The sequence below is a fragment of the Rhinopithecus roxellana genome, chromosome 3 (assembly GCF_007565055.1).
Source record: "Rhinopithecus roxellana isolate Shanxi Qingling chromosome 3, ASM756505v1, whole genome shotgun sequence".
Taxonomy (NCBI): domain Eukaryota; kingdom Metazoa; phylum Chordata; class Mammalia; order Primates; family Cercopithecidae; genus Rhinopithecus; species Rhinopithecus roxellana.
The window spans coordinates 77,547,273-77,835,630 of record NC_044551.1 but is presented as its reverse complement, the minus strand read 5'-3'; positions in this window follow the sequence as shown (position 1 = coordinate 77,835,630).

Genomic DNA, 288,358 nt, shown 5'->3' with positions numbered 1-288,358 from the left:
CCTGTTATGTTTTCGCAAAGAGACTGGTGACATTTTGCCCCTGCTGTAGAGATTTGTGGAACTTTGAACTTGAGAAAGATAATTTAGGGTACCTAGCAGAAGAAATTTATAAGCAGCAAAGCATCTGAGAGATAACTTGGGTGCTGTTAAAGGCATTCAGTTTTATAAGGGAAGCAGGGCATAAAAGTTTGGAAAATGTGCAGCCTGACAATGTGATAGAAAAGAAAACCACGTTTTCTGAGGAGAAATTCAAGCCAGCTGCAGAAATTTCTATAAGTGAAGAGGAGTCGAATGTCAATCTCTGAGACAATGGTGAAAATGTCTCCAGGGAATGTCAGAGGTCTTAACAGCAGCCCTGCCCATCACAGGTCTGGAGGCCAAGGAGGAAAAAAAAAATTCACAGGTCCGGCCCAGAGTCTCCATGCTGTATGTAGTCTACAGACTTGATGCTCTTTCCCAGCCACTCCAGCCATGACTAAAAGGGGCTAAGCTATAGCTCAAGATATAGTTGTGGCTACAGAAGGTGCAAGCCACAAGCCTTGGCATCATCCACATGGTGTTGAGGCTGCGGGTGAAAAGAAGTCAAGAAGTGAGGTTTGTTAACCTCCACCCTGATTTCAGAGAATGTATGAAAATGCCTGGATGCCCAGGAGGAAGTTTGCTGCAGGGGCAGGGCCCTCATGGAGAACCTTGGTTAGGGCAGTGCAGAAGGGAAATGTGGGGTCAGAGCCCCCACACAGAGTCCCTAATGGGGCAGTACCTAGTGGAACTGTGAAAAGAGGACAACCTGCTGTCCTCCAGACCCCAGAATGATAGATTGACTGACAGCTTGCACCGTGCACCTGGAATAGCCACAGACACTCAATGCCAGTCTCTGAAAGCAGCCAGGAGAAAGGCTATGCCCCGCAAAGCCACAGGGGTGGAGCTGCCCAAGACCATGGGAACCTCCCTCTTGCATCAGTATGGCCTAGATGTGAAACATGGAGTCAAAGGAGATCATTGTGGAGTTTTAAGATTTGATTGCCCCACTGGATTTTTGGACTTGTCTAGGCCCTGTATCCCCTTTGTTTTGGCCAATTCACCCCATTTGGAATAGCTGTATTTGCCCAATGCCTGTGCCCCCATTGTATCTAGGAAATAACTAACTTGCTTTGATTTTACAGTCTCACGAGTGGAAGGGACTTGCCTTGTCTCAGATGAGACTTTGGATTGTGGACTTTTGAGTTAATGCTGAAATAAGTTAAGACTTTTGGGGACTCTTGGTAAGGCATGATTAGTTTTGAAATATGAGGACCATGAGATTTGGGAGGGACCGCGGTGGAATGATTTGTTTGGGCTCTGTGTTCCCACCCAAATCTCATCTTTAATGTACTCCCATGATTCCCAAGTGTTGTGGGAGGGACCCAATGGGACATAATTAAATCATGAGGGCATTTTTTTTTTTTTTTCACGCTGTTCTCGTGGTGGTAGTGAATAAGTCTCACAATATATGATGGTTTTGTAAGGAGAAACACCTTTCTCTTGGCTCTTTTTGCCTGCTGCCATCAACGTAAGTCATGACTTGCCCCTCCTTGCCTTCCATCATGACTGTGAGGCCTCCCCAGCCACGCAGAAATGTAAGTCCATTAAACCTCTTTCTTTTGTGAATTGCCCAGTCTCGGGTATGTCTTACCAGCAGCATGAAAACAGACTAATACACTGGGCAACAGAATAAGACTCTGTCTCTAAAAACCTTTTCTTTAAGGTAAATAAACAATAAATAGAAATTCAAGTAGTTTATCATGGTTTCTTGTCATTATAAAATAAACTAAATGATAAATTATATTTCAAATTGTAAAAGATTTCCATATAAGATTTCTTTTTATAAGAGTTGAATTTTTCAGTTTCTTGGATTGAGCAATTTTCTCTAAATAAACACAACATTATTTCTATATTTCTTTTTAGCTTCTTTTGAAGAAAGAACATTAAGAGCTAGAATATACAAATATTAAAATGAAATGAGCAAGTCCCAGGCTTATGATGCTTTTACTTATAATTTTTCAACTGTATGATAGTGCAAAAGTGACACATATGTATTAAAAATCGTTCTTTGAATACCCATATAATTGTTCTGTTTTTCACTTTCAGTACCATATTCATAAATTATATGAATTATTCAAGAATTTGTTGTAAAATAGGGTTTCTCATATTATGTTGCCCAACTCTTTGTTAATGTAAGTGTTAGCACATTTATGGTAAGTTAAGCTAAGCAATGATTTTCTATAGGATAAGTGTATTCAGTACATTTGCAACTTATGAGATTTTCAACTTAGAATGGGTTTATTGGTGATGCAGGATTTTTCTCAGTCCCTTTGCTGAACCTGTGGAAGGGGCACCCCATCTACTTGGCCCACTGTACTCAACCCCTTGAAGGAGGGAACACAGGAAGGAGCAAGTGTGAGATCTGGCCACCCACTGCAGGCGCCAACATAGGAGGAAGCGTTGTGTGGGACCCGTGGCCAGACCAGGCATGTTGCCTCAAGGGGAATGTGGCAGTGCCCAGGTGAAGGTGCTGCCACACCAAAGTCCCAGAAGGGGTGTTACAGTACTCCTTTAGTTCCACCATCTGCATATGGCAGTCTGTTAGCAGCTCATTTGGCCCCTTGCCTCATTATGTGAGGCAACTGCACTCGATGGCAAGGACAAAAAGCAGGTATGACAGCCTTTCTGGGTGCCCACGCTCAGTGGTCCCGAGCTCTTGCCCAGCATTCAAGAAGAATGAAGTCACATGAATGATTGAAGGATGGTGAAGGTGGGGAATTTTATTGAATGATGAAAACAGTTCTCAATAGAGAGGGAAGCTGGAGAGGTAATGGGAAGAGCAGATCATCTTCCTCAAATTCAGGTTGTCTCTTCCTCTACATCAGGCCAACTCTCTCCTCTACCAACTGAATCTGGGGTCTTTATAGGCACAGGATGGGGAATGTTTGCTGACTGGTTTGTGAGAACGCAAAAAAGGTTAAAGCGAAGGCACCACTCAAAGGTGGGCACCATAGTGTAGAAACCAATTAGGAAAGTGTAGGTACATGTAAAAGAGGTGAAGGGTTGGGATCAATTAGAAGAAAGTGTGCCAAATATGAAGACATGTTCTCAATCCAGTCCAAGGATTTAATTTGTAGCTTGGATTTCCATCTTTAGACTGTCTTTGGCTTGGAGGTGGGGTTTCACCAGGTACCTGTCCTTATTTGCCTAGGCATTTGATATCTGTAACTATCATTGGGATGATATCCATTGTAAGATAAGAAGCACCTGCATATAATAATTTCATATATTATTAGAACAAAAGTATTTCTTTCACATATTCTCCTAAATATTAACTGTTTTTCTAAGTTTTTTTTTTTTTTCTCAATTTACTCTTGAATGTAATAGCTTTGATAGTTGACTATCATATTATGATTATGTCTTTTGTATTTTGGGACATGTTTCAAAAACTGATGTTTAAATTCACATAAATACAATTTTGTTTGTTAGAGTTGTATTCTTTACAACTCTAGCACAGTTAGAGTTTAGTACAGTTTCTTTCCAATAGATTTATAAAAGCAAATTATATTGAAATATAAAATTATACTTCATATTATAATTTCTGGTACAAAAACATCTGTAGCAAGTCATGTGGTAGCAAATAAAAATGAAATGTTCAAAATGTAAATTTTATTACAAATGGGATTTTAGGATGTTTTCTTCCCTGTGGAATATTTTTCATATGTGACCTAAATTTGGCTCAGTACCAAATCCTTCAACCAAAAAACCTGTAAGTATGTAACGAAACATAGAAGTGATGATGTTACCTCCCAATATGGAAAAAATGGCAAATAATTTAACTTATTTACAGAAGATAGTGTAACAGATTCAAAATATATTTACAGTGTAAATCATTCTGAACTAAAATGATCTCACAAATGCAAATCTCATTCATGTCCATTTTTATCCAAAAGTATAAAGTTTGCAGCTTTACTTTAAGAGACCTTAAGTTGTTAAAAAAAAAAAAAAAATCCTTTCTTTTTATATTTTTGCGTAATATTTCACATACTTTTGGCTTAGGACCAAAATCAGGACATTTTCTGCTAACTCAGTTGGTAGTAAATTGTGAGTAAATGCTGAGGATGCTGCTAATTATTCTACTTTATGGGTAAATGCTGAGGATGCTGCTAATTATTCCACTAAACACTGGAAATATAGTGTTATTCAGCCCATACGTCAATATTGCAGAGATTGAGAAACACTTATCTACCTAAATTCAACACTTTATTCAAATGTTATCTTACATTTTCTTACTTTTATTACTTTTTTCACCTATAATGTCTCATCTTTGAACATAAAAGATTTATCTGTACATTTCATTATATACTGATGCATGTCATTTTTTGAAAATCTTTATAGTATTCAATATTGTCAATTAACACTTCAATATTCATGTCTGGTTTATTGTTTATAATAGAAAAAATTTGAAGATTTTGCATATGCCACATGATCAGTAAGTAGCAAATAGATATTATAACAAATTCTGTTGCCCTGTCCATATGCCCTCTGCATTCATATTTTTACAATGAAGGTTACTAACAGAACATTTACATTCTCTGAGAGAACTTTAAAATCTTGCCACAGGAACCTACTTATTTTCTTAATTTCTTTGTTTTATTTTTTCCTTTTAGAGACAGGTCTTACTCTGTCACACAGGCTTGAGTACAGTGGCAAGCAGAGTTCACTGCAGCCTCAAATTCCCAGTCTCGAGAGATCCTCCTTCCTTAGCCTCCCAAATCACTAGGATTATAATGCCACCACACCCAGTCTCTTATTTTTAAGCAAAACAAGTCAAAAGTTTTAAACAGATATTGCCCTTAGAAGTAATGTTCAACTAATGACTGTTGGGAGTGAAAGAATATGTAAATCAACTTCCTGTACCTTGTTTGGCTTAACTTCAAGGTGAGTTTATTTTCTCCCAGAGTTCCTCCCTGAATGAGTTCTAACAGTCCCTCTAGGCTGGCATCTTTCTGCTCTTTGTCATTCTTCCCCACTAACCCATTGATGTTTCCTTGAATCACTTTCCCTGTACCCCACAAACAAACAAACACACAAAAAACATATTTAATAAAATTTGACCTAAGATCTGCTTCTGGGTAGCCTAAACTAAGGCATTATTTATTTAAAAATTAGAGAGTTTTGAGCAACAAATCTGAAATACAGTGATCTCCTATAGAGAGATATAGGAAATCTGGGTGATCTGGGTGTGCAGAGTGACTTAATAGGAAATGTCTAGAAAAGGGTAAAAAAGTAATAGAAAAGAAAAGAATGATGAAAAACATCAGTGATGGTAATTAGACTTCCTCAATCTTTTGACAGATCTGAAAAGGATGAATTTGAGGTAGCATTGGAGTAGATTTAAAAACAAAACCAGGTTGTTATAAATACATTGTTAGAGAATTTCAGAAGATGATGAATGAATGGATGAATGAATGAATGAACAATTGAATTCATGTTTCCTGATCAAAAAGTCATATATAATTCTAAAGTTAGTATAAAATAACTTGACTATACACTTACATACTACTGTACATGCGCAGAAAACAAGCTGTAATTGTTTATCAGTTGCCATGCCATGACTCTTGGTAAGTACCGGAATGTAAGCCAACACACTTTGTAGTTTTCCTGGGGCAGAATGGAAGGCATATCATTATTGTCCCACTCTGGAACACTGGGAAGAATGACTGCTTATTCCCTACTGTCCCTTCTAAAATTTGTGGTTACTAAGATTTATTTTGCATCCAATGTCTTAAACTATGACTATAACTCAAACTGTTGCTCTTAAGGAGTGAAAGCATCTATAATGTAGAAGATAAAGAAATGGTTTTATGCAGAGCAATAAGTACTGAAAATAAAGGCCTTATCCACTTAGCAGTGAATAGCCCTCCAAGATACTAAAGTATTAAAATAAATCAGTCACTTAACTGCACTTTTAACAAAACTTATTGTTGATGTACCATCTTTAATATAAAATTATACTTATTAAAAATTAACTACTATGATATAAGGCAAAATGACTCACCTGTTAAAAACCTGTGTTGCAATAAACTCTAAATTTGCTGATGGGCATTTCAAGGTACTAAAAATGATTCATGGAGGAAACATGAACTTGGAAGGGATGGGGATTTGGTTGAAGGATAAGGACATACCAGGAAAAGCATGCACGGTGAACAAACGCTTTGCAGTGGACACTTTTGAATAGATTGAATCAGCTGGACCATGAGAAGAGAAAGAATGGCCAGTTTGTTTGTTTGTTTGTTTTTCCTTACTTACTGAAAATATGAGTCTGGATTTTTACTTCGTGCAAAACCACGGAGAAAAAAATTGAGAAGAGGGACAAATAAGTAATTTTTCTTGAACTATAGCATTCAAAGTATAATGCTGGGCCCTAACATACACTAACTCATTTAATTTACCTCATCCATTGAAGTTGATTTTATCTCTATATTTAGAATCTAAAGAAACTAAGCTTGCTTCAAATAAGTTCATTTGTTCTAAGTAACTTTCCTCAACCATAGCAGAATCATGATTCTAAATTAGAATTAAGATAACAAAAACAAAATACTTTTTTAATGTAAAATGTCATCTAATAAAGAATGGTCTTATTTTGGGAAACATGGAAAAACTCTGTCTCTACCAAAAAAAAACAAAAAAATTCATCTGGGCATGTGGTGTGCACATGAAGTCCCAGCTACTCAGGAGGTTGAGGTGGGAGGACTGCTTCAGCCTAGGAGGTCGAGGTTATGGGGAGGCATGTTTGCACCAGTACACTCCAGCTTTGGTGACAGAGCAAGACTATATTTTTAAAAAAATGCTTTGATTTTACAAAAAAAAAAAAGTATTCCAGTAACTAGTCAGCAAAAATTTTATGGAGAGATACAAGAAAATAGGGGAAGACAGTCCATTTCATAAAATATCTGAAGTTTAATAATACTTTAATACCTTATTTAAACTTTCAAAGTCTTCAAAATTAACCAAGTTATTTTAATGACATTTTCCTTACAGAGGAAGTATCAAGCTAGAAAATACCCTTTCTTGGCCTATAGTTTACACGATTCTTAAGCACTCTTTTCCTGCATTTTCATTTGGTGAGTTTTGAAATCTGCATAATCACAGTAAAGAAATGAGAAAAACACAGAAAAGAAGGGCTATCACAAGAACACAGTATGAAAGCAAATCCCATCACACATACAAATATTCAAATGGAAAGCTGATGAAATGTTGCATTTGCCATTTAAAGCCTGCTTATATTGCTCTATAAATTACTGTAACACATGTTGCAAAAACTATTTGAAAGACCTGGAAGCCTTTGTCATTTCTTCACTTATTCTGTTTAACTATTGTCTATCTCAGTAAAATTGATTCACCTCTACAATTACAGTACGGAAACACCATGAAATCAGTAAAAGAAGAAGAAAGGTGACTGTGAATTCGCTACTTATATATTAAGAAATCAGCAAAAGACACTATTTTAAAAACAAAGAACAATAAGATAAATGAGTATTGCAAAACAACTGTTTTTGACTAAAACTACAAAATGCACTTATGGCAAAAAGCATGATAGCCAAAGAATTACAAAAAATTAATGAAAACAAAAGAACAGCTTTATTGCTACTAAGTTTATAATGAGCATATATTTAGCTGAAATAAAGCATTTAGACACATATAATTCATATGGTTGTAAATGAGATATTATATTTTTATGATTCACTAACTTAACATATTAGAAGAAAAATAGGCTGGGCCCAGTGGCTCATACCTGTAATCCCAGTGCTTTAGGAGACTGAGGCAGGAGGATCTCTTGAGGCCAGGAGTTCAAGACTGGCCTCAGCAGCATATGAGACCCTGTTTCTGCTAAAAAAATAAAAAAATAAAAAATAGCTGGGTGTGGTGATGTGTACACATAGTCCTGGTCACTCAGGAGACTGAGGTGAGGGAATTGCTTGAGTCCAGGAGTTGGAGACTGCAGTGAACTATGAGTCTGCCACTGCACAACAACCTGATCAACAGAACAAGACCCTATCACTAAAAAAAAAAAAAAGTAAAAAGCAAAAGAAAAATAATGTTTTATTAATTATGTATAATTGAACGTTTCTCTCTTTACTTTAAAATTGAATGCACAAAAACATATTAAATGGGCCAAGTAGCATTTCCACTTACATATAATATGAATGTTACTATTTCTTTTCTTTTTTTTCCATCTTGAGATAGGGTCTCACTCTGTTGCCCAGGCTGGACACACTCTCTGCTCACTGCAACCTGTGCCTCTCGGGCTCAAGCGATCCTCCCACCTCAGCTTCCAGAGTGACTGGGACCCCAGGCCTGCACCACCACGCCTGGCTAATTTTTGTATATTTTGTAGAGATGGGGTTTCACCATGTTGCTCTGGCTGGTCTCAAACTCCTGCGCTCAAGTGATCCACCCACCTCTGCCTCCCAAAGTGCGAGGATTACAGCACAGTAATTATTTCTCAATTACTATATTAAAATGGACTCAGATAGACATCTGATTTTTATCTAATAATAGCATTTGGAGATTATATATATATACACATATATATATTAACCCAAGTACACTGACATTGGAGTTAAATAAATTTTTTCCAAGCATTATCATGTGGTTGTCAATTAAGTTTTCAAGGATGCTACAAATCTGCTTTTATGTTTTTCTTTTATCTTCCTGGCAATCTAATTAGAAGGAGTGGGAGACAATTGCATAGTAGGAATTACTGTTCTACTACTCATAACCAGTTTAACCCTTGCCTTTTTTTATTGGCCTTGAAGTAGTTGTTCTAAAATAATATTTTAAAAATAGTACTTAGTAGGGTTAATAATGTTTTTATTATTCTCAAGAAAAAAAATTAACATTCTTTAAAGTAATTATTCAATAAATGGAATAAGCAGGCATATTGCAAAGTTTAATATACTCCAGCACCCCATTAAAGTAAAAGGCAAGTATCTTTATCTTGGGCTGACATGATACCTGTGGAAATGCTGTCCCACTCTGAGTTATTTGCAATCGGAACAAATTAAGCACTTTGCATGACTTACTGGCATAACTTTTTTGAATTTCTATTAGCTGTACAGTATTTTTCTAAGACATGAGAATAAGAAGATGGATTTAGCCAGTATTAGATACCTTGTTTTTCTCCAAGGGAACAGAGAAAGACTACCATCTTTTAAAATAAATCCATATTATGTTTTCTTTCATTTAACAGTTGTTTTGATATTCCTATCTAAGAAAAAAAATGATTAGAGATTTATGTTTTCAATTATTAAATATATAAATCTAGGAAGAGTTTTCCCCACTGAGAAAATTTCAAATTAATGACTTTCCAGTGCCAATCAGAAATTGGAGACCACAGGAAAAACAACTAACCTGAAATGCGGAAATTGGAGTTGACAGGGAGAAACCAGATCCTAACTTGGATTACTTGAGGCAGATGATGCCAGATGGCACATAAGCTAGTGAACTATAAAGCACTGGATGTACTCTTCCTCCCAAAACAACCAAAAAGCAAACAAAATGCAACTGAAAGCAAGACACTGCACATTAGGCAACAAAAGACAGTGATACCTGTGTGATGGAGAACAAATGAAGAGAACACTGGAATAGACCCACTTTATAGAGTGTCCAGTTATGGTGCAGGGTAGGGGAGCCCAGTTGAAGCCTAGCGAATGTGGCAGAACAGATACGGGAATCCAGAGAAACAAGGGAGCCCAAATTCTTGGGACAGAGTACCAGAGACAGAGTTTATTCAGAGAGTGAACCTCAGAGATCTGCATAGGGTCCCACTTTTGTATTTAGTTAACTGATGATCAGCACATGCATGTGAGGAAACCATTGAAGGCTGGAGAAAGAGCCATTAAAAAGATTAGAAGTAACAATACCTATTGCTCACAGAGGATCTTGAAAATTGCCTATCTCACTAACCGTATGTTTCAATGATCAGTTTTCTAGTGGTAAAATATTCACAAAGGATATTCCTCAGAAATAGAGAATAATTGGTCAGTAGACTGGTCCTGCTTAAAAAATCTCAAAAGTAAGACCTGAAATATATAACTATTTTCAAGTAATTTAACTGCTTCTCAGAACAAAACCTAAGTGTATGTGTATAGAAATGCAATATTTTCAGCACCCAACCAGGTAAAATCAGGAAACAGGAAAATATGTCCTCTCTGGGAAGTTTTCTCTCTTCTGTTATTTTGTCCCACAAATTCTAGCTGACTTACTATTCTCAAACACCCAGTTACATCTCCTTAACTCAGTCTAACTACTAGACTCAGTCTACATTGTATCCTGGAAGTTAGCATAAGGATCACCTCATCTATCTTCTTTTTCTCTGATGTCACTGTCCTGCACTTTCTATTTTCTAATGTCTGAAAACTGTTGCTTCATATATTTTGATCAAGATTCTCATTGCTTAGCAAATGGAGATAAATTTTGTTCCTGTTACTTTGTTATAGACACAAGCCTGAACTGTGTCTTTTTTTTGGATAATTTTCACTATAATACCTGAAAAATCAATAAAAATGCAGAAAATCCTAAATTTGATATAAGCAGAAAAAATAAATACAATTTTTAAATTTTATTTGAACAGATTAACACACACATACCAAAAGAAGAAGGAAGAAAAACTATTCCAAATATTTTGAATGAAAATGTTTGGTTGTATATCCTTAAAAGAAAAAAGACAGCTATAAAGAAATATTAAGGAAAGTTTGTTTGCAGCTTTAAAAAAAAAAAGTATAATGAGAATAATGGGAGTCAGGTTTTCACAGTCAAGAGAAGAAAGTTACATATATGGTAAAGTGGAAAAATAGAATTAACTCTGGGATGGTGAATATATTGCTTGTAAGCTAGATGGATAGGTAAGTAGTAGGTGGGTGGGTAGATAGATGGGCATGAAGATACAGGTATACAAACATTTGTGTGTATGTATGTATGGATATGTAAGTTTTTCTTTAGCTCTGTCTAATAAAAAGACTCAGAAACAACGAAACCTTAGTAGCAATGGCAATACCTAAGGGTAATATCTAATCTGAGTTAACATTTCTGTTACTGAAACACCAGAGGTGTGGGCTAGGTCCACTACTCGCCACTACAGAATTGCCACACAGAAAGACAATGCCTGAAACAATGAGTATTGCTGAGACAGAAGGCTTTAATCTGGTGTTGCAGCCAAGGAGATGGGAGTTCAATCTCAAATTCATCTCCCTGACAAAATAAAAATAGAGGTTTACATAGCAGAGAAGAAATGTAATAATGTGTATGAAAATAGGAAGTAGGAAGGGGCAAGGAAGCAATCATGATTAATGAGGAGTCCTTGCATCTCATAGTCTGAACGTGGTGATCTGCTGAGTTTCAGTTCTTTGATGCTTTTTGAGAGACCTGAAGGTCATTTCCTATGGAAGGGACTCAGATAAAACCAATGTAACCCTCAAGCTTTAAGACTAGAAGTGTCAATTTCTATGTTTATCCAAAAAACTATCTATAGGATTATTGGGTTGGTTTCATTTCCACTAAAAAAATAAATCAATCAATAAATAAAAATTAAAAATAAATAAATAAATAAAAACTGGGATCCTCAAGGAATAGGCCAGAGAAAACAAAGATGAAGCTGCAATATTTCGTGCCTAAAGTAAGGAAATGCCTGTAGTACACTATGCTAAAAAGTAAGAAAATGGTCAAGACTCATATGAGTATGTAAGAGAGACACGAGATAGCTTGAAGGATCTCCCATTGAACAAATCTATGGTAATTTAGCATTAAAATATATCATGATAATGGCTTGTAATGTATTGAGTAGGATAGGAATTCTTGATTTCACAGTACTATGAATGAATTAATTAACAAGAGGAAAGGAAAAGTTTTTCCTTACAATAGAAGGGTAACTAGTAAATACAGAAAATAATATGAGTAATTTTTAAAAAATCACCTAGGTTGTCTTACAGGGTTTTTATAGTTTTGGAAATTATACTTAAGTTTTCAATTCCTTTTTGGTTTTCATGATAAGATGCAAAAAGTACTTGCAACAATAGCAAAAATTTACAAATGAGATTTAATTAAATTTAAGAGGTTCTGTGAAGCAAAATTCTATCAACGGAGTAAATAGACAACCTACAGAATGGGAGAAAATATTTGCAAACTATCTATCTGAAAACATTCTATATCTAGCATCTATAAAGGACTTAAACAAATTTCTAAGAAAAAGAAAAACAACCTCATTAAAAAGTGGGCAAAGGATATAAACAGACACTATTCAATAAAAAGATATACATGTAGCCAACAAGCATATGATGAAAAGTTCAATGTAACTGATCATTAGAGAAACTAAAATCAAAATCACAATGAGATACTATCCACTACTAGTCAGAATAGCTATTATTAAATATTCAAAAAATAAGAGATGCTGTTGAGGTTGTGGAGAAAAGGGAACATATTACTGGGAGTGTAAATTTGTTCGCCAGCTGTGGAAAAGAGTGTGGTAATTCTTCAAAGAGCTGAAAATAAAACTACCACTCAACCTAGCCATTCCATTACTAGGAATGTACCCTGATAAATATAAATCATTCTACCATAAAGAAACATACATGTGAATGTTCATTGCAGCACTGTTCACAATAACAAAGACATGGAATCAACCTAAATGCCATGAGTGACAGACTGGATAAAGAAAATGTGATGTGTGTGTGTGTGTGTGTGTAATATATATATATATATATATATAAATATAGAATACTATGCATCCATAAAAAATGAGATCATGTATTTTGCGGGAACATGGATGGATCTTGAGGCCATTATCCTTAGCAAACTAACACAGAAACAGAGACCCAAATATTGCATTTTCTTACTTATAAGTGGGAGCTAAATGACGAGAACTCATGAACAGAAGGAAGAGAACAACAGACACTGGGGCCTACTTGAGGGTGGCGCATGGGAGAAAGGAGAGGATCAGAAAAAATAACTATAGGGTACTAGACTTAGTACCTTGGGCAATGAAATAATCTGTACAACAAACCCCTGTGGCATAACAAACATGCACATGTGCCCCTGAACCTAAAACAAAAGTTAAAAATTTTACCACAGTACAAATACTTAGTTCATGAAAGCATCAACGAATAATAAAATGAGTGAGTGGAATTTTGAGGAAGTCAGTATATTAATGTTTATATCATTTTGATACGGACAGGAGGCAGGGAAATACTAGGTAGAAAGGGCGGGGTCCCTGGCAAGAGTTCCACCCTCAAGCCTGGGTCCGAAGCCCTAAATGAGAAGTTCACATCCCTGTTTTCCTGCCTGAATGTTGCCTTTTGGCCTGCCACACCCCCTACCTTGTTCCCATAAAAACCACAAGCCTCCACATCCCCTACTCTATGCCCATAAAAACCCCAAGCTCCACTGGCAGAGCAGCATACCAGTGCAGCAGAGGAGAGAAAAGCAGCATTTCAATATCGAGAGGAGAAGAGGCAGCTGGACATCAGAGACTACGTTCGGGCTTCACAGAAAGATCACCTTCTTCCAACATCATTCCCTTTCCAGCACCCCCTCCATACTGAGAGTCACTTCCATCACTTAACAAAATCCTACATTCATCACCTTTCAAATCATTCATGTGATCTGATTCTTTCCGGTTGCCGGACAAGAATTCGGTATGACTGGGTGCAGGAACCCAAAAAGGCTGTCACACTGACTCTTCACTAAGCTGCTTAACACTTAAGCCACCGTGGATGGCAAAGCTAAAACAGCATTAATTGTAACACACCCCTAGACACTGCTGTGGGACTGGAGCCCAAAAGCACTCGCCCCGCCCAGGTCCCCCCTCACCTCTGTGCTCCCTCCCAGGAGGGGTTGAGCCCAGCGGGTACAAGTAAGTGACGTTTATTCCTGCCAGTGCCGAATTGGCTGGCTGGGTCCAGAGCCAGCGCACAGTTCCCACCTGCAAAAGGGTCAAGGGGACTATCTCATCTCAATTTCAAAATATCTCTCACTAATGCAAAAGAAAATGAAAGTAAACTACAGTGGAAAAATCTACCTACACAACTTTAAGCAAATGACCAAAATTAGCATTACTAATAATGTGGCAATTCAAAATTGTGTGATTCTTGATGATTTTGAGAGAAATTAAACATCGCTTATGTGATATTCTTGCCAAAAATGTATTAATTGAATCAATTAATGAGGAAATATTACGGTGACTCTACTTGAGAGACAATCTTTAAAACCTGTTTTCTTAATAATTAACTGTGCACAATGGATAACTGCAATGTGTTTATGCAAATGCCATTGCTATAGGAAATAAGCACAGAAATATTTAAGGGTAAAGACGCCTCATGTCTGCCACTTATTCTCAAATGGGTCATAACATAGCATATATACACATATAAATATACCTACATACATATATGGAGAAAATGACAAAGAAAATATAATAACGTGTTAACAACTAGGTAAGCTGAGTAAAGGATACATAGGTGTTCTATGTACTATTCTTCTGCATTGTTATTTTACATTTTAAAAAAATATTTAAGTCCCAAATATGTATTAGTATAATTAAAAGTAAAAATAAATAAATTGAATTAAAGACATTTTCAGATATTTCTTTCCTTCCATAATGCTATCACTGAAACAAATTTTATTAATATCACATAAAATCTTACAAATATGTTTGAGGTCCAAAGAAGTTATAGAAAAAGTCAGTTATCTTACAAATAAGAAACGGTTACAATTTTCTTGTTTTTCACAAAAGGACTTTGATGGAGGGATAATTTTTAAAATGTGGAAATAGAGATAGAAAATCTGATCTGAGTTTCTAAACTTTTTTCAGTTATGAACATTGAATTCAAGAGATATATTTATAATTTCCAAAACAAAATGCACTCTGACAGGAAAAGTTATATTTTCCAACATTTATGTGTCCCATGATTTTCCCAATATTGAGAGCTTTTGATTCAAATAGAAATAATGGTGTTAAGAATATTTATTAATATAAAATATATTTTATAATACATTTTCTATCTACCTATACCAAATCTTGTACTATTATTTTTCTTATCTTCAACACTAACAATTTTCTAGATATTCTGCAATGATACTGAGCTTGTTATCTGTCAGAGTTATTGAACTTACTCTTTTGTTTTCTGTGATTCTTTCCTTCCAGACATTGACAAGCCTTTCTTGTTTCATGTTTCAACAACTCTCTGATCAAATGCCATGATTTTCATGAGGTATTCTTTAAGAACTCTCTCCAAAACATGGTCTTTTTTGAAACCCTCAATATTTATCAGCTTTATCTCCCTTGGTAGTATATGAAGCACATTGTATGTTTATCTGTTATTCCTTCAAGGGCATCTAGTGTGCAGTGACATTACAAGCAAATGAAGCAGTATTTAAAATGCATTCCAAATTCAACAACTTAGCTACCGACTTCACCAGGATACCCTATTTTTATTATTCCCTTGAATGTTTGGCCAGCAATTATTCAGCCATTAGTTTTTTTATTTTTTTATTTCCCAGGGTGTCAATAATATAATAAAATTAATACTCTTTACCTGTGTTTTATTTTGCTTTTATCTGGTTGTATATCTATGTCTAGATTTATGAATATGTTCTAAATCATAAGACTAACAGAAGCTCTTGAAGTTTTTGGCAAAAAGGCAAGGAGTAAGGGAGGAAAAAGGAATGAATGTATGAGCCACTGACCAGAACCAGTGCTTATGGCTTGTGCTAGACAGAGATAGGTTAAAGGAGCCCTGGTGCTGTGTTATTTCAGATGGTGCCTAAGCTTTAAGTTTTTCTATGCCACCCAATGAACCTGTGTCATCTCACCACCCAATCCCCACTTTTAAGGGTATATTCAACCTTTCTTAAGTCTAAACGATATAATTTTTTAAAATGGGGTTGTAATTAGACTAAATTGATACCAATTTAAAAGCTGTATTTACATAATAATGTTAAGTTTAGAAAATATTTCAAGATGTAACTACAGAGAAACACCAAAAACATTCCAAAGAACAAAAGCCACATCACACACACACCCACCCACACACACACACACACCCACACACACACCCACCCACACACACACACACACCCACACCCACACACACACACACACACACCCACACCCACACACACACCCACACCCCCCCCCACACACAGCCCCACACACACCCACACCCACACACACCCACACACACACACACACCCACACACCCACACCCACACACACACACCCACCCACACACACACCCACACACACACACACACACACACACACACACACTGTTTTGGGAAATAATTTGTTTTAAAAAATCTGTAAAACTATTTGTAAAGTAAAATAGAATTTAGAAAATGGAAATATTTTTGACACATAGTTTAGGCAGCTATACAGTATACTAGGAGCTAGAATTTAGAAAACCTACATGTTTTATAAAATCTTTATTGTTCCTGGTTGGATTTGCAGTTTGAACTGCCAGCCTTCATGCCTCTGCCAAATTTCAAATTGATCTTAGAATGTCTAAGATCAATTTGGACACTTTGAAATATTTTGAAATCTATTTTAATCAAATGGGAAATTAAAATAAAATAAAATTTAAAATAATTTGGCTCTCTTGTTTTCTGTCACTGTCTCCCAGATTCCATTTGCCTGCTCTCTCCTATGTTGCCAGTATAAAATCCACTCTGTCCAGCTCTACCTAATTTGCTGATGGAATTGGAATCTGCTTTGTTCACTTTCTACTGAATTAAAATAGGAAGAAATAATGGACTCTATTCACAAGGTCTGAGCTCTGCTTAAAATAGGACCACCTCAGTGGGATCTCCGCCATACCTGGCTGCTTTGTCTCAGTTCTGCTTGACTGAAAATTGACTCTGCAATGTATTTCTGCGTACGAGGCTTGTTTTTCTTGGTTGCTTTATGGATAAGCATCTGATTCCCTGTGTCTTTGCTTTATTGAAAAATCTTGCACGAATTTTGACTTTGCCAGCCAGAAGAGTAAAAGCAGTTGTATTCAAAGCAAGGACTAGAAGGCAACTTGATAGCTTGAATGAATAAATAATGAGTGTATATTTTAAATGACTCATGCAAAGCTTTGACAAAAACAATTTTAAGTATCTAATTGTGAAAAATTAATGTATATCAAGTTAGGCAATATGGCTGAGTTTCTATATATTTAAATATGTGGAAAATATGAAAATTGGTGTAATTATAGTATAAATTTCAGGACAGGAATACAAATTGTGGTAGTTTAAATTCATTAACTCATGCCATGATAATTTTAGCCAACTTAATGGGTAGGCTACTGAGGCTTCTTACTACTTAAGATTAACGTTATGACAATTGTTTATATAGCTATAGGGAAGGTTTTATATTTTTTTAAACTTTCCATTACTGTTGACCCATTTTCTTTCTTCTATGATAGTTGAGGCTAGAACATATACCTGTCTTGTTTTTAACCTCTTCATTTGATAGTCAATCAATAACTGAAGATCTACATAAGAAAAATACACTTTTCTCTCAAATTTCTTTTTTCCTTTAGCTACACTCTTCTAGATTCTTACATGTATTTTCTAAGTACCTTTACCCATTCTCTTCTCTAATTCTACACTGAGCAAATCATGGCACTGGAAGTTATTATTAACAGGTATTTTTCTAAGTGCTTCATGTCCAAAAGATAGAAAAAGAATAGTCCTGTTGGCTTAAGGACAGAAAACATATTTTAGTATGAAGAAAGTACTACCTGAAAGTATATGAAAATGTTTTGATAGTGTGGTCAGGATTTCCATTTTTTACCTTGAGTGGATTTCTGACTTCTTAAAGAATTCTGGAGAAAAACATATATCAATCCAGTTTTTTTTACAACTTTAGAGATTTTATAAATTTTAGGTAGCTAAGTGGTCACACACAAGTGATACAAAAAAATGCACCACCAGAAGCTTTATTCAAAACTGCTTTTTGTGGCTGGCTTATATCTCTTTCAAGAGGAACCTCACACCTATGCAACTCTTAAAACCTCATTTCATTCTGGCTTCTTTTCAAGCAATACCAGAATTAGCCAATCAAGAGAAACTTGATAAATCCATTTGAAAATGAATCAATCTTGTCCTAGAGAATTACTTTCTAATCTCCTTGTGAACATTTGACATATATGTTATCTATAATCCCTGACAGAACTGATTTTCTTGAAATGTCATGGAACTTGTGTCAGTCTCCTGTCCAGATGATTATCCTAAGCATATAGCCTCTATTTTCAACCAAAAAGGAATGGTGAAAAGGACAGTAGGATAATAAAAGAATGAAAATTATTATGTTGTGATTCTTTTCAAATAGACATGAAATGCAAAAATCTGTAAGTTAAACTTCAGCTCAGAAAGAGAATGAAGTTATTAGAGTCAGAATACTAACATGACTCCAGTGATCTTCATATTCCCCTTGAATATGGGCAAGATATACAACTATGATGACTTGTGATGGCAAAAGGAATTTTACAGAAATAAGTAGGGCTACTAATTCATTGAATTTAGGTTAGTCAAAGGAGATATTATTCAGACAGGATTGACCCAATCACATGAGCTTTTACAATCTGAGTCTAGGCGATGAAAAAAAATAAGAAGTCTATAAAGCCACAACAGTCTATAGTGCTACAAAATATAGCTATTTCTATTTTAAGTGATTTGCTTTATGAAGATAATATTGTGTTGTACTTTAGATCAGACTCAGTCACGTTTGAATTCCTGTTCATGCATTTAACATATTTTTATTTAAGCAAGTTATATAACAAGTGTCATTCATACTTTTATAATATTTAATTAGTATTAAATGGATAACATAAAGTTCCCAGAGGTGTTTTCATTAAAATTAGCATTCAGCACATGTTATCTTCTATTTTTTGAGATTTTAATATGTTTTTAGATAATGTTAGCATACTTTTGACAAATAATAATTCTTATTAACAGATACTAGATTATTCAGCTATTCACACATTTTCAAGATATATATCTTAAAATACATTTAGAGAGAAATATTACATACATATAATCTTAGAGAAAAATCTAATGCTTGACAATGACATGCAATATCAATCTTTAAATAAAATTACAAGCATGTGAAGAGTAAGAGTGAGGACACTGCCCATTTATCAATACTGATAATTCTATAAAGTCTTAAGAAATATTTTATTTCGGGGGCGGAGCAAGATGGCCGAATAGGAACAACTCCAGTCTCCAACTCCCAGCGCGAGCAACACAGAAGACCGGTGATTTCTGCATTTTCAACTGAGGTACTGGGGTCATCTCACTAGGGAGTGCCGGACAATCGGTGCTGCTCAGCTGCTGCAGCCTGACCAGCGAGAGCTGAAGCAGGGCGAGGCATCGCCTCACCTGGAAGCGCAAGGGGGAAGGGGATCCGTTTTCCTAGCCAGGGGAACTGAGACACACAACACCTGGAAAATCGGGTAACTCCCACCCCAATACTGCGCTGTAAGCATACAGGCATTCCAGGAGAATATATCCCACACCTGGCCGGGAGGGTCCCACGCCCACGAAGCCTCCCTCACTGCTAACACAGCAGTCTGCCGCGATCTATCTGCAAGGCAGCAGCGAGGCTGGGGGAGGGGCGCCCGCCATTGCTGAGGCTTAAGTAGGTAAACAAAGCCGCTGGGAAGCTCGAACTGGGTGGAGCTCACAGCAGCTCAAGGAAGCCTGCCTGTATCTGTAGTCTCCACCTCTGGGGACAGCGCACAGCTGAAGACCAACAGGGGAAGTAGCGGGAGCCGGTGCAGACGCGAACGACTCTGTCTGACAGCTTTGGGGAGAGCCGCGGATCTCCCAACGCGGAGGTTGAGATCTGAGAACGGACAGACTGCCTGCTCAGGTGTGTCCCTGACCCCTGAGTAGCCTAGCTGGGAGAAATCCCCCACTAGGGGCAGTCTGACACCCCACACCTCACAGGGTGGAGTACACCCCTGAGAGGACACTTCCAAAGGAAGAATCAGACAGGTACACTCGCTGTTCAGCAATATTCTATCTTCGGCAACCTCTGCTGCTGATACCCAGGCAAACAGGGTCTGGAGTGGACCTCAAGCAATCTCCAACAGACCAACAGAGAGTCCTTCTGACCGTCAGAAGGAAAACTATCAAACAGGAAGGACACCTATACCAAAACCCCATCAGTTCGTCACCACCATCAAAGACCAGAGACAGATAAAACCACAAAGATGGGGAAGAAGCAGGGCAGAAAAGCTGGAAATTCAAAAAATAAGAGCGCATCTCCCCCTGCAAAGGAGCGCAGCCCATCACCAGCAACGGATCAAAGCTGGTCAGAGAATGACTTGGACGAGAGGAGAGAAGAAGGCTTCAGTCCATCAAACTTATCAGAGCTAAAGGAGGAATTACGTACCCAGCGCAAAGAAACTAAAAATCTTGAAAAAAGAGTGGAAGAATTGACAGCTAGACTCATTAATGCAGAGAAGATCATAAACGAAATGACAGAGATGAAAACCATGACACGAGAAATACGTGACACATGCACAAGCTTCAGTAACCGACTCGATCAACTGGAAGAAAGAGTATCAGCAATTGAAGATCAAATGAATGAAATGAAGCGAGAAGAGAAACCAAAAGAAAAAAGAAGAAAAAGAAATGAGCAAAGCCTGCAAGAAGTATGGGATTACGTAAAAAGACCAAATCTACGTCTGATTGGGGTGCCTGAAAGTGAGGGGGAAAATGGAACCAAGTTGGAAAACACTCTTCAGGATATCATCCAGGAGAACTTCCCCAACCTAGTAGGGCAGGCCAACATTCAAATTCAGGAAATACAGAGAACGCCACAAAGATACTCCTCCAGAAGAGCAACTCCAAGACACATAATTGCCAGATTCACCAAAGTTGAAATGAAGGAAAAAATCTTAAGGGCAGCCAGAGAGAAAGGTCGGGTCACCCACAAAGGGAAGCCCATCAGACTAACAGCAGATCTCTCGGCAGAAACTCTACAAGCCAGAAGAGAGTGGGGGCCAATATTCAACGTTCTTAAAGAAAAGAATTTTAAACCCAGAATTTCATATCCAGCCAAACTAAGTTTCATAAGTGAAGGAGAAATAAAATCCTTTACAGATAAGCAAATGCTTAGAGATTTTGTCACCACCAGGCCTGCCTTACAAGAGACCCTGGAGGAAGCCCTAAACATGGAAAGGAACAACCGGTACCAGCCATCACAAAAACTTGGCAAAATGTAAAGACCATCGAGGCTAGGAAGAAACTGCATCAACTAACGAGCAAAATAACCAGTTAATATCATAATGGCAGGATCAAGTTCACACATAACAATATTAACCTTCAATGTAAATGGACTAAATGCTCCAATTAAAAGACACAGACTGGCAAACTGGATAAAGAGTCAAGACCCATCAGTCTGCTGTATTCAGGAGACCCATCTCACATGCAGAGACATACATAGGCTCAAAATAAAGGGATGGAGGAAGATCTACCAAGCAAATGGAGAACAAAAAAAAGCAGGGGTTGCAATCCTAGTCTCTGATAAAACAGACTTTAAACCATCAAAGATCAAAAGAGACAAAGAAGGCCATTACATAATGGTAAAGGGATCAATTCAACAGGAAGAGCTAACTCTCCTAAATATATATGCACCCAATACAGGAGCACCCAGATTCATAAAGCAAGTCCTTAGAGACTTACAAAGAGACTTAGACTCCCATACAATAATAATGGGGGACTTCAACACTCCGCTGTCAACATTAGACAGATCAACGAGACAGAAAGTTAACAAGGATATCCAGGAATTGAACTCATCTCTGCACCAAGCGGACCTAATAGACATCTATAGAACTCTCCACCCCAAATCAACAGAATATACATTCTTCTCAGCACCACATCGCACTTATTCCAAAATTGACCACATAATTGGAAGTAAAGTACTCCTCAGCAAATGTAAAAGAACAGAAATTATAACAAACTGTCTCTCAGACCACAGTGCAATCAAACTAGAACTCAGGACTAAGAAACTCAATCAAAACCGCTCAACTACATGGAAACTGAACAACCTGCTCCTGAATGACTACTGGGTACATAACGAAATGAAAGCGGAAATAAAGATGTTCTTTGAAACCAATGAGAACAAAGATACAACATACCAGAATCTCTGGGACACATTTAAAGCAGTGTGTAGAGGGAAATTTATAGCACTAAATGCCCACAAGAGAAAGCAGGAAAGATCTAAAATTGACACTCTAACATCACAATTAAAAGAACTAGAGAGGCAAGAGCAATCACATTCAAAAGCTAGCAGAAGGCAAGAAATAACTAAGATCAGAGCAGAACTGAAGGAGATAGAGACACAAAAAACCCTCCAAAAAATCAATGAATCCAGGAGTTGGTTTTTTGAAAAGATCAACAAAATTGACAGACCGCTAGCAAGGCTAATAAAGAAAAAAAGAGAGAGGAATCAAATAGATGCAATAAAAAATGATAAAGGGGATATCACCACTGACCCCACAGAAATACAAACTACCATCAGAGAATACTATAAACGCCTCTACGCAAATCAACTAGAAAATCTAGAAGAAATGGATAATTTCCTGGACACTTACACTCTCCCAAGGCTAAACCAGGAAGAAGTTGAATCCCTGAATAGACCAATAGCAGGCTCTGAAATTGAGGCAACAATTAATAGCCTACCCACCAAAAAAAGTCCAGGACCAGATGGATTCACAGCTGAATTCTACCAGAGGTACAAGGAGGAGCTGGTACCATTCCTTCTGAAACTATTCCAATCAATAGAAAAAGAGGGAATCCTCCCTAACTCATTTTATGAGGCCAACATCATCCTGATACCAAAGCCTGGCAGAGACACAACAAAAAAAGAGAATTTTAGACCAATATCCCTGATGAACATTGATGCAAAAATCCTCAATAAAATACTGGCAAACCGGATTCAGCAGCACATCAAAAAGCTTATCCACCATGATCAAGTGGGCTTCATCCCTGGGATGCAAGGCTGGTTCAACATTCACAAATCAATAAACGTAATCCAGCATATAAACAGAACCAAAGACAAGAACCACATGATTGTCTCAATAGATGCAGAAAAGGCTTTTGACAAAATTCAACAGCCCTTCATGCTAAAAACGCTCAATAAATTCGGTATTGATGGAACGTACCTCAAAATAATAAGAGCTATTTATGACAAACCCACAGCTAATATCATACTGAATGGGCAAAAACTGGAAAAATTCCCTTTGAAAACTGGCACAAGACAGGGATGCCCTCTCTCACCACTCCTATTCAACATAGTGTTGGAAGTTCTGGCTAGGGCAATCAGGCAAGAGAAAGAAATCAAGGGTATCCAGTTAGGAAAAGAAGAAGTCAAATTGTCCCTGTTTGCAGATGACATGATTGTATATTTAGAAAACCCCATCGTCTCAGCCCAAAATCTCCTTAAGCTGATAAGCAACTTCAGCAAAGTCTCAGGATACAAAATTAATGTGCAAAAATCACAAGCATTCTTATACACCAGCAACAGACAAGCAGAGAGCCAAATCAGGAATGAACTTCCATTCACAATTGCTTCAAAGAGAATAAAATACCTAGGAATCCAGCTTACAAGGGATGTAAAGGACCTCTTCAAGGAGAACTACAAACCACTGCTCAGTGAAATCAAAGAGGACACAAACAAATGGAAGAACATACCATGCTCATGGATAGGAAGAATCAATATCGTGAAAATGGCCATACTGCCCAAGGTTATTTATAGATTCAATGCCATCCCCATCAAGCTACCAATGAGTTTCTTCACAGAATTGGAAAAAACTGCTTTAAAGTTCATATGGAACCAAAAAAGAGCCCGCATTGCCAAGACAATCCTAAGTCAAAAGGACAAAGCTGGAGGCGTCACGCTACCTGACTTCAAACTCTACTATAAGGCTACAGTAACCAAAACAGCATGGTACTGGTACCAAAACAGAGATATAGACCAATGGAACAGAACAGAGTCCTCAGAAATAATACCGCACATCTACAGCCATCTGATCTTTGACAAACCTGAGAGAAACAAGAAATGGGGAAAGGATTCCCTATTTAATAAATGGTGCTGGGAAAATTGGCTAGCCATAAGTAGAAAGCTGAAACTGGATCCTTTCCTTACCCCTTATACGAAGATTAATTCAAGATGGATTAGAGACTTAAATGTTAGACCTAATACCATAAAAACCCTAGAAGAAAATCTAGGTAGTACCATTCAGGACATAGGCATGGGCAAGGACTTCATGTCTAAAACACCAAAAGCAACGGCAGCAAAAGCCAAAATTGACAAATGGGATCTAATTAAACTAAAGAGCTTTTGCACAGCAAAAGAAACTACCATCAGAGTGAACAGGCAACCTACAGAATGGGAGAAAATTTTTGCAACCTACTCATCTGACAAAGGGCTAATATCCAGAATCTACAAAGAACTCAAACAAATATACGAGAAAAAAACAAACAACCCCATCAAAAAGTGGGGAAAGGATATGAACAGACATTTCTCAAAAGAAGATATTCATACAGCCAACAGACACATGAAAAAATGCTCATCATCACTGGCCATCAGAGAAATGCAAATCAAAACCACAATGAGATACCATCTCACACCAGTTAGAATGGCAATCATTAAGAAGTCAGGAAACAACAGGTGTTGGAGAGGATGTGGAGAAATAGGAACACTTTTACACTGTTGGTGGGATTGTAAACTAGTTCAACCATTATGGAAAACAGTATGGCAATTCCTCAAGGATCTAGAACTAGATGTACCATATGACCCAGCCATCCCACTACTGGGTATATACCCAAAGGATTATAAATTAGTCTACTACAAAGACACATGTACACGTATGTTTATTGCGGCACTATTCACAATAGCAAAGACTTGGAATCAACCCAAATGTCCATCTGTGACAGACTGGATTAAGAAAATGTGGCACATATACACCATGGAATACTATGCAGCCATAAAAAAGGATGAGTTTGCGTCCTTTGTAGGGACATGGATGCAGCTGGAAACCATCATTCTTAGCAAACTATCACAAGAAGAGAAAACAAAACACCACATGTTCTCACTCATAGGTGGGAACTGAACAATGAGATCACTTGGACTCGGGAAGGGGAACATCACACACTGGGGTCTATCATGGGGAGGGGGGAGGGGGGAGGAGGGAGGGATTGCATTGGGGAGTTATATATGATATAAATGATGAATTGATGGGTGCTGACGAGTTGATGGGTGCAGCACACCAACATGGCATAAGTATACATATGTAACAAACCTGCACGTTATGCACATGTACCCTAGAACTTAAAGTATAATAAAAAAAAAAAAAAAAAAAAAAAAAAAAAAAAAAAAAAAAAAGAAATATTTTATTTCTTGATTTTAGGGTATGTTTTTAGTATTTCATCATTAATACAAACCAGAAATGTATTTAAACAGAAATGTATCTTTATTTGTATTTTGCTTCAAAATTAGTGGCATATTATACATTAAACTGCACGGCATTTAGACAAAAACATATGATACTTTAATCTTTTTTTAAATGCCATATCAATAGAGGATCTCTCTATCTCTATCTATATCTATATATCTGCGTATCTCCATACATGTGTATTTCCATATATATAAATCAGTTTTAATGAGATTTATTTCTGTCATTGAAGGAAGAGTTATTTAAGGTCAGGCAACCCCTCATTAGTATGGCATAAGTTACACTTTGGAGGAAAAAGTAAATAAAATTCCAGTCAGTTGGTATCTTCTATCACTAAAATACACTTCCTCAATATACAGAAAACTTGATCTTAAAAAAAAATTAGTTTTCCAAAAATGTACTGAGGATTACAAAACAAGAATCTTAGATTCCATAATCATTTATACTATTGAATTTACCTTAAGGGTGAAGCTCAAAGAGCATTCAAATTACTAACGAATTCTTTACTGAAACTCTGTACTATAGAATATGAATTATTCAAACTTTCTTTGTCTAGTCAAGAGAAATTATGCCAAGTTCTAAAGAACAACAGAAATATTGAAGAAATATTCTAACACTTTTAACAGCAATAGTTATGGAACTTTTTCTTAAAACAGGCCATTGAACTATAAAACACTTTATTCTAAGGGAAGGAAATGTAACTATACCTAATATGAAAAAATGAGAGAGATGTTAAGCAATAACATAATCATTCATTATCACACCTATCTACCTAAACATTGTAATTAGCTACTGATTAATTACAATATTTATATTTTCTCCCAAAATAGTTTATTACTTTATAAATTCAAATTATTCTGATATATAATTCTATATATGATATATATATTTATATATCATATATAATTATCGGTATATATAATTATATCAGAATAATTTGAATTTATACATTAATAAACTATTTTGGGAGAAAGGACTAAGCATTTATTACAGTTAGTTTAGATATCATCTTAGCAGTTATATCTTCCCCTTATATTAAACCATTTTCCTCTCACAATACTCTTTCTGGTACATTTTAGTAACCTGTGTTTATGTGTTGACCTGCTGAAGTTTAGAGAGCTTATTAAATTTACCCAAATTTACACAGCTAATACATGTTAAGCAAAGAACCAAACGCAAGTTCGATATGATCTCAAAGCGCATGCTCTTTCAAGAACATCATACTGTGGAGCGTACGGAAAAATACTTTAGATCTTTCCAACTTCTTCTAAATAATGTTCGACAATGTGATATATTTTATGCCATTCGAAAGAAAGTTCTTGATGGATTTAAAATTTTTCAAATATCTGTTATATATATAAAATGTATATGTGTGTATGTATATTTGTGTGGCTATATGTACATATAAAACTATTTAAATCTACGTTAGTTAGATTTAAAATAAATTAAAAGTAATTGCACCATCTAAAATAATTGTGAATTTTAAATCATTATACGTAGGCTCAAACACATCTTTATTAATCAAAACCGGAACCATTACAATCAACACATTTTTGCCAATGAGAAATATGTTTATTTCTGTAGTGTAAAAATCCATGCTTTGGGATTCTATGAACATTTGGAAAGCATTTTCTGCATTCTGCTGGGTATGGAAGTATTTTCCCTGCAGAAAGTTGTCAAAATGTTTGAAGATGTGGTAGTCAGTTGGTGAGAGGTCAGGGAACGAGGTGAACCTTTGTAGCCCAATTCGTTCAACTTTTGAAGCATTGGTTGTGCGATGTGTAGTCAGGTGTTATCGAGAAGAATTGGGCCCTTTCTGTTGACTGATGTCAGATGCAGGCATTACAGTTTTCACGACGTCTCATCGACTTGCCAAGCATACTTCTCAGATGTATTGGTTTCTCCAGGATTCAGAAAGCTGTAGTGGATCAGACTGGCAGCAGACCATCAAACAGTGACCATGACCTTTATTTGGTGTCTGGCTTTGGGAAGTGCTTGGAAACTTTTCCTTGGTCCAAACACTGAGCTGGTCATAGCCGGTTGTCATATGAAATTCACTTTTCATTGCATGTCACAATCCAATTGAGAAATGGTTCATTGTTATTGTGTAGAATAAGAGAAGGCAACACTTCAAAACTATGATTTTTTTTATTTTTTTTATTTTTGGTCATCTCATGAGGCACCCACTTATTGAGCTTTTTCACCTTGCCAATTTGCTTCAAATACCCAACGACCATAAAATAGCTGACATTGAGTTTTTTTAGCAACTTCTTGTGTAGTTGTAAGAGGATCAGCTTAGATGATTGTTCTCAGTTGGTCATTGTCAACTTCTGATGGCCAGACACTACATTCCTCATCTTAAAGACTCGTTTCCTTTGCAAACTTCTTAAGCTATGACTGCACTGTATGTTTGTTAGCAGTTCCTGGGCCAAATGCATTCGTTGTTGATGTTGCAAATCATCTCTACTACTTTATGACCAGTTTTGAACTAGAATAAGAAAATCGCTCAGATTTGCTTTTTGTCTAACATCATTTCCATAGTCTAAAATAAATATAAAATAAATAACAAGTAATAAGTCATTAACAGAAAAAGATAATGAGTTAAATGTCCATTAAAATGATGTATAACATAACCACATTTATTTAACCATGTATTCTAGTATCAAGCAGCAAATTCCAATAATGCAAATCCACAATTCCTTTTGCACCAACCTAATACATACATATGTACATGTATGTATATGTGTGTGTATATATACATACAAACGATTCATATCTTTTTTAGTTATTTTTTACTTGTTTATTCTCATATTCCTCACACAGTAAGCTCTACAAGAATATGAGGATGTTTGTGCTATTTAATGCTCCATCTATAGTTTCTGTAAGAGAGTCTGGAGGAGGAAAGGTAAGTAACAAATATTTTCTAAGTAAGTATGTAAAAAGGGCATCAATTAATTAATTAATATGTGGATTCCCCCCTACCCCCCCCCCCCCAGTAGCTAACATTTTGTCTGAAAATACATCTTGAATTAGGGAAAAATGAAAAAAAAGGAATGAAAAAGAGCAAAGACTACAAGAGAGGAGGAGGGATAGAAGTAGGGAAAAATAAAGGAAGGAGATATTTCTGAACTTATATAAGTACTGTTAAAGTGTGAATTTCTTATTGCTCTCTTTTTTCTCTCTACACTTTAAAATGATGTTCCATATTGCTTTTTCCTCAACTCATGTTGTTTCATTCTACACATTCTTATACAGCAATTGGATTTTTCCTTGAATGAAATTTTATGATAATATATGATATTATCCATATGATAGTTAATTCCAAAAAAATATAAACTCCAGGAAAAAAATGCTCATTCCTAAGACACAGACCTAAATTTCTAAATGAAGATCGCACTACAGAGGTCCTTTGTGTATCAAAAGCTTACTGAATCTAAAATTAAATTGATCACACCTTCATTATGATGCTTGCTGTTCTTCCTTGGTTCATCATTTAAGTGAATGTCTACATCAACTCTTTCAATATTTATTGACCATCTGCGACAGGCACTGTCTAGGGGCTAAAAGTTCCCAAGCAAGGATCATGGATTTCACTCTTATTTCCTTTTTTTTGCAATGGTCACATAGATTCTTTTTTTAAAAAATATCTTGAATTTGTCAATATCTTTCCCATATGCTCTGTCAATGTATTCATCATCTCTCATTTGTATTACAGCAACAATCTTCCAGCTAATTTCCCTAAATCCTTAGTTTCCTAGACTCTATTCTTCACTCTGCTGATATAGAAACATCAAACCTAATAATGCCAGTCTATCTTTAGACTTTTATGTTCTACTAATTGCCTTCTAGATAAAAATTCAAGTTATGCACAATTGGTGAAAATGGAAATTCATCCAAATAGCAAAAGTGAACAAACAAAACGTTAATAAATGTAAAGTAAATCTCAAATATCATGTATGTCCAAAAATAATCAACTTGAGGAATTACACTAATTGAAACAGCATTAATATTTTTAGCTAATAAACATGTATATCTGTATATCTATCCTTGTGCAGAGAAAATGAGCCTTGTATCTGTATGAATCCTAAAGCGTGCATTTCTCACATAAAATGTTATTTCCTTCCTCTCTATCCACCATCTTACTTTTTCACTGATGTCATGCTCAGTCAGAATGAACTTCCTCTTTCTAATCTTAGGTACTTAGCTCAAATGTGTCTTTCCTTTCTTTCTCTTTTTTTTTTTTTTTCTTGAGGCAGGGTCTCACTCTGTTGCCCAGGTTGGAATGCAGTGGTGCGATCATAACTCACTGTAACCTCTAACTCTTGGGCTCTAGGAATCCTTCTGCCTCAGCCTCTGGAGTAGCTTATAGTCACATGCAATGTGCAAACAGGGCAGGCTGTTTCTTGTTTGTTTGTTTTTGTAGAGACAGGATCTCATGGTCTCGCTAGTCTGTGCAGGCTGGATTTGAACTCCTGGCCTCAAGTAATTCTCCCACTTTGGCCTCTCAAAGTTCTGGGATTACAGTCGTAAGCCACTACGCCCTGTCCTAATGTGTCTTAGAAACTTTTTCAACCAAGATTTCTGCACCTCTTTGTAATAACTGCTTCCCAAATCTACCTGTCCCTCCTCTACCTATTCCTAGGAAATCAGATATATATATATATATATCTATATATATCTATATATATATATAGATATATATAGATACATATAGATATATATATTGCTGCCATTATAGATTAGTCTGGATTTTCTAACATTTTATCTAAATAGAAACATACAGTATGTATTATTTTTCACCTGGCATTTTTTCAGGCAGCATATTATGTTGACATTCAGCCATGCTACTGGTGTGTATCAGTAGTTCATTCCTTATCAAGGTTGAGTAGTTTCCCACTGTATGGATATGCCACAATTAGTTTACTCATTCACCTACGGATGGGCATTTGCTATAAACATCCTTAAACAGACTTTATATGGAAGTGTATTTTCATTTTAGTTTTTCTTGGAAAAAATACTTAGGAATGGAATGTCTGGGTAAATGAAAGGTATATCCCTAACTTCTGAGAAACTAATAAAATGTTCTCCTAAGTTGATGTACTTTTTCTATTCTCACTTGCAGTGTATGAGATTTCTATTTCCTTCAAATCTTTGTTAACATTTGGCATAGTCATATATAGAGAAATATGTTTTTAATTTTAGTTATTCTAATAGGCTGAAAACAATTATTGGCAAATCCCAGTAGGCTTTTTTGTTTGTTTTTTGAGATGCAGTCTTGTTCTGTCACCCAGGCAGGAATGCAATAGCACAATCTCTGCTCACTGCAGTCTCCATCTCCCGGTTTCAAGCTATTCACCTGCCTCAGCCTTCCGAGTAGCTGGGACTACAGGTGTGCACCACAATGCCCAGCTAATTTTTGTATGTTTAGTGGAGATGAGGTTTCACCATGTTGTACAGGCTGGTCTCAAACTCCCGACCTCAGGTAATCTGCCCACTTCGGCCTTCCAAAGTGTTGGGATTACACGTGTGAGCCACCGTGCCCGGCCTTCCAGCAGGCAGTTTAAAATACAAATTGACAAAGCAACTCTAAAATGTTTGTAGAAATACAAAGGGCCTAGATAGACAAAATAATTTTAATAAAGAAGAACAAAGTTGGAGACTTAACACTATCTGATTCAAGACCTAAGTATACAGATATAATATTGAAGAGTATCGTATTGATGAAAAAAGAGGCAAATAAGTGGAGCAAAGTAGAAATTTTAGAATTAGACTAATATACATATTCTTTATATTTGACAAAACTGCAAAGCTAATTTTGTGAAGAAATAAAGTATAGTCTTTTCATTAGAAGGTGCTAGAACATTTTGACAAATTGTGCTGTTGTTTTCTTGCTATGTCTCTTATTGCTTTTGATATCGGAGTCAATCTCACCTCATTAAATTTATAGGAAGTATTACCACATACTTTTAAATTTCTGGATGAATTTATGACAACTGGTATTTGTTATTTCTTAGAGGGAAGCTATTTTGAATCTGAAGTTTTCTTTGCTGGAAAGTTTTAACTTCAAATTAAATGTATTTAACATTCAACATTTTTCATTAAGTTTTTAGACTTTATGTCTTCCAGAAAATTTCTCATTACATTAATATTCTTGAGTTTGTTCATATAAAGTTGTTCAAAATACTTATTTTTCTATTTAAAATATGTAGAATTTGTAGTAATGTTAAAATTTTTTTATTCCTGATATTAGTAATATTTGTCTTTTTTTCCTGATCTATCTGGCTAGAGTTTATCAATCTTATGGATCTTCTCTAAGAATTAACTTTTCATTTATTGATTCTCTCACTTTTATCACTATTATTATGTTTCCTATTTCAATAATTTTCTCTCTACTATTTATTATTTCTTTGACCCATCTATGTTCCATTGATTTTTTAAAAGGATATCCTGAGATTCAACATAAGGGGATTGGGTAATTTTTCTCTCAATACTCAGATAGTGTTATTCCAAAAATTTAGATATTTATATTTCAATTTTAATTTAATTAAAAATACTTTCTATTATTTTAATCTCTTTTTTAGTCCATGGTTTACTGAGATTTGATCCATGTTATTTAATTTCTAAAATGTAGGAATTTTTAGATGTATTTTGTTGCTTATTTTTAATTTAATTTTATGGTGGTCAGAGAAGAAAATTTTTGTGACTTGAATCATTCTATATTTATTGAGACTTGTTTTGAGGTCTTGGATATAATCTACCTCTGCACAAGTTCTTTGTATACTTTAAAAAAATGTGTATTCTGGTGGCTTGCTGTTAAGTTCTATATGGTTAAGTAAAATGGGTAATAGTGTTGTTTAAATCTTCCATATCCTTACTCATCTTTCTTCTACTTTTTCAGTGAGTTATTAAGATGAGCTCTGGGACCCAGAGCAAGATGGCTGAATAGGAACAGTTCCAGTCTCTAGCTCCCAGCTCGAGTGACACAGAAGACGGTGATTTCTGCATTTTCAACTGAGGTACCGGGTTCATCTCACTGGGGAGTGACAATCAGTGCTGGTGCAGCCCTACCAGCCAGAGCTGAAGCCGGGCGAGGCATCACCTCACCTGGGAAGCACAAGGGGGAAGGGAATCCCTTTTCCTAGCTGGGGAACTGAGACACACAACACCTGGAAAATCGGGTAACTCCCACCCTAACACTGCAGTTCACCAAGGGTCTTAGCAAATGGCACACCAGGAGATTATATCCCACACCTGGCCGGGAGGGTCCCACGCCCAAGAAGCCTCCCTCATTGCTAACACAGCAGTCTGCGATCTAACTGCAAGGCAGCAGAGAGGCTAGGGGAGGGGCGCCCGCCATTGCTGAGGCTTAAGTAGGTAAACAAAGCCTCTGGGAAGCTTGAACTGGATGTAGCCCACAGCAGCTCAAGGAGGCCTGCCTGTCTCTGTAGACTCCACCTCTGGGGACAGAGCATGGGTAAACAAAAAGCAGCAGAAACCTCTTCAGATGCAAATGACCCTGACTGACAGCTTTGAAGAGAGCAGTGGATCTCCCAACACAGAGGTTGAGATCTGAGAATGGACAGACTACCTGCTTAAGTGGGTCCCTGACTCCTGAGTAGCCTAACTGGGAGACATCCCCCACTAGGTGCAGACTAATATCCCACACCTCACACAGTGGGGTACACCCCTGAGACGAAGCTTCCAGAACAAGAATCAGACAGGTACACTCGCTGTTCAGCAATATTCTATCTTCTGCAGCCTCTGTTGCTGATACCCAGGCAAACAGGGTCTGGAATGGACCTCAAGCAATCTTTAACAGACTTACAGCTGAGGGTCCTGACTGTTAGAAGGAAAACTAACAAACAGAAAGGACACCCACAGCAAAACCACATCAGTGCATCACCATCGTCAAAGACCAAAGGGAGATAAAACCACAAAGATGGGGAAAAAGCAGGGCAGAAAAGCTGGAAATTCAAAAAATAAGAGTGCATCTTCCCCTCCAAAGGAACGCAGCTTATCACCAGCAACAGATCAAAGTTGGATGGAGAATGACTTTGACAAGTTGAGAGAAGACAGCTTCAGTCCATCAAACTTCTCAGAGCTAAAGGAGGAATTACGTACCCAGTGCAAAGAAACTAAAAATCTTGAAACAAGAATGGAAGAATGGATAACTAGAATAATCAATGCAGAGAAGGCCATAAATGAACTGACAGATATAAAAACCATGACACAAGAAATACGTGACAAATACACAAGTTTCAGTAACCGACTCGATCATCTGGAAGAAAGAGTATCAGTGATTGAGGATCAAATGAATGAAATGAAGTGAGAAGAGAAGTCTAAAGAAAAAAGAGAAAAAATAAATGAACAAAGCCTTCAAGAAGTATGGGATTATGTGAAAAGACCAAATCGACGTCTGATTGGGGTGCCTGAAAGTGAGGGGGAAAATGGAACCAAGTTGGAAAACACTCTTCAGGATATCATCCAGGAGAACTTCCCCAACCTAGTAAGGCAGGCCAACAGTCAAATTCAGGAAATATAAAGAATGTGACAAAGATACTCCTCGAGAAAAGCAACTCCAAGACACATAATTATCAGATTCAACAAAGTTGAAATGAAGGAAAAAATCTTAAGGGCAGCCAGAGAGAAAGGTCGGGTTACCCACAAAGGGAAGCCCATCAGACTAACAGCAGATCTTTCGGCAGAAACTCTACAGGCCAGAAGAGAGTGGGGGCCAATATTCAACATTCTTAAAGAAAAGAATTTTCAACCCAGAATTTCATATCCAGCCAAACTAAGTTTCATAAGTGAAGGAGAAATAAAATCCTTCACAGACAAGCAAATGCTTAGAGATTTTGTCACCTGCCAGGCCTGCCCTACAAGAGACCCTGAAGGAAGCCCTAAACATGGAAAGGAACAACCGGTACCAGCCATTGCCAAAACATGCCAAAATGTAAAGACCATCGATGCTAGGAAGAATGCATCAACTAACGAGCAAAATAACCAGCTAATATCACAATGACAGGATCAAGTTCACACATAACAATATTAACCTTAAATGTAAACAGACTAAATGGTCCAATTAAAAGACACAACTGGCAAATTGGATAAAGAATCAAGACCCATCAGTTTGCTGTATTCAGGAGACCCATCTCACATGCAGAGACACACATAGGCTCACAATAAAGGGATGGAGGAAGATCTACCAAGCAAATGGAGAACAAAAAATTACAGGGGTTGCAATCCTACTCTCTGATAAAACAGACTTTAAACCAACAGAGATTAAAAGAGACAAAGAAGGCCATTACATAATGGTAAAGGGATCAATTCAACAAATAGAACTAACTCTCCTAAATATATATGCACCTAATACAGGAGCACCCACATTCATAAAGCAAGTCCTTAGAGACTTACAAAGACACTTAGACTCCCATACAATAATAATGGGAGACTTCAACAACCAACTGTCAACATTAGTCAGATCAACGAGACAGAAAGTTAACAAAGATATCCAGGAATTGAACTCAACTGTGCACCAAGAGGACCTAATAGACATCTACAGAACTCTCCACCCCAAATCAAAAGGATATACACTCTTCTCAGCACCACATCACTCTTATTCCAAAATTGACCACATAACTGGAAGGAAAACACTCCTCAGCAAATGTACAAGAACAGAAATTATAACAAACTGTCTCTCAGACCACAATGCAACCAAACTAGAACTCAGGACTCAGAAACTCAATAAAAACTGCTCAATTACATGGAAACTGAACAACCGGCTCCTGAATGACTACTGGGTACATAACGAAATGAAGGCAGAAATAAAGATATTCTTTGAAACCAATGAGAACAAAGATACAACATACTAGAATCTCTGGGACACATTTAAAGCAGTGTGTAGAGGGAAATTTATAGCACTAAATGCCCACAAGAGAAAGCTGGAAAGATCTAAAATTGACACTCTAATATTACAATTAAAAGAACTAGAGAAGCAAGAGCAAACACATTCAAAAGCTAGCAGAAGGCAAGAAATAACTAAGATCAGAGCAGAACTGAAGGAGATAGAGACACAAAAAACCTCCAAAAAATCAATGAATCCAGGAGCTGGTTTTTTGAAAAGATCAACAAAATTGGTAGACCGCTAGCAAGACTAATAAAGAAAAAAAGAGAGAAGAATCAAACAGATGCAATAAAAAATGATAAAGGGGATATCACCACAGACCCCACAGAAATACAAACTACCATCAGAGAATACTAGAAACACCTCTATGCAAATCAACTAGAAAATCTAGAAGAAATGGATAATTTCCTGGACATTTACACTCTCCCAAGATTAAACCAGGAAGACGTTGAATCCCTGAATAGACCAATAGCAGGCTCTGAAATTGAGGCAATAATTAACAGCCTACCAACCAAAAAAAGTCAAGGACCAGATGGATTCACAGCTGAATTCTACCAGAGGTACAAGGAGGAGCTGGTATCATTACTTTTGAAACTATTCTAATCAATAGAAAAAGAGGGAATCCTCCCTAACTCATTTTATGAGGTCAACATCATCCTGACACTAAAGCCTGGCAGAGACACAACAAAAAAAGAGAATTTTAGACCAATATCCCTGATGAACATTGATGCAAAAATCCTCAATAAAATATTGGCAAACCAAATCTAGCAGCACACCAAAAAGCTTATCCACCATAATCAAGTGGGCTTCATCCCTGGGATACAAGACTGGTTCAACATATGCAAATCAATAAATGCAATCCACCATATAAACAGAACCAAAGACAAAAACCACATGATTATCTCAATAGATGCAGAAAAGGCCTTTGACAAAATTCAACAGCACTTCATGCTAAAAACTCTCAATAAATTAGGTATTGATGGAACATATCTCAAAATAATAAGAGCTATTTATGACAAACCCACAGCCAATATCATACTGAATGGCAAAAACTGGAAGCATTCCCTTTAAAAACTGGCACAAGACAGGGATGCCCTCTCTCACCACTCCTATTCAACATAGTGTTGGAAGTTCTGGCTAGGGCAATCAGGCAAGAGAAAGAAATCAAGGGTATTCAGTTAGGAAAAGAAGAAGTCAAATTGTCCCTGTTTGCAGATGACATGATTGTATATTTAGAAAACCCCATCATCTCAGCCCAAAATCTCCTTAAGCTGATAAGCAAATTCAGCAAAGTCTCAGGATACAAAATTAATGTGCAAACATCACAAGCATTCTTATACACCAGTAACAGACAGAGAGCCAAATCAGGAATGAAGTTCCGTTCACAATTGCTTCAAAGAGAATAAAATACCTAGGAATTCAACTTACAAGGGATGTAAAGGACCTCTTCAAGGAGAACTACAAACCACTGCACAGTGAAATAAAAGAGGACACAAACAAATGGAATGACATACCATGCTCATAGATAGGAAGAATCAATATCATGAAAATGGCCATACTGCCCAAGGTAATTTATGGATTCATTGCCATCCCTATCAAGCTACCAATGAGTTTCTTCACAGAATTGGAAAAAACTGCTTTAAAGTTCATATGGAACCAAAAAAGAGCCCGCATTGCCAAGACAATCCTAAGTCAAAAGAACAAAGCTGGAGGCATCACACTACCTGTCTTCAAACTATATTACAAGGCTACAGTAACCAAAACAGCATGGTACTGGTACCAAAACAGAGATATAGACCAATGGAACAGAATAGAGTCCTCAGAAATAATACCACACATCTACAGCCATCTGATCTTTGACAAACCTGAGAGAAACAAGAAATGGGGAAAGGATTCCCTATTTAATAAATGGTGCTGGGAAAATTGGCTAGCCAAAAGTAGAAAGCTGAAACTGAATCCTTTCCTTACTCCTTAGATGAAAATTAATTCAACATGGATTAGAGACTTAAATGTTAGACCTAATACCATAAAAACCTTAGAAGAAAACCTAGGTAATACCATTCAGGACATAGGCATGGGCAAGGACTTCATGTCTAAAACACCAAAAGCAATGGCAACAAAAGCCAAAATTGACAAATGGGATCTAATTAAACTAAAGAGCTTCTGCACAGCAAAAGAAACTACCATCAGAGTGAACAGGCAACCTACAGAATGGGAGAAAATGTTTGCAGTCTACTCATCTGACAAAGGGCTAATATACAGAACCTACAAAGAACTCAAACAAATTTACAAGAAAAAAAATAAACAACCCAACAAAAATTGGGCAAAGTGTATGAACAGACATTTCTCAAAAGAAGACATGCATACAGCCAACAGACACATGATAAAACGCTCATCATCACTCGCCATCAGAGAAATGTAAATCAAAACCACAATTAGATACCATCTCACACCAGTTAGAACAGCAATCATTAAAAAATCAGGAAACAACAGTTGCTGGAGAAGATGTGGAGAAATAGGAACACTTTTACACTGTTGGTGGGATTGTAAACTAGTTCAACCATTATGGAAAACAGTATGGCATTTCCTCAAGGATCTAGAACTAGAAGTTCCATATGACCCAGCCATCTCATTACTGGGTATATACCCAAAGGATTATAAATCATGCTGCTATAAAGACACATGCACATGTATGTTTATTGTGGCACTATTCACAATAGCAAAGACTTGAATACAACCCAAATGTCCATCAATGACAGACTGGATTAAGAAAATGTGGCACATACACACCATGGAATACTATGCAGCCATAAAAAAGATGAGTTTGTGTCCTTTGTAGGGACATGGATGTAGCTGGAAACCATCCTACTCAGCAAACTATCGCAAGAACAGAAAACCAAACACTGCATGTTCTCACTCATAGGTGAGAATTGAACAATGAGATCACTTGGACTCAGGAAGGGGAACATCACACACTGGGGCCTATTATGGGGAAGGAGGAGGAGGGAGGGATGGCATTGGGAGTTACACCTGATGTAAATGACCAGTTGATGGGTGCTGACAAGTTGATGGGTGCAGCACACCAACATTGCACATGTATACATATGTAACAATCCTGCACGTTGTGCACATGTACCCTAGAATTTAAATAATAATAATAATAATAATAATAATAAAAGAAAATGTGGCACATATACAACATGGAATACTATGCAGCCATAAAAAGATGAGTTCATGTCCTTTGCAGGGACATGGATGAAGCTAGAAACCATCCTTCTCAGCAAACTATCACATGGACAGAAAACCAAACACTGCATGTTCTCACTCATAGGTGGGAACTGAATAATGAGAACACTTGGACACAGGGTAGGGAGAATCACACACTAGGGCCTGTCAGTGGGTGGAGGACTGGAGGAGGGATAGCATCAGGAGAAATACCTAATGTAAATGATGAGTTGATGGGTGCAGCAAACCAACATGGCACATGTATACCTATGTATCAAACCTGAACGTTGTACACGTGTACCCTAGAACTTAAAGTATAATAAAAAAATAAAAAATGGAAAAAAAAAAAGATGAGCTCTGTTCATTTCATCTTGCAATTCTATCCGTCTGTTATTAGAGTATAAATATTTAGAATTGTCATGTCTATCTGCTATCCACCTCTTACTAGACCATAAACATCTAGAATTGTCATATCCTCTTAATGAACTGACTCTTTCATCATTATGAAGTGCATTTTTTTATTCTTTAACATCATAAGATGACTTTCTTTATTCCTAGTAATATTCTTTGCTCTATAGTAATATTTTACTATTAGTATAATCACTGTAACTTTCTCTTGTTTCTAGCATGACATATAATTTTATAGTTTTACTTTTAACAATTTGTGCCTTTAGTTATAATGTGTAATTATTGTAGGTAGCAAATTGATAATCTTAGTGTTTTATCAATTCTTACAATCTCTGTCTTTTAATTAGTATGTTTGGAACATTTACATTCACATGGTTAGTTAGGTTTCAGTCTGTTATCTTGCAAATTATATTTAACTTGTGTTTTCTTTGTTGCCCCTTTCATCTTTCCATGACTTTATTTTGATTATTTTTATTATACCATGGGTTTTTTTTTTGTGCTTTTGTATCAGCTATTAATCTCTTTTTTTCATTCTAATGGTTGCTTTGTTTTTTTTTTTTTTTCTTTTAAGACTAGCTTTAACTAATTTCATTTTACCTAACAGTGATATTATACCTCTTCATGTAGAGTCAGAGAAGGACCTTAAAAGAACATAATCTCATTCCTTTCTTTTAGATATCTGTGCTCTTATTATTACATATTTTAATGTCACATGTTATAAAACCTCACCATATTTCATTAATTTTGTTAGAACAATCAACTATCCTTCAAGAGAGTAGATAAAAATAAAAATATATATTTACTCAGTTACAACTTCTGGTGCTCTTCATTCCTTTTAGTAAATTCATAGATCTAATTGATATAACTTTTTTTTTTTTTCTGTGATGGGCTCCCTTTAACATTTCTTGGAGTTTTAGTTCTGGTCTGCTTTTGATAATTTATTTCATATTTTTACTGGGTATGGAATTCTGGATTGATCTTTTTTTCTCTTTGATTGATAGTTATTTTTTCTCTTTATTAAAACTGTTGCTATGTTTTTACTCATATTTGCTCAATAGAAAATGCTATATTATTTGGATATTTTATTTCTACAAAGATAAAATAATATAACTTTTCTATCTGTTTTTAGGATCCTCATCACTGGTTTTCACGAATTTGGTTATAGGGTACATTTCTTCATGTTTTTTTGCTTGGAATTCATTGCATTTCTTGAATCTTTGGGCTTATATTTTTTACTAATTTGTAAAAAAAAATTGTTCATTATTTGGTTTGTTCTCTCTCTCTCTCGACATATTCTCTCTCTGTCACCCAAGCTGAAGTGCAGTGGCGTGATCACAGCTCACTGCAGCATTGACCTCCCTGGGCTCAAGTGATCCTGCCATCTCAACCTCCTGAATAGCTAGGACTACAGCTTACACCACAAACGTGCCTAGTTAATTTTTGTATTTTTGTGAAGATGAGGTTTTGCCATGTTGCCCAAACTGAGTTTGAAGACCTGAGCCCAAGGAATCCACCCACCTTGGGCTCTCAAAATGCTGGTATTACAGGTGTGAGTCACTGTGCACAGCCCATTATTTCTTAAAATATGTTTTCCATCTACCTTTTTACCTTTTTCTTTGGATACTCTAATTACACATGTATTAGACTGCAGGAAGTTGTTGCACAATTCACTGATGGTCTCTTTTCTCAGTATTGCTTCTTTTTTCTCTTATTCCGCACCTCCTCCTTCTTCTTCTTTTCCTTTCTCTTGTACCTTTTTATTGCCCCTATGTTGCATTGTGGATACTTTCTAATGCTATACCTCCAAGTTTACTATTTTTTTCTTTTACAGTATTTAATATACCATTAACCCTATCTTTTGTATTTTTCATTTTACACATCATCTTTTCATCTCCAGAAGTTTAAATTGCTTTTGTTAAATATATCACAAGTCTCTACTTAGCTTTCAAGTGCAGTTGCAAGTGTTTAATTTTCTTTTCTGCTAATTCTAGCGTGTGAATTGTCAGTTGATTGCATGATTCTAATGAAAATGTTTTGTGTTCCTATAAATATTCTGAAAATTTCCTCCCCTCCTTAGCACTCAGTAAATTGAAAACATTGATACCTTTGAATCTCTTTATTACTATTTGTCATACAATATGACAACAGTGTTATTTCTAGGGCTATTCTACCCCACTGAGAGAAAACACTTCGTGTACTTTACCTAGTGTCTCTTGAATTTTGAGATTTGTCAGTTTTGTGGTACAAATAGGTACCATTCCACGGTCTGGGAAGGCCTGAGTACTTTTCCCACTAATCATATTGGGTGGTTCTTTCCCTGGCCTTAAGTATTTACCTCCGTAATATGTGCTGATCTGTACTCAGTTAAACACATGAAATGAGTCATCTGCAAAAGCTTTGAGTTATAAAAAAAAATTCTAGCTTTTTCTTCTCCAGGATTCTATCATGCTAAATAGAGTTCCTTGATCTTCCAAGATTCTCAGTTGCTTCTCCTCGACTTCAAGTCCTGCATCTCTGCACCAGGACCTGGAAACTCTCCTCAGACAGTAAGTTGGAGAAATCAAAGGGCTCACTTCATTTGTTTTTTATCACTCAAGGATCATTTTTCTTTCTGATTGACAATGTCTTGTGAGCCTTGTATGTTTCATATGCCTTATTCATTGCTTTTGTTCTTTCAGTTGAGAGGATAAACACACTATTATTTCATTTTTCAGAAGTCTATAACTGTTTATTTTCTTTTCTCCCTGGTTATACTCTAATAATCCTGTCATCTAATGTTGAAACTTGAGAAATTAAAGTACCATTTTGAAGTAATTTAAAGTTGAAAAATTTGTTCAGTACTTACATTCCAGATACATTACACAGAATGGTTATGCCATGTAGCAAAAAGACCATTCAAAATCTGGAATAATTTAAGCTAATTTTCACTGGTACATGATTATGAGTAAAAGTATAATAGGTCCTAAAATCTTTGAACAAGTGAATAAATAAATGAAAGACTGAATGAATAAATGAATTATTCAATGAACAATGTATGCTTATGCATGGAAAATAGACTGTGCAAACACATTTTAAAGATGGAATCTTAGGTCTTCTTTGTAAATTTAGAAGTAGTCTTAGTAACCGAAGGACAGCAGGAAGGTGTGCTAGACATAGAGGAATCTGATACATAGGTGACTAAAGGATTATCAGTTTAGGCTTCTTTTTAAAATTCAGATGGCACCAAGAGAGTTTCTGTTATTCTACAAGTGTTCTAGAGTAATGTTTTCTACAACAGAATGGCTTTGGATAGCTACTCAATGCCTTATAAATGATTCATGGTCCACCTTTTTCCCAATCTGTTATCTCTGATCCTTAATAGATATGGCCCCAATTGTTTGGTTACAGTTATGAGGAGCAGTAATTTTTTTTTTTTTTTTTTTTTTTTTTTTTTTTTTTTTTTTTTTTTTTTTGGGAGATGAAGTCTCACTCTGTCGCCCAGGCTGAAGTGCAGTTATGCAATCGCAGCTCACTGCAACCTCCAGCCTCCGGAGTTCAAGCGATTCTCCTGCCTCAGCCTTCTGAGTAGCTAGGATTACAGTGCACCCACGCCCGGCTAATTTTGGTACTTTTACTAGAGACAGGATTTCACCATGTTGGTCAGGCTGGTCTCAAACTCCTGACCTCGTGATCTGCCCGCCTCGGCCTCCCAAAGTGCTGAGAATACAGGCGTCAGCCACTGCACCCGGATGAAGAGTGGTAACTCTTTACCCTTCCCTTTTTTTTTTTTCTTTTTTTTCTTGTTTTTTTTTGGCGGAGTTTTGCTCTTGTCACCCAGGTTGGAGTGCAATGGCGCCATCTTGGCTCACTGCAAACTCTGCCTCTCAGGTTCAAGTGATTCTCCTGCCTCAGCCTCTCCTGTAGCTGGGATGACAGGCGTGCACCACCATGCTGGGCAAATTTTTGCATTTTTGGTAGAGATGTGGTTTCATCATGTTGGGCAGGCTGGTCTCAAACTCAATTTACCTTTTAAAACATTATGTCTATCCTCATACCTCAAGGTATTTAATGCTTGAACTAAACATAAGGTTTAAAAATTAATAATTGTATCCTAAAATGAGACAGTTTTAAAAGTTTTTAAGACAATATTTTTCTATCAAGAAATGTCAGTATAAATCTGCTTTCTATTTCTGTTGACTTCAGTGGACTGTAAATGCTGAAAGGCAAAGCATTTTTTATCAGTAAGAACCAACATAATAAATATTATTGCTAAAATAGAGGGATAAGATAGGCCTTCACAAATAACATTATGAGATTAGATTCACTGTTGTCAGAATTTTTTTTCCTGTATCTCAGTGCATTTGGGGGTGACCTTTCCTTAACACTATTTCAGAAAAGATGGAATAAAAATGGAAACTATTTTTTTTTTACTGTATTTCTGACTTTCATAGCATTTCTAAACATTTATAGAACCCCCTTGTTAAATTGCATATGCAGAAAAAATATTTTAAAAAATTATCCTGGAGACTTAGAAACTCTTTAATGATCATGCTTCATGTACACAATATCATAAGTATGTTGGCTCTTTTTCAGGTTTTTAACTTACAATTTTAGCATTATTGGTTGAAACGAATAGTTCCACACCTTGATGTTATGTATACTGATAAGAGAGTTTATGTTTAGCCTTCTGCTCAAGGATCATGCATTCTACTATAAAGTGTTAACAATTTTAAATGTAATTTTAAAATAACCAGGTAATTCAACTTCAAATAAAATAAACACATGCATACAGAAATATAAAATCATAACAGATTGCCATGTGTATCCTGTGTTTTCATATTAATTTTTTTCTATGTAACTATTGAAGCATAATGCTAAACTAAATGAAAAGGCAAAGAAGTGAGACTCAGTGAGGGAAAACATTGTGAAATAAGGACTATGTTTTCTGAAAATCAGGTCATGGCCATCTGATTATCTTACAATAAAACATATAAGTGAAATAACACTATACATAAACTTCTGCTCATGTCTATTTCAAAATACAAGGTCTAAAAAATAATTGGAATATTTGCAAATATCAAGAAAATTTTAAGTATGAATTTTTATGTCTCAAATTTTTGAAATTTACTGCAAAACTTATGTTTTCTTATTCAAAGAAATTACCTGATTTAAAAAATAGTATTGAAAAATCCACATGGAATAGAAGAGAGCATCTTCAAGTATACAGATTAAGGTAAAATAAATGCTTAGAACACAGATATAAATTTATCACTCCAACGAAAGGTAACATGGTTTTGCTCTGTGCTATGGTTAGGATATTTGACCCCTTCAAATCTCATGGTAAAAACTGATCCTCATTGTTTGAGGTGATGCCTAATGTTTATGTCATGGGAGTAGATCCCTCTATGGCATGGTGCCATTCTCATGGTAAGGAATGAATTTTCACTCTGTTAGTTCACACGAGAGCTAGTTGTTAAAAAGAGCCTGGCATTTCCCTCACTCCCTTTTGCCTCCTGTCTTGCAATGTGATTTCTCCACACACAGCTGCCCTGTTCCTTCTGCCATGAGTGGAAGCAGTTGGAGGCCCTCACACAAGTACATGCTGGTGCCATGCTTTTTGTACAGCACGCAGAACCATGAGCCAAATAATCCTCTTTTTTAAGTAGATTACCAGCCTTGGGTATTCTTTTATTGCAACACAAAAATGGACTAGGACACTAGATTTATTCATACAATATTTTATTTAAAGAAAGGATATGAGATTCAAAATATCAATCTATAGAAGGAATAAGGGTAGATGAGGGTAGAATGGATTGATTTGGATTGCACAAAAGTAGATAAAAATTAAATAAAAAATAAATAGGGAGAATAAAGTTTTTGAGTTGTGTTATATTACAGAAGCAATTAAAGAAATATATAATTACATGGTGTAGAGAAGATATATAAAATTGATCATTACATGCTATTACACAATGATATCGTAAGATTTGGTGACAAAGAAAATTATGAAGGAATAGGTAGTATCATAGCTTAATTTGTACCTCAACTAGAGCTTTTTTTACTTCCACTCTGTTGTATTTACATTCACAGGTGTGAAAATTCATTGATTGCTGTTATAGAAAAGACTGTGAATGATTGCTAAAATGGAACAGTAAATAACCTATTCTGAAGAGATAAAAACTATGATTATTCCTGAGTCTTTGAATATTTTCAATTGAGAGGGAAAGTATAGTGGCATTTTCAAAATAACTCTTTGAGTATATTTCATAGACTATTATTCTACATGAATCACAATATGAATCTGTTATTGTGGATACAAAAACTTCATTCACAATTATATCCTATTTTTACTCTTGAAGTGGAATATCAGAAATGTTATGAGATATTGACATTTTATTTAAAATCAATCCCTATTCACACATAGCTAGTAAATTGCTACAATTTTATTGGCCCTCATGTCTACAGTATAGTAGTTTAACCCACATCAATTCTTTAGTTCTTTCTGTAAAAGAAAAAAAATATAGTCAATTAATTGTCATGCTTTCCTAAGAGTGAAACAGTAAGCTATTATTTGATGTCCTTTAGAGTCCATACTGTTAATAATACTCAACACAGCCACAGAAATGGTAGCCACTTAAGTTTTCCTTAAATGATTACTATAAAGTAAGTTTACATTGACACACATCCTCAGTTTTTTATGTCATATTAATATTTATCATTTCACAGTACTTTTTGTCTCACATTACAGAACAAATCTGATTGTTTCTGCTATGGTCACTGATATTATCATTAGATAATATATTTTATGTAAATATTTGTGTATCTTTTTCTATATGCCTTGACTTTTGTCTTATACATAGTCAAAACACACACACACACACACACACACACACACACACATATGTGTATATATACACACTTGATATAAATTAAACTTTTTATATGTTGGTAGATTTTCTTATTATGAAGTCAGGAGCCTGGATTTGAATCCCAGCTAACCACTTCCTCTTTATTTTCTCTGAAAAACAATATTTACTTAGGGCTCAGAGAGTCAGACAAGCAAAACAAATGTTCTGTTTCAGTCAGTCCTGTGTCATTTAAGTTCAATAAGGAATCGTTATAAAGATCTAATAGAAATGGTAATATAAATAATGCAGTTTTGTATGGCATTTCAAATGTTTCCTCAGTCTAGAAGATTTAAAGTCCGTCTGTCCACAGCAGATGAAAGTTCCCAACTACAAGAAGATTTAGTATAGCTCAGAAGGAAGCAGAAGGCAGGCATGCCTACCAGCTGGCTGGGGAAGGAGATCAGGAGCCTTTGCCGGTTGGAAGCAGCACAACAGGGGCTTTCCCATCTTACTTTTGTATTTATTATTTTTGATTGATAAGTAAACGTTGTATAGGTTTATGGGGTATACAATATGTTTTGACATGTGTATATATTGTGAAATGACTGCAAGCTCTTTAAGATCTTCATTACACAATATACTTATCATTTGTATGGTGGGAACACTTCAAATATACCCTGTTAGCAATTTTTCAGTCTACAATATATTGCTATTAACAATATTCAATATGATGTTCAATAAATCTCTGGAATTTTACTTTTCTTGCTTAACTGAAATTCTGTGTCCTTTGACCAACATCTCCCCAATTCGCCTATCACCCACCCAGGCTCTGGTAATCACCATTCTACTCTCTGCTTCTGTGAGATTTTTTAGGTTCTGCACATAAGTGAGATAATTCATTATTTGTCTTCCTCATCCTGGCAAATTGCACTTGACGTAATAGCCCCCAGGTTTATCCATGTTACAAACAACAGAATTTTTCTCATTTTGAGGCTGAAAGGTATTTCACTGTGTATATATACCACATTTTCATTATCCATTCATCCATTGATGCACACTTAGTCAATTATTTGCTTATTGAATGCAAATGGAGAAATTACCTATGAAGGCTGGCTTTCACTATTCATAAGAAGGTGGTGATAGTATGACCTTCTTCACAGGGCTGATATAATACTTAAATAGGCTTATGCATGTCCATACTGTAACCTAGGGTGAGCATTCAGAAATAGCAACATTGTCAAGCTCTAAGTTGACTATTATGCTGCTTTTTATTTTTTTCTCAAATATATTTGATTTAACCTTTAAGCTAGTTTCATTTCTAAAATATTACTCTTGCCAATTTGCCCCCAATGTATTTTGAAATAATCTGTTAAACACATATTTTCCTGTCACTTTTCTCATCAGTCTTTTTTTAAGTAGTTACTTCTGTCTCATTTTAAGTATTAATTTATGTTGTATTTTAATAGATGATGATCTTATACAACATTGAACATGATACACGTGCTTTGCTATGGCTTCTTTTTTATGCAGAAACTAAATAATGTTTCATCATTTATCCAAAATCATATGTTGTATTCCAAAAATTTTCCATTCTCATTGTTCTCATTTATATGTATTTGTAGTTTAAATTATCCATATACTTTATTAAATGCAACTATACATTCTCTACTTTGCTTTCTTTTCCATCAAAATTATTTTCACAGCTTTACTTTCCTTTTATTATTTCTGTTTGGTAGTCTATCCTTCCTACCACTCATTCAACGTGGTCAAGTTCGATGTGAGGATTATGTTTCTGTATTAGCTTTTTAGCTTAGACAGGGATAGTACATGATTTTAGAGCTGAAAATGAACTTCGAATGCATGAAACCAATCTACTACACTTTAGAGATCAGTAGTCTGAGAATCTCTTTTTTCTAAATAATAATAATACCAATGATAATAATAATCTCTCTTAAAACAAGTACATTTCCTGGTTGACTGGCTAAAAATAACATTGAGCTTTCGACAAGTGAAAAAAATATACAATGCATATACCTCCCCACTCCCAAAAATGATTGCAGTATTTGTGATAGGAGAGGACTTACCAAGAAAAATTTATCTGTCAATACTATTGAATTTTTCTTTACTCACAAACTAGTTACAAGGGATAGGAGATAAAACCTAAGGTCCTCCAAAGAAAGAAACAGTCATACACTTAGGAAGAAGTTCAACAAGAAAAACTTTGCTACACAGAAATAAAGAGTAAAAATGATTGTTATGACATTCGAATAATATAGCATGGAGATTTTCTTTAAGTACTCACAAATTGGTTTTCAGAGTTTTTTCTATTGTTGTCACTGTTAATTTATACAACCTGCATATATTATTTAAAAACATCAACATGCATGAGTAATTTAAAATATTTTTTGATTATAATGTAGTTATAATTGTCAGAAATAAATGCACACTTTCTCTCAAGAAGTTCAAGTTCATTCAGGCCTTAAAGGATTCCCATAGTTGAAGTTCAAGGGAAAATGAGTAACTCACATTAAAACCCAGAAAACCTGTAGGGAAGCAATATACTGTGAATAGGAACCAATAGCTGGAGAAAAAAAAAATATATCAGAGGAATTTCTTTAGAAACATTCTGTAACTCGCAACAGGAAAAACAGGACTCAGTATATAAAGGAGTAGTATCTTTTATATGCTCTTGAAAAAATTGTCAACATAGAAATCTATATTCAAAAAATTGCATTCAAGAACAAGGTATAAAGACATTTTCAGAAGCTTAAAACACTAAACTGTAAAGTAATTCAGTGCCTCTCATAGTATAGAGCTTCATTTATTAAATATATTCAGCTATCGTTTGAAAAATAAAAATATTGATGAAATTAAATACTTTGGATTTCTTCTCTTTATGCAATCATAAAAAAATCTCTGATCATAAAAACAGCCAGTTATCAAGTAATACATGTTTACTGAAAATTAAACTCAGAAGCCAGTTGGTTATTTTAATTCTTACCAAATTCTTCAAGTGTTCATACTGATGACTGTTTCCATTACTTACATTTTCTAATATATTTAGGCTACTATTTCTTAACCCAATAATTGTCTTGTATTACTTTTACTTTCCTTTTTCTAATGTGTTACTATTAACTTTGCATTCATTCTTACACTTGTCCTTATTCTCACTGTTTTGGCCTTATTCTGTTGGCTATTGTATTTTAGTTATATGTTTTATATATTTTAAATATATCAATCTTGTTACTAAATTGCATTTCTATGCTGTCATCCTCCTACTCTGTCTCTCTTTTACTCTTAAAATGCAAATAATTTATGCATATCACCTATTGGAATTGGCTACATAGCTCTATCATATCCTTATCAGTCTATTTATAATAAAGTATTAATTCCATTCATACTTTCATGAGTATTCAAATATTTTGCCTTAATCTGTGTATCATCTCATGATCTTAAAAGAAAAACAATGATAAGCTTTGTCATAACATAATATGGTTTAATAGTTGAAGACTCCATGTGATTTATAATTGCCATTCCGTGGTACAGTTTAACTGGCTATTTTTAACAACCTATGATAGTCTCTTAACCTAGTGTTTAGTCCCCTTGACATTTTGAAATTTTAAAATACGTCCTGCAAAATCCATAATACCTTGTTAATACTATATTTTTTCAGTTTTATATGTAATTTTCTTTAATTTTAATGCCCCTCTTTTATCTTTTTTTAAATGCTCAAAGATTGTCCAGCTCCTAACCTCCAGAATTCAGCTGTGAGACAATTACACTCAGATATATTCATTTTTCAATAAACACATTGCTATTATTTGAAGTTAAAATAATAGTAGTAACACCTTATGTGTGCAAACAAGTGAAATTTCCATTAAATTTATTGCACAAAGTAAAATTTAATATTAATATATTTTGAACTTAAAAGGTATATTCAGGTTTGATTCAAAGTGGTGCTCCTAGATGAGTAGATTGCAAAAATTTTCTCCCATTCTGTACGTTGCCTGTTCACTCTGATGGTAGTTTCTTTTGCTGTGCAGAAGCTCTTTAGTTTAATTAGATCCCATTTGTCAATTTTGGCTTTTGCTGCCGTTGCTTTTGGTGTTTTAGACATGAAGTCCTTGCCCATGCCTATGTCCTGAATGGTACGACCTAGATTTTCTTCTAGGGTTTTTATGGTATTAGGTCTAACATTTAAGTCTCTAATCCATCTTGAATTAATCTTCGTATAAGGAGTAAGGAAAGGATCCAGTTTCAGCTTTCTACTTTTGGCTAGCCAATTTTCCCAGCACCATTTATTAAATAGGGAATCCTTTCCCCATTTCTTGTTTCTCTCAGGTTTGTCAAAGATCAGATGGCTGTAGATGTGTGGTATTATTTCGGAGGACTCTGTTCTGCTCCATTGGTCTATATCACTGTTTTGGTACCAATACCCTGCTGTTTTGGTTACTGTAGCCTTGTAGTATAGTTTGAAGTCAGGTAGTGTGATGCCTCCAGCTTTGTTCTTTTGACTTAGGATTGTCTTGGCAATGCGGGCTCTTTTTTGGTTCCATATGAACTTTAAAGCAGTTTTTTCCAATTCTGTGAAGAAACTCATTGGTAGCTTGATAGGGATGGCAATGAATCCATAAATTACCTTGGACAGTATGGCCATTTTCACGATATTGATTCTTCCTATCCATGAGCATGGTATGTCATTCCATTTGTTTGTGTCCTCTTTTATTTCACTGAGCAGTGGTTTGTAGTTCTCCTTGAAGAGATCCTTTACATCCCTTGTAAGTTGGAGTCCTAGGTATTTTATTCACTTTGAAGCAATTGTGAATGGAAGTTCATTCCTGAATTGGCTCTCTGCTTGTCTGTTACTGGTGTATAAGAATGCTTGTGATTTTTGCACATTAATTTTGTATCCTGAGACTTTGCTGAAGTTCCTTATCAGCTGAAGGAGCTTTTGGGCTGAGACAATGGGGTTTTCTAAATATACAATCATGTCATCTGCAAACAGGGACAATTTGACTTCTTCTTTTCCTAACTGAATACCCTTGATTTCTTTCTCTTGCCTGATTGCCCTAGCCAGAACATCCAACACTATCTCATCTGACAAAGGGCTAATATCCAGAATCTACAAAGAACTCAAACAAATATACAAGAAAAAAACAAACAACCCCATCAAAAAGTGGGCAAAGGATACGAACAGACATTTCTCAAAAGAAGACATTCATACAGCCAACAGACACATGAAAAAATGCTCATCATCACTCGCCATCAGAGAAATGCAAATCAAAACCACAATGAGATACCATCTCACACCAGTTAGAATGGCAATCTTAAAAAATCAGGAAACAACAGTTGTTGGAGAGGATGTGGAGAAATAGGAACACCTTTACACTGTTGGTGGGATTGTAAACTCGTTCAACCATTATGGAAAACAGTATGGCAATTCCTCAAGGATCTAGAAATAGATGTACCATATGACCCAGCCATCCCACTACTGGGTATATACCCAAAGGATTATAAATTATTCTACTACAAAGACACATGCACACGTATGTTTATTGCAGCACTATTCACAATAGCAACGACTTGGAATCAACCCAAATGTCCATCTGTGACAGACTGGATTAAGAAAATGTGGCACATATACACCATGGAATACTATGCAGCCATAAAAAAGGATGAGTTTGCGTCCTTTGTAGGGACATGGATGCAGCTGGAAACCATCATTCTTAGCAAACTATCACAAGAAGAGAAAACCAAACACCGCATGTTCTCACTCATAGGTGGGAACTGAACAATGAGATCACTTGGACTCGGGAAGGGGAACATCACACACTGCGGCCTATCATGGGGAAGGGGGAGGGGGGAGGGATTGCATTGGGGAGTTATACCTGATATAAATGATGAATTGATGGGTGCTGACGAGTTGATGGGTGTAGCACACCAACATGGCACAAATATACATATGTAACAAACCTGCACGTTATGCACATGTACCCTAGAACTTAAAAGTATAATAAAAAATAAAAAAATAAAAAAATAAAAATAAAAAAAAGAAATGAAAAAACAAACAAACAAACAAACAAAGTGGTGCTCCTAAAGAAATCATCTACACTGAAACACTTTTCACTTTCCTTAGATCCCTATGATTTAAAGTTGAAACAAGTTAGAGAATTAATTTCTCATCATAGCCAAATATTCAGAAATTATAATAGTTACTAACAGATGTTTAAAATAGTTCCCCAATCTGTAAGATACACCCAATAATGAAGTCAAAAAAGTGTGAGATTTATTGGCAAAATGATTCCTCCCTCAACTCACTTATTTAGTGTGTGTTCATGAGTAAGATATTTACTTTAAAATTTCATTTTGCTACCTTTAAAATATATATATTTTTTAATTACAAGAGTTTTATGATGGTTAAATTATTTATAATTTGGAAAGTGTCTAGTACTTAGCAAATACTATCTTATTTTCATCTCTTTTCTTACATCAATGTAGTGCTCTCTTAAATTTCTTGATTATCAAAAGTACTGATAATTTCAAAATCATGCTTTACTATGGCTTTTATTTATGCAGAAACTAAATAATGTTTCATCGTTTATCCAAAATCATACGCTATATTCCAAAATTTTAGTGAAATTCACTAAAACTCACTAAAACTTAGATTTCTCGGTCCTACCTCACAGTTACTAAATCAGAATCTTCTGTAAATCTGTAAGACCCAGCATACATTTGTTCCTTAAAAAGTCACTGATGAACGTCCCAGTTGAGATCACAGTTTGTTCTATCTTCTAACAAGTGTTAGAATATATTAACAATAGCAAAATTCTTCCATGCTAGATTTGTTGAAATATTTAGAATTCATTTGCTTTTTCTATGTTGGTTATCATAAGCGTGTTTTAGTTATTTGTTTCCTTAAATGACTTTTTATCTAAAGAAGCGTTATGCAACAGTTTAGAGCCATCTGGATATTTTCCAGAATAAAACATGAGAAGCAACTACATTGAAATGTCCTGTATTGAAAGTATTGCTCATTCACCTCTTCTCATTCCGTACTATGAATCAGTGATAGATAATTATTCAAGTAATATATCATGTACTTTTGTAATAAAGAAAGTGTTATTTTAGAAATAGTCATCTAACTGTACTGATATTTCAGCTGAGGGAAGTAGTGCCCAACAGATGCACACGAAATAATACATGCCAAAACCACAGCTCTGATTCTTGTAAAACATGTGATTTTGGACCATTTGTTTAACCTCACGGAACGCAAAACTTAGTGTATTAGAAATCAAAAGCACAATAACTATATTAAAAGTCCATTTTGAGGATTATATGAATCCCCATTTTTATGTACCTGTTAGGAACTCCTAGATTTGAAACTGATAAAATGTTTGAGAGTATTTTTTGAATGGATTCTACTGCAATTTAATGAAGTACAACTCAAAGTCCATGATTTAAACTTTCTCTACAGTGCTGTTCTATAAAGACGATATCTCTTTCAGAATATTTAAGGACCTTTTCTAATCTACCTGGAATCTAAATACATTTTAACTTCTAGTCTAGTACCCAGAAGTTATTGAATTGCTTTTTCCACAAATTTGTCATTCCACAGTCCATAAAGAATAATTCAGAATAGTAGATAAAAGTAGCAAAATAGAAATGAAAACTAAATTACATGTAAAATAAAGAGTAGGTTAAATGAACAAAACTGAAAGTTCTGCTGTTGTTAAAAAATTGCTATGTTTCAGGGAAGTACTAGAATATAACTAGATTCAAAAATGATAAGTAGATTCAAAGCTTAAAGAGATGTTTTAAACATTTGAAATAGCAAAGGCTATTATTACATATATGTATTTTAAAAAGAAAAACTAAAACAATATCCAAATTTAAATTTATAAATTAAGAAAAATTCAGATAATACATAATATATGAACAATATAGTAAATGTAAAGAATATAGTAAAAAGCACATCAAACCTACATAAAGTTTATACCTATTAACTACTAAACACCATGACATTTAATACATATTTGAATTGTATTATAATATATATACATTTAGAGCTTTTTCCTAACATAATAAAATACAAAATGAAGAATTTAAAATCTATATTGATGTGCAATTAAACATTTTTGAACATAACATATTGTGACCAAAACACTATTATAATATGTAGATCAATAAAGATTAATATAGATTAAATCGAGTTATCATGATATAAATTTTGAAACAATTTCCTAGTTTTGTATATGTAGGTTGATTTTTGTTTTCCATATTAGAAACAATATAGGAATGATGATGCTTAAAATACACACCTTGCACACTTGTCCTGTCATTTCCTTACAACAAATTATAAAACTCATAATCCTCAGACCAAAGATTATCCGGGCTCAAAATGAAATAAAACCTGCAGATGTCATTAATCAATTTTAAAAAAGAAAGATAATCATGATAAAAAAATAGCACATGGTATATAACAATATATATTTAAAATTTTATGTATTTGTATGTGCATTTTTATTTTTAAGAGAAATGAATGAAAACTGTTCACCCAGATGTGTTTTGTTTATTATGGGTGCTGGGATTTCAGGGAATCTCTCCTTGCTGTTTATATTTACTATATTAAACAATCATTTTACATTTAAAAATCACACAGAAAAACACTTGTAATTTGCAGTATTAGGAAAACAAAGCAAAGTGAAAAGTAACACAAAACAGTGAAATAAATGAAAAAAATCAGCTCTCTTCTAAAGATGATATAATAAGAGATGTCAAAATGTGTTCAATACATTAGTGTTTTGTATATTTTCAATAGTTTCATACACATTCATTATTTTAAAAACACATATCTACAGGTTATTTTCCATTATTAAGCCACACTTGTGCCAAAACAGTTTGAAAAAAATTTTTTCTAGCCCGAGTATTGTTAGGCTTTTAGACTCTGCTATCTGGATTGATGGAACTTGTTTTTTTTTTCCTCAGGATAGCCCAAATATCCTTGGAGAGTGAAAGAATAAACTGGGATATTCATTAGAATGTGTGAGTATCCTATATCAAAACAAACCCACAACATAGATTTGCACAAATGTCCCAATACAGATGAATCTTAGCACTATACTATGAACACAACAGGAAACAAACCATTGCATGAAGCATTACATACCTTTTACAAAGTTAGAAACTACAACACCACATTTATTCTTCAGGAATACACTGTAAAATAAATAAAGGGCAAGGTGAATGCAAGATTCCTGATGAGGGACTCTTGAGTAGAGGAAAGTCTGGAGCTTGTGACAGTGCAGTGGCACTGGGCACCAAATGGTCAGATGTTAGACACGGTTATTTTCAGACTGTAGCTTTGGTTTTCAATGATGAATATTTATTGCAAGATGTATTAATTAAATAACTAAATAAAACTAAGTCATTAATAGATAAATGACAAGAATGCGATAAGAAGAATTGTAATTAATAGGAGAGAGAAATACTCGTATTTTATGAATTTAATTTCTACTTTAATGATTACTATTGTTTGAATTCTTTTCAAATAGTATGTAGCCTTTCTTTCTCCTTTATCAGTTGCCTCTCCCCTCCATTACTCTATAGTGACACTTATCTTTTTATTATTTTTAATAATATCAAATTCTATTTCTTTCTTGAAGGGGGATTTACTAAGGACATTCAATTATAGTCTCTCTCTCTTTTATCACTCTTTCAAACTTTGTGATAAGTGAGATGAACTGCGTTTTAATTTTAAAATCATTTACATGGAGATTCTTGTCCCTTTACAAAAGATGTTTCCATTACATACCTTTAGAAATGAGGCTGTTTTAAAGTTATTTCAAAGCAATAATTGTTTTTGTTTTATCAATAAATATTTAGATCATTGCTACAATTTGTGTTTGGCTCTCAATTTATAAACATATATTAGGCATCCTTGCCTTATTTAAATAATTATCCCCCAATCTTTAAGTTTTGGAAAATGTATTTAGCTAGCCATAAGATACCAATGACATTTAGATTCATTTAGCTGCATTAACAAATACTAAAAAGGAAAGTTGTATTTGGACTGTCTAAAACTATTTATGTCACTGTGTTTTTAATTTGTAACATACACAGTAATATATGTTCTCACAGATAGAAATTTACAGAGAAAATAGGATAGGACATTTATGAAAATTAGAATATCAAAAACGAACTGCATTTCCTTATGTGTTCACTGAGATTAAATGTTAATGAAATTCTTCCTTTCAAATTATATCCACAAGGAAAATATTAGATAAGACCATGTTATGAAGGAATGAAAAATGATTGAATTGCTGGTTTTACACTTAACAATCTGGAACAGAGATGTAGCTCAATGGGGAAAAAAGGGAATTTCAGATGTTACTGTTGCTTAGATAAAATGATATTTCATTCAAAGAAATAATCAATCTTGTGCACATTTGAAAAAAGCGATTTTTTTTCATCACAAATGCCAACTGAACTGTAAATGGTGACATTTTGAATAAAGAAAGTAAAAATAAAAACTGGTAAAGAAAATAATACTTAGCAAAGTGTACCCTTCCATTACTTAAAACAAGCTCTCAGGATGCTGACTTTTATTATTTTAAGTGTTCCAATTTATCTTCATTCAAATTGTTTAAACAGTTTTTAGCAGAATTAATCATATTGTTGCACAAGAGTTCTTGTTATAAAATCTCAGTAAAATAGAAACATGGAGACTTCTCCTACCACCAACCTCCATCTGCCCAAATCCAAAACTACTGCAAATTTATAACTGCAGTAATGGCAACATTCTAGTCTAGACCAATTGTTGTTTCCCTAAGACAGAGAAGCTTAAATAGTGATGTTGTATATTTTGTAATTTGTTCTTCCTTTCTTTTAGATCATATAAGTAAAGCTGAAGTAACTTGATTAAAATTTGAATTATCAAAGAAATGGGGTAGAAGATGATAGAGAATTATAATGCTAGTAAGTGTAGTTTATCCACATTTAATGCCTGAGATTTCTACCAGTTTTATTTATGGTCAATATAAGACTGTTGCTTTATTATAGTCAAAATAAATTTTTGCTTGAGTTATGATTTATTACCTTATTCTGAGAATATACCAATATCAATTAATTCTCCACTTTTTAAAAATATGTACATCAAAACATAGTTCTTAATGTTTGAATCCAAAGTAACTGAAATAGGACACTTCCAGGAACAATAAATTATAATGACTGATAGATACACAGAAAGACATATGGAATGGGAGAGAGGAGAAAAGATTGATAGATACACAAACATAAATAATCTTCATGCTAAAATACTAAAATAAAATGAATATTCATTTGTATTAGCAATTACTGTTTGTTTCCTACACGTCATTCTTATACATCCAATTTCCCCTGAATAGATGAAACTTCAAAAGTTCATGTGATCTACTCATCCATATGTAATTGTTATAACCAATTTCATTGACAGCATCATTGTTATATCATTATGAATAGTCCTCTAACTTAATGTAAGCTTATATAATTTGCAATTAATTTTTATCTACTTATTATTCAGCATGTAATCAAGGAAACAGAAATGCTTCTAACTACAGGCTTACTTTGTTTTACTGTGCTTCACCTTTATGTATTTTGCATACATTGCAGTTTTTACAGATTGAAGGTTTGTGGCAACCCTGCATTAAGCGAGTCTGTCAGCACCATTTTCCCAACAGAATGTGCTCACTTTGTGTCTCTGTATCACATTTTACTTCTCTATCTCCAGTAATTCTTGCAATACTTTTGCAATATTACTGTATTTATTATGAAGATTTGCAATCGGTGATTTTAATGTTACTATTATAATTGTTTTGAGGTGTCACATACTGCACCCATATAAGATGGCAAACTTAAAGGATAAATGTTGTGTGTATTCCAACTGCTCCACTAACCAGCCATTCCCCCATCTCTCTCCCTTTCTTCTGGCATCCTTATTCCCTGAGATGTGAAAATATTAAAATTAGACCAATAATAACCCTACAATAGTCTATAAGTGTTCAAGAGAAAGGAAGAGTCCCATGTCTCTCACTTTAAATCAAAAGCTAGAATGAGTAAGCTCAGTGAGGAGGGCATGTTGAAAGTTGAGATATACTGCAAGCAGGTCTCTTATGCCAAATAGTTTGCCAAATAGTGAATGCAAATGAAAAGTTCTTTAAGGAAATTTAAAGTGCTACTCCAGTGAATACATAAATGATAAGAAAGCAAAACAGCTTATTGCTGATATGGAAAGTTTGAGTGGTAGGGATACAAGATGAAACTAGCCACATTATCTTAAACCAAACCTTAATCCAGAGCAAGGCCCTAACTCTCTTCAATCTATGAAGGGTAAGAGAAGTGAGGAAAGTGCAGAAGAAATGCTGAAGCTAGCAGAGGTCGGTCATGAGTCTTAAGAAAAGAAGATATCTTCAAAACATAAAAAAGTACAAAATGAAGCAATAAATGCTGATGTAGAAGCTGCAGCAAGTTATCTAGATGATCTAGTTAAGATAATGAGTGAAGTTGGCTACATTAAACGGCAAATTGCCCGTGTAGACAAAACAACTTTCTATTAGAAAAACATCCATTCTGCAGCCCATGAATCAAGTAGTAAACTTGACTCTCAAGTCTTATTATTTAAGTAATGAATTTCATAGACTGTGGCTGCCATAGATAAGAATTCCTCTGACGGAACTGGGAAGACTATATTGAAAACATTCTGGAAGGGACTTACCATTTTAGATGTCAATGGCATTAAGAACATTTGTGATGGAGGTCAAAACACCAACATTTACAGGAGTTTGGAAGAAGTTGATTCCAACACTCGTGGATGACTTTGAGAGATTTCAGACTTCAGGGGAAAGAAGTAACTGCAGATGTGGCAAAAACGGCAACAGGGCTAGAACTAGAAATGGAGACTGAAGATGTGACTAACTTGCTAAAATCTCAGAATCAAACTGTAACAAATGAAGATTTTCTTCCTATCAACGAGCAAAGAAAGTGGTTTTTTGAAATGAAATCTACTCCTGGTGAACACACTGTGAATCATGTTGCAATAACAACAAAGAATTTAGAATTTTATGTAAACCTATTTGATACAACAGCAGCAGGGATTGAGAGAACTGACTGCAATTTTGAAAGAAGTTCTTTTGTGGGTAAAATGCTATCAAACATCATTGCATGTTACAGAGAAATCTTTCATGAAAGGGTCAATTTCTGTGGCAAACTTCATTGTTGTCTTATTTTAAGGAATTGCCACAGTCACCCTAAATTTCAGTAACCACCACTCTGATCAGTTAGTAGTCATGAACATTATATTAGTTTGTTATCACACTGCTAATAAAGATATACCCAAAATAGAGTAACATATAAAGAAACAGGGTTTAATTGACTCACAATTCCACATGGCTTAGGAGGCCTCCCAATCATGTGGAAGGCAAAAGAGGAAAAAAAGTCATGGCTTCCATGGAAGAAGGCAAGAGAGAGCTGGTGTGCAGGGGAACTCGCATTAGATCTTGTGAGACTTATTCACTACCATCAGTTTGCATCCTGAATGGACTAAAAGTAGGTGCTTATATAAAAGGGAAGAAATGTAACTGTGTGTGGGAAACAGGAATTAGGGAGTGGTAAGGAAGAGAAGCTGGTAAACGGGAATCATGACGGATGAGGGGTCTGGCATTTTATTGTCTGAGGGTCAGTTTATTTAGGAAGTAATTCAGTTAAGACAAAGGTAAGTTTCAAGCTTTAAAACCAGGAAGGTCAATATCTATGCCTACCCAAAAAACAGTAAACATCAGTTCCATGGGCCAGTTATGGCAGTTTCAGTGCTTGCTTTTATTTGTAGTGATGAACATCTCCAGAGGCTTTAAAAAAAAATTTCATACCATAGTAGCCTTCATTTTAGAGTTAAGGGAGTCAGTGTGGAGATTTTAACAGGAGTAAAACATACGTATTTGAATTCTGCATTCAGGAAGATAAGGAATTAACTATATCATAACTTTGTAGGTTTTCTCTATCATCTAATCCATTAACTCTCACTCTGGTAGACTGCAATGGTTTTTCATTTACCCAGGTAGAGCAATAACTTTGAGAATGTTTCCAATAATTTCCCCAATGTCTTAGTATTTCTCTTTTCCTAGTACACAGTCACCTTGGTCAGAAACTGCATGTCCCTTTGTGGAGGGGTGGATACAATTTTATAAAATAAATTAATGGCTTGTTGGTTCTTTTTTCAAAGAAACCCATATCTCCATCAATTGAGGGCCTTGAGTTCATGAAACTGAATTTGTTAGGTCTAGAAGTGGAGTATGGATCTATGACTTAATATTCCCTGATAGAGATAATCCCCATCTGTTGATACTATAGAAGGTCTGGTTAAGTGATTAAGAGGTGGCTGAGTAGCACATGGATATAATGAATCTACTGCAACCTGCCAACTGCCAAAGCCTTCATACTCTCTTCTCTGCAAGGGCTTCTTAAAATGTAGTTCACATGGATAGAAAGCAGGATATTCTATGAATATTAGTTGTAAAAAATTAGTTTCAACAAACTAAAAAAAATAGTATTTCCTTCCTTAAGAATATAAGCTACAAGCCAGTAGTATTAGTAGCATCTGTGATTTTTGTCACCAATAGAAAAATGTATATGATATTATGTTTATATTTCAAAATACTATAGATAGATAGATACATAGATAGATAGACAGATAGATATCCTACTTTGAAGACACAGTAGTGGTAAATCTATTACGTTTTGTTACATAATATAGTATTAAATACCACACATATTTAACTGTACCACATTTTTATTTTTATTTTTGTTTTGAGATAGAGTCTCACTCTGTTGCCCAGGCTGGAGTGCAATGGTGCGATCTTGGCTCACTGCAACCTCTGCTTCCCAGGTTCAGGTGATTCTTTTGTCTCAAGCCTCCCAAGTAGCTAGGATTACAGGTGCATGCTGCCACACCAGGCTAATTTTTTGTATGTTAGTAGTGATGGGGTTTCACCGTGTTGCCCAGGCTGGTCTGAAACTCCTGAGCTCAGGCAATCCACCTGCCTCAGACTCCCAAAGTTGTAAGATTACACATGTGAGCCACAGGGGCCAGGCCTAACTATACCACATTTTAAAATTCACACATACTGTCAACATAATTAGCTTTTTCAAAATAACCTTTAGTCTTTTACCTTATCAATGTAAAATGTTATTTGCTACAGAGGTCCATAGCTTAACCAGATAGAGGGATTCATGGCCCCTATGTACACACATGTATACACCCCACCAAACATTTAGAATCCATACTCTAATATACACAAGGGCATTTTTGGCATCTCAGGATTAGTGATCATGGATAATTATTGAATAAAATCTTCAATTAGCCAAGACAGCTGTTAGAACCATCCAAGTGCTCAAACTAACACATTAATATTTGCCTCTAAGGTAAGTACAGCCTTATCAATAATTTAAGACGTATATGTTCTCCTTGATCTATACCCTTACAACCTATTAATTTCCAAACATACTTTCAAGTCCTTGCCAATTCAAATTGAGAAAATTTTGCAGTCCCTTTGGTATACAGGCTATCTTCTTTGGAGGAAAATTTGTAATACTCCCTTTTAGGCGTGATGTGATTTAACTTTCATTACAGGTTTAAAAGTACTGACTAATGTAGTTCTTAAATATAATGAGCTTTGCCTTATGAGAAAACAGCCATGTCAGAAACATAAATAATTTTTGTGATAGGGAAAGCTAATTTCCTCTGAGAGAAGACTTTCAGGAGAGAGTCAAGCACAAAGTGAGCAAGCAATAAGACCTCTTCCATCATTGTTGCCATCACTGTCATCATCATCACCATCTTCTTAATTTCAAGAACTGATTTTTATTTTAATATTTCAAAATTGGGGAGGGGAAGGAAACATCAAAACATGAACAAAATGCAGTTAATTTCTATGTGAGTACCAGACTAGCAACATTTTCTTGCTACTCTGTAACATCTCTATGTTTTGGCCTTACTGTCTCTGCCAACAATCCATGATTCTCAAGAAAACTTTAAATTGCACTTTTGTGCCAGGATTCTCATCCCCCTTTGGTGCTTCCACTGTATTTTGTGTAATGATTCACTGTCCTCTATTTATCAGATTTATCTACTCATCTGTATTAAGGTGATTATGCTCAGTGTTTTCACTCCTGATTTTAAAACTACTGCTCCAGTCTCTCAGGGTTGATTCACTCAAATGAAGGAGTAGAGGAGGGTAGGATGCTTCCAATATTTTATTCTCTATTTATACTGTGGCACATAGAGGAGTGAATATACAGATATAATTTTTATTTTCAGTGGTGATTTGTAGGAAACATGTACAGCCTATTTTCCAAGTCATCCTGACTTAAGCTATATTCATATTGAGCTCTACCAGAACGTTACTTTAAGATGGGGGGAAAAAGCATCAGTACTTGCCCAGCCATCAAGAAAGTTGACATTTATAACTTAGCTATTGATTTCTATGTGTATCTATCTACCAGTTATAGTCCTAGAAGAGGGAAAGGATGATTTAGGCAGATCATAAATCTCTAAAAACATCTGGACCTCACCCTTGGTGATGCACATATAGCAGCTAAGATGAACTACTTACCTGTGCTTCAGAAGGCCTCAGATTCATCAGGTTAAACTTGCTAGAGGATTAGGAATAACTGATGATAATTAAAGAAAATCAGATGATGTGCAGTATCTTTAAAGTTAGAATAAGTAAACTATTCTAAATAACATTATTCTTAAACTCCCCATATAAATATTCAGAACATTTTTTTAAAAAAGAGGTTCCTTAGGATTTTGAAACCTGATAGAGATTGATAACAAGGAAAATGGTATCTGCACAAGCTACAAAATCAACACCTTCTGAGCAACTTGTGTTTTCTAAAGACAAAGAAGAATCACTGTGTTTAAAGGAATGAAAAGTCATGCTTCTTCCAAGAATCCATTATTTTCAGTGCGTTTCCTGAAATGATGCTTACCACTCCTGCAGACTAAACTAGATAAAATATAATTTCAAAGTACAGTAAAGACAAAAGACAAAAATATAAATCTAATTCTTAGAAGGCATGATGGAATAAGATGAAACTGTGAACGCAACCACTTTTATCAATAGACGGAAAATGCACTAAGGTGCTGTTTTAGTTTGTTCTTCCACTGCTATGAAGAACTACCGGAGACTGGGTAATTTATGAATAAAAGAGGTTTGATTAACTCACTGTTCTGCATGCTGTACAGGAAACATGGTTCAGGAGGCCTCAGGAAACTTACAATCATGGCAGAAATGCAAAGGGAAAGCAGGCATGTCTTCCCATGGTGCCAGGAGAGAGAGAAAGAGAAAAGGGGGAGGTGCTACATACTTTCAAACAACCAGATCTTGTGAGAACTCTATCATGAAACAGCATGCAGGGGATGGTGCTAAACCATTAGAAACCACCCCCATAATCCAATCACCTCCTACCAGGCTCCAACTCCAACAATGGGCATTACAATTCAACATGAGATTTGGATGGAGACACAGAACCAAATCACATCAGGTGCATAATGTATACACTATTTTTATGACCAATTTTCTTTGTTTCTGCAATGTAATGTTTTAAGTCAAGATTTGAATATTATTCTATAATGTTCAGTTTTTTTGTACTTTTTTTTACTTTGATTACAGCAAAGCAACAAAGGATTGCAATAAAAGTCACATAACTGGCCGGGCGCGGTGGCTCAAGCCTGTAATCCCAGCACTTTGGGAGGCCGAGACGGGTGGATCACGAGGTCAGGAGATCGAGACCATCCTGGCTTACATGGTGAAACCCCGTCTCTACTAAAAAATACAAAAAACTAGCCAGGCGAGGTGGCGGGCGCCTGTAGTCCCAGCTACTTGGGAGGCTGAGGCAGGAGAATGGCGTAAACCCGGGAGGCGGAGCTTGCAGTGAGCTGAGATCCGGCCACTGCACTCCAGCCTGGGCGACAGAGCGAGACTCCGTCTCAAAAAATAAAATAAAATAAAATAAAAAAAAGTCACATAACTTATATTGGTATCTGTTATCTTTGTCCTCCAATATATGCATACTAATCAAGATATCTTAAGTGACAAATTTGAAAAAGATACAATGGTGTATTAAAAAATTACAGTATGTCTGAAATATCAAATATCATTTTCCATATCTTGTGTTTTAATCTAGTATTGTCAAATGGACACCTCTGTTATATTGAGGGGAAATATGCTACTGAATTTGTTTATTACACTTAACAATGGCAATATATATGAGGCCAGTTTGTCAATTTGGCCTCTCACTTGTAGGTTAAAGCATGTGTATATTAGTTTCACTATTTGATTGATGAATGATCAAGTCTGGCAATTCATTTTGTTCGTTAAACCTGCCAAAATAATGAACTGAGCACAAGAGAGTATATTTTTTCTCATTAACAGTTGCTACCTGTTCTATTTTAAGTACATGTGATGCTATAAATTCTCATTGACCATTTACCTAAATTTAGTCAAGGCCAAAGGCAGCCTAATGTGGTGAGATAATCCTTTCTTACAATGTTTATGGCACAAATTGATTATTTATTTAAGTAAAAACATATTTGTATCAAATATAATGTAAGTTTTGGTTATCGCCTCAGAAGAGTATCATGACATTAATTGTGAATACTTAGGACAGTAAAAGCTTCCTCTAAAACACTTAATAAGATAATTTCAAATAAACTACCATAGAGTCTTACAATGGAAAATTAATATAATTTTTAATGTTTAATTTCAACATTACATTATTCTACCTGGTATGCTATTGTATTATTTTTTTTCCTGTTATTTTGCTGTTTATTATATACTTTTTTCTTGCCATAGACCTATCAGAATTCTTTATCTAATATTTTTTGATTTATTAATAGCTACTTATTTTCATATTTATTTGTGCAATTTTAAATTCTCCCTAAAATTTTACATACATAACCCCAATACACACTCCTCCTCTTAATATAATGTATCTAGCAAGATAAATAGGCAATTATAAACCATATCTCCACTTGCAAAATTTTAAATTCATTTAACAGCGAAATTTATGCTGCATTAGGAAATTTTCTGAAATTATAACTGATCATACCCTAAATTTTATCACTTCTCCCCACCTAATTGTTCAGTTTCTTCTCTATAAGGATTAATAGGAGTGACATCTGTGCTATGGACTTATCTACTAAGACTATAAGAGTATGCTCTAGAGATGCAGTCTGCAATTTAAATAAACTGCTGCCCAGCTCGCAGTTGGATTATAGAAACTTTTACCTTACTGCACGGAAAGTTTCACTAAGTATAATGTTGGTGATTTTTTTATTCAATTATACTCTTATCAAAATATCAAAATGAGTATCTTATTAAAACAACAAAGAACAATTATTTAATAACAAGTATTTTATATAAATATACATAATTTGATTATGATTTAGAAATTACAGATTCAGTGTTTACATATAATATTCTCAATTAAACTTTGACTTTAATAAAAGCACTATTAACTTACTAGAGTTTATTCTCAGGTTGGTGTAGTGCAAACTCATAATTAAATTCTTTCTAGGTTTACCCAGTCTTATTTAATTTTAACTGCAACACCATGATTTTCAGCCAAATAAACTACTCAAAACTGTTTTCAGGTACAGCTTTTTATCTATACAATTCAATTTTTAAATACAGAAATTTATAATGAAAATACCACTTACCTTTGTAGGAGATATAAATAATTCCTTTAAACTAACACCTATTTTTAAATTTATATATATATATTTTTACATGTAGTTTAGATTCAGGCATACAAGTGTAGGTTTGCTACACAGGTAAACTTTTGTCATGGGGTGTTATATAGATTATTTCACCACTCAGGTATGAAACCTAGTACCTATTAGTTATTTATCCCGATTCTCTCCTCCCACCCTCCACCCTCGGATAGGCTGCAGAGTGTGTTATTCCCCTCTGTCTGTCCATGTGTATATATATATATATATATGTTTTTATTAAACAAATTTTCATATTTCCTCCATTAAATTGAATGGGAAGTATCTGAATTTTGGAGCACGATTCCTCAATGCAAACAAGTAGAACAATTTGTTCCCCAACACTTCTTTCTGAATAAAAATGCAAGAGATTAACTCAAAAAAAAAAAAAAAAAAAAAAAGGAAAACAGCATCTACTACCTTTAAATAGTAACATACCAAATTCCACATTGGCCTTGAGAAAACTCATGAACTTTCCATTCTGCATTAACCATTACTTTCTCAGCTCTGCAGGAAATATTTTAAAATAAACATTTTGGTTTTAAATATCATAATAACATATATCTTTTTATGTTTCTTTTATTTATATATACTTAAATATATATGTGTGTGTGTGTGTGTGTGTGTGTGTGTGTGTGTGTCTGTGTGTCTGTGTATCGTTGGGGTACTGAAATATTTCTTGAGTGGGTTAAAGATAGAAATGAAATAAAGAAAGAAAAATGAAAAGGAAAAAGGAAGATTTTAAAGAATTTTTTTAATGATCAACTTTTCCATTCAAAGTCATCTTTGAAGCTCACATCATAAAAGATTAATTTAATAAAAAGCCACAGTAACCCTGAAAAAAGATATAAAGTATTTATTATGTGTTTCTATAACAATTTATAAAGAAAGTGATTTAAAATATTTTTCCCTTGGTCTGGAATTTTGTACTAGTTTTCATTTTATAGTTCTTTTACTAGAAATATCTGTTGAACATGGCCAGCTGCGACTTGTTTCTTGAGGTACTGTACCTAAAGCATTTTAATTAAAATAAAATTTAATGTAGAATTTTAGATGATAAAAGTCAAAATGAAAATTTTATGCCACTATCAGAGAAACATGTTGGCCAAAGTAAAAACATGTAACTATTTCATATAGCAAACACATGACAAATTCATTCTAAACTTGACCTTTCAAAAATTCTGTATTTTCCTTATAACATTACATATTTGTGTTCACATTTTTATTAACTATCAAAATTATGCAACGAATATATTATTTTTAAAAAAGTGTATCGTGTGTTTGACCCAGAAAGCTTGGAATACAAATGCTTTAGCCTTGCACGTAAGAAACAACCATTTGTCCAGTTTCAACCATTTTATGGCTGTAGGTATTTGAGAGCTATCTTGGACAATTTCTGTAAAACAGAATATATTAATATTGGAGATACTAAGAGATTATGGGGTAAAACTAGAAAATTTTGAAAAATGACTGGGGAATGCATGTTTTATTTCTAACAATATCAGACTCTGTCCTTTTCTTGTAGACTTTATATTCTCCAAATAGATTGTTCTGACTTAAACCTTGGTGTCTTTACTTATCCTTTACAACCTGTCTAGAATTCCTATGCCCCCAAATACTGTTAACTTTGCAAGTCAGCTCAAACATCGCCTTTTATCATTCCTAAGAAATAGCCAATCTGTCTTTAACATCATGGCAGAGTGTACACATTCCTAAACTGTTATTATGAAACCCATGTATTTATTATGACTTATAATCTGTTTGAAGACTTAGACTGTGAATATTTTGAAAAAAGAAAGCATTGTCTATGTCTCTTTTTCATTCACAGGCTTAAGTCAGTGCTTGGCAAGATGTAGAAACTCAGTAAATGTCAACATACAGAGAAAAAAAGAGAATAAAAATAAGAAAGAGTCAAATGATATGTGAAGGAGAAAGAAGAGGGAAAAATGAGATAAAAAGAACATTAATTGAATGGCTGTGAAAATCTGATATTTTAAGAAGATAAGGAAAGGCTACATGGTAGAAATCTGAAGTTGATTATATGTTTTCATACATTTGAGGGAGAAATCATTGAGGGATTGGAAATTATAAAATATGATTAAGAATGGCCCTTTGAACTTCCTATTTTAGTAGTGTCATACCATACTGAGCATTGCTGGAAGAAACAGGTATACTGGGTCCATGGTCTCCATAAACATCATGAACAAGAGTAACTCACTTTATCTTCTTTAACTTTGGAGCTTCTAGATAAAAAATTTTATTTGAAAAAAAAAAAACAGTGATTCTAATTTAGGAATATAAACTTCTTAGTGAAAACTTTCCATTTTACTAATATGGCAAGAGAGATTCAGAAATGTTAATTGGCTTGCCCAAAATTCTAAATGTAAAATGTAAACCTACAAACTTCTACAAGATAACGTAGGAAACAATCTTGGTGACTTTGAATTAGGTAATGACATTTTAGACATGATACCAAAAGCGCAATCCCTGAAATAAATAATATGTTGAACTTCATTAAAAATCAAATATTCTTATCTCAAGTGACACTGTTAAGATAAACAGGCAAGCCACAGAGTAGGAGAAACTATTTGTTAAATATATTTTTGATGAAGGACTTGTATCTAAAATATGCAAATAACTCTTAAAACTGAAGAATAAGAAACAAATCAATTAAAAGATGGGCAAAAGGCCTAAAAAGATGCCCAGCAAAAGGCAATATACAAATGGAAAATAAGCACATGATAAAATGCTTAGTATTATACATAATTAGGGAAATGTAAATTATAACCTCAAGATAGCATACATGCCTATTGGAATGGCCCAAATTCAGCATACTGACAACACCAATCTACACCAACAATCTACCAATTCAAATGCTAATCTTTCAGAAACACCATCACAGACACTCTCAGAAATGTTTTACCAGAGGTCTGGGCATTCCTCAGCCCAGGCAAGTTGACATGTAAATGTAACCATCACAGGCTGGGCAAGGTGGCTCATGCCTATAATCTCACAATTTAGGAGGCTGAGGTAGGCGGATTACCTGAGGTCAGGAGTTCGAGACCAGCTTGGCCAACATGGTGAAATCCCATATCTACTAAAAATACAAAAAATTAGCTTGGCATGGTGTTGGGCGTCTGTAATCCTGACTAGTAGGGATGCTGAAGCAGGAGAATTGCTTGAACCTGGGAGGTGGAGGTTGCAGTAAACCAAGATCATGCCATTGCACTCAAGCCTGGACAACAAGAGCGAAACTCCGTCTCAAAAGAAAAAATAAATAAATAAATAATAACTATCGCAGATTGTAACAAATGTTCACTCTGATAAATATGTTAATAATAATGGGAATGTGGGGAGAGAGCTGGTGAAGAGCATGTGGGAATTCTCTGTACCTTCTGCTCCATTTTACTGCAAACCTAAAACTACTCTAAAAAATTAAAATCTACCAAAGGGGAAAACAAAACAAAAAAACAAAAACAAAAAAACAATGAACCGAGCTGCATGCTTTCTAATCATAAGAGTACTGGCTTAAATGATCACAGTATAAAATCATTGAGTCAAAAAACATGTTAAAATCTTTGATGCAAAAAGTAGTGTCACAGTCAGTTCCAGAATTAGATGTACTTTCCAGAAAATGACATTGTTTCTTTCTCTGCAATTTAAAGTTGGACTACATATATTAGAAAGTATTGTTAGTAAAATACACCTGGAATCAAAAACACTTCATAATAGGAAGAATAATAGCCAACATATTAGAAAGGACTGATACTTATCTAAGAGCACATAAAATCACATCTCATGGAAATCAAACTCAGGTATTTTAAGATGAATTAATGTCTATATTCTCATTCCTTCCCATCAGCTTTTTTTAAAATGGTATATATTTGTTATATATAAAGTTTTGGTGCTGCAAAAGGAATAGCACTTCAATATAAAATTTTCTTTTTAATTATCAGCAAAGCAAGTTACTTCTATAGAAGGATGCCCTTTACAGATGGAGCAATGGTGAGAGCACACTTGGACAAGGGAGGGGAAGGGGTTCTTACTCCTGACGCACGTGGTCCCTGCTGCTGTGTCATTCCCCTGTTGGCTAGGGTTAGACAGCACAGGCTAAACTAATTCCGATTGGCTAATTTAAAGAGAATGGCAGGGGGAGTGCTTTGGCAGGAGTCAGGGCAGAGTAGGTGGCAGGTAATCTAAATGAGTTAGGGTGGAGCAGGTGATCAGAATGACTTAGGGTGGAGTAGGTGATCCGAATGAGTCAGGGTGGAGTAGGTAATGAAAAAAGATTGCTTTATGAGGAAGTTAAAAGTAGAAGGCAAAGAATTGAATATCTTGACATATTATTTGAAAAGTAATTTAGAACTCATACCTGATGTATTTAAAGTGTATAATATGATGTGTTGATGTACATGTAATGAAACAATTCCTACATCAAGCAAATTAGCATATTCATTGTCTCACATAATTACTCTTGTGTGTGTTTGTGTGTGGTTAGTTCTTAATGAAGTTGTTCATGTCTTCTCACTGGCTATCCTTACTCATCCCTAACTGTATAAAGAAAATATAAACACTCTTGTAGAACTAAACTATATCAGGTCTACTTTTATTTTTGCTTCTCTAGTGAAACCCTGAATACAATTTGAGTGCAATATAATACCACAGGAATTTTCTGAGTGAACAAGTTTCTTTTCTACTCCTGGGTGGAGTTGTTGGAAGTTCATAGTAATTATGAAATATTAAAACCTAAAAAAATGAGCCTTCAAACTCCAGCTATGATACACTTCTGGTTAATGGTCAAAGTTGAATATATATGACGAAACCAAATTTTCACATTTTTAAAACAAATCTGGACTATTTTATTATTAAATATAAAAGAGATTTCTATGATGAACAGATTGACAAATTTACAAAAAGGGGCTGTCAAAAATATTCAATGTATACATAGAACAGAATAAATTAAAACACTGATATTTTGTAAAATTGAAGAATTGTTTGGAAAAAAATGTTATTATTGTTTGAAAATAGAATGTTTCTCCAAATAAATTTCTAACACTTGACAAAATAAAATTTTAGCATGCATACATCCTAAATTTGTGTGTGCTTCACAAGAGTTAAGCATTTATTTTGAGTGTACTACACAGCTTCAATGTTTTGGTACACATTTACAAGCAGCATAGTAAATTTATACAATATCATACATAGATACTAGCACAAGTTATATAACCTGAAATGTGAAATCTTGAGGAACTGGGATTTATTGTTTTTCTATCAAGTATCACATACTTTAAAAATTCCTTTCAATTAATTTTTAATTGACATATAAAGCTATGTATTTATCATATGCAATGTGAAATATATATGCACATTGTAAAATGACTAAATCTCACTAATTAGCATATGTATTACCTCACATAGTTATTTTTCTAGTGAGAACATGTACACTCAGCATTTTTAAATAAGTCAATAAATTGTTATTAACTACAGTCACCATGTTGTACAATATACCTCTTGAATTCATTCTTCCCATCTCACTGATATTTTGTATCCTTTAACAAACATCGCAACAACCACCCTGTCCCCCAACCACCCCAGTCTCTGGTAACTACAATTTTACTCTCTATTTCTAGGAGATGAACTTTTTTAGATTCTTCATATGAGTGAGATCATGTAGTGTTTGTTTTTCTGTGCCTGGCCTGTTTTACTTAACATAAATTTTTCAGGTTTATCCACATTGTCACAAATGACAGGATTTCCCCATGTTTATGACTGAATAGTAGTTTATCATGTATACATGTTGAGTATCTCTTATCTAAAATGCTTGGGATCATAAGTGTTACGAATTTCATGGTTTTTTGAATTTTGGAATATTTGCAAATACATAATGAAATATCATGGGGATCGAGCCCAAGTCTAAACACAAAATTCACTTACATTTTATATACACCTTATAAACGTAGTCTGAAAGCAATTTTATACAATATTTTTAATAATTGTGTGTATAAAACAGTTTGTGTACATTGAACCTTCAAAAACCAAATGTGTCACCATCTCAGTCACCCATGTGGACAATCTGTGGTTGCTTAGCATCACCATCATTCCTGACTCTGAATTTATGTAGTACCAATAAACAATCATTTTTCTACACTTACACATAAAATAGTCCCGAACTCCCGGGCTCAAGCAATTCACCCACCTCAGTTTCCCAAAGTGCTGGTATTACAGGCATGAGCCACCACACCCAGCCACAATATTTTAGTGAACACGGAATTGTTGGAAATGATACATTAAAACTTGATTACTCACATATTAAATATCCCCTTGAGGGAATAATGATAACAGCAATTTATAGCTCACTGAATATTACCTTTGTGACATATCATGGCTAAAGATATTCTGTCTATTAATTTAATTATTCTATATGCAGTGACTTGGACATTAGAAAGTATGAATTCACAAATCATCATCAACTTAATATTTATGACAATAGAGATCACAAAACTTTCCCCAAGAGTATGTTAATTTTAGCCACGAAAATGACCAATCTAGAAAATAAATCTATCCATTTGGACATTTCAGATACACTTGTAAGAATCAACATAATTAAAACCAATTGCACAATGCAAACCTTAAAACCAGAAGGGTAGGAAACACGGGACCAAATTTTAATGATATAATCTGTTCATTCCTTCAATTCTGTCACTTTATTTTTTCTTGAGGGTTTGTCTTAAATAGAAGGCATCCCACTTTTCTCTGAGGTGCTCTATAATCCTTATCATTCTCTCAAGTACGAAACTTACTACCTTCTCATGATTTACACACTTAGCCTTTTGGAAGATGAAAGCCATTGAAGTGATTTGTTGGTTTCTTGATTGATTTTGTAATGCTAAACTACTTCGTAGTTGCTGTCCTAAGTCAGAATATCTACACTTCACATTAAGCTCTTGAATCAAAAGGATTAATGTGGTAGTAGAAAGAGATGTGTTCCAAAGCTGAAATAAAACTAGAAATCTCCCCAAAGCAAAGGGCATGTACTTACATTGAATAAACTATGCAAATTATAAAATAATATTTCCTTATAAAAAAGGCAGAAAAATTGTCTCAAGGAAGCACAACAGTTAATCTTATAAAACTGTGCAAATATGTGTTTATGGTACATTTCTAAGTTTCTTCATAAATATGTAGTACAAGTCAATCTTCAGTAAATAAGAAAATAATTTAAACTGATTCCTTCTCCTTGTTTCAGTTGAGACAAAGCTGAAAGACCACCTCACCTTCATATTTCATGATGTCAACTGAAGACTGTTGAAACTGCATCAATATTATTTTTTTTTCTTAATCCTGCTTTTATCTCTCCCTGACATGTGTCGTTACTTCCCAACAGACTTACTGCCCACTAACCTCCATCTCAAAGTTTGTATCTTGGGAAAGAAGACCTAAGATAGTCAATGCCAGTAAAGCTGAAAGAAAGCGGACTCTAAAATAAACATTTTGTGTTTGATCAACCTGTCAACCAGAGAGCAATGGGGAGTCCTTTATAAGTTTGTAAGAGACATATACATGCACACTACTGAGTTAAGTGTCAGTAGAATAATGATTTTGGAATATATGTAATAAAGACAACTATTAAAAATTATATATGGATAAGATATTGGGAGGAAATATAAAATATTGTTTCTATGTCATTTGATGGAAATATAATTTTTCATCTTTATACTAATTTTTTATTCATTATTTTAACGAAATGATACATAAACTAAATAAATAAATTAAACCAGTAATTAAATTCAAACAATTATATTCTCAGATTTATTATTTTTATCCCTGTTTTCAGCATGCAACAGATTTCAGTCAACCCCCATAGAACATCACACACCTGTAAATTAATCTCTGGAAAGTCTTCTTTAATTTTAGTAAGCTCTAAAATGAACATTTAATGCCACAATTCTGGATTTTATATTTTTTTACATAAATGCATATTTGACAATCGTGTTTTATGTCTCATCATGAAGAACGGTGATGATATAAGAAAGCCATTTCACCTACTCTCTGATTTAAATGAGTGACACCCTTTATGTCTTTCCTATGCATTTCCACTAGCCATTATGACATTTTTTTCTGTGATCCAATCATTGGCATAATAGAACAACTACCCATCAATTATCTTCTTCCATATCACCCTATATCTTCTCTCTATATCACCCTAGTTCTCTTATAGCATATAATTAAATTCCTGAATTAAATATTATCAACAATGTCCCTTTTTTTTTTTTTTATTTTTCCCGGAGTCGTGCTCTGTTGCCCAGGCTGGAGTGCAGTGGCATGATTTCCGCTCGCTGCAAGCTCTGCCTCCCGGGTTCATGCCATCCTCCTGCCTCAGCCTCCCAAGTAGCTGGGACTACAGGTACGCGCCACCACATTTGGCTAATTTCTTTGTATTTTTAGTAGAGACGGGGTTTCACTGTGTTAGCCAGGCTGGTCTCGATCTCCTGACCTCGTGATCCAGCCGCCTCGGCCTCCCAAAGTGCTGGGATTACAGGCATGAGCCACTGCGCCCAGCCATCAACAACCTCTTAATTGCCAAAAGTAGCATCTTCTTTTCTGCCTTTGGATTACCTAATAGAGTGCTTCACCCTTGAGTGTCCTTCATGGTTGAACTGTGTTGTTGTTGTTTTTACTTTTGTTGCTGTTGTTGCTGTTCCCTGGGGATTTTGTTTGTTTTGCCTTGCTATTTAACAGCCTTCTCCATGCTGTCTTCTAAAAAATCACATCCAACTCTCATAGCCAGTCATATTTAATTATACCTTTAAATGCTTTCTAATATGTCATCTCCCTTTCATTCTCATAACCAGTGCTCTAGATAACTATACTTATCATTTTCCCACAGACTGATTCAATGCTCGTATTTATTTATTTATTTATTTACTTATTTTGGAGATCTTGCTCTGTCGCCCAGGCTGGCGTGCAGTTGTGTGATCTTGGTTCATTGCAACCTCCGCCTCCCGGGTTCAAGCGATTCTCCTGCCTCAGCCTCAAGAGTAGCTGGGACTACAGGTGCCCGCCACCATGCCCAGTTAATTTTTTGTATTTTTAGTAGAGATAGGGTTTTACTGTGTTAACCAGTATGGTCTCGATCTCCTGACCTCTTGATCCGCCTGCCACGGTCTCCCAAAGTGCTGGGATTATAGGCATGAGCCACCGCCCCGGGCCCAATTTTTAAAATTATACTTATTTTCCATCCAGCCCTCTATCCACCCAATCATTTACACCTGCAGCTGCTGGATTAACATTTCAAAATCACAGTTCTGTTCATATTAGACACTTCTTCAAATCATTCACTGGCTTACTTCTGGAATTTGTAGTTCTTTACTGTGAGCCTTCAATTTATTTTCCAATCCCCTTACCTATAATTATATTCAGATGTTGCTGTCTACTTCGTTTCCAGAATATTTCAGATATTTACATGAATTTGCTCCAGTTCTTCAAAATCTGAAGTGGCCTCTCCCTCCTATGGGTAAACTTCTCAAAGGTGTTTTGTTGTTATTGTTGTTGTTGTTTTTTAAACATTACTTTCCTTAGTGTGTCTTTCTTGATTCTCTCTGCACACTGCTTATGTACATGAATCATTTCTGCCCATTCTCACTAGGAACTTTGCAATTCCTAATCTCCTTGCCTGGAGTGATATTCGCCAAGTAAGTTCAAGATTGGATTTTGTGGGTCTTGACTCGTCATTCTCTCACAGATGTTTTCCTTGATGTAAACTAGTATAATCTACATAGCACTTCTCAGTGTCTAAAATTATCTCTTTGTTGTATGTATTCACATTTTTTTCACTGTCTACTCCCTATAAGCTAGATGGGAACAGGAATCTTGTTTTAAATTATTTGGGGGGTTGTACTCTGTACTTTTGGGGGTCGTATAGATGTTACAGAGGTGAAAACAAGAGATTTCATCAAAATGTCCAGTATATGGTAATGGAGCCAATATTTCTATCTTGGTATATCTGAGTACATTTTTCATCTTCCACTCTACAAGTGGAGGATGAAAGAGATAAAACTTCTTTTGGAATAAAAAGAGATAAAACTCAAAGAACAGCTGTGGCTTTCACTTGAGATCCAATTTCCTCACCCTTAAAATGTACACAATAGTGCCTATTTATGTTTTTATTGTGCAGATTAAATGAGATAATATTTCTCCCCAATGCTTAAATAGTTCAATATATGGTGCTACGAGGTTATGTGTGGCAGTTTAGAGTTAATGGCAGGTAGTAGCTTAGTTTTTCCAGAGGATGGAATGTAGTGTGCAAACCATGGTTATCGATACGCTAGTTGAAGGAAGTCTTTGGTATGTTTAGCATTTTTAGTTTGGGGCTAACCAAGTTCCACATAATAGACTAAGTACATCATGTGTCCTAAGAAACAGAATCACATAATTAATTATATTTCATTTAATTCTCCTATCTTTGTTATTTTCTCCAGTTTACATATCAATCAAACCAAATGATATAAAAATTACATATGAAAACAAAAAGATTATGTATACAGACTCATCTGTTTTAGTCATCTTAAAGTGGGTCTATTGTCATTTGCAAACTCTTTTGGGACATTTTCAGGATAATTATTTAGTAATATATCAAAAGTTTGTAAATATATATAGATATGTACTTATGTAAAGTAATTGTGCTCTGTGTGATTCCAGAATTCACATTTACCATTAAAAAACAAACAAACCTGATAGGCTTTGTGATGATGTAGAGTTATTGAATAAAGAAAAAGGGTATTAATTTTTCTCTAATTTTATCTGCATGTTTTATATTTACAAAGGAGCACATTATTATAGAACATAATTTTAATTATGAGAGAGAACGTTTGTTGAGATGAATACATCTAGAAATGGTTTCCAATAGTGTTAAGAGTGTTTTTTAGTGATAAAATCTTGGAGCTACTGCCACCTTTTAATAAAAACTTATTTGAAATTTTGAAATCATGGGACTATTTCATTTAAGTAAAATCAACTTCTATTACTGAGACAATTTCAGTGGAATTTAATGAAAAATCCTGAATAGTCATTAATCATCTGTTGACAGTAAACACATTACAACTTCAGTGGAAATTTAGAGATACAGAGACAAATATGTACACTCAGAATATAGCAAAAATATACCTAAATTTTAGTTCAATATGTAGCAGACTTAAGACAGGTAACTACTATAAATTTGGAAATCAAACCTATGATACAAAATTATTGGATATTTTACTGCACGTGTTTCATGTTTAGCATTCATACTATTCAACAAGTTCAAAATATAAAGAATACAAATTTCAACAAGTGTATTTACAGACACTGTTTCTTTCAAACCAACAGTGAAATATATAGCAACAGTTAAAAAAAAAATCAAAAAAATCTCCCTTCATGGAATATCACTAGATGGTACCATGCCCTTCTTTCTTGGAGATATAGACACTTAAAATAATTGAGGTTTACCAAAGATGCCCAGAAGTTTCTCTAAATATACTAGAGTGGGATCATTCTGACACAATAACATATGCCACAAACTACCAAAAGCTGTAAAATGTGCCACCAATATAAATTGTTTTAAAAACAAAGTTGGGCAAGTATTTGGAGAAAAGAAATACTGAAGTGCAGACCTGCTAAATCAAAAGGAAGCGATGGGCAATAAATGCCAAGCTACTGAGTTCCTGTGAGATTTACTGCTGGTTCTTACTGTGCAGTAGTCTCATTTTTTTTTCCTGTGAGGAAAATGAAGTTATTATAAGATATCATGCCAAACCTCATGAAATGTCACGAAAAAGCATTAAAAGTGGTCACTTTCTGCATGAAACTCCTGAAGATGATTTTGTAACTATCTATAGAAAACCAAAGCTATTTATAGAAAGAAAAAAATAAAAAAATAATTTCTGAGTAATTTCATTTTGTTTAGGTTTCTTAATACAGGACATTTCATTCTTTTGTATTTCTTAAATGCGCATATATTTGAAAGACATTAAATTCTGTTATTGTTTGTGGTAATGAATGTACTGTTTTAAATGAGGAAGACATTATTGACTCCATCCATTAATATTTTCTCACAAAGAAAGCATTAATATTTATATAGGGCTGAATACTGACTTATTTTAAAAATTAACTGCCATTTTTAAAGATGTGGCCCATGGCAAGGTCCTTCTAAATACTGTACTCTAACAGCTTTACCTAGAAAAATTCAGTGAAATTCAATAAGTCTGCAACTGAATTATCTAGGTCAGACACACCTCTCCACCAACACACTGCTGTTCTTTCTACAAACCTCTTTGGCTAAATCACTCTAGAATCCTTTCCCAAAATGTAAACACTGGAATTAACTTTGGATGCTCTTCCTTTACACTGACTGTGACGAACTTGGGAATGTTCAACTTCCTAAATCTCTCTGCAAAGACAAACTTGTTTTCTAGCTGATAAGAACACTGTCAATAGATGATTTTCAGTGTTGGCTCCTTCTTAGAAGTTTGTCTTGGCTTGAGAGAGCTGTCTCAGCCAAGGTCATAGTGTTGGGGATGTGGCCCACAATCAGTGACAAATTGCATGAGCGTACACAGACTTTCCTCTTTTAGCCCAGGGCAGAGCATCTCTAACCAGGCATTTAAGCAATTCTACAGACTCTCTTTTTGGTCTGTAGAAGCTGCTTGGACTCTATCACAAGTCGATTTATCCCACTGCCCATGTCTGCTTCCTCTGTTCCCTTTCTAAAGACATTTGTATCATGGGTGGTCTTTAATAAACACATTGAACACTAAACCGTCTCACAGTTTGCTTCACAGATAATTTTATTTGCAATGCCCTCATACATTATCCCTCAAATATTTTCAGCAGTACCTCTACCTATATCAAAAATGCATCTAATTTTATAATTTCTATTGTTCTGTTTTATTATAGACTTAATCATTTCTATATTAGATCAAAGAAAGATCGCCTAACTGGGGCACACTTTTTCTTGTCCTATTTTCTTCAAGTATAATATCACACACGAGAAAGAACTTTATTGCAAAATAGATTGTGTTACTCTTCTCTCTTTATTCCCTCAGTGATAATCCAACAATTACAGAATAAGGTTTAAACTTTACATCACATATTAAGTCTATTTTTAAGTTGTGCCCAACTTTTCCAGACTCAACACAGTTTATTCAAACTTCTGTACCCTAGGATTTAGTCTTTCTAACAGTTCTTTCTTCCCTGAAGGAAAGGTACCTTAAACTACCTTTATTTTCTCCATTGTATATAATTACAGTTACTAGAGAAACAATATCATCCTGACGCACATGAGCGTTGATTTGTCCAATAAATTTTGCATTTACCCAAACAGCCTTATAAGTGGGCACATTTCCATAGGATTTTTATCTTTCAAATATTGACAAATATTGACCAAAAGAGTGACAATGAGGATAACATGTTGTCCAACATTATTGAAAACTACAGCACATAGTCCTTTTAAAAAAACTTTGGTATTAACATTAAAAACAATTGTAAGTCAAAAAACTTGTTCTCGCTCATAAAATGTGAACACATTCAGCAAAGGGCCTACAAAATTTGCATATATTGTGTGCCCAGCATGTGTCAGTTTGTTGAATAAAATGAACGATTGCTGGTTTAAATTAACATTATTTCTATAACACTTAAACCACAAATCACACTAATTTTGACATTTTACATATATACATAAAATGTATATTTTAATATTCTACAGTTCTAAATTCAGAAAGTACAAATAAAGAGCAAACTAGAATTTTTCTGTTTTATCTTATTTTTTAAAGCTCTTTTTTTCCTATCCATCTTATCTTTAAATTAACTTGTAGGGATTAAATCAATATCTTTCAGGGCTTTTGTTACCTTATCTTGATTTGATGTCTCAGAACTAACAATGAAAATGCAGCTTATGTTTAGGTTTAGCTTTTCTATTTGAACCTACTGAAGGACAGAACTTAAATTTCTCCAGACTATCATTCTCATTTAGATTTAAAAATCACTTTCTGTTAAAAAGAGGACATTTTTGCTACCATCATTATTATTTTAAAAATTTTAGTGAATTATTTCCAAAGTTATCTATCTTCTCTATAGATTCTCTTTGCATGAATTTTAAATATTCTAAGATATTTTCCAAAACCTCTGAAGGCTGTATAAATGTTAATCATTGTGACTTTCTGGGATTACTTGTATCAGTCTCACTGAAGATTTAAGAGATTCCCTTTATTTATTCAAAGTTACACATACTTTTAAAGTCTGCCTTTAGAAATAATAATAATAATGAGATTTTCTTCACTGGAAGAGTAGACATTTTGGATTTGGGAAAAATTTGTGTTCCCTTTAAGTATTTTTTAGACTAAATGTCCCTGTTTTAACTGTTCTTTAGATATCATTTAATTTAGATTCTACCCTATCCGGGAAACGCTCTGTTCATATTCATTTTTACCTAGGTAATATTAAAAGGCGGCATGTAGAGCTGAGCACTAACATTTCAAGAGTCTGATAGAGCAGAGTTTCAATGGGATTACTATAATTTAGGTTTATGCTAATACAGCCTAAAGTCACTTTAGCCTTTGAACAAATCTTGCTGGAACATGTGATTTATCTGCCCAGGAAGACTTACAGAAATAAAATGTTTAAATCTTTTTCAAACAGTGATAACTTTCTTTCAGTATTTTCCCCTTCGTTGACTTCCCTCTTCCACTGTTTCTTTATGTCTTTATGTTTTCTTCATACTCCTCATAGATAGATAGATAGATAGATAGATAGATAGATAGATAGGGTTTTTGTTTTTTGTTTTTTGTTTTTTTTTGTTTTTTTTTTTTTGGTAGATGCAAGGTCTTACTTTGTCACCCAGGTTGATTTGGAACTCCCAGCTTCAAAAAATCCTCCCGCCTGGTCTCAGGGATTACAGGCGCAGGCCACTGTGCCTTGCCTATAGTAATTGTTCTCTATATTTGTAAGTATTTGAAATTATCTTTGTGATTTCGCTATATAGGTTTTGTTTTTACTGTTTTTCTTTTTAAAAAAATTTTTGTGAAAGATCTTTTTTTTATTTTTTATTTTTTATTTTTTTTGAGACGGAGTCTCTGTCATACAGGCTGGAGTGCCATGGTACGATCTCGGCTCACTGCAACCTCCGACTCCTAGGTTCAAGTGATTTTCCTACCTCAGCCTCCTGTGTTGCTGGGATTTCAGGCACGCGCTACCATGTCCACATAATTCTTGTATTTTTAGTAGAGATGGGCTTTCACCATGTTGGTCAGACTGGTCTCGAACTTCTGAGCTCGAGATCTCATTTATTTTTAAATGAAGTAGATATGAGAGAATCGTAAGGAGACGTTTTGCTTCTCCTCTAAAGCTTGCACTTTATATTCTACACATTTGTTTCCTAGCTTGGATTACCTCTTTGCTGCCCTCAGTTCTTTATCTTGCTTCTCTTCTCAACTTAACTCACACTTGCCTATAAGCCAGTCCGCCTAATGACTAATCAAATAACACTTTCACTTAAACTTCATATTTACTATCTGTACACATTTTTAATTTGAAGATATTTGGCTTTTTTAATATATTACAGTTTGAGGTATCATCTTTAAGATTACTTTTCAGAATTTCAGGAAAAAGGCTGCTAATCAGAAATTGTAGACATTCAAAAAAAGAAAATCATGTACATTCAATAAATGAAAGACAGAAGAATAACTCTCTTTAATCAAGGAAAGAACAATGTCAGCATTTCCCAAGTCTTGTTATCATTTATGTTGCTCTCATTGGTGAGAACCTGCCAGTGTCCAGGAAGCCATTTCCTCTACCACGTTTTAAAACAGACCATCTTAACCTGACCTTGCTTCTTGTTAAGGAATATCTAATGGTTTTAATTCCTAAATGTGTCAACACTGCAAACTATAAGAAAACTAGAATAAAAAAGAACACAATTTTATTAAACATCTTGTGTGTGGAAGTTTTTTAGTAAGGAGAAAATTATAAATATTTGAAGAGTGCATCAAAAAGAAAATGAATAAATGTATCCACTAATATGTAAAAAACCATGAGGGCATATGTACAGAATTTGTACAAATTGAAAGGAAGAAGCAGAAGCAGGAGCACACCAAAATAAAAATAATTATTTCATTATTGCTATTGATACTGGCGAAATAGAGCATCACATTGCATTGCTGTGGCATAGATTTAACGCTTTCGGAAATTATTGAATCTGCATTATGTAGCATGAGTTGTAATAATATTTAAAACTGACATAGTAACTTAGTATCTGATAATACACCCGTGACTCCCTAGTGCATACACAATCCTATTTTAGCACCTATTATCATTAGCAGACTTATTTTATTTGTGTGTTTGTTAGTGGATTTATTGCCCTTGTTTCCCACTATTTCAATCATTCTATGCAACTGCTTTAATCCTCTTTACCTCCAAATCCACAAACAAACCCACACTTGATGCAAATTTGAATTGAGGGCCAGTGTTTTCTCACCTTTTATTCATTTATTTTTTCTGCATTGAAATCAATGTTGGGCACATAATAGAAGCTCGATTAATTTAGTTACAATTTCTCACATGTAAAAACAAACAAACACAAAACTACAGTATGAATTTATCAATTTAAAACCAAATTTAAAAGTGAAAAATTGGAAAAGCTATGAACATCCAAAATTTTGAAAATTAGAGCAAAAATAGCAATAACCAATCAAATTAAACAAAAACACATAAACCACTTTGAGTATCAGCTAATTAGATGACATCACTAAACTATATATTGAAAAAAATTCAAATTATACGTTATTGTATATAAAAATTAATATACAAATGTATTTTGAGGTACATTAGAACTACATATAAAACAATTTGAAAGAATAGTTCCAAATCTCATTAACTCATACAGCCCCTTGAGGTTCTTTTCAAAGCTATGATTCCAGAATAGTCGGCAAACTCAGGGAATTCTGAGACAGCTAGTGAAATTCACAGATATAATAAATATGATGAATGTTACTTGCAATATGGAGGTAAGGCTACATTTTTAATTATCTGTATATTTTATTAATATCAAAACTAGGCAAAAATTGGAAGATAAATTGTGTTATAAAATATATATATAATAGAGCCTCAATTAGATATTAACATATATTAGTTATCAAAGTATACATTTTTTATATTATTTTGCATGTGTTCATTGTATAGTAAAATGTAAAGTAAAAGGTGGAAATATCAGATAAATTAACAAAAGACTATGATGTTTAAAATAAAGGGATGGAGAAAATCTACCAAGCAAATGGAAAGCAGAAACAAGCAGGGTTTGCAATCTTAGTTTTTGAAAAACACAGACTTTAAACAAACAAAAATCAAAAAAGACATTACATGTTATTAAAAGGTTCAATTCAACAAGATCCATCTATCCTAAATATATCTATGCACCTTACACAGGAGCACCCAGATTCAAAAAGCAAGTTCTTAGAGAACTTCAAAGAGACATAGAATGCCACACAATAATAGTGAGATATTTATCACCCCACTGACAATATCAGGCAGATCACTGAGACAGAAAATTAACAAAGATATTCAGCACCTGAACTCAGAACTAGATCAAACGGATCTGATAGAGATCTACAGACCTCTCCACCCTGACACAACAGAATATACATTCTTCTCATAGCAACGTGTCACATACCCTAAAATATCACATGATCAGAAGTAAAACCCTCCTCAGCAAATGCAAAAGAACTCAAATCAAAACAGTCTCTCAAATCACAGTGCAACCAAACTCAAAATCAAGACTAAGGAATTCACTCAAAATCATACAATTACATGGAAATCAAATAGCCTGCTCCTGAATGACTTTTGGATAAATAATGAAATGAAGGCAGAAATCAAAAAAGTTCTTTGAAACTAATGAGAACAAAGATAAAATATACCAGAATCTCTGGGACACAGCTAAGGCAGCATAAACAGAGAAACTGATAGCACCGAATGCTCACATCCAAAAGTTTAGAAAGATCGCAAATTAACAACATAACATCCAACTAAAAGAACTGGAGAACCAAGAGCAAACAAATCCTAAAGTTAGCAGAAGACAAGAAATAACAGAAATCAGAGCTGAACTGAAGGAAATGGAAACACACAAAAAATTCAAAAGATCAATGAATCCAGGAACTGGTTTTTTGAAAAAATTAATAAAATAGGCCGGGCGCGGTGGCTCACGCCTGTAATCCCAGCACTTTGGGAGGCCGAGGCGGGCGGATCACAAGGTCAGGAGATCAAGACCACAGTGAAACCCCGTCTCTACTAAAAATACAAAAAATTAGCCAGGCGCGGTGGCGGGCGCCTGTAGTCCCAGCTACTCAGGAGGCTGAGGCAGGAGAATGGCGTGAACCCGGGAGGCGGAGCTTGCAGTGAGCTGAGATCCGGCCACTGCACTCCAGCCTGGGCGACAGAGCGAGACTCTGTCTCAAAAAAAAAAAAAAAAAAAAAAAAAAAATTAATAAAATAGACCGATAGACTGCTAGCTAGACTAAAAAGAAAAGAGAGAACATTCAAATAAAAACTATCATAAATAACAAGGTGGATATTACCACTGACTCCATAGAAATACAAACAACCATCAGAGGATATTATAAACACCTCTTTGCACATAAACTAGAAAATCTAGACCACGATCATGACTGGTATGTGAAACTGACTCGACAAACACAAATCAATAAATTTGATTCATCACATAAACAGAACTAATGACGAAATGACATAATTATCTCAATAGGTGCATAAAGGTCTTCAATAAAATTCAAAATCCATTCATGTTAAGAAAAAAAAAAACTGTCAATAAACTAGGTATTGAAGGGACATACCTCAAAAAAGTAAGAACTATTTATGACAAACCCACAGCCAGCATCAAACTGAATGGGCAAAAAGTGGAAGCATTCCCTTTGAAAACTGGCAAAAGACAAGGACGCCCTTTCTCACTACTACTATTCAACATAGTATTGAAAGTTCTGGCCAGGGCAATCAGACAAGAGAAAGAAGTAAAGGACATTCAAATAGTAAGAAGGGAAGTCAAATTATCCCTGTTTGCAGATGGCATGATCCTATATCTAGAAAACCCCATAGTTTCAGCCCCAGAGCTTCTTAAGCTGATTAACAGTTTCAGCAAAGTCTCTGGATGCAAAATTAATTTGCAAAAATTACTAACATTCCTATACAGCAACAACAACAGTCAAGCCAAGAGCCAAATCAGGAAGGAACTCTCATTCACAATTGCTGCAAAAAGAATAAAATACATATGAATACAGCTAATACAGAGGTAAAACATCTCCCTTTCCTTGTCTTCTTGTAGGGACAAGGAGTACTACAAATCACTGATTAGAGAAATCAGAGATGACAGAACCGAATGAAAAAACATTTCATGTTCATGGACAGGAAGAATCAATATCCTTAAAATGGCCATACTGCCCAAAGAAATTTATAGATTCAATAATATTCCTATTAAGCTAACATTTATATTCTCCACAGAACTAGTAAAAACTATTATAAAATTGATATGGAGAAAAAAAAAACAACAACAACAACAACAAAAAACAAAATCAGCCCGCATAGCCAAAGCAATCCCAAGCAAAAAGAACAAAGCTGCAGGCATCATGCTACTTGACTTCATATCATACCACAGGACTACAGTAACCAAAACAGCATGGTACTGGTACAAAAATACACATATAGACCAATGGAAAGGAATAGAGAATTCATTAAAAAGACCACACTCTTAACAACTATCTGACCTTTGACAAATGTGACAAAAACAAACAATGGGGAAAGGATTCCCTATTCATTAAATGGTGCTGGAATAACTAGCAGCCGTATACAGAAGATTAAAACTGGACCCCTTACTTACACCATATACAAAAATGAACTGAAGATGTATTAATGATTTAAATGTAACATCCCAAAGTATAAGAACCCTGGATGACAGCCTAGGCAATATCATTCAGGACATGGATATGGCCAAAGATTTCATGATGGAGATGTCAAAAGCAATTGCAACAAAAGCAAAAATGGACAAATGGGATTTAATGAAACAAAATAGCTACTGCACAGCAAAGGAAACTATCATCAGAGTAAACAGACCACCTACAGAATGGGAGAAAACTTTTGCAACCTATGCATTCAACAAAGGTCTAATATCCATCATTCGTAAGAAACTTAAATTTTCAAGAAAAAAACAATCAACCCCATTAAAAAAAATGGGTAAAGGACATGAACATGACAAGACACTTTTCAAAAGAAGATACACATGCAGCCAACAAGCATATGAAAAAAAAGCTGAACATCACTGGTCATTAGAGACATGCAAATCAAAACCACGATGAGACTATCTAACACCAGTCAAAATGGCTATTGTTAAAAAGTCAAAAAATAACAGATGTTGGTGAAAATGCAGTGAAAAACGAAAACTTCTACACTGTTGGTGGGAGTGTAAATTAGTTCAACTTTTGTGGACAACAGTGTGGCGATTCCTCAAAGACCTAAAGACAGAAATACTATTCAACCCAGCAATCCCATTACTGGGTATATACCCAAAGGAATATAAATTGTTCTGCCATAAAGACACCTGCACATGTATGCTCATTGCAGCATTATTCACAAGAACAAAAACATTGAATCAACCTAAATGTCCATCAATGATAGACTGAGTAAAGAAAATGCAGTATATATACACCATTGAATACTATACAGTCATGAAAAAGAATAAGATCATGTCCTTTGCAGGCACGTGGTTGGAGCTGGAAGCCATCATTGTTAGCAAATTAACACAGAAACAGTACACCAAATACCACATGTCCTCATTTATAAGTGGGAGGTAAATAATAAGAACACATAGACACATACAAGGGACCAATACACACTGGGGCCTGTCGAGGGTGGAGGGTGGGAGGAAGGAGAGGATGAGGGAAAATAGCTAAGAGTAATAGGTTTGATATCTAGGTGATGAAATAATCTGTATAACAACAACACCCATTGACACAAGTTTACCTATGCAACAAACCTGCACATATATCCCTGAACTTAAAGTAAAAGTTTAAAAAAGTATACATTCTTACTGCATTTTAAACCAACAATTACATAAAATCTCCACTCAGAAAGTTAAAAAAAATAAAAAATAAAAAAATAAAATCTGAAAATTATGCCTATAAACAAAACATGATTATAAAGACTCAGAAATTATTATAAGGTTAACTCAATAAAAATTTCACATACACACGTACACACATATATATGTGTATGTATACTTAATGGAGAGCCTTTGGCATGTTGATCACTGAAAATATTTATGTAAAACATCTAGATTTTAAGCAAAGACACTAAAAATAAATTGGCTCAAAATTTGGGAGGGTAAAAATTTATTTGGATTCAAGGAAGAACAATGTAAGTGAACAATTATGAAGACAAAAATATGCATACATCTTAGTTAATATTTTAAATTCTAGTCCAAAATTCAATTAACTCTTACCAAATACATCTGAATTTTTCTAAGTCTGAGTTGCCCCCAGAGGTCAAAAGAAAATTCAGAGACTTCAGTTTCAAAATGATACATTTCTGATTTTTTTTCTGTTGCAATTAATGGATATATTAGGAGTGATGTTTAACTATACAAACTTTTTATTAAACTTTTTTATAAACTTTTATTTACCAAAATATGTTTTGCCTAAAATAAATTACATCTTATGTTTAATACTCTCCCTAACTCACTATAAAAATGCTTTGTGTTATTCATAATATTGTCTCTATTAGATATTTTGTTATTTACCTGTATGTTATTTTTCTCTCTTCCTCACAATTTGGTTCTAACAATACTAGTCCAATTCCACATTTTAATGCCTAGAGCCTAGAACACTGTCTAGTTTATTTTAAGAACATAGTAAATACCAGATTAATGACATCTACCTGGATCATATTCAAGTCATAGTAACGAGACTTTGTTTTTGTAAATTTATATTTATTGTTCAATACAACTCAGTAACTAGAACGAAAAAATATAACACACTAATCACAATGAGAAAAATAAAAAGTGTGACCACATCAAGTAAAGTGATAACATTATTATACTAAGGTGATATGGTTTGGCTGTGTCCCCACCCAAATCTCATCTTGAATTAGAACTCCCACAATGCCCACGTGTCATGGGAGGGACTCAGTGGGAGGTAATTCAACAATGGGGGTGGGTCTTTCTCATGACATTCTCATGATAGTGAATAAGTCTCACAAGATCTGATGGTTTTAAAAAGAGAGTTTCCCCTGCACAAGCTCTCTCTCTTTGCCTGCTGCCATCCATGTAGGTCGTGTCTTTCTCCTCCTCGCCTTCTGCCATGATTGTGAGTTCCATGTGGAACTGTAAATCCATTAAAACTCCTGTCAATTTCCCAGTCTTGGGTATGTCTTTATCAGCATTGTGAAAACAGAGTAATACATAAGGCAATGGAATTATGTACATTAGTGAAAATGAGTGAACTTTTTCTAAATCAATGATATGAGTGAATCTCCCAACCATAACTTTAAATGAAAGCAGAAAAGCAGATAAATGATGAAAACTGGAAAATCTACACAATGACGATAAAAGTCATAATACTGAGTACTTTTGGGAAGGGTGATAATGACTGGAAATGCACAAAAAAGGACATGTGGGTATATTAATTTTCTATTTCTTATCAACCTTGTGGTTCCACGGCATATTAACGTTGAGACAATCTGTGGAGCTGAACATTGTGATTTGTGTACTTTTTTGTATGTATGCCATATTTCAAGAGCAGTTCGCTTTTTAAAAGGGGGTAGATTTCCTGAGATAGGATAAGAAACTATTTTTATATTTTATAAGTCAAAAAAGAAGCTATTTTGAAATCCTTGTTTAGGAGGTAGAGTTAGATGGCAGTAGGGTCAGTTCCTTAACATTGATCCTTAGAAAATCATAATTTTGCTACAGAGAGAAAAAAGAGAAATGAGGTTTAATTTCACATAATTAAAATGTGATCTTTAAAACCACATTGAAATAAATGTTTAGCAATATATTATTCATTTCTAAACATAAGTGAAAAGTAAATGCACTTGATTGCAGTAACTGTGAAAAATATATACATTGAAGTGACAAGATCTTGAATTGGGACCACATTTACTTAGTCTCTCTTGTTTCATATACCAAAAACGTCAGAAAAGGGAACAAACACTGCAATGTCTTTATAATTACCTTATTATTTTTAAATATAGTAAAATTAGACTTTTACTCATTACAAAACCACAGATTTGATAAGTTAATTAGCCTCTGGTTTTATCCCAAATAAAATATCTAATTAATTTAGGAACTTACTTTTATCTATGTTATCCTGTCATTTGTATTAGCCTAAAGTGCAAGTAAGCCTATCACTAAAGTGGGAGTCATTATTTGTCCATTAAATAGAGAAGTAAGAAAAAAAGGACATCAAATAAGAAAGTAAATTATTTAATGCAATTAAGTCATCTGCTATTACTTGATTTTATTTGTTTGTTTTCGTTTTTCCAGTAACTTACAGGGCCAAGGATACAACTTAGAGTGGGCTAGAGGAGTTTTTTTTTCTTATTTCGTCAGATCTGAAGTTGATTCAGATTACCAGATCTCAGAAGAATGTAAAATGACAGGAATACAAAATGCCCCAGCCAGTGTAGAAGAAAATTGAAGATACTCAGGGGTTTCAGTAACTTAAGCAGGGGAAAAAGGCATCCTTACACTCAGGTTTAAATACAAAATTTCAACTTGCCTATAATTTACTAACTTTTAGTTTGATTTATGGCAAATGCTATTCAAATTCTCTTTCAACAATTTTGTGACCAGGGAGTTTTCAAAAATCTTTCTTTCAGACATTACCAGGAGGAGTTCAGGAATAGGGAAATAGGATGGACAATAGGCTACCAAAGACAGTATTTTATATGAATTAATCATGAAACTTATGGAGAGGTAAACATTTGGAGATTTGGAAATTTCTAAAATGCCTTTTTACACATGAAGGCAAAAACGGAATAAGTTTCAAATGAATGATAGTACACATCAATTTCATGTTGATGTTATCCAACTGATTACCTTTCTAAATTTTAATTCACTTAATTCTATTTTTGGTATGCTATATATGACTTTCATGCAACTGTCCACAGCTCATAAAAGGCAATAGGATAATCAAAAACTATGACTGTTAATTAAAGCATTTGTGAGAAAAAAATATTAGCAGTTATTTAAAAAACATAATTTCTAATATAGAGAATACACAATTTATGAACAGTTATTTTAAAAATTTCAATGTAGAATTACATAGGTAATGAAATAATATCCTTTAAGGGTCTGCTAATACATTTCTCTGGTCCTGCAGGATTTACAGATTGTTAAGAAATATTGTCTACACTTCCTTGACCAATACAATCAGCTCCTCTCACTATTTCTAACTTCAGCTATAATGGAAGGCAACATAAATTTTCAAGAAACACAATGTAATTTATTACCAATGGCAATTGGTTCTGGTTTTAAAATTCAGTTCTAGTACTTGGACCTCAATGAAGGAACCAGCATTGTATTTGATTGAGACTCTGAACTTTATAGCTAAATAGCTTGATTTCATACCCCAGCTGTTTCTGTCACTATCTGTGTGGCCCTGTGTAATTCACTTATTTTCTCTGTACCTCAGTTTCCTCATTTGTAAAAGGGGTATGCTAAAAATAATTCAGTCTCATAGAGTTATATATAAATAAAATGGATTCCTCATTATATAGTTGTAAGGTGCTCAGAATCAAGTCTGGCATATTTGAGTATTACATTTATTAATTTAAAAAATAATTATATAGCTCCATTTCCCACTTTATTTCAATTCATTCTGGGACAAATCAGTGCCCTGGTGGCTGCCTACCCTCTCTATAGCTGCCATTCTTTTCCTTTAATTTTAAAAATGTAGGCCAGGCTCCACTATGGTGCGTCTGATATACACAATTGGCCACTAAATATTTCTTGGGCCTCTGTTACACTCTGTCATCATGTTCTTTCTGTCTTTCAACAGCCCTATAATTCCTTTTTTAATATCCCACACGTTATCTGATTTGCATGATTTACTGATCTATTACATATTTTATGCTGCCAAGTAAATCTATTGATCTACCTACAATCATTTTTTGAACTCTCACTATACGACAACTACTGAGCTAAGTGAATGATTCTTATTCAGTCCTCACAGTAGCATTTAGGAGGTAGAACTTATCATTATACCTAGTTTACAACTGAGAAAAGTGAAGCTTAGAGAAGTTAAGAAATGCACCCAAAGTTATATAGCACGTGTTAGGCAAAGATTGCATATGAATGCATTTGGCAATGATGTGATCAAGTTTTACCTGGAAGAGGAGAGTGGATAAGTCTGAAACAAAGGCAAGTACCCTATGGTCTTTGATTTCCCTTGCAGAAAAGCCCTCCTGTCAAATCTTCTCCTCCAACCATTACTAGTGGTCCTACACTAATGATAGTGGAAGAATTTACTATTGTATTCCTGGGACAAAAAAAGGTGGCAGGAGCTGCCTGAAAAAATTCCAAAGAAATATTAAAAGCAATTTTTCTTGTCATAAGTGTGTTTAAACTTGTCGAGTTTCCACTTTTAGGAGGTAGTTGTTGTATTCCAGCCTTAATTAAAAGTTAAAATAATCACCAGACTATCAACTAAAGAAGTATGCTAAAACTATTGAATTGATTAGCAATTCAGTTTGTTTTCTTAATATTCATCAAGTAAATTTCTAAACATATATGACAATTGCCTACAAATTAAGCATTATTTTCTGTTTGGCATTAAGGATAACTTTTTTAAAAAAAATAACTTTTGATTTGCATTTTACCAACTGAACGTTTTAAAATAGTGTTGATAAAATCATGTTTTTTTGTGTGTATGTTGATATGTAGAGTTCATACTAGCCAGCTCATGTAAAAAGGAGAAAATTATTATCGGTAGATTGTGGAACATAATGTGTTATTGAGAAAATAGAAATAAGCTCCTAGTCAGGGTGATGAAGAGCAAGACACTGTATTCCAAAAGCCCTGAAAGGAATGAAATAAAAACAAACTACTTAGAAAAAAAGAGTACCAGTATGATTGGAGACATTTAGGGGAAAAAGAAGAATTTTAAACCTTCTTACACTTCCCTCTTATATCTGAATATGGGTTAAAATGCCTTATCAACTCAGTTTTGTATTCATGCCTGGAAAACAAATTAAATTATAATACATAAACCCAGGTAAAACATACCAAGAAGGGAGTAGGAAGTTTGTCGTTTGTTGTTTGCTTCTCGGCTCAGAATACGCAGCCTTGAATCAAGGTGCATGAAATATCATTCTATCATAGCATCAATTTTGGATTAAAAACCTCATAGAAATGGACTATTCTCTGCAGATTCCAGATTGTCATTTAGGTATGCATAATAAATATACACCTGACAACAATCTAATGAATAATAACAACACAATTAAATTATTCCAGTACCTTTTTATTATATAGCAACCTGGTAATGACACAGCCCAAGTCTTTTAGATTTCTCAATATCCCACCTTTACTGAATATCCCACCTTATTTGGCACATTCCATCTTATGTTTTAAAGAAATATTATTGATGAAATTTGCTTAATTTTTTTCCAACAGGAATTTTGTATTACTAAGTTTTATTCACATGCAAGGACACTGTTCTCTCTTACTTATATAAATAAAAATTCTAGATCAGGAGGCAAAGCAAGATGGCAGAATAGAAAATTCCACCAATTGTCCCCCTCACCCCCTATAAGAACCCCAAGTTAATAACTATCTACACAGAAAAACAAAAACAACAACAACAATAACAAAACACAAAACAACAACAAACAAACCTTCATAAGAACCTTCATAAGAACCAAACATAAGGTGAGCATTCATTGTATCTGTTTTTAACCTCATATCACCGAAAGAGGCACTGAAGAGATAGGAAAAAAAGTTTGGAATCACCTCACTGATGCTACTACTCCCCCACCCTGGCAGCAGCAGCAAGGTACTCAGAATCTGTAGGCACTGGGGGAGAGAGAACTCACCCTTTGTGAGGCGTTGACCTCAGTGCTGTGCTATTAGAGCAGGAAGAGAAACCAAATCAAACTTAACTGATGCCCTCACACAGAGGGAGCATTTAAACCAGCCCTAGCCAGAAAGGAATCACTAATTCTAGCAGCATCACTCCACCTGTAACAACAGGCTGCACAGCTCACAGATCGAAGAGAGATCTCATTCTTCCACTTGAGAAGAGGAGTGGGCAGAGTGGGGAGGACTTTATCTTGCATCTTGGATACTAGCTTATCCACAGCAGGATAAGGCAACAGTCAGAGTAAAGAGGTCTCCACTCTAGCCCCTAGCTCTCAGATGACACTTCTAGACACACCCTGGATCAGAAGAGAAGATGCTGCCTTAAAGGGGAAAAAAAAAAAAAAAAAAAAAAAAAAAAAAAACCAGTCCTGCTGGCATTCCTCACTTACCAACTAGAGAGCCCTGGGCACTGAGTAACCAGTAGTGATACCTAGGTACTACATTAAGGGCCTTGGGAGAGTCTCTGAGACTTGATGACTTTTCAGGTAAGACTCAGCATATTAGCAGCAGTGGTGGCTATGGGGCAAAACTCCTTCTGCTTGAGAAAATCAGAGGGAAAAGTAAAGGGGATTTTTGTCTTGCACCTTAGTTAACAATACTGCAACAATGAGGTAGAACACCAAGTGGGCTCTTAGGGTCCCTGATTCCAGGACTTGACTCTTGGATGGCATTTCTGGACATGCCTTGCCTGGGTCAGAGGGGAGCCCACTGCCCTGAAGGGTGAGTCTCAAGCCAGGCAGTATTCACTACAAGCCAAGTTAAGAGACTCTGGGCCTTAAGGGAACATGGGTGGTAGTCTGACAGTATTCCTTGTGGCCTGGGATGGCACTGACTACATGGGGAGGCTCCTCTGCCTTTGGCAAAGTGGGGGTGGGGAAAGAGTGGGAAGGACTGAGTCTTGTGGTTTGAGTGTCCACTAAGCCACAATACAATAGAACACCAAGTTGTCTTCTAAGATCTTTGACTCTAATCCCTGATTCCCAGATGATACCTCTGGACTCATCTGGGGCCTGGGGAACCTTGCCCACCATGAAGGGAAGACACAGGTTTATATGACTTTGCCACTTGTTGATTGTAGAGCCCCAGGGCCTTGAGTGAACACAGGCAGTAGCCAGGGAGTGAGTAAATCAGGCCTTCTGCGAGACTCAGTGCTGTGCTGGCTTCGGGTCTAATCCAGTGCAGTCATAGTGGTGGTGGCCACGGAGTTGCTTGTGTCACTATACCCCCAGCTTTAGGTGGCTCAGAACAGAGAGAGAGACTCTATATGTTTGAGATAATGTAAAGGAAGAGAAAGAGTCTCTGCCTGGTAATTCAGAGAGCTCTCCTGGATATTGTTCAAGGCCATCAAGGTGGTGCATCTCTGAGTCTGCAAGAACAACATCATTATTGGGTTTGGGGAACTCTTTAAAGCATAAATCGCTGAGATCACAAAACTCAAGTCATTGAAAATATCTGGAAAACCTTCCCAATACGGATGGCTAAAAATAAGCCCAGATAGTGAACACTACAATAAATACCTAACTATCCAATGCCCACACATGGAAGAATAAGAATATCTTGCTGGTTTCAACGCCATCCAGGAAAACATAAACACACCAAAGCACAAATAATGCACCAGGGAGAAACAGGGATCCTGGAAATCTCCTGGATAAACAGAAATATGTGATCTTTCGGACAGAGAATTCAAAATACCTGTGTTGAGGAAACTCAAATAAATTCAAGATAAGAGACAAGAAATGCAGAATTCTATCAGATAAGGTTAACAAAGAGATTAAAAACATTGAAAATAATCAAGCAGAAATTCTGGAGTTAATTAATGCAATTGGCATACTGTAGAATTCATAAGAGTCCTTTATTAGCAAAATGGATCAAGCAGAAGAAAGAATTAGTGAGCTTGAAGATAAGCTATTTGAAAATATATAGTCAGAGGATACAAAAAAAAGAATAAGAAAACTATGAAACATGACTACAGGGTCTAAAAAAATTAATCTCAAAAGAGAAAATCTAAGAGTTATTGGCCTTAAAGAGGAGGTAGAGAAAGAGACAGGGGTAGAAAGTTTATTCAGAGCAACAATAAGAGAATTTCCCAAACCTAGAGAAAGACATTAATATCCAAGTACAAGAAGGTTACAGAACACCAAGCAGATTTAACCCAAAGAAGACTACATCAAGGCATTTAATAATCAAACTCCCAAAGGTCAACGATGAAGAAGGAATCCTAAAAGCAGCAAGAGAAAAGAAACAAGTAACATACAATAGAGCTCTAACTGATCTGGCAGTAGACTTTTCAGTGGAAATCTTAGGGCATGAGAGAGTGGCATGAAATGTTTAAAGAGCTGAAGAAAAAAAACATCTTTTAATCTAGAATGGTATATCTGGCAAAAATATTCTTCTAACATGAAAGAGAAATGTCCCAGACAGACAAAAGCTGAGGATTTCATCAATACCAGACCCACCCAACAAGAAATGCTAAAGAGAGTAAGTGTTTCAACCTGAAAGAAAAGGAAATTAACAAGAAATAAATAATCACTTGAAGGTACAAAATTCAATGTTAATAGTAAGTACACAGAAAATCACAGAACATTATAACATTGGTACTGTGGTCTGTAAACTAGTTTTATCCTAAATAGAAAGATTGAATAATGAAGTAATCCAAAGTCATAAATATAACAACATTTCAAGACATAATCATTAGAGTAAGAGATAAATAGAAACAACAAAAGTTAAAGAAGTCGAGGGACAAAGTTAAAGCAAGTTTTTCTTGGTTATCTTTTTGCTTGTTTGTTTATACAAATAGTGTTAAAAATGTTATCAAGTTAAAATAACTGGTTATAAGATGGCATTTGAAAGCCTCATGATAACCTCAAAACAAAACAAAAAACCTATAATGGAAACAGAAAAAATAAAAAAGCAAGGCCGGGTGCTGTGGCTCGCACCTGTAATCCTAACACTTGGGGAGGTAGGTGGATCACCTGAGGTCAGGAGTCTAAGACCAGTCTGAACAACATGGTGAATCCCGTCTTTACTAAAAATATAAAAATTAGCCAGGTGTGGTGGCACACACCTATAATTAGAGCTACTCAGGAGGCTGAGGCACAAGAATCGCTTGAACCCAGGAGGTGAAGGTTGCAGTCAGTCGAGATCACACAAATGCACTCTAGTCTGAGCAACAGAGTGAGACTGTCTCAATAAAAAATAAAATAGAATGAAAAGTAAAATAGAAAGCAAGAAACTAAACCATATCACCAGAAAAAAAAAAAAACAAAAAAATCATCTACAGTAGAGGAAGATAGGAATTTTTAAAAAGGAATAAAAAGAAGACCATAAAATAACCAGAAAACAAGTAAAACATGACAGGAGTAAGTCCTTACTTATCAATGATAACATTAAATGAAATGCACTAAACTTTCCAATCAAAACACATAAAGTAGGTGAATGGATGGAAAAAACAAGAAACATTGATATGCTGCCTACAAGAAACATATCACCTGTAAAGACACACATAGAATAAAAATGAAAGGATGGAAAAAGATATTACATGCCAATGGAAAGCAAAACCAAACAGGCATCAGTATGCTTAAGCAGAATTGATTTCAGAATGAAACTATGAGAAAGGACAAAGAAGGTCACTCTATAATGAAAAATGGGTTAATTCGGTAAGAGGGTATAACTATTTTAAATATATATGCACCCAACACTGGAGCATCCAGATATAGAAATAAAATATTATTAGAGCTAAAGAGATAGAAAGGACTCAATGCAACAATAGCTGGAGACTTCAATACCCCATTTTTAGCATTGGACAGGCCTTCCAGACAGAAAATCAACAAACATCACATGTAGTCTGCACAATAGACCAAATGGATCTAATACATATTTACATAACATTTCATCTAGGAGCTGCAAAATACACATTATTTTTCTCAGCACATGGCTCATTCTCAAGGCTAGACCATATGTTAGGTCACAAAATAAGTCTTAAGCATTCAAAAATTTAAAATAATATCAAGCATTTTCATGAACTACAATGGAATAAAACTAAAAATTAATAAGGAGTCTTGGAAACTATACAAATACATGCAAACTAAACAATATGCTCCTAAATGACCAGTGGATCAATAAAGAAATTGAGAAGGAAACTGAAAAATATCTTGAAAGAAATCATAATGGAAATATGACATACCAAAACCTATGGGATATAGCAAATGAAATACTCAAAGGGAAGTTTATGACTATAAGTACTTATATCAAAAATGAAGACAGACTTCAAATAAGCAATCCAGCAATGCATCTTAAAGAATTAGAAAAGCAAGAGCTAACAAAACACCAAATTAATAGAACAAAAGTCATAATAAAAATCAAAACAGAAATAAATTTTCAATAAAACCATACAAAAGATCCATTAAACAAAAAGTTGACTGAAAATTTAAACAAAGGTGATAAACCTTTAGCAGACTATGAAAAAACAAATAGAATGTCCAAATAAATAAAATCAGAAATGAAAAAGGAGACATTACAACTGATACTACAGAAATGCAAAGGAATATTAGTGGCTACTATGAACAACTCTATGTGAATAAATTGGAAAATCTTGAAGAAATGGACACATTCCCAGATACATACAACTACCAAGATTGAACCAGGAAGAAATCCAAAACCTGAACAGGCCAATAATAAGCAACCTGTTGAAGCTATAATAAAACATCTCCCAGTAAAGACAAGCCCAGAACCTGATGGTTTCATGAACTCTACCAAACATTCAAAGAAAAACTAATACTAATCCTACTGAAACTATTCTGAAAAATAGAGGAGGAGGGAATACTTCCAAACTCATTCTACGAGGCCAAAATTACCCTGATACCAAAACCAGAAAAAGACATATCAAAAAAAAAAAAAAAAAAAAAGAAAGAAAACTACAGGCCAGTATCTTTGATGAATGATATTGTCTCACCCCAGTTGCAATGGCTTATATCCAAAAGACAGGCAATAACAAATGCTGGCAAAAATGTGGAGAAAGGAGAAACATCATACACTGTTGGTGGAAATGTTAATAGGTACAACCATTATGTAGAACAGTTTGGAGGTTTCTCAAAAAACTGCAAATTGAGCTACCATATGATCCAGCAATCTCATTGTTGGATATTTATCCAAAAAAAAAAAAAAAGGAAATGAGTATATTGAAGAGGTATCTGTACTCCTATGTTTGTTGCAGCTGTTTACAATAACTAATATTTGGAAAGAAACCTAGTGTCCATCAACAGATAAATTTTTACAAATGTGGTACTTATACACAATTGAATACTATTCTGACATTAAAAGTAATGAGATTCAGTAATTTTCAACAACATAGATGGAACTGGAGATCATTACGTTAAGTGAAGAAAACCAAGTACAGAAAGACAAACATCGCATGTTCTCACTTATTTGTGGGATGTGAAAATCAAAACAATTTAACTCATGAATATAGAAAGTAAAGGAAGGTTATCAGAGGCTGGGAAGGATGGCTGGAGGAGAGGTGGGGATGGTCAATGGGTACAAAAAAGTAATTAGAAAGAATGAATAAGACCTACTCTTTGATAGCACAATAATGTGATAGTAGTCAATAATACTAAATAATAATGGGACATTTTAACATAACTTAAAGAGTATAATTGTATTGTTTGTAACTCAATAAATAAATGCTTGAGGCAATAGATACCCCATGTTTCATGATGTACTTGTTTCACATTGCATGCCAATATCAAAACATTTCATGCACTCCATAAATATATATATATATATATATATACACACACACACACCTACATTGTACCCACAAAAGTTAAAACTAATATGAAAAATAATAAAAAGTGTAAATGAAAATTTTAAACTAATTATCTTTCAACACATTCACACACTTTACAGAGTCTTCAGGACACTTGATTGCAAGGAAATATATTTAGTACATGTATTTCGTAATAGAACTAGTCACTGTTTAAAACTTTTGCAGCATGTTCAACACTGGCTTAAATCCATTTTAGCAATTTTTCCTATAGCCCATTTTATATTTGGTTAGTTTTTCAGGGAAAGTCAGCAAAGATAGATATTCTTTCCCAATTCCACTATTTCCCTACTCTACTATCATCCTACTCATGATTTTAAGGCTGTTGGCATCAATTCCATGCTTTTTGTTTTTGTAGACATTTTTATCACAGACAATATATAAGATTTTACGCTTTCCACAGTCTCTAGAGAAAAACCTTTTGTAAGGAAGCCCAATTTTTTATCCTGTTTACCCAGGAGGTTGTGGAGGTAGAGAAGGTGAAAAAAAATGCTCCACCAGAGGTTCTGAATTCCCTGAGCTGATGACCATCACTGTTCTTGCACAGCTCAGTTGGGTCCTAGTTCAGTTTGGGCCATCTCTGAACCCCTAGACAGGGCACATAGGTGTGCGGTGGTTCCCCTGCTGGGTGGGGGTGGGGCTGTTGCCAGTGGCAGCAGCATCAGGCAATTTGTTCTCAGACTTCGGAGAATGCATGCGTTGGTTTCCTTTGTCCTGGTGGTAGGCTCCCTGATCTGCTAGGTCACCTGTTTCCTTATGTGCAGGCTGCTGCATGGCCTCAAGTGCTATAAACATTGCTGGCCACATTACTGGGTCCAGCCGGCACTGTGACTCTTCAACCCTTTGGGTGGATGCGGATGTTAGTGAGGCCCCAGGAATATAGAGATACAGAAACTATTGGACCACAGGGAAAACTGAAATACAGTTTGTCACTGCACTAAAAATGGTGCCATGCTCTAATAGCTTAGTTTTTGTGACTAACTTTCAGCATGAATTTCCTCTCTGGAACAATGTAGTCCCATGTGCTCTAGTCAGCTCACTATACTAAGTTTAGGGCCTCTGAAGGTTGAGCGCCTTTCCTGTAACTAGTACTGCAGGTGTCTGTGGTGGGAATATGAACTGCTGAGAATCTCTAGCTTACATTTTCTCTATACTGGAAGTCCCTCCTGGCTCCAAGCCAATCCAGCCAGTTGCCCTGATTCCCTGTGTATGCCTGCTGTCTCCTGCTTCTGTGCCTCACATTGTCCCTGTTGCTTGCTTGGTGGATCCCAGCATTCTCCCCTAGATGCTTTATTTTTCATTTGGTTATCTACTTGCTTTCTTGGTTCTTCTTTGTGGAGGAGGCAAGACCTAGACACATCTAGTTAGCCGTCTTGATCTAGAAGATTCTATTTTTATATGTAATATATTGCCTACACATTTCTTATTTCTTTAAATATATTTATTATGCCAATTAACAATTGTTCATCAGTTCCACTAATTTTGTTTAAATTGTTATAAATTTAATGTTTTCTTATTTGTATTTGAATTTCTCAGTTTATTATAATTTTCAACTGAGTTTATTATCAGAAGGAGTATTCTGTTAAGCTAGCAATCTTTTTTAAAAAAGCATAATTTGAGGTGTTTTCTAATTTTTGTGCTTAAATACCCCACCACGACAGATGTCAGACAATCATCATCACTCTATTCAGAGCTGGGAAGAGTGGCAGAGTCAAGTATGAGAAGTGGGTACAAACGGGTGCCTTCACACCAGCAGATTATTTACACTAACACATTAAATAGATTGAGGAAGGAGAAGGCTAGGAACCAATTTTGCCCTTCCAGTGATTTGGAGAGGAGACGCAGTCAGCCTTGGGATGAGGGTCCCTAACTACCAAAAGATCCAGCAAGAATCATATCCCTTTTCTTTTACTCCAGCAGATAATTTCTCTCTTCAAGTAGCCATCATTAAATTCTTAGAAACATGAAGGCTTGAAAGAAAACAGTCACCTTACGTTTGCATTATAATATCCTGAAGATGAAAGGGAGAATATAAATTTGTAGACGGGGGACTCAAGTACAGTTTCATCAGTCAGGTGTAAGAGTCATGTATTTATTATTAAAAGATAATGATCGTATGGGGAAGTGGCCAGAGCCAATCTTCAAAACTTCCCTTCACTCAATACTACTCTCACTGCTGCCCTCAGATGTGTTTCACCCTAGGATACAACCAGGAACCCTTTCCCCACCTTACCACACAGACACAGACACAGACACAGACACACAGACACACACACATTCACAAGAACCTTTGTTTTTCTTTCTACCCCTCTACTTTTTTTTTTGAAACGGAGTTTCTTTCTTGTTGCCCAGGCTGGAGTGCAATGGTGTGGTCTCAGCTCACTGCAACCTCTGCCTTCTGGGTTCAAGTAATTCTCCTGCCTCAGTCTCCCAAGTAGCTGAGATTACAGGCGCTCTCCACCATGGCCGACTAATTTTTGCATTTTTTGTAGAGACGGGTTGCATCATGTTGGCCAGGCTGGTCTTAAACTCCTGACCTCAGGTGATCTGCCTGCCTCGGCCTCCCAAAGTGCTGGGATTACAGGCATGAGCCACTGTGCTTGGCACAGAACCTTCATTTTTCAAATGTTTCTAACATTTTGTTGTTTTTGTAAATAATTATTATCTTGTATACTTCTTCTCCCTCAATTACTTAGATTCATCAGTGTTGACACTGAGGGAAGAAACTTGCAAATCTTCAAAACTTCTCCCCAGAGCATCTTATCATTTACATATAACTAAACTATTGTGAATTGCATTCTGACATGGATTTGAATCAGGGTATATCTGTGAAAATTAGATATAATTTATTTATTTCTCTTGTCTACTGATGGCTTTTCACTCTATGAACAGAAGTTTAAAATTCAACTAAAAACAAATAACAAGTTAAATCAAATTCAGCTGTTATTTAGCATTTTATAACAAAAAAGGGATAATCATGATTGCCATAAGTAAGGAAAATAAGAGGAAAATGGCCTTTGATTTCTTCCTCCCACAGTCTTTTGCCTTGAAGTTGCCTGTATGCTGAAAAGAAAGTAACTTCTTATAGACTCAAATATAAATCAAAATAAATATTGCAGCATAGTTTTACCAAAATATCTGTGTGTAAATCTCTTACTAATTTAACTAGGTATCTAGAGATATGTGGCTATTGGGAACAACTGAAAGCATTTATAAAACTGAAACATCTGAGGAAGATAATCATATTGTCCATATTCATGAAGATTCAGGCTTCATCTTTTACCTAAAAGACTATTTACTAGAACTTTTAAGAATCTTGAGATTAAGCACTAACAATGTGTACAGAATCATTTTATGGAAGGTTGGATGTAAGAGCTCTTCTCTGAAATTTCCCACAAATTTGAAAACAGAGTAGTTATCTTGTATGGTAATGAAGTGATTCATCTCCTTGAATACAGTTGCATGTAAAATTGCTGAAATTGAGATATTTGAATATCAGACTATTTTCTTAATTTTTATGAGTAGAAAGTATATTTTAAATATATTTACTTGCATAAATCATGTATGTCCTTTTAAATAATAAGATAGTAATATTGGTATTTAATTCAGTATAAATCTCTTACAAATATCAATCATACATTTGGTAGAGCAGGAAATAACTTTTTAATTATATAAAATTAGAAAAAGTGAAAACTATTCGAGAATCAGAGGGTACTAAAAGGTGTGTTTATATTACATTGTCTTTGCATCTATAACACCAGATACATATCTCTATTAACCAAAATAACTTTGATTTGTAACTCAGTGATTAAACAGTTCCCTCCAGGGGAAAACTTCTTATTCACATTTATATTTTCAATATCCAACTTTAAAATATTCCAATTAATTTTCACAAATTCTAAATTTTCACATCTATCTGTCATTGCAATAAATCTGTCATTAGTAAAATTGCAATTGCTGGAATGAACCCCACCTAAGAAAACAAACTGATTGCTCATGTGGTTTATTTTTAATATGCATAAAATGGCCAAAATGTCAGAATATCACACATTAATATTTTAGTCAAATTTTTACATTAAACATACTAGACTAATCAATTCTGTCTTCCACAAAGAAATTTTCCTGTATGGAGGATCTGCACCTTCTATTTTTGAGTAGATATCACATTTTTTAACTCTAAAGAGGAAATAATCCTTTTTATAAACCAGAAAATTGTACTGAAAGGTATAGACTAAGTTTACTAGAGTAATCTTCATCCACGAAATACATTTTCGAAAAACAGAAACATACTTTGTCTAAAAGTAGAAAAACATGAAACCAGTAATAATGGCAAACAGGCTGATTAACCTTTTCCATAGGCAATGCCCAAACTTGCTTCTAGTGCAAATAAGATCAGTTCATTATTGAATTCACAGCTTCATAGAAATGACAATTATTACAGCATGGATAATATTCACATGAAGTCAAAAAATATTCAATATTCCCCTTTGACTTTTGTTCGCTTCACTTTAGAGATTCTACTCAGACTTTTATACATTAGATAATGTTTGTCAAATAATGTAAGCTACACAGGAACCATATTATTTCATTGCAAGACATTAAGTCATAAATCTTCAAAGTGATCTAGCATCTATAGCTTTATAGAGAAAAGCTTCCTTGGAAAGAATTCTATTCTCCTGCTTAGTAGCAAAAACCACCAGCACTTAAATGCATGATGTTTCATAAGCACTGATGGAATACTGTTGGAATTACTGAAGTAAAATTACAATAAGTTTTCACACTATCATAAACTTATGTTATTTTTTTATGTATCATAGAAAGCATTACTTGTAAAAATTCCTTATGTTTAATGACCTAAAATGTCTATATTTACTTCAAGATCCTTAAGTGCTTGAAATTTAAAACAAAAAAAATAAGTTTATAATAAGACAATTTTATTTTAAAATCTAATAGAAAACACATGAGTAAGATATTGGCATGGATGTGGAATCAAGAACAACACAGTAATTTTTCTATGACTTCAAATGATTAGATAAGCATAGTATGAACATAAGAATTATCATGCCAGTACTATACAGTGTTAAACTGGAAGTTTTGACTGGTACCCTAAAATACATATAAGATATCAAAGTGAGATGGGCAAACAAAAACGGAAATTTATAAAGGAAATCAATTGGAACCATTTAGGTGGCTCTTGAAATCTCTCATTAACTTTAAACATATGAAAACATTAAAGAGATACTCTGTGCAAAGAAAATTGTGGAAAATGTATTTGTAGAAAGATTTGCTACTTTGCTGTGAATTCTAACCCTCAAAAGAAGGAGAGAGAGGAATTTGTGTGAGCCCCTCACCATAAGACTAATGAAAAAGGCAACGGTGAGACAGCTTTACAGTAGTGATACTTGCCACCTGCATTTAATAGGATCCTTTGGACTTGCATCTGACACTCAGGGCTGAATAATCTTTTTGTTTGTTTGTTTTTGTTTCATTTTGAGATGAAGTGGCCCAGGCTGGAGTGCAGTGGCACGATCTCGTTTTACTGCAACCTCCGCCTCCCGGGTTGTTCAAGCGATTCTCCTGTCTCAGCCTCCCAAGTAACTGGGATTACAGGCTCACATCATCACGCCCAGCTAATTTTTGTATTTTTAGTAGAGATGAGGTTTTGCTACGTTGGCCAGCCTGGTCTCGAACTGCTGACCTCAGGTGATCTGTCCGTCTCAGCTTGCCAAAGTGCTGGAATTACAGGCGGGAGCCATCGCTCCGGCTATGCCTGAAGAATCTAAGACTAGATTCTGCCACCATTGGACTATGGTAACACATGAGACAGAGGTAGAGATGTAAGGCACAGAGCGAGAGCAAGACCAAGAGCGAGAGCGAGATCGAGAGTGAGAGCGAGAGCGAGAGAGAGAAAGAGAGAGAGATTTTAGGAACTAACATCACCCACAAGATGGCAAATTGTATTTCCAATGGACTGAGATGAGTCATATAGAAAATAATTCTATATTAAAATTTTATATTCAGTCCCTAAAAATCTTCTGATGACAGGAACCAGTGAGGAAACTCCTTAGGAGGTAATGAAAAAGCAGCAGCGAGAGTATAAAATCTGTATTGTCTGAAATGGATGTTGTGGGTAGAGGAGAACAGTAGAGAACCTCTAAAAAGCCATAAAATGTCCTACATGAGAATCAGTTTTAAATCCTTCCTAAGATTAGTGTTTAACTCACACCTTAAATAACTATAACTTAAGGAAGTCTCTATTTTCCCCTATTTGATAGCCATATTCTCAACCCTAAAATGGTCAAAAATCATGAGAAGCAGGCCAGAAGAAAAGGAAATTATTCACAACCTTCATCACATCTGCCATTAGCATAAATACACCCTACATGAATATGACCCATCAGGGAGAGTGAAGAAAAAATGTTTAAATCAAAACCAAATTGTAGTTATAATTAATTCATGAAACTGGAGATTTTACTTAATTGAGACTTATTTTTGGATTTAAAATAAAAGACTATTCATTATTTTAGAGTAATTATAAAAGTCATTATTCCTCCCAGAGATTGTATGCACTGTCATAATGAAAACTCTGTCTACTAAATACATTTTAAATAGTAAGAAGGAAAGAATAATAAAATTACTTTTTTTATGTCCTATGAGCCAAGTTTATTGGATGTACTGCTTACAAGAAAATCACATCTGTATTTTGTATGTATCAAAATACACACAAATATCCTTGAAGATAAAATATTTTTAATAATGCAATAGTGTTATCTCCCAACTTAAATTTATATTTTTAAAAATTATGGTCAGCAAACATTGATGGCAAAGATTCTACATTGTTTCTACTATACAAGACACCTTAAAATCTGCCAAATATCACCCTAGTGTTAGGAAAACCTCTAGGCAACAGAAGTATTCAACATAGAAGCAAAATAAAATTAAAGGGAGATACAATCCTCTCAGATGCTCTTCAGAATAACCTGTAGGAGTCAAAGGAATTTTTATTTTTATGCATATACATATATTCTATATGGTTTCATGGCAATTATAAGTACTCAGACAGTGTAAAATAATGGATTTCACATGTAACTGTAAACCTGTAAACTTTATAAAAGCACTGTTGAAGTCCTGTTAATCACTTATTTTCTATATTGGAGATTATAAAAACTACCCTACTCTTTTGACATCTCATTTCAAAAATAACAAATTTGTCATAAAAGCAGAGCTATAAAGTCAAGTGTATGATATCTCTATTGACACAGCAGCATGAGAAGCCATAAATATTACATTTTCATATTAACTTGAAAGTCCCACTCATAATAAAGATAAATCACTCTTAGTTCACAGAAAATAATCAAGAAATAGATAAGGGAATTACATAATCTCCTATATAATTAAAAATTATATTAAAAACTAAGTTGCTTAAATTTCTACTTTTCAGTATTATCAACTTTCCCCATATTCTAATTTTTCAGCTAATAAAAAGCAATTTATCCCCAATATTTTTCTGACATTGTTCTTGACAAGATAATTTGTTCACCTCCACTGCTCAATTCTTAGTTTTTATTGTACTCAAGTTCTGAGTGGTATTTATTACAGCTGGCTGTTGCCTAGTTCTTTAAATACTTCCTGTACTTCATCTCCAGGTCACCTCACTGACCTGGTTTTCCATAACACTTCACTTCTTTTCAGTCTCATTTACTTAATTCTTTTCTTCCCAATCTCTGTTCTCAGTACCTTCTCTCTTTACATCCTCTTCCTTGGTGATCTCATTCATTCCCTAAGTTTAAAAAACACATATACTTTGATACCTTACCTTCCAGATTATATCTATAACTCTGACAACTCTCCTAAAATCTTGAATCATATATCCTAGGGCCTGCCTGACATTTCCACTTAGATGACTAATAAGTATCCAAATATTACTTGCTTAAAATTAAAATACACATTTCTGCCTCCAAATATGGCACTTCCTCTTGTCCAGATGCTTGGTCAAAAAAACTTTGTGGCATCTTGAATCATCTCTTTAATTTACATCAAATGCATCAGTAGATCCTCTTGCTTTTCAGTCACAGGTTCTAGTCAATATCCTTTGCTGTCTATACTACTGTTAAAGTCAACTTACTTCTCTGTGCCCACTTTTTCTTTTCCAGGTGTAGTATTCTTCTCCAGGGAATCTAAATGACCTTTTGAATATGTCAATCTTATCATATTCTTTCTCCATGTAGCTTCTCCAATAGTTTTTTTTTTTTATATATATACACAAAGGATAATATCTGACCACCTTACAATGGCTACCTCATCATATGAACTAGCACATAAAAATCTCCTTACTTTATATCTCTATTTTCCTTGCACATGCCATTTCAATCAGACTGCATTCCTTACAGTTCTTTAAACACAATTTAGAAACACCTACTTCTGGCTTCTCAATTCTTTTCCTGGGTATTGACATGGCACCTGCTATGGTGTGAATGCATTCCCTAAAATTTATGTGTTTGAAAATTAACCTCCAATGCAACAGTGTTGGGAGGTGGGGCCTTGCCCTCATAAATACATCAATGCTGTTATAAAAAGGGCTTGTGGGATTGGGTTCCCTTTTATGCCATAAGAGAACACAGCATCAGTTCCCTTTTGCTCTTCCACCTTTCATCATGTGAGGATGCAGCAAGAAAACCCTCACAAGACAGCCAAAACTGCTGGCACCTTGTCTTCATTTTTCCAGTCTCCAGAACAGTAAGGAACACATTTCTATTCATTATAAATTACCCAGTCTGTGGTATTCTGTTATAGCAGCAGACTATGACAGTGCCCATTAACACTTTATTCAGATGTCTGCTAAAGTGTCGCTTCATAAGAAAATCCTCCTCTGACCTATTTTATTAAAATTCTGACTCATATTACATTCTGTTCTAGTTATCTGCTTTATTTTACTTCTTAGCATTTATTACTATCTAGTATTATATTTTATACTTCCTTGTTTATTGCCTGATTACTCCTTCTAAAACGTCAGCACTGTTAGAGAAAAGACATTGTCTTTTACTTACTGCTATATGGTATCTAGCAGACAGGTGGTACTAAAAAATGTATTAAGTAAAGGAATGATTACCACATATGGTATCATACTGGAAAAGTGTTACTTCCCTAATGTGAAGAAGGTTCAAATATTCATCTTCAGGGTGATGTAATGACAGTGTACCTGTGTCAAAATAATTGAATTAATGGAATATATGATTACAATTCCTTTAATTTTAATAGAAACTAAAAATGTATATAGATATGTAAAAATTAATTGAAGTTAGAAATATATACTAGGTAAGTTATATATCAGATACATTTTAGCTTAATTGAAGTTAAACTAGAACTCTATATACAAATATATGTTTAACGTATACTTATTTTATATTTATTATTGTATATTCTATAAGTAATAATTCTATATGTGCTAACATAATTTATATTTCTAACTTCAATTAAACTGATGCTCAAAAATAAAAAAATAGTTTTTAAAAATTTCTGCAGAAAAATCATATATTGAAGCATTGCTAATATTGAATATTCAAGAAAATGAGAAAATGACAGACCTGATATTTATCTTAATTTCTTAAAGAATATAAGTCATACTAAGTGTTTTAAATAAGGACAGTCAAATAATATGCAAAGTCAGCAAAAGTCATCATAGCGGCTATGATTTTAACCTACTATCATTACTAATAGGTTATGCTAACGTATATTGCACTTTGAGATATTTGCTAATCGTTAACAAATGTAACCATTTGTAAAGTCACACCTCTACAATTTCAATGATATTTAAAGAAATATAATTATCCTTTCAATATTTGACAAATTCATTAAATTTAGCAATATATATATATATATTTGTAAACCTCTTTTATGATTTCTAATCTAATAATCACATACCAATGAGAAAACATTTTCCATTCCAACTACACACAATCACTAAAACGACACACAGAAAACAATGTAGGAATAAACTAAAATTCATTTATCTGGTAGAAAATGATGTTGAGATATCTATAAAGAAAGACACATTTTTCTTTTTTTTTTTATTATACTTTAAGTTCTAGGGTACATGTGCATAACGTGCAGGCTTGTTACATATGTATATTTGTGCCATGTTGGTGTGCTGCACCCATCAACTCGTCAGCACCCATCAATTCATCATTTATATCATGTATAACTCCCCAATGCAATCCCTCCCCCCTCCCCCCTCCCCATGATAGGCCCCGGTGTGTGATGTTCCCCTTCCCGAGTCCAAGTGATCTCATTGTTCAGTTCCCACCTATGAGTGAGAACATGCAGTGTTTGGTTTTCTCTTCTTGTGATAGTTTGCTAAGAATGATGGTTTCCAGCTGCATCCATGTCCCTACAAAGGACGCAAACTCATCCTTTTTTATGGCTGCATAGTATTCCATGGTGTATATGTGCCACATTTTCTTAATCCAGTCTGTCACAGATGGACATTTGGGTTGATTCCAAGTCTTTGCTATTGTGAATAGAGAAAGACACATTTTTCTAAATACATGATGGAATTTTTAGAGTCTGATTCAAAAATGAGATTCCCCAAAATTATAATTCTTAGGTGTTACTAAAAGGAATATTAGTTTATAAATGATGTACATTCAATAAGAAATCATATTATTAAAATTAATAGCATGCTTCAGGGATAAATGAGGACAATGTAATCACGGTTATATTGGTTTATTTCACTGGCATTAAAATTGTGATAAAGTTATCTAGTTTGTACTACCTGTATTGGCCATGATTCATAAATGAAAAGATGTTTTTTAAGACATTGAGCCAATATTCACAATGTACTATACATTTATATCAATGAGATTAATGTTATATATTCCCGATATTTAGAATGGAATATAATCTTGAAAATACTTTACATGAATTGGGTCTGGGGCATCAGATAGTTGCCCTGCACAGCTAGCTGTTCAGTATTTCATTCAAAACAGTTGTTCCAAATTTGCTGATATAGTTTATGATGAAAAGTTCTTCTCAGTAAATGGTGCCCAAACAGATGTTTAAGGGAGAAAAATAAGACATATGCTGTAGTCTACAGTTTCAAATTAGCAACACTTTTTTACAAGTAAATGATACATGTTTTGAATGAAAATTGTAATATAGTGAGAGCATTTGATTAGGAATATTTGAAAGTGTTTTCATCATTGTATAAGTATTACCAGAAATAAAGCCCTCCACATCCTGGCCAATGTTTGGTATTGTCAGTCTTCTGTATCTTACTTGCTCATATATATATATATATATATATATATATATATATATAGTAGTTTCTTATTGTGGTATTAATTTACATTTCTCTAATGATTAATGATGCTGAGCAACTCTATATGTGTTTATTTGCTATCCATATATTTTCTTTCATAAAATGATTGTCCAAATATTTTGCCTATTTAATTTTTTAAAATTGAATTGTTTCCTTAAATTTTGAAAATTATTTATTTATTCTGCATATAATTTTCTTAATAGATCTATGATTTGCAAATAGTTTTAACCCGTCTATTGAAACTCTCACCAAAGATTCAAAGTTAAAAATTTTGTAAAGTCCAGTTTGTCATTTTCCTTTATTTATGGTTAGTGCTATTTGTGTCTTATTTAAAAAGTTTTTGCCTACCCTAAGTTACTAATGCTGTCTATTTTTTTTTTCAGAAGTTTTATAATTTAGGTTTTTAGTTTTGGTCTACAGTAGATTTTGAGTACATTTTTATGTCTGGTGCAAGGTATAGATCTAACAAAGGATAGGTAACAATTTTATAGAAAAGTGTAAATCTTTATTGAAATTTCATACAGTAAAGAATAGTTTAAAAATACAGAGAAACCTTCATGATTGGATGTTTCAATAGCTAAAGTTGTCAGCTCTACCCAAGTTATTCTATAGATTCACTGAAAACAAAAATATAATAAGAATTGTGTGTGTGTGTGTGTGTGTAATTGATTAAAACTTCACAAACATTTTCTGAAATTTTATGAAAACGTAAAGATTATGGAGTAATCAAGGCACCAGTGAGGACAATATATGAAAACAAGACTTTGAATGACATTTATAATTTAGAAAGTAGAATATTAAAATTGAATTAGATTAGAATCAATAGAATCTAATAGTAATTTTATGGCACAACTAGCATTTTGTTTAATAAAGAAATTTTCAACAAATAATGAATTGAGATATACAAGAGAAATTTGAAGACAACCACACATACACCAAAATCCTTTCCAGGTTCATTACCAACTATTATGAGAAAGATGAAAATATGAAATTTTGAAATCTCCTATTCATCAAAGTACAATATAAATAATATCAATATAAATTATAAATATGTATTAATTATAAATTATAAAAAGTATTTATATATAATTTGTATATATAAATTATATCAATTTTAATTTATATAAAATATAAATTTTATATTTTTACATAAATTATAAGTATACATTATATATTATAAAGTTATAACATAAATTATAAATATATAATATTACACATTTATATATTATATATTTATAAAATATAAACTATAAAGTATAATATAAAGCAAGTAGAAGGGTAAGATGAAAACTGGAAGAGGGCATTTTTAACACATAATAGTCCTAATTGATTAATATCTCTAAAAATAAAGGATGACTAAAAACAATAATAACATTACAAAAATACACAGAGGACCTAAAAAAAAAGACAATTTTTTTTCAGACTGGGTCTCACTCTGTCACCCAGGCTTGAGGCCAGTGGTGCAAACGCAGCTCACTGCAGTCTCAGTATCCCAGGCTCAATCCTCCTCCTTCAGACTCACATGTAGCTAAGACCACAAGCACACACCACTACACCCGGCCAACACAAATTTTTAAATTAGTACTACATAGAAGAGAAAATTTAATTGGCTAAATAAAACATGTTCAACCTGAATATTAACCAAAAAGTCACAAATTTAAACAATCTTAAGATCAAATTTCACACCAGCACATTTTTATAAATTCAAAAATTTGATCACATACATTATTGATGAGGATTCAGAGCAAATTAGTCTTCCAGATGATGGGAATACTAAAAATTTAGGGAGAAAATGGGCATCCATCATCAATTACAGTTTAAAAGGCTCATTCTCTATTACTCTAAAAGTTCTACTTCCAGATATTTCCTCAGGGAAACTCTTAAACATGTTGACTAACAGAAAACTGCAAGATTATTTATAGCAATAATGTCCATCAACAATATTATCCTCTAAAGACATGTCTTCATAAAATTTTTCGCATCTGACTTTTCATTTAACTTCTGTCTATGCCTACTCAATGACATAAATTAAAGATTAATTCATGGGCTACTAGAGAGGAAATAATGTTCTTAACATTTTAAACACACACATTTTAATACCCTATTACATTATTTCACTCATAAACTGAGAAATGAGGTATGGATACCCAAGAAAATGAAGCCAATTACCATCTGAAACACACAGAACAGTGATTAAGTAAGAGTCTCAAATCTGGCTTTCTTTAATCCATATTGTGACAATGGTTTGAAAGACAATCCCTGAAAAGCAGAGAAAAGTTTCTGCAAATGTCTAAACTCTCTTTTACCTGTTAACATGTAGAATTGGAGGTAATAACATAATAAGATCTTACTATAAATTATAGTTCTATGCATATATAAACACTTGATTAATACTAAGGAGCCATAACAGAGCAAAGCAGAAAAAAAAAAGTCTTTTCAGTAAACAGTACTAAATCAATTGTAAATCAATACGAGAAAGATTAAAAATTTACTCTGTCTAATGCCTTATACAAAATAAACTACAGTTAGATTGCAGATCTAAATATTAAAGTAAAACAATGAAGTTACTATAATATACTATATTAGCATGTCTTCATGAGTTTGGGGTCAGCAAACAATCCTTAATGGACACAAATTATACTAACTACAAAGTAAGTAATTAATACATCAGAGTCCTTATTGTATTAAAATTAAAAACATTCGTTTATCTAAAACATAAGAAAAATGAAATACCAATCACAGAGCAGCACAAGATGTTTGGAACAGACATAACTAACACGGACCATTATTGAGAACATTTTCCTGCAAATAGGTAAGAAAAATGACATTGAAAATATACACAAGATACTTAAACAGAAACAACCCAGAATAGTCAAGTATCAAAAAAAAAAAAAAAAAATACATGACATGATGATCATTCTTATTAGTCATCAGGGAAACAGAAATGAAAAACACTAAGTGATAATACAAAATAAATGGCTAAAATTGAAAAGACTGAAAACTTCTGATTGAGGTGAACAAGGAGCAATGGAAACTTTCACATAGAACTGAAGGAAGTATAAGTTGGTGCAACCAATTTGCTTGGCAATATGTTTTGAAATCTTGCATGCACATACTAATAAATTTTACTCCAAAAGAGGAGTACTCATGCATATTGTGTATCAAAGACGTTTATGTTCATAGCACCATTGTGGTCTATATTTATTAATATTACACCAGTTGATGTGCACTATTATTCTTATCAACCTTATAATCCTAGTTATACCACTCTTGATTGTATGTTGTTGTTGACATATGTTAAACAGCACATTTCATAAACCCTACAATACATTGTTCCTATTTTTACTTTATACATACTGTTCTGTGGAAATTAAGAAAAAGTAATAATTTACATCTATCAAAATATTTACAGTTTTTGGTGTTTTTAATCTCATCCTTTGGATGTGTGTCTCAATCATGTTTCTTCTGCCTGTATAACTTCATGAGTTCTTGCAGTATAATCTGCTAAGGGCAGATAATCTCACTTTTATTTTCTCTGAAAAGAGTTTGTATTTCACCTTCAGTTTTGAAAGGTGTCTTCATTGATTATGGTATTCTAGACCGTTATTATTTGTATCACATAAATACATCATTTTGTTTTCTTTTTGTCTTCCTCTGTTTGTGATAAGAAGGCAGACATTATTGCTTCCCTGAATGTTAATTGTCTTACTCTGGCAGCTTTATGAAATGTTTCTTTTTCTTTAATTTTTTATCTGTATGACTATGATGGGCCTAGATATGCATTTCATGTCATTTGTCCTGCCTGAGGCTCTCTGAACATTTTAAATCGGTAGGTTATTTTGCTGGTTTATTTTTAATCATATTTGGAATGATTTCTCCACTATATCTTCAAATATTCCTTCCTCTTAGTTCCTCTCCCCTTTTCTGGAATTTTAATTACATTTAGGGTAAATTAAATCATTTGAAATTTTCCTTATGTTGCTAATTCTCTTCAGTTATTGTTCTCATCTCTTTGTTTCTGTGCTTGTTTGGACTTTTTAAGTTTTTCTGTCTCTGAGTACAGTGGCCTTTTTTTCTGCTGTGTTCAAACTACAGTTTCTTTTATCCAAGGAGTTCTTCAATTCAGATGTTTTTGTTTCAATTTTGGAATTTGTTTGATTTGTTGAGTTCAGTCAATATAGTCAGAAATTGAGCTGTGTTTTGGTTTTGCTCCTCTTATGGTTACCTTCAGTGCACTACAAACCTCAAATTGTTCTTGAATCACTTTGTGCTTAGGATGTGGGCTGGTTATCTGGGAGATTTTCTCAAAGTCTGCTTCACCCTCAACTAAAGACTTCCCTTTACACTTGTGCCCAGAGAAGGTCTCCCTTCATCTTCTCATCCTACCCCAGTTATATTCTAACGTCAATTGATACTCAGTTAGTGCCAGTTGTATTATACAGGTCATCTGGCTTTTACATACTGTAAGAATGGGAACAGTGCTCTTTCCTGGCTATCCTACATTGAAGCTGAGAATCCCCCTCTATTGACTATCATTGTCCTTTTATTACAAATTGCAATTTTCTGCATCTTTTTATGTATTTTAATTTTTGATATTTTTAACTTCTTTTCATAAAATAATCAATAAAGATTAAAGTGCTTAATTTTGTTGTAATGTAGTTTGTTTTTCCAGTAAATTTCCATCTTAACTCCTTTTGCCGGGAGTTAAATAACGAAGCTAATTATAAGTTGAGCTGAGCTGGGGCTGGTTGGAAGCTTTATTTAATTTCAGTTCAACTCTGAATTCAATACTAGCTGAGTCCTTGAATCTAAACCTAAATGAGATTATGATGGCTGTCTGCGTTTCCCATGCAGAACCACAGATGCTAACTTAGCAAATTCTTATAGGTTATAACTGTGTAGCCAAGAGATTTATTTCTACCCTGAGGCTCTTCCAGATTCCAAACAGTCATCTCAACCCAAGCATTCATTACAAGTTTAGCTTCTTTCTTCCCATCCCCCAAAAGTCTCTTCTTCTATGGCGGGTATATTCCTCAGTCCTCCCTTAACTTGCATCCCCCAGTCATTTCTAGTTTATGTAGAGCTCATTTCTCTTGGGAATTGGGTCTTCCAGACATTCTTATATCCAATACACTTAGATGACTTTAAAGCAAAGTGTGATTTTATTTGTTTATCTGATGCTGTCTTGTATATGATGAGAGAAATCTCACATCCTAACTGGAACTGGATTTATTAGGCAATCATTTCTAATTTTATGAAAGTAGAGCTCAAAATGTTCTACTTAAAGTGCCTCATTCACTGGCTGTGATGGCTCATGCTCGTAATCCTAGCACTTTGGGAGGCCGAGGTGGGTGGATCATGAGGTCAGGAGTTCAAGACCAGCTTAGCCAACACAGTGAAACCCCATCTCTACTAAAAATACAAAATTAGCCAGACTTGGTGGCACATGCCTGTAGTCCCAGCTACTACTTGGGAGACTGAGACAGAAGAATCGCTTGAACACGGAGGTGGAGGTTGCAGTGAGCTGAGATTGCATCACTGCACTCCAGCTTGGGCAACAGAGTGAGATGTTGTCTCAAAAATAAATAAATAAATAAATAAATAAATAAATAAATAAAGTGCCTCATCCTAGCTAAGAGAGTTCCCATTTGTGTATAAAGCAGAGTTAAATGCTTTTTTCTTTTCTGTCAAAGGTAGTAATACAACTCTCCAATTATGTTTCTTTTACTTAGGTCAAAAGGTTGATGAGCTAACACAACTTTCTTATTTCTTGTCACACTAACATGACTTTCCATTGAACAATTACATATATGTGGTTGATAGAAATACACATTGTGGCTTACACCTATAACCCCAGCACTTTGGGAGGCCGAGCTGGGTGGATCACTTGAGGTCAGGAGTTCGAGATCAGCCTGGCCTATATGGTGAAACCCCATCTGTACTAAAAATACAAAAATTAGCCAGGTGTGGTGGCGTGCACCTGTAGCTCCAGCTACTAGGGAGACTGAGGCAGGAGAATCACTGAACCGAGAGGCAGAATTTACAGTGAGCCAAGATGGCACCACTGCACTCCAACCTGGGCAACAGAGCAAAACAAAACAAAACAAAAACATAAATACATATTGTAATTGAACAGATAATAATTTATTTGCCTTTACCTCCTTAACGGGATCCAGGAACCCGTTTGAGTAAGGTACATTCCAGAGGCTAACAGAACTCATACTTTGCTATAGTAAGTGTAAAAATCACTAAATAATCTAATGTTTTCCAAGGAATATTTGTATGATTTAATATGAACAGGTTAAAATAAAATCAGAATTTGTTTTATTGATTTTATTATCATTTGATTATTTTCCACATTTCTTTGTTAAATACGATATTTATCACTTTAAATATGCCATAACATATATAATTTTATATTTGCCTCACTCTGATAATAATCACGAAATACAAGAAAAACATTATGACACATGAATAAAATTATATGTCTGTATTTAATATTGAATATTTACCAGAATGTCATTTGATTCCCTATTGTTTACTTCAATAATCCATGTTAACACAAATATTATTTTACAGCATGTTATTTGTTGTAATAAAAATTATCCTAAATCACTGATTCCTCTTTAATATATCAATCTTCCTAACAATGTTTAATGCTTTTAAAAAGGTAATCCTCTAAATGCCTCTAAATTATCTTATCTTAGATTATGAACACCTATTTCTCTATAAATCCATAATCAGAAACTCTGAGTTTTTATAATCACCTAAATATATATATTTCATTTTTAGTAGAGCAATCAATAAAAAGAATACTTGTTGATCCATTAGTAGAGACAGAAGATCTTTCAATGACTGAAAAGTGAAATATTTCATCAGTCAACTTGATGTTCAGTTGTTGTGATGCCATCATTTTACCTAATTAGAATATCTAAATAAGTAAAATGTTTAATACTCATCTTACTGATTTATACAATCACAGAAATCATTTTATTCAGTCCCTATTAGTATTTTAATTATCCATTTAAACCCATGTACCCTGCAATTCTCTAGGTTGAGGTAAAAAGAATATTGAATTAAAAACAAAAATAATTCAATCATTCAAAAAATCTCTATATTATAACAATGATTTAGTTTTTCCAAAATAAATTTGGTCTCTTAGTTCTTTGTAATATTACTAGTAATATAAAACTTGTTTACAGACTGAAGCAATGCTTTTGTTGTTCCTTTTTCATTACTCTCTATGAAATGAAAGCTAAAATACTTCAGGTTCAGAAGAAATCTCAGTATATATTAGGAGATAAGGGTAACAGACAAAACCAAAATTGTTACAGTCACATTTTTGCTATATGATTCTAGAATTTAGAACCAGTTCTTTATAATGCTGTATATATGACAATTTCTCACAAATTGGTTTTTGATAGATGGAACTTAAATTTGCTGTTTCATGAATCATGATTCACTGATAATGGAAAAGTAAAGACTGAAACATAGGAAGAACTCAGCTATGTCCTTGGCCAGAGTAGAGAAACCGTACAGTTTAAAAATAATCCAACTGATACATTATCTATAGCATGAATATGAAGCTTAAAAAAAAGGAACATGATATGAGTGTGCGTGTATGGATAAGTGTCCATAAACTTGTAAAGGCGAAACAGGTTGAATAATAGGTATGCGATGCAGTTTTAGACTCATCAATTTTTAATTAATCCAGGTATCACTATATTTCTAAAAAAAGTTCTCTGTGAATAAATCATTAAAAATTAGTAAATATTTAATAAAAGTGTTGTACTAGGTTTGCCAACAGTGCTTCTTTCTTTGTGAACATAATTTGTCCTTTAAAAATCTAGTGAATCCCCCCGGACTTGACTGATTTAAAATATTTGTTCGGAAGTTTAGAGTCACCTATAAAGTTATGCTTCCCAGAGAAATGTTTATATAAGTTTAGAGATACACTGTAAAGCCTTTCATCCCAATCCTGAGGTACAGATTATATAAGTAAACTTCCAGTCTAATATCACAATTATAATAACTTCTAGTGAATCATGATGAGCACTATCGTATCTTACATAATATCAGATAACAGGACATAAATAATTGGAATCATGCAGTTTCTAGCTTTTGTTCAGATTGGTTCTTTCACTTAGTAATATGCATTTGAGATTTCTCCATGATTTATAGCTTGAGGGCTCACTTTTTTATCACTCAATAATATTCCATTATGTGGGTGTACCTCGGTCTATCTATTCACCTATTGATATCTGAAGAAAAAGGAAAAAAGGAACCATAAATGCCAAATAGCTCTATAACAAAAATTTATTTGAGATAAATCACAGACATAAAAATATGAAAACTTAAACTGAAAAAATCTTCATGACCTAAGCCTAGGCGAACATGTTTTAGAACTCAAAAAATATGAATGACAAAAAAGGATAATTTCATGAAAATTAACTTTTTGATAATCAAAAGACAACATTTATATTAGCATTTTATTGTGATATAACCACTTCCTATAAACTTAGCAGCTGAATATCCATTTACTAAGTTACAGTTTTGTCATTCCAAATCTAGTGCAAGGTATTTGGTTCTCTGCTAAGTATATCACAATACAGAAATCAGAGTATTTGCCATATTTATTTCTTGTCTGTTGGCTCTGGGGGTAAAATTGCTTCCATAATCATTATTATTGACAGAATCCAGTTCTGTAACTGTACAAGTGACATTCAAGATTTCTTGCTGACTGCCAGCTCCTAGAAGCCATCTGCCTTCCTTACCACATGATGCTTTCCATTAGTAAGTAAGCAGGCCATGTCAAATCCTGCTCATCCGTGGAGTTTCTGACTTCCACTTCTGTGACCAGCTGCAGAAATATGTCAGCTTTTAAAGGGCTCAAGGTCCATCCGGATAATATCTTTAATTTAAGGTCAATTGTTTCTTATTAAATAATATAATCACAGACATTAAAAACTATCAAATTCATAGTCCTTTAAGCTATATATCAAGTAAGAGGGTATAAGAAATCTGTGACCATCTTAGAATTCTGCTCACCATTGTCCACACTCTGATCCCAAATATTCAGGTCCCTTACAAATATATCCACTCCTTCCCACAGTTCCTAAGGATATCATCCCATTATAGCATCACCTCAAATTCAATATTTTATCCTAATATCCTAGGCTCAAAAGTAAAAATTTCTCATCTAAGTTTGGTAAAATGTATGTCCTGAGTACACATTCATTAAGTACAACTCCTGTGACACATTTTTTTCTGAAAGTGTACTTTAAAACTAACTGAAAAAGGTTTTTTTCTGAAAAGGTACTTTAAAACTAACTGAATAAGTTATTTGTTGCAATACCTCCTGTATACAACAATGGGATATCCATAGGTTAAAAATTATAGATATTTAAAATAAAGAGAGAATAGTTCAAAAAGAGAGAAAATGGAATGTAAACTAGAGTCACTGTTCCAAAGCAGTTTTGTAATCCAGATGGGCAAACTAGAGTCAGAGTTTCTTAATTAGGGTTAAGTCCTGGAAATAATCCTCTATGGCTGTCATTATTGACCTCTGGGATGTCAGCACCATCCTTGATGTTCTGACTTCCACCCTGTGAGTCATGCTTCCATTTTCATGAAAGGTGTGCAAATTAAATAAATAAATAAATAAATAAATAAATAATTAAATAAATAAATAAATAAATAAATAAATAAAGCTGAGTGCTGTAATACTTTGTCAGTAAAATTTTGTGGGCTTTGTGACCTACTTTCAGTTTGTATTCTCTCTCTCTCTCTCGTTAAGATCTTTCACCGTCGCCCAGGCTGGAGTGCAGTGGCACGATCTCGGCTCACTGTGAACTGATGTTCAGTCCAACCTGACTATGTTCTCACTGATGGAACCTTGTTGGCCTAATGTGGATTTCACAGGAGTTGACTCTTAGACAAAAACCATATCCATAGGTGATTCTGAGATAATCATTTCTCTATTTTTTGCTTCTGCTGACATGGCTAAGGGACAATGCCTGGTCTCTCAAGTCAGATTGAAAAAATCTGTGAGTCATACTTTTGATCTTTTTTATGTCATACTTTTGCATGAAATTTGAATGTCTTTCAGCATCAGGGCAGGCTGAGAATTTCTCAAATCATCAACTTTGGTTCCTTTTCGTTGATTAGTTCTTTCTATACTGATCTCTTTCCTCTCAGTTTACTATAAGCAGCAAGAAACAAGGGAGTGTCCTCAACACTTTAATTAGAAATCTCCTCAGCTCTGTATCCAATTTGTCATGTACAAGTTCTGCTTTCCACATAATTTCAGGACACATTTGGCCAAAGTTTCAGTAATCACATAAAAAAAAATCTTCTTTCTTCTAGTTTCCAATAACATGCCCTACACTTCTGGGTGGTCACTACATAATTCTTAAAGTCTAGAATTCTAATAAATGTATGCTGATAGTGATTTAAGGCATTTGTTAAGACAATCCAGAATTTTTCTATAATGTTCCTCTCCTCCTTCTGACTTCCAGCCAGCACTGTCTTTAATGTCTCTATATCTACTAACAGTCTGTCCAAGACACTATAGGCTTTTTAATAACACTCCGTAAAATTTCCTCAGCATCTTCCACTGACCAATTCTAAAACCACTCCTACATTTTATATTTTGTTATAGAAGTACCCTACTTCTAGTACGAAATAGGCCTTTTTAATTGTTAGAAACTTTTTTTTTTTTTTTTTTTTTTTTGAGACGGAGTGTCGCTCTGTCCCCCAGGCTGGAGTTCAGTGGCCGGATCTCGGCTCACTGCAAACTCCGCCTCCCAGGTTCACGCCATTCTCCTGCCTCAGCCTCCTGAGTAGCTGGGACTACAAGCGCCCGCCACCTCGCCCGGCTAGCTTTTTTGTATTTTTTTGTATTTTTTTTTTTTTTTTTTTTAGTAGAGATGGGGTTTCACTGTGTTAGCCAGGATGGTCTTGATCTCCTGACCTCGTGATCCGCCCGTCTCGGCCTCCCAAAGTGCTGGGATTACAGGCTTGAGCCACCACGCCTGGCCTAGAAACTTTTAATACTACTAACATAGAAGCTTTATTTTTATTGCTACAAACTTAGCAGCTTAAACCAACATCCATTTATTGACTCACACTTACATAGGTCAAAAATTTGACTCTGTGGCTGATTTCTCTGCTTGATATACACATAGCAGAAATCAAGGATTGGTTGGATATAGTTCTTGTCTAGAGGCTTTAGGGAAAATTCCTGCTTCCAAGTTCTTTCTTGTTAGCAGGATTCATTCAATGTGAGTGTGGGACTAAAGCTTTCTGGCTAGCTATTAGCTGGGGATGGCTCTAAGTAACTCTACTGCCAGCATTATTTAACACTAGTAGTCTCCCTCAACTTTCAAGCCAGCAATGGAATATCCAGCCCTTCTCATTTTTTTAACATCTTACTTCCTCTTACTACCATCTTGAGAAAAATCTGTGCCAAAAATTGGTTTTAAAAGACTTACGTGATTAAGTCAAGCACAGCCAAATGATCTCCCTATCTTAAGTTTAATTGTGCCAAATAACATGGGATTTTACTTCCCTGATTATGTTAGTAGGAGTACATTTTATCAAATTCAGAGTTCTGGAGATTATGCAGGGATTGTACACTGGGGAAAAAGGTACAAAACTTTTCAGTGGTCATCATAGAATTCTGCCTAGCAAACAATTTTAAAGAAAATAATAGACAAGCCATAGACTGCAAAAACTGTGCAGCACATATACATGATAGAAGAGTTATATCTGGAGGGTATAAAGACATTCTAAAAGTCAAGGAAAAAAAAAAACTCTATAAAAAATAGGCTGAAAAAAAATCCAGAAAATAAACATGAAAAACTGCTTAATTTATTTAGTTATCAGGATACTGCATATTAAAACTACATTGAGGTACCATTTTATACTCAATAACTATAGTTGAAAAAATCAAACAAATAATATTTAAATTTGGTGAAGATATACAGCAACTAGAAATCACATTATTTATGGGAATGTAAAATGATATATCCATTTTGGAAAACTGTTCAATATTTTCTTATGAAGTTAAATATACATGTTCCCCATGACCTACCAATTCCACACTTGGTTGTATTAAATCAGCAGAAATAAGAATATATGTTGGGGAAAATAACACATATAAGAATGCTCATAGCAGTATTATTTATATAAGAGAAAAATGGAAATGAGAAATGCCAATCAACCACGGAATAAATTATAATCATGTAATAGAATATTAGGCAGTACAGTATTATTTATATAAGAGAAAAATGGAAATGAGAAATGCCAATCAACAACAGAATAAATTATAATCATGTAATAGAATATTAGGCAGTAATAAAACCTGAATCAACCACTGATACAACAGCATAAATGAATCTTAGAACATTTTAATAATATGAAAGTCAAACACAAAGAGAATGCATACCTTATGATTCCATTTATATGAAACCCTAAAATGCACAAAATTTATCTGCAATGATAGAAATCACCAAGCAGTTACTTCTTGGGAGGTAGGATTGGGTTGGAATTGCCCAGAACAGAGTATAGAGAAACATTCCACGATAAGAAAAATATTATTTCAGTTGATTCAAGTAATGTTAATGAGAAAATATAAATTGTCACTTAATTTATATTTATGTTATTACTGAACTGAAGACTAAGATCTGTGACTTTTACTGTATAATTATCTCACCTCAATAAAATATATAATAAAAATAATAAAATAGATCTATATTATTAATACATATCTAGAGGTTATAATCGCATGAAGTGTTAGCTAAAAAAGGATAATCTTCCATAATATCTGTTTAAACACAATAGTTTCTAATTAATTATCCATTTGGATGGTATTTATTATCTTAAGTTTTTGGTTTGTGGATAAAAAAGGGAACACACAAATAGAGTATTACTGTTATTATACACATTACAGAAGATTTGCTAGCTATATATAGAATATATTTGGGTGCAATCATTTCTTTCTATATTGATGTGTATTTTTAAGACAATTTATAAAATTGTAAAAATGTATGAAAGTATGAAAGGAAGAAAAATATATATGTATACATATATTTATATATAGGTTATATACACACACACACACATATATAGGTTTTCTTCTAAAAGTGTTGTAAACTATTTTATTTTGCTTGATAGCATCTGTATTGTTAGGAGAGTCTCAGTACAATGCTAACAAATCCAAATCGTAAAAAAGAAATGAGCTCTGAGACAGAATTGGTAGCGTGTATTCTTTGCACTTTGATTCTAGAGGTTGTGATACTCAGGGACAACTTTTATGACAAGAACTGAAACATTTAATTAAAAAAAAATCATAAAAGGTTGGGACAGTTAATTTGGGAGATTCAACTAGACTATTTTGAGAGCAATAATTCAGCTACCTCCAGAAATCTAGGGAATGTACAACATTCAAAAACTCAAGTATCCAATAGCTCCTCTATTATTTTTGTGAGTTTCATATAAATGGAATAATAAAGTATCACTCGATTAGTGTTTTACTTTTTTGTTATTATAATGTTCTAAGATACAGTCATACTGTTGTATCAGTGTTTCATTCATTTGTATAACTGAAAAATAATGACTCAATACTATGGAAGTAGTAGCCACAACAAGTGAATAAATGAATAACGTAAAAAACAGTGGTAGTTTTTTCAGGTAACATTTTTTTCCTTGCTGAAACATGATGTTGTTGATTATTCTGAGATTCCGTTTCAAAAAAATGATTGTAATGCTAATCTCTCAGTGAAATCCCTAACAAGATGCACTTATAGTACCTCATAATACATGCCAATATTTCCAAGATTTCAATTGCTTTGTCATATATATGTTATATATTACTGTATGTTAAACATTATATAAGTTATGCATTATTGTGTAAATTAAGCTCATGCTATTTGCTGTGGGTTGAATTGTGTACTGCAAAAATATAATTTCTAACCTTCAATCTCTATGAATATTATATTTGAAAATAGAGTCTTTACAGATATAATCAAGGCCATACTGGATTAAGATGGACCCTAAATTCAGTAACTACTGTCCCTATAATAAGAGATAGATCTGGAGACCCAGAGAGGCAAAGGACAGATGACCATAAGAAGACAAAAGGAGAAATTGAAATGATGCTGCTTCAAGCCAAGGATCATTGCCTACAATAACCAGATGGCCTTCCATAACCAGAAGTGAGGAAAACAAGGAATGTTATTCAGAACCTTCAGAAGGCATACTGACCTTGCCAAAACCTTGATTTGAGATTTAGCCACCAGAACTTTAAGAAAACCAATTTATGCTGTTTTAAGACATCAATTTGTGTTAATTTGTTACAGAAACCTTACATTACCCGACTTCAAACTATATTACAAGGCCATTGTAACCATAATATCATGGTACTGGTACAAAAAATGGAACACAGACGAGTGGAATAGCCTAGAGAGCCCAGAAATAAGGCTGCACACCTATGACCACGTGATCCTCAACAAAGGCGACAAAAACAAGCAATGGGGAAAAGACTCCCTATTCAATAAATAGTGCTGGGATAACTGGCTAGCCATATACAAAAGATTGAAACTGGACCCCTTTTTTACACTATATACAAAAATCAACTCAAGATTTATGGAAGACTTAAATTGTCAACCCAGAACTATAAAAACTTTGAAAGATAACCTAGGAAATATCTTTCTTGAAAGAGGAACTGGCAAAGATTTCATGACAAAGACATCAAAGGCAATTGCAACAAAAGCAAAAATTGACAGATGGGCCTAGTTAAAGTTAAGAGCTTCTTCACAGAAAAATAAACTATCAACAGAGTAAACAGACAACCTACAGAGTGGGAGAAAAATTTTGCAAACTATTTATCAGACAAAAGTCTAATATCCAACATCTATAAGGAACTTAAACACGTTTACAGGAGAAAATCCAACAAGCCAACCAATCAAAAAGTGGGCAGAGGACATAAACAGACATTTCTCAAAAGAAGACAAATATGCAGCCAAAAATCATATGAATAAAACCTCAATATCATTGATCATTAAAGAAATGCAAATCAAAACCACAATGAGATGCTACCTTACACAATTCTGAATGGCTATGACTAAAAAGTAAAAAACAAAAACAAACAAACAAACAAACAAAAAAAAAAACAAAAACAGATGCTAGCAAGATTGCAGAGAAAAGGGAAAACTTATACACTGCTGGTGGAGTATAAATTAGTTCAATCATTTTGAAAGCAGTACGGTGATTCCTCAAAAAGCTAAAAGCCTAACTACCATTCAACCCAGCAATCCTGTTACTGGGCATATACTCAGAGGAGTATAAATCATTCTACCATAAAGACAAATGCATGTGAATATTCACTGAAGCATTATTCACAATAGCAAAACAAAACAAAAAAAACAAAACCTAAATGTCCACCAATGACAGATTGGATAAAGAAAATTTGGTACATACACACCGTGGAATACTATATAGCCATAAAAAACAAGATCATGTTCTTTTGCAGAAACATGGATGGAGCTGGAGGCCATTATTCTTAGCAAATTAACACAGGAACAGAAAACCAAATACCACAGGTTCTGACTTATAAGTGGAAGCTAAATGGTAAGAACTTACAAACACAAGGAGGGAAACAGAGTTCTACTTGACAGGGGAGTGTGAGAAGAAGGAGAGGAGCAGAAAAGATAACTATTGGATACTGGGCTTAATACCTGGATGATGTTACAGTATGTACAACAAACTACTGTGATGCATTTTTATCTATGTAACAAATTTTACATGTATCCCCAAACCTAAAATAAATGTTAAAAAAGAAATAACATGTACATTTCTTATAAAAAGTTATTGTTGTCTAAATAATGAAGTAGGAATAACCTATACATTTTGGTGGACAATTTCACTTCTTGTTTTTGAGTTTTTTCTTACTTTGCCTTACATTTAGCCATTTTCTGTAAAATAATCTGCAAAAATTATATTAGTATCATTAAAATCTAAACTTGAATGAATTTCTATTTTATTTAGAAAACATGAAGAGGTAATCAATTATGACCAACTACCCCATAAAATTTACTATTTTTTCTGTCATTCAAAAAATCACCTGTATGAGGTGGCTTATATCTGCAATCCCTACCACTGGAGAGGCTGAGGTGGGAGGATCACTGGAGCCCAGAAGTTCAAGACTGCAGTGAGCCATGATCACACCACTGCACACCAGCCTAGGTACAAACAAACAAAAACTAAAATACATGTACATTTCTAACTAACATGTACTAATCCTATAAATGCTTTTGAGGAACAAAATCTCATATGTTCATTTTCTGTCACATTTACTTTCCTCAGAGAAGTAATTTCACTAAATTTCCATGTGAAAGGTCAGTAACCATTTATTGCAAGACAGGGTTTGCTCTGTGTTGTTTTAGTTAAATTTCACAGAATTTTATTAATTTCTCAAAATTTGGATTTAAGATAATAATTTAACTGAATTAAACACCACAACAAAAAGAGCTAAATATCTAATAAAATATATACATATATATACATACGTGTGTGTGTGTGTATGTATATATATGTTATATTTTGAGACAGGTTCTCACTCTGTCACCCAGGCTGGTGTCACTTACTCTTTATAAAATACTAATTATTTTGTTAAATATGATTATCTAGTGCCCTCAATATTAATAGGTTATCAAGAAGGTCAAAACAGTCAAGACCATTACTCCTAAGCTGCCTTGATAAGCCATAACTAAATTTAGAGATGATGCTTAGAAACATGCTTCTTGGGCTTAATATTTTACATGGTTGAATGACTCAAATTTCTTTTGATGGGTTATTCCCCAGGTGATCTAGTTAGCTACCATGGGGACGGTAGTCATAGCTTATAGTTCTAAGTACAGCAAACCGTGTGACCTCTGGACAGATAGATGCTCAGGTAAGAAATGGCTGAATGCAAATCTAAATCGGCACTACTAAAAATCAATGTTCAGTGTGATGGTTAGTACTGAGTGTCAGGGACACGCAATGTCTGTTCATACATCTTTATATGAAAGGATAGCATAAAAAACTCTCAAACGTAAGAAATATTACTGAGATGTAATCAGAATAAAAATCAGAAATTGTGACAAGTTAATAATTTCCCTGCAATGTATTAATCTAACTGTTCTTTATTCATTGCCTTTTTATAGAGTGATTTGTAATATAATTTTAAAGAATCATTTATGGATTTCAGTATTTTCTGAACATTTTATCTGTGTTTTTCTGCTTCTCACACCATTTTTATACCTGAATTATTGAAACAGAAAATAATTTATCAGCTACTGAGTACAGAAATATAAAACATTAATTAAAATTGTACACTTTCTGAAATTAATTAAGCATAACTATACAATTATGAGACATTACAATTATCATCGTCATATATTTAAATGGTGTATTTGCATAGTTTTAGTTACTATAATAAAATAAATATATAACTAACAAAGATGAACAAAACTATATGGCTTATAATGAGTATACATAAGAGGCTATGGTTTATATGTAAATACCAGAACTTGTATTCTAGCTGTAAATAGTAAGCAAAAATGTAAAACAACTAAATTTTATTCTAGGAATGCATCATTTTTGCCCCCATTCAAAATTCAAAACTTAATCCACCTGTATGTTATATCACCAAGTAATTTTTAATAGAGCAATTAATGTATGGGCAGTAGCAGCCTTTCTAACATAACTGATTTTAAAATACATAAATATGAATATTAACAAACATTTTAAACACATTCATGGAATATGTATGATGAAAACATGTATGCATATTAATGCTTATGACTTGTGTAATTATAATAGGCTACAAATACAGTAACTTCAAAAGAGAAATGAGCATGTTCAGATTACATATTTAATATTAAAATTTATAATTGTCTTTAATTACAAAAGCCCATTTAAAATAGTAAAATCATTGGTTGGAATTTCTTTATTAAAAGATTCTGATTTAAAAGATTATTTTCCTATTTTAAAACACCATAAAAATATCTTTACAATTCACTTTATTTTTTAAGAGACAGAGCCACATGTTAGATGTTCAGGTTAGAAGCATATCAAATAATATTTTGCTCAGTCTGACATATGTGATTTGAATTAATCGACGGCTACACCCTATAAATTACTGTTGGTGAAGCACTATGAAAAGAAAATTGGTCTGAAATATTTATTTAACTACTCAAGTAGTAAATACCTGCTGTCATCTATCTATCTCTCAAGCGTTCTGGCTTAAGTTATCCTAAGATCCAAGACAGTCCTAAAGTTTATTTCAGAAAGCAGTGAACCTAAAAGTCTGCCTCAGAAAAAACTGAACATAACCCCATTTGGTAAAACAATATTTGAGACTGAAAATTCATTAACTCTCACATTTCACCTATGACATATTTTAAGACAATTAAATGAGTTAAAATAGGTGAAAACAAACACAAGCATTAAAACATAAAAACAACATGAAATTATGTTTTCCCCTTGCACCGATTTGCCTTATAACTTAATTTGTTCTTCATGGAGTCAGATAATATTCCTCTCTTAATCTTCCTTTAGCAATTACAACAACTGAGCTTGCCAATATCACCAAATGAAGTGAACCAATAAATTGGATTGCCTCCACAATAGTTTACTCCTAAAGTAATATCTATTACATTACTATCTGGAAAATGTTATCAGAAATAGCATAAGCTGCAAAACTTTCACAGTTTAGATAAGGAAGGGAATTTAAAAACTAGATGTCCTTAGCTTTTTCCATTTTTTTTTTTCCTGTGTGCCTGACATTTATTATGCAGGGAATTGCTTTATCAAATGTCACCTTGAAAAAGTTGCTTAAGTTCTCTGTCCTATATAAAATCAAAGTCACCCCCTATTTATAACACTGAAGTGTGAGAATGTGCTACTGTGTTAACACTTTATATACTTTGAGCTCCAATGGCAAAGAGAAACTTGAGTTTAGGGGCAGATTTCCAACCATGCGTTTTCAGAAGGGACTTAATAAATTCAGTGCTCTACTAAAATGTTTTAGGAAACAAAATATTACATACATTGAACCCTGATTATTTTATCCACAGTGCTTTCTCACACTATATTCTTTACAAAGTGGCAGCCTAGAACACATTGCTTCAAACTAAAGATTACAAACATTTCCCTTCTTAACAATATTATCTACCTCACATCATGAACCTAGTGGTCTTGGAACTTTCTTTTCAAAAGTCTCAGACATGAAAAAGAGGCAAAATTACTTAAAGCCTTCATAAAAGCTAGACATGCTCATAAGTGATACATCATCCCTCTTTCACAAAATGACTTCTATTACCCTACAAACCATTCTGATTTTCAGCTAAAATGCATAATCAGATCAATCAAAACCTCAAAAGAACAGATGATCTTAAGATTGTAACAAGGAATCAGGCAGTTATGGGAATTCTCCAAAAATGCCAACAACTCTACTCAAACTTGCTCATTATCCTGACAAAGAAGTAATGTCTGTTGTTATCACAAGGGTTGTCCCCAGACAAGGAGTCTGAGGCTGTCAATGGTTTTCAGTTCTCAAGCTCCTGCCGGGGGCTGTCTACAGTTTTAGTTTACTCACTTCTGACATGTTCCCAGTGAAAATAGTATTTTAAGAGACAAGGTTCATATGAAACATTTTTCCTTTTCTTGCAAATGAAGGGAACACTTGATGTAGGGGCTTCACACAGAACAAAGTTTCATGGGATGCTTTCTGTGTCTCCCATGAAGTGAATGACACTTCTATTCCTTGATACGTAATGGTGAAGTCAGTGGGAAAGGTTATTGTGAAATTATTTTACATCACTCTAGCACCAAATGAGAAAGGTTACCCATTGGATCCAGTTTGTAAGTAAATGACAGAAAGTTTCACATTGAGTTTCTCTGCAAGGGGCCAGACAGAAAGAAAATCTGCAAAGTCACTCTGAAGTCAGTGTGCCTGATACTTTCTCCTAGAGTGAGCAGTTAGGTACTTGCAGAAGCTGAGAAGGAAGTGCTGAATATCATCTGTAAGTGCTTTGCAGCTATCTCTTCTAGAGAAGAGATGAACATGAAGATGAGGATAGCAAGTATTATTACTCCTGGCATAGGTGAGCAAGAGAAAGAAGCAAGGATATCGAGGTCCCTATTATCACTCACCTACACAACTTTATAGGAGGACTCTCAGGAATCTGAGGAGATGGAGCAGGTGAACATGCTACATTAAGATGGTGAGTCCAAAGATGTTTCAGCTGTTAACAATCAAAAGTGCTGTAGAGAGCGTAGGCATGGAAAGTGTCTTTGGTACCAAGATTAATAAACTGAGGTATCTGGCTAAATTTAAGCACTGGCAAAACAGAATCAAAGCATCTATTTAAAATGTAGAACTGCAACCAAGCAATGGAGATAGTGAGCAAGAAGTTTTGAAAAGGAAATGAGAAAATGTGAAAGACTTTCTGCAGGTATAGCATTTTACAGGGCTCTGTGGTAAACTGACCAGCTGAGGAGTCTGTGTCTGCATCAGTATTGCTTTTGAGGGGAACCTGTTGGATTACCATTTTGTTGATTTTGTCATACAGAAGCCGCTTGACCATTATTCTTTCAAGTATTTATTCCGTTCTGTTCTTCTTTCTTCTCTGTCTTGTATTCCCATTGTATTTATATTGCACATTTTTATTTGTTCTGCAGTTCATAGATAATCTATTCCATTTTTTCTTTACTCTATTTTCTATTTGCTTTTCAGTTTGGGAAGACTTTTTTGATGTATCTTCAACCTCTCTGATTCTTTCCTTGGCCATGTTCTATCTACTAACACACTTATCAAATATCTTCATTTCTGTTATGTGTTATTGATTTATAGCATTTCCATTCGATTCTTTCTTAGAGTTTCCACATTCCTGCATATATTGATCACTTTTCCATTAGAAACCCTAGCATATTAAACATGGTCATTTTAAATTCCTACTCTGGTAATTACAAAATACATGTGATACTTGCGTCTAGTTCTGATGCTTGCTTTGTATCTTTAGATTGTGTTTTCAGCTTTTTACCATGCTTTCTAACTTTTTGTTGAAGCCTGAACATGATGTATCATGCAAAAGGACCTGAGTTAAATAGATTCTTAGTGTGAGGCTTTATGTTTATTTGAGTAAGAATTATGATGTATTTATTGATTGCTCCAGGTGTCAGAGGCTAAAATGTCCTCCAGTGTCTATGTTATTCTTTCCCCTGAAAATGTATTAAAGTTTCTCCAGGATACAAACATCTGAATGAAATTTATGGATCAAAGAAGATTCTTTTATTCAGTTTAGCAAGATAAAATTAAGTATTTTCCAAAGTAAGTGTACTAATTTACACTGAAACAGGTGTCAGGTAACTATTAAATAAAATGTGTTTTTAATATTATTGTTTTGGAGTGTATACATTGTAAGACTTCCCAGTGAATCACAACCTCATCAATCCTTGATATTTTCAGATATTTTAATTCTAGCAATACCATTCTTCTTGTTGTCCTGCCCCTCTCCAATTATGCCTTCTATTACCCTCATTTGTTTGCTCAATCTGCTTGCTTTATTAAGAATTCCCTTGACCCTTCCATTTCCACACTCTCAGCTCTCTGTCTCATCTCTTCCCCTGGATAACCCCTACATTCTTTAAGAGTATATATAAGAAAAGCACTTCATCTTTTCCTACAATGTAAATTGCCTTCTTTTGAGGCTATAACAACCATGCTTCTCTTGCTCTTATATCTGCAAGTCAATCTACTCGTATCAACCAAAGTACAGATAGAGCTCTAGGTTGATATACGTTTGGGTCAATTTAATGAGTATTTTTTTCTTCTGTTATTATATTATCAAGAAACAAGGAGACATGAGAGGCAGGGTTGTCAAAGAAGTATGACATTGCAAGTAACTTGAAAGATAGTCCCTTCAACTTTCCCCTTAATTTCATGTCTCCTTCAGCAGCATCTTTACCAAGTGTTGCCACTGATTCCCATGGAATGACTATGACCTGTGACTACCCTTCCCATTCTTAGACCACTGTTACAGCAGACTTGTTTTCTCCTCACAGGGTCCTGAAATTTTTCTTTTGCTATAATGCTAACTCATTGATCTCAGATCAAGCCCTTGGGTCATACTTTAAACTATCATCTTTTCCAGACCTATATAATAATTTCTTACCTGTTCTATCGATTTGTACATAGTATGTTTAATACCCACACTGCTTTTTATTTTCCTTTATTGTTTGCCAAGAGTTAATTTTTTTTGTTTGAAAAACTGCTTTAAAAACAACTTTTGACATACAGTCTGATAATAGTAGTTAGCATTTGAATCATGCAGGTAAGAAATCAATAACCCAAAGGTGGATATTTAAGTACTTTAATTGCCATTATTGAAGTCTCTATCAGAGATCTTTTGTTCTTTTTTTTTTTTTTTTACTTATTAGAAATGTTGTTAGAAAGTGCTTTTCATTGGTTAAATTAGTGTTTTTCAAAATAGATGCTTACATAGGAAGATTCTATAAGCTCTATAAGCTCTACTACAACTATGTAAACTAATTATAAGAGCCTGGCAAGCTCCACAAAATACTGTTGAGGAACCTGGAGTCTTACTGTGTATGTGTCCTTCTACCTCACAGAGCACTGTCACCTCCAATACTACAGCATCTTTAGGTCTGGCCCTCAGAATTAGTATCTGCATTCTGGAGAGAGTCTTTCATGAAGGTGCTAATGTGAGTCTCCAAATACAGATATGGGGCCACCTCTGATCTAAAAAAACTGATCAACTACATTGTGCCATATCACTCTCAGCTTTAACAATTGGAGCTACCAAAATAATCAGACAATTGTATATAGCAAGATTGCTTTTGTCTGTTCACACCACTACTTTTTCGCTTGTGTGTACATTTGTTTACACAACAAAACCTGATACTAATTTACAATTCTCCTATGTGATTTTTTCTTTTATTTACCTATCTGTTATTTCTAAATAAGCCTTATGATGATCCTAGTATGACAAAAATTGAGTAAGAAATGTCATTGAATAATTTCAAAATAATTTTGTCCAATATGCAAGCAACAGTCAGATGAGTATCAGATATATCTATTTTGAAGCAATCTTAGAAATCAGTTTGTTAGTAACCCACCCCTTCTCTAACAAGGTTGCTCAATGGCTTCTCTTATCTCAGGGTCCCCAAATTTATGCATATAATCTATTTGAGGATACATTCATTAATCAATTATTTAATGTATACAGAGTTATATGAAGCACCAGATTTGTAGACATGCTTACAGATACACACTAAATGTGTTAAGATAACTAAGACACTTTATTTCACTTCTTGGTGAATTATACCATAGAGTAATAATATAAAATAAATCTACACAAACAAGCAGGAAAATTGCTCACAAAACTTGAGGGACTTTTCTTTCATGAAAAACATACGTTTGTTTCTATAGTGTTCTACTCCTCCCTCAGGAGTGCTTTACAGCTTAGAGCCAGGAGAAACGCTCTAGATAAGATGGAAATATTTTCAAGAGGGAACTGGAGGAGATTTACTATATTCTCAGCAAGCATACCCTAAAACTGAAGGCAGCTATATATGTAGTGTCATTGGCATTACAGTGGGCAATGGGGAGAATCTGTGTTTCTAACCGGTGGAATTCTAGGCTGCTAATTAAGGATGGTCACTTTTATATGAATGTGAATCACAGTTCAATTCAATAAGAAGGTTTATCTTCTAATACCAAAACAGTTCAATTCATATTTAAAAAAACAGAGTCCTCGGAAATAATACCACACATCTACAGCCATCTGATCTTTGACAAACCGGAGAGAAACAAGAAATGGGGAAAGGATTCCCTATTTAATAAATGGTGCTGGGAAAATTGGCTAGCCATAAGTAGAAAGCTGAAACTGGATCCTTTCCTTACTCCTTATACGAAGATTAATTCAAGATGGATTAGAGACTTAAATGTTAGACCTAATACCATAAAAACCCTAGAAGAAAATCTAGGTAGTACCATTCAGGACATAGGCATGGGCAAGGACTTCATGTCTAAAACACCAAAAGCAATGGCAGCAAAAGCCAAAATTGACAAATGGGATCTAATTAAACTAAAGAGCTTCTGCACAGCAAAAGAAACTATCATCAGAGTGAACAGGCAACCTACAGAATGGGAGAAAATTTTTGCAACCTACTCATCTGACAAAGGGCTAATATCCAGAATCTACAAAGAACTCAAACAAATATACAAGAAAAAAACAAACAACCCCATCCAAAAGTGGGCAAAGGATATGAACAGACATTTCTCAAAAGAAGACATTCATACAGCCAACAGACACATGAAAAAATGCTCATCATCACTCGCCATCAGAGAAATGCAAATCAAAACCACAATGAGATACCATCTCACACCAGTTAGAATGGCAATCATTAGAAAATCAGGAAACAACAGGTGTTGGAGAGGATTTGGAGAAATAGGAACACTTTTACACTGTTGGTGGGATTGTAAACTAGTTCAACCATTATGGAAAACAGTATGGCAATTCCTCAAGGATCTAGAACTAGATGTACCATATGACCCAGCCATCCCACTACTGGGTATATACCCAAAGGATTATAAATTATTCTACTACAAAGACACATGCACACGTATGTTTATTGCGGCACTATTCACAATAGGAAAGACTTGGAATCAACCCAAATGTCCATCTGTGACAGACTGGATTAAGAAAATGTGGCACATATACACCATGGAATATTATACAGCCATAAAAAGGATGAGTTTGCGTCCTTTGTAGGGACATGGATGCAGCTGGAAACCATCATTCTTAGCAAACTATCGCAAGAACAGAAAACCAAACACCGCATGTTCTCACTCATAGGTGGGAACTGAACAATGAGGAAACTTGGACTCGGGAAGGGGAACATCACACATTGGGGCCTATCATGGGGAGGGGGGAGGAATTGCATTGGGGACTTATACATGATATAAATGATGACTTGATGGGTGCTGACGAGTTGATGGGTGCAGCACACCAACATGGCACAAGTATACATATGTAACAAACCTGCACGTTATGCACATGTACCCTAGAACTTAAAGTATAATAAAAAAAAAAAAAATATATATATATATATATATATATAAACTTACCATAAAGTTTGTCCCAAATTCCTATGTGGCCCTTCACTGCCTAACTCTCCTGTATATCTCTGTGTGTATTTACTTATAATACAGAAATTGCATTTCTTATCTTTAAAATGAAGCAACTGTGGGAGATAAGGTTTATATAAAATATATCAATCACCCTTGTAGTATTTAGAAACATTTTAGCACATATCAAGCCTTGTAAATCCCTTGGGGGTATAATTATGTCATTATTTTCACATTTTGAATCATATTCCATTACTTATTTGTTTCTCAAAAACACAGGTCTTATCATATCACAGGCTGATCACTTTGTATTGTAGTTCATGTCCATAAAATATGATGGAAGAAGAGCAAATGGTCATTGATTAACTTAGTGTAGGGTGTTCATTGGTCTCCGTTATTTGACCTATAACCCCTCCCCATATTTGTCTTGTGAATATGCAGACAGATGTTTCTATAGCCCACAGAATGGTGAATACTTGAAACACAAGATCGTTAATGCAACACGACAAGAGTCATATCTACAGCCTAGCTCTGTTTCTTGTTTTTCCACATTTATAATTTGAATCCCTAAATAATAAACTCTAACTTAGTGGAATAAAATGTTTCTGTACTTTCATAGCATAAAGTACTTTCAATTGTAAGCTCCTTGTCATTGAGAAGCTAGGCAGGAACAAATGACCACCTAGAATTCTCTTGTGATAGGCACTGTTCGATGACAGTAGTCAATCCCTGGAGATACTTCAGGTTGCAGCTCTTCTCTAGGAGATACCTGTGCCTTGGAGTGGGTTGGGAAGAATCAGCATGGAAAGAAAGTGAATGGCATAGAATTCTGAGAAAGATGTCTCTTTTATTCTTATCATTGTAGCGACAAATATATTCGTGAACCCATGGTATACATAAGCAGTAATTTTTAGGAGGATGTGATCTCCATTGATGTGCTTTTGCAATCAAAAGCAAAGGAGTATTGTAAATTATATGGCAAGAGTAATTTTACAAGTACTGATAATCAGAGACCAGCCTGTAGCCAGGTAAACACGGCTCTTCTTTTTATAGTGTGGATGTGGGTATTTGAAACATGGGGGTTATATTGGGTGGCATTCGTGGGAACTAGAGGCATAGAAGTTTTAGAGGAGCAGTTGACAGCCTATTAATTATCAAAGGTTTATAGCAGGCCAGACAGAGAGGAGCTGGCACCTTCTAGAAAAATCCATAAACTATCTTCTCCTAGTAAGTATAAAGGCATGGCAAACAGTTTCTACAAATGTTGTTCTCTTCTAACAGGTGTTATAAAGAGTATGTTTTCATTTACAAAGTATTTTTCAACCATAGTATAAATGGCTTTTCCACTGGGACTTGGTTTTATATTCTGTTCATTTATTTTCTTTCCTTTTTTTTTAGGAGCTATAAATAGTTTGGTTTTCCTACTTAGGTGCATTTACTCTCTTTTTAAGAAAACAAAACCTAAATCAAAATTCACATGAATAAAAGCTGATATATGAGGATAATGAATTTGAAGCCAAACCAGATGAAATGCTGCAATGGTAAAAGGGCTTTCCTTTAACAATTGAAACTGAAAAAGTTGAATTAATATTTAATCTTCCATTTCTACCACTAGTTTCAATATCAATTGCCTTCAGAGCTACAGATTTTATCTTAATAAACTATTTCCCATGCTGAAAATCACATGGCCAATAAATTTGCATATTTTTTTGTAGAAAAAATATTTTCCTTTAGTGTCAAACAAGGTCCAATGAGTATTTTTAATTGAAAATCACCTGCCATAATGATTGCAAATGAGGGTACAATGGATACGAGGCAGTGCCTGATAGGAAGCCATTTACAACCAAATGGGCATGACCATCTAGATGGGTTTTTGTGTATTTATATCTGAAGCTGTTATGTAGATAATCCTGAAAATTAATTGAAGTATTGGAATGAGTTAGGGTAAGAGGAAATTATGCCAAAATTACTAAAATCTAATGAGTGCATCTAATAGTTAAAGCTCTGATTTAGGCAGCATTGCTCAGAAAAAAAAAAAAATATTATTACTTTAAGAGAACAAAAATAATTAAGTACTCTCCCTACATCTCTTGGTAATTAACAAATTGTTACTCTTTCATATATCTTTCTTCTACCAGCACAGCAGGATAGTAAAATGGTTATGATGAATGTGTTTTAGTAAACAAAAGGATAAGAAGTACATTAACCTGGAATAACAAAGATGGGAGCAAAACATCAGGTGTTGTTCTTTGTTATTGCACTTGATTGCACTAGTTGAAGATAAAAATGGCAGAAAAAGGTTTTATTCAATAGACTTATATTGTTGGAAGAAAATTATCATAGCTGTATAGTATAAGCAAATTCTAACAGCCATAATCTGTTTTGATTCTCTTCTTCTTAATCATCAGTTTTGAGGGTTGCTAATCAATCACATATGACCTAAATATTTGCTAAGACATATCGTGTTCAATCTGAGGGTAGTCATATTTTAAGTTATGAATTTGAAATTTTAAATTCTCTTTAAAATCCTAACAAAATTCTATTTTTCAGTTTTTCTTAAAGAAATGGAAGGTTGGCACTCAAACCTCAATGTGCCAGAAGATTAATAAAGGAAGCTGTATCCTTTAAACATGGAATTTGTTCCGTTGGTTGTTATGATTCCCATATACTTCTACTGGTTCCTGTCAATAAGATGGCATATCATTTGGCACACATCATCTTTCTTATACTATTTGTTACTTTTTTATATCTTTTTTTTTTTTTTTTTTTGAGGCGGAGTCTCGCTCTGTCGCCCGGACTGGAGTGCAGTGGCCAGATCTCAGCTCACTGCAAGCTCCGCCTCCCGGGTTTACGCCATTCTCCTGCCTCAGCCTCCCGAGTAGCTGGGACCACAGGCGCCCGCCACCTCGCCCGGCTAGTTTTTGTATTTTTAGTAGAGACGGGGTTTCACCATGTTAGCCAGGATGGTCTCGATCTCCTGACCTCGTGATCCGCCCGTCTCGGCCTCCCAAAGTGCTGGGATTACAGGCTTGAGCCACCGCGCCCGGCCACTTTTTTATATCTTGTAACAGAAGAATATAAGTTTCTGTACTCGTTTTTTAGGGCTGCTGTGACAAAGCACTACAAATTGTATTTCTTAAAATATAAATATATTATCACACAACTCTGGGGGTTAGATGTCTGAAATCAAGGCATTGGAAGGTCCATGCTTCTTCTGAAACCTGTAGGGAAATCCTTTCTTGTCTCTTCCGGTTTCTGGTGAGTGGCTGGCAATTGGCAGGCCTTGGTTTGCAGCTTCATTGCTCTAATATTTCTGCCTCTGTCACCACATGGTGCTTTCTCTGTATGACTGTCTTCAGGCTGTGCTCTTATAAGGACAGTAGTTATAATGGATTAGAGGCTCACCCTACTCCGGTATGACCTTATTCCGACTAATTACATCTGCAATAATCCTATTTCCAAATAAAGTGACATTATCAGGCTCTGGAAGTTAGAAGTTTAACATATAAATATATATATATATTTTTGGTCGGGGTTGGGTAGGGAGTGAGACAATTCAGTCCATAAGAGGTCAGCATCTAGCATGTAGCATGCCTCCCAACATATTTACATCCTTCCCACATGCAAAATACATTCACTTCACCTCGACATCTCCAAAAGTCTTAATTCATTCCAGCATCAACTCTAAATCTCATATAAATATCAACTAAATCAGGTATGTTTGAGATTCAGCACACGCTGTATCCTGAGACAAACTAGAAAACAAGTTATAGAAATAGGATAGACATTTCCTTTCAAGAAGGGAGAAATCGGAAGGAAAAAAGGGTAGTTGGTTTAAGCAAGCTAGCAACAGAGTAGGGCAAATTCCATCCTCTTTTTTTTTTTTTTTTTTTTTTTTTTTGAGACAGAGTGTCACTCTGTTGCACAGACTGGAGTACAGTGGCGTGATCTTGGCTCACTGCAACCTCCGCCTCCTGGGTTCAAGTGATTCTCCTGCATCAGCCTCCTGAGTAGCTGGGACTACAGGTGTGCACCACCATGCCCGGCCAAATTTTTTTTTTTTTTTGGTATTTTTGGTAGAAATGACATTTTGCCATGTTGACCAGGCTGGTCTTGAACTCCTGAACTCCAGTGATCCACTTGCCTCTGCCTTCCAAAGTGCTGGGATTACAGGCATGAGCCACCGCACCCTGCCTCCATTTGCTTTCAAGGCTTAAAAATAACGATTCGTTGCCAAATGTGCTCTTCTTTGGGCCTGGAGGGATGGCCTTGCCAGCTCAGCTCTAGGCAGCAGCACTACTCTCTCGAACCTAGGAAGTAGTGCTATCCCAGGCCTTTGCATTTGTAGCTCTGTCTTAGAGTCATATTTCCTTAATTGTATCCCATCTCTGTTCCTTTCAGTCCAAGCTAGCAGTGTTTCTGCTGATATAAAATTCTCCAAATTTTTGTCAGCCTCTTGTGCAATGCACTAGGGCAAGAAATTCCTTCACAGACCTTTCCTGGAAAACCGCATCATTGTTCCTGGCTTCTGCTGAGTGGCTGATTAGATCTGTAAGTCACACACCTGATCTGTGTAGCAAATGCTTTTCCAGTCAAATTCTTGACACCATTTCCAAACTACACTACCTGGATAGGGTGCAAATTTTCCAAATCAAGTTCTTTTGTATTTTTGCTGAACAGTTCCTTCTTCAGTTTATCTCCTCACGTTTCACTATAAGCAGCAAGGAGAAATCAGACTGTGTTGAAGAACACTTTGCTCGAAAATTCTCTCAGCTAAATATTCAAGTTTGACCCAGTATGGTGGCTCACAGCTGTAACCCCAGCACTTTGGGAGGCCGAGACAGGTAGATCACTTGAGTCCAGTAGTTCAAGAACAGCCTTGGCACATGGTGAAACCTCGTTTCTACTAAAAGTACAAAAATTAGCTGGGTGTGGTGGTGTGCACCTGTAGTCCCAGTTAATCAGAAGGCTGAGGCGGAAAGATCACTTGAGTCCATGAAGTCGGCTGCACTGAGCCAAGATCACACCACTGCACTCCAGCCTGGGTGACAAAGTGAGACTCTGTCTCACAAATGAATGAATAAATAAATAAATAAACAATAAATAAATAAATATTCAAGTTCATTGCTTACAAGTTCTCTGTTTGCCCTTTTTTTAAGAAGAAACATTTTTCCTCTAATTTCCAATAACATGTTCTTCATTTCCATCTCATCCCTCGGTAGAATTACCTTCAACATACATAATTTCTCTAACAGATTCTTCAATGCAATCTAAGCTTTTTCTATCATGCACCCAAAAATTATTCCAGCCTGAGACCCATGACCAAATTCCAAAGCCATTTCCACATTTTCTGGTATTTGTTAGAGCAGCACTCAGAGTTTAGAAATCTAAAACCAAGGTGTTGCATTAGGGGTCTCTTCTACTACAGTATGATCACATATTACCCTAACTGTATGATGACACTATTTCCACATAAGCGACATTCTGAGGTATTGGGGTAGGTAGGACTTTGACGTATCCTTTCTGAGCGGATGTAATTCAACTCATAAAAGTTTCAATACCCATATCTTTACCTGAAGTGAAAAAATAAAAAAGCTAAGATAGACTGAGAAGGCTGCTTTATTTTTCTTGAACATTGCCCAGTTCCTACATTCATATTTCTTGATTGGTAACTCTAGGAATTCAGTACAGTGGCTTGAAACTGAGGCAGCCTTTTATGATGGAACATAGATTATATTAATATATATAGAGAGATGTAAACTCATGAGCAATTTTCCAGGCTTATACACAAACAAAATTATCTATATTGCAATCATAGTTTCTTTAAACAATCAAATACTACTGCAAATGTTATATATGCATTATAAGATTTTCTAAAATGCTCAAAAAATTGCAATGCTTATCACAAAATCAGAAATAAGTTCAGGGACGACACATAATCTTCAGATCAGACAGGACTTTCCTCAACTAAGAAAAATGCAGTGTAACACTAAATACTAAATGTTTTTGATGTTTTAAATATTATTTCTTAAAAACTAAAATTTCTTTTTCCAACTAATGTAAAAAGAAGTTTAAACTATCAAAGCACAAGTACCCAAATGTCTATTTAATACACATAAAGATTTTTTGTACATAAAAAGAAGCATGGGATGAATTGTACTGGCTTTTAAATTTTATATATAATAATAATTAAGAAAAACTGTTTATTTGGCGTCGTGATGTCACAGACAGTAAAAACAAACAAACAAAAAAATAAGATCTCTGAACAATTTAACTTGTGGAAATTTCATCTTCTGTAAATACAGTTATAATGAGTCTTTTCAGAGTCATTCAATATTCTCCCCAGTATTCTCCTTCTTGCCATGATCATTATTACTCTATTTTAATGTTGTGTCAGTTTTCCTCATGATCAAACAGACTGATGGTCAATTAATACCCAGGATGATATTAACATTGAGAACCTTCTTATTTCACAGTGAACTTGCCCAAAATACAAATAAAATGGGTCACAGAGAAATACCTAACCTGAGAAATGCTTGACTTTGAAGACATATGTAGCTTATGAAGGTGATTATTTTATTTGCACGTTTTTCCTAACAGGCACTACTTTCATAGCTTTGAGCATCTTAAAGGACTTTCTTTACCATTCTGAACTTCTGGGAATCCTTATTTACTTGTATTGCAAATAAGTCAATTTTTAACAAGTCACAAAAGAGTCATTAATATGCAATATTATAGTATCCCCTGCCAGGTTTAAACCCCCAAATAGACCTCAACTATTAATAACCATATATATATTATTTTGGTTTTCTTCCCCTCATCTTCACATTTCATCTTTTTACCGACACTTTTATCTTAGATTTGGAGTCCAGCCTTCCAGACCTGATCTTATACACCAGCCTCGCTTTACATCCTGCTGCAAAATCCTCAGGTAATTAACATCATTATTTCAATGATTTGCCCCTCTCTGATATTTCTCAGACATACTTCCAATGATCCTGAAATAATGTTTGCTCTCTGACCAGTTATAAAAGATTAAAATACTAAAATTATTTTCTATTGAAATCTCAGAAGCCTATTTCATTTTTTTAAATAAACTGCCTATTTCTTTAAGAAAACATGTTTAGAAAACTTCTATCTGAGACGTTAAGACAGCCTGCTTTAGGTGTATCAGGTTTTGAAGGTTAGAAAATTTGAGGTCTCCTCTGTGTTAAAAAAAAAAAAAAAGGGCAAAATTACATTGTCAAATTAAGTCCAAACATTACTATATAAATCACAATAAATAGCCAATTTTATAAAGTTACAAATTTTGAACACCAGAACTATTTTTAAAATCATATTTTCACCATGTAACTTTCTCACCTACCTCTATATTTTCTTACATTTTGTGTGTATTTTTTTCTGATTAACATGTCATATGAAATAGCACTGTCTCTACAAAAATACAAAATATAATTCAGTCTTCTAGCATGGTTGATGAATATATTTATTATTAGTTAATGTTTGGAAAGATTTCTTTCTGCTTCAAACTTGTTATTGGAAATGCTATGTAAATTCTAGGATTGTTTCTAAATTTGTCAAAATCTCTTTTTAGTTTCTTTTAGTATAAACTTTAAGATTTCAAAACTCATTTTCTTTGTACTTCCTTTCACAGTGTGTGGTCTTCAATAATTTTTGGAGTGACCACCATTTGTTGATTAAATCCTTGTTAATGTTTTTGTTTGTTTCATCATCGTTGTCAGCATTTTGTGGCATTCGACTAGAAAATAAGGCTCTGTAAAAATATAATTGGGCAATTCATTATAAGATGAAGGAGAAACATAGGTGCTCAGGCATAGCTAAGCAGAGAAAAAGAGTGAGGTTATAAAGTATGGGTGAGATAGAAGTGGGCAATCAGAATGATATTTTAAACAAAGTCTCACTCTGTCTCTGCTCCAGGCTGGAATGCAGTGGCATGATCATAGCTTACTGCATTCTGGAGTTTCTGGGACCCATCCATCCTGTTGCATCAGCTTCCTGAGTAGCTGGGACTACAGGCAACGCCGCAGTGCTTGGCTTATTTATTTATTTATTTGCTTTGTTTGAAGAGATTGGCGGTGGGGGGGAGCATTTTGTTACCCAGGCTGGTCTCGAACTCCCACCTTCAAGTTATCCTCCCACCTGCTGGGATTCAAGTGATCCTCCCTCCTGCCTCCCAAAATTCTGGGATTACAGCCCTGAGCCTCTGTGCCTGGCCCAACTAGAATGGTTTTAAAATAAACGGCCTATTGATGGCTCACTAAACATGAGACAGATAATTTTGTATATTGTTAAGATCATTAGCATTAATTTCAAACAAATTGAGGCTTGAATATTAGCGCTGACCTTATTAGCCTGTGAAACCTTATTAGCAATTACTGAACACAGAAGTAACAGCAGTATGACACACATGTGCACTACATCTAAACTAATTCTAGTGCTGACTTTGTTTCCCGTCAGTTGGGTTCCCAAAACGCCTGTGCCTACCCCAAATTCCCCCACTAAATAAAACCAGGCAAAGTTAAACAGGCAAGGAAGACTTATTCATGGATATTGCAATTGGGAGAAAGACGAGAATGTAGTCTGAACTCAATTCCCTTGAAACAAAAGGGCAGGAGAGTTTTTAAGAGCTGAGGTGGAAAGAACATAGGCCATCTGTGTTTGCTAATTGGCCTGACCTAAAAGAAAAGCAAACTTTTTAATTTCTTCAGGACAGAAAGTAGTTCCACAACCTGAAGCAAAGTGTCCATCAAAGTTAGTTTCCCTGCCACAGAGAATGAGAGGTAGGCATGTATATCTTCCTTGATGACGACATTTCAAATAGATAGCTCCCAGTCCCTTAAGAAAAAAATCATTCCTGAGTTGTAAAACTGGCAGTCTTTTAAAAAGATTTACATCTCATGGCACATATACATATGTAACAAACCTGCATGTTGTGCACATGTACCCTAGAACTTAAAGTATAATAATAATAATAACAATAATAATAATAATAAAGATTTACATCTCAAATGGGCTGGGAAATTACATAACAATTTTTTTAAGTCATTGCTACAAGAAAAGTGAAGTTGGAAGCTTAGTCAGGAAGCCTGTCTAAAGTTTATTTAAACTCAGGGGAATTAAAACTGTCTTAGTCACACCTAATATAAGGAGAACCAGAAAGGAAGAGGAGTCTGAGCAGAAATACCGTGAACTTTTACACCTTTTACAGAAGTTTGTGCCCATGACGACACCCTAATCATTTGTAGGGTCCTGATTACACGAAGAATACTGGTTTAAATTTCTTTCATTCCTCAATGTATCACTACCATTGTGAAAGTACATGGGACATTAAATTAGACAGAGCCAAGCAGGAATCCCAGCTCTGTCATTTATAAAACATTTTCTTGGCATACGCTTGTTCTTTCTTCACCCACATTCTCTGTATCAACTGAGTAGCCAGTTCTGAAAACTGGGCCTCCCAAAGGCTTCTCTATTCTTCTCTTCCGTATTCACAGGTATCACATGGTACAGAACGTCATGGTCTTTCACATGGAATAACATCGACACCACCTAATGAGTTGCCATGCTTCTGTTGCTCTTGTGATTCTCACACAATAGCCACAATCATCTTTCAAAAATGTAAACAAAGTCTATCATTTGCCTGCGTACAACTTTAAGAATATCCCCATTTCAGTTAGAAATAAATCCACTTCTTTCCCGTAGTCTATAATGGCTTAAGTTTTCTCTTTCATTTATTGTATTCCACAAACACTAGCTCTTTCATGCCTTGAACATGTTAAACTTTATCTTATCAGGGCTTTTTCACAGGCTAATTCCTCTCTTAAAACTGAGCATTGTCTATATTTTCAATCACTCTCAATATAATACAGAGAGCCATATAAACTTACTCTGGTTACTAGTGAGGTTAAATAACTTTTCATTGTGTATTGATCATCTTGAATTCTTTTTCATTTCCATTTTTCACTCACATTTTTTGCTTAATGTTGCTATTGTGCAAAACCATTTCTAAAGTCTTTTGTGTAAGGTCATAGAAACTTTTTTACATATATTACAGATGTGTAAAACGTTTTTATTATGTTTTAGTCATTGTTTAAAATGGAGTTTTGTTCTTATTCCATTTAAAAAAAAATTAAACATTAATTCCATCTTCCTGTATAGTTGCTAGTATATTATTTTTAACTGTCATTTCATTTCTAAACTAAAAAGGAAGATATGGTTTAGTCTACTCAGAAATTTCTCAAATCTCAGTACTGAATTTTTTTGACATATTAATTATTATCAACAATCTATCAACTCAATAACCAGCATTTCATACTTGTGAGTTTTTAGGGTAGTCTAAAACATCCCTATCTTTTCTCATATTAGTAAACTTTCAAACTCTTTCTTAGGTTTTGTGTTTTCACATAATGAATCTTGCAGGAAAATAAAATTAATTTCTTGGTTCACTGTTTCACTGAAACGATTGAACACTTTTGGTGTACCACATATCCTTTTAGTTGCTGGGAATAAAGCAGTGAAAATAGACAAAACAGAAAAATAATTTATGTCTTCATAAGCCTTCTAACAAGTCAGTAAACAGAAAAAAAATGTGAATTTTTTTAAAGATACTTTTTAAAAAATATATGTATTTTGAAGATATATCTATATATCCACATAGATAATATGTACACATGTGCTTAAAAGAAGGCTAGTGCAACAATAAAAGTAAGAATACTTCACCATAATGAGATCAATGAGGATGGAGAGGAGTTTTCAGAATGTGGAGTCAACAGGATTTGCTGAAAGATTTGACTGGATTCCATGTAGAAGAATCTAGAATGACGTAAACATTTTAAACTAAGAACTTGAACATACAGAGATGCCACTTACTGAAGTGGGGAAGATTTTAAGTGAAACAGGTTTGGTTGAGGGAAAGATCAGGACTTTGATTCAGACCTTTGAAGTTTGAGATACTGCTCTATGCTTATGTGGAAATGCTGATCAGGCAGCTGGATATAGAAGCTCATGGGGAGTATTTAGGCTGAATATAAAATTCCAAAAGTTATCACCATACAGATGATATCTATGCCACATGCCGAAGTGAAATCACCAAGGTAATTATGCAGACTGATACTTTGGGTTTTCTATGTCTACTTGAAAGGGAGAAAGAATTAATGGTAGAACTGCAAAGACAACCAGTGACAGAAAAGAAAAACCAGAGAGTATAGTGTCCTAGAAGTCAAGTAAAGAAAGTATATCAGGGATAAAACAGCAATCAATGCTATCAAATTCTGCTTCATTTTGAGTAAATTTTGAGAATTCATCAAGCATGTAGCAAATGGAGGTTATTGGGTACATCGCCAACAGCAGTTGCAGTAAAATAGCAGGGAAAAATTTTGTTTGGGCAATATTCAAGAGAGAATGGAAGAACAGAAATTTGAGACTAAAAGTCTCTTTCAAAGGAGTGTAATTTAAAAGGGCAGAATAACGTAGTTGGCCTGTAGAAGGAATAGAAGGTCAAGGGAAATTTGTTTCAAAGAAATTATGTGTGATATTGCTGGCTGGGTTGATTCAGTAGAGATTTATAAAATAGGTGATCCAGATAAATATTGAGGAATGTCTGAGAAAGGGATGGAATCTAGTGCATGATCAAGGAGTTAGACTCCTTAGTAACAAGAGGAAAGGCTGAGCATATGGGATTAGCAGCATGTAAGTGAGTAGAAGTAGTTCTTACGTTCTCTTGCAGTTGTCCTATTTTTTTCAGAGATATAATAAGAAAATCATTAACTGAGAGTTAGAATGGATATATATTATTGGTGTTTTGTGAGAAAAGAATAAGATAGGAATAACTAGACTAGGAAATGAAGCAATAAAAATACAATAATTTTGCTGGGCTACACTAGATGACAATTCAGCACTTACATATTTATTCAACAAATGTTTATTTTGCCTCTTCTGAATTCTAAATGCTCCTGTAGGCACTTGTGATATAACAGTAAACAAAAGAGATTCTTGACGTTATAGAGCCTAGGTTAGTGGTTATAAATTTTAAATGAGACCAACTGTAATTTTCTTCAGATAGGTTCTGTTTGGTAGGTTTGTTCAAGTAGAAGGAATATGGAATCAACCAGAATTAAGATTGTGCTAGATAGTGACATGGAATGAGGGTAAATGGAAAGAGTGATTTTAATCATGGCATGGAGTTTTAGCTGTTAGAAAGTGAAGTGAAGATATTAACATGTTAGATAAAACAAAATCAGCAGTTTTATGGCAGATTCATATAAAAGTCAAAAGATTTCTCAATCTGGAGCATTAGAGGAACTAGGGTAGAATAAAGTGGCACTTTTTAAATAACTGGATTCCTGAGTTTGAGATTACAATAATAACAATAACCGATAATGTTAATCACAGGGATTCTTGATTCTTTTGTGAAGTATAACAAATTAAAGCAGGTCACAAAACCCCAGTATGGGTACTGAGGTTTCATATTTTTAGGTGATCCACAGATGATTCAAATTTACAATCAGAGTAGAAAACCTATGGTAGGGTAATGACCATAAGAACGAATGGCTAAAGTAGGATAGAAATAAATAATCATTGGAGGAGCTGAGAAACCAGAGAAAGAATAAACTACATGTCAACCAGGACTTACACATGTCAAGATTTATAGCAGCACTAGTGTTTGAGAGTGATGTTGATCCAAGAACTCTACAGGAGAAAGAGTGATCCTAAAGTGGATTTTTTTTTTTTTTTTTTTTTTTTTTTTTTTTTTTTTTTTTGAGACGGAGTCTCGCTCTGTCGCCCAAGCTGGAGTGCAGTGGCCGGATCTCAGCTCACTGCAAGCTCCGCCTCCCGGGTTCACGCCATTCTCCTGCCTCAGCCTCCCGAGTAGCTGGGACTACAGGCGCCCGCCACCTCGCCCGGCTAGTTTTTTTGTATTTTTAGTAGAGACGGGGTTTCACCGTGTTAGCCAGGATGGTCTCGATCTCCTGACCTCGTGATCCGCCCGTCTCGGCCTCCCAAAGTGCTGGGATTACAGGCTTGAGCCACCGCGCCCGGCCCTAAAGTGGATATTTAGTAAATATGTAGTTGATGGCATATGATTCAAAGTTGGGTGGTTTTGTTTTTGTTTTTGAGAAAAGATGGCTTTGAAATATCAATGAGGAATTTAAAGATTATTTTATCTACTGCCAAACCAGAGGTTTGAGAGATGTAGGCAGATAAAATCAAACAATAAAACAAACAATAATGATAACAATAACACAAATATGCGCCATAAGGAGGCTGCAGGATAAATAATGCATCACTCCAAGCAAGAGCCAAAACTTTTTCTTTTTTTTAACTGATGCCATTTCATAAGTTCTAGAAGGCACTCAGTGGCATGCCAGAATTTAGGGAATGTGAGAGTGTGGTCAGAAAACAGATTGTTCAGAGCCAAATGAAGATGTGGGATGGAATGAGAGTCTGAACCTCTTATGGTAATAGATATGTACAGGACTAAAAGGGCCTAATTGTTCCTGGTGTTAACTACTTAAGTTAGAGTATGAATAAACTGTTGTGTTTTGTTTTTAAATAATAAGCACACTCCCTAGAAGAACTGATTCTTATATTAAAGCTTAACAAGCAAATTAAATTAAAATTTAAAGTGATTACTGTAAACAAATTACAAGGAGATTTAGATAGCTAGTGTCCTAAAATTATGCATTTAAACTGTTTTCCCTGAGCCATAACCTCTTAGCCAAGTAATCCAGTGGTTTTTGTAATTGTTTCAAGCCCTGATAGAGACTTCAGTCTCTTTTCTGTTAACAAAGATAATATTGGGCCGGGCGCGGTGGCTCAAGCCTGTAATCCCAGCACTTTGGGAGGCCGAGACGGGCGGATCACGAGGTCAGGAGATCGAGACCATCCTGGCTAATACGGTGAAACCCTGTCTCTACTTAAAAATACAAAAAAAAATCTAGCCGGGCGATGAGGCGGGCGCCTGTAGTCCCAGCTACTCGGGAGGCTGAGGCAGGAGAATGGCGTAAACCCGGGAGGCGGAGCTTGCAGTGAGCTGAGATCCGGCCACTGCACTCTAGCCTGGGTGGCAGAGCAAGACTCCGTCTCAAAAAAAAAAAAAAAAAAAAGATAATATTATCATTTCTCCTCCATGAGTAGAGCAGCCTTTGTTGTCAGTGTTCAACAGTAACTGTGACACGTAAATCCTCCCCTGTGCTACACATTGCCTACGATAGTGATGAGGAAGATGGTCTTCAGTGTCTCAAATACCTGGATTTAAATTCTACCTCTGCTACTCCTTAACCAGGTGACCATGAGCAAATGACTCATTGTCTCTGGTCTTCACCTTCTTTGTTTATAAAAATGGATCATCCTGTTGATAATTTCTTTTGCTGTACATAAGTTCTTAAGTTTAATTATATCCCATTTGCCAATTCATGCCTTTGTTGTGATTTTGGCATTTTGGCATCTTCATCATGAAATCTTTGCCTGCGTCTATGTCCAGAATGATAGTGCGTACGTTGTCTTCCAGGGTTTTTATAGTTTTAGGTTTTACATTTAAGACTTTAATCCATCTTGAGCTGATTTTTGTATATGATGTAAGAAAAGGGTCCAGTTTCAGTCTTCTGTATATGGCAAGCTAGTTCTCCCAGCACCATTTATTGAATTGGGAATCCTTTCACCATTGCTTGTTTTGGTCAGCTTTTTCAAAGATCAGATGGTTGGAGATGTGAGATCCTTATTTCAGGCCTCTTTATTCTGTTCTGTTGGTCTATGTGTCTGTTTTTGTACCAATACCATGCTGTTTTCAGTACAGTTACCCTGTAGTATAGTTTGGGTAATGTGATGACTCCAGTTTTGTTAGTTTTGCTTAGGATTGCCTTGGCTATTAAGGCTTTTTTGGGGCTGCATATGAATTTTAAAATAATTTTTCTTTTTTCTAGTTCTGTGAAGAATGTCGTTGGTAGTTTGATAAGAGTAGCATTACATCTGTAAATTACTTTGGGCAGTACAGCCATTACAATTATATTAATTCTTCCTATCCATGAACATTTGTTTTTTCCATTTGTTTGTATCATCTTCAATTTCTTTGAGCAGTGTTTTATCATTCTCACTGTAGAGATCTTTCACCTCTCTAGTTAGCTGTATTCCTAGGTATTTTATTCTGTTTGTGCCAATTGTGAATGGGATTGTGTTCTTGATTTGGCTCGTGGCTTGGCTGTTTTGGTATATAGAAATGGTAGTAATTTTGTACATTGATTTTGCCTCCTGAAACTTTGCTGAAGTTGTGTATCAGCTGAAGGAGCTTTAGGGTCAAGACTGTGGTTTTCTAGGTATAGATTCATGTCTGCAAACAGGGATAGTTTCACCTCCTCTCTTCCTATTTGAATGTCTTTTATTTCTTTCTCTCAACTGATTGCTCTGGCCAAGACTTCCAATACTATGTTGAATAGGAGTAGTGAGAAAGGGCATAATTGTCTTGTGCCAGTTTTCAAAAGGAATGTTTCTAGTTTTTTCCATTCAGTATGATGTTGACTGTCAGTTTGTCATAGATGGCTCTTATTGTTTTGAGATATGTTTCTTCAATACCTAGTTATCGAGAGTTTGTAACATAAAGGGGTGTTGAATTTTATCAAAAGTTTTTTTCTGCATCTATTGAGATAATAATATGGTTTCTGTCCTTAGTTCCATTTATGTGATAAATTACATGGATTGATCTGTGTATGTTGAACCAGCCTTACATGCTGGCAATGAAGCCTACTTGATCATGGTGAGTTCAATTTTGATGTGCTGCTGGATTCAGTTTGCAAGTATTTTTTTGAAGATTTTTTTCATCAATATTCATCATGAACATTGTCTGGAAGTTTTCTTTTTGGTTATGTTTCTACCAGGTTTTGGTATCAGGATGATTCCGGCCTCATACAATGAATTGGGGAGGAGATCTTCCTCCTTAATTGTTTCAAATAGTTTCAGTAGAAATAGTATATAGACAACCTACAGAATGGGAAAAATATTTGCAAACTGCATTTGACAAAGGTCTAATATCCAGTATCTATAAGGAACTTAAATGTACCAGAAAATACAAAGAACCCTCTAAAATGTGGGCATTGGACATGAACAGATACTTTTCTCTTTTTTTTTTCTTTCTTTTTTTTTTTTTTTTTTTTTTTTTTTTTTTTTTTGAGACGGAGTCTGGCTGTGTCGCCCAGGCTGGAGTGCAGTGGTGCGATCTCAGCTCACTGCAAGCTCCGCCTCCCAGGTTCACGCCATTCTCCCACCTCAGCCTCCGAGTAGCTGGGACTACAGGCGCCCGCCACCACGCCCGGCTAGTTTTTTGTATTTTTAGTAGAGACGGGGTTTCACCATGTTAGCCAGGATGGTCTCGATCTCCCGACCTCGTGATCCACCTCCCTCGGCCTCCCAAAGTGCTGGGATTACAGGCTTGAGCCACCGCGCCCGGCGATACTTTTCAAAAGAAGACATACATGCAGTCAACAAGCATATGAAAAAAAGCTTAATATCACTTATGACTGGAGAAACGCATATCAAAATCACCATGAGATCCCATCTCACACCAGTCAAAATGGCTATTTTTAAACTTTTATTTTAAGTTCAGGGGTACCTGGAAAGGTCTGTTACATAGGTAAACTTGTATTATGGGGTGCTGCTGTTATACAGATAATTTCATCACCCATGTATTTAGCCTAGTACTCATTAGTTATTTTTTTCTGATTCTCTCCCTCCTTCCACTCTCCACCCCCTAATAGGCACCAGCATATGTTGTTCTCCTCTATGTGTACATGTGATCTCATTATGTAGCTCCCACTTATAAGTGAGAACCTGTGGTTTTCTCTTCCTGCATCGGTTTGCTAAGGATAATGACATCCAGTTCTATTTATGTTTACACACACACACACACACACAAAACAAACAAACAAAAAACATTATCTCATTCTTTTCATTCTTTGTATGGCTGCATAGTATTCATGGTGTATATGTAACACTATTGCTTTATCCAATCTATCACTGATGGGCACTTAGGTTGATTCCATGTCATTGCTATTGTGAATCGTGCTGCAATGAACATACATGTAGATGTGTTTTTTATAATTCAATGATTTTTATTCCTTTTTGTATATACCCAGTAATGATATTGCTGGATTGAATGATATTTCTGTGTTTAGGTTTTTGAGGAATTGCCATATTGTCTTCCTTAATGGTTGAACTAATTTATTCTCCCACCAACAGTGTAAAAGTGTTCATTCAATCCAGCAATATCATTACTGGGTCTATACAAAAAGGAATATAAATCATTGAATTATAAAATACACACACACACATATACACACACACACATATGTACACACACATATATGTGAGAGTGTGTGTGTGTGTGTATGTGTGTGTTTCTAAAGGGAGACTTATCTGCTAAATTCAAATAATCATCCTGGTATGATCCCTACTAAAAATAAATAACATAGACTGATTTTTTTAAACTATAGATTCCAAAGATTTTGTAATATGAACAGTTACAAAGCGGCTTAGCTGCTATGTTAGACTATGGATATTTGCTTCAGCAGTAGCTGTTTTATAGAAATCTATCTGGGAGAACAAAATAAAAACAAGATTAAACTATTTTCATTCATGTTCAGCCTAACTTATCTCTTTATATTTTTCATAAAATTATTTTTAAATAAATAGGATAAGTTTCAACAGCTATGTTGTCTTACATTTTCCTTTCTAAGCAGCATTCAAATTAATTCTTTTTTTTTGAATATGAAAATCTGAAACCTGAATACATTTATTTTTAGAACCAGTTCTAAAGGAATAAGCAAAACTAAACAAAAATTGGTCTCTTCTGATAAATTTCACAGCTTTGCTGAAAGAGAAATATCTTTCTCTCATACCTAATCCAAAAATTCAATTGTAATAAGTGTGTGAGTATAGTATAATGACTAAGAGCCTGCTGCTCTGATGTGGGACAATCCTAAGTTGAAAGTATGACACTATCACTAATTTAAAGTCTCTTAGCTTTCGTTTCTGCAACTTTAAAATTATAATGATATAATTAACTCATAAAGTTGTTGTGATGATTAAATGGGATAATGTTTTAATATAGCAATTAGCATATGATCACTCAATATTATTAGTCATGAGTTGTAGTAGGGGTAGTAAGGTGGTTGAAATGTTTTCATTAACAATAGTCTCCCTGGTTTATGGCTTTAGATTGGGAAAGAATAAGAGTGTCCGCAAAACTGCAGTATAAAATAATTTCACATCCACCCGCTCAGAAGTCTGAAGCCAGTGTGGCTTCCTCTCACTGATCTCAGGGTCTCCATTTGCAATGTAATGTGCATTTTGTTTGCTATAATGCTGCTACTTTGGTCTTTATTTTTTCTATATTCATTGCTCTGAACAGAACTAATTAAACAAAAACAAAACAAAAAAATGCTAGTTTGGAGAATGCAAGACAGGTTGTGTTATACAAAATGCAGTCTAGAAAGTCATACCCAAAACATTTCTAGTTTACAAAAACAAAAAGTATGAGTAGAGGGCATGGCCTACAGCAAAGACACATTCAGTGCTTACAAATTTGGTCAGTGGCAAGGAGTGTGTACAATGACTGGGCACAGGCATTGTATATTGTTTACATGCTTTATTTCTAGAGGAAGGTTCTAGTGTCCTCTTAACAAAGAATGAAAATGAAATTCAGAGAGGTCAAGATGAGGAGGACCAAGGTCACACAATGGCTGAGTAAGCATCCTAAACTGCCTCTTCTTGACTCCAGATACCAAGTCCCTTTCTCTGTGCCAAGCTACCTGAAAATTTTCTGAAAATGCTGCATGAGAGTTGTCTTTAGATAACTGAATTTTCCATCTGAAAGATGGAAAACAGCAAAGGGAGGACATATGGTATATTTCTCATGGCAAAGGTAACATTACACTTTTTGAAAATTAGAAAAAGAAATAAACTTTAAATTATAATTACTAGGGTTTCTTACAATAATGGAAAACATCAAGTTTAGCATTTCTCACAAATGTAAATGTGTGTATGAAATTGAATAAACAAAATGTGACATTTTTGTAAGTCAAAGTTATCAAACATTGGCGGCTATATACAATTCAATCAAAAATATATTTGAGAATCACTTTTATTCTTATTAATTTGCAGACATTTAAAAATATTTCCAAAGTAAATTATATAGTGGATTAATATCTCATTATTTGCTGTGTGACATAGTTGAAAATGTGATTATATCCCTTTAGCATAAAGAAAATAGGATACTACTTTTCGTAGTTAAAGTTCATTTAAAACTTTATCTTTTTATCCAAAGAGATTTTTGATATCTATGTCAGCTATAAGATTGAAGGAAAATTAGCACAAATGAAATATTTAAAGAAGGAAGAGAATCAAGAATGTTCAGCAAGAACTAGCTAGCAGTTATAGGACATAATATAGTGTTTATGAGTATATGTTGATAAAATTGTAATATTAATTAAGATATTCTCTTTTCCCCAAGTTGTGTTAATATCTTAAAATATATCTTATTATAAATGGAAAAATGAAGGAAGTTATCAATATTATTCCACAAACTTAAAAAGTAGAACCTAAGAGGAGATTGTGGAAGTTTCTGACCTAAATGAATAAACAACTATTGTGCTTACAAGTTTATCAAGAAAAACATCATAAGCTAAAAATATGCCTTCATGTGATTCTGCAATAAAGAAAATGAGATGAAACACATAAGTTCTTTACAGTATACATTTTTTATCATGTTATTGTAAAAATTATTATCATAGTATAAATTATTATTATAGTAGCAGTAGAAGTATCATTATGACTACTATCTTCTAGGCAGTGGGACAGGAGCAGTAATGATCTCCGATTATGTGTGTATTTTAAATTAAAAGATAGTGTAGGACAGCTACCTAAATTTACTGTGTCTCTTATATTTGTGAAAATCTCAAAACAGGAACACATTCTGTGGCACATTATCCCATTAAGGGATCATTTCTTTTGGCAGCAGAATATGCTCAATTATTCTCAAACTCGATCTCCTATTTCTGCTAGATAGAACATTGTGTGCTCAGAGCTTGATAAGAAATTAGACATGTAAACAATCTATTTGCATTATCTCTTCTTATTAATCTAATGTGTAATTTAACTCTCCTGCAGTCTCTCTCTTAAAATCCTATTGACTTTCTTAAAGGACTGGCAATGGAAAGAGGAAAGTCCATGTAACCAACAATTAAATCAAGTGCTGGAGAGCTGTATTCATCTAGTGTCTTTGAACCCTTTCAGCTCATAAAAATCACTTTAGCAAGGGTCTGGGTTGCTTTTCTTTACAAAGATTCTCAAGTATTGATTTCAAATGAATAAGACAGAATCCAGGTGAATTCAGTCACAGCCTTAGTATATCCAGATACTTCATTTCACAAATGATAATATTTAGATACATAATTATAAATTTTTGAAGAGAACAGATACAAATCATCAGATCTTTTTATTTTAATATATTTTTTAAAACATTGGAGTGTATGAGCTTTAGCATAAATTGGTATTATCTTACTTCACTCATTATTTACATTAAGTGGATAAAATTAAATCTTGGGAATGAAAATTTTTTCCTCATATTTATATTCACCATAATCAGAAACACAATTTGTTCATCTGAGCAGCATTTCGTTCTTAGCAGATAGCTTACTATGTAGCCCCTCATGTCGCTTGGGAGCCTCTACTCAGATACCTTCAGCACCTTCATTGACAAAATTACCAAAGAACATCCCACAAAAGCCATTTATAAAAATGCATAGTGACAAGTTAACTCAGAGCTAGCAACTTAATGATGCTATTAGTGGGCTTTAAAATATTAGAGAAACATTTATACAATTCAGGATAGAGTAATATGAGTCTGGTGTTTGAGAATCATTCAAAGGTCTTATTTAAAATTGAAATTCATATGATAATATTAATATGAGATCTCCATTCATCGTTAACTGACAGCCATGATAATATCTAATCAACAAAGACAATTTAATTGGGTGTGGGACATACAGTTTTAAACATAGGCATATAATTTAAATCACAATTGGGTAGAACAATGCAATAATACTCCAAATCTCTCAGGATTAATTCAGCTAGTATATGCTATAAATCTAAGAAAAAAATATAAGTAATTCACAAATTTCAATTCCACAAAATGCAGAGAATATTTCTTAAATTTTATATAAAAGAATAAAATAATCATCAAGTAAATGAAGATTTTAATAAAAGGCAAATAATATATTGTACAAAGGATATAATCCATCTTCCCAGTGGTATGTATTTTAAACCTTTATTATAGTACATAATCATTTGGACATTCAAAAGCAATGTATTGAGTATCTATATTCTAAGCACTATTAATATAGAGATGTAGATGTATTTTAAAGGAACCCACAGGTCCTAAGAGTGAGAAACAAGTCAGACATTATGATATTTCATGATAAGTCATTCAGCTATTTTATGTATGGGTGCTATCAGGCCACAAAAGTTAGTCATCAAACCCAATCTGAGAAAGAAAAAATTCTAGAAGTATATGCTAAAAATGAGGCAAGTCAGACGATTAAGAATAAGGTCTAGAGTAAAAGGGAAATATTCTTTTAACAGAGAGCAGCATATATAATACAAGTATTCAAATTCTATGTCTTCTTGTAGTAGAAAATGGAGGTCAAGAGTTTTATAATTTTCATTTTATTCCTCTGATAGAGTAAGATCCTTATGTACGGTTAATGTGACATACAGATTATTAAATGCATTAAATATTACATCAATTGATGTAATTTGTTTGCCACAGAATGTACACATTTGCCAAAACCGAAGATGCATACTGAATAAGACACAGATTGAAAGCAGGTAAATTAACAAATAAAGCCTGATGTATGGAAGATAGAAAAGCAGAAATAAAGCAATGAGGAAGAATACTGTGCTAAATAAAACTGAATTTTTAGAAGACATGTCATATTTCAGAAAAAAGTGGAGAAACATTGAAAACTATTTGAGTTGAAATAAAATAGAGAGAAAGAGAAATAAAATTGCAATACGAGAATAAACTAGAGAGAATATAAATGTATTTCTGCTGTTGGTGACAGTACTTCAATAGCATCAGACCAATGTTGAGCAATTTAAATGGATATGGAAAAAGACGGGGAGTCTCAGTTGCAAGACAGATCATTGTCATTAACACATTAGAAAATTAACCAGAAAGCTGAAGTTTAGAATGAGCTACTCTTCTAGAAAGCCATAACATGAGAAACTAATCTGTCCTGAGTTTGAGATAAATGCTGTAACAAAAGGAAATGACAGAGAAAACATAATTAATTCCTCAGCTCCCATTTACTTTCTGACTATTCTGTCTAGAAGGAAACTCATAAAGCTGTAAAGGAGAGAACAAGTGGTATTTGGTGAGACTTAAGTCCTAAGAAGAATAGACAGCCGTAAGAAAGAGACACACAGATTTAAATACTCTGACTAGGGCAAATTATATTCCTACAGGATTATTACAATGTAGAGATGAGATACCTGAATTGATGCAAGTGATCTAAGGGGTAAGGAAAGAGAAGGCTAAATGGAGAAAAATAATCCTGACAAAAACAAAAAAGTATTTTCATAATATAAATTTTGATATTTCCATTATAAAGCAGAACTCCATAGTGGACAATTTTAAATATTCTTCTCTTTACAGAGAAATGCCAATATGAAGAGAAGCCAGTTGGATTTTATCCTGAGTTGGTCATGAAAACAATTTTTTTTTAACTCTTTTACCCACTCACATTTCTGCTCAGCAGTGTTTATTGAACTTTTTCTTTGTGCTGACAGGGTGAGGAATTTAAAATTTCTCAAAATACAAAATTGTAATTCATGTGAAATTCCACATTTGAGTTAAATCAGCCAATGGTAAGTATGAACCATTTTCTAGTCTTAGAGGTGAGAGTGGATATACTGAAAAGAAGAAAATTTTGGCAACACATATTTTTTCCAAAAGAGGACCACTATTGAGAAAATTTTAAACTCTGTTTATATTAGAAATGATTGTTTGAGATTTAGCCCAAATAAATTATGTGGAAAAGGGAGGAAATGCAAGATCTAGGAACCAACAAGAAAAAAAGGACATTTGGTTTATTTAGAATTGAAAACAATACATAACCCTTAATTAAGCAATTCATGCATAAGCGAGATTACTTACTGATGATTTTTTGGTAGTATCTATGCATAGCATACTGGCCAAGTTTGTGACCTCTCATGTTATTTTTTAATCTAAGATAATATTTTTCATATTATAATTTTATAGTTCTTTATTGCTCTCATGTTTAAACAGGTATTTAGAGAAACAGTGACCAGTGGAATGATTTAGAAGGTTTTTATTGTAGATAACTGATTCAGGATTATATAATACAGGAAATATATAACCATGAGAGCAAATGATTATCTATGTTTTTTTTTTTTTTTGAGACGGAGTCTCACTCTGTCACCCAGACTGGAGTGCAGTGGCCGGATCTCAGCTCACTGCAAGCTCCGCCTCCTGGGTTCACGCCATTCTCCTGCCTCAGCCTCCTGAGTAGCTGGGACTACAGGCGCCCGCCACTGCGCCTGGCTAATTTTTTGTATTTTTAGTAGAGATGGGGTTTCACCGTGGTCTCGATCTCCTGACCTTGTGATCCGCCCGCCTCGGCCTCCCAAAGTGCTGGGATTACAGGCGTGAACCACCGCGCCCGGCCTTATCTATGGTTTTCAAAATGTATTATTTTGAGGACAAAGACTGGTTATTCATATTTTATATGTGACAATGGGTTTAAACAATATAAAGGGTATTATCCTAGAATAAACAGACTAATAGACTCCTATTAATTTTTAATTATTCCATACACTTCAGAGATAAATTGTGGCACTTTCATAACAGAGGAATTTTTATGATAGTAAAGTATGTCTTTTGGATGTCTTAGGAATTCTCATCATCTATGTTTCAGATAGTATATATTATCTGCATAGTTTCTTTGTCAGGGAAACTCCTTAAAAATCCAGAATTGCTATGGTCTTTGAAAGTTTCTCTCGTGTGATATTTTCCTTTCCATTTCCTACTGCCACTATAATAGCTTCTCCATTGATATGTAGTATTTTGCACAATTTAATTTTATGATGGTTACTGGTGCTTCGTTGATTCGTTTGTGTTAAATAAAGTCACTTTTATATTTTTGATATTAATTATATATGCTGAGTTATTTCAATAAACAAAATTTCTATACAGTAATTTTAAGTGTTTTCTAACATATTGTCTGTGCTGCTTTTGAGTGTTAGTATTAAATATTACAAATAATATTCTCAAGAATATAAAAATATTATTGTTATAGTATTACAAAATATAAAAATCAATTTAAAACATTTCTCTACCTTAGTAACACTATCATGGCTGAATCAAGCAGAGATAATTTAGAAGTGTGTTTCTTTTGAATATTGAAAAATAGATCTTGCAATTTCTCATTCTGTTAAATGCAATGTATACTATAACATGTTTCCTGGTTAAGACAAGAGAGTCAATTAAGTTTTCTTTTCTACTATTTACTTGCTCTTCCTGCATTTTTCTACCTTTCTTTTTATCTGTTAGGATTATGTTTATTTGCACAAAACAGAAAAATATATCTTAACGCATTTGGATTTATTGACTTATCAAATTAATTAGAGTCATCCAGGGTTAGTATGATAGCTTCGTGATACAGGCTTTTGTCTTCCTACTCAAATATCCTAACTAGAAGGAGCAAAAAGAAAAGTCAGCTTTTTTTCTCTCCTTGAAAATGATGTCTTGAGCTCTAACCAATAATTTCTGCTGACATTACATTGTCAATAATGTATGATGGGCCACCACCAGCTGCAAGAATTGTTAAGAGATCAGGAAACTTATCTAGACACGATGTCAGCTCAAAAAAAATGGATAATATTAGTAAGAAGAAAGAAATAAGTGAGTATTGTATATCCAAATAAGTGCCCGCCATAGAATTAAGAAACTCAAAACTTCAAAGAAAGCAAGAATATGTGAAGTTAGTATTTTAAGAGATAGGCCAGAAGAAAATCTTTCCTTAGAAAGCTTTCTTATATTCAATATTTATGCTGACTATAGCAACTGCTCTTTAGTTCAAAGTATTTTGTTCAAGAAGATATAAACACATTCAATGATATTAATTCAGCTCTTACATGAATAAAAAATTGCTGTGGAAACTCCTTAAATAATGTTCATTGTTCCAGGTCCAGTTCAGCTCAGAAATAAAATTAATAGAGGTAAAAGAAATAGTGACAGGTACTTATGTCACAGAAATACTTATAATACTCTATCAAAATATGAAATAACAATTTATTATCACTGATATGGGGGAAGGTAAGATAAATTGAAGACAATGTGAAATCAAGGACTGTAAAAATTTTTCAAAGGGGTCAATGTTTTATGGAATTTGGTTGGCAGAAACCATTCATTTTTTAAACAGATACATGTAGACATGGTTTTATAAAGTTTTTAAAAGAACCTTCATGATGGTAACTTCACAAAATAGATTTTATGTTCAGTGTTCACTGATGCATTAAATTCTATAGTCACTCATATCCCCATGACTTAGTTTGTCATAATTAAAATTGAAGACTTTTCTGAAAACCTGTATTATCATAATATTGAAATTAATGACACTATAGAGAAAATAATAGTAGAAGGCTACCCAATGATTCAAGGGTTGTGAATTTGCTTAACAGAATAAGTCAACTTTTATATTGGAAAGCATATAACAGTAAATGATATCAAATTGAGATATGAACTCTCTGACTTTTCCCTCTTTAAATATTTTACTATTGTTCACCCTTCATCTCACAAACTGACATCTTTGTAATCACAGTTCATTATTCATTTATTTAATAATTAATACATTGGAAGCATCCAAAAAAAATATCCACAGTATCCTGTGATTGAATTTGATCACAAGGATTGAAAAAGAGGCTCTGTCACTCTGATTATTGAAGATTTTATTCAGTTATTGTCACTTGGATGCAAGTAAGTAAAAATAAAACACTCAACAACTATTATCATTCAAAGATATTCTTAAAGATGCATATTCATTTAAAAATAGAAAAAAGCAACAGAGAAATAAAAGAAAGGAAAAGAGAGAAAAAAAAAGAATGCGATCCTATAAGATAAAATTTAAATGTATTGAATTTCAGAAAAAAACAAAAAATAATAAATGTCATAATTATTTAATATTTTTCTCAATATACAAACTAAGTGACATATAGGCCAAATGATGCCTAGATATTAGATGATGTTCATTCAGCAGTGATCAATTATTTTCAAATAATACTCTACATAGAAAAGTAATGCTATAGTGAGCAAAAAATATGTTACATTTGTTAAGGTCTGTTTACACACATCTTTTCACAGACTCAAGAAAAAGGAAGCTCACCACAGACAAGAAGAAGCTACACATATAGCAAAAACTTTCAGAGAAAATAAGAAACCAACATTTCTGAGTAAAGTATGTTTTTGGATATTAAATGTAATACCTTACTATTGATTCCATCAGGTTTTAATTTGACAATGTTTATAATTATAATGCTCATGAAAATAAAAATGGTACAGATATTTTCCACTGAGAGAAGAAATCTTATTGCCATCTGCATTATGCACTTTCATAATGCATTGTCTTAGATGTTTCTGAGAGTGGCACAATATTTAATAGGAGTTATTCATTTTTAAGCCCTTATTTTTGTCCTGTAATGGAGAAGAATTTCATCTAAGGCAAAACAAAACAATAAAAAAGTCCACAGAGATCAATTTTCTAGTTTTTATTTATTTATGAAGTTAGTTCCCTCAAACATTAAGCTAAGTGTGAAATTCAGTTTTTAGTAAGCTTGCTTATTAGTTAAAAATAACAATAAATATTTACATTCATAAATATTTCTTTTAATATTATCCTTCATCCATTTTATCTTTACCTGAAACAGTCACCTCGGACATGTCTAACATTTCTTACAGAGGTTCTGGAAAATCTAAATAAAATTGCTTGTCTCTGCCTCTGGCTTTGTTCACCTAACCTCATCTCCATCTTCTTCAGCTTGGGAAACAGGATTTTCCATTTTATGTACAAGAGAAAATGAGGGAGAAAAAATTCAAAATAAAAAGCATGTTTTATTTCTTATTTCTATACTGTACCCAAAATAAATGAAACAGATTATCTTGCCTTTCGTGAAGCTGTGATAAGTACCTATAAATGTATTGAGTTTCTTTATGTCCTTCGAATTTTAGTTGTGACTATTATAACCATATTTTGAAAATATGCTTTCAAGTAACTCAAATAGGAGCTTTAAAAGTACATCTTAAGAGGGATGCATCGCATCAAGACACTAATTTTTGAATCACACATGCTAGCACTTCTAGTTATAGATATATCCTATTGAACAGTGACTTATGTTTCCTAAGGTTTTGTTCTTCAATTGAAAGTGCAGATGACATTTATTTTGCAGGACTTTTTAGATTTTTGAGAGGATCAAACAAGGTAACAAATGTAAAGCATCATAATGTCTGAACTGATAAATATTAGCTGTTACTCATCTTCTGTCCTGGCAACTAAAACCTAACTGATGTTTGTTATGAATTATTTTGAACTAGGAACCAGAAATTAAAGTAAACGTGTAAATTTTGTGATTTCAACAAATCAACTATATATCATCTTTTGCATTTAAAAAAGTGAACATTTTGATGTGATTACTCTTGAAGTTAGGAAATCTAAGAATCAGGCCATGTCTGATTAACTATGTTCTTACACTTAATCTGGGCCTCTTTGTTAGCCATCAACTTAAAAAGTTATCACCATTTACATAGCTCTCTAAAAATAATTAATTTAAAAATTCATCTATTGGAAAATAAAGTACTAAGATTATGAATATGATTGAAAAAAGACAAAACTCATGTTCAGAAGGTAATAGTAAAATCAATCATAATTTCCTTTTGTTTTTAAACTTAAAAATCCATCTACAATAACAGTTATTTGAGTGAGTGTCAGAGAAATGTATGTTTTTATAGCCATTATTTGTCTTGTGTATTCTAATACAAACTAAAAAAAATGAAAACAAAACTAACATTTTGAAACATAAAGGATGGAGACTTTCACATATATTATACAGTTAAGTGCTTAACAGGGCTTGTTATTCAAATGGCATTTTAAAAGCTTGAATGTGTGCAAGTGTACATTAAATCCCACAAATTATTTGCTATTAGAATGGCTAGGATTCTTAGATGATAGTAGTTTTGACTTATTTGATTTTGTCAATAATGTAATAAGTACGTCAATTTATAGATTCCCAATGACTTTTAAAAATGTGTTTATTTTTAAACTTTCTGATGACTTATTTTGCCATCTGCTGATAGGTGAATCAAGATCAACAGTATGGAGACCTGTGTTCATAGTCAACTGAACAGAACAAAAAGGCTGATCCTCCTTCCAATAAGAGAGAATTCTCTTACTCAGGTTAGAGAGGTTAAATTATTTCATTTAAAATAAAGGATATAGTTTTGTTAAATCAAGTTTAGCCTAAAGCTGCCTCCTTCTGGAGTCTCAGGGCCTATTCTGGCTCAGGAGGCTGCCCGATTTGTGAATCTTTCCTTATTCAATTAAACTCCTTTAAATTTAATTCAGCTAAAGTTTTTCTTTTAACAGTTTATAAGCCTGTTTCAAACAAAAAATGTTTTCATTGATGAAGGGTTTAATGTGTCTGTGAACAAAAGAAAGTGTAGTGTAGTGAGGAAAAATAAGTTTTAGAGTCAGAGGATCTAACTGTATGCCCTTAATAAGTGTAACATAGCAGGGATAATGTATATCTACTGTGTTATCATCAGTAGGTGTAGCTGTGGCCAAGTATGCCATGTTAACATTCTCATTACCTTTGTGGTTCTATGGCTGTTTAATAGTGCATGCCACAGACTCTTCTTGGTCGCATGGCCTTGCCCTTACTACATACCCTGCTAATGTAGTCTACCACTGTAACTGGACCTCAATATGGTTTTTTGTTTTTTTTGTAAGAAGGAAACTAACCTTTGTTTGATGTCCATTCACTAGAAACCATCCTATATGCCTATATACACATAATGTCTTCTTAAAGTAGTTGTATAATGCCATGAAGTAGTTATTATTAATTCCCACATTTAACAAATATAGTAAGCCTAAGAAAATTTTACTTTTTTATTTCTGTCTCTCTCACTTTCTTTCTGTCTCTCATACACACCTGAGCATGTGCACACACACACACACCATAGGAAATCTAGTGGAGTTCATCTGATGTTTGCATCACTATCTTGAGCTAAATGCTGACTCTTCACCAGTTTTATATGTTAATTTTTCATTTAGTCATAATTAGAAAAATACATGTGATTCTTACACATATTCCATGAATGAGAAAATTGAGCACTACAGAGCTTAAGTATCTTATTATTAAAAAAAAAAAATTGGCCGGGCGCGGTGGCTCAAGCCTGTAATCCCAGCACTTTGGGAGGCCGAGACGGGCGGATCACGAGGTCAGGAGTTTGAGACCATCCTGGCTAACACGGTGAAACCCCGTCTCTACTGAAAAATACAAAAAGCTAGCCGGGCGAGGTGGCTGGCGCCTGTAGTCCCAGCTACTGGGGAGGCTGAGGCAGGAGAATGGCGTGAACCCGGGAGGCGGAGCTTGCAGTGAGCTGAGATCCGGCCACTGCACTCCAGCCCGGGCGACAGAGCAAGACTCCGTCTCAAAAAAAAAAAAAAAAAAAAAAAAAAAAAAAAAAAATTACATTGTAGAACAGGGATTTCACCACAGGATCATTTGACACAAAAGCTTCAACTCTTACTCTACTGGTACTTCTGATGAGACATGCATTACAGTTTAAGTGTGGTCAGATATATGTAACTGCAATTCATCCAGATAAAAAGAGGGCTCCTGTTCAATCTCAAATTAAATGAATTAATATCTCTGATATTAAAGGATATTAATCCTAACGGAATGTAGAATTTTTTATTTATATTGCAATAAAGTATAATAAAAGTATAACTATTATAATATCTATATTCTGTTGTTAAATAGTGATTAAATTAAACTTTTTTTGGCAAATTCTAAAAGAATAGAATGTTGATTCTTATTTTCATTTAGGTGCTGAGCAGTAAATTTTTAAAAACACTTTAGAAACTTGTGCTTTTCTGTTTGAGTCTTACTGTATTCCATATTTCATTACTTTTAATTAATTCTTTATTACAGAATGTAGATATTGTCATTCTCATCAAAAATAATTTCTAAAATTTTACCATGTATAATATTTTGCGTGTTTTTGAATAGATTAATATTCTTTCCACTGTGTAATGCATATAAATGATTACTGTTAATGAGAAATATATTGAAATGTGAAAAGAGGAAGATAAGAATGCCTTATCTGAGTCTATGAATATATTAAAATTTTAAGAGCATGTTGGTTATTATATCTGACAACCAAATGGATAATTCAAGTGTAAATATCTACTTTTCTATTTATCTATTAATCAATTTATATAAAAACATACACACATACATACATATATATGTGTAGGAATCAGATGTATATATGCATAGGTCATATATGAACACATATTTATATACAGTATGTGTGTGCATGCATATACACAGATTCACACACACAGACACACACACACACACAAAGAGAAGACACAGATTAATGTAGTCCCAATAATTATTTAAATATCTAGAAGAGCAGATTTTATAAATACTACAAAGAAATAATGTTATCCTTGCCTTGTAGAGCATCATAATGAAGATGGGCAGACAATGAAATTACTGCTATCAAGAAATATTTAAAATATGCTTATACTAATTTGGGATTCTCCAGGGAAACAAACCTAATGGAATGTGCATATGTGTTTGTGTGTATATTTATGCGTGTATACATATACATGTGTGTGTTATATTGTACACATGTATATCAATTTAAGGCATTGGCTCACATTATTATGGAAGCAAGCAAGTTCCAAGGTCTGCAGTATGAGTTGGAAACTGAAGATCAGGAAAACTGTTGTTCAATTTCCACCTGAGTATGAAGATCTGTAAACCAAGAGAGCTGATCATGTTTTTCTAGTCATAAGGCCCCAGATTTGGGATCCAAGAAGAACCAATGTTTCAGTTAAGTCTAAAGGCAAGAAAAAAGCCAATACCCTCATTTGAAGGCCACCAGGCAGGAGGAATTCTTTTTTACTGGATGGAGGATTAGACTTTGTTCTTTTCAGGGCTAATCATTATTCAGAAGGCTACTTTAGGTTGAAGGACACTTCAATAACAAGAGAACTATCTAACCAACGAAAATCACTTTCCAACATGATCTAGTAGATTGAAAAACTGGCCACAATTCTTCGCTCCTTCTTATGTTTATGCCCATTTAATGTGGCTTTTATTCATTTTTTGTTTTTTGCAACAAGTGGTGGGGTTTCCTCTTCCTTCTCTTTTATTTGAGTTGACTATGTGATTGGCTGGCAATAGAATGCAATATAAATGGCAATCTGTCAATTCTGATCCTAGAGCCCAAAGTCTGGAGTCGCTTCCACTCTTTACTTCTAATTTTGTGCAGTTGCCACTTAAAAAATGTTTCAGCTGGCCTGCTGGAGAGTGAAAGACCACAGAGGGCAAACATATTTGTCCAGATAAGGTCAGCCCAACTGCCACATCACAGAAACGTGAGTTAAACAAATGGTTATTGTTTTAAACCACTTAATTTTGGAGTGGTTTGTCACAAAGCAAAAGCTAACTGATATACATGGTCAACATCTTCGTGGCAGAAGAGCAGGACATTAGTTTATCATGTAGGCAATCTAAATTTACTTATACCGTATATATAATTAGTTTGACATTTTAATTAATTATAATATTAACTTCTTTTCACCCAAGTATATTAGACAAGCCACAGGTGTCAAGTCAGTCTTGCCTCTTTATAGTCTATGTTAACAAGAAAATCCATGGCGGTTTTAGTATTTTGTGAGTTCTAGCTTTCTGATGCTGCCTTGTTAAGCACCATGAGACTTTGATTATCCAACTTACTTTTGAAATAATCACTATAAACCTGATTCCTGATTAATTTTTTTTAAACATTAGAATGCCACACAATTGTTTAAGGCAGGGGTCCATGGAATGATACAGGTCTATGGCCTGTTAGGGCGAGCAAGCATTGTGGCTTGAGCTCTGCTTCCTGTAAGACCGGCGGCCGCATTAGATTATCATAGGAGTGAAAATCCTATTTTGAACTGCGCATGTGAGGGATCTAGGTTGCACATTCATTATGAGAATGTAATGCCTGATGATCTGAGTCATCTGAAGTACAACAGTTTCATCCTGAAACGACTGCCCCCACCCCAACCCCCCACTTCCATGAAAAAATTGTCTTCCAACTTTCAGGAAACTGGTCCCTGATGTCAACATGGTTGGGGACCGATGGTCTAAGATGTCGAAATGAAAAAAATTATTCTGCATAAAACATTTGGTATATTTTTAGGTAGACCTAGTGTAAGTCCAGATTAAGAGACTTTGCAGTGTTTCACAGAGTTGCCTTTTTTGTGTGTAGACTCCGTGTATGTGTGCAAGTATATGAGTGCATCAATGAATAGTAATATAAAACAAATTGCCTTTCTTATTGTCTACTGTTAATTAAAACCAAATGTCCCTTCCACAATGCAGCTAATGTGCTTTATTCTGTATTGTGCAGATGTGACAAAAGGAAACATGCATTATTAAGGGGGAAAAAGTACACATTGTACCAATAATTGTCCATAAGGTGAAACAGTATTGCTTTTCCCCTGTGAATAACTTGAATACTTGCCAAATAACCCACTCCATGCCATTTAAATAATGTAAATTATTCTTTCCCAATAGTATGTATTTAAAATTATCTTTTTATTGAGTTTAACAGAAACATGTTCATTTTAATTTTCCTTGTTTCCATAGTTTGAAATAATACAAAGTCACAATATGTTTTTAATGTTTTCTACTGGCATAAATTTTAATCATAAAAATGGGTGTTACTATACAGAATATAGAGCTTTGAAAGCAGTTAGAATTAGATTTGAATGCTAATATATTCTATTTAAATGTGAGCAAACCTCTTACCTCACTGAGATTAATTTTCTTGGGGTAAGAATACCTATACCTACAAGGATGTTGGATATGAAGGGGCTGATGCAAAGATAACAGGTATAAGGTGGCCAAGTCACAAATAACCTTTCTTGTAATGCTTAATGATTAGGAAATAGAAACAAAATCCATTAAGATAAACTCAGATTCTCAGATATCTGAATTATTTCTCAATCTCTCACTGTCTTAAATTATCTTCCTTTGCTTTTTCAATGATTTATTCTAACAGTGAACCCTTACTTTCCTTCTAAATAGTGAGATTATATGAGAAATACTTGAATAATATTTCTCACTTAACTAAATGCTGACATATCAGAAAGAAACTCTAAATAAAATACAAGGGTTTCCTGAAAGACAACTACTGTTTTCCTTAGATTTTTTTCTCTCCAAAGGAGGAAGCTGATTTTCTCTAAAGTGATGTTGAAAGGGATAACTGAAAGAAGACCATGAAACAGAGTCTATTTTTCAGCCTAATTTTGGTGGTCATTTTTCTGCAGCTCTGTTCCCTTATCCATGTTTCAGTATCCTGAATGTCAGTTGTCAACTCTAGGAATGGCTTTTTGATTCTAACATAAATTCTCATGGTGGTTTTGAAGATACAGGCTGACCTAGTCAATCAGTTCATTATTCTTGTGGGAATTATTTGTGGTAGAATCTGGTTTTTAGCCATCACTTTGCAATCACTTAATTCCCAGAACTGAATTACTTCTTTTTTTTAAATATCTAGGATGTTTTCTGTTTTTTGCACTACACCCTGACAAATAAAGTTTCATATATTTTTTTTTTTTTTTTTTTTTTTTTTGAGACGGAGTCTAGCTCTGTCACCCAGGCTGGAGTGCAGTGGCGCGATCTCCGCTCACTGCAAGCTCCGCCTCCCGGGTTTACGCCATTCTCCTGCCTCAGCCTCCCGAGTAGCTGGGACTACAGCCGCCCGCCTCGTCGCCAGGCTAGTTTTTTTTTTTTTTTTTTTGTATTTTTTAGTAGAGACGGGGTTTCACCGTGTAGACCAGGATGGTCTCGATCTCCTGACCTCGTGATCCACCCGTCTCAGCCTACCAAAGTGCTGGGATTACAGGCTTGAGCCACCGCACCCGGCCTCATAATGTTTTTGAAAAGGCAATCTGTTTGCCCAACGTAGTGGGATTGTAGGAGAGAAATGAGGATCGAGATGTAGGTTGAATTCAAATTAAAGGGGTTGTTCAATGTGTTGGTAAGGAATTAAACTCATGACAAGCCACAAGAAGCTTTTGAACATAGTGGTAGCATGATCAATGTGTGTTTTAGAAAAGTGATTCTAGAATCTGCACATGGAGTAAATGGAAGGATGCCAGACTAAAAGCAAGCAGTCTTGTTGTGGGAAGTCAGGGACCCCAAATGGAGGGACCGGCTGAAGCTGCAGCAGAAGAACATAAATTGTGAAGATTTCATGGACATTTATTAGTTCCCCAAATTAATACTTTTATAATTTCTTACACCTGTATTTACTGCAATCTCTGAACATGAATTGTGAAGATTTCATGGACACTTATCACTTCCCCAGTCAACACCCTTGTGATTTCCTATGTCTGTCTTTAATCTCTTAATCCTGTCATCTTCTTTGTAAGCTGAGGTGGATGTATGTCACCTCAGGACCCTCTGATGATTGTGTTAACTGCACAAATTGTTTGTAGAGCATGTGTGTTTGAACAATATGAAATCTGGGCACCTTGAAAAAAGAACAGGATAACAGCAATCTTCAGGGAACAAGGGAGATAAAACTTGGAGACTGACTGTGCCAGTGAGCCAGGCAGAACAGAGCCATATTTCTCTTCTTTCAAATGCAAATAGGAGAAATATCGTTGAATTCTTTTTCTCAGCAAGGAACATCCCTGAGTAAGAGAATGCTCTCTGAGGGTAGGTCTATGAATGGCCCCCTTAAGGCGGCCGCCTTTTATGGTCGAAACAAGTCGAAGGGACGAAATAAGCCCAAGTCTCCTGTAGTGCTCCCAGGCTTATTAGGACGAGGAAATTCCCGCCTAATAAATTTTGGTCAAACAGGTTGTCTGCTCTCAAACCCTGTCTCCTGATAAGATGTTATCAATGACAATGCATGCACAAAACTTCATTAGCAATTTTAATTTCGTCCTATCCCATGGTCTTATGATCTTGCCCTGCCTCCATTTGCTTTGTGATATTTTATTACCTTGTGAAGTATGTGATCTCTGTGACCCACACCTTATTCATACACTCCCTCCCCTTTTGAAAATCGCTAATGAAAACTTGCTGGTTTTACAGCTCAGGGAGCATCATGGAACCTGCCAATGTGTGATGTCTCCCGTGGACATCCAGCTTTAAATTTCTCTCTCTTGTGCTCTTTTCCTTTATTTCTCAAACCAGTCAAGATACCTAGGAAATAGAAAAGAACCCATGTTAACTATCGGGAGTGGGTTCTCCAGATAGTCTGATCTGATGGGACCTGTTGGAGATGGCATCAACTATCATTGGAATAAAGATAATCTTTTGAGATAACATTCCATTAATAAACAATAGGCATAAATTGCTTTCAATACAGCTAAAAAAATCCAAGAAGAAACTTTTTATTTGATACCATAGCCAATAGTTTCCATTTTACTTAACAGTATAAAGAAATATCCATAAAAGGCATTTTAAAATAAGCATTATAATATGATTTTCTAAAGAGAAGAAATACATTTTCAAGCTGACAACATGGGCATGGAAATATGTAAATAAATGATGTATGAGATACCTATATCAAGTATTCTCTCTGACAGAGTTCTTGGCAAATATATCAGTTCTTAAAGCTTCAGCATATCAGTTGTCTTCAATAAACCAGTAGCGCATTTGCAGAATCAAAAACCATTCAAATATTTCCCAGTAATAAAACCAAGTATCTGACTTTTATAAGTCTTTGGTACACACTGGTTCTCTTATTTTCCAGTATCCCTACAACACAGAAAGACTCTGATATTCCATCCCAAAGCTAGGCATATTCTGATGTAGAATGTGTCCACAGGTACAGATATTGTGTCTATGGAGTACCAACAATTATACGGCCATTGTACAAACCGACATAAGTGTGATAAAAGAAAATAAGTACTCCCTGATGATCTGGGAAAAGGAAGAATTATACAAATCTAACCAATCCTACTGAAACTATTCCCAAAACTCAAGGAGGAAAGATTCCTCCCTAATACATTTTACAAGGCCAGCATCAATCCACATAGCAAAAACTGGCAGACACACAATGAAAAAAATAATACTTCAGGTCAATACCACAGTGAACACAGATATAAAAATCCTCAACAAAATCCTAGCTAACTGAATGTAGCAGCATATCAAAAAGATAATTCACCACAAACAAGTAAGCTTTATTCCTGCAATACAAGGTTGGTTCACCATATATAAATAAATAAATGGGACCCACCATATAAACAGAATCAAGAACAAAAACAATATGGTCATCAATAAATGCAGAAAAAGCTTTTGATAAAATCTAACATCACCTCATGATAAAAACCCTCATCAGATTAGGCATTGAAATAACATACCTCAAAATAATAAGAGCCATCTATGACAAAACAACAGCCTGCATTATACTGAACAGGAGAAAGCTAGAAGCGTTCTCCTTGAGTGCTAGAACAACACAAGGATGCTCACTCTCACCATGCCTATTTAATGTACTACTGAAAGTTGTAGCCAGAGCAATGAAGCAAAAGGAAGAAATAAAAGACATCCAGCTAGGAAAAGAGAATCATACTATCTTTCTTTGCTGACAATGATTCTATACCTAAAATACCCTACAGACTCTGCCAAAAGGCTCCTATAGCTAATAAAAACCTCAGTAAAGATTCAGGATACAAAATCAATGTGCAAAAATCAGTCATATTTCTACACACCGATAACATTAAAGCTAAGAGCCAAATCAAGAATGCAATTCAACTTACAATAGTCACAGAAAACAGTAAGTCACCTAGGAATACAGCTAGCAAATGAGATGAAAAATGCCTACAAGGAGAACTACAAAATATTGCTGAAATAAATCAGAGATGACACAAATAAATGGAAATATATACCATGCACATCAGTTGGAAAAATTCAATATCATTAAAATGGCCATAGTGCCCAAAGCAATTTACAGATTCAACAGTGTTCCTAATAAATTACTAATGTCATTTTTTATAGGATTAGAAAAAAAATATTCTAAAATTCATGTGAAACCATAAGAGTCTGAATAGCCAAAGCAATCAGAAGTAAGCTGGAGGAGTCATATTACCCAACTTCAAACTATACTATAAGGTTACAATAACAAGAACAGCATGGTACTGGTAGAAAAATAAACACATAGGCCAAAGGAATACAAAACTCATAAATAAAGCCACACAATTACAACCCTCTGATCTCTGATAAAGTTGACAAAAATAAGCAATGAGGAAAAAAGTCCCAGTTCAATAAATGGTGGTGGGAAAATTGGCTAATATGCAGAAGAATGAATCTGAACCTCTACCTTTTCACAATGTACAATAATTAACTCAAGATAGATTTAAAACTTAACTGTAAAATCTTGAACTATAAAAATTCTAGACGAAAACCTAAAAAATACCCTTATCCATATTGGCCTTGACAAAGAATTTATGGCTAAGTACTCAAAAGCAATTGCCACAAAAACAAAAATTGACATGTGGGACCTAATTAAACTAAAGAGCTTCTGTGCACAGCAAGAGAAACTATTGAGAAAGTAAACAGACAACCTACAGAATGGGAAAAAAATATTCACAAACAATGCATCTTAAAAAGGCCTAATATTCAGAAGATATGAAGAATTTAAACAATCCAACAAGCAAAAACCAAATCACCTCATTAAAAGAGGGCCAAAGACGCGAACAAACAGAAAATATAATAGCAGCCAACAAACATATGAAAAAATATTCATCTTCCCTAATCATCAGAAAAATGAAACCTGAAAACACAATGAGATGCCATCTCAAACCTGTCAGAATGGCTTTTGTTTAAAACCCCAAAAAAATTGCAAAACTCCTAAAGCCCAAGGAGTTTGATGAGGCTGCAAAGAACAGGACTAATACAAATTAGCTCAGACACCATGGAGAGAAGTCTGGAAATTTCTCAAAGAGCTGACATGCATTATCCAATTCCACTGAGTATATGTCCAAAAGAAAATAAGTCATTCTAGTAAAAAGAACAGGTACTCATATGTTCATCGCAGCATTATTCACTACAACAAAGACATGGAATCAACCCAGTTGTCCATCAATTATGTCATGCCCAGTGCCAGGTTCCAGCCCATGAAGGAGTCCAAAGGGAGTGGTGGATGAGTGGCAGATAAGTGAAAGAAAACTCAGGGCGTAGGCAGATGAATTATGGTTTTATTCAGCAGCTCTCTCCTCAGCAGCTCACTCACACTAGCTTTCTCATCAGCAGCTCTCTCACATTTTCCATCTCTGTCTCGGCCACCTGCTCTGGCTCTGTGGTTTCTGCTGCTCCCACACACAGCTGCACAACCGGCTCTCCTTACAGGGCTAGCAGCTTCACTATCTCCCTATCAGGGCACAAGCTGAGCCATGTCCTGGCTCTCTGCAAGATTGACAGCTCTGACTCTCTCTCTTTCTCTGGGCATGCCCTGAGTCAAGCCTGTACAGTGTCAGCAGGGCAGTTATACCTTTTACAAACAATAGTGGCTGTGAGTCGGTTTGAACCTACACAAGCAGGTTATAGAACAAATGGAATTATGTACCTGTGTTCCAATCCCACTGAGTCATGCAGGATATTTATCTCAGCATACTCTTGACCAAAGCACATCCATGTACCTTACATATGATGTATTGGATAAAGAAAATGTGGTACCTATATATCATAAAATACTACACAGTCATACAAAAGAATGAAATTATTTTCCTTTGCAGCAACATGGATGCATCTGGAAACCATTATCCTATGTAAACTAATGCAGAAAGAGAAAACCAAGTACCTCATGTCCTCATTTATATGTGGGAGCTAAACGTTCAGTATATATGGTCATAACAATGGGAACAATAGACACTAGAAAATATAAGAGTGGGGAGATAAGGGGTAAGTGTTGAAAAAAACTACCTATTGTGAATAAGAATTCTGGGATGACCGAATAGAAACAGCTCCAGTCTGCAGCTCCCAGCAAGACCAATGCAGAAGGCAAGTGATTTCTGCATTTCCAACTGAAGGACCCAGTTCATCTCATTGGGACTGGTTAGGCAGTGGGTGCAACCCATGGAGAGTGAGCAGGAGGATGGTGGGTCATCAGTTCACCCTGCAAGTGCATGGAGCCAGGATACCTCCCTCCCTCCTGCCAAAGGAAGCGGTAAGGGACTGTGCTATCCACCCCAGGTAATACATTCTTCCCATGGATTTTGCAATCCACAGATCAGATCTCCTTGTGAGCCTACACCACCAGGAACCAGGGTTTCAAGCACAAAATTGGGCAGCTGTTTGGGCAGGCACTTAGCTGAAGGAGTTTCTTCATACTTCAGTAGCACCTGGAACTCCAGTGAGACAGGAGAACAGTACACTCCCCTGGAAAGGGGCCTGAAGCCAGTAAGAAAGAGTTCTTGCTCAGCAGGTCCTACTCTCAAAGGAGCCCTGCAAGCTAAGAATCACTGGCTTGAAATTATCATTGCCAGCAGTGCAGTCTGGAGTTGACCTGAGACAATAGAGCTTGATGGGGCGAGAGGCAACTGCCATTACTTGGCTTTAGTAGGCATTTTCCCCTGACAGTGCTAAGGAGACTGGAAAGTTTGGACTTTGCAGCACAGCAAAGCAGCTGTGGCCAGACTGCTTATCTAGAGTCCTCCTTACTGGGCAGGGCATCTCTGCAACGAATCCAGCAGCTCCAGTCAGTGACGTACAGACAAAACTCTCATCTCTCTGGAACAGAGCACCTGTTGGGCTGGGCAGCTGAGGTCACAGCTTCAGTGGACTTAATCTTTCCTGTCTGCCAGCTCTGAAAAGAGCAGCTAATCCTGACAAAGGGAGTTTTCTCAGCACAGCGCACCAGCTCTGTTAAGGGACAGACTGCCTCCTCAAGTGGGTTCCTGATGCCTATGCCTCCTGACTGGGAGAGACCTCCCAACAGGTGTCAAAAAACACCTCATACAGGAGAGCTCTGGCTGTCATCAGGCCAGTGCCCCTCTGGGACAAAGCCTCCAGAAGAAGGAGCAGGTAGCAATCTTTGCTGTTCTGGAGCCTCCACTGGTGATACCTAGGTGAACATGGTCTAAAGTGGACCTCCAGCAAATTGCAGCAGACCTGCAGAAAAGGGGCCTGTCAGAAGAAAAACTAACAATCATAAAAGAACAACAACAACAACATCAACAAAAAAAGATGCCCTGACAAAACCCTATCCCAAGATCAACCCTATCCCTCAATGATCAAAGGCAGATAAATCCATGAAATAAGGTAAAATCCCTACACAAAAGCTGAAAAATCCAAAAAACAGAATGCCTCTTCTCCTCCAAATTATCGTAACTCCTCTCCAGCCAGGGCATAAAACTGGACAGAGAATGAGATTGACGAATTAACAGATGTAGGCTTCAGAAGGGGGGTAATAACAAACTCCTCTGATCGAAAGGAACATGTTCTAAACCAATGCAAAGAAGCTAAGGACCTTGATAAAAGGTTAGAGGAACTGCTAACTAGAATAACCAATTCAGAGAGGAACATAAAGGACCTGATGGAGATGAAATACAGCACTAGAACTTTGTGGAGCATACACAAGTATCAACAGTTGAATCAATCAAGCAAAATAAAGGATATCAGAGTTTGAAGGCCACATTGCTGAAATAAGACATGCAGAAAAGATTAGAGAAAAAATAATGAAAAGGAAAGAGCAAAGCCTCCAAGAAATATGAGACTTTGTGAAAAGATCAAACCTACGACTGATTGAAGTACCTGAAAGAGATAGGGAGAATGGAACCAAGTTGGAAAACACACTTCAGGACGTTATTCAGGAGAACTTCCCCAACCTAGCAAGATAGGTAAACACGCAAATTCAGGAAATACAGAGAACACCACTAATATAATCCACAAGAAGATCAACCCCAACACACATAATCATCAGATTCTCCAAGGTTGAAATTAAGGGAAAAAAATTAAGGGCTGCAGAGAGAAAAGTAAGGTTACCTACAAAGGGAAGCCCATCAGACTAACAGCGGATCTCTCAGCAGAAACCTTACAAGATAGAAAAGAGTAGGGACTCTTTTTGAATAAGAATATTCAACATTCTTAAAGAAAAGAATTTTCAACCCAGAATTTTATATCCATCTAAATTAAGCTTCATAAGCAAAAGAGAAATAAAATCCTTTCTTGACAACAAAATGTTAAGGGATTTCGTTAAACTGGTACCAGTCACTGCAAAAACACACCAAAATGTAAAGATCAATGACACTATGAAGAAACTGCATCAAATAGTGTGCAAAATAACCTCTTAGAATCTATGACTACAGGATCAAATTCACACAGAACAGTATTAACCTTAAATGTAAATGAGCTAAATGCCCCAATTAAGAACACAGACTGGCAAATAGGATAAAGAGTCAAGACCCATCTGTGTGTTATATTCAGGAGACTCGCAAAGATGCACATAGGCTCAAAATAAAGGGATGGAGGAAGATTAATCAAGCAACAGGAAAGAAAAAAAAAAGTCATTGCAATCCTAGTCTCTGATAAAACAGATTTTAAGCAAACAAAGATCAAAAAAGACAAAGAAAGGCATTACATTATGGTAAAGGGATCAATGCAACAAGAAGAGCTAACTATTCTAAATATATATATGCACCTAATACAGGAGAACCCAAATTCATAAAACAAGTTCTTAGAGACCTACAAAGAGACTTAGACTCCCACACATTAATAGTGGGAGACCTTAACACCCCACTATCAATATTAGACAGATCAATGAGACAGAAAATTAACAAGGATATTCAGGACTTGAACTCAGTTCTGGATCAAGTGGACCAAATAGATATCTACAGAACTCTCCACCCTAAATAAACAGATTATATGTTCATCTCAGTGTCACATGGCTCTTATTCTAAAATTGACCACCTAATTGGAAGTAAAACATTCCTCAGCAAATGCAAAAGAACTGAAATTATACAAACAGTCTCTCAGACCACAGTGCAATCAAATTAGAACTCAGGATTTAAAAATTCACTCAAAACCATACAATTACATGGAAATTTAACAACCTGCTGCTAAATGACTACTGTGTAAAGAAAAAAAATTAAGACAGAAATCAAGAAGTTATTTGAAACCAATGAGAACAAAGAGACAACGTACCAGAGTCTCTGAGACACAGCTGAAACAGTGCTAAGAGGAAAATTTATAGCACTAAATGCCCACACCAGAAAGCTGGAAAGATCTCGACACCCTAACATCACAATTAAAATAACTAGAGAAACAAGAGCAAACTAATTCAAAAGCTAGCAGAAGACAAGAAATAACTAAGATCAGAGCAGATCTGAAGAAGATAGAGACTCAAAAAACACTTCAAAAAATCAATGAATCAAGGAGCTGTTTTGAAAAAAATTAACAAAATAGACTGCTAGCTAGAATAATAAAGAAGAAAAGAGAGAATAATCAAATAGACACAATTAAAAATTATAAAGGAGCTATCACCACTAATCCCACAGAAACACAAACTACCATCAAAGAATACTATAAATACATCTATGCAAATAAACTAGAAAATGTAGAAGAAATGGATAAATTCCTTGACACCTACAACTTCCGAAAATTAAACCAGGAAGAAGTTGAATCCCTGAATAGACCAATAACAAATTCTATAATTGAGGTAGTAATTAATAACGTACCAGGCAATAAATAAATAAATAAATAAATAAATAAATAAAGCCTAGGACCAGATGGATTCACAGCTGAATTCTCCTAGAAGTACAAAGAGGAGCTGGTGTCATTCCTTCTGAAACTATTCCAAACAATTGAAAAGGAGGGACTTCTCCCTGACGCATCCTATGTGGCCAGCGTCATCCTGATACTAAAACTTGGCAGAGACACAACAAAATCAAGAAAACTTTAGGCCAAAATCCCTGATGAACATCAGTGAAAAATCCTCAATAAAATACTGTCAAACCAAATCCAGCAGCACATCAAAAAGCTGATCTACCATGAGCAAGTCAGCTTCATCCCTGGGATGCTAGGCTGGTTCAACATACACAAATCAATAAACATAATCCATCAGTTAAACAGAACTCATAACAAAACCAAATAATTATCTCAATAGATGCAGAAAAGAAAAGGCCTTTGATAAAATTGAACATCCATTCATGTTAAAAACTCTCAATAAAATAGGTATTGTTGGATCATATCTCAAATTAATAAAAGCTATTTATTACAAACCCATAGCCAGTATCATTCTGAAGGGGCAAAAACTGGAAGCATTCCTTTGGAAAACTTGCACAAGGCCAAGATGCCCTCTCTTACCACCCCTGTTCAACATAGTATTGGAAGTTCTGGCCAGGGCAATCAGGCAAGAAAAGGAAAGAAAGGTATTCAAATAAGAAGAGAGGAAGTCAAATTGTCTCTGTTTGCAGATGACATGATTCTATATATAGAAAACTTCATTGTCTCAGCCTCCAAACTCCTTAAGCTGATAAACAAATTCAGCAAGTCTCCGGATACAAAATCAATGTGCAAATATCACAAGCATTTTATACACCAACAATAGACAAACAGAGAGCCTAATAATGAATGAACCCCACTCACAATTAGTAAAAAGAGAATAAAATACCTAGGAAGGCAGCTTACAAGGGATGTGAAGGGCCTCTTCAAGGAGACTACAAACCATTGCTCAACAAAATAGGAGAGAACATAAACTAATGGAAAAATGTTCCATCCTCATAAAAAGAAAGAATCAATATCATGAAAATGGCCATACTATCCAATGTATTTTATAGATTCAATGCTATTCCCATCAAACTACCATTGACATTCTTCACAGAATTAGAAAAAAAAAACTACCTTAAATTTCATATGGAACCAAAAAAGAGCCCATATAGCCAAGACAATCCTAAGCAAAAAGAACAAAACTGGAGGCATCACACTACCTGACTTCAAACTACAAGGCTACAGTAGCCAAAACAGCATGGTACTGGTACCAAAACAGACATATAGACCAGAGGAACAGAACAGAGATCTCAGAAATAACACTGTACATCTACAACCAACTGATCTTCAGCAAACTTGACAAAAACAAGCAATGGGGAATGGATTCCCTATTTAATAAATGATGCTGTGAAAACTGGCTAGCCATTTGCAGAAAACTGAAACAGAACTCCTCTCTTATACAAAAATTAACTCAAGATGGATTAAAGACTTAAATGTAAAACCCAGAACCATACAATCCCTAAAAGAAAACCTAGACAATACCACTCAGGACATAGGCATGGGCAAAGACTAAAATACCAAAAGAAATTGTAACAAAATGCAAAAATGACAAATGGGATCTAATTAAACTACAGAGCTTCTGCACAGCAAAAGGAACTAGCATCAGAGTGAACAAGAAACCTACAGACTGGGAGAAAATTTTTGCAATCTCTCCATCTGACAAAGTTCTAATATCCAGAATCTACAAGGAACTTAAACAAATTTACAAGAACAAAACAACCAACCCCATCAAAAAATGGGCAAAGGATATGCACAGACACTTCTCAAAAGATGATATTTATATGGCAAACAAATATATGAAAAAAAAGCTAATCATCACTGATCATTAGAGAAATGTAAATCAAACCCACAATGAGATACCATCTCGTGACAGTCAGAATGGCAGTTATTAGGAAGTCAAGAAACAATAGATGCTGGCGCAGTTGTGGAGAAATAGGAATGCTTTTATACTGTTGGTGGGAATGTAAATTAGTTCAACCATTGTGGAAGAGAGTGTGACAATTCCTCAATGTCCTAGAACCACAAATTCCATTTGACCCAGCAATCCCATTACTGGGTATATACCCAAAGAAATGTAAATCATTCTACTATAAAGACACATGAACACGTATTTTTTTTTTTTGTCAGTACTATTTACAATAACAAAAACATTAAACCAACCCAAATGCCCATGGATGACAGACTGAATAAAGAAAATGTGGTATAAATATATACCACAGAATACGATGCAGCCATAAGAAAAGATGAGATAATATCCTTTCAGGAACATGGATAAAGCTGGAAGCCACCATCCTCAGAAAACTAACACAGAAACAGAAAACCAAACACCATATGTTCTTACTCGTAAGTGGGAGTTGAACAGCGAGAACACATGGACACAGGGAGGGAAACAACACACATGGGGATCTCTTGGGTGTTGGAGGCAAAGGGAGGGCGAGCATTATGACAAATACCTAATGCATGCAGGGCTTAAAACCTAGATGATGGGTTGATAGGTGCAGCAAACCACCATGCCACATGTATACCTATGTAACAAACCTGCACGTTCTGCACATATATCCCAGTACTTAAAGTAAAATAAAATAAAATAAAATAAAAACAAAAATAACTACCTATTGGGTACCATGCTCACTACCTGGATGACAGATTCATTTGTACTGCAAATGTTGCATCACACAATATATCTTTGTAACAAACTTGCACATACCCGCCCCCATTCTAAAATAAAAGTTAAAATAAATAAATCAGTATCACATAATTTAACAAAGTAAACAAAATTTTGAAAATAAAAAAAATCATAGAATCAGAAAAAAAAAACCTTTGTAAATAATATAGCATTTTATGTAGACCTTGAAATGAAAATGGAAAAGTGAACTTCATGGAATTATTATGAATAAAGACAGGAAAGTAACAGAACACAGAGAGAGTGATGCAAAGATTTAAATATAGGAGGAAAAGGAATAGCTTGCTAAGAAATCTATATTTATTTGGTGGACTATATAAAATGTTGAAAACATTTTTAGTAAGGAATCAATCAAATAAGTAATTTACAAAAATTTCTGGTGTCTAAACATCATTACCAGGCCAGGCACAGTGGCTCACACCTGTAATCCCAATACTTTGGAAGGACGAGTGGGGCTGATCACTTGTATTCAGGAATTTGAGACAATCCTGGGCAACATGGTGAAACCCCAACTCTGCTAAAAATACAAAAAATTAGCCACGCATGGTGGCATGCACTTGTAATCTCAGCTACTCAGGAGGCTGAAGTGGGAGAGTCACTTGAACGCCGGAGGCAGAGGTTGCAGCGAGCTGAAATCGCACCACTGCAATCCAGCCTGGGTGACAGCTACACTCCATCTCAAAAATAAAAATATTCTTAAAAAAATTAAATAAACATCATTCCCAGATAGAATTCTTCAGAAAGGTTAGTTTAATTTTGCCTGATTGGGCTGTTCTATACAAAGGTTTTCAAAACTTATTTTTTGCCAAAATTGACAAAGTTAGATATACTATAATTATAAATGGCAGACTTCTGGCTTTAAGAAAAATCAGAAGGCAGATAAACAGGAAGCATGACAGGAAGCACAGAAAACAAGGAAGGAGTGGGAAGGGAGGAAGCCTGCTTGGCCTTGCTACTTAACCTGTTGCATTCCAATGATCTCTCTCTGATGATCTACTCAAAGTGTGATCATCTACTCGGTATTTTGCTGCTGCTTTGCGAAAGAAACAAGTACCAGGTGCATCTAGTCAACCATCTTGATGCACCTCCTTCAAAATAATTACATTTTTATATAATATAGAGTAGTTTAGCTGAATGAGTGCCTGTATCTCTGTATAATTTAGCTAAATGAGTGTGTACTTGATTAGGCATATACGGGTTCTTGATCAAAAATCAGGAGGTTTTTGAAAGTTTGGAAGTATATAGCTGAAACATTTAGAACACGATCATTTTGACACTGCTGAGCTTATGTCCTTACTTCCTGACTAACTCCAAGGTGAAGTCAATCGAAAGGCAGACAAAAAAAGGACACAGCTGAGCATAATGTTCGTGCTGTATGCAAAATCAATTGCTGGCACCTGAAGTGAGCAAAGAACAAGAAGGGATTTCCATATATTAGAGATGTGCTTTATCAATCATAAGCTCAAGCAAACACAGGTGAAATAAAAGTGTTTCTGAATTATGCAACTATTAACTTGGTTTGTTTGCACTAACTGTTTATATAACTGTTGGGTGACACGCACATGCTTAACGATAATTATTTACCCCCGAAATAATTTCATACAATAAACCAAACCCTCAGCCAATAAATTAAAATAATTTAGTGTTAAAGTCATTGCTGAGTGTGCATGTAAAGTCTGTAGAATTAAGGTTTTATGTTATTTTGGCTGAGGATATCAGGAATATCTGACTAATAATCTCTGATGGCCCTCACTTAAACATGCCTGTGCACACACATTCACATGTGCACGTCCACACACACATACACCCTTATTATAAAAAGAGGATTATAGCCCTCATATATGAAATGAAGAACATCCAAATTAAAATTCCACATTATTCAGCAGATGATCTGAACCCACACTATGACACAGGGGCTGATAAACACTATGATACAGTGCATAGTTTAATGGATACTCTTATTTCCCTTGGTTTTCAAACTCGGTGTTTATTTTATTTGTCCACTTCTCCTACCAAAATCAAAGTAAAAAGGAAAGTAAGATAATCAGATAAGGACAGCCAAGTTTAGCACACCTTAACCACATGATTATGGTTAAGTGATTGATACACAACGGAAGTAGAAAACAAGCAAAAAAAAAAAAAAAATGAAAAAAGAAAAATGGCTTTAGGAGATTCCCAGGCAAGATGGCCTAACAGGAACAGCTCAGGTCTGTGGCTCCCAGGGAGACCAATGCAGAAGGCAGGTGATTTCTGCATTTCCAACAGAGGTACTTGGTTCATCTCATTGGGACTGGTTAGACAGTGGGTGCAGCCCATGGAGGGCTAGCAGAAGTAGGTTGGGACATCGCCACACTGGGGAAGTGCAAGGGGTCAGGGAACTCCCTCCTCTAGCCAAGGGACACCATGAGACCCCATGCCATGAGGGATGGAGCTATCTGCCCCTAACACTACACTTTTCCCATGGTCTTTACAACCCACAAACCAGAAAATTCCATCGGGTGCCTATACCACAAGGGCCCTAGGTTTCAAGCAAAAACTGGGCATTTGGGCAGACAAAGAGCTGGCTGCAGGAGGGTTTTTTTTTTTTTTTTTTTTTCTGTTATTTTGTTTTTTTTCTTTTTTGTAACCCAGTGGTACCTGGAATGCCAGCAAGACAGAATGGTTCACTCCCATGGAAAGGGGGCTGAAGCCAGGAAGCTAAGTGGTCTTACTCAGCAGATTCTACCCCAACGGAGCCTAGCAAGCTAAGATCCACTGGCTTGAAATTCCTGCTGCCAGCACAGCAGTCTGAAGTCAACCTGGGACACTCGAGCTTAAAGGGGGGAGGAGCATCTGCTATAACTGGTGCTTAAGTAGACATTTTTCCCCCTCAAAGTATAAACAAAGCCACCTGGAAGTTCAAACTGGGTGGAGCCCACCACAGCTCTGTAAAGCCACTGTAGCCAGACTGCTTCTCTAGATTCCTCCTCTCTTGGCAGGGCATCTCCAAAAGGAAGGCAGCAGCCCCAGTGAGGGGCTTACAGACAAAATTTCCATCTCCCTGGGACAGAGCTCCTGGGGAAAGGAGCAGCTGTGGGTGCAGCTTCAGCAGACTTAAACGTTCCTCCCTGCCGACTCTGAAAAGAGCAGTGGATCTTCCACTACAGTGCTCAAGCTCTGCTAAGGGACAGACTGACTCCTAAAGTGGGTCCCTGACTCCCGTGTCTCCTGATGGGGAGACACCTCCCAGCAGGGGTCAACAGACACCTCAGACAAAAGGGCTCTGGTTGTCATCTGGCGGGTGCCCCTCTGGGATAAAGCTTCCAGAGGAAGGAGCAGAGAGCAATCTTTACTGTTCTACAACCTCTACTGGTGATACCAAGGCAAACACGATCTGGAGTGGACCACCAGCAAACTCCAGCAGACCTGTAGAAGAAGGGCTTGACTGTTAGAAAGAAAACTAGCAACAGAAAGCAAGAGCATCAACATCAACAGAAAGGATGACCATGCAAAAACACCATCTGAAGGTCACCAGCAGCAAAGACCAAAGGTAAATAAATCCACAAAGATGAGGAAAAATCAGCACAAAAAGGCCAAAAATTCTAAAAACCAGAACGCCTCTTCTCCTCCAAAGGATCACAACTCCTAGTCAGTAAGGGAACAAAACTGGACGGAGAATGAGTATGACGAATTGACAGAAACAGGCTTCAGAAGGTAGGTAATAACAAACTCCTCTGAGCTAGGAACCTTGATAAAAGGTTAGAGGAATTGCTAACTAGAATAACCCAGTTTAGAGAAGAACATAAGTGACTTGATGGAGCTGGAAAACACAGCACAACAACTTCATGAAACATACACAAGTATCAATAGCTGAACTGATAAATCAGAATAAAGAATATCAGAGATTGAAGATCACTTAATGAAATGAAGCGTGAAGATAATAACCTTAAGTGTAAATAGGCTAAATGCCCCAATTAAAAGGCACAGACTGGCAAATTGGATAGAGTTAAGACCCATTGGTGTGCTGTATTCACAAGACCCATCTCACGTGCAAAGGAACTCATAGGCTTAAAATAAAGGAATGCATGAAGATTTACCAAGCAAATGGAAAGCAAAAAAGCAAGGATTGCAATCCTAGTCTCTGATAAAAGAGACTTTAAACCAACAAAGATCAAAAAAGACAAGGAAGGGCATTACATAATGGTAAAGAGATCAATGCAACAAGAAGAGCTAACTATTCTAAATATATATGTACCCAATACAGGAGCACCCAGATTCATAAAGCAAGTTCTTAGAGCCCGACAAAGAGACTTAGACTCCCACATAATAATAGTGGCAGACTTTAACACCACACTGTCAATATTATAAAGATCAACAAGACAGAAAATTAACAAGGATATTCAGAACTTGAACTCAGCTCTGGATCAGGTGGACCTAATAGACATCTACAGAACTCTCCACCCCAAATCAATAGAATATACATTCTTCTCAGCACCACATAGCACTTATTCTAAAATCAACCACATAACTGGAAGTAAAACATTCCTCAGCCAATGCAAAGGAATGGAAATCATAACAAACAGTCTCTCAGACCACAGTGCAATCAAATTAGAACTCAGAAATAAGAAACTCACTGAAAACCACACAACTACATGGAAACTGAACAACCTGCTCCTGAATCACTACTAGGTAAATAATGAAATTAAGGCAAAAATCAAGAAGTTCCTTGAAAGCAATGAGAACAAAGACACAACATACCAGAAACTCTGGGACACAGCTAAAGCGGTGTTTAGAGGGAAATTTATAGCACTAAATGCCCACAGGACAAAGCGGGAAAGATCTAAAATTGACACCCCATCATCACAATTAAAAGAACTGGAGGAGCAAGAGCAAACAAATTCAAAAGCTAGCAGAAGACAAAACATAACTAAGATCAGAGCAGAACGGAAGGAGATAGAGACACAAAAAACCCTTCAAAAAAATCAATGAATCCAGGAGCTTGGTTTTTGAAAAGATGAACAAAATAGATAGATGGCTAGCCAGTCTAATAAAGAAGAAACAAGAGAACAATCAAATAGACACAATAAAACATGATACAGGGGAGATCAACACTGATCCCACATAAATAGAGACTTCCATCAGAGAATACTATAATCACCTCTACCCAAATAAACTAGAAAATCTAGAAGAAATGTGTAAATTCCTGGACACATATGCCCTCCCAAGACTAAACCAGGAAGAAGTTGAATCCCTGAATAGACCAATAGCAGGCTCCGAAATTGAGGTAGTAATGAATAGCCTACCAACCAAAAAAAAAAAAAAAAAAAAAAGCCCAGGTCCAGACAAATTCACAGTCGAATTCCACTAGAGATACAAAGAAGAGCTGGCACCATTCCTTCTGAAACTATTCCAAACGATAGAAAAAGAGGGACCCCTCCCTAACTCAGTTTATGAAGATAGCATCATCCTGATACCAAAAACCTGGCAGAGACACAACAACAAACATTTCAGGCCAATACCCCTGATGTACATTGATGTGAAAATCCTCAATAAAATATTGTCAAACTGAATCCAGCAGCACATTAAAAACTTATTCACCATGATCAAGTTGGCTTCATTCCTGGGATGCAAGGTTGGTTCAACATATGCAAATCAATAAATGTAATCCATCACATAAACAAAGCCAATGACAAAAAACACACGATTATTTTAATAGATGTAGAAAAGGCCTTCAATAAAATTCAATACTTTTCATGCCATTTAAGACAAACACAAAGCCAATATCATACTAAATGGACAAAAGCTGGAAGCATTCCCTTTGAAAACTGGCACAAGACAAAGATGCTCTTTCTCACAACTCCTATTCAACATAGTATTAAAAGTTCTGGCCAGGGCAATTGGGCAAGAGAAAGAAATAAAGGTATTCAAATAGAAAGAGAGCACATCAAACTATCTCTGTTTGCAGATGACATGACTGTATACTTAGAAAACCCCATTGTCTCAGCCCAAAGACTCCTTAAGCTAATAAGCAACTTCAGCAAAGTCTCAGGATACAAAATCAATGTGCAAAAATCACAAGCATTCCTATACAGCAATAATAGACAAACAGAGAGCCTAATAATGAGTGAACTTCCATTCACAATTGCTACAAAGAGGAATACAACTTACAATGGATGTGAAGGACCTCTTCAAGGAAAACTACAAACCACTGCTTAAGGAAAATAGAGAGGACACAAACAAATGGAAAAATATTCTATCCTAATGGATAGGAAGAATCAATATTATGAAAATGGCCATTCTGCCCAAAGTAATTTATAGATTCAATGCTACTCCCATCAAGCTACCATTGACTTTATTCATAGAATTAGAAAAAACTACATTAAATTTCATATGTAACAAAAAAGGGCCTGCATAGGCAAGACAATCCTATGCAAAAAGAACAAAGCTGGAGGCATCACATTACCTGACTTCAAACTATACTACAAGGGTACAGTAACCTAAACATGGTACAGCACAGTAGTGGTACCAAGACAGATATATAGACCAACAGAACAGAACAGAGACTTCAGAAATAACACCACACATCTGCAACCATCAGATCTTTGACAAACCTAGCAAAAATAAGCAATGGGGAAAGGATTCCCGATTTAATAAATGGTGTTGGGAAAACTAGCTAGCCATATGCAGAAAACTGAAACTGGATCCCTTCCTTTCACCTTATACAAAAATTAACTCAAGATGGATTAAAGATTTAAATATAAGACCTAAAAATCATAAAAACTGTAGAAAAAAGTCTAGGCAGTATTATTCAGGACATAGGCATGGGCAAAGAGTACATGACTAAAACAACAAAAGCAATTGCAACAAAAGCCAAAATGGACAAATGAGATCTAATTAAACTAAAGAGCTTCTACAAAGCAAAATAAACTATCATCAGAGTGAACAGGCAACCTACAGAATGGGAGAAAATTTTTGCAATCTATCTATCTGACAAATTTCTAATATCCAGATTCTACAAGGAACTTAAAAAAAAATTGTAAAATAGATAAATAAATAAACAACCCCATCAAAAAGTGTGCAAAGGATATGAACAGGACTTTTTCAAAAGAAGATGTTTATGGGGTCAACAAACATATTTTAAAAAGCTCGTCATCACTGGTCATTAGAGAAATGCAAATCAAAACCACAATGAGATACCATCTCATGTCATTTAGAATGGCGATCATTAAAAAGTCAGGAAACAACAGATAGATGCTGGAGTGGATGCAGAGAAATAGGAATGCCTTTACACTGTTGGTGAGAGTGTAAATTAGTTCAACCATTACGGAAGACAGTGTGGCGATTCCTGAAGGATCTAGAACTAGAAATACCATTTGACCCAGCAATCCCATTACTGAGTATAATCAAAGGATTAGAAATCATTTTACTATAAAGACACATGCACACATATGTTTACTGCAGCACTATTCACAATAGCATAGACTTGGAACCATCCCAAATGCCCATCAGTGTTAGACTGGATGAAGAAAATGTGGCACATGTATACCATGGAATATTATGCAGCCATAAAAAATAATGAGCTCATGTCCTTTGTAGGGACATGGATGAAGCTGGAAACCATCATTCTCAGCAAACTAACACAGGAACAGAAAACCAAACACTGCATGTTCTCATTCATAAGTGAGAGTTGAACAATTAGAACATTTGGGCACAGGGAGGGGAATATCACACATCAGGGTCTGTTGCAGGGTGGGGGCAAGGGGAATTATAGCATTAGGAGAAATACCTATGTAGATGAGGGGTTGATGGGTGAAGCAAACCACAATGGCGCATGTATACCGATGTAACAAACCTGCATGTTCTGTACATGTATCCTACAACTTAAATTTAAAAAAAGAAAAGAAAAGAAAAGAAAAATGGTTTTAGCACAATGATCTCGTTTTCTAAAAAATATAACCCTATCAATCCTTAAGACTCAGCCAATTTGATTAGCTGCTCCGCTTCTCTCTAAGGAAGTACCAGAAGGGAGATGATGGGCAGAAGGAAGCAGAAATACTATTCTGTCTTATTTTTGACCTTCTCCCCTCATTTGGCAAGTTTCTGCTCTTTTTATAATTTCTGTTTATATCTTAATTGATAAGACCAACTTCCTTAGAATAATCAGCACAGAATTGTTATCCAGGTTTAAAATATGTCATCTGAGAATATACTGTTTCTAACACAAAGCAAAACAGGAAAAAAAATATTTCAGAAAAATGCCCATGGTGAAGAGATACAATATTCTAGCATTTCCCCATCTTCCTTTGAGATTCATTTCTGGACTTTAGGAATCTCAAATTATTCCTCTAAATTGCAGACAAAGCAAAGTTCAGTGAGGCAGTGTTCCTCATTAAGAAACATTTAACTAAGTAATGGTCTGGGCCAACTGAAGAATGAAGAAAAGTAATTTAAAAGAGCACAGGATCTGTTTTAAGAATAATCATTTGTTTGCCATGTAAAATGAATAATTTAGGTGGCTGTTAGCCACAATTATTATAGGTGGGCAAAGGCAAGTGTAAAATTGTATAATTTCATGGGTGCTAATTACATTTTGGTTGAGGAAGAGAAATTCATGCACTTTCTGAATTAAACTACAATGTTCAGATGAATTATTTATTTCATTGGTTTTGAACACATCAGAGTTTTAAATTTCATGTTGATCTATTTTTTCTAACTTTTAACATTTTTTATGGAAATTATGTCAATATACCAAACATCCAGCTTCAACAAGTCATGGTCAATATTTTTTAACCTAAATCTCCTATTCAGTTACTCCAACCACCTCACCCAGATTATTTTCAGACAAACCTTATACATTCTATCATTAAATCTGTAAATCTGTATACTGATTTATCTTTATGTTCATTTTTAATGTCAATTCTGAGTTCTCCATGTTTTCCCAAATAGCAAAGGCAAAGAAATAACTCAAATTTTCTAAAATACAGTGATTCTGCTTTCCTTTCTTTCCTACTGTATATATTTAAAGTATATAATACAATATTTTGATATATATTTATATGGAAATAATAACTATAGTTAAGCAAATTATTCTATTCATCACTTTCCCTTATAAACACAGAACTGTTATTGTTGCAGGAACTTATTGGTTACATAAAAGTACTGAATATATTTCAGGTTACCTCAAGTATTTGCAATAATTATTGTGAGTTTTTAAATAAAATAACTCAATGCATGGTTGTTAAATGAATTAAGACTATTGGCCAGGCGCGGTGACTCACGCCTTTAATCCCAGCACTTTAAGAGGCTGAGGTGGGCGGATCACCTGAGCTCGGGAGTTCGAGACCAGCCTGACCAACACGGAGAAAACCCGTCTTTACTAAAAATACAAAATTAGCCAGGCATGGTGGCACATGACTGAATCCCAGCTACTTGGGATGCTGAGGCAGGAGAATCACTTGAACCCAGGAGGCATAGGTTGTGGTGAGCTGAGATTTTGCCATTGTACTCCAGCCTGGGTAATAAGAGCAAAACTCCATCTCAAAAAATATAAATAAATAAAAATAAAAAAACTATTTACATTTTATGCCTAATTGCTCTCATAAAATTCATATCCATTATCACATGTGACTAATTATTCATAATATAAAAGCTATATAACAGTGCCTACCACATGTTGTTTAAAGAAAATGTGACAGTGCGTGTAGATAGAGCACAAAGCACAAGGGTCAATGACTATTTAATATTTGAATTTAATGTTAGTGTTGTTTATTATTAAAAGTGATTTTGTAATAGTAACCACAAAGTAATTAGGAGCTACAAACTTTTCTGGGGCAGACTTGCCTACCTTATTATTTGTAGAGAAAGAATCATTCTAAATTATATAATCATTCTAAATTATAAAAATTGGGCTTGGATTGATTTATTTTTTACTTCCTAGTATCAAAACTAGTCTTTGACCAATTATACTTTAAACTATAAAAATACAATCTTTGTTTTATTTCCTCAGTGTAGGACCTCCAAATACACTGAATAACAACTATGTTGATATTCAAACTGTGATGACTAATAGCTATGGCAGTCTTCCCCCTGAAAATCTGCCTAGAATCCCACTATCTACTGAGCCAGTATTCTTGTTCTTTAAAGGTTCTAAACTTGACATGTAGGAGAGTCCAGTGAGGAAAGAAAGAGAAATTGCATAGAGAAGTGGGAGGGTGAATTTAATTCATTATTAAGAAGAGTGCATCAATTAATCAAGAGTAATTATTGAGACTATTACATGTGTGGCTTCTGTTAGATATTTCAATGACTATGAGATAGCATAAACCATTTCCCTGCTGTATGACACCAACAATCTAGTTATGTAAGAGACTCTAATTCATATGAAACAATTGGGCAGCAATGTAACACTACCTATTTTAGCATCAAAATACTAAAAGTTATCTAAGTCTATAGAAAATATATTTAGTATAAAATATGTATTTATAGTTTTACATTCTTATGTATAAGAAAAAAATTTCTAAAACTGGAGAAAATAAAACTTGGGATACATCCAAATACACACACACTCACACACACACACACACACACACACACACACACACACATATATATGAAAGAAAGTAAAATTATAAATGAATCCACAATAAAAATCAGTAGTTCTTACTGAAAGTATGGCAAAGATTCATCCCTAGATATTGGGGTTATGTAATTCTGAACTAGGTCCTTAAGAAATCAAACATAAAAAAAAATCTAGAAGAAATTTTGATTCGCATTGTTTGTTGAGTGATACTAATGTCAAGCTATAATGTATGTAAAATAGAGAATGCAATATTATATCCTGCAGAAGTGGAATGTTATGACTCCATAGTTCCCCTGAAAGGACCCACTTCCACTGACACCTCAAAGCTATATAAGTGACTCACATATATCAAGCACTTATTTTATATTTAAATAATTAACTTTTATTTATAAAGCAATGAAAGAGAAGTGATATTTAAATGGGCCTGTTAAGTTGAACATAGGTAAGAAAATTGACCAAATATCATTATTCATAGCAGATTAAAGAAAAACAAACTTATGAGGTAAATCGAAGAATAAAAATGTAACACTAAGGTTTATTTCATGAGCTATATTGAATGTAGGTAAAAGCTAGAATGTGTGGACTTAAGGTAGGGCCAGAATAGAGACATACATAGTTTCCATGTATGTATGTGTATGGGAAATGGAGTCTTGTCTTTATCAAAGAGTAAATGTTTTTGTTTTATAATTTCAGCTAAATGAAGGACTATTTCATAGTAACCTGTAATCCTATTTTGTGATATCAAGTGTCTTAAAATGTTGAAATTTATTTATTTATTCAGAGGCCATTTTATCTCAGTGTGAAAATGTGCACTGATAAGTGACAAAACAATCAAGGCTCTTTGGTTTATTTCATAAGATAGTGACAGTATGCATGCAAATACATGCCATCATTTTCCTTCAGACATGGATTCTAGCTCCTTTTAAAGGGACACACATCCTATCACTTTCTTGCCTAGACCCTGGCCAACCTTCCAGCTTCATTTCTAGACATGATCTATTTGGAACTATATCCCTTAGAGCAGTCCATACATTTCCTGCTTCATATCTTGGCTCCTGAACTTCTTTCAAACATAAGTTTGCATTAACAAATAGCCCATCTTTCTTCCATTTGAACCACACTCTTCCTTGCAAGCATTTTTGTACAACTAATTTAACTTATCTTTTGATCATAACTTAAGTGGAACTCATAATACTCACCATTTATTTAACAAAATATCTAGTGTATACTAAATGCTATGCTAGACTTTGGAGTTAAAGCTGTTAAAAATTTTTTTTTTGTCTTCATGGAATTTAAAATCTAGAAATAATAAATTTACACAAGTAATTATACATTTAATACTTGAGTTAGGTTTTACTGATGAGAAGAAGGTCATGTAAAGTATCCTCAAACCTTCCAGGGAATTCTAAGTGCCCCTCTTCAAAGTTGGCATATTCTGTTTCCTCACTAGTACACAATCTTTTCTGGGGCAGGTATAACATACTGAGTACAATGCTTCATCCCTGACAAAGCTTGAATGTCTGTTTAACTTACGTATGTAAAATGAATACCCAGTAGTCATCAGTAAATTAATTTCCTTGAAATTTTTAAATAAAATATTTGTACCTAAGGAAAAAAATCTTAGCACATCATACACTTATTTTAACTTAAGAGAATTTTTTGCTCTTCAACTGAGACTGGATAGAAAATTTGCTGCTCTATGCTATACTATTTTCCTTCTAAATGAAACTATAATCAAAGAATGGTTTACACAATTCTCCAAGTATATATACCCTGGGCATTTTAGAAACAAAAAAGTATGTCAAGACATTGTAGTGCCTGAAAATTTTTCAAAAAATTTATTTAAATGTGATTTGGTTTATTTCCTGAGGTTTTAAAGACAAATATCTGAAACAACATGGATGAACTCCAAGCGTTTATTGAATTTTCTTCATTAATTCATTGAAAGATACCACAAAATGGGCTTGACTATCATACAATGCCTGTTTAGGGCTGCCTCTGGCTATCACCTACTAACTTATATAGGAAATGAAGATCATTATATATATTTACACATTTTCCTAAAAATATCAGGCCTAACCTTCACCATGTCCAGGTTCACAAAAGCATGCAGTCCATTGCTAAAGGCTATACATAACTGAAAAAGAAAAAAATGTTCTCCAGACGCTGAAGAATCAGCAATGTTTCATACCAAAAAAAGACATACAAATTATTTCAGTCTTCCATTAGTTCAATCCATGCAATCAACTGCTGCTCTGCTTCATATTGGGTTAGCAATCTCTATGAACTTATCAGCCTTTCAATTAGTGTCCTGGAAGCTTTTTCTCTACTTCAATGGCATGATCTCCAAAGTTATCGGAGACCTGCCTTCAAGAGTTCTTTTCATGAACTCCCCAAAGAAGCAAGCCCTGGATTGTAGCTGAGTATAAGTCACGTTTTGAAAAAAACTCTAAGCAAAGGAACTATTGGGGATGGCAGAAGTCTTAAGACAGCCATAGTTAAAGACATAGTTGACATGGAATTTGGTTGTTTCTGTGGCATACAGCAATGTAACATAATTATCACTGACAACATATATTAAGGCATATCAGAATTTTAGAAATCTCATACAATCCTGGAACACATATTAACAATATAGCTATATTAATATAACCCAAAGTAATTTAAACACTACCTCAAATTTGATAATGCTTCCTCCATAATTCTGACGTAATGAATGAGCCTAATATGTCTCTCTTGGATTTCTAGGAACCCAATACCCAAAAAAAGTTAGTTTGAGGTCAAAAACACTGAATTTAGAACATGAAATTGTACTCTTAAAAAGTTTGCCAAGTTTCAACATTTTAAGATATTTGCTATCACAAAATAGGATCACAGGTTACTATGAAATAGTCATTCAGCCAAAATGATACAACAATAACCTTTACTCTTTGATAGAGATGAGACTCCATTTCCCAAACAATAAGACCTAATACAGATAGCATGAGGCCAACTAAATCTGTCTTTCCCTCTTCCATTTTTTCCCCACACTTTACTCAAAAAGGAAACAAAAATCTTTTGTCCCATAATAATATTACACAATCATTTTGATCAAAGGAGAAAACAAAATTTTACCTTTTATGCTATTTTTTAATATTAAACCTAATTTTAATAAAACTTTATAAGCAAATATATATAATTTTAAACAGACTGACCATAAGGTAAGTTTTCCTTTTACAATTTTCTATTAAAGAACAGATTAATGTTCCAACAAAATTCTGGTTTTCTGACACAGGGGCCCAGACATTGGCCTTGCATCAGTGTGATTTTGATATTAATGTTTAATTAATAAGAAAGCTCTGAACTAATTTTGTCTCTTAAAATCGGCCCTTAAAATCTCACATGCCCACATCTTAAGCCATGATAGTCCCTGGGCCCAGAGGGATTGAATGGTTTTCATTTCTGTCCCTGTGTCTCATGAAAATGGTCCATTTTAATTGTCACCTTCTCCCAGATCTAAAGATGAGGCTTTGACTGGGATCAATGTTCAAGAGTTAGCAGGGTAGTTGCCTTTTTCAGACCCAGGAGTCAAAGTCCTGTAACTTAACACTGCAAGGATTACTTAATAGGACATTTATACTGCAGAAATCTTATCATTCTCTCTAACATGTCACAAATTAAATCATTGTGATTTGGTATCAGTGGTTTTGACCTGTAGCACTTCAAACGACTGTATTAAAGTGGTTAGGTTACTTCCTGTATATACCTAATTGCTAGTATTCTAATGACAGAACTGACCAAAGCACCAAAAACGTGAGAGGTCCTATGCTAAATTTATAAAAGCAAGACCACTGAATTTTTTCTCCATCATTAAAAAATGGTAAATGCAAAAATCAGTTTTGCAAGTTCAGTATGAGGATAAATAAACTCCTTTCATTTAAATATTATACAAAGAAACAAGGAAAAAGTGAGAATAAGCACACAGTAATTTATTTTCAGCTAGTTTAAAGGAGCATTATTACACTGTCCCAAGATTTGTTTCAAATACAGTACTGACCACTGATTAGGTAACTTCACTAGTAGAATCTGCACCCCAGTGCAACATTTGTATATATTTTGTTTTCAGGTATACAAATGAAGGCCCAATAGTGATAGAATGCTTAGGATCAAAAATACCTAGAAAGTCTCACATTTTTTTTTTCTAATTACTACTTAATCCAAGTGAATGTCACTTAATTTTAATAATGGTAAGCACAACTTAGTTTGAGAGAAATCTCAATCAATATAATTTCCTTAAGGACAAGACCAATCTTTACTGAACAGTAACATTTTCTACTCATATCACAGTTTATCTTTGTTAAAGGAAACATTCTACAACCTACTGAAATTATTGATTGCATTAAATAACCTTGGAAATAAACACCATTAAACATTTCTACTATCACCTACTTTTCCAAATAACAAAATACATAATGAACTATTTCTGTAAAGAACTTGTAATAATAAGCGTTTTATTTATTTATTTATTTATTTATTTATTTATTTATTTATTTATTTATTTTTTTGCTAGGAGCCTTAAAGCTCTCATAGCTCTCTAGATCATCACAGGTAAGCAAAAGTAACCAAATTTTTATTTTTTATTTTTATTTATTTATTTTTTTTTTTGAGATGGAGTCTCGCTCTGTCTCCCCGGCTGGAGTGCAGTGGCCCAATCTTGGCTCACTACAACCTCCGCCTTCCAGGTTCAAGCGATTCTCCTGCCTCAGCCTCCCGAGTAGCTGGGACTACAGGCGTCCGCCATCACTCCCGGCTAATTTTTGTATTTTTAGTAGAGACGGGGTTTCACCATATTGGCCAGGCTGGTCTCGAACTCCTGACCTTGTGATCCACCCGCCTCGGCCTCCCAAAGTGCTGGGATTACAGGCGTGAGCCACCGCGCCCGGCCAACTAACCAAATTTTAAATGGCTGATGCGCTCTGTCAATTATCGGCGACTAGGCAAAGATGGCTTAGGAGCTTTAGATAAATAGAGCAAATATGAATTGTTGGAAATGTATGGGAAATAAAATGACTATTCATAGAACCAAACAAAATCCTTCCATTAGAAACAAAAAAATCAAACATCACTGGTATATTGTATATAAGTAAAACTTAAGGATAAGAAACAGCAAATAAATGAAAATCAGAAGTTAAAAACAAATAAACAGGAAATTAGCATCCAAATTTTCTCATACTCAGTTTACCTTGGAGGCTACAGTGTTACTCAGAGCATTAAAAAGAAAAAAGTAATTACTATTTTGTTCCTGATGCACAATTTAATGTCATTAAGCCCACCAAAACCACCACACATACTGTCTAAATAAGAAATTCAGTTTAGGTATGTGACCAGTAAGTACTTTAGTGCTAGTACTATCAATGCAGAATAGCAAATATAGTGTGAATCAATGTAAGCATGTATGTGAAATTTTGATCCATGCTAAATCTGGCTTCATGCTTAACTATGTTAAAACAGAACTGCCAGCCAGACGCGGTGGCTCACACCTGTAATCCCAGCACTTTGGGAGGCCAAGACGGGTGGATCACGAGGTCAGGAAATCGAGACCATGCCAGCCAACACAATGAAATCCCGTCTCTACTAAAAATACCAAAAAAATTAGCCAGGTGTGCTGGCGGGCGCTTGTAATCCGAGCTACTTAGGGGGCTGAGGCAGGAGAATGGTGGGAACCCGGGAGGCAGAGTTTGCAGTGAGCAGAGATCACGTCACTGCACTACAGTCTGGGAAGACAGCGAGATTCCGTTTAAAAAAAAAAAAAAAAAAAAAAAAAAAAAAAAAAAAAAAAAAAAAAAAAACAGAATTGCCACGTTGGAAATATATTTATTTACAATAGTTCTTATTTTACCATCATCAAGCCTAAGAACTTTAAATATGAGCAATGTTAACTAATCAAATTTCTCCAATTTTCTGTCAGGTTTTAAAGAATATTTTATCTAAACTTTCATATGTGCCTGAAGACAGACACATAAAGAAATGGGAAAAAAACTACATGTGTTTTATGCAGACCATCTATGACAAGCTTGGACTATCTGTCTTGTCCTAAATTTCCTTTCTTTTCTTTTTTTTTTTTTTTAAGTCTTTTTATTTTAGGATAAAAATTTATCATACCAGATCCTATCTCATATAAAATCATTCTGTTTTCTCTACAACCTTCCTTACCAAAAATGTATTTTCATATCAATAACTTTCTTCATATCTCTCTCTCCTACTTACTGGTTCCTTTCTACCTTGTTTCATAAAAAAAACTTTTCAAGTCCATAATTTTAAGTAATGTTTAGATAACGTCTGAATTAGACAAAATTATTCTTTTTCTCAATAAAAGCACATCTTCTTTGCAATATTTTATATACTGATAATATATTAACTATAATTCTTATTCTTCATAACCTTATATTTTAGTGAAATCCTAGGAATAAGAAATCCTGAGCAGCTTATCAGATATAAGCATTTTATAGATGAGAATCATTCCATAATTTTTATAAACATGTTTCCCCATATCATAACCTTTTCTTAATTGGAAATAGCCAGACATGCAACGAGCCCACAAAACGATTTTAAGATTTTAAATTACACAAAATTTCACCTACAGCACTTACCCATTTACATTTTGTTTATTTTAGCAGTTGATCTAGATTATTTATGCATCATTTCTACATTTATGGAAAGAAAGCATAAATGTCATCTCTACGGGACAATTGGGTTGGTTTCCACAAGTGATACTAATGCAGTGAGACAGTTTATGCAACAAATACTTCATATAAATATAAATGAAATGTTCCATGTTGAGGAAAAAAATTCATATTAAGCCTTGTTTTGTAACTTCTGATTCATTATTTGCCATTTTAGTTTTGATTTTCTAACATTATGTTGATATATTCACTTTCTATTTCTTATTTGTCATTTTTTCCCTTCTTGTCTTATTTAAGGTGCTCTGGCTTCCCACTCTTTATCTCTGTGTCCTGGCTGAAAATCACAGAGTACTTTGATAGCTTTATGACCCAGCCAACTACAGGTTTTCCCCATCAGGCTTGAACCCAAACTTGGGAGGGAGGAGTCCCAGGACCTGATAAAGGTATGAAAGTTGTTGTCCAAAACACTGACAGAAACTGTCCTGGACCTGAGCCAAATTCCTTAAACTCACGTAAAATCCATGTCTTGACTCTCTCCCTGCTATAATACCTAGGTAGAACATTTCTTCTCTCTGTCTGTTGCGAGCATATGCTGCAATACTCTGTGCATAAGTTCCCCTAAGAGATGCTTTGAAATAATCATTCCCGGGCTTAATGCTTTCTTTGTTGGAATCCCAACCGCCTCCATCTTTGAGGGTTTGGGGCTTCCCCTGATGCTGCTTTATGAGCGACTCCAGTCATACTGCTGGTTAGGTGATGCAAAGCACCTTGTAGCTTAATTCCACACACACACAAAAATGATTTTAGTGCTCATATATTCAATAGAATTTCCAGTCATTAGATTTTCCTTCTGAAAATTAGGTTAATTATTGTAAAACCTATGATCTTGTGTATGGCTTATTTCTCCAAATTTTCTGACATATTATTCTTATACTATTATGCTACATGGGTTGCCCTAGATTTAAACAGAAGCTTATTTAAGGCTTATCTCATTGGTATTTTTACATGTAAACAAATACAATACATAGTTAGAAACAGATTGCCTAAGACCATTTTCATTTTACATGTCCTAAGAGAATGAGTTAAATTCATTACAATGTCTCCATTTTTAGTTTTTTATTTTTTATCTCTTGAATATTGTTATCTTTATATTTTCTAAAGCAAGGTTCACTATGTATTTTCAACTCTCATATATGCTTTATTTTATTACAATGTATTTATTTTTCAGATCGTTTTCATGAAAGACAGAATTGTCTATATATGTGTGTGTGCATATATATACACACACATATATATACATATATGTGTGTGTGCGTGTGTGTGTGTATATGTGTGTGTGTGTGTATATATATATATATATAGTTTTTTGCATTTGTTATGTTGAAAAACCTAAGGTGATATATTTTAAAATACATATTGTACAGAACATTAGAAAAGAATACTCCAAAACTGTCCAACCAAGGACAGTAAAGTGAAGCTTAAAGATTTGATTTTGCATTTTTTGATATTTATCATTTCACAATCCATCACAAAGGTGTTGACCTGAGAAAAACTAGGGTTAGATATTCAACAGATCATACCATTTAACAAATATTTTCCTCATAATTCTTGTAACAATGTATTCTTCTTGAGTTTAATCCTTGTTCCTTCTCTCAACACTTCTTTTAGTGTCACTGAACATAGTAATATACACATAATGTGTTTCACATTATACTTTAACCTGCTAATTTTAGCATCAATTGATGAGTCTTGCCTGTAGTATGTATTACTCTGGTGTTTGCCTAAAAGTAATTTTCTACTTCCATTTTTCCTTCTACGTTTATTAATTGGAATTATATTTTAAGGAAGAGCTACTGTTTTCCTATATTTATTTATTTATTCAATTATCTATTTTATAAGAACAAGTATTTATTCTATTGTATGGGCTACAAATTAATCCACAATTTATCCATGTTTTATATCCATAATTTAACATAGACTATCCATAAATTAAGATCATTATTCATTTAATTGTCCAAATTGTCCTAGATTTGGCCACTGGGAACGTCTTCAGGTTGATGGTTATGTATCATTTTTAAGACTCTTCTTTTTCTGAGCATTTCCACGTTCACTAACACCACAAGATATTCCAGAATCATTTTTTACTTTCCCTAACCTCACTTTAATATTGAAGATTTTTCCAAAATGCTCTGTTTTTTAAAATTGGAAAATGGTATTTAGAAACCAAGATTTGGATAATAAGTGTGCTTATTGTTTTTAGGTCCTGTATATTAACACACACATACACATACACATACATCTATACATATTTCTATATCTATCCTTCTGTGTATGTGTGAATGTGAGTGTACAACCATGAGATCACACTGATAGATCTGATTCCAGTTTATCACCACAGTGATTTTTCTAGCCTTTCTTTCTTCCTCATTTATAATTGTTTTCTCTGATAGTGAGAAACCTGCCTATCATTATGCACAATATACTTATTTATTGTAGTAATATATTTAAGTACTTCTGTAGTACATACATTAAGGTGTTTCAGAATCACAAATTAACTCTCCAGTAAGTAAAAAAAAAAAAAAAAAGTATTAAGTATCTGTATGTAGTTTGTTTAAACTTAAGTCTTAAAATATACAGTTAATATGCTGTTTTTCAAAATTGTATAGTTTATTTCTTGTTTTTTCAAAATCCTTCAGTATGTTTTGTTTTGTTGTTGTTACTGTGCATATTCCATCCTGGATCAATAATTCTTCCTATTCCAGTTGGGTTAGTAACATATTTGGGTGGTAATGGATATGTGAAATATGACCATAGTTCTAATAATAAGGGTTATGGAAGTAGGTTTGCATGTACAGTTTCTTTAGGCAGGGGCATATATACTTTGTTCAGTATTAACAATTTCTCTTCAGAAGCATACTTCCATAATCCCGTAACTGCTATACTTTTAATTTTTACCAATTTGATAAGTGAGAGACTTTGAGATATACATTTTTTTTTCTTTTAAGGTTCACTGCTATGTCTTCACGTGTGTATAAATTTCCTTTTCATGCCTTTTTTGTCTTTTTTTGGATCTTGGTCCTTTATTAAAGATTTTCTTTATTTTAGAAATATTAAAATGTTACAGTAAAATTAAAATATTTTCCCGTTTTTCAGTTTTCTTTTGTTTCTGAGGGTGTTATTTGCAATTCAACTTATTTATTTATTTATTTATTTATTTATTTATTTATTTATTTATTTTTGAGATGGAATTTCGCTCTGTCACCCAGGCTGGAGTGCAGTGGCATGATCTTGGCTCACTGCAAGCTCCGCCTCCCGGGTTCACACCATTCTCTTGCCTCACCCTCACCAGCAGCTCGGATTACAGGTGCCCACCACCATACCTGGCTAATTTTTTGTATTTTTAGTAGAGATGGGGTTTCACCGTGTTAGCCAGGATGGTCTCCATCTCCTGACCTCATGATCCACCCACTTCGGCCTCCCAAAGTGCTGGGATTACAGGTGTGAGCCACCACACCCAGCCAGCAATTCAACTTTTAAAATACAATAAAATATATTAATCATTTGTTTCATCATCCTTAAATATTGAGTAATAATTTAACCATGTTTTACATACACCAATGTTATAGAGAAACTCACTCATAATTATTGTTATTTCTGTAGGATTTAACTGTTTTATTTTAGATCCTTAATCCATCTGCAGGGTATTCTTTGTATGGTATGAGATATGGACCACAGACTTTATTGAAAAATACATTTTTTTTTTTTTTTTTACCACAAAGATTAGAGATTTCATCTATATGATATACAAGATTTCCATACATTCTTTGGTCTACTAGTGAACTTTCCATTTATTTATTTATTTATTTATTTATTTATTTATTTATTTATTTATATATTTTTGAGACAGACTCTTGCTCTGTTGGCCAGGCTGGAGTGCAGTGCCAAGATCTCGGCTCACTGCAAACTCAACCATCTCCAGGCTCAAGCAATTCTCCTGCCTCAGTCTCCTGAGTAGCTAGGATTATAGGCGTGTGCCACCACACCTGACTAATTTTGTATTTTTAGTAGAGACAGGGTTTCACCATGTTGGTCAGGCTGGTCTTGGACTCCTGACTTCAGGTAATCCACCTGTCTCGGCCTCCCAAAGTGCTGGGATTACAGGCGTGAGCCACCGTGCCCGGCCAAACTTTCTATTTAAATCTAAAATTTATTTCTCTTTGTATATGACACTACTTACCTTTTAATTACAGAGACTCTATAGTACGTTTTAATACCTGGCAGAGATCGCTCATCCTCCTAGTTTCTTTTTGAGTGATTTTTTTGCCCCTTTTTTTCTTTTTTTTCAATATAAAATTTGGTATCAACTTGCTCAAGTCCATGATACATTTTAGTATAATTTCCATATAGTATTTAGTTTACAAATTAACTTAGGGAGAACTGATATCCTTATAATATTAACTTTTCTTATCTGAGAACAAGAAATTTCTTTCATTTTCTCAAGCATAATTTTGTGTCTTTCAGGAGTGTTTTAAACTCTTCATACAGGTTTTAATATTTCTTCTTAAGTTTATTCCCAAGTATTTACTCTTCTTTGTTGCTATTGTTAATGAGGATCTCTTTACCACAATGGTCTTTAACTTCTTATTGTTTTTGTATATGAAGACTATTGATTTTGTATTAGTTTGCTAAAGCTGCTGTAACAAAATATTATGAACTGAGTGGCTTAAAAAGCAGAAATGAATTATTTCACAGTTCTGCTAGAAGTCTACAATCTAGGTACCTGCGGTGTTGGTACCTCCTGAGGCTAGTGAGGGAGAATCTCTTCCATGCCACCACCCACAATGTCTTGGTTTACTTGATATTTTTGACATTCCTTGGCAAAATTGTAGTGTGCCAGATACAATTATACTAATCTGAATAAAACCATTTATGTACCTGAAAATATGAGCCTCCTATGAGAGACAATAGGGTATCATGCTTCCATTAATGAAATCTGATGAAAATTTAGTGTTACATAAAGAAGAAAATAATTCCACATGAAGAAGTTAGGGAAGATTTAGTAACAAGAACAAAAAGATGCCTTTTGATTGTGTGTGTGAGCAATAGATTGAATTTTGCTGGAAGGTATTAGAGATAATGACATTTCAGAAAGGAGAAAACAAGAGTAAACAAACAAGATGTTAGAAATAACACAGTCAGGATGCATGTAGGTTTTTATTTCTGTTATTCTTTCTAGAGCACAATATGGAATGAAGGATACACAGGGAGACAAGAATGAAAAGGTAATCAAGTCATAAAGGTGCTTTAATATTAAACTAAAATACTTATTATGTGTATATTTAGTAACTAGAGGGAGGAATTACAAGGTTTTAAACAAAGGTGGTGAAATAATATTTGATTTTTAGAAAACTGGAAAGAGGGATTAAAGTTTGGAGGCAGAGAGATTGGTTAGACTATAGCAACCAAGTAAAAGACAGTGAATAGTTTGAAATAGGTAGTATATTTTAGTAGTTCTTATGGAAAAATATGTAGATTGAGTGGGAATGAAAATGTAAAGCAAGTCTTACAACCTGGGTGCGATAAAGTCAATTAGGATGGTATATAAGGTAGAAGAGATTGGAATTAAGATAATGAGCTTACTTCACAATTTAGTTAAAAAAATAATATGTAGTGGCTATTCAAAGAGATAGTATAAAGTAAAACGAAAGTAAAACAAACCTGAGAAAAGTGGTCTGTGTAACAGAAACTGAAATGTACGATTTTAGGAGTAAAAGAAGAAACAGAAAATGAATAGGTGAAGAAGGAATAGAATGTGACTAAATACAAGCAAAATTTATTTCAATGAAAAGTAATAATTAATAGTTACAAACAAATGAGAGAGAAGAATGTTCCCTGGACTTTATTGTAAGGAGGGCGTTGTTATGCCTACAACATATTTAGGTTGAGATGATGAATATACTGTATCACTAAAGGGGAATATTGAGGAAATATAAGGTAAGAAAATGAAGACATTTGTTATCCTACTTTCGAAGAAAGTTAGCCTTTAAGGGGAGGAAAAGTACATTAGTATGACAGATAATTAAGTAGCAAGAAAGAACTATAACTAAAAGACAACTGAGTTAGTCAAATGAATGAACAGATGTGGTAGGATTTCTTGTTGATTTGTTGATGGTGATTGAAAAAGACGTTTGCAAGTTAGACTGTAGCAAAATTTTGCATGGAAATGCATTTAGTCAAAACAATAGAAATATAAAATCTTAACTTGATAAACAAAGGCATCACACTTTGGGAACAATTTAATATGCAAATAAATAATATCAGTTGTGATGTTTCATTTAAATTGAGATAAGATATTAATACTTTTTCAAACCACCGACCTGAATGAAGAAGTACTGTTACAACATTTCAATTATGTTTTCAAAATTAATGAAAGTTTATTATTTTAACTTAAATACAGGAAGCAAAGAATTTGAATGTGTGATTATCGCAGTAGAATATTGTAAAAACACTGGACATAAAATTTTCAATTTTAGTGTTTTATTGTCATGTCCATTCTCATTTTTACTCTTCTCCCTCTATCCCTTCTTCCCTGCTTTCTTCTCATCTCCTGTTAAAAAATACTTCTGAAAACATTATTGCACCATGGTAATACTAGAAAAAGACCCCTTGTCTGCCCTCAGTAAGATCACAGTGTAAAAGGTGTACAGAAAAGTAAACAGGCAAGTGTAATATATAATTGTGGAAGATGTTATGACAGTAATATGCACCGGTTGCTGGGGGAGTATTTGGCACCTTTGGAAGTACAATCGATTATTGCAGGATATTGACTGGCATAGTCCTTATCACATCATTCACTGATTACAGATACTTGTATGGATATTTTAGAAGTCATTTATGTTTGTCTTATTATTCATGTTGAGCAAGATTCTAACACTTTAGTGAAAAAAAATCAAAAATGTCATTTTTGATTGGCCAATAAAGGAATTTACTTTACTTTGGAGTATAAATCATTTAGGACAGTCATTATTGAGATTAAAATATTTTCTCAACTTAAATTGGAGTAATAAATGTTGACTGATAAGAACTAAGGATATAACATCTGAAGTGAAAGCCAAATTCAGAATTATAGATCTCACATTCTGAAATTATTTTTTGATTTGTTTTTATTTGGTTTTGCTCATGTAGAAAAGTTTTCCGAAATAATCCAATTGAAAATTTGCTTGTGCTATGTGTATTATTATCAGTTTTCTCTAAAACCTTAAGTAATATTGTTGCAGGACTTTTCATTAGTTCAGCTAAACACGAGGTCCTTGTCCCATGGCCACAAATATTTAGGCTCGTGAGAATAATGGGATTTACTGGGCAAAAAGGAAAGAGAGGGAACAGAACTCTCCACAAGGCTGGAGATCCTGGTAGTGTGCTTCTGCCTAGCAGTTTGAATTCCAGGTTCCATACAGGAAGAGGAGGGGCCAGGCTCCTCCGTGCTGCAAATGGCCAAACTTCTGTGGCTCCACCCTTGTGTACATTCTTAACAATGGGCAGACCAGTTGGAGTTTTGTCAGGAAGTCCTTGGCATCCCGACTATCTCACTATTTAGAAATATTTACCTATTCCTCATTTCAAATATGTATTACGTATCTATTAGGTGACATACTTTTTTATAGATTATGGGGTTATAATGGTGTGGAATTCACTCAAAGCCAAGTTAGACAGGGAGCTTGAGTTCTAGTGAGGGCCAGAATGGTGAAAGGGCAGAAATTAAGCACCTTAATAACTGAGATAATCTTAGTTGGTGTAATATTATGAGGAAAGTAAAGTATCATAATGTGGAAGAGAATGACAGGAGGATGCAAAGATTGGTGGCTGGCAACTTTAACAAGGCTACCTGAGCAGATGTTTTAATAAAAAAATCAGATTTTAGTTGAACTTGAATAATGTATCTTCTATATTTCCTTTTTACGTATGGACATGGTACTCATTTGTAATCATAATTAACATACAATCTACAATACTTAAGATATAAACTGAATTATTTTCATTAGCAATGAAATATTTAAATTGACTTATTGCTTTCTATATCATGGTATGTGTTAATATAGTAGGGGTCAAGTTTCAAGGGTAAAAGCTTGTAGTTCCATACATGAGATAAAACTGACTGATACAGCAATCAAATCTGAAATTCTGATCATATAAGCATCTTAAATACCAAAAGCATTTAAAAATTATTAGACCTCTAATAGACCTTTGAGATATTTGGGCCCAAATTTCTTACAATGCAAAAAAGCAAGACAAGACAGATCAAATGCCTTGTTCAAGGATACTCCTTACTGACATCTACGAACTTACCTACAACTAGACCTCAAGTTCAGTATTCTTTCATTCACTGAATGAAATGTAGTCAGCCGAGGCTGGGTGTGGTGGCTCACGCCTGTAATCCCAGCACTTTGGGAGGCCAAGGTAGGTGGATCAACTGAGGTCAGTAGTTCAAGACCAGCCTGGCCAACGTGGTGACAACCCATTTCTACTAAAAATACAAGAGTTAGCTGGTCATGGTGGTGCACACCTGTAATCCCAGCTACTCTACTTGGGAGGCTGAGGCAGGAGAAACACTTGAACCTGGGAGGCAGAGGTTGCAGTGAGTTGAGATTACACCACTTCACCCCAGCTTGGGGGACAGAATGAGTCTCTATCTCAAAAAAAAGAAAGAAAGAAATGTAGTCAGCTGAGATAACCAGCCAAAGTAAACAGGAGGAAGAGAAGGGGGAGTCATGAATATTTTATCAATATAAACTATTGGTTTTAGGCACACCTTTCTTTTTTTGTGTGTGTCAATATTGACAATGTTTTCAAAATGTAAGCTCACAGGATTTGAAATGAGGGGATCTGGGTTGTGCATTGGCTTTACCTTTTACTCAATAGGGATATTTCTAAGTGAGTCATTCCATTTATTTAAAACAATTCATTAAACATCTACTCTGTGCCAAGAACTATATACTGTAGATAAAGTAAAAAACAAGGCATACTTCCTGCCTTCAAGGAGTTTAAAGTCTTCAGTATCTCCCCACATGATTATAAGCAAGTGAGCAAATAAATTTTGTTAATGTGCTATATAATCTTTAAAGTGTTATTTAACTGTTTGTTATTAAGGAGACATCTGCATTAATATGTGCAACATTTTTTACATAGAATATGTGTTTGATATAGTTTAGTATCCAACTACTATATGTTTTTCTAAATATAATTAAATAATTAAGAAATTTAACATACATTTCTTTAGCACAAAGTACCAGATAGTATTTTACATAGAAAAATAAAAAGCCATGCCTCTTAGATTTTGATTGTGCCTGGCAAGTGGCTGATGCTCTATGTTACTGACATTGATAGTTTGGCTGTGTTCTTACCTGAAATTTCATCTTGAATTGTTATCTCCATAATTCTCATATGTCAAGGGAGAGATTAGGGGGAGGTAATTGAATCATGGGGCAGTATCCTTCAGGCTGTTCTCATGATAGTTAATGAGTTCTTAAGATATCTAATAGTTTTATAAGTGTTTGGTAGTCCTCCTCCATTATTTCTCCTTTATTCCACCTTGTGAAGAAGGCACCTTGCTTCTCCTTCACCTTCCACTATGCTTGTAAGTTACTGAGGCCTCCCCAGCCATGTGGAACTGTGAATCAATTAAACCTCTTTCCTTTATTACCCAGTCTCAGGCAGATTTTATAGCACTGCAAACATGGACTAATAGAGTAAATTGGTACCACAGAGTGTTGGGTGCTGCTGTAAAGGTACCCAAAAATGTGGAAGTGACTTTACATGTGGGTAACAGACATATGTTGAAACATGTTGGAAGGCTCAGAAAAACACAGGAAGATGTGTAGAAGTTTGGAACTTCCTAGAGACTTGTTTAACGGCTTTGATCAATATGCTGATAGTGATATGGACAATAAAATCCAGGCTGCGGTGGTGTCAGATGGAAATGAGGAACGTGCCAGGAACTGGAATAAAGGTGACTCTTGCTATGCTTTAGCAAAGAGATTAGTGTCATTTTGCCCCTGCCCTAGAGATCTGTGGAACTTTGAACTTGAGATAATGATCTATGGAACTTTGAACTTGAGAGAAATGATTTAGGGTATCTGGCAGAATAATTTTCTAAGCAGCACAGTGTTCAAAAGTGACTCAGGTGCTCCAAAGCATTCAGTTTTATGCATTCACAAGAGATGATTTGAAATTGGAACTTATGTTTAAAAGGGAAGCAGAGCACAAATGTTTGCAAAATGTGCAGTCTGACAATGGGATAGAAAACCAAAACCCATTTTCTGAGCAGAAATTCAAGCCAGCTGCAGAAATTTTCATAATTACCAAGGAGTCAAATGTTTCACCAAGACAATGGGGAAAATGTCTCCAGGGCATGTCAGAGGTATTCATGAAAGCCCCACTCATCACAGGCCCAGAGTCCTAGGGAGAACAAAGGATTTCATGAGCCAGTCCCAGGGCCTTGCTGCTTTGTGCAGTCTCAGGATGTGGTCTCCTGCATCCCAGCAGTGGCTAAAAGGGGTCAACATACAGCTCAGGCCGTTGCTTCAGAGGGTGCGAGCCCCAAGCCATGGAAGCTTACATGTGGTGTTGGGCCTGTGGGTTAACAAAAGTCAAGAATTGAGGTTTAGAAACCTCTGCCTAGATTTCAGAGAATATATAGAAACACCTGGATGTCCAGACAGAAGTTTGCTGTGAGGGTGGAGCCCTCATGGAGAACTTATGCTAGGGGAATGTAAAAGGGAAACGTGGGGTTGGAGACCCCCACACAGAGTCCCCACTGGGGCACTGCCTAGTGGAGCTGTGAAAAGGGAGCCACCGTCCCCCAGACCACATAGATTTACCGATGGATAGCACCATGCACCTAGAAAAGCCACAGACAGTCAACCCATAAAAGCAGCCAGGAGCCAGGCTGTACCTGCAAAGCCACACAAGCTGAGCTGCTCAAGGCGATGGGAGCCAACCTCTTGCATCAGTGTAACCTGGTTGTGACACGTGGAGTCAAATGAGATAATTTTGGAGCTTTAAGATTTGACTGTCCCGCTGGATTTTGGACTGGCATGGGGCCTATAGCACCTCGATTTTGGCCAATTTCTCCAATTTGGAATGGGTGTATTTACTCAATGCCTGTACCATCATTGTATCTAGGAATTAACTTGCTTTTGATTGTACAGGCCCATAAGTGAAAGGAACTTGCCTTGTCTTAGATGAGACTTTTGATTTGAACCTTTGGGTTAAAGCTGAGATGAGTTAAGACTTTGGGGGACAGTTAGAAAGGCACATTTGTGTTTTGAAATGTTAGGATTTAAGATTTGGGAGGTGCCAGGGGTGGAGTGATATGGTTTGACTGTGTCCCCACCCAAAATCTCATCTTGAATTGTAATCGCCATAGTACGCATTATCCCTACATGTCAAGGGAGATACCAGGTGGAGGTCATTGAATCATGCGGGCAGTTTCATGACAGCGAGTGAATTCTCATGAGATCTGATGGTTTTATAAGTGTTTGGTAGCTCCTCCTGCATTCATTCTCCTTCCTGACCCCTTGTGAAGAAGGTGCCTGGCCTCCCCTTTGCCTTCCACCATAATTATGAGTTTCCTGGGGCCTCCCCAGCTATGTGGAACTGTGAGCCAAATAAATCTCTTTCCTATATAAATTACCCTGTCTCAGGCAGTTCGTTATAGTAGCATGAAAGCAGACTAATACAAACATGGAAAAGAAAGACAGAGGCACAGACTGGAATCTAAAATAATATGTTGCCTTCTTATACTTGAGGTGCCCATTTCATAACAAAGTAAAGATATGAAAATGTCAATGGGCATTTCATTATGTATTTTGAGCACACTGGAAAAATCATTGCTAGAAACATAAGTGTGTGTGTATATATATATATATACACACACACACACACACACAAATAAATGATATATGAGAAGGTAAAGACTAAAAACAGAAACTACACAAATACAAAGTTTTTGTGTGGATAGAAAGCAAAGAAATGGAGCAGTATTTGGGATAATTAATTGGAATTGAGGGGGTATTTAAGTTTTATAAACAAAAAAAAAAAAATGCTCCAAATGACTTTCAGAACTTTCTACCTATCATTTTACAGTTATTGGTGTTATGTTTCCTTATCAATATAGTTGAAGCAGTACATAACATGTTTATTAGGTAATGTTCATAAATAATAAAAATTATTTGTCAGCTGAGTGTGGTGGCTCACGCCTGTAATCCCGTCACTTTGGGAGGGCGAGGCAGGCAGATCACCTGAGGTCAGGAGTTCAAGACCAGCCTGGCCAACGTGGTGAAACTGCATCTCTACTAAAATACAAAAATTAGTCAGGTGTGATGACGTGAGCCTGTAATCCCAGCTACTCAGGTGGCTGAGGCAGGAGAACTACTTGAGCCCAGTGGGGCAGAGTTTGCCGTGAGCCTAGCTAACACAACTGCACTGCAGCTTGGACAACAGAGCAAGACTCTGTTTCCAAAAGAAAAAAAAAATATTTTTCTACAAATATTGCATGGCTGTATAACAGAGTAGCTTAGGTTGAAAATGCATTTTGAAACTTTTTTTTTCCTATCTTGCTTTTAACCTTGAAAACATACTTAATTTTTTTCCCCTCCCTTCCCACCGGACTCTCCCTTTCATTGCTAGTTTATCTAATTATGTGCAGGCTAATCTTGAGACAAACCAGGCATGGAGACCCATCTGTGAAATTCCAGGAATTACCTCAAAGCAGTTAATCTATAACCCGGCCATTGTGGATATTACATCAGCTCACACTCCAGGTGGACTGTGACTCAAGACAGTCACCAGAAGAAGATGCATAGACCTTGTACTCAGCACCAGTCCTGCATGCTTTTTTTAAACCCCTCTCCCCAGCCTAACATTTGATATTATTCCTTTGACGCTTGAGCTTAGCCATTCTCCCATCTGCTAGCATTTGAGTAAAAGCTGCTGTCCTTTTACCACACCTTGCTTTTCCTGCTTTGACTTCCCAGCAGCAGGAAGCCAAATTTGAGTCAATTATAATTCTATCAATATTTCAGCTAAAATAAATTATCTTAGATTACAATCTAGGTTTTCCTAAATTGCTACTCTAAATTTTAATAGACTCTAGAAATGAAATGGGCATTTAGAAATAAAAATAAAAAGGATAAGCTTCAAATACATATGTTTATTACTTCCTTCTCCCCTTAGTATCTGTGACCTATCATCTGCTCAGTTTCATATTACAATATTTATATTAATATTTCTGCTTTTAACAAACTCAAAATGCAGCTATGACCCCACCTAATTAAACCATAATACTTTTATTCATATTATCATTAATACTAAATGGGGAATGGGGATTTCCTTGGTCCATATATATTTCATTTGAGTATGATCATGGACATTCCAACAAAAGTTGCACTTTGAATATGTTTAAATGCATACACTACCTTTTTTTTTTACGTGTGTAGTACCTTTAGTATAACCAACCATCCTGGTTGCCTAATACTGGTTTGAGCACTAGAAGCCCAGTCCAGGGAGCCTCTCAGTCTCAGGCAAATTGGGACAGTTGATCACCATAATTTCTACAAAGCACATTTATTTTAAAGAGAAAACACAAATTGCTAAAAAAATATTTTAAATACGCTCTATAAATATTAGTAACCAATTCAGTGTAAACAGTGTGCCTGGATTTTGAGAAAAACAGTTTCTGAAGTGTATATTAAGAGTAACTTCAAACTTGTTTTAGAAAGTACATTTGTTCAAAGAAAGAAATTACTGCTTTGCAACCAAGATGTAAGATGCAATCATATGATTTTATTTTTCTAAGATATTCTCTCTAAGACTGAGATGAATCAATACTTTTCCATTTACTTTCAACTTTAAGGCTTTTGCAACTAATGCAACACAAGGGTGCAAACCGGGGAGAAATAAACTCTGAAGTGTTTTTTTTATACATAATTTGGAATGTAGAGAAGGAGTACATGGCTGTTTTTCATATTACGAAGGGAGGAAGAACAGTCTATACAGGTTGCTGAAATGTTGCTTATATCTTCCATTAACAGTATCTATCAATTCTGATGAGATTACAAATTTTTAAGAATTTGCCAATACTAAGAAACAAATGGAAGAACATACCATGCTCATGGATAGGAAGAATCAATATCGTGAAAATGGCCATACTGCCCAAGGTTATTTATAGATTCAATGCCATCCCCATCAAGCTACCAATGAGTTTCTTCACAGAAAAGGAAAAAAACTGCTTTAAAGTTCATATGGAACCAAAAAAGAGCCCACATTGCCAAGACAATCCTAAGTCAAAAGAACAAAGCTGGAGGCATCACACTACCTGACTTCAAACTATGCTACAAGGCTACAGTAACCAAAACAGCATGGTACTGGTACCAAAACAGAGATACAGACCAATGGAACAGAACAGAGTCCTCAGAAATCATACCACACATCTACAGCCATCTGATCTTTGAGAAACCTGAGAGAAACAAGAAATGGGGAAAGGATTCCCTATTTAATAAATGGTGCTGGGAAAATTGGCTAGCCATAAGTAGAAAGCTGAAACTGGATCCTTTCCTTACCCCTTATACGAAAATTAATTCAAGATGGATTAGAGACTTAAATGTTAGACCTAATACCATAAAAACCCTAGAAGAAATCCTAGGTAGTACCCTCAGGACATAGGCATGGACAAGGACTTCATGTCTAAAACACCAAAAGCAACGGCAGCAAAAGCCAAAATTGACAAATGGGATCTAATTAAACTAAAGAGCTTCTGCACAGCAAAAGAAACTACCATCAGAGTGAACAGGCAACCTACAGAATGGGAGAAAATTTTTGCAATCTACTCATCTGACAAAGGGCTAATATCCAGAATCTACAAAGAACTCAAACAAATTTACAAAAAAAAACCATACAACCCCGTCAAAAAGTGGGCAAAGGATATGAACAGACATTTCTCAAAAGAAGACATTCATACAGCCAACAGACACATGAAAAAATGCTCGTCATCACTGGCCATCAGAGAAATGCAAATCAAAACCACAATGAGATACCATCTCACACCAGTTAGAATGGCAATCATTAAAAAGTCAGGAAACAACAAGTGCTGGAGAGGATGTGGAGAAATAGGAACACTTTTACACTGTTGGTGGGATTGTAAACTAGTTCAACCATTATGGAAAACAGTAAGGGAATTCCTCAAGGATCTAGAACTAGATGTACCATATGACCCAGCCATCCCATTACTGGGTATATACCCAAGGGATTATAAATCATGCTGCTATAAAGACACATGCACACGTATGTTTATTGCGGCACTATTCACAATAGCAAAGATTTGGAATCCACCCAAATGTCCATCTGTGACAGATTGGATTAAGAAAATGTGGCACATATACACCATGGAATACTATGCAGCCATAAAAAAGGATGAGTTTGTTTCCTATGTAGCGACATGGATGCAGCTGGAAACCATCATTCTTAGCAAACTATCACAAGAACAGAAAACCAAACACCGCATGTTCTCACTCATAGGTGGGAACTGAACAATGAGATCACTTGGACTCGGGAAGGGGAACATCACACACCGGGGCCTATTGTGGGGAGGGGGGAGGGGGGAGGGATTGCATTGGGAGTTATACCTGACGTAAATGACGATTTGATGGGTGCTGATGAGTTGATGGGTGCAGCACACCACATGGCACAAGTATACATATGTAAGAAACCTGCACGTTATGCACATGTACCCTAGAACTTAAAGTATAATAATAATAAAAAAAAGAAAGAAAAAAAGTAAAAAATAAAAAATAAAAAATAAAAAGAAAAAAAAAAGAATTTGCCAATACTAAGAATTGTGCTCTTCTTACTTCTGACAAAGATCACTTTTCAAAGTATAGTGAATTTTATTAAAATCCAGGACATGTCTTTGGAGAGTTTCAGGAAGACAAAAAAATAATGGCAAACCAAAAATTTAAATGTAATCTTTTTCTTAATTTGGTGGGTGATAAACTGTACAAAGGTAAGTGTCCTATTTTCAGAGACATAACCAGACTGAAAACTGTTAATGAAAAGAAATATCTGATAGTTACACAACAACTAGAGAATTGTTTCATCTCTCTTTCTGGACAAAACGCATCATCAGACTTGCTACATGACATTATAGCTGGGCCCAAATAAAAATTCAAGATTGTCAGGATATATACAATCACTATACCCAAAACGTAATTTATGTAAAGCAATCAATTTAGCTACTAAATGTAGGCTCTCTGTGTGCTCATTCTTCTAGAATAACAGTGTGTTAAATTCTATCTTCATGGTATTACACACCACATACTTCTGCCAAAAACGCCTTCGACATTCTGGTCCTACTTCAGCCTTCTTCCAATGTCTGCAAACCATCTTGGCATCTCCCTCACCAACTGTATTAAGTGGAATGTTTGGAGATTTTATTATAAGCTGCCATTTAATTTAGCTCTATAGCTCTCTCTCTCTCTGTGTGTGTGTGTGTGTGTGTGTGTGTGTGTATGAATTTTACCATCATATAATAATAGCAACTAACTTTGAGTACTTTGTACATGTCAGTCACTATGCTAAACATTTACATTGATTATTTTGTTAAAAACAACACTTCAAGGCAGTTTTTATATTTTTATCATATGATATATTTTATATATGTGGAAATGGAGGCTCAGAGTAGTGAAGCCACTTTGCCTCATTCATACAACTCAAAAGTGGTGCATTGGAAGCTATAAGCCAGATTTGCATGTTAGATACAAAAAAAATTCAACACAGATTTCTATGGATAATTTTTGAAAATCTACTAGGAAAGTAGAAAGTTTAATGTGACCAAAGAACCAGTCTATGTACTTGAGAGTCCTTCCAATAAGAATGTATTCCTTTTGTGGACAAACATAGAAAATGATAAAGCAAAGCAAAATTTAATTTACAAGGTGACTTTATGAGACTTCCTAAATCTTGCCTGTAAATTCCTTACAGAAAGGGCTTAACAGCATCTCAGCCTGTCGTAGAACAAATGAAATTTTTAAATAATGAATATATGTATATTTACTATATACTTTATATAAATATATATCAAATAAAATTAGAAAAACAATAGGCAGATAGGTAAGTAGGTAAGCTAATAGACAGATTAAAAAGATAAGTAGCTGAGTACCACAAAAAAGAGGCAGCAATTGTGCTGTGACAGGGTAGGAAGATTGGTCACAAGGCAAATGGCAAAAAAAAAAAAAATTAATGAACCACAGGAAGAGAAAAATTGCAGTGTACACTTAGGAAGAACGAAAAACCTAGCACCATTAAAAGGATGCTTAGTGTATTTGTTCCTTTAAATTTCTAACTTTGACCCAATGCAGCAATTTAATAAACCTTCAGTTTGTATTCACTAAGGCAATACATTGAGTATAAAATTTATGTATAATATACTTTATTATATGAAAGTAATATATACTTTCCATAGGAAGAGTATGTATTTGAGTTCCATCTTCTCATTACCCCTGGAGTATTTCTAAGGCAACTTATATTTTGCCATATTGATACTCCAGTTATTTATATTTGTGTCAAATTTCAGTTACTCTCACAATATTACTCTTATACCAAAGTGCATATGATTCCTAATCTTATATATTTTCTTGTCTTTTTTGTTTCGAAAACATGATCAATGATAACTGCCTTTCTCAAATTTATTTTCTTTTGCAGCTCTGGCTAGATATACATGCATTAGTTTGACTGCTAGTGCTGCATTTGCTTTTTGTTTTAGTATGCATACTTTCATAACATTCCTTCTTAATGGCTTTTTATATGCAACTCTTTGTCATTTTCATTCTCTGTGTGTGCTTGTCCCTTCTCCCAAGAGTCTTCTCATACTTTACACTCTTTCCCTCTACTAGCTAGTTTTTCTTCAAGGACGTTTATTTCCTATCTGTACAGAATCCATCTATACTAAAGCAATTTCTAATTACTTACAAAACTGAAATTCATTCTGTCTGTGCCTCCAGCTAAGTTTTTAGTTTTATGCTCCTCCATGCCTGGGCCTAAATGAGGCACAAGCAGCATAATGAACTCTGACCGAATTTCAAGGATGGCTTCTGTGGCAAGGCAAATGAATTGAGATTCCATTTCACAAGGTTACAATAGCCAGGAGACTCTTCACTAAGATGAAATAAAGCAAATGGTGAAAGAGTCATTGTTATCAAAATATTCCTCATAAAAAAGAAAGAGAACTTTACTGGACATAATTTCCCCTGTCTGGGGAACTATGCTGATTACAAAGTATCATAAACAAATTTTAAAACCTATTTTTAGAGACTCAAAGACTCCAAAACCACCTCTCAAAGGGAAATAGCAATGTAACCATTGCAAGTTACTTCTTTCTATTTATTCTTTTTGCTTTCAATCTCATAACTTACATTTTAATGGTGCTTCATATATCATGGAGGTATAGGAAGCAAGATTAGAAACACAATTACAAAGATAATCATCAGGCTTACTCCTTCTGTTATTCTTCCTGAAACATACCCACATATAAAAACTGTACCTGAACAAGGTACAAAGTAGTACATCGCTTCCACATTTAAGCTCAGTCTTGTTTAGAGTAAACATTGATAACTAGACATTTGTAGGTAAAATCATTAGAATAATCACATTACATTATCATTTACCATATTATCCTGACATTCCAAATAATTACTATAATTCTCCAAATATTAAACTTGCCAAAAAATGGAGTCAATAACCCAGAGTAATCAGAAAAAAAGTCATTACAATGAGTTCGTAAAACATTCATACCTTTTTATTAACTGTGTTTACTTAGTATTTGTTCTTTCTCTCTTGTTATCTACCCTAGTTTTCTAACAATATCTTCATTCTAGGAGGTTCCAGCACAGCCTCATGGAAGATGGCTGAGTGAGTGCCTTTTGAAAATAGCATTCTTATTCAGAAATAACAAAGTACACATGATAAGTGTTGATTTGCATTACACAGACTATCCTCTTCTTCATATTTTACAACTTGAGTCTCAGGACATAAATTTAAATGTATTCTTTGAAATATATTAAATCATTTTTTGGTAATGCTCCTCTGTCCTTCCTTAACCTTCTTTCTTTAAGTATTGTTTGAGATAAGATATAAGTAGATGATGGAGGATATGGAGAGTATAAAATAGAATTATTTTGTCTTCTAATGCAAACAAACATTCTTTAAGTGCATTGAAATATGCATTTATATTCCTCTTTCCCCTCAAATGTTCTTACTTTTTTGTGATTGATACATTCATAAGAGAGATTTTTTTTTCAGAAAGATGTATGCAGAAAAGTTTTACACACAATAGAATAAGACAAGTAAACCAATATTAAGTTTATCAATAGAAGTCTGAGTCTGAATTGAATCTCAGCAATCTTGACTTCTAGTCCTTTCTTTAATCAACAAATCCTATGAATTATGAGGAACTCTAAAAGAAAATAACAAAAGTAAAAGGTACAGCATTATAAAAATAAGTTATTCCACAATTTCTGTGGCAGGATTTGCTTGTCTCATTTTTCTTTGATAACATATACAGTTAGCGCTTTCTTGTTAATAGATATATTTTCCTGGACTATAGCAGAAATGTTCATATTCCCTTCTACAATCTATTCTGGCTGAAACAATGATTTAGTAGAGAGCTACTGAGAAATTCATTTTCAAATGTGCCTGTCTTTATAGCTTAAACCTTATTTAAATAATGCTATTGCTATATATGACTTAATTGTAAAATTGCTCAAGTTAAATAATTGTGTTCATTGCCATGCCCCTGAGAAACTGTGAAGGGCTCTCTCTTGGCTTTGAGGTGTAACATTTTTTCAAAAGCACATTCTTTCCAGTCTTCTAGAATAAAATGAAGCATCACAATTTTTACTAAATGCTACATCTAAGGAATGATATGAGATCTAAAAACAGCACAAGTTATTTGAAAGCATTCTCTGGAGACTCATTTGAAGATTACAATGCTGCTGAATAATTATAAAATATCCTGAAGCACAATAAAGCAACACTAATATAATCAAACAAGGCTGCACACAGAAGTAACTGCAATGCTCTGGGGTAGAAAAGTACTAGCGCTACTCAGTAATTCCCACACATAATACGGAAACAAAGGAATCATGTGAATTAAATACGTAAAAGCTTTTGGGAAAACAAAACCCTACATCAATGCTCATTTAGGACAATGGCCACATTCATAATATGACAGATATAACCAAACTCTGGGTCTATTTTGATTCAGAAGTACAACGGAGTTTTTAAGTTTACATATTATATTTGAATCTAAAGTATCTTCTGTATCTTCTGTACTACCTCCTCTATCAGACAGAATTCTTTTTTTTTTTTTTTTTTTTTTTTTTGAGACAGAGTCTCGCTGTGTTGCCCAGGCTGGAGTGCAGTGGCGGCATCTCAGCTCACTGCAAACTCCGCCTCCTGGGTAGCTGGGACTACAGGTGCCCGCCACCTCGCCCAGCTAGTTTTTTGTATTTTTTTTTTTTTTTTAGTAGAGACGGGGTTTCACCGGGTTAGCCAGGATGGTCTCGATCTCCTGACCTCGTGATCCGCCCGTCTCGGCCTCCCAAAGTGCTGGGATTACAGGCTTGAGCCACCGCGCCCGGCCAGAATTCTTTATTAACAATAATAAAAGTACTATCAAACATGAGTGCAAAGGTAGTCATAGATACGGGGTCACTGAATGAAAAAATAAGAGTCAGACTTTTCATAAAATAAATTAGAAAAGCAATAAGTAGCGGACAGTGTCCCAAGAAGTCATATTAGGAAAAATAAATTGTTATGGTTTTCAGCTTTGGTGTTATACTGCAGAAGTTTTTACAGTGAACCTGATGGGACTACAGAGAGTGGGAGTCTAACCTCTTGCATCCTTTGGCAAGGAAAGGATGGAACATTTTTATTTGTAGTCCCTCTAAAATATGTCCATGATTAGATGGTTTCTCAAACCAAAACTTATGGTGCTGTTACCAAAGGAATATAAGAATGGTTGTAGAATAGATTTTTAAGGTAATAGATGTCCATACATTCTTCCACCAATCGAGTTTTTTTTTTTTCCTAGAGTGCCACATTAAAAAAAAATATATTAAATATAGATTGAAAATAATATAATAGAAGGCCCATGGCAAATTATTATCTAAAAAATACATTAACTGTAGTGAAACCAAGAACAACAAAAAATTATCTGCATTCATGTCTTAGTTTGGGCTTATAACAGAGTATTATGGATTGCACGACTTAAACAACGACATTTATTTCTCATGGTTTTGCATACCGAAAGTTTGAAATCAGGGTGTCAGCATAGTCAGGTTCTTGGTGGAGGTTCTTTTCTTGGTTTAAAGACTGTGATTTCTAGCTGTATCCTCTCATGGTGGGGAGGGAAATTTCTCTCCTATTTCCTCTTCTATGGGCATTACAGCCATTCATGAAGTCACCATCACCATACTCATTACCAAATTGTATTCCAAAGACCCCACCGCAGAATACTATCACATCTGGAATCAGGATTTTAATATATGAATCTGGGAAGAATTGTGACTATACTAAAAAATGACACATTTTTATTAGAATAAAAGCAAGGCTTAAATATGTGTTAGTTTTTTTTGGGGGGGAGGAATAAATATCATCTGATTAATAAAGTTTCACAAAGTATTATCTCTTAAGTTCTCCTTTCACAAATTTCACAAAAGAAAGCAAAACATAGCATGTCATTTTTGGAAAATAAATTACATTTGACCTTCATACTTTTTTCTATAGACTTAATAGATAACTGTTAGAAATATTTTTAATGCTTATTCATTGTGCAGGTATGAAGCAATATTAAGACCTAATGTACATAAAGGCTCCAAAATAAATTATTTGAAATGTGAACAAAGAATAGTTGACCTAGGAATATAAATTTGGCTCTTTACTCCAATGGGAAAGATAAATCTCTGTCCCATCTGGAAATCTGAAAGGTGCTGGCAAAAGAGTTGTGAAGGAATACGCTGTGTTGACAGGCCTGCAATTTCTGTATCCACATGCTCACTCCAAGGAGGCTTATTCCTCTCTACTCAAGTTAATGTGCTTAGAAGGAAACTCACCAGAAACAACAAAATTATGAACAACATCCCTGCAGTTAGAAGAGACTACTGAAGGGACATCCCTACTCACTGCACACGGGAGAGTTCTACTTACCTAACAAATCCTGAAGATTCTAGCTGACTTGAAGAGCCAGCTCTAAGGCCATTATTCTTTCACCACTGAAGTTGGGAACACAATTTTATACTGACCTACAGAAGGCACCACACCATTCAGCACTGGCACTTCATTAGAGTTCAAGAGTGAGCATGACCTACCAGGAAAAAATCAAATTGTGACATAAATATTTGAGGTCAGGGGCCCATGCGAGCTACCAATACCGGATAGTATATATTTTGTTTTTATTTGATTTCATTATTTTTTTTATTTACTTATTTATTTATTTGAGACAGAGTCTCCCTCTGTCTCCCAGGCTGGAGTGAAATGGCACAATCTTCACTCACTGCAACCTCCGCCTCCCGGGTTCAAGCAATTCTACTGCCTCAGTCTCCTAAGTAGCTGGGATTACAAGCACATGCCACCATGCCTGGCTAATTTGGGTATTTTTAGTAGAAATGGGGTTTTACCATGTTGGCCAAGCTGGTCTCAAACTCCTGACCTCGTAATCCACCTGTCTCAGCCTCCCAAAGTGCTGGAATTAACAGGCGTGAGCCACCACGTCCAGCAACAGAAAAATAGAGACATAGGGGAAATGGAGCAAATGCAGTGCAGGAAATGCAAAAAAAAAAAAAAAAAAAAAAAAAAAAAAAAAAAATTCAAAAGGAGAATTATTTTAAAATGCATTAGGGAAAGATAGAGGTCATGCACTAAAAATTAAGTAGGTCAAATAAATCCAGAATCTATAATACCTCTATGTGCAACCTATCATTCCAAATTTTGAAAGAACAAGAAAATCTACTCTGTCTAGTCAAGCAAAAAGGAAATTTATGGAAAATGGACTTTTCCTATATAAACAAAGGCTTTGCTTTGTTATTCCACCTAGAACTGCATCTGGGATATGATAGAGGTCAATAAGTACTTCTTGGGTGGATGCAAGGATGGATGGATGGATGGATGGATGGATGGATGGATGGATGGATGGATGGATGGATGGATAGATGGATGGATGGATCAATGGATGCATGGATGGGTGGATAAATGAATGGATGGATGGATAGATAAGGGATGGATAAATGGATAGATCTTTTCAGCAAGAATATTTTACATGCTCTGATTTTATTCTTTGGAAAATACATATTTTCAGAATTTTCCTTGCTAACATATGTAAAGAATGATAAAATCTGATTCCTTGAATTAAATTATATTCAAAAATGCTACTATGTTACCAGTTTTTAGTTTGGAAATAAAAACATATTCCTGAATGCTGACAGGTAGTTAGTATACTTAGAGAATCAAATTTATTTTTGGAGCATCACAATGATAGTGTAAGTAGTTTTTGTTTATTCTGAAGATAAATATTTAATATCCATTCTCCTGGAAACAAGGGAGCAATGAGGGTTGCTTAGTAGTAAGTGCTTAAGAGCGCTAATGTATCTTTAAATAACAATATTCAGGCATTCACATAATATCAGCTTAAACAACAAAACCCAAATAAGATGAAAGAAGGCTCAGGGGGTTGATTTACAACAGAATGCTAAGTCTTCTACCTCAAGGTTGCCATCCCAGATAGAATCTAAATAATCAGTCATTGATGAATTTATAAATGTATGAAGATGAAATAATTTATTCTCTCAAAAGGTAGTTTTATTGAAAACCAAGGATAGACCAGGGTTCATATGAAAAAATCTTATAGTTACATTAATTGAAATAACAAAGAATATTTAGTGACATTCTATGAGTCCATCATTCTGCACCAAAAATACATCATTGTGAAAGTATATCTTACTCATTTACTAGAGGTCTTCATATTTTAATATTGTCCTAAGTGCACTTTGATAAACCAATAAATAGAACATATAGGGCATTATAAGTAGTTCTTACGTATAACTACAAACGATAACATAAATAAAAACTCTAGTGTATTGTTAACACAGACTGAAATAATTAGAATACACATAAAATTGCTAGAAGAGATAATCTATGGTATCAGTCAATTCCGTTTCTTTACACAAGAAAAACAATTTCTGTAAATTCTAAGTCCTTGTACAAAATGGTGTTCTGTAGTGGCTGGTAGCTAGGATTTTACAGTTAGAATCTATGTCCCATGAATTCTAGTCTACTGTATTCTATATCTATGTGTCATTATTACACCAAGAATTCATGATCTAAGTCAAATTGAAGGTTGAGTGGAAAATGATCCATGTGTTTCCTTTGTTTGAATCTTATTTCATTGCATTAGTTTGCCCTTGCATTGCTATAAAGAAATACCTGAGACTGAGTAATTTATAAAGAAAAGAGGTTTCACTGGCTAATGGTTTCTCAGGTGGAACAGGAAGCATGATGCTGGCCATCTGCTAGGCTTCTGTCAGGGTAGGCCTCAGAAATCTTCCAATCATGGTGGAAGGCAAAGGGGAGGCAGGCTCATCACACATGGTCCATGGCTAGAAGAGTGGGAAGAGAGAGATCAGGGGAAGTGCCACACCCTTTTAAACAATGATATCTTGTGAGAAATCCATCCCAAGAATAGAATGAGGGGGATGGTGCTAAACCATTAGAAATTGCTCCAGTGAAATCACCTCCCAGCAGGCCCCACCTCAAACACTGGGACTACAGTTTGACATCAGATTTGGACAGGGACACAGATCCAAACCCTATCATGGAGGTAAATCACTCTCCTACGTTTGGGGGAATTTTTAAAGAACAATTATGTCTCTGACTTGTTTTTAATTCCTAAGATGTTAAACAACTTGAAATTACATTCCTCCAGCAGCATGGATCATTCTTCAGACATTTTATGTGGACTGCATATACAGTTCTGGAATATAATCTAATATTTCTTTATGAACACAGAAAAGACCCTCACTATGATATGTATGAAACAGCAGACTGATACTAATGGTGAAATCTTCGGAGAAAAAGTATATACAGATAAAAATCAAAATTTTTTTCTTAAAGTTGATTGAAAGTCTGATGGTTTATTTTATTTTCTATTTATTTCTTTATATTTTAGCCACCTTTAAATATGCATTAAGAGAAGCTGATATAATTCTCTTTCAAAGGTGATTAAAAATCAATATAAATGCAACAGTTCCTTGAACATAGTAGGCATAAAATAAATTTCTGTAGAAAAATTACATTTGACTTTTTGTGAATACATGTATTTTATTTTAAAAAAGTGAAACAGTACATTTTGAAATAAATCAAGCTTAATAAAATAATGAAAATTATTTCATAAAAATTATAATCTTGTTTGCTTAGTTTTGAGAATAGTTTGAATGATATCAATAAATGCTTTGTACATGTTGTACTTATTATTAGAGCTATTGAATACAGGATCTATTCATTTTCAAAATATTTTTGTTATAAAATTCAGCTGGACTTGAATAAGATTCAATTCTGAGCTATACAAAATGTGTCACATTGTCACTAATAGTTTAGCCAAATTTAAAGGAAATGTTAATATGGAGAAATCTACAGATTCCAATAAAAATTATTAGAACTGATAAAAAAAATTCAGTAAAGTTGTAGGATACACAATCAACATGCAAGAATCAGTAGCATTTCTACATGCCAACAGTGAACTATCTGAAAAAAAAATCAAGATAGTAATCCCATTTACAATATCTACAAATAAAGTAAAATAACTAGGTATAATATTAACCAAAGAAGTTAAAGATTCCTAAAATGAAAACTAAAACATTGATGAAAATAATTGAAGAGAATACAAAAAACATGGAAAGATGTTTCATGTTCATGAATTGGAAGAATCAATATTAAGATGTCCATACTACTCAAAGCAGCCTACAGATTCAATGCAATTACTGTCAAAATATCAATTACATCTCTACATAAACAGAAAAAGCAATCTTAAAATGTATATGGAACCACAAAAGACCCAGAATAATCAAAGCCATTCTGAGCAAAAATAACACAACTGGAGGAATCACATTACCTGACTTCCAGTTATACAGTACAACTATTGGAATTAAAATAGTATGGTACTGGTATAAAAACAAACACACAGACCAAGGGAACAGAAGAGAGAACTAGGAAATATATCAATACATCTACAGTGAACTCACTTTCAGGAAACGTGCCAAGAATATATAGAAGTGTCCCTTCAATAAATAGTGCTAAGCTGTAAACCATCATTCTCAGCAAACTAACACAGGAAGAGAAAACCAAACACTGCATGTTCTCACTCCTAAGTTGGAGCTGAACAATGAGAATGCATGGACACAGGGAGGGGAACATCACACACTGGGGCCTGTTGGGGGATGGGGGTTAGGGGAGGATAGCATTAGGAGAAATAGCTAATGTAGAGGACAAGTTGATGGGTGCAGCAAACCACCATGGCATGTATATACCTATGTAACAAACCTGCACGTTCTGCACATGTATCCCAAAACTTAAAGTATAATAAAAAATGGATATTTATATGCAGAAGAATAGAATTAGACCCCTGTATTTTACCATTTAACAAAAAATAAATCAAAACCTTTTTTTTTTTTTTTTTTTTTTTGAGATGGAGTCTCACTCTGTTGCCCAGGCTAGAGTGCAGTGGCATGATCTCCACTCACTGCAATCTCTGCCCCGTAAGTTCATGCAATTCTCCTGCCTCGGGCTCCTGAGTAGCTGTGATTATAGGTGGGCACCACCACAGCTGGCTAATTTTGCATTTTTTGTAGAGAAGAGTTTTCGCCATGTCAGTCAGGCTGGTCTCGAACTCCTGACTTCAAGTAATCCACCTGCCTCGGCCTCCCAAAGTGCTGGAATTACAGGCATGAGCCACTGCAACCAGCCTAAATCAAAATGTTTTACAGAGTTAAATCTAAGACCTGAAACTACTAAAAGATAACATTGGGAAAACTCTCTAGCAAATTGGTCTGGGCAAAGATTTTTTGAGTAATACCCCACTAACACAGGCAACCCAAGGAAAAATGGACAAATAGGATTACATTAAGATTAAAAAGCTTCTGCACAGCAAAGGAAATAATCAACAAATTGAAGAGACAGCCCACAGAATGGGACAAGCTATTTGGAAACTATCTATCTGACAAGAGATTAATAAGTAGGATCTATAAAGAGCTCAGACAACTCAACTGGAAAAAAAAATCTGATTTAAAAATGGTGGAAATATTTGAATAAACATTTCTCTAAAGAAGACATTCAAATGGCAAATGGGTATATGAAAAGGTGCTCAACCTCACTGATCATCAGAGACATGCATCTCAATCCAATTAAAATAGCTTTTATTCAAAAGAGAGATAATAATGAATGCCAGCAAGGATGTGGGAAAAAAAAAAGAAAAAGAACCTTTGTATACTGTTGGTAGGAATGCAAGCTAGTACAGCCATTATGGAGAAAAATATGGAAGTCCCTCAAAAAATTAAAATAGAGCTACCATATGATCCAGCAATCCCATTGCTCAGTAAATACTTGATAGAAAGGAAATAAGGATATTGAAGAGATATCTGCACTCCCATGTTTATTGCAGAACTATTCACAATAGCCAAGATTCAGAATCAACCTATGTGTCCATAAACAGAAGAATGAATAAAGAAAATGCAATATATATACTCAATAGAGTATTAGCCAAAATAAAGAATAAGAGTCTATCCTTTGCAATAACATGGAAGGTATAGAGGACATTATGTTAAGTGGAATAAGCCAGACAGAGAATGACAAACTTCACATGTTCTCACTTATTTCTGGGAGCTAAACATTAAAACAACTGAACTTATGGAGAAAGAGTCTAGAGTTATGGATACCAGAGGTTGAGAAAGGTGGTTAGGCATGGCAGGGTGGGGAGGAGAAGTGGGGATAGTTAATGGGTACAAAAATATAATTACATGGAACAATTAAATCTAACATTTGATAGCACAACAGGTGATTACAATTCACCATAATTTATTGTAAATTTTAAAATAACTAAAATAGTATAATTAGAATATTTGTAACATGAATAAATGGTAAATGTTTGAGGTGATGGATACTCCATTAACCTTGATGTACTTATTATGAATTGTATGCCTATATCAAAATATCTCATGAATCTCATGAATATATACACCTACTATATATGCATAAAATGAAAAATACAAAATAAAACTAAATAGAATGTTAAGTTTGCTATATTCTTTACAATACTATCCATAATACAAGCAAATAATGTAAAACATTTTCTATATATAAGTACTTTTTACAAATATGTAATTATTACAGTGTTTATACAGAGCATTTATTTCATTTGACATGGGCAGAAAAATCTGGGAAGTTTCTGATTTGTGGTCAGGAATCCACATGGCTGTTGTTTAGTAACCCAAAGTTGGAAAAAAATAATGAAATGTAAAAATAATTATTTATAAAAAGCAAATCTCCTTGAACAGAACACATACAGTCATCAAAATCAGATGCCCTGTAGCATCTGAGTGAACTCTAGCTATTTGCAGCCACATCATCTTCAGATTCTTTATTGTTGCCATATAATCTTTCTCTCCTCCCTTATGCATCTTTTCTTCTACTCTCTTTTAAATCTTTTATTTCTCCAAACTTGGTTATCTGCACCTTGTGATTCCTTAGTATATTATTTATGTTTATTACTCTTTTGCTAAGTTATACAAAATGCATACTTATACAGTTTCTGTGTTTATCAATAATCATATGCCTAAATTAATGGCTGAATTAATAAATACCTATACATGTACATAACATATATTTTAATACCTGTATGCTAATGTACAATTTATGTGATACTTGTATGTATGTCTACATATACATATATGTAGATATACATATGTTACAAATGCATTTATAAGGAAATGTGTATTTTTCAAAACTTGAAATAATAGAAAAGAAATTAATTTATCTTGAGTAAACACAAATATTAATGCCCAATTATATCAAATATTTAAATAACTGATTCCAATTCTGCTCAAATGATTTCAAAAAACTGAAGAGGAGGAAATACTTGCAGATTCATTGTATGAGGCTAGCATTACCCTGATACCAAAAAAGAGATGAAGACAAAAATAAATAAATAAAGAAGAAACTGCAGGTGAATATCCCTGATAAACAGGTCCAAAATCCTCAAAAAAATACTAACCAACATAACTCAACAACCCATTAAAAAGTTATTCACCATGATTAAGTAAGATTGTTATCAGTGATAAAAGGATAGTTCATCATAAGCAAATCAGTAATTATGATACCAAACAGAATCAAGGACAAAAATTATATAATCATTTAAATAGATGGGGAAAACACATTTGATAAAATTCAACATCCTTTCATGGTGAAACTCAAAACAAATTGAACCTAGAAGGAACCTAACTCAACACAATAAATGTTATATATGACAAGCCGACAGCTAATATTATACTGAATGAAGAACAACTGGAGGCCTTTCAGCTAAGAATGGGAACAATATAAAGATGCCCACTTTCACGACTTCTATTCAACATAGTTCTTCAATTCATAGTCAGAACAATTTGGCAACATAAACAAGTAAAGGGCATCCAAACTGCAAAGGAAGAAGTCATATTGCCCTTCATTGCACTTGACAAAATCTTAGAACAAATAAATAAATGTACTGAATTTATGGTACACAAAATCAACATACCAAAATAAGTAGTATTTGTATATACTAACAGTAATTTCACTGAATAATAAACCAATAAAGCAACCCCATTTATTAGAGCTACAAAAAATGGGAATAAATTTAATCAAAAAGGTAAAGATCTCTACAAGAAAAACTATAAAACAAGTATGAAAGAAATGTTTTGTGTAATACACAAAAATGGAAAGACTTTCCATTATCATGTATTGTAAGAATTAATATTGTTAAAATGTTTATAATATCTAAAGCAATCTATAGATTCAATGAAATCCCTATCAAAATATCAATGACTGTTCATAGACATAGAAAACAATCCAAAAATTTGTGTGGGGCTAAAAAGGAATCCAAATAGCTAAAAAAGTTTCTGAGGAAAAAGAACAAAATTGCTGGCATCAGACTACCTGATGTCAAATTATACTATAAAACTATAGTAAACTAAACAGTAAGGTACCTGCATAAAAACAGATGCATAGACCAATGGAAAAAATAGAGAAACCAGAAATAAATCAACACTCTTAATAGTCAACTCATTTTTGACAAAGGCACCAAGAAGATACAATGGAGAAAAATCAACCTCTCCAATAATGCTACTGGGAAAATTGGATATCCGAAGGCAGAAGAAAGAAAATAGATCTTCATCTTTCACCATAGACAAAAATTATTTCAAATGAATTAAAGACTTAATATTTTAAGACCTTAAACTATAAAACTACAAGAAAAAAATTGGAGAAATGTTACAGGACGTTAGTTTGGACACATATTTTTGGTGTAAGACCTCAAAAGCACAGGCTTCAAAAGGAAAAAAAAATGAATTATATCAAGCTAAAAAGCATCTGTGCAGCAAAGGAAATAATTCATAAAGTGAAGAGACAACCTAGAGAATAGGAGAAAATATTTGCAAACTATTCACCTGACAAGGGTTTAATAACAAGAATATATAAGAAACTCAAACAACTCTATAATAAAACATAAACAAAAACAAAAGAACTAATCCAATTTAAAAATGGGATAAAGACCTGAAAAGACATTTCTCAAAAAAGACATACAAATGGCACATAGGTATATGAAAAGATGCTCAGCACCACTAATACTCAAATAAACACATACAAAAACCATAAACCACCATGAGATATAATCTCACCCCAGTTAGAATGGTTATTACTAAGAAAAGATAGCACATGATGGTGAGGAAGCAAAGGAGAATGCTCATACACTGTTGGTGGGAATGTAAACCAGTAAAATCATTACGGGAAACAGTATGAAACTTCCTCACAAAACTAAAAATAGAGCAACCATATGATTCATAAATCTTATTGTTGGGCACATATCCAAAAGTAAGGAAATCAGTATATCAAAGAGACATCTCTGCACATTCGTGTTTGTTGTAGTACTATTCACAATAGGCAAGAAAAAGAATCAACTTAAGTGTCTTAGATATGGTTTGGCTGTGTTCCCATCGAAATCTCATCTAGAGTTGTAATCCGCACATGTTGAGGGAGGGTCCTGGTGGGAGGTTATTAGCTCCTGGGGGCGGTTCCTCACACGCTGTTCTCATGATAGTGAGGGTGTTCTCACAAGATCTAATGTTTCACAAGTGTTTGGCAGCACCCCCGCCCTTTCTCACACTCTCTTGCTGCCATGTGAAATATGTCCTTGCTTCCCCTTTGCCTTCCATCATGATCACGGTTCCTGGGGCCTCCCCATTCATGTGGAACTATGAATCAATTAAACCTCTTTCTTTATTTTTATAAATTACGCAGTCTCAGATATTCTTTACAGCAGTGTGAAAACAGACTAATACTGTGTCCATCAACAAATGAATAGATAAAAATATGTGGTGTATATATACACAAGGGATTTGAAGGTTTTTTTTTTTTTTTTTTACTTTTATTTTTATTTCAGATTCATAGAATACAGGTGCAGGTTTCTTACACAAGTAAATTGTGTGTGATGAGGGTTTGGTGTTCAGGTTATTTTGTCACCCAGGTAATAAGCATAGTACAAATGAGTAGCTCCTCAATGCAATTTCTCCTCCCATCCTCCATGCTCAAGTAGGCCCCGGTGTCTGTTGTTCACTTCTTTGTGCACACATGTACTCAAAAGTTAGCTTCCACTTATAAGTGAGAAGGTGCAGTATTTGGTTTTCTCTTCCTGTGTTACTTCACTTAGGATAATGACCTCCAAGTCCATCCATGGTGCTGCAAAGGACATGATAGCATTCTTTTTTATGGCTGCATAGTATTCCATTGTGTATATGTACCACATTTTAAAATTTAGTCTACCATTAATGGGCATTTATGTTGATTCCATGTGTTTGCTATTGTGAATACTGTTGCAATTAACATACACATGAATTGTCGTTATGGTAGAACAATTTATAATCCTTTGAGTATATAACCAATAATGGGATTGCTAGTAAGAATGTATTTATTTTTTAAGTTCTTTGAGAACTTGCCAAACTGCTATTCACAATGGATGAAGTAATTTACATTCCTACCAGAAATGCATAAGCATTCCCTTTTCTCCACAACCTTTCCAGCATCTATTATTTTTTTCACATTTTGACAATAGCCATTTTGACTGATGTAAGATGGTATCTCATTGTTGTTTTGATTTGAATTTCCTAATGATTAGTGATGATGAACGTTTTTTCATATACTTGTTGGACACACATTTGTTTGCTTTTAAGAAGTGTCTGCACCATGGAATACTATGCAGCCATAAAAAAGGATGAGTTTGCATCCTTTGTAGGGACATGGATGCAGCTGGAAACCATCATTCTTAGCAAACTATCACAAGAACAGAAAACCAAACACCGCATGTTCTCACTCATAGGTGGGAACTGAACAATGAGATCACTTGGACTAGGGAAGGGGAACATCATACACCGGGGCCTATCATGGGGAGGGGGGAGGGGGGAGGGATTGCACTGGGAGTTATACCTGATATAAATGATGAATTGATGGGTGCTGACGAGTTGATGGGTGCAGGACACCAACATGGCACAAGTATACATATGTAACAAACCTGCACGTTGTGCACATGTACCCTAGAACTTAAAGTATAAAAAAAAAAAAAAAAAGAAGTGTCTGTTCATGTATTTTACCAACTTTTTAATGTTGTTGTTGTTGTTGTTGTTGTTTTTGCTTATAAACTTTTTAAATTTTCTTATAGATTATGGATATTAGACCTTTGTCAGATGCATAGTTTGTAAATATTTTCTCCCATTCTGTAGCCTGCTTGTTTACTCTGTTGATAGTCCCCCCCCCCCCCCCCCCCCCCCCCCCCGTGCAGAATCTCCTTGGTTTATTTAGGTCCCAGTTGCTAATTTTTTGTTTTTCTTGGAATTGCTTTTGATATTTTTGTCACAAAGTCTTTGCCAGGTCCTAAGTCTGTGATGATATTGCCTAGGTTGTATTCCAGAAGTTTTATACTTTCAGGTTTTACATGTAAGTTTTTAATCCATCTTCAGTTAAATTTTGTATATGGTGTAAGGAAGCGGTCCAGTTTCAATCTTCTGCAGATGGTTAGCCAGTTATCCCAGCACCATTTATTAAATATGGAGTTATTTCCCCATTGCTTACTTTTGTCGACAATCAAATGGTTATAGGTGTGTGTGACATTAATTCCTGGCTCTCTATTTTGCTCCTTCAGTTTACATGTCTATTTTTGTACCAGTACCAAGTTCTTTTGGTTACTGTAAACTTGTAGTATAGTTTGAATTCAGGTAATGTGAATGCCTCCAGCTTTGTTCTATTTGGTTAGGATTGCCTCAGCTATTTTGACTCTTTTTTTTGCTTCCCTATAAATTTTAAAATATATTTTTATGGTTCTGTGAAGCATGTCATTGGTAGTTTGGTAGGAATAGCACTGAGTCTGTGAATTCCTTTGGGAAGTACAGCCATTTTAACAATATTCTTTCATCCACGATAACTGAATTTTTATATTTGTTTGGGTCATCCCTGATTTCTTTGAGCAATGTTTTAAAATTCTCATTGTAGAGGTGTTTCACCTCTTTGGTTGGCTCTATTGCTAGATGTTTTACTCTTTTTGTGGATATTGTGAATGGGATTGTATTCTTGATTTGGATCTCAGCTTGGATGTTGTTGGTGTATAGAATATTACCGATATTTGTAATTCATTTTGTATCATCAGACTTTGTTGAAGTTGTTGGTCAGATCAAGGAGCTTTTGGGCAGAAACTATGGGGTTTTCTAGGTATAGAATAATAACATCTGAAAACAGTGAATATTTGACTTCTCTCTTCTTATTTGGATTTTATTTTTGTTTCCTTCTCGTGCCTGATTACTCTGGCTAGAACTTCCAGCACTGTGTTGAATAGGAGTGGACAGAGTGGGCATCCTTGTCTTGTTCCAGTTTTTAAAGAGAATGCTTCCAGTATTTGCCCATTTTGTATGATGTTGGCTATGAGTTTTTCATAGATGGCTCTTATTATTTTGAGGTATGTTCCTTCACTGACTAATTGTGAGATTTTAACATAAAGTCATGCTGAATTTTATTGAAAGATTTTTGTTCATCTATTGACATAATCACGTGGCTTTTTAGTTCTGTTCATGTGGTGAATTACATTTTTTGATTTGTGTGTGTTGAACCGACCTTTCATCCCAGGCATAAAATCTACTTGATCATGGTGGATTAGCTTTTTCATGTGCTGCTGCATTTGGTTTGCTAGTGTTTTGTTAAGTATTTTTACATCTATGTTTATTAAGGATATTGGTCTGAAGTTTTCTTTATTCTTTGTGTTTCCTCCAGGTTTTGGCATCAGGATGATTCTAGCCTCATAAAATGAGTTAAGAAAGAGTCCTTCCTCCTCAATTTTTGGAATAATTTCAGGAGAAATGGTGCCAGCTTTTTCTTATGCATCTAGTAGTATTTGGCTGTGAATCTGGCCATGGACTTTTTCTGGGTGGTAGGCTTTATATTAATGATTCACTTTCAGACGAATTTTTGATCTGTTCATATTTTAATCTCTTTCTGGTTCAATATTGGGAGGTTGTATGTTTTCAGGAATGTATCCATTTCTTCTAGGTTTTCTAGCTTGTCCTCATAGAGGTGTTTATAATAGCCTCTAAGAGTTTCTTTCAATTTCTGTGGAGTCAGTGATAATATCCCCTTTTTCATTTCTGATTGTGTTTATTTGGATCTTCTCTTTTTGCTTGCATTAGTCTAGCTAATGGTTTATCTTATTGTTTCAAATAATCTGCACCTAGATTCATAGATTTGTGTATGATTTTTCACATCTCAATTTCCTTCATTTCAGCTCTAATTTTGGTTAGTTTTTGTCTTCTTCTAGCCTTGGGATTGGTTTGCTCTTGTTTTTCTAGTTCCTCGAATTGTGATATTAAGTTGTTAATGTGAGAATTTTCTAAGTTTTTTGTATGGATATTTGTGATATAAACTTCCCTATTAATACTGCTTTGGTTATGTCCAGAGATTCTGCTATGTTTTAACTGTTCTCATTAATTCCAAAGAACTTCTTTAAAATTTCTGCCTAAATTATTTACCCAGAAATCATCCAGGAGAAGGTTGTTTAATTCTCATTTAATTGTATGGTTCTGAATTATTTTCTTAGCATTGATTTCTGTTTTTATTGCACTGTGGTCTGAGAGTGTGGTTGATATGATTTTAGTTTTTTAAATTTGCTGAGAATTGTTTTAAGCCTGATTGTGTGGTTGATTTTAGAGTATGTGCCATATGCAGATGAGAAAAATGCACATTCTGTTGTTTTGTGGTGAAGTGTTCTGTAGATGTGTATTAGGTCTATTTGGTCAAGTGTGAACTTCAGGTCCTGAATAAAATTGTTAGTTTTCTGTCTCAGGGATCTGTGTAATACTGTCACTGGGATGTTAACATCTTCCACTATTTGTGTGTGATTATTTAAGTTCTCTGTAGCTCTCTAAGAACTTGCCAAATTAATCTGGGTGCTCCTGTGTTGGTTGCTTATATATTTAGGATGGTTAACTCCTCTTGTTGAATTGAGCTCTTTACCATTACGCAATGCTCTCCTTTGCCTTTTTTATTTATTTATTTTTTATCTTTGTTGGTGTAAAGTCCCTTTGGTCTGAAATTAAAATAGCAACCCTGGCTCTTTTTTGTTGCTTGGTAGATTTTTCTCCATCCCTTTATTTGAGCCTGTGGTTATCACTGCATAAGAGATGGGTCTCCTGCAGACAGCATACAATTTGGTTTTGCTTCTTTATCCAACTTGCTGCTTTGTTCTTTTTAATTGGGGTATTTAGCTCATTTACATTCAAGGTTAGCATTGATAGGTATGGGTTTGATCCTGCATTTGTCTTGTTAGCTGGTTATTATGCAGACTTATTTGTGTGCCTGCTCTATTTTCTATGGTCTATGTACTTAAGTGTGTTTTTTGTAATGGCTGTATAAGTCTTTCTTTCCATTTTTACCATTACCTTCAGGATCTCTTGTAAGGCAGGTCTGGCGGTAACAAATTCCCTTAGCATTTGCTTTTCTGAAAAGGATCTTATTTCTCCTTTGCTTATGAAGCTTATTTTGGCTGCATACTACATTTTGGTTATTTTATTTTTCTTTAAGAATGCTGAATATAGTCCCCCAATCTCTTCTAGCTTGTAGGGTTTCTGCAGGTCTGCTGTTAGACTACTGGGGTTCCCCTTCTATGTGACCTGCCCCTTCTCTCTAGTTGCCTTTAATATTTTTTCTTTTATTTCAACCTTGAAGAATCTGATGGTTATGTATCTTGGGGATGGTTTTCTCATGTAGTATTTTGCAGGGGTTGTCTATGTTTCCTGAATGTGGCCTCTTTATTGAGGTTTGGGAAACTTTCATGGATGATATGCTGAAGTATGCTTTCCAAGTTGATTGCTTTCTCTTATTCTCATTCAGAGAAATCATTGAGTCATAGGTGTGGTCTATTCATATAACTTCGTATTTCTCAGGGGTGTTGTTCATTCTTCTTTTTTGTATTTCTTTTAGTCTGAGATCTGAGATTCTTTCATCAGCCTGATCAATTCTACTGTTAGTAATTTTGATCGCATTACGAAATTCTTCTAACATGTTTATCAGCTCTGATAGGTAACTTTGGTTCTTTCTTATAATGACCACATGGTCTATAACCCCCTATATTGTTTTACTGTAATCCTTACATTTCTTGGATTGGGTTAAGACTATCTACTACATGTCAATGATCTTCATTTCTCTCCATATCTTGAATTATATTTCTGACATTTCAGCCATTTCAGCCTGACTAGGAATCATTGCTGGGAAATTGGTGAGGTTATTTGGAGGTAAGAAGGCTCTCTGACTTTTAGAATTGCCAGAGTTCTTAGGCTAGTTCATTCTCCTGTGTGGGTTTATGCTCCTTTAGTCTTTGAAGTTGCTGCCCTTTGGATGTTTCTTGTTTGTTTGCTTTTTTTAAGTTTATTTTTATTTTTTCTTCTTTTATGCCCTTCAGGGTTTGCTTATGGTATATGCTGGGTTGGATTGACTGGCTTTAATTTAAGTCTGGAGGATGCCTAAACCAGTCTTCTGGGTAGCAAGCTAGTAGCAAGCCCAGTTAGGCAAGGTGGGGCTGTGGGTTGGGGGGTATGGAACAATCTGACTGCTTCTAGGCACTGCAACTGCAGCCTCTATTGGGGTTATGGCATGAGTACTGGTCAACTCTGGGACCCAAGGCTTGTAGAGGTCCACTAGGACTCAAGAGTTCCCCTGTAAAATGTCTAGGTAGCTCTCTGCTTCAGTCTAGAAGCATGGTGAAGTGATGTGGGGGTTGAAGTGAGTCGGGGAGGAGTCGTCTCCTCTTCCCAGTCTTGCACAGGTTCCTGTGAAAAGCATGCATTCCCTTGGTGGGGTTCTCAATCACCCAACATTTTTTGCTTTGGTGAGGTTCTCTTGGCTCCACGCTGAGTCCAGATAAACTGGTGTCCACCTTTTTCCCTCTCTGCTCTCAATGTTCCTCTGATGTCTTGATGGGTCCTGACATAGTATTTCAGATGCTGGTTTTCAGGGTCAGTGTTCACTAGCCCTTTTGTTTCGTGTTCATGAGAGCAGCGCATATGAACTGCTTCTAGTCTAATATATTCCACGATGTACTGTTATTCAGCAATAAATACGAATGAAATCCTGTCATGCTTGTATCAATCATCATTGATGAAACTGGAGGTCATTATGTTAGGAGAAATCAGCCAGGCACAGAAAGAGAAACAGCATGTTTTCACTCATATCTAAGAGCTAGAAAAGCATATCTCCTGGATATAGAGAATAGATTGATAATTACTAGAGGGTAGGAAGGGAGAAGGGAAGTGGAGGAAGAAAAGTTGGTTAACGGGTACAAAAAAATAGGCTATACAGAAAGAATATATTGTAGTCAATATATTCTTTATTATATATATTAAATTATGTATAATATATAGCAGTCAATAGTACTATAGGAAAATGATAGTTAAATAATGATTTATTGAATATTTCAAAAGAGCTAGAAGAGAGTTTTAATGTTTCCAACACAAGGATAAATGTTTGTAGTTAGGGATATCCTGTTACCCTGATTTGATCATTACACATTGTATACACGTATCAAAACACAGCATGTACTCCCAAAATATGTACAACTATTATATATAAATGAAAATACAAAAAAGATTGATAAACGGAGAAACTTAAAAAGATGGGAACACATTAATCCAATAATGGAACTGAGCAGCTTTGAGACTGGCTACCCTTTTGGCAGTTATCAGACTACTTCCTGATTCATCCCTATTCCTAAAGCTTTCAGTGAAAATCCTGGAATGTCTTTCTTTTGAGGAAGAAGACACTGTAGGAATTTTTGCTCTGCTTTTAAGAATTTGTTGTTGGGAGGGGCGGAGCAAGATGGCCAAATAGGAACAGCTCCAGTCTCCAACTCCCAGAGTGAGCGACACAGAAGACCAGTGATTACTGCATTATCAACTGAGGTACTGGGGTCACCTCACTAGGGAGTGCCGGACAATCAGTGCTGGTCAGCTGCTGCAGCCCGACCAGCGAGAGCTGAAGCAGGGCGAGGCATTGCCTCACCTGGGAAGCACAAGGGGGAAGGGAATCCCTTTTCCTAGCCAGGGGAACTGAGACACACAACACCTGGAAAATCGGGTAATTCCCACCCCAAAACTGTGCTTTAAGCAAAGGGGCACAACAGGAGAATATATCCACACCTGGTCGGGAGGGTCCCATGCCTACGGAGCCTCCCTCATTGCTAACACAGCAGTCTGCGATCTAACCACAAGGCAGCAGCCAGGTTGGGGGAGGGGCGCCCACCATTGCTGAGGCTTAAGTAGGTAAACAAAGCTGCTGGGAAGCTCGAACTGGGTGGAGCTCACAGCAGCTCAAGGAAACCTGCCTGTCTCTGTAGACTCCACCTCTGGGGAAAGGGCACAGTTAACAACAACAACAACAAAAGCAGCAGGAACCTCTGCAGACGCAAATGACTCTGTCTGACAGCTTTGAAGAGAGCAGTGGATCTCCCAACAAGAAGGATGAGATCTGAGAAGGGACAGATTGCCTGCTCAAGTGGGTCCCTGACCCCTGAGTAGCCTAACTGGGAGACATCCCCCACTAGGGGCAGTCTGACACCCCACACCTCACAGGGTGGAGTACACCCCTGAGAGGAAGCTTCCAAAGTAAGAAGCAGACAGGTATGCTCGCTGTTCAGCAATATTCTATCTTCTGCAACCTCTGCTGCTGATACCCAGGCAAACAGGGTCTGGAGTGGATCTCAAGCAATCTCCAACAGACCTACAGCTGAGGGTTCTGACTGTCAGAAGGAAAACTATCAAACAGGAAGGACACCTATACCAAAACCCCATCAGTACATCACCATCATCAAAGACCAGAGGCAGATAAAACCACAAAGATGGGGAAAAAGCAGGGCAGAAAAGCTGGAAATTCAAAAAATAAGAGCACATCTCCCCCTGCAAAGGAGCGCAGCTCATCGCCAGCAATGGATAAAAGCTGGTCAGAGAATGACTTTGACGAGATGAGAGAAGAAGGCTTCAGTCCATCAAACTTCTCAGAGCTAAAGGAGGAATTACGTACCCAGTGCAAAGAAATTAAAATCTTAAAAAAAAGAGTGGAAGAATTGACAGCTAAACTAATTAATGCAGAGAAGGTCATAAACGAAATGACAGAGATGAAAACCATGACATGAGAAATACGTGACAAATGCACAAGCTTCAGTAACCGACTCGATCAACTGGAAGAAAGAGTATCAGCGATTGAGGATCAAATGAATGAAATGAAGCGAGAAGAGAAACCAAAAGATAAAAGAAAAAAAATAAATGAAAAAAGCCTGCAAGAAGTATGGGATTATGTAATAAGACCAAATCTACGTCTGATTGGGGTGCCTGAAAGTGAGGGGGAAAATGGAACCAAGTTGGAAAACACTCTTCAGGATATCATCCAGGAGAACTTCCCCAACCTAGTAGGGCAGGCCAACATTCAAATTCAGGAAATACAGAGAACACCACAAAGGTACTCCTCGAGAAGAGCAACTCCAAGACACATAATTGCCAGATTCACCAAAGTTGAAATGAAGGAAAAAATCTTAAGGGCAGCCAGAGAGAAAAGTCAGGTTACCCACAGAGGGAAGCCCATCAGACTAACAGCAGATCTCTCGACAGAACCTCTACAAGCCAGAAGAGAGTGGGGGCCAATATTCAACATTCTTAAAGAAAAGAATTTTAAACCCAGAATTTCATATCCAGCCAAACTAAGTTTCATAAGTGAAGGAGAAATAAAATCCTTTACAGATAAGCAAATGCTTAGAGATTTTGTCACCACCAGGCCTGCCTTACAAGAGACCCTGAAGGAAGCCCTAAACATGGAAAGGAACAACCAGTACCAGCCATTGCAAAAACATGCCAAAATGTAAAGACCATCGAGGCTAGGGAGAAACTGCATCAACTAACGAGCAAAATAACCAGTTAATATCATAATGGCAGGATCAAGTTCACACATGACAATATTAACCTTAAATGTAAATGGACTAAATGCTCCAATTAAAAGACACAGACTGGCAAACTGGATAAAGAGTCAAGACCCATCAGACTGCTGCATTCAGAAGACCCATCTCACATGCAGAGGCATACATAGGCTCAAAATAAAGGGATGGAGGAGGAGCTACCAAGCAAATGGAGAACAAAAAAAAAAAGCGGTCTCTGATAAAATAGACTTTAAACCATCACAGATCAAAAGAGACAAAGAAGGCCATTACATAATGGTAAAGGGATCAATTCAACAGGAAGAGCTAACTATCCTAAATATACATGCACCCAATACAGGAGCACCCAGATTCATAAAGCAAGTCCTTAGAGACTTACAAAGAGACTTAGACTCCCATACAATAATAAAGAGAGACTTCAACACTCCACTGTCAACATTAGACAGATCAATGAGACAGAAAGTTAACAAGGATATCCAGGAATTGAACTCATCTCTGCACCAAGCGGACCTAATAGATATCTATAGAACTCTCCACCCCAAATCAACAGAATATACATTCTTCTCAGCACCACATCGCACTTATTCCAAAATTGACCACATAATTGGAAGTAAAGCACTCCTCAGCAAATGTAAAAGAACAGAAATTATAACAAACTGTCTCTCAGACCACAGTGCAATCAAACTAGAACTCAGGACTAAGAAACTCAATCAAAACCGCTCAACTATATGGAAACTGAAGAACCTGCTCCTGAATGACTACTGGATACATAACGAAATGAAGGCAGAAATAAAGATGTTCTTTGAAACCAATGAGAACAAAGATACAACATACCAGAATCTCTGGGACACATTTAAAGCAGTGTGTAGAGGGAAATTTATAGCACTAAATGTCCACAAGAGAAAGCTGGAAAGATCTAAAATGGACACTCTAACATCACAATTAAAAGAACTAGAGAGGCAAGAGCAAACACATTCAAAAGCTAGCAGAAGGCAAGAAATAAATAAGATCAGAGCAGAACTGAAGGAGATAGAGACACAAAAAACCCTCCAAAAAATCAATGAATCCAGGAGTTGGTTTTTTGAAAAGATCAACAAAATTGACAGACCGCTAGCAAGACTCATAAAGAAGAAAAGAGACAGGAATCAAATAGACGCAATAAAAAATGATAAAGGGGATATCACCACCGACCCCACAGAAATACAAACTACCATCAGAGAATACTATAAACACCTCTACTCAAATAAACTAGAAAATCTAGAAGAAATGGATAATTTCCTGGACACTTACACTCTTCCAAGACTAAACTGGGAAGAAGTTGAATCCCTGAATAGACCAATAGCAGGCTCTGAAATTGAGGCAATAATTAATAGCCTACCCACCAAAAAAAAGTCCAGGACCAGATGGATTCACAGCTGAATTCTACCAGAGGTACAAGGAGGAGTTGGTACCATTCCTTCTGAAACTATTCCAATCAATAGAAAAAGAGGGAATCCTCCCAAACTCATTTTATGAGGCCAATATCATCCTGATACCAAAGCCTGGCAGAGACACAACGAAAAAAGAGAATTTTAGACCAATATCCCTGATGAACATCGATGCAAAAATCCTCACTCAAATACTGGCAAACCGGATTCAGCAGCACATCAAAAAGCTTATCCACCATGATCAAGTGGGCTTCATCCCTGGGATGCAAGGCTGGTTCAACATTCGCAAATCAATAAACGTAATCCCGCATATAAACAGAACCAAAGACAAGAAGCACATAATTATCTCAATAGATGCAGAAAAGGCTTTTGACAAAATTCAACAGCCCTTCATGCTAAAAACGCTCAATAAATTCGGTACTGATGAAACGTACCTCAAAATAATAAGAGCTATTTATGACAAACTCACAGCTAATATCATATTGAATGGGCAAAAACTGGAAAAATTCCCTTTGAAAACTGGCACAAGACTGGGATGCCCTCTCTCACTACTCCTATTCAACATAGTGTTGGAAGTTCTGGCTAGGGCAATCAGGCAAGAGAAAGAAATAAAGGTTATCCGGTTTGGAAAAGAAGAAGTCAAATTGTCCCTGTTTGCAGATGACATGATTGTATATTTAGAAAACCCCATTGTCTCAGCCCAAAATCTCCTTAAGCTGATAAGCAACTTCAGCAAAGTCTCAGGATACAAAATTAATGTGCAAACATCACAAGCATTCTTATACACCAGTAACAGACAAACAGAGAGCCAAATCATGAATGAACTTCCATTCACAATTGCTTCAAAGAGAATCAAATACCTAGGAATCCAACTTACAAGGGATGTCAAGGACCTCTTCAAGCAGAACTACAAAACACTGCTCAGTGAAATCAAAGAGGACACAAACAAATGGAAGAACATACCACGCTCATGGATAGGAAGAATCAATATCGTGAAAATGGCCATACTGCCCAAGGTTATTTATAGATTCAATGCCATCCTCATCAAGCTACCAATGAGTTTCTTCACAGAATTGGAAAAAACTGCTTTAAAGTTCATATGGAACCAAAAAAGAGCTCGCATTGCCAAGACAATCCTAAGTCACAAGGACAAAGCTGGAGGCATCATGCTACCTGACTTCAAACTATACTACAAGGCTACAGTAACCAAAACAGCATGGTACTGGTACCAAAACAGAGATACAGACCAATGGAACAGAACAGAGTCCTCAGAAATCATACCACACATCTACAGCCATCTGATCTTTGACAAACCTGACAAAAACAAGAAATGGGGAAAGGATTCCCTATTTAATAAATGGTGCTGGGAAAATTGGCTAGCCATAAGTAGAAAGCTGAAACTGGATTCTTTCCTTACTCCTTATACGAAAATTAATTCAAGATGGATTAGAGACTTAAATGTTAGACCTAATACCATAAAAACCCTAGAAGAAAACCTAGGTAGTACCATTTAGGACATAGTCATGGGCAAGGACTTCATGTCTAAAACACCAAAAGCAACGGCAGCAAAAGCCAAAATTGACAAATGGGATCTAATTAAACTAAAGAGCTTTTGCACAGCAAAAGAAACTACCATCAGAGTGAACAGGCAACCTACAGAATGGGAGAAAATTTTTGCAATCTACTCATCTGACAAAGGGCTAATATCCAGAACCTATAAAGAACTCAAACAAATTTACAAGAAAAAAACAAACAACCCCATCAAAAAGTGGGCATAGGATATGAACAGACATTTCTCCAAAGAAGAAATTCATACAGCCAACAGACACATGAAAAAATGCTCACCATCACTCACCATCAGAGAAATGCAAATCAAAACCACAATGAGATACCATCTCACACCAGTTAGAATGGCAATCATTAAAAAATCAGGAAACAACAGTTGTTGGAGAGGATGTGGAGAAATAGGAACACTTTTACACTGTTGGTGGGATTGTAAACTAGTTCAACCATTATGGAAAACAGTATGGCAATTCCTCAAGTATCTAGAACTAGATGTACCATATGACCCAGCCATCCCACTACTGGGTATATACCCAAAGGATTATAAATCATGCTGCTATAAAGACACATGCACATGTATGTTTATTGCGGCACTATTCACAATAGCAAAGACTTGGAATCAACCCAAATGTCCATCTGTGACAGACTGGATTAAGAAAATGTGGCACATATACACCATGGAATACTATGCAGCCATAAAAAAGGAGGAGTTTGCGTCCTTTGTAGGGACATGGATGCAGCTGGAAACCATCATTCTTAGCAAACTATCACAAGAAGAGAAAACCAATCACCGCATGTTCTCACTCATAGGTGGGAACTGAACAATGAGATCACTTGGACTCAGGAAGGGGAACATCACACACCGGCGCCTAACATGGGGAGGGGGGAGGGGGGAGGGATTGCATTGGGGAGTTATACATGATATAAATGATGAATTGATGGGTGCTGACGAGTTGATGGGTGCAGCACACCAACATGGCACAAATATACATATGTAACAAACCTGCACGTTATGCACATGTACCCTAGAACTTAAAGTATAATAAAAAAAAAAAAAAAAAAAAAAAAGAAATTTGGTGAAGGAAGGATTAAAAAAAAAAAAAGAAAAAAATAAAAAATGCTCATCATCACTGGCCATCAGAGAGATGCAAATCAAAACCATAATGAGATACCATCTCACACCAGTTAGAATGGCAATCATTAAAAAGTCAGGAAACAACAGGTGCTGGAGAGGATGTGGAGAAATAGGAACACTTTTACACTGTTGGTGGGATTGTAAACTAGTTCAGCCATTATGGAAAACAGTATGGCGATTCCTCAAGGATCTAGAACTAGATGTACCATATGACCCAGCCATCCCACTACTGGGTATATACCCAAAGGATTATAAATCATGCTGCTATAAAGACACATGCACACGTATGTTTATTGCGGCACTATTCACAATAGCAAAGAGTTGGAATCAACCCAAATGTCCATCTGTGACAGACTGGATTAAGAAAATGTGGCACATATACACCATGGAATACTACGCAGCCATAAAAAAGGATGAGTTTGCGTCCTTTGTAGGGACATGGATGCAGCTGGAAACCATCATTCTTAGCAAACTATCACAAGAACAGAAAACCAAACACCGCATGTTCTCACTCATAGGTGGGAACTGAACAATGACATCATTTGGACTTGGGAAGGGGAACATCACACACTGGGGCCTATCATGGGGAGAGGGGAGGGGGGAGGGATTGCATTGGGAGTTATACCTGATATAAATGATTAAATGATGGGTGCTGACGAGTTGATGGGTGCAGCACACCAACATGGCACAAGTATACATATGTAAGAAACCTGCACGTTATGCACATGTACCCTAGAACTTAAAGTATAATAAAAAAAGAAAAAAAAAAAAAGATACGCAACTGCCCACTGTCATAAAGTTATATTCTGCAAAAAAAAAAAAAAAAAAAAAAAAAAAAATTAAAATTGTTTTTGGCTCAGCTCTTTAGCTTTAACCTCCTTTCATCTATAGAATTCAGCAAATCTCTCAAGTAGGAAACTGTCTGTATATTTAAGTCCTTTCAAATGTACAATGTTTCCTGTTAGTCACTCAAAGCAGTCAAATGTTCTGAAGCTTTCTCTTTCCAAGATATGGGTCCTTTCCCCTGTGATGTCCAAATTTTCAGGTTTTATCCCCTACCCAGAATTAACAAATAATCCTCAAGTTAAAGGCATCTGCAGATCAACATTGAAAACTTCTTATTTCTCTTGAACTTGTCACTGCAATTCTTTCTGCTTTTTCAGTTCTCTAACTGAAAAAGAGAACTCATCTTTTTTAGTTCTACTAAGCTAAAAAGTTCATCTTTTTTTTTTTTTTTTTTTTTTTTTTTTTTTTTTTTTTTTTTTTTTTTTAGTTCTATTAAGTTGGAGTGTTGGCTTGCAATGAATTATTCCACTCAGTAGTGGAAAAATTATTGCCAAAATTTAAATATGAATGTGTAGCATATCAACAGGAATTTTGAATAGGGGCAGAAACCACACTAACATAATGTTATTTAATTTAGACAATAAATTTTATAATGACTGCAGATTGATTTGAATCAGATCAAAGTATAGAAACAAAATGGAGCACATACAGGGAGCTATCATGTGAAGAAGAACTGAAGGCTGTTGGATTTTTTTTTTTTTTTTTTTTTTACATACAGCAAAAATATTAAGGCAAGCCATGATAAAATAATAACGCTATTTACATATTTAACTGTTGGTCATATTAAAGACAGATGACGAGAGCAGTGCACGTAAGCTGCTTCCAATTTATGATTTATTTATTTTGATTATTTATTATGTATTTTGATTCAAAAATAAATAGAACCCATAAACAGAAACGGTAGAGATACAGATTTAATCTGAATGTTAGAAAATGTTTCAATGGGGCCAGACATGGTGGCTCATCACCTGTAATCCCAGAACTTTGGGAGGCCAAAGTGGGTGGTTCATAAGGTCAGGAGTTCAAGACCATCCTGGCCAAGATGTTGAAACCCCGTCTCTACCAAATATACAAAAATCAGCCTGGCATGGTGGTGGGTGCCTATAATCCCAGCTACTCGGGAGGCTGAGGCAGGAAAATCCCTTGAACCCAGGAGGCAGAGGTTTTAGTGAGCCAAAATCATGCCACTGTACTCTAGCCTAGGCAACAGGGCAAGACTCTGTCTCAAAAAAAAAAAAAAAAAAAAAAAAAAAAAAAAAAAAAAGGTTCAATGATGCCTTATATGGTAGCAAGTTTCCAAAGACTGGATATAGTCAAGACAATGTCTAAAGATAACTTTCTAGAAGTGTCTCTACTCTTTGGAATGTACAGCCAGATAATTTCCAAGAATATTTTCTTGATGATTGATACTAGGGAGGAACATGCCCTAAGTATTTAAATAAATAGATGACTTATTGGCCTATGACAATTAAATACTACTTTGATAGTTTCCATCAAATACTTCTATTCTTTTCATTTATAACAACAGATAAGGCTTTGTTCAGTTTTTTGTGATGTACATTTAATTGAAGCTCAAATACAGACATAAAACTGAGGATAACAAGCTCATCATAATAAAGAATTAGAGCTTTCAAAATGACTTAAAGGTATTTTAAATAAATATGTATTTCCTCATTTCTTTTCTTAAGGAAAATGATTTTATGCATGGGAGCCTTCTTTAATTAAATAAAGTTTTATGTAAGATTCAAAGGCAGCATATATTTGAATAAGCTACATTAGTTATGGGAAAGTAAACTTTCCCATAACTCAGTTTTTAACTAAAATACATTTTTAACTAAAAATAATTTTTAACTAAAAGAAAGAGATTTCAAATAGTCTTTGAGCATACATTTTCCTGTTTCTTATTTCATCACTATTATACTACTTTTTATTTATCTTGATACTTTTCAGATTTCAGGATATTTTCACCCACTTTCCTTTTTTCTTTATTTTCCAGTGACATCTTCAGTATCCTATAATGCTCTCTTGAGCTTTGATGATATATTAAGGAATTATTGGCTGGGCACAGTAGCTCATGCCTGTAATCCCAGCACTTTGGGAGGCCGAGGTGGGCAGATCAGTTGAAGCCAGGAGTTCAAGACCAGCCTGGCCAGCATGATGAAACACCATCTCTACTAAAAATGCAAAAACTAGCAGGGTGTGGTGGTATATGCCTGTAGTCCCAGCTCCTTGGGAGGCTGAAGCACAAGAATCACTTGAACCTGGGAGGCAGAGGTTGCAGTGAACCACATTATGCTACTGCAGTCCAGGCTGGGCAACGTAGCGAGACTTTGTCCCAAAGAAAAAAAACATATTGCTTACATTTTCCAGCTTGACTAGTGTCCAGTTTGACTATTCTATCTTCTAGGATATCTTCACAACTGTTCAGGGCTGTGTTAGTCCATATTACACTTCTATAAAGGAATACCTGAGACTGGGTAAGTAATTTATAGAGCAAAGAGGTTTATTTGGCTAATAGTTCTACGGGCCACACAAGAAGCATGGAATCATCTGCTTCTAGTGAGGCCTCAGAAAGCTTTCAATCATGGCAGCAGGAGGAGCAGATGTGTCACCTGGTTAGAAAAAAAGCAAGAGAGATGTCAGGCTCTATTAAACAACTAGCTCTCACATGAATTAATACGAATGATAACTCACTTATTAACAAGGGGGAAGGCACCAAACCATTCACAAGGGATCCACTCTCATGCTCCAAATACCTCCCACCTTGCCCAACTCCAACATTGGGAATCACATTTTAACATGAGATTTGTAGGGGACAAACATCTGTACTATATCAAGTGCTATTAACTCATAATTTTCTTTCTGATACATATGCAAATATTTTATTTCTAGGGAAAGAGATAACCCTATAGGTTGTATTGTATGGCCATATTGGACACTAACCAGTTTTGTATCTAACTCAGCAATCTTATCCTAACTTTATCTATAAATACCTAATTTTTTAAATAATCTCTGAACCTCTCATAGTATCTTACTGATGCCATATTAATTAATGAATTACATAGGATATTTGAAAATTTATATTTACAAGAAAGTGATGATTTTTAGTTTTAAAAATTGTACTTTAACATTGAGATATTTTTCCATAACATTAGCTAGTATCCCTTTATCAGGCCTTAGAGGACAAAATTCTTGCAGGCCTCCAACTGCTTGTCCTAATCCATTCATTGGCATTCATTTTATGGGCATCAAACTAATAAATTCCATTGATTTATTTGCTTCATCTATTAAAAAAAACCAAAGTAAGATATTTAGCAACTTATCCTTAAGCATGTGTGATACCACTTAGTAGCTGATACTGAAATCTCATTTCTTTTTTTCCTTCTTCCTCTATTTTTTCTGTAGTTACGTGATCTCTTAGATGAACTACCTTATATATTTTATCTTGCTGGTTGGTTATGTATCTGAATTAACAACAAATTTATTTCAGATATAGGCTGAAAAAATAAATAAGCATATAGGCTGAAAAAATAAATAAGCATATAGGCTGAAAAAATAAATAAGCATATAGGCTGAAAAAATAAATAAGCATATAACTACATAGATTGATCTAGAGATAGAAAGATGAATAGTTGGCCGGGCGTGGTGGCTCAAGCCTGTAATCCCAGCACTTTGGGAGGCCTAGACGGGCGGATCACGAGGTCACTAGAGCGAGAGCATCCTGGCTAACCCGGTGAAACCCCGTCTCTACTAAAAAAATACAAAAAAATCTAGCCGGGCGAGGTGGCGGGCGCCTGTAGTCCCAGCTACTCGGGAGGCTGAGGCAGGAGAATGGCGTAAACCCGGAAGGCGGAGCTTGCAGTGAGCTGAGATCCGGCCACTGCACTCCAGCCTGGACCACAGAGCGAGACTCCCTCTCAAAAAAAAAAAAAAAAAAAAAGAAAGATGAATAGTTAAGTAGGTTGAAGGATGGATATCTGGGCCTGATCCTGGTATTATTTCATTACATGTACACAACAGAAATCCATTAAGTTTATTTAAAAACCTTTTACATAGAAAAATAGTGCCATGATCTCCAAAGATAAGAAGATGCTGAAATAAATAACTACATTTCCTTTCCAAATTCAGACTCCTTAATTCAAAGACCCGTGAACTGAGTGAGCTGAAGGTGACAAAATTTTAAACTATGTTTAAAGTTTTGATTATTATATTGAATTAAAGTTTTAATTTCTAGTTTAATAATGTGTTTTGCAATGTTAAGCAAGCACAAAACTTTATATACGCTAAGAATGATCAGCGAAAGCATTGGGCTGCCAGAATTACTTTATTATCGTGATCTATAAGTCATGCTTGCTCAGAGTGGAAGTTACCTATTTAAAAAGCTGTATGTATAAATAGCATCAATGTACCATCTCTATATTATGTTACTCATGTTTTATTTTAAGGAAAAAATTTAAAAATCCACATACACAGTCATTTATTCACACTCTCATCTTTTACACTGCTACCAGGGTGAGGGTGATGGGAAGCCCATGTTAATGGAAAACACATTATTCTTGTAGACAGCCAAGTCACTTAGTGGGTTTCATGGATTAAGGACTAAGTATATTTATTCCTTCCACAACTTCTATTTATTTCATTTCTGTTGACCAGTTACTTCAGGCCAAAGGGTATAGAAAATAATAGTGAATACACGAGAAACAACTGAAAAAGAAGTTTTACAAATTTCATTTTAAAAAAGGTTTTTTAACATCTAAAATTATCTACAAGTAATACAATCAAATATCAATTGAGGTGAATTGATTGTATATACAATTATGACCCAATCTGTTAGTAAAGTCAGCTACAGTTCTCTGGAGAATTATTGGTAACTGCACTGTTTACAGAATGTCATTTTATTAACATGTAAATTGCATATGGGGTGTAATTACAATCCAGTAAAATAACATTTGCATAGAGAGAAAACTGTAAGAAAGTATGTTAATTTATTATAAGAAGTCTAAAGTATAATTTGTTGCATTTTACCAGCCTCTGACAGAGGTCTTAACTAGCATGCAAACTGTTTTAAATAAACTTATAAAGAAATTCTGCTGTGAACATGGTTAACAATTAAGAAACAACTTAACCTTGTTTCTCCTGTGTCATATTTGTTTTCCCTTTGTGTGTTACAAATATCTTTCTACTTGAAAAAAGAATGATGAATAGCCACAATATTCTATCCTTAGGAAACAATAACCTCCAAGAGGATCACACTTGTTTTATGTATAAATTTATATTTAAATAATTTAAGGTTTGTGAGTTTGGAGTAAAGAGCATTTTATGTGATAACAATTTAAATGAATAAACCAAGCACACAATGTACTCACTTTACTAAAAGATGGGACTATATCCAAAATGATTGCATTTAACTTTTGATGAACTGAGTATTTGAGAAGGCAGCAGAATCTTAATTATGTGTTTACGTCATAATTATGTAATAATAAAATAAAGAGATTTTACAAAATTTAGCTAAAGCATTGATTTTCACAAATCAGTCTTCAAATACATTGTGATACGGAATCAGTAATAATAGGGTAATGATTTATATTTTGGCCGTAGCATTTTGTCAATAGAACTTCACACAATTGGATCACAACTACTGGATCATTTACTAGTCTGTACAACCAAGTAACTTTGGACTCAGAAATTATTTCACTTTTTCAGTGTTTAATAGACAATAGAGAAATTTTCATATTATTATTCTCTAGATAAATAGTAAGTAACAAGGGAGTCAAAATGACACAATGGAAAGAGCTTAGTTTTAATATACAGTTGACTTTTGACCAATGCAGGTTTGAAGTATGTGAATCCACTTATGTATGGATGTTTTTTCCACAGAACGCAGATCAAAAATACAGTATTCTCAGTTTGAAAACCCCACTTATACAGAAGGCGCACATTACCTAAATGTGAGTTCTGCAGGACTGACTGCTAAACATGAGTCTGTGGATTTTGGCATGGGGGAAGGTACTCCTGGAATCAATTCCCCATGTACACCAAGGAACAGCAATAGTACATGTGCTGTCAGTAACTGAGTCTATGTCTTGCGGCAGAGTTTCTAAAAGGTAAGTTAATGTACATGCACAGATTTCTTTAGGAAAACTTCTTGTGAACTTTCCTTGTTAATTTAAATCATTACAAATAATATTTACATGTAAAAATCCAATAAGTAGAGATTGCTCATTTTTATAGCTCATGCAGGTTTAGAAAAAAAAATACCAATAGAATATGACCTTAATTTAAAAAATCAGTAAAATTTAAATCAATAACACTGATTTAATGTGTTGGAATATAGATTTAGAGATGAAATAATGCAAATTTGCTAAAACTCAGATGCTTATCCTATGATGGATCATTTAAAAAATTAATCATTCCACTTTTTTTCTAATTAGACTACTCAAAAACTTTTTATATAGCATGTCATAACATAATGTCACCCGATCTTATGATGTTGTGTAAGTATATAAATATTTTTTCTTTGTTTTTTCTTTTATTCTGAACAATTAAAGAAGTGCATCACATGCCAATGTGATTGTGCATGCAAATGATAAATATCAGTCCTAACATCATATGGCAGCATGCTTTTATAGTTATTGTCTGTATAAACAGAAAATTTATTGATACAATTTAATAATTACTCATATATTATTAAACATTCACAAAAATATATTTGAAACATGATTTTAGAGGTTGTCACAACTTTTCTGAACCTCTGATTCCTAATATATGAAATAGGTGAATTGTAGACCAGATCATTGATTGGGCTTCTCTTTTTTTTTTTTTTTTTGGCATTCATAGTTCGTATCTATGAGTAACTAATTTCAAGAAATGTGCAGTGTCTGAGGTTTTCCTTTATTTGAATGCTAATAAGCTAGCCTGTCATAGTTTCAGGGATGCTAATAGAAGAGATGTGAGATTCTGGAGACAGAGACAAATGATTTATATTAATTCATGGCACAGAGGATCTGATGAACTTCATAGCTGCATTTCTTTTTCTTCAACATTAAGTCCCATGGGGACAACATGGAGTAGTCCAAGTTGATAACTGCATGCAGTATGTTTGAATCATAACTGAGGAACTCTGGGTTTAGGGTAGACAAACATTTTCTAATGGACTGAAAGCAAACTGATCCTTTGCCTGGGAGACTGATGTTGCCTTTACTATTCTGGACAATTAAAATATATACTCTTGTTCTGTAAATAGACACTGTATTTATCTTCCACTGTTTTTTGGTATAAGAACATTGTTGAGAAAAATAGTCTGAAACAAAAGGCTGTCAGATGTACTTGTCACTGCATTGGGCACTTGGAAGAACACACTTGAATAATTCATAACCTTTATTCTCAGGGAGCTGACTAGTGGAGGAAATAAATACTTAAATTATTGTACTATATTGATAAGTGTTAACAGAGTGCTATGAATTAACAGATTTATCCTGACATGGAAAGTGAAGGACTTTAGACAAGAGAGCATCTGGGGCTGGGGTTAGGAATACAGTAGAAGTAGAGAGGATGGAACAAAGGAGCAAAATGACAATGCAATATTTGGCTTTCATATATTTTGAATTCTGTCATTAACTGGCTGTATGATTTGAAGTAGTCTGAAATAACAAACACAGGAATCATTAAAACATCTTTTCTGCTGAACTTTCCGTGTTCCTTTAAATTACTGCATTATAATGTAATTTACAAAGGAAAATTTTCCAAACAAAGGTCCAGACTGAAAGATCTCATTCCTAAATAATCACCATTCACCTTCAGGATCACATTGTGTCATGGTCAATAAGTTTGCACAATAAGGGTGCTGAAACACATTTGAAACCTGAATAACATCCCAGAATTTTGAAATGGCTTTTCTAATAGAATGGTTCTCATATTTAGCTCAATATTTATTTATAACAAATATTTAAGTTTTCTTTGTTCAATTATTATATCTTAACAATTTTAGCTTCATTTGATTTTGAAAAGTAAATTGTACACTTCACATACGAGATCAGTTTGCAATATACTAAAACTGCTTTTAAATGTTTAGTGAGTTCTACCATAGAAGTGAGGCAATTTAAACTGTACAATATCTTTTGATATTTTGTCATTGAAGATACTAGATAAATTTAGGGTACAAATTTTGATATTAATATGTATGCTATCATAAGTGGGAAAAAGTGTAATTTAAAAATTTATTATAAATCTGTTGTGATTGATTAAGAATAATTCAAAATTATAATTCATGGCTCATTTCTGTCTGTAAACATGCAATTGGAAATTCAAGTCTAATTAGAAAATAGTGTCATCCTTCTTACAAATGATCCATAACCTGAGTTGTGATTTTTTTTTTTCTTTGCAGTTCTGTTCTATTGTTACAGCTTTATTTCCCTTATGACATTTTGATTCCACCTATGGAGATCTTCTCTGAAAAGAATTGTCAATCCTAATCATACTAAATTCTCAATGGTGACATATTTTGTGTTTCGTTTCAGGTGGGCAGAGTAGGAGGAACCTCATTTCTAATAAAGCAGACAACTGCCAGTCAGCTATCTTAATATAACGTGGCTTTAAACCATGAAGAACTCCCTCTATACATTTTAGAAAATAAAAAACTTTTAGTAGGCAAAGTGATGTTAAAATAATTATTCTAGTAATAGCATTTTTAGAACACTTTAAAGGACACATTTACAATTGACAGAGAGGGAGTGTGTGTGTGTGTGTGTGTGTGTGTGTGTGTGTGTGTATTTTTGTGTATGTACATATATATCCTGTATTTTCAATGCTAATGATTTTCCCTGTACAAGATTCTATTTTGTCCATTTTGTAAAAGATTTGTGCAAATACAGAGATTGCTTATGTTCCCATTTTATTTTTAGGAAAAAGGTTCTATGATCTTAAAAATAACTTTAATCATTCTATTGTCCTCCTTTAACTAAAATCATTAAATATACGTAAATCAGTTTGAGGATAGGAGTTTTGACTATGTATGATGCAATATGACACTTTATAATTAATTTGGGTCTTAATTTAGCTCCATTATATAGACAACGACACTCTAGGCCTAATATTTAAATCAGGAACAGTTAATAAAATAATCAGTCACTCTCATACTTACAATCTTATGAGCAAATGTACAAACTCTTTGACAATATAAGCAATTTATTATACTACTGCACACACGACTCAGGACACATTTTAGTAATTATCAATTTTTCTTCCTTTTTGAAGAGGCATATAATGTTGTTTTTATATTAGATAAAATGTAAAGTGAGGAATATATATAATACATATATATATATATATATATATATATACACACACACACACACACACACACACACACAGAGAGAGACATAAATAGGGGAAAGTTGTTGTCATCTATGAGAAAATTATTAGACCAATTTCTAAACTTTTATTTTGAAATAATAATAAATGCACAAGAAGTTACAAAGATAGTACAGAGAAGTTGTAGGTAGCTTTTAGCCTGTTTTCCCTGATGGTTACATATTCTGTAATTATAAAATAATATCAAAACCAGAAAAGTGTGTACTTGCAGTTTTATGCCATTTTATCATATGTGTAGATTTGTGTAACTATCACTACAACCAAGATATAGAATTATTTCATCAACATAAGATATGGTTCATACTATCCCACTAAGTCATACTCACCTCATTCCCCTTCACTATCATTTCCACCCAAAATGTTGGAATGTGAGCTGATCTGGATATAGGGGATTTTTTTGCAGATATGATTAGTTAAGGACCTTGAGATGAAAATATTCTAGATTTAGGATGGGACCTATCACAGTTACCAGTGTCCTAATAATAAGAGGAAGAACATCTAACATCAACATCACAGAGAAGGCTATGTGAAGACAGAAGCAGAAATTGGTGCTAAGAAGCAACAAACCAAGGAATTCCAAGGGCTGTCAGCAGCCACCAGAAACTAAGAGAAACATACATCAGATTCTCAGGGCCTTTGGACGAACTCTATTGACATCTTGATTTCAGAAAGTTAGTTTCTATAACTGTGATATAGTAATTACTTTTTGTTTTAAATCATCTGATTTGTGCTACTTCATTACAGCAGCCCTAGAAAAGTAAACACACCATCATCCTTAAACCCTGTCTACTACCACTATGTACTCTATCTCTATAATTTTGTCATATATTTTTTTTATTATTATTGAGATGGAGTCTCACTCTGATACTCAAGCTGGAGTGGAGTGGCACAATCTTGGCTCACTGCAACCTTCGCCTCCTGGGTTCCAGCGATTCTCCTGCCTAGGCCTCCCGAGTAGCTGGGATTACAGGTATGTGCCACCATACTTGGCATATATATACACATACATATATGCTTATATATATATATATATATATATATATATATATATATACACACACACACACGCTAATACACACACACACACACACACTAGATAGATAGATAGGTAGATAGATAGATAGATAGATAGATAGATAGATAGATAGATAGATAGATACATAGATAGATACATAGATAGATAGATAGTAGAGAAGGGGTTTCACCATCTTGACCAGGCTGGTCTCACGCTCCTGACCTCAAGTGATCCACCCACCTCAGTCTCTCAAAGTGCTGGGATTACAGGCCTGAGCCACCACGCCCAGTCAAAAATGTTTTTAAAAATTAAATCGAACAGTATGTGACCTTTTGAGATGAGATGCTTCACTCAGGATAATTCCCTTGAGATTTATCTAAGTTGTTTCATGTGTCAGTAGTTCATTATTTTTTATTGCTGAGTAGTACTCTTTGGTGTAGGTGTAGCAAAGATTGTTTAATCATTTATTTATAGGGGACATTTTAATGATTTCCAGGTTTTAGCTAATACAAATAGATTTGTAATAAATATTCATTTGTGTGCTATTATTTCTAGAGAATAAATGTCTGATAGTATAATATCTGGGCCACATGGTAATTGCATGCTTAGTTTTGTTGTTTTTCTTTAACTGCAAAATTATTTTCCAAATTGACTATCTCATATTATATTTCCACAAACAGTGCATTAGAAATCCAGTTTTTCTGCATCTTTTCCAGCATTTGGTATTGTTATCACTTTTTTAGATGATTTAGTAGATGTGTAGTGATATTCTTGTGTGTTCTTAATTTGCATTTCCCCAATAGTTAGTTATGCTAAGTATCCCTTCTCATGTTTGTTCTCCATCTGTATGGCCTCCTTGGTAAAATGTCTCTTCAAGTCTTCTGACTATTATTTAATTGAATTGCTTTTGTTTTTGTTTTTAATTCTTTTCTTTGGAGTTTCAAGAGTTAAAATACCCTGAACATCATAATATTTATCATAAGAAAGATACAACAAAAAATGTAGATTAAGTGGCGATCTCAGAACCTGAGGACAGTGATGATTTCTCTGGGTTTTCCTTTTTGGCTTATATAAATCAAATTGGATGCATGAATAGCCGTGAAGGCATCAACTCCAAAATGTCAATAGATGCAGACATAAAAACTCTACATGCCCCAATAAAATATTGTATCTTGATTCAGAGGATGAGGAAACAGCAGTCCAGCAAGACAAATAACATTTAGACAATAACGACTCTACTTCAGAAAAGCACCAAAGAAAAAAACTGTTGAACTCCCACCAGTTCCCCAGAAAGGCCAAGGAGAGAGGCAAAACTTCCATACTCATTAGGCTGCAATGACTTACTCCATTTTTCTGCCAGTAGTGTCAGATTATGGATGTGGGACATTCATTCAAGCTGGGTGGCAATGAACCCCCATTATAATGTCAGCGGGACCATATGGAAAGGCTCGCCTAGTACTAGCCTTCTACTACCACCTGAAAGTAGGGAATCACCCTTCCCCTACTAAAAGTGATAGCTTTGGAGGAGGCCTAGGGAAAATCAGAATTTTATAACTTCTCAGCAATAATGAAGATATCTCTCAGGCAGGATGATATCAACAGAGGTCTAGGGAGGAGTCCTAATTAGCAAATCAGTCCAGAAATCAGTCCAGCCACCTGCCCACCTGTGATGAAGAGCCTCTCCCCTGCCAACCTGAGAAGTGAGAGAGGGCAGTGGAAACCTAGATTCTAACGACATCTGCCAGTAATGAGCAAGTGTTGTCATCTTCCTCAATATGGAGTAGGGTCAGAGAGGGCCTTCTAAAACACAATATTGAAATAATATTGACAGTCTCATAATACAATGCTCCAACATGTACAGGCTTTAATAGAAAATAATCATTCATTATGTCAAAAACAAGGGATATCTCAATTACAATAAGGAAAGACAATTCACTGACTACAAGGTAACAAATACATGAGAATTATCTTCCTTAGGCATCATGAAAGTCCTTCAACAAGCAATTATAAATATCTTTGAAACAAATTAAAAACTGGAATGTCTCAGCAAAGAAGAGAAGATATAAAAAGATGCATGTGGAAATCTCAGACAGAAAGTTACAATGGTTAAAATTTAAAAACTCAATGAACGAAGTTGGCAGCAGAATAGAAAAGACAGATGGAAGAATCAAAGAACTTGCAACAGAACAGTAAAAATTCCTCAATGTGAACAACAGATAAAACAGACTGAATGGGAAAAAAAAGATGAACAGAGACTCAGGGACATAAAAGACTATAACAAAATATCTAACATTGGAGTTTTTGAAAGATAGGAGAAAGATATTTGGCCTAAAAATGTATTTTAATAAATAATGCCTCAAAATTTTCCAAACTTGGAAAAAGACATAAACCTATAGGTTCAATAGTTGAGAGAAACCAAAACAGAGTAACACAAAATAAATACAAATTAAGATACATCATAGTCAAACTTTTGAAAAGCAAAGACCAAGAAAACTCTTGAAAACAGTCAGAGAAACAAAAATAGTGCCTAGAGGGAAAAAAGAATCTGAACGAAGAATGTGGATAACCCTTAGAGGGTTGCTCATGAGAGCCCACTGAGGCCAGAAAGAAGTCACATAGTTTTCAAGCATTAAGGAAAACAACAACAACAACAAAACAAAACAAAAACCAAAAAACTGTCACATGGGATTCTCTATGTAAAGTGAAAACATACAAACAAATGTAGAGAACATCTGTATATTTTCAGGTGAAGGAAACCTAGGAGGTATTTTTTTATTTTATTTTATTTTATTTTATTTTATTATTTTATTTTATTTTATTTTATTTTATTTTATTTTATTTTATTTTATTTTATTTTATTTTATTTTTGCCAGCACATGTATCCTGAATAAATGGATGAAGGAAATTCTCCGAAAAAATGAAATAATAAAAGTAGGATATTAAAATGTTAAAGGGAAAGAAATGATAATAACAGGAGCAAAATATGGGGAGATACAGCCCCCTTCCTTCTGACTTTTCTAAATTATGCTAAGTAGTTTAAGCAAAAATTGAAAGTCTTAAATGTATATCCCTAGGTATGCAAAGAAAAAATTTAAGACAACTTGACTACAGATGAAAGAGGATAAATGGACCCAAGGAAGGTAAAGTTTGAACACTTTACTTGAAGTTTTATAAATTTTGAATCCAGCAAACTGTGATATGTTTTATAAATATTTGTAATATGGAGTAACCATTGAAATATAATATGTTCATTAATAATAAATATAAAATAGAGATCCACATAAAATATTATAGATCAAAATTAATGAAGCAAAATAAAATTATTAAAAAGTTACACTAACCCACAGGACTTTAGAAAAAATATAAAAAGAGAAAAAGATCAGAGAACAAATACAAAATAACATAAAATGGCAGACTTATGCCCTAACTTATCAACAATTGCATTAAAATAAACTAAGAGCAAACTGGCAGAGTTTGAAGCCCTAAACTCTTCTTTTCCCCACGAATAAAATGATTCATCAACAATACAGGAGCAAATTCCCTTTGTAAGAAATCTAGAATCCAATTGAAAGGCTCCTATATTTAGGTGAATGTGAAACTAGACTCACTGAAGCTGGTAGGAAAATTTAGGATTCCTGCGCTAGCACAGTGACATGTAATCAGAAAAACTCCTAGTTTTCAACTTCTCCCAGGGGAGGAAATGGGTTGATTCATGTATCCAATGTCCAGATTTTCCAAGGAAGCTCCCAGGGAACTAAATCCTTTGGAGCTCTGATGTGTGCAACATAGTTTAACTACCTGACAGGGAATGGAGGTGGCAACCTAGGCTGGTAGACACCTTTGATTTTTTGCCTTTGCTTAGCACAGAGTAAAAGATGAAAAACTCCAGCTTTCATCTTCCCGCCGAGGAAGAAAAGAATAGATAAACATGTCCAACACGCCAACATTTCCAGAACTTCCCAAAGATTTGACATTTACTTTGTCAATCGTGGAGTGCTGATGTATCTTAGCTGCATAGAGAATGACAGAGATGGCAGCTTAGACTGAGAAATGCCATAGTTTCTCTTCCGGCTCAGCACAGAGTGAACAGAAAATAACTACAGATGCCTGCTTCTCCCTGGAAAGGGATAGGCATGGTAGAGAGCTCTAGAATCTCTGAGCTGATTGGTTCTTTCTTGTATACAGTTAGTTTGTGAAATCTATGTGAGGTTCCTGCTCTATCTAATATGCAGACATCAACACACAAAATCAAGAAAAATGAAGAAACAATGATGATCCAAACAAATAAAAACAAGATACATATTCAGAAAATAACCCTAATACAATTGAGTTGTATTATTTACATGATGGAAATTTTAAAATAAACATAAAGGTGTTTATGAGGTCACAAGAACAATGCATGGACTGAGACCATTTTAATTTAAAAAATAGAAAATATAAAAAATAACAAGCAGACATCATGGAGCTGAAGAACACAGTAACTGACCTAAAAAATTTACTGGAGGAGTTCTACAGAAGACTAGATTAAGCAGAAAAACGTATGAACAAATTTCAAGACAGGTCATTTGCAATAATTTAGTCATATGGCCAAAAATTAAAAAAAAAAAAGAAGTAAAAAGAATGAAGAAAACTGAGAATTATGTGATATCATCCAGCAAACCAATATATACATTTTATGAATCACAGAAGAAGAAGAAAAAAACAGAAAACTTACTTAAAGAATTAATGACGGAAAACTTCCGAAATTTGAAGAAGGAACTGTACTTCCAGATCCAATAAGTCCAAAGGGCAACAAATAACATGGAACCAAAGTATCTACATTGAGAAATACTATGACCAAATTGTCAAAACTCAAAGAACTTTTAAAGCAGTCAAAGTGGCTCATCATGTAAAAGAGAACCTTGCATAAGACCAACAGACTTTTCAGCAGAAACTATGTAGGGTGGAAGGAGTGAGATAATATATTTAAGTGCTAAAAAGAAGCAGTTACAGGCACACATGCGCATACACACACACAACTGCACACACAAACTTGCCAAGAATATAATATCTGACAAACCTGTTTATCAAAAATTAAGGCATAAATACTTCTCCCAAAAATCAAAAGCTGAGTTTATCATCCATAAATCTGTCTTAAAAGACATGTTAAAGAGAGTTAAAGGTAAAATGTAAAACAGCAACAGGATAAGAAAAAGCATAAAACTCAATGTTGAAGAAAAAATATATAGACAAAAAATACTATATTAGTGTAATGCCCAGTAGGTAAATCACTTTAAACTATAGTATAAAAGTTTTTTAAAAATGGTCTTTAAATATCCATGAAACACTTTTAAGAGATGTAATTTGTGGGCAGACACACATGCATGAACTCACATGTATTTTACAAATTATCATATTACTCAATTTTTTGAAAATAAAAGACTATGCACTTTTATTTACTAGTAAATTATAAACCTCCAGAAAGTATAAAAAATATCAAAAGTAAGCAACAGTCAGACACAGTGGCTCACACCTGTAATCCGCTTCCCCCCTCCAAAAATGATAAAAAACAAAAATTTAAAAAATAACTGTATTATATTAAAAGGCACACAACGTGAATAGATGCAAATTTTGACAATAAATAAAGTGTGGCGGGGAGAAAGAAAAAGTGAAGACATTTGCATATACTTGAACTTAACTTGTTTTCAGCTTAAAATGGACTCTTAAATATAAGATGTATTGTATAATTCCCACAGTAATCACAAAAAATACCAATAGAAACTACACGAATTAAGAAACAAAAAGAAGCAAAGCATATCAATTCACAAAATTAACAAAACATAAAAGAAGGTAGCAAGATTAGAGAAAAGTACAAAGTAACTGCATGTATACCATAGGATGCTTACATTGGAAAGGAGAATCTCAAATCACAAAATCTAAGCTACTCAATAAGCTGGAAGAAAAGCAACAACAAATACAAAGTAAGCTGAAGGCATAATAACAATAAGAGTAGAAATCACTAAAATTGAAAAGACTAAGGCATCAGAAAAAATCAATGAAAAAGGAAATACCCCTATAGATGCTACACACAACAACAGAGTAATAAGGTAATACTACAAATAGATACCCACTTTTGACAACTTAGATGTAAGAGACTCATACCCACAAAAGCACAAACTACTATAATTCATCCAATTTAAAATAGATACTTTGAATAGCACTATAACTATTCAAGAAATTAAGTTTTTAATTTAAACAAACAGAAAAAATAAATCCACACCTAGATGGATTCACTGGAAAATTCCAGCAAACATTTAAAGAATAATGAACAATAATTCTACACAATCACTTCCAAAAGTAAAGGAAGAAGAAACACTTGCTTAGTCATTTTATAAAGCCAGTATTATTTTATACACAAAAAAGTGAAAGATAGTAGGCACAAAGGATAGTACAGATAATATTCTTGATGAAACTAGATGTAAAAAATAGTAAACAAACCAAATATTAGTAAATAGAATTGATAAATATATTAAAAGTCTGCATCATGTCCAAGTGGTATTTATTCCAAGTATACAAAACTAGTGCAATTTTCAAAAATTAATCAAGTTCATTGGATCAACAGGCTAAAAAAGAAAAGCTATGCAGTAATATCAATTGATACAGACAAAGTATTTGGACAAAACCAAGATCTATTCATTTTATCATGTTTAACATGCTATTCATTTGATTATAAAGGGGTGCAGATTTTGCTAAAGGAAGCATAATTAAAGCTAGATAGGAGAAATCAGTTCTCTTGTTCTATACCACAGTAGGATGACCATTCTTAATAATAACATATAGTTTCAAATGGCTAGAAGGAGGATATTGAATATTCTCCAGATAACAGATAAATGATTGAGATAATGGATATGCTAATTACCCTTATCTGAACATTATTCATGATATGTATCAAAACATTACTATGAACCGCATGAATACGTACAATTATTATGAATCAATTAAAAATAATAATACTTAAAATAACTCAGAAAAATATAAACATAGAATAATTTTCTGAAGTTGATAAAGAATATTTGACAAAATCATAGTAATGTCATAACCGGGAAAAACAGAAATGTTTCCGCCTATGATCAGGAAGGAAGCAAGGGTACCCACAATCAACACTGCCATTAAAGTTAGTTTTGTAAGTTCTAACAAGCGCAATAAGGCAAGAAAATAACATAAAAGGCATACAGGTTTGAACAATGAAAAAAATAGTCTCCCTATTTGCAGATGTTATAATGGTCTATAGAGAAAATTTCAAGGAATCTATAAACAAAATCTTAAAACTAATAAGTGAATTAAGCAAGTTGTCAGTATACAAGATAAATATACAAAAATCTATTCTAAAATCTGGAAATACATACCTGGAATCAGAAACCGAAGCAATGCCATTTATGCTATCCCAAACAATTTTAAATACTTTTGCATAAATTTAACAAAATATTTACAAGACTTAAACACTGAATACTATAAAATACAAATGAAACAAGAGTTAAATAAATTTACAGCAATGTCATTTAAATGGACTGGAAGTCTCTGAGTAGTAAAGATGTCTATTCCCCTCAAATTGATATACAAATGTTATGTAATTGCTATCCAAGATTTTTTTGTATCTATAGGCAAATTATTTTAAAATTTATATAAAAATATAAGGGAACTATAGCAGCAAAACAATTTTGAAAAAAAAGAATAATTCGGGAGGATTATTCTACTCAATTTCAAGAGTTATATAGGTAAAACAATCAAGAGTGTAGTATTCATAGAATGACAAACACATACATCAGTGGAACAGAATAGAGAATTCAGAAATAGTCTCACGTAAGTATGTCATGATTTTTGACAAATGTGCAAAAGCAATTCAATAAAGATGTCTTTTCAACAATTGGCACAGGAGCAACTATCCATAGGAAAAATGAATGTACCACAAAATGTATCTCAAGTTTAAATGTATAACATAAAACTGTAAAACTCCTAGAAGATATCATAGAAGAAAATTTCTGAATCTAATACTTTGTGAAAATTTCTTAGATTCTTTGCAAACAAATGATCCAGAAAGGAAAAAAAAAAAAAAATCAATAAATTTGATTTAATCAAAATTGAAAACAAAAAAAAAACTTTTTTTTTTGTTTTTTTTCTGGGAAAGATCCTTTTAGGAGATGAAAAGACAAACTACAGACTTGGAGAAAATACTAAACCTGACAAAAGACTCATATCACAAACATAAAAATAATTTTAGATCGTTACTTTTAATATCTCTTTAACAGCTTACTGTATTATAATTCCTTGTTTAAAAGTAATGAGAAACTGCACAACTAATTAGCTCATGCCCAACATAAATGTACTGTTTTTATGAGTGCAATGGGGAAGTGAACTTCAGAAAGAACTGAAGTCCAGAAAATGGATATTTTGACTCTTGTTACTAGAAAGTAGTCAAAAGAACCATTTATTAAACTAAATGCTACAAATATTTTATGATTAGCCTTTGGACCTGCTGTAGCTCAATATCCCTGGAAAGTTGCCTTGTATAAAGGATCAAACACATTTACTTTTCATTCTGACAAAACCTAGACTAATAGACTGTCTTATACCATTTACTTTTCTCCATACTACTCTCAAGCCTTTGAGACAGTAACTTGGCTGCATATTTTGTGACTTCCTTTGATTAGGAATCTAGCTGTCTTCCATCATATGAAATTTTAGAAGAAGAGACAATTAATAGTCAAAGATCCCAGATCGTTGGTAGCTTAGGGCTACAGTGTGAAAAAGGAATGATGGCAAAGAGTGATGAAGAAACTTTGGATGACCAAACGCTTCTATATCTTTTTTTTTTTTTTGATGGATTATTTTTATTTTATTTTATTTTATTATTATTTTTAATTATTACACTTTAAGTTCTAGGGTACATGTGCATAAAGTGCCGGTTTGTTACATCTGTATACTTGTGCCATGTTGGTGTGCTGCACCCATCAACTCGTCAGCACCCATCAATTCGTCATTTATATCAGGTATAACTCCCAATGCAATCCCTCCCCCCCGCCCCCATGATAGACCCCTATGTGTGATGTTCCCCTTCCCGAGTCCAAGTGATGTCATTGTTCAGTTCCCACCTATGAGTGAGAACATTCGGTGTTTGGTTTTCTCTTCTTGTTATAGTTTGCTCAGAATGATGGTTTCCAGCTGCATCCATGTCCCTACAAAGGACACAAACTCATCCTTTTTTATGGCTGCATAGTATTCCATGGTGTATATGTGCCACATTATCTTAATCCAGTCTGTCACTGATGGACATTTGGGTTGATTTCAACTCTTTGCTATTGTGAATAGTGCCAGCAATAAACATACGTGTCCATGTGTCTTTATAGCAGCATGATTTATAATCCTTGGGGTATATACCCAGTAGTGGGATGGCTGGGTCTTATGGTACATCTAGTTCTAGGTCCTTGAGGAATCGCCATACTGTTTTCCATAATGGTTGAACTAGTTTACAATCCCACCAACAGTGTAAAAGTGTTCCTATTCCTCCACATCTTCTCCAGCAACTGTTGTTTCCTGACTTTTTAATGATTGCCATTCTAACTGGTGTGAGACGGTATCTCATTGTGGTTTTGATTTGCATCTCTCTGATGGCCAGTGATGATGAGCATTTTTTCATGTGTCTGTTAGCTGTATGAATGTCTTCTTTGGAGAAATGTCTGTTCATATCCTATGCCCACTTTTTGATGGGTTTGTTTTTTTCTTGTAAATTTGTTTGAGTTCTTTGTAGATTCTGGATATTAGCCTTTTGTCAGATGAGTAGATTGACAAAAAAATTTCTCCCATTCTGTAGGTTGCCTGTTCACTCTGATGGTAGTTTCTTTTGCTGTGCAGAAGCTCTTTAGTTTAATTAGATCCCATTTGTCAATTTTGGCTTTTGCTGCTGTTGCTTTTGGTGTTTTAGACATGAAGTCCTTGCACATGCCTATGTCCTGAATGGTACTACCTAGGATTTCTTCTAGGGTTTTTATGGTATTAGGTCTAACATTTAAGTCTCTAATCAATCTTGAATTAATTTTCATATAAGGAGTAAGGAAAGGATCCAGTTTCAGCTTTCTACTTATGGCTAGCCAATTTTCCCAGCACCATTTATTAAATAGGGAATCCTTTCCCCATTTCTTGTTTCTCTCAGGTTTGTCAAAGATCAGATGGCTGTAGATGTGTGGTATGATTTCTGAGGACTCTGTTCTGTTCCATTGGTCTATATCTCTGTTTTGGTACCAGTACCATGCTGTTTTGGTTATTGTAGCCTTGTAGTATAGTTTGAAGTCAGGTAGCGTGATGCCTCCAGCTTTGTTCTTATGACTTAGGATTGTCTTGGCAATGCGGGCTCTTTTTTGGTTCCATATGAACTTTAAAGCAGTTTTTTCCAATTCTGTGAAGAAACTCATTGGTAGCTTGATGGGGATTGCATTGAATCTATAAATAACCTTGGACAGTATGGCCATTTTCATGATACTGATTCTTCCTCTCCATGAGCATGGTATGTTCCTCCATTTGTTTGTGTCCTCTTTTATTTCACTAAGCAGTGGTTTGTAGTTCTCCTTGAAGAGGTCCTTTGCATCTATTGTAAGTTGGATTCCTAAGTATTTGATTCTCTTTGAAGCAATTGTGAATGGAAGTTCATTCATGATTTGGCTCTCTGTTTGTCTGTTACTGGTGTATAAGAATGCTTGTGATTTTTGCACATTGATTTTGTATCCTGAGACTTTGCTGAAGTTGCTTATCAGCTTAAGGAGATTTTGGGCTGAGACAATGGGGTTTTCTAAATATACAATCATGTCATCTGCAAACAGGGACAATTTGACTTCTTCTTTTCCTAACTGGATACCCTTGATTTCTTTCTCTTGTCTGATTGCCCTAGCCAGAACTTCCAACACTATGATGAATAGGAGTGGTGAGAGAGGGCATCCCTGTCTTGTGCCAGTTTTCAAAGGGAATGCTTCCAGTTTTTGCCCATTCAGTATGATATTGGCTGTGGGTTTGTCATAAATAGCTGTTATTATTTGGAGGTACGTTCCATCAATACCGAATTTATTGAGCGTTTTTAGCATGAAGGGCTGTTGAATTTTGTCAAAAGCCTTTTCTACATCTATTGAGATAATCTTGTGGTTCTTGTCTTTGGTTCTGCTTATATGCTGGATTACGTTTATTGATTTGCGAATGTTGAACCAGCCTTGCATCCCAGGGATGAAGCCCACTTGATCATGGTGGATAAGCTTTTTGATGTGCTGCTGAATCCGGTTTGCCAGTATTTTATTGAGGATTTTTGCATCGATGTTCATCAGGGATATTGGTCTAAAATTCTCTTTTTTTGTTGTGTCTCTGCCAGGCTTTGGTATCAGGATGATGTTGGCCTCATAAAATGAGTTAGGGAGGATTCCCTCTTTTTCTATTGATTGGAATAGTTTCAGAAGGAATGGTACCAACTCCTCCTTGTACCTCTGGTAGAATTCGGCTGTGAATCCATCTGGTCCTGGACTTTTTTTGGTTGGTAGGCTATTAATTATTGCCTCAATTTCAGAGCCTGCTATTGGTCTATTCAGGGATTCAACTTCTTCCCGGTTTAGTCTTGGAAGAGTGTAAGTGTCCAGGAAATTATCCATTTCTTCTAGATTTTCTAGTTTATTTGCGTAGAGGTGTTTATAGTATTCTCTGATGGTAGTTTGTATTTCTGTGGGGTCCGGGGTGATATCCCCTTTATCATTTTTTATTGCATCTATTTGATTCTTCTCTCTTTTCTTCTTTATGAATCTTGCTAGTGGTCTGTCAATTTTGTTGATCTTTTCAAAAAACCAACTCCTGGATTCATTGATTTTTTGGAGGGTTTTTTGTGTCTCTATCTCCTTCAGTTCTGCTCTGATCTTAGTTATTTCTTGCCTTCTGCTAGCTTTTGAATGTGTTTGCTCTTGCTTCTCTAGTTCTTTTAATTGTGATGTTAGAGTGTCCATTTTAGATTTTTCCTGCTTTCTCTTGTGGGCATTTAGTGCTATAAATTTCCCTCTACACACTGCTTTAAATGTGTCCCAGAAGTTCTGGTATGTTGTATCTTTGTTCTCATTGGTTTCAAAGAACATCTTTATTTCTGCCTTTATTTTGTTATGTACCCAGTAGTCATTCAGGAGCAGGTTGTTCAGTTTCCATGTAGTTGAGTGGTTTCGATTGAGTTTCTTAGTCCTGAGTTCTACTTTGATTGCACTGTGGTCTGAGAGAGAGTTTGTTATAATTTCTGTTCTTGTACATTTGCTGAGGAGTGCTTTACTTCCAATTATGTGGTCAATTTTGGAATAAGTGTGATGTGGTGCTGAGAAGAATGTATATTCTGTTGATTTGGGGTGGAGAGTTCTATAGATGTCTATTAGGTCCGCTTGGTGCGGAGATGAGTTCAATTCCTGGATATCCTTGTTAACTTTCTGTCTCGTTGATCTGTCTAATGTTGACAGTGGAGTGTTGAAGTCTCCCATTATTATTCTATGGGAGTCTAAGTCTCTTTGTAAGTCACTACTGACTTGCTTTATGAATCTGGGTGCTCCTGTATTGGGTGCATGTATATTTAGGATAGTTAGCTCTTCCTGTTGAATTGATCCCTTGACCATTATGTAATGGCCTTCTTTGTCTCTTTTGGTCTTTGATGGTTTAAAGTCTGTTTTATCAGAGACTAGGATTGCAACCCCTGCTTTTTTTTGTTCTCCATTTGCTTGGTAGATCTTCCTCTATCCCTTTATTTTGAGCCTATGTATGTCTCTGCATGTGAGATGGGTCTGCTGAATACAGCAGACTGATGGGTCTTGACTCTTTATCCAGTTTGCCAGTCTGTGTCTTTTAATTGGAGCATTTAGTCCATTTACATTTAAGGTTAATATTGTTATGTGTGAACTTGATCCTGCCATTATGATATTAACTGGTTATTTTGCTTGTTAGTTGATGCAGTTTCTTCCTAGCCTCGATGGTCTTTACATTTTGGCATGTTTTTGCAATGGCTGGTACCGGTTGTTTCTTTCCATGTTTAGTGCTTCCTTCAGGATCTCTTGTAAGGCAGGCCTGGTGGTGACAAAATCTCTAAGCATTTGCTTATCTGTAAAAGATTTTATTTCTCCTTCACTTATGAAACTTAGTTTGGCTGGATATGAAATTCTGGGTTTAAAATTCTTTTCTTTAAGAACGTTGAATATTGGCCCCCACTCTCTTCTGGCTTGTAGAGTTTCTGCCGAGAGATCTGCTGTTAGTCTGATGGGCTTCCCTTTGTGGATAACCTGACCTTTCTCTCTGGCTGCCCTTAAGATTTTTTCCTTCATTTCAACTTTGGTGAATCTGGCAATTATGTGTCTTGGAGTTGCTCTTCTCGAGGAGTACCTTTGTGGTGTTCTCTGTATTTCCTGAATTTGAATGTTGGCCTGCCCTACTAGGTTGGGGAAGTTCTCCTGGATGATATCCTGAAGAGTGTTTTCCAACTTGGTTCCATTTTCCCCCTCACTTTCAGGCACCCGAATCAGACGTAGATTTGGTCTTATTACATAATCCCATACTTCTTGCAGGCTTTGTTCATTTCTTTTTCTTCTTTTTTCTTTTGGTTTCTCTTCTCGCTTCATTTCATTCATTTGATCCTCAATCGCTGATACTCTTTCTTCCAGTTGATCGAGTCGGTTACTGAAGCTTGTGGATTTGTCACGTATTTCTCATGTCATGGTTTTCATCTCTGTCATTTCATTTATGACCTTCTCTGCATTAATTATTCTAGCTATCAATTCTTCCACTCTTTTTTCAAGATTTTTAGTTTCTTTGTGCTGGGTACCTAATTCCTCCTTTAGCTCTGAGAAGTTTGATGGACTGAAGCCTTCTTCTCTCATTTCGTTAAAGTCATTCTCTGACAAGCTTTGATCCGTTGCTTGCGATGAGCTGCGCTCCTTTGCAGGGGGAGATGTGCTCTTATTTCTTGAATTTCCAGCTTTTCTGCCCTGATTCTTCCCCATCTTCATGGTTTTATCTGTCTCTGGTCTTTGATGATGGTGACATACTGATGGGGTATTGGTATAGGTATCCTTCCTGTTTGATAGTTTTCCTTCTGACAGTCAGGACCCTCAGCTGTAGGTCTGTTGGAGATTGCTTGAGGTCCACTCCAGACCCTGTTTGCCTGGGTATCAGCAGCAGAGGTTGCAGAAGATAGACTATTGCTGAACAGCGAGCGTACCTGTCTGATTCTTACTTTGGAAGCTTCCTCTCAGGGGTGTACTCCACCCTGTGAGGTGTGGGGTGTCAGACTGCCCCTAGTCGGGGATGTCTCCCAGTTAGGCTACTCAGGGGTCAGGGACCCACTTGAGCAGGCAGTCTGTCCCTTCTCAGATCTCAACCTCCATGTTGGGAGATCCACTGCTCTTTCAAAGCTGTCAGACAGAGTCGTTCACATCTTCACAGCCCTCTGCTGCTTCCCCTTTTGTTGTTTAGCTGTGCCCTGTCCCCAGAGGTGGAGTCTACAGAGACAGGCAGGTTTCCTTGAGCTGCTGTGAGCTCCACCTAGTTCGAGCTTCCCAGCGGCTTTGTTCACCTACTTAAGCCTCAGCAATGGTGGGCGCCCCTCCCCCAGCCTCGCTGCTGCCATTTCCGTTAGATCGTAGACTGCTGTGCTAGCAATGAGGGAGGCCTCCGTGGTCGTGGGACCCTCCCGGCCAGGTGTGGGTATAATCTCCTGGTTTGCCAGTTTGCTTAAAGTGCAGTATTGGGGTGGGAATTACCCGATTTTCCAGGTGTTGTGTGTCTCAGTTCCTCTGGCTAGGAAAAGGGATTCCCTTCCCCCTTGCGCTTCCCAGGTGAGGCAATGCCTCACCCTGCTTCAGCTCTCGCTGGTCGGGCTGCAGCAGCTGACCAGCACCAATTGTCCTGGCACTCCCCAGTGAGATGACCCCAGTACCTCAGTTGAAAATGCAGAAATCACCGGTCTTCTGTGTGGCTTGCACTGGGAGTTGGAGACTGGAGCTGTTCCTATTCGGCCATCTTGCTCCGCCCTTTTTTTTTTTTTTTTTTCTTTTTGAGACGGAGTCTCACTCTGTCGCCCAGGCTGGAGTGCAATGGCCGTATCTCAGCTCACTGCAAGCTCCGCCTCCCGAGTTTATGCTTTCTCCTGCCTCGGCCTCCTGAGTAGCTGGGACTACAGGCGCCCGCCACCTCGCCCGGCTAGTTTTTTGTATTTTTTAGTAGAGACGGGGTTTCACCAGGTTAGCTAGGATGGTCTCGATCTCCTGACCTCTTGATCCGCCCGTCTCAGCCTCCCAAAGTGCTGGGATTACAGGCTTGAGCCACCGCGCCCAGCCCTGCTTCTATATCTTAATTACAGTGGTGTTTAAATAGGGGTATGCACGTGTCAGCCTTTATCAAGTGTAAAAGGCTAATGACCTATGAAGTTTGGGGCTTTCATTGTAATTTTGAAGATCCCCTTTTCTCTCCTTCAATACTGGAAAACATTCACTTGAATCATTTATTTCAATCTTGCGTAATTAATCATCAGTGGACAGTCACCTACATGTTAAGCATTTGGTACAACCTCATCTAGGCTTCTTCCTGCGTTCCCGTTTCATCTCTAGGGAAAAAAATCTGATGCTAAATCACCCTCATATAACACACTCTTGACCACAGGAAACACACACCATTTAGTCCAACAAATTCTTAAAGTGAACAGACTTACCTTTTATTTTCTTATCAGACTATGAGTATTTAAAAACAGCCTCTGGCCTTTCAATTTTTCAAGTGTGAATCAGAAGTGATCCTACTGTACCATTTAAACAAAAGAGGATGAACTCTTTAAGTCACACTGAGATTTTTTTTCTCAAATTACTTGAAGGATTCTCCCACCATTTCTACATATTTAGCAATAAACTTTAAATAAATTCTTTTTCTAATATAGAATCTCTCTCTTGTCTAGATACAGATTATAAAACCAGTTCTTGTTCACCTCTTTTGCAAGTCTTACTTGTATGTTTTAGCATTTCATTTTGGAATATGAGATAATTTGACCTTCTTTCTTGCAGATTTAGACTACACTGATATCATAAAGATTCCTATTTTAATATTTCATTGTAGTTTAACAAAAATGAAATATATAATAACAATTCAAATATTAAAAATTATACACCAAAAATGTGTTTATCTCATCCCATACCATTAAGTTTTCCTCCCCATATAAAACCATAATTAACAGTTCTTGTGTGAGAGATATATATCTATAGATAGATATTAAATAGATATACTTGTGTATATCTACACACATACATACACAAGTATATCTATCTATACTTGTACAGCAAGCATATATATCTGGTGATATATATGTGTGTATATATATATGCACATATATTATATATATACATATAGCCAAATATATATACTTGCTGCACAAGTATAGATGGATATAGTTGTATCTGTGTGTGTGTATATACACATATTGCCAAACAAATATATACACGCACATATATACACAAGTACACACATGAATAAAACATGTTATAGATTATTTTACAACTTACTCTTTTCAAATATATATTAAGCAATTTTTGTATTGGCATATAATGAATTATCTTGATATTTTTAGCTACACGGTATTTTCTTGTGTGACAAAAACCAATTCCCAACTGCAGGGTTTTTAATCTTTATTCAGCTTTTCGATATTGCAAACACTGTAGTAGTGAAGAACTCTTTACATATTTTAGAGTCATACACAGGTTTATTTTACATGATAAAAACTAGAACTAAAATTACTGGATCAAAGAGGATTGTGACTGGAGAGTTTGATGGATATTGCCAAATTGCTCTCCAAACTTCAGACCAATTTATTTTTCTAGAAAGGAAGGCTAATGGTATTTTTTCCTACACCTTTAGAACACTGTGTGATCAAACATATTGATATTTGACAATGTGATAGGATAAAAGCAATACTTCATTCTCATTTTAATACAAATTGGTTTTTGTATATTTTATACTTAGTTGTTTCTTTTTCCTTTGTTTGATTTGTTCAAATTCTGGTTATATTAAATCTATCAGTTATGTTGAAATATTTATATTTTATACTTCATTTTATGTCATTTTATAGTAGATTTGCATTGTAGTAGTTTTTGCCATCTTTTCAAAAACTTCTTGTCATATTGTAGGAATTTCATCTTGCTTAGAGATACCATTGCCACTACAAAATATGTAAAGTGCTCTATTTTTCATTTTACAATAAAATATTGTTTACACATAAATATTTAATTTTCTAAATCTCTGTAGTGTCATCTTAAGAAGTACTGAAACTGTCACAGGAAACATTCTTGTTCCATTCATTGCACACATACTTAAGGAATATTGGAGAGAAATTAACTTTGAAACAGCCTGCATTCATGAGTAAAAGTCTTCTTTGAGGTTGTAAACTTTTAAATGAATTCCCATGTTTCTGGCTATTAGAAAAAATGTAATAATGATTGTATGTTGTGTTTCAGTAATATTTTGTATATTAAAATTAACTAAACATGTGTTACATAAATTTGTCCTAATAACAACTACATTACAAATAAAAATCCAATATAACTACACTAATTTTTAATTTTTTAATTTTCAAATAATTGTAGAGTTAGAGGCAATTATAAGAAATAGCACAGAGAGATCACATGTATCCTTTACCCAGTTTCTCCTAGTGGCATCACCTTGAAAAACTGTGGTATAATATCATGAACAGGTACTATTGTTTTTTCACAGTATAAAAATTAGTAATTATAAAAGAAGCCAAAATTAGAATTCAAATCTACTAACAATTACTTAGGTCAGTTATCTTTATGTCATATCAAAATGTTTTGTGTGCATTTTGGTCATGGGGATATCATCACGTTGTTATCTGATTTGTGTGAGATTGATATAGCTATGATATAAGAAAACATTAATTCTCACAAGTATAGTTTCACTTTTTTTCCCCATTTAAACCATATGGTGACACAGGTGATACAGAAACTTCTTCTCTGAAAAGGGTAAACATAGATATCATCAAGGCAATAAGTAAAAATTCACAGGGATTATTTTCAATATAGAGATGCAAACTATCTATGTGAAAGGTGTCAAATACAGTCAAAGCTCACTGACAGATTGCTACATACATTCAAATGTTTCTTACTGAATTTGACTTTTAACCTTCATGTATTCAGACATATCATAAATTAATGACATGTCTTCCAGGTGACAATAAAAACACATCATCGTGTACTTTATAGTCAACATTAGATATTAGTTTTTGTTCAGACACCATATTTTCATGTTAAAGAAACAGAATTATCAAATACCATGAAATATTTGTAAATTATTAGTATAATTATGTTAGTACAATGTTTGACACAAATTATTAAAGCTGAACATACATGTATCCCATAAGCCAGTAATTCTTCTCCTAGATGTATAACCATCAGAAATATATACATTTTTACAAAAAAGAAATATAAGATTTTTACCATTACTCATCCCAGATTGAATCCAACCCAAATATGTATGTATTTATATACCTATGTGTGCATATACATCACATGTATGTTATATATATCAAATATATATATAACATGTTATATATGTATCATATATATATATAAATTTCTTGCTCAAAACTATGTTTGTGAATATATATAGACAGAGATCTTCAGTTGTTCTCTGGTACTTCTGCCATTGTCCTGAGAAAAATGCATCTATACTAGATTATTGGTCCCAGTGAAAATGTGACAGACATATCATAAGAATTCCAAAATTAATGATTTTGAACAGGAGCACAATTATTTGATTTGACAGTGGAAGCAAATGTTTAATCTGCTAAAAGTCAAATGCAAGAAAAAGTGAGGCAGACATACAAAATACACATAGAGATCTCTCTCTATATTCTCTCTCTATATATTCCCAAACATAATTTTGAGCAAAAACAGACCTAAATATATCATACTGTAGGATTCTATTAAAATGAATATTGAAATCAGATAAGTTCAATCTGTAGTTATCATCTGTCAAAATTCTGGAAGATAGTGCTCTTGAAGAGGTATCAGGGGCCTTCTCTTCTGGGTTGCTCTTAATTTTCCATTTCTTGATCAGAAAAAAATTAAAATGGGAACCTTGTCACTTTGTGTCGTTTTAAATTAATGAAATTCATTAAACTGTATATTTATTATTTACAATTTTTTCTGTATCCAAATATATTTTAAAATGTTTTATACTGGCAATCAATAATCTTCAAATGGAAAAATAGCTAATTAGAAGATGAATGCTACAAGTCCCTATTTACAATAGGACAAACAAAATAAAGCAAAAACCAAGATTTAATTCTAATGTAAACTATGGACTTTAAGTGATAATATTGTGTTAATACAGGTTCCTCAAATGTGATAAATGTACCACTCTTATATGGTATGTTGCTAATGAAGGGAGCTATGTTTATGTGTGGGCAGTGAGAATACGTGAAATCTCTGTACCTTCCTCTCAATTTTGCTGTGAACCTAACTACTGTAAAAAATAAAACATTTAACAAAAAATGAAAAAAAAAAAAAAAAAAACATTGGCTTTGCAAGGCACGTGACAAAATGAGAAAATACCACAGAGACACAATACTATTTTGTGTGTGTGTGTGTGTGTGTGTGTGTGTGTGTATCAGCAGAAATGTATGTGTATTTATATATATACACATTTTTACAAAAAAGTACAAGAAGATTTTTACCACCATTGCTCATTTACCACCACTCTTCATAATATCCCAGACTGAATGTATAATGTGTATATATATTTATCTCATATATATGTATCAGCAGAAAAGGAAGTTTCTCATGACCAGAAGTATAGGACATTTTCCTTTCCATGTACATATTCTCTCTCTATATATATATACACAGACATATATAATCAATTTATACATATATATACTCACATTGATAACTCAAAAGCCAACAATTTGATAAGCATATAGGTAAAACATGATTAAATAAATCAAATAATGAAAATGGGTTTAACATTTTAAACACATTCCCAATATTGCTCATAATAAGCAAAAATAAAAGTTTGAAAGCATATTTTGAGGCAAAGCTGCAGAGAATCAAAAAGTATCATGTTTTTCTAATGGGGATTCAAAATGGTACAACTCAAAAGGAGAATATTTTATGGTGCCTAAAAATAAAAAAAATCGTATTGACCCTCTTCTACAGTTTGGATAGTTTACCCTCCAAAACTCATGCTGAAATTTGATCACCAATAATGGCGGTGGGGCTTAATGGGAGGTGTTTGGGCTATGGAGAAACTTGGAGATTCTTCAAAAAGTGCTTGATGCTGTGCCCAAAGTATTATGTTCTCACTCTATTAGTCCCCACAAAAGCTAGTTGTTAAAAAGAGCCTGGAGCTTCCCTCCCATCCCTCTGGCCTCATCTCTTAGTGTGTAATCTCTGGCTGGTTCTCATTTACCTTCTGCCATGAGTGGAAGCAGTTTGAGGTCTTAATCAGAAGTAGATGCTAGCACCATGCTTCTTGTACAGCCTGCAGATAAATCTCTTTTCTTTATAAATTACCCAGCCTCAGTTATTCCATTATAGCAACACAGAATAAGATACCTTCTAATCCAACAATTCAATATCCTGAAATTTCACCAAGTCGCAAAAAATACAATTTGACCATTGCACAAAGATATTTTTTGCAACATTTTAAAAAAATAACTAAAGGTTGAAAACAGTGTAAGTTGGACTTCAATAGGGGGACGATGAATAAAATAGTATATGTACACAATGAAGTACTCTGTAGCTGTAAAAGAATAAAGACTATATAAATTAAATTGTGTTTCTAATCCTTTACTCTTTCCTGTATTCATATCTTTTGTCCTGTGCCTTTAAAAATCTTCCACTAGAGAGGTAGTTATGTTTTCTTACTCATTGACTTTATTTTTGACCATGCAAATTTCCTTGGCTAATAGAATAAGGCAGAGGTCTTGTGTGCCTCCAGTTGTTCCCTGACACTTCTGCCATTGTCCTGAGAAAAATGCATCTATAGAAGAGTACTGGTCCCAATAAAGAGTGACTGACATATCACGATAAGAATTCCCAAATTAATGATTTTGAACAGGTGCACAATGATTTGACTTGACAGTGGAAACAAATGTTTAATCTGCTAAAAGTCAAATGCGAGAACAAAGTGAGGCACACATCTAAAATTACATAGTCCAAAATCAAAATACATTAAATGTGGCTTAGGATATATGGTGAACTTCAACTTTATATTGGAAATACAAATCACAAAACTCAACTTTTTCCAGAAAAGAAAATGGAAAGGAATGTGGAATAAGGACTAAGTTTTTACTTTTGTTCACTCAATCTAAAGGGCCATAAATGTATAAATGACAGAAAAATTTCCATATTTCTTTACTATAATATATATTGAAAGGAAACTCCACATTTTAATAAATCTTTTGTGAATGGTTTCAGCATTACTAATTTAATGTTGTATGTTCCGGAAAAGTTTTCATATTTCAAGGGTTCTCAGTTCTTCTAGAGGCTGAATTATTGACTCTGGAGTTGTGAATTTGACTTATTTGACTTGCTGTAGAATTGTCATGTGCCACAGCAGTGCCAGATTGGAATTTTCACCAAGTTCAAATATAATTAGTACATTTGCCCTAAACACTATAATGTTGAAAGGTAGATAGCTTTAATCTAACAAAAATGTATCATATTGATTGAGCTATCATAGTTACTCCAACTCCAAGAATTAATCTAACTCAAATTACTTACAAAGGCTTTTTTTTTTTTTTAATTTCATCATATGGACAATATTGAGGAATTTTAAGATGATCCATTGTGAAGGCATATTTGAATTTTTTTTGAAAAATAGGCAACATGTAGTAAAAAAAAAAATCAAGTATTTGTAATATGAAGGCTGGAAGTCCACCAGCATTATTAAGTTCAAATATTTTCTAATACTTTCTATAAATATTTGTAAACAGCTTTCAGAATTAGAATGCCTACAATGGGAAAACTCACTCTACTAGTCAATGTTTTCAGATATTTAAAAAACCAGTACTTGGGCTAGAGTTGGATTAATTCTGGAAAGAAAAACATGACCTATGCTTCTGTGCACGGGTCATGCTTCTGGGCAACTTGCTTTTAATTTTCCATTTTCAAGTTTTGTGGGTACAGAGTAGCTGTACATATTTATAGGCTATCTGGGATATTTTGATACAGACGTACAAGGTGTAATAATTACATCCGGGTAAATGGCATATCCATCACGTAAGTCATTTATCCTTTGCATTACAAACAAGAACTACACGCTTCATGAAGTCTTTGGTTTACAGAGTTCCAAGTAGATGCTTACCACTTTCAATGGACAGTAGAGCCAGAGGTGTTTTACATTTTTAAAGGCAAGAAATATCTTCTGTCTGCAGAATCCAGTCCAGCAAGAAGCCAATCATGTCAAGGTCAAGCTACTGTCTATGATGGACACTCCATTATACTTCATGTTTTCTGGCCTTACCTATTTTGTACTGTACATTGTGTTTATTTCATTATGGTTTTTTGAAATTGCACATATTTTATTTGCATTAATCACACAATGCAATTTTAAAAAGAGCTGAAAAATGAAAACAGAATACTAAGTTAAATTTGCAATGTTTTCATTTTAGAAAACCAATAATTCCTGCTCTATTTATAGAATAATAGACCTTTTCTTTAAAGGACATTGATATGAATCTGACTAAAATTTTTGTGTGCCATTAATTTCTGGGGTACATTTACGTCAGTATTTCTAGATCTCTTATTGTTTCAGAATTTCAGAACAATTGAAGTAATAGTAATAAAAAATATTTGTTTGTTTGTTTGTTTGCTTTTGGAGACAGAGTCTCACTTTGTCGCCCAGGCTGCAGTGAAGTGGCATCAGCTCACTGCAACCTCCACCTCCTGGGTTCAAGTGATTCCCTTGCCTCAGCCTCCTGAGTAGCTGGGATTACAGGCACCTGACATCACATCCTGCTAATTTTTGTATTTTTAGTAGAGACAGGGTTTTACCAAGTTGGCCAGGCGGGTCTTGAACTCCTGATCTCAGGTGATCTGCCACCTTGGTCTCCCAATGTGCTAGGATTACAGGCATGAGCCACCGTGCCCAGCCAAGAAATCCTTTTTTATGGCGGAATATATTGGCGATGACTTTTAGTTTTCAAAAATATGTAATATAACTATTATTATTTTATATACATATATTTTTCATGTAATATTTGTATTTTTAGTTTGCTGTGAGCTTTTATTCTATTTTCTTAATTTCAGAAATAGTTTTTGAAAATTTATGAAGGTGAGATAAAATTTATAACAGATTGCTTTATATTGCTCCACTCCTGAATTCTATCCAGTCATACTAGATTAGTCTTAAAAACTTCTGCTAAATTTAATGTGATTTTAAAAAATAATATGAAATAATAAATAGGTCATTCTTTTTCTTCTACATCCTTTTTTCCCCCTGTTTTTGTTTAGGCTTTTGCAAGTGTGATGGGAAAAATGGAAGACATTCTTTCTTTTTTTATTCTCTAGCAGAGAATTTGTGATGAGGCAATGTGATGCCTTAAAAGTTAAAAAAAAGAAAAAAAAAAGCCTCACTCCTTTATCTGGTCAAAGATTCTGTATTTGAATTGCCAAGATTCAATAGTTCAAATTCCAAAGGAATTCAGTGATGAAATGGATTGAATTTCCCAGAATCACCCTTTTCACCCATGCTTTCACCCAGCTCAGATACATACATCTCAGTCCTCCGAAAGAAGAGGAAGGGCAAGGTAGGGTTGTGGTTAAGGACATGCTCTTTGGAACCATATACATTTAGGTTTAAATCCCAACTTTGATCTTATGAACCTGATTTTACCTTTCTATGCCCTGGGTCTTTTAAATGTAAAATTAAGTAAAAATAGCTTGTTAGTAGGTTATAAGGACTAAATTAAATATTGTCCAGTGTAATTATTGATACAAAGTAGATAATTATTATTGGGGTTGACATTTTATGGCATATGTATATAAATTAGTTCACATGTATTTTGAAAGCATATCTCCTCATAAAAAAAATTTCTACAGAGTTTTTTCCCCTCACACAATCTGGTAGGTAATAATGGCCTTTCTCCCCACTAGAATTTCAAACCTGTAAGCCAAGTGAGAAAAATTTTACCTGCCAACACCCAAATTAGTTGCCACATTTTCAAGCCCCATTTCTCATTTTTCTCCAGAGAAATGAGGTGGATATTTTCATGGAATGCCAGAATCTTTAAGCAACCATACCTACACCTATAAAGCAAGAGAACGGATTTGTCTTATTGGTTCAGATAAAGGCTTGGTGGGCATTGCCACTTCTGCAACCCCATTATCTCAAAGGGAGAGCCTATTAAGTAACTTCAACTGTGAGGAAGCAACAATGACGGCGATTCCATCTCTTTCCTGATGATCATGCAACAGACAGCATCCAGCCCAAAGACACATCATGAAATGCCAGCTTCTGGATGATAAACTGAGCAGATGTTCCAACATTAGAGGTCCAACTTTATAGCAAAACTGTGGATGGTACATAGGAACCTGATTAAATCTCATGAAAATTAACACTATTTTTTCCCTAAGAAATAATTTGGTGGATAATTGGAAGGGCTATAGTGATGAGGGTTGTGATAAAGGGTGATGAACCAAGAATAGACTAATTCTTTTTTAAAATTAGTAAAGCAGACGTATTACTAGATGACATTTATCTAGAAATGTGTGACTCTCTTACCCTTTCTTTCATACCTAATTGTTGAGTTAGATAATTTCAATAATCACTTTAAATTAAATGTTGAAGTAAATCTTAATTCAATTAACATGGAGGAAACATAGATTCGTTATCTTTGAGCTAAAAAAAAATCACCTTAAATTGATTATTTTATATCCATTATTTTAGAGACAAGGTATGTCAAAATCTAACAGAATAAATTGTTCTCTGGGAGAAATTTTGGTATTTTTAGAAGCTGCATTAGTTCTTCCAGAGCACTAAGGTATCATTTAAGGTATTGGAGAGATAAATCCTAAAATAGAACTCTCCTGGCCTGAAAAAGTCAACACACAACTTCCTCAAGCAAAAATTTATATTCAAACAGTACCTTACATGTAACGTTTGAAGACAAGGTTTGAAGACATTCAAGGTTTGAAGACAAGTCATTTTTGCCATTTGCTTTGTAAAAAAAAAAAAAAAAAAGCAAGAATAGCATGCTCACCTAATACTTGATGGATGATGTAGCAATCAGTTATCCATCAAGTAGTGCTTCAAACAATTAAATTTTAAATTTTGCTACATTATAAACAAATATAAACAAATGATTGATCCATAAATTTACAAGGGTCTCATGTATTTCTTGATCAAAGACTGTCATTTGTAGTCTGGTGGAAGTTCTCTATTATAATGTGTGCTACTGTTGTTACCCAAGAAAAAAATGGGTCATTAACTTTTTTATTTCTATCAACAAAATGGATACAGTCCTTTGAAATGCAAAGATACTGTGAAAGTTCAATTTGGCAAACAAAGAAACATTTTCTACTTCGAAAAATAGCAATACAAATCTCATATAAAGAAAATTAAAGTAAAACAATGGTGCCTAAATTCTGTTACTTTGAGATTTTATCCTGACTGTTGGCTATCTGAATATTTGAGTGAAGACACAATAATGAGATACTGCCTATCCTGCCTTCAATATGGCCTTGGAAGAAATTTAGCAATCCAATGATTAATAGAGTAGGTGCTCATTAGTGTAACTCGTGATTAACAGAGCACATGTGGAGACCTTGCTGGGTATGACAATCATCAATTTTTAAGAATGCCTTGACATTAAAGTTACTCCATGAGAACTTTGTGTTGTCCTAACCAGGCAGAATTTTCTTGAAGTTCATAATAGCAAGTCAAACTGGGCACTTCATTGCTATTTTAATAATCTTTTGCACTTTGAAGGATAAATCTTAAAGATATAAAATATAGATAATAATGCTTTGTTCCAAAAGGTATTTGAAGATAAATCAACTAAACACATCAATCTATTATTATTAACTATAAGCCCAGTATTTTGCTGGGTACTAAAGGAAATTAAATTGTAGGCAAAAATATGGCCAGGGCCCATGCGATTTACTGATGGGTCCTATATTGAAACTATTAGTGTTTCTAAAGACCAAAATGATGTAACTATATCAGATAGAAAACAAATTTAGATAGCCTTTTAATCTACTTATTTCAGCATGGCTAAAGGGAAGCTTTTAATGCTTAACAGGATTACATGTCCAATTTCTCTTTCTGAATAAATAGGATTATACAGCCATGACTCTGTCCATCATTGAACAGATGATTGATCTGATCTTGGCAGATCAAAAGAACATTGATGCTTGATCTTGGCAAACCCAGTAAAATAATTAGCCTTTCACCTATATCTCAGCTCTTATCTCATTCTCAGAGGAAAGGCAGATGAATTTTAGTTTGGCTTGATACAGTAAATTATTAACATTTTGTGATTATTCAGCTACAAACTAAAAACTGTCCTAGATGGTAAGGTGTTCATTTTTTACTAAAACCTTGATGAATAAATAATAGGGTGTGGCTCTGTTTCCCCACCCAAATCTCATGATGAATTATTTCCAGTGTTGGGGGAGGGACCTGATGGGTTGTGATTGGATCATGGAGGTGTATTTCCCCCTTGCTGTTCCCATGATAGTGAGTGAGTTCTCATGAGATCTGACGGTTTAAAGGTGTGTGGCACATCACCCTTCACTATCTCTCTCCTGCCACCATGTGAAGATGTGCTTGCTGCCCTTTCACCCTTCCACCATGATTGTAAGTTTCCTGAGGCCTTGCCAGCCATGTCTCCTTTACAGCCAGTGGAACTGTGAGTCCATTAAACCTCTGTTCTTTATAAATTACCCAGTCTCAGGTAGTTCTTTACAGCAGTGTGAAAATGGGTTAACACAATTAACTTATAATCATTTGATAGAGAAGAAAACCAAGGCATATCCCGGTTAAACGACTTTCTCAATCCATTTGCACCTACTTTTCCACTGTTTCTTTTTCCCTACCCAAACTTTCTCCTTCTTTAAGTACAAATAAAAGCAGTCAAATAGCAAATCAAAGTATACACACATAAAACAGTTAAAGAATCACTAAAGTAAAATGAACTGTTTCTAATGTCTACAACTTTTATTGTGTTAAAGGGTTTAAAAGAAGAGAGAAATTGGTAGGGGCTCTGATATTAAGACTATGTTTCATGGATAACACTTGAGCTTGAAATTTCAGAAAGATATTCATATAGTGGAAAATAAGGAATTGCATTTAGATGTTAAAAGCACAAAGGTAGCAATCAGTTACTTGGAAGGATAGCTGGAGTTCCTGCTATGTGCAAATGTTTGTGTTATTTGATACATAAATAACTATTTTAAAAATATCTTCTTGGTCTGTGCCCTCAAGAAGTCTACAAAATCTATTTGGTATTAATAAGATGAACATGAGAACTGTGAGAAATTATAAGTGGTAGATTTGCTAGGGGCTAGCATATACAGAATTCTGCTAAGTTTAAAAGTAAAGATTGGGTTTGACAGAGGTAGAAATAGTTAAAAATATAGATTATTAAAATAAAAGAGTTATGTTTCTGAAAATAAACCTGTAATAAATATAATTTTATTTTAGTTATAAAACTAATATAAACTTTAATTTGAAGTACAGAGCTTGTACTCAATTTCACCTATTTAAGATCTACAGTCTATCCGGCTAACCTTCTTTGCTCTTGTACATTTGTGCTAATTGGTATATAAATAAACAGTCTTTAACATCCTTTCTTATCTAAATATGTTGATGACTAGCTCACTATTTTAATTATCAAAGAATTTTTATTAAAATTTTTGGCCGAGTGCAGTGGCTCACGCTTATAATCCTAGCACTTTGGGAGGCTGAGGCAGGCGGATCATGAGGTCAGAAGATAGAGACTATCCTAGCTAACATGGTGAAACCGCCTCTACAATACAAATTTAACAATACAAAAAATTAGCCGGGGGTGGTGGCACGGATCTGTAGTCCCAGCTACTTGGGAGCCTGAGGCAGGAGAACCGCTTGAACCCGGGAGGCGGAGGCTGCAGTGAGCTGAGATCACACCACTGCACTCCAGTCTGGGCACGAGTGCAAGACTCTGTCTAATACATAAATAAATAAATAAATAAAAATTAAAACTAAATAAATAAAATTTTTGTGTTTATAATTTCTTATCTGTCATTATGGTGTATGCCCTATATCACGCTATTAACTCTAATAATAACCAAAACTGAATGAATGTGCTTTTATTTTTATTTTATTTTTTTGGTTTTTTTTATATATTCTTTTTTTTTTTTTTTTTTTAATTATACTTTAAGTTCTAGGGTACATGTGCATAACCTGCAGGTTTGTTACATATGTATACTTATGCCATGTTGGTGTGCTGCACCCATCAACTCGTCAGCACCAATCAATTCGTCATTTATATCATGTATAACTCCCCAATGCAATCCCTCCCTCCTCCCCCCTCCCCCCTCCCCATGATAGGCCCCAGTGCGTGATGTTCCCCTTCCCGAGTCCAAGTGATCTCATTGTTCAGTTCCCACCTATGAGTGAGAACATGCGGTGTTTGGTTTTCTGTTCTTGTGATAGTTTGCTAAGAATGATGGTTTCCAGCTGCATCCATGTCCCTACAAAGGACGCAAACTCATCCTTTTTTATGGCTGCATAGTATTCCATGGTGTATATGTGCCACATTTTCTTAATCCAGTCTGTCACAGATGGACATTTGGGTTGATTCCAAGTCTTTGCTATTGTGAATAGTGCCGCAATAAACATACGTGTACATGTGTCTTTGTAGTAGAATAATTTATAATCCTTTGGGTATATACCCAGTAGTGGGATGGCTGGGTCATATGGTACATCTAGTTCTAGATCCTTGAGGAATTGCCATACTGTTTTCCATAATGGTTGAACTAGTTTACAATCCCACCAACAGTGTAAAAGTGTTCCTATTTCTCCACATCCTCTCCAACACCTGTTGTTTCCTGACTTCTTAATGATTGCCATTCTAACTGGTGTGAGATGGTATCTCATTGTGGTTTTGATTTGCATTTCTCTGATGGCGAGTGATGATGAGCATTTTTTCATGTGTCTGTTGGCTGTATGAATATCTTCTTTCGAGAAATGTCTGTTCATATCCTTTCCCCACTTTTTGATGGGGTTGTTTGTTTTTTTCTCATATATTTGTTTGAGTTCTTTGTAGATTCTGGATATTAGCCCTTTGTCAGATGAGTAGGTTGCAAAAATTTTCTCCCATTCTGTAGGTTGCCTGTTCACCCTGATGATAGTTTCTTTTGCTGTGCAGAAGCTCTTTAGTTTAATTAGATCCCATTTGTCAATTTTGGCTTTTGCTGCCATTGCTTTTGGTGTTTTAGACATGAAGTCCTTGCCCATGCCTATGTCCTGAATGGTACTATCTAGATTTTCTTCTAGGGTTTTTATGGTATTAGGTCTAACATTTAAGTCTCTAATCAATCTTGAATTAATCTTCGTATAAGGGGTAAGGAAAGGATCCAGTTTCAGCTTTCTACTTATGGCTAGCCAATTTTCCCAGCACCATTTATTAAATAGGGAATCCTTTCCCCATTTCTTGTTTCTCTCAGGTTTGTCAAAGATCAGATGGCTGTAGATGTGCGGTATTATTTCTGAGGACTCTGTTCCGTTCCATTGGTCTATATCTCTGTTTTGGTACCAGTACCATGCTGTTTTGGTTACTGTAGCCTTGTAGTATAGTTTGAAGTCAGGTAGCGTGACGCCTCCAGCTTTGTCCTTTTGACTTAGGATTGTCTTGGCAATGCGGGCTCTTTTTTGGTTCCATATGAACTTTAAAGCAGTTTTTTCCAATTCTGTGAAGAAACTCATTGGTAGCTTGATGGGGATGGCATTGAATCTATAAATAACCTTGGGGAGTATGGCCATTTTCACGATATTGATTCTTCCTATCCATGAGCATGGTATGTTACTCCATTTGTTTGTGTCCTCTTTGATTTCACTGAGCAGTGGTTTGTAGTTCTCCTTGAAGAGGTCTTTTACATCCCTTGTAAGTTGGATTCCTAGGCATTTGATTCTCTTTGAAGCAATTGTGAATGGAAGTTCATTCCTGATTTGGCTCTCTGCTTGTCTGTTACTGGTGTATAAGAATGCTTGTGATTTTTGCACATTAATTTTGTATCCTGAGACTTTGCTGAAGTTGCTTATCAGCTTAAGGAGATTTTGGGCTGAGACAATGGGGTTTTCTAAATATACAATCATGTCATCTGCAAACAGGGACAATTTGACTTCTTCTTTTCCTAACTGAATACCCTTGATTTCTTTCTCTTGCCTGATTGCCCTAGCCAGAACTTCCAACACTATGTTGAATAGGAGTGGTGAGAGAGGGCATCCCTGTCTTGTGCCAGTTTTCAAAGGGAATTTTTCCAGTTTTTGCCCATTCAGTATGATATTAGCTGTGGGTTTGTCATAAATAGCTCTTATTATTTTGAGGTACGTTCCATCAATACCGAATTTATTGAGCGTTTTTAGCATGAAGGGCTGTTGAATTTTGTCAAAAGCCTTTTCTGCATCTATTGAGACAATCATGTGGTTCTTGTCTTTGGTTCTGTTTATATGCTGGATTACGTTTATTGATTTGCGAATGTTGAACCAGCCTTGCATCCCAGGGATGAAGCCCACTTCATCATGGTGGATAAGCTTTTTGATGTGCTGCTGAATCCGGTTTGCCAGTATTTTATTGAGAATTTTTGCATCAATGTTCATCAGGGATATTGGTCTAAAATTCTCTTTTCTTGTTGTGTCTCGGCCAGGCTTTGGTATCAGGATGATGTTGGCCTCATAAAATGAGTTAGGGAGGATTCCCTCTTTTTCTGTTGATTGGAATAGTTTCAGAAGGAATGGTACCAGCTCCTCCTTGTACCTCTGGTAGAATTCAGCTGTGAATCCATCTGGTCCTGGACTTTTTTTGGTGGGTAGGCTATTAATTGTTGCCTCAATTTCAGAGCCTGCTATTGGTCTATTCAGGGATTCAACTTCTTCCTGGTTTAGCCTTGGGAGAGTGTAAGTGTCCAGGAAATTATCCATTTCTTCTAGATTTTCTAGTTGATTTGCATAGAGGCGTTTATAGTATTCTCTGATGGTAGTTTGTATTTCTGTGGGGTCAGTGGTGATATCCCCTTTATCATTTTTTATTGCATCTATTTGATTCCTCTCTCTTTTCTTCTTTATTAGCCTTGCTAGCGGTCTGTCAAAAATAAAGGGATGGAGGAAGATCTACCAAGCAAATGGAGAACAAAAAAAAGCAAGGGTTGCAATCCTTGTCTCTGATAAAACAGACTTTAAACCATCAAAGATCAAAAGAGACAAAGAAGGCCATTACATAATGGTAAAGGGATCAATTCAACAGGAAGAGCTAACTCTCCTAAATATATATGCACCCAATACAGGAGCACCCAGATTCATAAAGCAAGTCCTTAGAGACTTACAAAGAGACTTAGACTCCCATACAATAATAATGGGAGACTTCAACACTCCGCTGTCAACATTAGACAGATCAACGAGACAGAAAGTTAACAAGGATATCCAGGAATTGAACTCATCTCTGCACCAAGCGGACCTAATAGACATCTATAGAACTCTCCACCCCAAATCAACAGAATATACATTCTTCTCAGCACCACATCGCACTTATTCCAAAATTGACCACATAATTGGAAGTAAAGCACTCCTCAGCAAATGTAAAAGAACAGAAATTATAACAAACTGTCTCTCAGACCACAGTGCAATCAAACTAGAACTCAGGACTAAGAAACTCAATCAAAACCGCTCAACTACATGGAAACTGAACAACCTGCTCCTGAATGACTACTGGGTACATAACGAAATGAAAGCGGAAATAAAGATGTTCTTTGAAACCAATGAGAACAAAGATACAACATACCAGAATCTCTGGGACACATTTAAAGCAGTGTGTAGAGGGAAATTTATAGCACTAAATGCCCACAAGAGAAAGCAGGAAAGATCTAAAATGGACACTCTAACATCACAATTAAAAGAACTAGAGAGGCAAGAGCAAACACATTCAAAAGCTAGCAGAAGGCAAGAAATAACTAAGATCAGAGCCGAACTGAAGGAGATAGAGACACAAAAAACCCTCCAAAAAATCAATGAATCCAGGAGTTGGTTTTTTGAAAAGATCAACAAAATGAATGTGCTTTTAAGTATATAACGTATATATACATGTTTCATTGCTAAGAGCAATAGCATTTTTTTCTGAGAGAGATTCAGTGATGACTTCTGCAAAACCAAAGAAAGAATCAACAAAATGAAACAGCAATCTATAGATTGAGAAAAATATTTGCAAGCCATATATCTGATGAAGGTTTAATATCTAAAATTTATAAAGATCTCATACAGCTCAATAGCAGAAAAACAAGCAACACAATTAAAAAGTGGCAAAAAATTTGAACAGACATTTCTCTAAAGAAGATATAAAAAAGGTCAACAGTTGTAAGAAAGGGTACTCAACATTACTGATCATCAAGGAAATGCAAATCAAAACCACTATAAGATATCACCTCATGCCTGTTAGAGTGGCTACTACCAACTAGTTAAGAGATAACAAATATTGGTGAGAATGTGGAGAATAGAGAATTCTTATATACTGTTGGTGAGGATGTAAATTGTTCTAGCCATTATGTAAGACAGTATGGAGTTTCCTAACAAATTAAAAATAGAGCTATTATATGATCCAGCAATTCCTCTTGTGAGTTTACAGGATATCAAAAGGAAATTTAAAAAACACCCTGTAAAGATACCTGCACTCCCATGTTTATTGCATTATTATTCAGAGTAGCCAAGATATGGATACAACCTAAGTGTCCATTGATGGATGAATGAATAAAAATATCTTATGCAAACACACACATACACACAAACATGCACAAACACACACACACACATACACACACACACAAGAATATTATTCAGTCATAAAAAAAGATCTTGTCATTTACCATAACATAGACATGCCTGGAGAACATTATGCAAAATGAAACAAGCAATACAACATATTGCATAATATTGCACAATCACACTTACATGTGGAACCTAAAAAAGTCAAATATGCAGAGATAGAGATTAAAATGGTGATTAACATGAGTGGGGGATGGGAGTGGGAGGAGGAAATTGGATGTTATATATCAGAAAATACAAAGCATCCAATACATAGAATGAACAAATGTAGAGATCTAGCATACATGAGTACTATGCTAGGGATTTCTATTAAATTAGTAGATTTCAGCTGCTCTCGCTAAAACAGTAACTATGTGAGATGATGACAGATTAATTTGCTTCAATATAATAACCATTTTACTATCTATATGTATCCCATAACATCATGTTGCATATCTCAAAAATACATAATAAAATTTACTTTAAAATATTGATAATTTTAATTACAATAAAAATGGAATTAATGTGCTTACAAGTACAAAACATATTTCTATATGCTGCATTCGCTACAGTAGTTGCAATTTTTGTCCTGCAAATGAAGCGATGGCTATTTGAGCTCGGCTCAAGAGGCACTATATTTTAAAAAGCCAGCATACCCAACAATCCTACATAAGAAATCATTACAAAGAAGAACCACCTGGAAAATCCTATACTTTCTATAAGACCGTTATAGAAGACCATAAGCTTTTAGAACTTTTAGTGCCTGAAAGATTCTTCCTTACCCGTCCCTAGACTGTTAACAACCCAGTACAATTATTTGAGTTTCTGGGAATAAATATTCTA